At 45.7% G+C, this 284,889-nt stretch overlaps 3 protein-coding genes, 1 long non-coding RNA gene and 10 pseudogenes across 11 annotated transcripts; 12 read left to right on the top strand and 2 right to left on the bottom strand.

Moving 5' to 3' along the window:
• Positions 1-43,385: 43,385 nt before the first annotated feature.
• LOC141948459 (uncharacterized) lies at positions 43,386-55,204 on the bottom strand. The gene is made up of 2 exons (XR_012630485.1): positions 49,596-55,204; positions 43,386-49,019 (listed from the first exon to the last, which is right to left on the bottom strand). It is a non-coding gene; the product is annotated as an uncharacterized LOC141948459 (long non-coding RNA).
• Positions 55,205-66,177: 10,973 nt separating this feature from the next.
• Positions 66,178-74,049, bottom strand: LOC141948329 (E3 ubiquitin-protein ligase RBBP6-like). Of its 3 annotated transcripts, none has more exons than XM_074880830.1 (8): positions 73,926-74,049; positions 72,645-72,847; positions 71,672-71,775; positions 70,808-70,999; positions 70,649-70,727; positions 70,504-70,561; positions 67,992-68,088; positions 66,178-66,585 (listed from the first exon to the last, which is right to left on the bottom strand). In XM_074880830.1, exons 1-7 carry the CDS (start codon positions 73,928-73,930, stop codon positions 68,028-68,030), a joined length of 702 nt encoding a protein of 233 aa, XP_074736931.1. In that variant the 5' UTR covers positions 73,931-74,049; the 3' UTR covers positions 66,178-66,585; positions 67,992-68,027. The 3 variants fall into 3 exon arrangements, with proteins under 3 accessions (XP_074736931.1, XP_074736770.1, XP_074736854.1); XM_074880669.1 differs by lacking the exon at positions 73,926-74,049 and adding an exon at positions 73,783-73,907; XM_074880753.1 differs by lacking the exon at positions 73,926-74,049 and adding an exon at positions 73,783-73,907 and having other exon boundaries at positions 70,649-70,718.
• A 204-nt stretch (positions 74,050-74,253) lies between these two features.
• On the top strand, positions 74,254-88,304 carry LOC141948073 (E3 ubiquitin-protein ligase RBBP6-like). Of its 6 annotated transcripts, none has more exons than XM_074880310.1 (14): positions 74,254-74,310; positions 74,544-75,337; positions 75,420-75,626; positions 75,976-76,040; positions 76,675-76,820; positions 77,344-77,480; positions 80,584-80,699; positions 81,635-81,837; positions 82,707-82,810; positions 83,483-83,674; positions 83,755-83,833; positions 83,921-83,978; positions 86,394-86,490; positions 87,897-88,304. In XM_074880310.1, the coding sequence occupies exons 7-13, from the start codon at positions 80,644-80,646 to the stop codon at positions 86,452-86,454; spliced, it is 753 nt and encodes a 250-aa protein (XP_074736411.1). In that variant the 5' UTR covers positions 74,254-74,310; positions 74,544-75,337; positions 75,420-75,626; positions 75,976-76,040; positions 76,675-76,820; positions 77,344-77,480; positions 80,584-80,643; the 3' UTR covers positions 86,455-86,490; positions 87,897-88,304. The 6 variants fall into 6 exon arrangements, with proteins under 6 accessions (XP_074736411.1, XP_074736650.1, XP_074736232.1 ...); XM_074880391.1 differs by having other exon boundaries at positions 74,257-74,310; positions 74,544-74,616; positions 75,212-75,626; XM_074880549.1 differs by having other exon boundaries at positions 74,544-75,626; positions 83,764-83,833.
• A 1,964-nt stretch (positions 88,305-90,268) lies between these two features.
• Positions 90,269-98,093, top strand: LOC141953040 (uncharacterized protein C12orf50 homolog; annotated as a pseudogene).
• Positions 98,094-98,190: 97 nt separating this feature from the next.
• LOC141953017 (uncharacterized protein C12orf50 homolog) lies at positions 98,191-110,916 on the top strand (annotated as a pseudogene).
• Positions 110,917-111,013: 97 nt separating this feature from the next.
• LOC141953005 (uncharacterized protein C12orf50 homolog) lies at positions 111,014-123,739 on the top strand (annotated as a pseudogene).
• A 97-nt stretch (positions 123,740-123,836) lies between these two features.
• Positions 123,837-136,562, top strand: LOC141952968 (uncharacterized protein C12orf50 homolog; annotated as a pseudogene).
• Positions 136,563-136,659: 97 nt separating this feature from the next.
• LOC141952934 (uncharacterized protein C12orf50 homolog) lies at positions 136,660-149,385 on the top strand (annotated as a pseudogene).
• Positions 149,386-149,482: 97 nt separating this feature from the next.
• On the top strand, positions 149,483-162,208 carry LOC141952910 (uncharacterized protein C12orf50 homolog; annotated as a pseudogene).
• A 97-nt stretch (positions 162,209-162,305) lies between these two features.
• On the top strand, positions 162,306-175,029 carry LOC141952884 (uncharacterized protein C12orf50 homolog; annotated as a pseudogene).
• Positions 175,030-175,126: 97 nt separating this feature from the next.
• Positions 175,127-187,853, top strand: LOC141952880 (uncharacterized protein C12orf50 homolog; annotated as a pseudogene).
• Positions 187,854-187,950: 97 nt separating this feature from the next.
• Positions 187,951-200,675, top strand: LOC141952873 (uncharacterized protein C12orf50 homolog; annotated as a pseudogene).
• Positions 200,676-200,772: 97 nt separating this feature from the next.
• Positions 200,773-213,499, top strand: LOC141952868 (uncharacterized protein C12orf50 homolog; annotated as a pseudogene).
• A 97-nt stretch (positions 213,500-213,596) lies between these two features.
• LOC141952864 (uncharacterized protein C12orf50 homolog) lies at positions 213,597-223,871 on the top strand. The gene is given in 10 exon segments (XM_074890864.1): positions 213,597-213,650; positions 215,754-215,928; positions 218,040-218,198; positions 219,371-219,448; positions 219,557-219,670; positions 221,321-221,440; positions 221,615-221,818; positions 223,182-223,187; positions 223,190-223,272; positions 223,755-223,871. Coding segments are annotated over 10 exon segments (1,110 nt in total).
• Positions 223,872-284,889: the final 61,018 nt, after the last annotated feature.

Raw genomic sequence — 284,889 nt, 5'->3', positions numbered from 1 at the left:
AGCAAGTCTGATGTTTCTTATCCTTGGCTTGTTTTCTAGGTCACCAGCTTGATCTCTCAGGTCATTTTTTTACCCATTTTTGTATTATTGCTCAAACTAGTGTATATACACAAAGCATCTATTTCCTCTAGTATAAAGCTTAGATAAAGCTTCTATGCTTCTCATTTTACATTAACTTAGCCCAAGTTGCATGTAAAGCACTTCAGATTCAGCAGACATCGTTTTCCTTTACTCCCCCTTCTTCCAATAAGCTCTGAAGTTTTAAATTAAGTGTTCTATTTCTTCTTTTGAACATGTAATTTTTATTCATTTTTACGGACTTTTAAGCACTGCATATTGAGAAAATAACATCCAAAAAGAAGGGATCCTGAGCACAGGAATACGATCTATTTCTGAAACCACGCTTGGCTATTAATCAGTAATGACAAACAGTGTAAAACCTAAAAACCAGAAAGAAAACAGATGTTTATCTAATACTTCCACCGGGGAAGGTACTTCAGCTTACACTATATCCACTACTTTCCATTGCAGAAGATATTTTTCTGGCCAATTCCCTTTCCTGTTACCAGTCTCCATTTTTGGAGCTTCCCAGTGATGCACAATGGGAACAGCTCCATAGTCTGAGGATCTTACCATGGGCCTCAACCTCCATCAGCACCAGCCAGCCTGGATAAAGGCTTGAAAAATAAACTCCAAAAGCTCAAAAGATAAGAGTCAGACAAAAGAACCACTGGGTTTTGAATCTCATGTCTGAACCAGCCTTATTATTTTGGGTACTGGTTTCTAGGTGTTGACTGGCTGAGGTTGATGTTGAGCAGTGGCAGGTGGCATCAGCAGCATGGCCACTGTGCAGGGCTTCCAAGAGAAAATCCTGCTGCCCTGCGATGGCAGCAGTGCATCAGACAGATCTGTGGTGTGAGACACACACCTATGGGCAGAACGGTCCTAACACTGCCAGCTTGCAAAACACTGTGCAAGGATCACATGCTGTTTTCCATCAGATAGTAAATAAATGTGGAAGAGCCCACACTGACAAACATCCGAGTTTTACCAGTCCAGTCTACTGGCAAACTGGGAGAGGGAGTTTATACAGGTGTAATCTACACCTATAATTCTTTTGCCAGCTCCCCAGATGGACCAGATGATACCAAAGGGATCTTTCCTCCTTCCCTTTGCCAATATTTTGGGCCCCTCACTACAAAAACGACATTGAATGACTCAAGTGTGTCCAGAGAAGGGCCACGGAGCTGGTGCAGGGTCTGGAGCACAGGTCTGATGGGGAGCAGCTGAGGGAACTGGGGGGGTTTAGTCTGGAGAAGAGGAGGCTGAGGGGAGACCTCATCGCCCTCTACAACTCCCTGAAAGGAGGTTGCAGAGAGGGAGGATGAGTCTCTTTAACCAAGAAACAAGCAATAGGACAAGAGGTAATGGCCTCAAGCTGCGCCAGGGAAGGTTTAGACTGGATATTAGGAAGCATTTCTTTACAGAACGGGTAGTTGGGCGTTGGAATGGATTGCCCAGGGAGGTGGTGGCGTCCCCATCCCTGGAGGTGTGCAAGAGTAGGGTTGATGTAGCGCTGAGGGATATGCTGTAGTTGGGAACTGTCAATGTTAGGTTAATGGTTGGACTGGATTCTGTGATTCTGTAATATAACTGTGTCCATTTAAGAACTTTTACCAACACAGCTCTCTTCATTAATGATGTGGGAGGTTGTTTTGGTTTTTAGCATATTTCTAGCTGACAGCTAATCTAACAAAACATTTTAAGCCCAGACCAAATCAAGACATTTGCTAGAGATAAAGAACACCCCACTTGCTTCATATTATTCAACTGTATTTGCATTAGCCCCCAAGCAGAACTACTTTATATGCATCTGCTCCTTAAATTTGCTAATGGTCCCCTCTCATTGGTGAAACCTGGGTGCAATCGAGTTTGCAGCAGTTCGAAGTGGGAGGCAATTCTTACAAAGTTTGCAATAAACAGGCAGAACCAACACAAAGAGAAAGATGCAAGAAACCAGCCTCCTTGTCCATGACACTGACCATTTACACCAGTGTGGGTTAAATGGCTTTCCTCTGCAGCAATAGAAATCATTGCTCCATGTGCAAAGCACGGAAGAACAAGGACCCCAGGGTTTACTTGCAAAGTAAATGCTACGAAAGTGAAGACAGTTTGTAGAAGTTCTGTGGGAATATCTTCTATTAAACCAAAAATGAATTTAAAATTAGGGTGACGTAGGACCACAAACATGGAAAAATAGCTTTATCTTTGTGCTTATCCTCACATGATGAAGAATTCATCACACCTTTACCACCTGGAGTTTTCCAGAAGCCTACAGTCTGATATTCTCTGCACTGCTTTAACTGATGCCCAGGTTTTTCAAACTGTGAAGTCCCCCGTGGCATCACAATTGAGGTTCTCTGAAGTTCACGTTTTTCCTGTTTCCTAAAATCACAGAATGACACAAAAGGACAGTCTGACTGGAAACCGATTGCTCTCTTCACTACTAGTTTAAAAAAAAAGTCTGTTATTTCTACAGCACATGTAGTCACACAAGATACAACACAGTACCAAGGTAAACTGGAAATACACATAGATCATAGTGTATGATTACAAACGACCCACCACTGACATAAATCAACAGTTAACTGGCACTACAAAAACCTCAGAAGATATAGTAAATTCTTGCAATGTATTCACCCTAAACAAGATTATTCTTCATCTTACTGATGGTGGAAAGACCATGCAAAACCAAACAGGACTGTGGAGAATATCCATTTTCCCCCCATCTTTCCTTCCCTATGAAAGACCCTGGGATGCATTCTTCTCTGCCTAGGCCATTGATGTGAACTATGTTTCAGCTGCTGTAAAGCAACTGAGTATTTGAATGAAAATACTGAAGAACTGATTCAGTCTGAACTGGTTTGTCTGAGCTATGATGTTAGTGATATCCTAGTTTTAGGTTTTAAAAAAAAATAATGAGACAGGTTCCAGAACCAAGAGCTTCTTTAAACATAAATAGAACAAGGAGGGGGAGGGTCTTTCACTTTTCTTTCAATATTTTAAGAGTTTTGGATTGCTTAATAGTTTAGCATATTACAGGTAAAAGAAATTGTGGAGTAAAAGAGCTAGAAAACATTCTTCCCCATTTAAATGAAATCCACGAAGGAGAGACAAAAGAAATGCGTATTTCAAAAGCTCTCAAATAAGGTATGAGGGTGAGCAACATCTATCTGATGAAAAAAACCTGCTAATCATCTGAACAAATTACCTAATGATTGAGGGAAGAAGAGGTAATATGAAGACTGGTTTTGAGTTAAGTCAGTAAGGAAACAAAAAGACCCCATAAACATTTACATAGAGGACCTATAGCATGGCTGATTTACTCCATTTGTATTCACCAACACGCTATTATCGAGCCAGATTTTGCCTGTTTGAGAAGAACATACTATAGTAAACCATGTCCACCCATATTTGAGCATAATTTAACTAACTAAATTCCTCTTAGATGTATAGAGAGTTTAGTACACGACCATCTCATTGTCACTGTTGCCTTGGATACAAGAACTGCTCTAAATCAATTTAATAATTAAGGATTTGATCTTGGAAGATTCTGTGCATTCTGGCTTCCATCCAGCAAAGCACTTATCCACCTGCGTACCTTTAATCACTCAAATGGTTTCAATAAAGTGGGACTACTTACATCCTTAAAGTTAAATTACATGCTTAAGTCTTGCTGGATCACAGCCAGAGCACTCAACACCTTGCAAGAACAAACCCCAAGCAAGAACGGTCATTACATTTTGTTGTTAAGTTTTTGTAACAGAAAAAAAAAGGTGCATAAAGTGTTTACTACTTAATTTCCTGCAGATTTTTATCTGATTAGGAACTTTAATACATGATTATATATTTAATGCATAAAATCAAAGTTATTTCAGGGTCCAACAGCATACGACGTGAATAATCTAACCTAAGCACGTATCTGATTGCCTCACGACCCACAAAAAGTGTAAGGCATTAACAGGAACAGACGCTGGCTGGGTTCTGCGGAGTGAATCCGTGGTCTTCAGCTTCACTGTGTGTTAAGGACTGCTGAGATTATCAACAAAGTTTATAAATGAAAAGTTCCAACTCTGACTGCAGAATGTAATGTGAAGCAGGACCTTTCTCTCATCCATCCCCTTGTCTGCAGATTGTTTTACCCCATCCCTTACAGTGGAAGCTAAACATAATGCACACAAACAAGCCATTGTTATCAACATAGAAGTCCCCAAGGTCAAGTTTACATATGGGGCTTTTTTACTAAACAGAATTAAAGTGTAACCTTGGCAACGAGGGAAGAAAAAAAAAATCAAATCAGAGTAGGAGAGGACTATTACTAGAAGCTCTTACATCTCTCTGGAGAACAGCAAGCAGCTTAGGTTCTCCAGTGTTCACACTACCCCTTTCCCTTGAACCCAGGGCTGATGTTCCCCTCCCAGCAGAAGTGCCTTACTCTGCACAGGGCCCTCCACAGGTACAAAAGGAGTGAGTAACCAGCTGGAGGAGTTTGGGGCAGCACTGGGAATGAAACTCAGGGGTGCCAACTGCTGAGTTTTCCAGTATGAACACTGTCCACCCTTCACAAGCAACAGGCCTGGATTCCCACCTAGGGTGGAGTATTAGGCTATGAAGGTGGGGTGTTAAGAGCCCTGGGTTTTCTCCCCAGCTGAGCTGGACACAGGCTAAAAGTAGAGCCAAATGGAAGAAGGAATTAGGGTTTCATCACATTTGCCACACCAGCATGGCAAATCCCCATACCATACTGTGTGCTCATGGCCAAGTGAGGAATATCCACTGCCCAGCCTCCTGCCTCTCCTCTTCCCCACTCCTTTAAATCACCGTTGAACTGACCAGACAAGCTTTCTGGGTCTAATTCTTCTCTGCCTTGAATCATGTAATTGACTTTCTGAAAGAGTCACTGTCCTTTTTGAGAGCATTTAAAATGAATAGACACAAGCGAAAGGGCTCTCCAACTCTCAGCACAAAAATCCAAGCCTGGGTAGTACAGACTGGAGAGTCTACTCTGACATATAGGGAAGGATAACAGCGCTTTCCTGGTGGGGAGGAATGCTGTGAGTATTTCACAGAATCACAGAATCGTCTAGGTTGGAAAGGACCTCGAAGATCATCTAGTCCAACCGTTAACCCAGCACTGACAGATCCCAACTACACCATATCCCTAAGTGCTATGTCAACCCGAAATCTGGAATATGATCCAAGATCCCAACAGGTAAATAAGTTTAAAAAAGGTATTTATAGACAAAGAGATAACCATATTTCCTCTTCCTCTTAATCTCCGCCAAATCAGGTTTCAAACAGAGTTCTCTTACTCTGTCCTTCTGTTTCTTTAACTTCAATGTTCTCTGCAGAGCACAGAAAACCCTGACGTATGGGAAAAAGCAAGAAGATGTAAAGGTATGAGGTAGGCCATCTAACTCCCTCCCTCATCATCTTCCATCCAAACTAAATAAAGCCAGGAGAATAACATCTATAGACCAATTAAACTCAATAGGTTGAAGCTGCTCACAAGGGAGTAGTCACAGTCTAAGCAAACAAATCCTTTCCAACACTCTGGAGGACCATTAGCAAAAGGTCACTTTCAAGTTTCACCAATCTCTCTTCAGCTGTTTAATTGCAACACACCAAAATACCACTGCCCACTCGAAGAAATTTAGACAGACCAAACTGGAATTACTAATTAATTGACAGATGGGGGATAGGGATGTTCAAAATGGGTGCCCAAAGCCAGATGAGGAATCACCAGACCCTGCTCATCGCTAGAGAGGATATGGCCTGAACACTCAACTCTGCTGACGCCTCAGCCCTCCCCAAGACCAGCTGAGGTTAACTGAGAAAGTCTGAATCATTTTTGTGAGGTGTCTAAACACCTTTCAAACGCCCAGCCTCTCTCATCCACATTGCACAAGTTTAGCTATTCTCTCTTCTCAGAAAAAGGCCTTAACTTGACTTTCCCTGACACGTTTTCCTCTCCTCCGGTGGGGTGCCAGGGCAGACATCCCTCCTCTCAGCAGCTGCTGGCCATGCTGTCGCAGCTCCCCAGCTCAGATGGGAGCCAGCTCGTGCCCACGGAGCAGGGACAGCCCCAGCTCGTGCCCACGGAGCGAGGACAGTCTCAGCTCGTGCCCACGGAGCGAGGACAGCCCCAGCTCACAGTTGCTGACACGCCTGTGCAAGCACTCCCTCCTGCACCCGCTTCGTCCCCAAGAACCAGCCACACCATAGGCTTGCCCTGCTTTTTATAAGCAGGCACAAATCTCCCCAGAGCAACAGGAGTCTACCAACAGGCTTTATGTACGCAAATAGTTCAAAAAAATATATAACATGGCAAGGGGGTGGAGGAGGAGGAGGAAATTCGACATTGACGAGGCTGCATGGAGAAACTTTACAGTTTCTATCCTGTTCTCAGTTTCCTGCAATGTTAAGTTTATCACTTCTCAGTGCTGAGGAATCTTCTTTAACCTTTTAATTACTTCATTTTGCACAACATCAAGAGAAAGAAAAGGGATAGCTGCTAGCAAGTAGAACTATGCAGAGCACCAGCTGTCCTGCAAACACCAGACTTTCTTCATTAATGACTAATATATTCAGGTAGTAGCAAACAACAACATTTTTGCTTTTCACCAACAATATGGGTATTTAATATAGCAGGAAGTTTTGCCTGTTTATGAGCACCAATAGGAAGAAAACCACAGTAGAACAGCTGGTATTGGGGGAAAGTATTCCTGATTTAATTACCTTGGTTTATGAATTTGATTATCAGTATTTTCAAAAAGAGGAGCCAACTACAGTGAATGGATGAGGGTGGGGGAAGAAAAACAGGAAAATGGTAGTTTAAACCATTCATATCATGGCTTCCCCTTGAAATCATATGCATCTGAGACAAGAGTGACAAGCTCATCAGAGATTTCTACCAGTTATTACCTGGCCTGCAAGCTGCTTCTAAACAAAAGCCATGCTGTGAGGATTCATGCACTAGGGCAAGGAAGGAATTAAGTAAAGCTTTTAAAGCTTTTACTTTAAAAGACTAAAGACCACTGCATCCACAAGACCTGCCACACCATTAAACATCTGCGTTCTGGAAAAGACATTCTGACTGACGAAACTGGATGAGGGAGAGCCTCAGGAAAAAGTACTAGTAGAGTAAAGAATCATGTATTTAAGCAGAAGACATTTTTCAAGAGACAATTATTTCCTGTTTAATAAAAGTCTGGGTCTGTCATTCTTGTGCACTTCAGAGAGAAGTCTTGTGTGAGGCTATATTCTTCCCAACTAATCTTTTGCTAAAACAAAAAAAAGCTGAATTTGGTACTACCAGGAGGTACAGTCTCTATTCATACAAGCCAACATGTGGAGAAGACGGCAAGGTTTGGCCCTTTTTCCCCTGTCACGGCCTCCCTTGATAACTAAGCATCTCTTGCTGCCAATGAAACCAAAGCATGGGAGGACTACACAGTTTAAGCTTCAGCGCAGTGTGCATAAACAAAGAAGTTTTCCCTGCCACAACCAATAATGTCCCTGTGTCACTGTACTACTGTGAGACTGGGACTGATTCCCTTCTTGGTAGGACAGTGTAAAGCCAAAATAACTTCCCAGAAATCAGAATTAACTTCCATCCTGTTTAAATGGGCGTAAGAACCCTTCACTTCTGTTTCCCCTGCTCGGAAAGGAGACAGTGTTTGAGGACAGCATAGCACAACTGCAGATAGGCAAATTCATTAGAATAATCCTCTCTGAGCACAGCCAACGTACATACTTCTCTGTTGAGACAAGGTGATGATCAGATGCCTCAGACCTTGTAAGAATCAGTAAAGAATTAAGGTTTTTCTTTGTTGTTGTTGGGTTTGTGGGGGTTTTTTTTAAACAAAAGGAGACAAGTAGCAGCAACCTGCTGTACGTGACTGGATGCTGCAATGCCACGTAAGCAAAGCATTCACAACTCCACACTCACCTCCTCTGTGAATGAATCACGGCATTGTACAGTGCTCACCATATTGCCAAGGAGACCTGAGACATCTTGGTTATTTCCACCTCTGGTCACATTTATAGCAACCAACAGGACCACCTTGCCTAAGACAAGAGGCAGTCACTGGGGAGGGAGAAGTAACAAGCAAAAATGTGTCAAATATGCTCCTGTTACAAAGACACCTGAATATCGCATTATTGCTGCACGACAGAAAGAGCAAGATGCTGTCCATGATGCTTCATGGAGGTAAGAGTAGCAGATGGTTCATTTATGCAAATAGTCCCCAGGGAGACTGATCTATTTGGTTATTACATATTATCCCCTGTAACCCCCCCAAACCGAAGTTTTAAGAACAGTTTTATATCCTTTATTTATCTACGCAGAGTGAACACATCAGAAGTATTCTACACAGGAGTAAATCCACCTCATACTCTACTTCCTAAGGTTGAAATGACTGAAGCATCCAATTCCTTCTACTGCAAGCAAAGGCTATTCTGAGTGCTTTTTTAATTCCTATTCAGAACCTCTTCCTTTCCTCCTCCACAAAACCTGGGTAAAACAATCCCTGTTAGCATGCAAGTACCCACATTTCATTTCAGTCCAGGAATTAAGGACTTTGGAAACTGGAGGAGAAAAAAAAGGCTAAAGGGCTCAACCTCAGTGTTCACTATTTCCCTAGTTGTCAGGTGCAACCATGGTGAGAGACCACTGAGATTCAACTGGCTGATCTGGAAAATGAGGAGATGAAGAAAATTATTCATACTCATACCTCAAGACAGCACAGCTACTCTGAGTGCTATGACCTGGAGTTTCCTCACAGTTGCTTTTGCACAGAAAAAAACCACCATGGCTTCATATCAATGTAGGTTTGCTTTTGCTCCAGAATACTAGGACACCATAGCATTAGGACTTGCACAGAGCAGCACACAAGAGACTGAAGCAACAAAGATGCTGCTCTCACTGCTTTCAGACAAAGTGGTGCCTCAACAGCCCTGTTACAATCACATCTACTTCAGACACAACTGGATTTGCCACAGCATTGTCTGTAACCAACAGCAGAAATGTCAGATTTGGGCTTGTTCTCCTAGATTTCAGAAGCAAGTCAAGGTGGAAGACTCTGGGCTTGTTAGTTTTCAATAATGACAGCAAGCAATGACATGCCTGTGGAAGAGGTGTGAATTAATTGAGGTTGGAAGGGACTCCTGGAGGTCATTTGGTTAAGCAGTTTCAGTATCTCCTTTCACCTTGCAGAGTTGGACCAATTTTGATGTTAGATCCAACTTCATATTTCGATAAAGTTGGTCATGAACTTGCCCAGATGAGTTCTGAATACCGGCAGTGACGGACATACCACAACTTCTGTAGGCCCTGGTTCTAGTGTTTGAGCTCCCTCACAGTTAAAGAGTTTCTTACAACCGAATTGGCATTTCCCATGTTGCAGCTTCTGTCCATTGCCTCTCATCTGATCGCTGTGCAGCTCTAAGGGGAGCTTGGCTCTGTCTTCTCTGTAACCTCTCATTAGGTAGTTGAAATCAGCTGTCAGATCCCACTTGAGCTTTCTGCTCTTTGGACTAAGCAAACCCAGCTCTCAGAGCCTCTTCTCATGTCCCGTGCACCCCTGCCCCAATCATTGCGGTGGCTGGACTCACTCCGGTTTGTCAATAGTTTTCTGGTACTGAGGAGTCCAAAGCTGGACACATTGCTACAAATATGGCCTCACAAGTGCTGGAGAGAGGTGTGTAAACAATTCCTTCATGCCTGCTGGCTATGCACTTGATAACATCACCCAACAAGCGGTTAGCGCTGTTGCATGAAGAGCAAGAAGGGAAAACAGACTGTGGCCTGGCTTGAGGGATTCTTAGCCCAGCCTTGAGAAAATCTTGTTATCGAACTGACAGAGTAATTTGGATAACTTTTACACTTGAGACATGTCATAATGTTTCACCCAACAAGGTTCTACAAAAATGACAGAATCTTCCATTCCGAAAACACAGCCTCCCGACTGCTCCAAAAAGCACAGTTGTAGCTGTCTTGACATGGCCAAGTGACTAGCTAGCAGACAGTGTTAAAAGAAAGTATTAAGGAGGAGGGAACTGTTTATGTTTTTCAAAATAGGTAATGCACGTGGGAAAGAAAACCTTATTCCATCTGTGCCCCAGTTGTCTCACTATATGGACCATCTTGAGTTTTTGGCCATCTCTGGCTCTGCCTGCCTGCAGGCTGTGGGCGGGCGAGGTGTTAAAAGCGTAGGGTGGGCCTGTCATCTCACAGCTCTACCGTGTTGCTACAAAATTTCTGAAGTCCAGATCCACTCAGATTTTACTTGTATTCCTGTGGAAGTTAGTCATGGGTTATTCTTTTACACAGAAGTGGAAGAAAACGCTTACTCATTGTACCTTTTCTCTTCAGAAACCTTTGTATTTGTAGAACTACTGGGGGATGTTTTAAAATAAAGCAAGTTTCTAAAGAGTTTTTGTTGCAAAGCAACTTTTTTAACCTGTATGTAAATTTGCACATTCTACACTCATCTTCTCGCCTGTTTTCCCTTTCACATTCCTTTTTTCTCCCCAGCACCTCTAGAAACAACTATAGCGTGTCAAAAGTTAGCCAAAAAAAACTTGGCTACTGTAGTCGAAACACATTTATAGAGTGATCAGTACTGTAAAATCATTCCATTTTTTCTGCTACACTACCATCTCTCACATATTTATAGAAGCACTATTTCTTGTGATTAAAACAAATTAGGAGATGTGGGCTCCCTTTTGAAATTCAGAAGTTTAAATTCCTTACAAAAGTTTGCTTAGCTTGTTCCTATACCTTATAATGCAAGTAAGAAGAGAAAAAATAAAGAATTAAGGACAGAAATATAAGTTTTACAAGAGCACTTCATTTTATGTGGGAACAAGAGACACCAGCTTAAAGAAACAAAGTTCACGGGCGTCATTTCATCAATGACAAAGATATGCTCACAGTGTACAAACTACACACGGGGGGGTGTTCCTAATCATTTCTGTATTCAGAGGCTTTTGATCAGTGTCATCATGTTTCCTGTGTTAATGAGCGTAATTTAAGGCAATGAGAACCACCTCCTGGTAATTCTGGCACATATCACCTACCAAAGATTGATAGAAATCTGTACAACACAGAACAAGTTTGTCATCCCAACCAAAGTCAAATCAAGTGTGAGAACCTACTACCAGCGCTCTCAAACATTAACCCCAGATTTTTCTAGCACTCCTGCCCCACTGAATGCAGTGAAACAATTCCTGAGAACAGGTTACTTCAGGGCAGGGTTTCTCTCCTCCTTTGCTGCCTTTACTCCCCATCCCTGTACGAGGCGGCACGTCAGTCTACAGAGCAGAAAGGAGGAAGGCAGCCCGCAGACTGCCCAGCAGACACAATGCCGTTACGTTCCTGTATCAAGACAAAGCAGACAGAGCCAGCAGTGGCTTTTATGTGCCATGAGGTGCCACCAGTAAGAACATGTAATTTCACACTTGAAGCATAAAGGTGATTTCTGGTGAGTCACGTGAACTTCTCTTAGTTGGAATGATTACTGGCTGCACACTCTAAAATTCTTAGCTCATACTCATTGCTTAATAGTTCCTCTAAGTCTACTAATAGTCTCCTGTTTTAAGCAGTTAGGGAAGGTTATCAAGCAAACCAAGAAAACAATAATACCAAAGCAAAAGGGACAAGCCTACGGAAGATTTCCTCCTAGGTTCTTCCATTACAGTGCTTCTCAGTCAATGGCACAAACATTTGAAGAAGTTACTGAAGGGTACCGAGAGATCATATTTCAGATAGTACTTGATAACCATTTATGCTCCGCACACTTTAGTTATGGAATTATCTCGCATTTATCACAGCAGAGAAGTTTACAAGCACCCCTACTGATTGCAGACCAGATGATTTTTGTCCCTGATAACTTTTGATTCCCTCATCCGCATCTTGATATCCCACAGAATATTTGTTTGTCTGTTTGTCCAGGCCCTGGGGTTACGTTCATTGTGGATACTTACTTTTGTAACTACAGAAGATCTCCCCACCCACACAGATACATAACCACTGTGGTGTACTGCAGCAATCAGTTCCCTACCGTAGCTATTCACGATGGCAAAATAAACTTTCCACAACAGCCGGGTTACAATATTTTACATTGCTAGAACATTGCACGGTGTTTAGTTACAAGTCACTTGGAGAGGATTTGGTCTCTAAAGCCCACGGCAGAAGTCTACTTCTTCCAACACCCCAAGCTCCATAGCACTGTAAAGCGTAAAGCGACAACTGGGAATCTAAAACTCCGGCACGTACATACATGCACACTGCTCTGGCAGGTACGTTAACCTCTGAATATGCTTGCAGCCTTCTGATGAGACATGACCGGGATGTTCTCTGAAGAGTATTTCCAGTCATTATTGATTCTGTTTTAATCAATTTAAACATTAAACTGTAGTGTTTATGATCCCATTGACTTGAGCAGGTTTAGGGACAATGTTCAACGTCCCGCAAATGCTACCAGTTTGCACTGCATGGGTTATGAGAGGATACTGTCAGTCTGGATAAGAAAGAGGTGTACAAGGATCACTCATCTCTGAGCTTCCTCTTCATCATCCTGCCTTGCAGGCTGCCTGTGAGAAACTCCCAGCTCATAATCAGCCTCCCACTGTCCCAGGAAAAGTACCCACCTGTGTCCCGCTTCCCCCCTGCTTCTTCCAAGGGGAATGAGGATGCTCCTTTCCCATCCCCCCACCCCCCCAATACATACTTTCAATCCAAGGGTGTCACAACAGTGTCCCATTTAAGTATCAGATCTGCTGTCAACCAGGCATGGCCCCAGCCACTCTAAAAAAGTCAATTACACTTTTCCTCTTTTGACTGCTCAAGACGACTCTCAGGTTTCCACAAACACAGTTCTTGAACACACTCAGCACCTTCTGCTATATAACTGCTTGCATCAATTCTTCTATAAACAATTCCTTATTGCAGCAAGGAGATTTCATTCAAAATTACTGTCTAGTATAATTTTTTAAATATTTCTCACAGAATAAACAACTATCTATGTGGGTTTTGTGCTGAAGATTTAAAGATTGTCCTCTTCTACAGGAGACAAACACTGAGCTTTCTGCTGTTATGAAGATGAGTGTGAGCCACTGGATATTTGCCAGACAGTAAAACTTGTTATTGCCAAAAAAATCCTGTCTCCAGATATGCACCAATTTCCCTGTATGCATATGGAACCAAGACCACACATAAGAAAACAAATGAGAAACTGCTAGCTCCTATGATGCTCTGCAGTAACTCAGCCTACTGAGCCATGCAGGAAAGTATCCAAAAAAATCCAGCTACCTGTACTGGTTTGGGGAACCACAAAGGCAGAGGTTTCAGTTAAGTGAAGAGCAATCTGAAGTTATTTGGATGATGGTGCCAAGAAATGCCATTTTGTAGGTTATATACACATCAGCAGTTCCTTGTTAAATAATCCAAGGGAAGGTATGTATGCATTTTCTGACCAAAGAAGTTGGTATGAAAAACACCTAAAGACTGAAATACTCAGGGGTATACAACTAGTTAGTGCAATGAAGGATAAAGCTATGGGGTACCTGAAGCCAAGAAAAATACACCTCTGTGATCATGTTAACCTGACAGAAGTAAGAGTGACAGTGCAAATGTGGTGACATGGCTCCAGCGCACGTTGGTGCCATTTAGCAGGGAGCCTAGAGAGCTGCTCCTTGGACAACAGCACGTGCTCAGAGTTGACTTCCCACACGATGATGGATACACGGCCACCATTGACAACAGCATGAAGACACCCGGTTTGGTGAGGCCACACCTGGAGTATTGTGTCCAGTTTTGGGCACAATACAAGAAAGATCTCAAGGTGCTGGAGCAAGTGCAGAGGAGGGCAACGAAGCTGGGGAAGGGCCTGGAGAATAAATCCTGTGAGGAGAGATTGAAGGAGCTGGGAGTGTTTAGCTTGAGGAGGAGAAGGCTGAGGGGAGACCTCATCACTCTCTACAGCTACCTGAAAGGACATTGTAGAGAGGTTGGTGCTTGTCTCTTCTCACAGGTCATGAGCGATAGAACAAGAGGGAACAGCTTTAAACTGCAACAGGGGAGGTTCAGACTGGACATCAGGAAAAAAAATTTTCACAGAAAGAGTAGTCAGACAGTGGAATAGGCTGCCCAGGGAGGGGGTGGAGTCACCATCCCTGGATGTGTTGGGGGGTCGTTTGGATGAGATGTTGGGGGATGTGGTGTAGGGGAGAACTTTGTAGAGTAGGGCTGATGGTTGGACTTGATGATCCCAAGGGTCTTTTCCAACCTGAATGATTCTGTGATTCTGCGAATAGAGAGTTTCTCTCAAAAGGCCAGGTCCTTAGATCTGGGAGCATCAGTGCCAAGGACTGTGGGGCCCTTCTGGTCCCCTCTGCAGCTGCACTCAAGTGTCCAGATCCTCAATGGTTTTGAGGTCTGAGAACAGGCCGAGACCACAACTCGCTGCCGTGCGAGCGGTTGTGTCTGGAGCACCTGAGCACACCGCAGCGGGGCCACCGCTGCTGGGCCTGTCCGAGCTGCGGAGGGGACAGGCGGCCGTTTCCAAAGGGACAGGTTGCTCCGTCTGACATTTCTGACATGCTCAGCAAGGTGAACAGAGACTTATGTCACGTCTCACACAAAATGTTCTGTTTGTGCCCAGTAACTCAGTTCACCAGAGGATGCTCATGGTTGAAAATTAATCCTTCACTCCAAGAATTGTCAGCTCCTGGAATAACAGATAATGATACCAAGCATATTCAAAATGCAAGAGTCTCCAGCTGGTAGCTCGGGATGGGTGGTCTTTGCAGGATAAGCTGTTGCCTTGGAAGTAAAACAGCAGTAAATAATGTTTTAATAGAGAGTTTGTTCTGCTACACCTGGAGTTATTGGGCTGATAAGTAACACAGCAACAATATCAACATTTTTAAGTGATGCATACATTAAGCTGAGTGTATATATAAAGCTTCATATTTACAGAGCTGCATGGGGTTTTATTGCAGTATTCAATTAAACACATTTATTGCAGTATTCAATTAAATATATTAAATATTTCTGTGCAGACTTTTCTGAAATAGAAATACACACAGAAATCACTGCAGAGTGATGCCACGGAAACAGGTAAGCTACTGAGAAGATGTGCTGCAGGATCTAACAGAGAAGAGGAAAAATATCACCAAAAAAAAAAAAAAAATCAAATGTCACAAAGTTTCATTAGAATGGAAAACAATGCACAATTTCAGTCTAAATTTCCATTATATTTATTTCCTAAGGACTGTTTGTACACAACAATTCTGCACCAGGGTGCCATTCTCTGGTCCCCTTGCAATTAAGCCAGTTGTTTCCAAATGGAGCAACTCTCTTGGAAATTAAAACATTCCAGAAAAGCAGAAGGTCTAACAAGCAACTAGGAACTTGCTTTAATAAACATTGAACCTAGCATTAACTCCTTTAACAACAGAGCAAAGGAATATCCTGCTATTATTCATTACTAGACTATAGTGATATGTTAATTTTCCCTTTTTGATTTTTTTCTTAAAATCGTACTGAGAACTTGTTTACTCCAGGAAATAACAGATATAATTATACTCCTATAATTATGTAAAACATTTCTCAGTAATGGGTAAGCATACCCAAGAAGGGTAAGCTTTACCCATGCTAGCTTATTTTGCTTCGAAGACAATTCACTGCAGAAAATTCAGCCACTGCTTTATAATTATTAATCCTTCCAAAGGTAAAGCCTCTTCTGTTTGTTTTTATAACGCACGACTATTTTTACAAATTAACCTACTAGGTTAACAATTCTGAATGATTGTCCCCTGCTGATGCCGGACACATACGCAGTACAGCATGAACAGCTGCCTACATCTGCTAGACAAATTCAGGTATCCCTGCTCAGCTTCACGTGTGCCTGCTGGTTCAATTAAATCTTGAATTCAGGACTGGAGCCAAATCAAATGGTTTGACCCCATTTACAACTTGCCAAATCCAGTTTTCTACCAACAGGCATCTTGCATGCATTTTTATTTTTTTCTTTCCCTTCACATTTGAAGCAGCATAGGCACTCTGGAGTCACTGCTTTATTTTCTTCACCACCATCACAGCCCAGTTGCAACATTTTCTTCCAGTTCCGGCAGAGATCACACCTGCACTGGGCAGCACAGACTGGCCAAGAGCAGAGACACAGCAAACCAGTGATACCAACCTGGCTGTGCAGCATCCGCCACCAGAAGCCACAGACAGGAACAGCAGCAACAACTGTAGCGTCACTGCAGTAGTGCAGAAATATGAATTCTAATGCAATTATTTTCAGGAAGAGAAGAAATATCCCTAAACACTTGCTACACATTTTTAATGGAAGAGATAGAAAGTACATGCTGCAACACACTAGGGCCATCACTAAGTGGTCTAGTTAAGAAAAAAGCTTCACATCGTACAATTGCTCGATAACTGTCCTCAGAGGGGTTTTGTCCCCTCCTCAGAAACACAAGCTTCCAGTCACTCACAAATACAAAGTACTGACCTGAGTGAACCACAGTAATTCCCAAATTATTTCCCCAGGGAAAATTATACCTAGTAAGGAAGCTGCAGGTAATTTCCACAAATTACCAATAAAGTTCCATCTTCCCTTTTGCTCATCACACCCAGCCACCTCGTAAGGGACGAGCAGCTTCTCTGGGGCAGAGGAGCAAGGCTGTGCTTTTATTTATTTTCTGACCTGAACAAAACCTGCTTAGAGATGTAAAGCCCTCCAATATCACCAACACAAGAACACCCCATCATTCTCTTTCACACACACACTTGAGAAGCTTGTTGCAGAGACAAACCCCTGCAGATGAGTAAAGCCTCAGCTTCTCAAGGAAGATGAGTTGCAGCAGTCTTGCCATCCAGACCACTCGGCACATGCCTCCTAACAGCTCTTCAAACACCCCAGCAGAATTTCTACTTCTCATTTCCGACACAACCATCCACAAGACCCACCTCTGACTCCACTCATACATACACCATAACTTCTCTCACACAACTTGGGTCCAAAGAAGTGACTGCAGAAGCCTGGACCTTAAGCACCGTGAGAAGAGGCTGAGTAGGGCATAAATACACACCACTGTTTCCACGTTCCATTTCAAATTTACAACAAATCCACAGGCAGAGATCTCTACTGTATTCAGTCCTTCCTTCCTCCTCCATCCAAGTTACAACAGCCATCTCCTCTGATGTTCAGATGCTGGAAGTCTCCACTCCCGCATTCCTAGATTAAAGGTCCAACTCAGCTTAGGTAAATCAATTCTTCACTTAAAATAAATGCAACTGTAAAGACTCATATCGGCTTAGAATCTCCCTGAGTCAAACACACACTTGTGAGAGAAAACGGGAACATACACAGAAGAGCCATTTTAAAGAAATTTATAGGTAATTATTTGATAGAGAATGAACAGAACTTTGTTTCCAAGATTACAACACGGCTGTATATAGAGTCTGACAGCAGTGGATACTGTAAATTAGATGTTTTACACACCACCTTACAGTAGTTAAATGAAGTCCATCAAGAGTGCCAGCTTTCCCATCAGCAGAAACAGGTGGTATGACCCTTGCAGTGGACGTAGTCACGTCAGTAAGAGTTTTGTATGCTTAGAGCTTGTGCTCGCTTCTTCCTGGATTAAGGTGGCTTTATATCAATATCACCACTAGAGAATGAGAACATGACTTCAGAATAAAAACACCAATTAATGAAAGTGCCACAATATTTGTATCACCTAGGAGCACTGCAGCTGTAATGCTTCTTTGTTGCTAACTCCACACCAGGTGTAACAGGCTCCAGCGAAGTCTTCCAGCCCCAAACTGGAACAGAAGAGACCCACCAGCTGCAGCTGCAGGGGAACACAGACATGCATGACAAGAGACAGCTCTCTGTCAAGCCAGCAGCTGCCTGACCTAGGAACCTGCATGCAAAACCACGTTTCAGCTGGGTTTCTTGGCTGCCCTTGTGTGGTCTGTAACTGGCCGCTGTGTCCTGAGCAGCCTCTGTCGCTTGGAGCAGGACACTTCACAGATCAGATGAGGCTTGCCGTGAGGTCAGTGACAGGCAGTTTATCCGGGTATGAGAAAAACCCCTCAGCCAGGCAACAGACCCCTGAAGGGGAATTACTTAAAACAGAGTCAGCAGCATAAACTCAGCCTCTTGCAAATATACCAGATGGAATCCACAGAGATATCTGGGCTGTGGTTATGAGCATCAGTACAATCCTCAGAAATATCCTGGTTCGTCTGGTTTTGTATCTGCATGACTTCAATATACTTTAAAGTCAAATATTTTGAGCCATGATCAATCACTACTTCAGAAACACACACAAATGACTTTCAAAAGTATTAATTTCCCCTGTATCCTCCTAAGAGTATCAGGGTAGTACCAACAAACAGCAAGAATCAATTCTCAAGTAAATAACCAATCTCATGGGTATTTCTCTTCAGTCGTATCTGTGTTGTTGTGTGCTCAGATGCTATGTTCAAGAGGTGGCCTTTCATATTCAAGTGTAATGCTTTTGCTTTCTTCTAATAAATCTGTGAGCAGTTTACTTTTTATATACTTCCATAACTATAGAAGTGACATATTTGCCAACTGTTCAGAAAAATTCATGTTAGTAACAAGGGAGCAGTAGATAGGCCATAGGAAAATTTCTTAAATAACGTAAAAGAAAATTCTATTTCTCCATAGAAGTATTGCATCCTTACATGGAATCACCATGTAGAAGTGTATTTTGCTTAGTACCTTTAGAGTTATTATTTTCTGAAGTGTCCAAGAGATGTAACAACATGCACACATGCAATTTTGGCAGGTAACTCAACCGATCAGTTTAAGCAGTTTCATCCTCTTAAATGCTTTACAAAATATCCCCCTAAGACTCAGATCCTTTCTGACTTTAGACATGTAAAAGTTGACATGTCTTTTTCACTTCTTTAGGAAGCGACAGACACGCCTCAGAAGCAATTTATCCCCCTTGTTCTCATACTGATCACAGGACATCCTGTGGCTGGGCAAAAATTCACTTTTCTAAACTTTTTTATGTACACAGCAAATGGGAAATTTAACTGGACACATTTATCTTCCTCATTTCAGAGAGGCCAAAAGTAATTTAACAGCCCTTCAAATAAGGATCAATTACATACATTTTTCATATAAGGTACAGCTGTTCTCCACTGCACCGGTACATCACTTCTGCTGCCATTTTCAGTCTCTCCTACAAGGTGCTGGGGACAGGAGCCAGACATGTTAACCTTCTCTGTAATCACAACTGCTCTTACGCTCACCCGAGACCTCTTGCACCAGCACGCCTCCCTCCGATTACATTAGTGTTACACTCACATCTGTGCCTGGACCATAACTACTCTCCAAAAGCACCACATGCCACTCCGTGCTGTTCAGCTCCTATGCCAGAGTCTGGAATGCAAACCAGCAGCAAATAAATATAACTAATATAAACCTTTTTGACTTTAAAAGGCTTTTGGTTTAAGAAAAACTCCACCCCACAATGGGGAGTGCCCTACTACCAAAGCTCCAATATACCCCACCACCTTAAGCCACTTTCCCATTCTTCTGCTGGCATATATTGAATTTAATTTCACCTGCTGATCCCCGTACAGCCCCTCCAACTCATCCAGGCAGACAGCTTCATTAGCCTTTACACAGCAGCCTGCTCAGTAACGGTCAGGTTGGGATACTGTTGGACTTGGGAGAAGCCAGCTCCTGTCCAAGGGTCCCCAACAACCTGGATCATCTCTCTGAAAGGGAAGAGGGAATTTTCTGCAGCATCTTGATGTACTGCCGTTGAATGTTAATTTACTTGGTGACCTGTAAGGCATCTGGAAGCAGAATATGATTACTGAAATAAAGACCCTAATGCAATACAGCCATCACTATTTGCTGCTGTGGTTACAGTTATCAAAGGCCATAAGACAACACATTATACTAGATTGGAGGGAAAAAGAAACTAATGGTTGCCGTGACATTTTCCTGTCTTCTTCCGCAAGAGTTCAAGCTCTTTTGAAAACCAGTGATATTGGACCTGACTTCAAAGGCAAGAAGCATTTTATCACTCAGCATTGTTATCAGTGATAGAGAAGAGAGAGAATACAGCAAAGCTCAATGGGGAGGAAAAAAATAATTTCTTAAGAAAAAGAGCAGAGGCACTTCCATTTAATTTAAAACTCTGCATAGACTAGCAGATATACACTGGCCAAAATTGATCTCGCATCTTTACATGTGTAAAACAGCACTGAAGGCAGCCCTGCACTCAGACAACTACGACTGGTGACTTGAGCCATTACGTTAAACACTGGAGAGTCAGGCTGGGTAGATGGTCTCAGAGCTCTTCTCCCACCTCTGCCAAACTAATACCACAGCAGGCAGACCCCCCCCGGCAGGCTGAGGGCCCTGTGAGTGCCTGCACCCACCACCTCTCTCCAGGGGCCAGAAAGAGTCTAGAGATTCAACAGATGCCCCCAACCTCAGGGCAGCACAAGGGAGAAGTCAAATGTGCAAAGTCCTGCTCAGCGTGCAGCCCCGACCAGGTCTGCGAGAGCAAGGAATGAATTTACCCAGGAACTCTGGAATCATCTGCTATCTGATTGCGAAGCAACATCAGTGACTCAGAAGTCCTGTTGTCAAGCAACAAGAGGAGGAAAGTGGTCAACTGAAGAAAAACCTTTGGCCTTTTGTGTTCCCTAAAAGATTTTTGGTTTTCCCCAAGTCATGACTGAGGTGCGGCCTCTCCTCCCACGTAGCAAGGGTAGTCTACAATTTATATTTATTTCCATGTGCCAAGATAAGACAGAATGAATGACAGGATTTCACTGACAGCTTTTCATGTGTTATTTCACAGTTAACATATACATCAAGCTTCTGTGTACCTAGATGCTTGATGTAAGTGCCCAGAGGTTTATTTTTCAGCCTGCCTAATACTCCTTCTGATGTTTTGGATTAGTGATATACAGTATAGAATTCGGTATTTAAGATTTTAAGTCTGTCAAGAAAGGCAGTTCAGGTAACATTTTGAACAAGATTAGTCTTAGAATCACTTATATAAAAAACAGTAGTAACAACAGAAAAGCATGCAAGATTGGAGGGGAAAAGTGAGCCTTGAATAAAGGATACTGCCAAGATTTATCAACGACCTTAAAGACTCAATGCAGCAGGAGAAAATAACCAGAGCACATAATGCCCTGCCACACCCTCACCTTCTGCCAGACACTACAGGAAGGAAAAGTAATCTCAGAAGACCCTGCTAATGACTCTCCAGCCATTTATACAGTCAATACAATACAAAAATCTAGAAAATAGGGGGTCCCCTGTATAAATAGTTATTCAGAGACATGCTGCCTTTTTCTGCTCTGCTGCTAACCTTAGTGTCAATCTAAAAATGCCTTCTGGAGTATGTATCTATAAAGACGCGTATCTGTTTGCAATATCTCCAGTAAAAATATGAACTATTCACAATTCAGTTCAAGTCAAGAATTGACCCAGCTGATCAGGAGCCTTTGGTGCTCACCATGTCTGAGGATCATCCTCTGATGTGGCTGTAACAAAAGATTTCCTCTCCTCCCACGTAGAACAAGAAAACACCACCACTTTCCAGGAAAAGGAAAACTTAGACTAGATATTAAGAAGTATTTCTTTACAGAACGGGTAGTTGGGCGTTGGAATGGGCTGCCCAGGGAGGTGGTGGAGTCCCCATCCCTGGAGGTGTTCAAGAGTCGGGTTGACATAGCACTTAGGGATATGGTGTAGTTGGGATCTGTCAGTGCTGGGTTAACAGTTGGACTAGATGATCTTCAAGGTCCCTTCCAACCTAGATGATTCTGTGATTCTGTGAAAAGAACAGGCACAGGAGGTGGCAGGAGGAGGAGTGCTCTAGCACTTACCCACCAGCCAGAGCCCATGTGCTTGGGCAAGTGTGCTACCTCAAGGCAGCTTCCTACACGTCAGTGTGCAGAACCCCCTGGTGAGGCAAGCTCTCTCCTGCAAGCCACTCCTGACCTCAGGATGCTATGGAGGAATTTGCAGACATTCACACCTCCCAGAGTTTCTGCCTTAAGCAGCTGCCCTAACCTGCAGCAGACCCATGCTATGGGGAGTCACCCATACTGTGTTTTCCAGACTGACTGCTATGCAGTCTAGAGCTTTCAGTTTCCTTTAAAAAAGCAAAAGGAGATTCTGTTTCTTGAGTCTCCTGATAGGAAACAGTTTCCAGGTTTAAAGAGGGCTCGAGTGTTTATAGTAGTATTTGGGGTCAAAAATCTCAACACTGCATTCCTGACACGCCCTGGTGAGCTGCCACAGCGGTGAGAAATGGGGTGCCTTGTAACACAGCTGGCTAACGCCCTGCTGCTCTCCATCCCTGAAGCCCGTTGCCACACTGCAGAGTAAGCACAGGCTCACCTCAGCGTTTCCAAGAGGACTTCCAAAGCCACCTTGGTCCAGAAACCAGGAACTTCACTCTGCCACATCCCACTCCCTGCGATCTGACAGGTGTTTGTAGGCACCTCACTGATGTGGGCACCACAGACATGGAGACCAAGTTTGACTCCAGCCCTGAGCCAAGCACAGGGGCCACTACATGGAGATAAAAGAAAGAGAAGGCTACAGCTCGGGTGCAAGGGCAAGGAAAGTGGGGAGAGGCACTTCTTCAGGAACTTCAAAAGATAAGGGAAGACTTGTTTGTTGAAATTATGCATTGTTTCTGCTGGCAGATGCTGTTAGTTATCTATAGGGTTCTGGTGAAGTGACATCAAGAAATCCCCCCCATCAAAAGGTTTTCACTATGTAAAGAAAATGAGGGATTTTACAAAAAAAAATTTTACACTTTTTTTGTTTCTTTTTTCCATGACACCTCTGTAACAGAGGCTGCAGCACCCGGTGTGCTGTACTCACCCAGCAGCACTAACCTGTCCTACCCTGGCAACTGCTGTTCATACCCCAGCTGTGAACAGTCCTGGGGGCAACAACAAGAGCAACACAATTCAGCGTTGTTTGCTGTTTGGGCGTTCTTTTGAAGAGAGTGATGGTTTTCTTTGAGTCACTGACACTAAACATTTGGTACATTTTATTTCTGAACATGGCTCAGCGAAAACAAAAGAAACTGCTGAAGTTAAAAAAACAAAAAATCACATGCACGTTTCTTCCACATTGCTACTGATGGTTTCCAAATGTCAAGTCTAAACATCTCTGCTTTTGTTGTTAGGAGATGTATTTGGACAACCGAAAAAGTTACTCCAACCTTTTAGATACTGCCCCCACAGTTTGAGTGCAAGAACATTTTATCCATGTAAATATTATTTGCAGACACAAACCAGGTTCATGTTGTTTCAGTCAATATTGTCCTTCTCTGGATCATTTCGAGATGGGGGTTTCTGTTTGTAGTACACCCTTTATTACACTTGGAGGGCTGATGTATCAGGCTAAACACTTTAGAGCCTTGCCCAAAGCAGAACCTACACAGCAAGGTGGGCAGGTTGGCGGGCATTGTGCAGGAGTACAACATAATCCTGTTAGTAGTCCTGCCAGAATGACTGATTACTAATACTTTCAAAAAACCCACAAACAGCTGTGTATTTCAAGCCCTTAAAGATGGTTACTAACTGCTTCTGTTGTTTCTGTGGTAACAAGATAAAACAGTATTAATAATATAATTTAATGGCTAAATAACAGCAGTACTCCAGCTAATGTGCTAGCCATGCCCCCACTAGATAGAAATCGCAGTGTACCAAAAGCTCGTTCAAATCTGGACAATCATTTGTAAATATTATTCTAGCTTCAAGTAATGGCAGAGATTATTAATGATCCAGCTGCAGGGCTACATCTGACGGTGAAGAATTTCTTATTCCTCACTGGAAGAGTAATCGATCCCACCGGTTTTACAATGTTGTATCGGGTCTGGCTGGGATGGAGTTAATTTTCTTCGCAGCACTTTGTAGGGTGCTGGTTTTTTTAGATTAGTGACCAAAACAATGCTGATAACACACTAATGTTTTAGCTGTGGCTGAGCAGTGTTTGCACAGTGTCAGGGCCTTCTCTGTTTCTCGCTCTACCCCCCAGTGAATACATTGGGGGTATGCAAGAGGCTGGGAGGGGACACAACCAGGCAGATGACCCAAACTGACCAAAGAGATATTCCATGACACGTAAGACCATGCTCAGCAATAAAAAGGGAGAGGAGGGGATTTTAGGGGTGTTAGCCATCTTTTGCTCAGGAACTGGCTGGACATCAGTCTACCAATGGGAGGTGGAGAGTGATTGCCTTTGCATCACTTTTTGCTTGCTTTCTCTCTTTTTTCACTTGTTTCATAAGCAAATGACAATTTTCATCTTAATGCAGAAGTTTTCTTGCTTCTACTCTTCCTTTCCTCTTCTCCTGTTCCCACTGGGGGTCAGGGAGAGTGAACAAGCAGCTGTGTGATGCTTCACTGCCTTCCAGGGTTAACCCACAACAAATACGAAAAGCTAATGGAGTCAGAAAAGGTTACAAAGTATGACTCATAATAATTTTTGCCTCCATACTCCTAACATCCACCCACCTCACCCCCAACATGCACAGAGCTGTGTGTTTAGGTTTGAGATTCAGGCAGAAATCCCAATTCTCACAATACTTGGCAAGAAAGATCCCTGCCTGGATTTTGAGAAGGCCCCCAAAGGCCTCCTCTAGTCAGGGCTGGGCTGATAGCAGCTTAGCCAGATCTGGATCCTCAACTATGAGAAACAGTAAGATGCAGTTAGTGGTAGAGTAAGACAAAACACTGGATGCAGAAAGCATTACTGCCAGTGCCATTCTGGAGGTGCAATACTCACGTTGCAGAGCCTGCATAGGTGCAGAGGACTCCAAAATGCTCATTCTCCTTTGAGCACACGACCTAGAGTCATCTGTTCAAGCCCACAGCCAGTACCCAGGGCCACCCCAAGGTTTAAGACAGCCTCAATGTTACTGATTATCTCAGGTCCCTGCACAGGCCTGGCTCCTTGCTGAGCTCCTGCTAGGTACATGTGCCTGCAATAGCCTAAGCCATTTTGGACGAACAGGACAATTTTTCAGTCAGCAATAAGCTGCAGGCAAAAAAAACATATGTGAGCATTTAGAGGAATCACTTGGGGTCTTTTTGTTTTGAAGTGCCAAGCTTAACATCCAACAAGACGTTTCACACTCCGCTCCAACACGAAAGGGGGAAGCGGAGTCCAGACTGCCGTATCACAACAGCTGACTCGGCCCTATTGCACACAGAGCCTGACTCTGTCACTTACAGAGTTCCAGAAGTGAAGGAGCCAGAAACTCAAGCAAATAAAATCAGCATTCCACCCCAGGATCCACATTTAAATATACAGAATGCTCCTACACTATATACAGTGAAGACTGTGGCCCCCTCCCACATACTGAAATGGTTTAGATGAAGTGCTGATGGCACCCTTCTAGATTATATCTTTCCAAATCAATGTCATAATACAGATGTGGACATACAGTTATAATCTACAACAAGATATAAGCTATTGCTTCTCCTTCCCTCTTTAATTTTGTTTAAAACAAAAGGAAACTGGTTTTAACATCAACTTAGCCTTTCAGAACAAAAACACTTGCCAACTGCTGTTGACGGTGGTTTCCACTTCCTTTGGACCTCATTTGTCTAGAATTAGAAGTTATGCTTTCCTTGTTAACGGAACACTTTGTAAATAATTGATAAAACTGCTAATGTCTGAATTGTTTTCCCTTGGCTCCTTACAACCAAGAGAATCATACACAATTAATGTAACTGCAGGCTTAACGGCAAGTCTTCAGTCAGAATACTGCAAATTCACCTTCACTCTCTCCCCAAAAAATCCATATGTGTGCTCAGAAATGTGAAAGAAAACATTTTCAAAAAACCCTACACAAGTCAAATGATGGGTACAAGAGTAGCACGCTACAAAATTCACTTTCTTGGGACACAAATGCTACTGAGCTTGCTGGATAGACTCAATGTTTTGAAAGCAGATTACCTTGCTTTACCTTCACTGGAACCTTAATAAGTGCCTAATTGTTAGGGTCTGAAGTGAAAGTTGGCCCTCAGCCCGTGACCTTGGCAATACATACCCATCTAACACTCTGGAGACCTCAGGCTCAAAACACTGACCCCACTGAATTTATTAGGGAAATTCCTGCTGGTTTCAGTGCAGCCTGAACCTCACCCCAACACAAGTCCTGCAGCTCAGGGCTGGCACACGGGGTCTGCCAGAGGAACAACATTTATCACCTCCAGCTCTTCTGTTTTGCTGGAGATTAACACCAGGAGCAAAAGGGGCAACAAGAGCAACTGTGCAACGTTTCTTCAGCTACCTCAAGTCCCCAGCGCTAACTGTTGGAGTGTGCCAGCCAGCTTCAAGCCACAGGAGCTGAGGAGCCAGCAGCTGCTGAGTGCTGTTGCTGGGATGACAACCTCCAGCAGAAGGGAGACAAGAGCTACAGGCAGTAACACCTTCTACCACGGCTGCTGAATCCAACAGACTCCGCAGAGCAACGTAACAGGTACCCACCCTCCAGGTGGAAGAGAAGGCGGCAGCCACTGAGACACTGAAAGACAAATACTTGAAGGCTGCATATGCTTGGATCTGTCAAAACCAAAAGGGCCAGGATAGGAGAGAAAAAAGAAGCCGTAAGATCAATTTCTTTTTCTTCAGGAATCCCCAGTCTGCACAAAACCACCACCTTCAAGGTTGTGTTCAGCCCTACCAAAATAAAAGCACACTTACGGACTTCAGTGAAGCTTCAGTGCCCTTCTGGGCCTTCTGAAAAAAAAAAATAATTTCTAAATCATGATTGACACACTTTGACTTTGTTTGAATGTTAAAAAGTCTACAGGTAACTGGATACAGACGTCACAAAACTACCACAGAATCTGACACAACTGGCAGATGTCATACAAACCGGTTCCAGAAGAGGAAGGGGCAGGGATTATCAGGGAAATTGGTTTTGCATGGAAATGGACACACAAACTTTCGAGAGAGAGACTGAAGTTAAGCCCACGGATGCTGGTTGATCCCTAACTGTATTTCTTTTAGGAATCCTGAGAAGGTGGAAAAATTATTTTCTTCTTGGAAAGCTGCTTATAAGCATCAAAAATTCTCCGTTCAGCTGTAACTTTATTTTTCAGTTCCCTCAAGGCATTTTATTCTGAAGTTTTTGCCAACAACTTTAAAGCCACACTTCAAATAGATCAATAAAATTAGATTAAACCAGAAGATTTTAGTCTGTTATAATAACAGACTACATACCTGCAAGTCAAGATCGAAGAACTCTTACTAGCACTAATATAGAAAACCAAAGCAGTGCCATACATCTGATTCACTTCTCATCTTGCCCTAGCAATGCTTACATTTTCAGAAGTCTGTCTTGAATTCCATTTCCCTTCACCAAAGCAGGATGCTAACTTACAGACAGAGATTTACTCTGAACACAAATAAGCAAGCATTTAAGAAAGGTGAGCGTAGAAGCCCACAGGCCAGCAGCACACTAGGGACCAGCTTGGAAGAATGGGTATTTAGCAGTACTGAGTACTTAGTCTGAGCAGTACTTAGTCTGGGGGTACCTGGAGATTCTGCATGAGAAAGCCCAGCATGGACAAAACCCTGAATGCTGAATTGGACACTGCACACTGATGCTACCGTGGCTGTAGGGATCCCATGGCAAAAAAACATCCAAATGAGACAGACCTCTTGGCCCATGCAAAACGAGCATCTCTAGCAGCTTTGCTTCTCCTCGAGGTATTTGGAACAGCCCAAAAGGGACATTAGAAACCAAACCCTAACCTAGAGGATTATACACAGGGCACAGGAGAACAACATATGCTGAAGCATGCAGTTGTATCCAGGAACTAGGAAAAGCCTAGGAGGGAAACAAACTGAAGGAGGATTCAGCTTTATGTTGCATTAGCAATGATATGACAGCTGCAGTTGTTTGTTGCAGCTCTGTGCATTCACGCTTACAGTTAATAATAACTATCAAGTTCCCTTCAAGACCCACTGCAATAAAATGAGCGCTTAATTATAGCTCAGAACAATAATCTTTAGTCATGCCTCAGGTTGTAAAAATCCCAGTGTCAGGCTTACATGTAATTACGCCCCTGATAAGCAAATGTGAGTCACAAAGTGTTGACAGCAACTACAAAAAGCAGGTTCCTCTCTGGGGTGGCAAGGGCAAGCAGACCAGAAAGAGCTCCAAAATGTAGAGGCAGAAACAGAAATGGATGAGAAGATGCAGACACAGAAATATGCCTGTAACCTTCCCCATACAGTTTTACAGATTCCATCTGAACACTTTAAGGAAACCTGTGAATTCAATACAGAAAGAAAACCTTCACCCTCGACCTGTCACCCCTAAGACTGACTCCCAACAGGGAAAGCCCATGCAGGTACAGGCAACAGTGCTGAGGGCAGCCAGTCTCATCGCCTGCTCCCCCCCCCGCAGCAGGCCAAAAAAGAGATTCCCCTGCGCCCCTGACGAGGGGCACAACACAAGAACCACCACAGTAAATCAGCCCCAAGGTCCCTTCAGCTCAGCACACTGCCTGCAGCGGTGGCACAGCCTCCCAGAACGGGTAATACCAGCAGAGGGGCACAGCTGCCATTTTCTCAGAATAGCTTCCCAACATCCAACGCTCTTCTTGCCTGCCAGAAACTAACTGGAAAAGAGATCACACAAGTGAAATAAAATAGGATGAGCCTTATTTACTTAGGAAGGAGATTTTTGCTTACAAAAATGCAAAGGTGCAAATATTCCTTTTACATTTCCACTAGACACACACAGTCAACGGACCTGCCTGCTCTCCAAAACCTCAGTCAGAATAAAGCTAAATTTCCTATCACAGGCACTCATTGTACATGAGTTTGGAGCTCCTGAAACTTGGATAGCTATACACTACACACTATGCATCCAACCAGCCAGGTCTTTTGGTGATCCTTGGGCCCTGAGAGGAAGCATCTGGGTATCAACAAGCCATGAATGGAACAAAGTGCTGTTTGCACATTTACTAGAGTGAAATACTCCTGTGCTTGATGTTTTGGATCACCAACAAGAAAAAGAAAACATACAACTGTCCAATTACATTGGCAGGGATTTTGTTACTCCTTTCCTCAGGGTTTTTAAATTCTAGAAATAAATTCAAATGTTTAATTAGACTCTGATGCCTCCAAACTTTGCCATGGAGAGCTGGGTGAGCCTTGTGGTGTTTGTGTCTTTTTAGAAAGCACCAAACAGCTAAATAGAGATCTCAGGAAAGACGTAAATAAATCACAAAATACATAATTAAAGCACCTGCCACCCTTACAGCTCAACCTTAACCCCACACCATCACACACTGACAATAGTCACTGGGAGTGTCTGGGTGGCTTCTGCAAGCTTGAATTCACCATCAGGAAAGAAAGGTGTCTTTTCTTTTACAAATGACTGCTCATGAGCAATCAATAGACACTCCTCACTGTCTGTTTCTGCTCAGGGCTTAGCAAGAACCTCAAGAGCATTTCCACCGCAGGCCAGGGGCACCAAGACATCTATATCCAGATCTGCCATAATCTCCCAGATGCCATAAAGGGCTGTATGACCTGATAGATGGAGCACCTGAATAAAGCAAGAGAGAACTGACTCCTGTGCCCATCTGCCACAAATCCTGGCCAAGCTGCTTCAGTCCCAATGTCCAGGACATGGGTATCTGCTGCTGCCCAGCTGCAGATGGGAGCTCCTTAAGGCAGAGTACCTCAGTTCCCTTTCAGCTAGGTGCTATACTTCGATCTCGGAAAGCCTTCCAAGATCTTGTTATTGCTTAAAATTAGGATCTATGCTTTCATACAGACTACAGAAAAAAGGCATTTTGCTCCTTAAAACACTACTCTGGGACCAAAGCGAGGTCCCAGCTGCAGCCCAGGACTGCCTGACAGACTGCTCAGCCTGCTGGGCCAGCTCACACAGCCTGGCCTACGGCAACGCAAGCGCTCCTTGCCCCCAGCCCCATCCTGCCCTCTCGGCAAGCAGTTTCCAAAAACTGTATCTCGAGAATTGGAAATAAGGAAAAAGATGCCATGAAACGTGGAAAGAGCATCCTGAACTGCTGCTGGGCCTTGTGTCCCCTCTGGGACTATCTGGCCATCCCCACAGAGGACACGTCTGTGCCCTGTGGGCTGAGCCAGGCAGCCCCCGTGGTGTGAGACGGCACACTGTGCCGACTGCCAGCCCGCACCCCAACGGGTGCACTTGCATTGGGCAACACACCTCCCAGGGTAATCACTCCAGCCTAAGACAGTTAGTCAGGCACACTTGGTCCTGGAGTTGCTACTGCATACAGAGCCAGCTTAAGCCTCTCAAGGCTCAAAAGGCAGACTTCCCTTAAACAGCGTTTATCCCCAGGCTCCAACCTCTCCAAGTAAGGTGACACCAATACGTTCATTAGGTTTCATAATGCAGCTATTTTCAGATCTTTCTGCTAAACTAGAGATCTTGATTTCCCAAACATGATTTCAAAAAAATAACAACAAACAACCTCCCCTCCCCCCCCAAACAAAACCAACACCAAAACAACAATTTTCTGCAATCATATTGACACACCAGGGCTGATCTAAAGTGCTTTGCCCCAGCTCCAGAAGCAGGCTGAAAGATTGCTTACCAGTCCAGGCACAGCAAGAGCTGGCAGCTCCTCAGGGGATGGGGCTCTCTGAGCCAGCAGGACATACCTGACCTCCCCAGTAAGGTGGTGGGGCAACCCCAGAGGTGGCTACAAGTCCAGATCACCAGGCAAGCCCATGGTGGCAGCACAGGTCTGATACCGAGCCAGGAAGTCAAGTCAGGATCCTGTCCAGTGATTGCAGCCAGGGTCACACACAGTCCCACGGTAGCCAGGCAGGTCCACAATAATAAGACAGCCGATAAACAGCCAACCTGTGGGGACCTGAAGCAATGAAGACCAGCACTCCCACAGCACTGCTCAGGGAGGAAGGGACAGCCCCAGGTTGAGCTTAAATGGAGCTCCTGGGCTGTGGGCAGCGTGGGCAGAGACCCCAGGAGAGACTGATCAGGGTCATTCTTGGCACTGAAGGTTCCCAGCAGAGGAGAAAAAGGGTTTTAAAAGATGGAACAAACAGTCCCATTTAACTATGGGGAAGGTGACCCTACTTGATACAACAGGCACTGGATACTGAACTAAAAATCAAAAGTATAACATGAAGTCTCCCTCCTACTAATTCCGAGGCCCTCGCTTGCCCAGACAGCTCCAGTTCATTTCCAGATCCTGTAGAACTGTGAGAAGGACCCATATTCCCTCTCACTTCACCATCAACATGCAAAGTGGCACTCGTAAAGAAAGTACAGGCAGGTCAGCATCCAAGAAAAGCTTAAGCAGGGAGTAGTTTTTGACCAAGCTTTCAGGAGCAACTGGGGGAAATCTGCCTGCCAGTTTTGCATGCTCAGAAAACGTGAGATACCTTTATAGTACAGATTAAACATTGCTCAGAAAAGTACAACAGGAAGACTGGCTGCATTCATCTTACAAAATGTTCCTGGTCACCCAGTACTGTATCTCCTTAATCCTCTTGGATCTCCCCACTAAGTGCTCGTGATTTAACAGACCATAACTGCATGTGGGGAGGAACAGCCCCATGCACCGGTATATCCTGGGGGCTGCCCAGCTCGAAAGTGGCTTTGCAGAAAAGGACCTGCGGGCCCTGGTGGACACCAAGCTGAACACGAGCCAGCAATGTATCCTTGCTGCAAAGAAGTCCAACGGTATCCTGGGCTGTGTTAGGAGGAGTGCTGCCAGCAGGCCATGGGAGATGCTCCTACCCCTTTATTCAGCGCTGTTGAGTGCTATGAGAGCTGGAGTGCTGGGTCCAGTTCTGAGCTCCCCAGTACAAGAGAGACATGGACAGAGAGACTCCACCAAAGGGCCACAAAGATGATTAAGGGACAGCAGCATCTCACATGAGGAAAGGCTGAGAGAGCTGGGACTGTTCAGGCTGGAGAAGAGAAGGCTCAGGGGGAACGTGTCAGTGTACATAAATACCTGAAGGGAGGGTGCAGAGAAGACAGAGCAGGCCCTTTTCAGTGGTGTCATGAAGGAGAAGGGGCAATGGGCACACACTGAAACACAGGAGGTTCCCTCTGAACATCAGGAAACACTTTTTCACTGTGAGGGTGACCAAGCACTAGCACAGGTTGCCCAGAGAGGTTATGGAGTCTCCATCCTTGGAGGGATTCAAAAGCTGCCTGGACATGGTCGTGGGCAGGCAGCTCTAGATGGACCTGCTGGAGCAGGGGCACTTGGGCAGGATGACCTCCAGAGGTGCCCTCCAACCTCAACCACTCTGTGATTCAGAACAATACCTCAACAGGTGAGATCCCCATGCCTGGGATACAAGAAACAACAGCCAGGTTTGTCCAATTCCTGTTCAGAGGTGTGCCTTGTGCATTGCGACTGCTAAATTACAAGGTCTGTCTCACGGGTCCTCAGAGTACGAGGACCAATCCAGAGGTCTTCAGAAAGGGAGAGAAGTTCCCTATCCAAATACTTTTTGTCCCAAGAGAAGCAGCGCTGACCTGAAAACCCCTGGACTATGACTTCCATCTCTTCTGCTGGAAGGTATTCAACATTTCTTTTTCATTCCCAGTCGGTACTACTAGAAAAATAACTCTTACTCACATGGATTAGAAATATCAGGGGATTTTTAAATGAGACACTAGGAAGAACTGGGAGAGTCTAATGACTACTAACTAAAACTAATCCACTTAAATTCTGCCTTTTAGACTACGTGTTTTCTCAAACTACAATTCTAACCACAACCTTTTTTACCATCAAGATAAAATGCAAGCTTCCTGCTAACCACTGTTATCTCTTCTATAAACTTGTCAAATATCTTGCCATACATAAATTATTAATCTAACAAACTACTGGCAGTGTGCACCTTATATGCTCAAAAGGGTAATAAGGTCTTGTCATGCTGTGTTAATTATTCCATTAGCTGAAATATCAGAGGTCTGTGCTTTGGACCAGAAGGCTGTGGGAACACCAACCACTGAGTAAATGGTATGTTTTCTGAAAACCCCTTCTTAGCATTTTGGCAACGTGACCTGAGAGCCAGATATCACCACCTTAAAATAATGTCAGCCATCTAGTTTGTCACAGCAATACCTCAGTCACATATTTAGCAAAAACCTTCACATCAAATCAGCATTTGACTAGGTTTACTCATTTTCTGCTATTGAAGATGGACCGGATTCTGATCTTTCCTATTTCATAGCAGTAATCACATTGCTAGCCAGTAATTAGCAAGTTTTATCAGTGCTGCATGCTCTTACCCTGAAACGGTCCCCAAGAGCCCAATTTAGAGACATATATCTCACTTGTTGAATACAAATTTAGCCTCCTAAATTATTCCTTTTTCCATAAACAGCCAGCACTAGAGCCCTGAGGCACCATAAGTAAGTAATTAATATAGATGTATTTTTAAACTATTTTTGTATGCACATATTGCCAGGAGTCAGACACTTTCTGTAGATTTGCATTTGTTGTGAGATACAGTTCTGGATGTCTTAGAAAATTATCATGAATGGAGACAGTAGAGGAGTGGCCAAAACCAGAGAACAATCAATAAAAATCCATGGAAAGAACATAGCATGGAAAGAACAGCAGGTGTCTGGCAAAATGTTGCCTGTTAACAGAGGAAGAGCTTCGAAGTTCTCAACTCAGAGAATGCTGTTTCCCTAAAAGTCAAATGAAAACCTCTTAAGTATTTTTTGCTGATGTTAGGAAATCGATTTTATGCTTACGCTTGCAGCTCAAATCCCCCAAAAGTCAAAATGCCCTGCCACCTCCTACTCATTTCTCCTCTCCCCTCCTGTTTTCTCACTCCTTGAGCTGGTAGAGATAACGATGCGGTAACAAGTAGTGTCACTGAGTCCAACGGATGAAAACGTAACATTAAATCTATCTCCTACCTTCCTGTAACTGCCCTTCAGGCCTTCAGAACTTTGAATTGATGCCCACTGTTCCAATGTATGTACGCACAACTCCAGCTTAATAATGTGTCCCACGGATTAGATGAAATATTTTACAGATCAAAAAAACCCCTAAAATTCAAAAACATATCCAGAACAAATATATCGCATTTCAACCACAGACTAACCACAGATAATATACTCCCAAGAATACTAATATTTCTGCATAGCCCTTTTCTTAACCTGGCAGAAAGGTCTGTCATGGATGCACTCCCACACTGCACGGAACAAAGGGGACTAACCAGATTCTCACTAGTGACTGTGCTCTCCCATGGAAAGGACTGGGACTGTTTGGCACCTGGGCAGAGGAACAAAGCAGCTCACCGAGTCCTCTCACCCTTCATACTCATTACAGATAATGTGTCGGGTTCTCATCGTTTTATGGAGGAGGTGGGAGACATAACATTTGTGATTGAACATGAAAGAGCAATTTAACATCTGAGGGCTCTATAAAGGATGGTTAGGTTGCTAGGAGACAACACGGGATGTTTGTTTGCATGCTAGCCGTGGAAAAGAGCACTCTTGCCTCAGGTGGACTTCTCGGGTCCTTGACTGAGGGCGGAGAAAGGGCTCTGAAGGTACCAGAGACACCCAAGACACAAGTTCAAGTTTAACAGAAACAGCTGGGAAATCAGCAGGGCAAAGCTGGAGGCCAAGCACTCATTAGCAGTGAAAGAGGAATCAGTTTTTCAGTAAAAAAATCTCCTGCACTTCAAAAGAGGAAGAATGAAAGTTAATTCATAAGTTCTTAGCACTAATTAATAAATGAGGGCTTGACTTTTCCTACATTTATCTTGTGATCAGAAGTGTCTGCTGACTTGTGATTTAGAGAGACTGGTGCACTCTATCAGAACAAACCTTCTTTCTCTACTGTCTGAGGCCTTATGATCAAAAAATCATTACAGACAAATTAAAGTTTTGTTAAGTTATGCCTTTTGTTTGTTATGCCTCATACACCACACTTTAAACAGATACCCTCCCTGCAGTCAAAACATCATAATGCAATCCTATGCTACTGTGACTTAAAGACTAGGCCTTAAGACCAGTAAAACCATTGGAAGCCACTTTGCAAACTGTAGCTGAAATATATTTTGCTCTCAAGTGGATGAAAATGTTCCTATGTGGAAAGGCCACGTGCTGGTACTTGTGTCAATTCAGGATGAGTTGTGTCGGGCCCTTTCGTTGACAAGTGTGATGGGAACCGAGCAAAATAGCAGATTTCATTTCCCACCATCCCTGTGCCCTTGCTCCCCTGAGCTCAGGAAACTACCAGGGAAGTCCCTTGAGGAATGGTGTCCCCAGGAACTCCCCTAAGAGCACTGCACCTCTGCCCTGATGATGATTCAAGCCCAGGCTAAAACTGAGCCGCTAAGCTGGATGCAAGCAAAACCCAATCAAGTCAAAGAGTTCCTGACCAAAGTCTCCTTCAGTGAAACTGAACCAATCTCAAAACACATTATCACAACTGTTTAATTTCGCAGGCAGTGTAAGGCATCATTCCGAAGTGTAGTTCTAGGGGTGAGGCGTGAGGAAATCTATCTCCTATTGCATTTGACACTGCTTAGCTAATATTTGTATATGTTCCCAGCACAAGCAAGAACAATCCCTTAAAAACTACTCCAAAGGGCTGCAACAGAAGAAAGGGTGATACCATGGCAGAGAACAACCATCCTGAGAAATATTTAGATCTAGAATGTGTGGCTAAGCAACACCAAACACCTTGTAAACTTAAATACTCATTTGGAAGTAGCAGCAGCGGACCATTGCCTCGAGGCTTAGCACAGAAATCACCCTTAACTGAAACGACTACGACACTAGTCATGCCCTTTAGCAAGATTTTTAAAGTCTTTGAAGTCTACAACCTATGAACCACTCAGAGGTGAAAAAAAAAAAAAAACAAAACTGTCGAGTGCTCTAAAATCTATTTTAATGCCAAATAATTCCTTTAACTCAAACTCCAGGTAAATAGCATCTTGACCAGGTGTAAAGAAGAAACTTAGACCCAGCAGATTGCATATTCCAGTGTGTGCACTCTTTTCTCCTGTAGAGTGAAGAGTTAGGAAGCGTAACTAGAGAGATCCTAATGGCAAATTACTGGTATCAGCCGCTACCGTCACATCTGTTTCAAGGGATGACAACGCCTCAGCATCTGACCATATTCTGAATTTCTGCAGAATTTGTGATGTTGGCATTATAAGGCTGATCACGCGTCGAGTGCATTGCACTGAAGACATAACTACAGGAGCTGAAGTGAAAAGACTGATGGGTCAGTCACTTATAAAAAATTGATGGGACATAAAAAAAAAAGTTGCTCCAACTCACGGAATGCCGTGACCAGGAGATATTAAAATAGGAAGAAAGGAGGGATGGTACGAATGAAAAGGCCACCACGGCCGGCCTTCGCACGAGAGACCCCGCATTTAAAAGTGAGGAGCCACCCTTCCGCTGCATTTGGTTAGATTGTGCCCTGAAGCTTTGTTCGATCATTCAAAAGATGATGAGCGAGGTCTGAAAAGCGGCCACAGCAAGAGCGAGCCCTGAAGCAAGCCCCGCTCGCCCACCGCCCGTCACTGGAGGCGTGCGGACTAGAGAGAGCTGATGCTAAAGCCGCGTCAAGAGCGGGCGGTTCGTTTCCCCGAGTGCTTTCGTACGAGATGACATCCCTGACTTCTTTTGCAACGTACTGAAGATCTTTTACCAATGCATTCCCCGGACTTTCATGCCTTCTGACTCACCACACCGCCCATTCTAAACCACCCAAGGAGCGCGGCGCGCTGCTGCGGAACCGCGGGACGGCAACGGGAAAAGTTTTGCGCGGCCACGCGCGGCGAGACCAGAAACCTGAGCGGGTCTGAGCCCGCCGGGCGACCGCCAGCAGCCGCCACCCCGGGGAGAAGCTCGGAGCCCCCCCGAGCCCCTTCCGAGCCCTAACGCTGTGCCCGGGCGCCTGCCCGGGGACCCCCAAAGCCTTCGTGCCGCTCCCGGCGACCCGCGTCCCCCCGGCCCCGACCCGCCTCGCCCCCGCGGTTCCGCGTCCCCCCGCGCCCCCGCCCCGCAGACACTCACGGGCGCCGGGGCCGCGGAGGGGCGCGGGGGGCTCCGCCCCTCCCTCCTCCTCCTCCTCCTCCTCCGCCCGGCGGAGCTGCAGCACGGCGGCCGGAGGGGCGCGGCGGGGCCGGGGGGCTGCGGGGGGCGGCTCGGGTCCCCCCCGCACCGGGGCGCGCCGCGGCCGGCCCAGCGCTGAGGCGACGGAGCCCATGGCCGCCGCGCCCCGCCCGCCTCTGCGCGGGCAGCGGCCCCCGGCGCGGCCGCAGCGCCGCTCCCTGGGTCCCCCCCGCAGAAAAGCCCCGGGGCTGGCACGGCCCAGCCCCGCCGCAGGGGCCCCGCCTCGCCGGGACGACGCTGCCCCCCCCTCGCCCCGCCCCGAGCGGCAGAGCCGACCCCAGCCCGGGGCTCACACACACGCCGAGGTGGTCCCCGGGCCACAACCCGCCTGTGACTCTGCGGTACTGACCGCTACAGCATCACCGACGGGCGGCGTAGAACCGCACAGGTTACTACAGGTGCCGTCACCAGCTACAACGACGGTCTCGTAGGAGCTGGACGCCACCCTCAGCCATCAAGATTTGCAAAGCGGACTTTGAGTTCCTATCTGTAAAATGGGCATCACAGAACTTCACCACCAGGGCACCACCAGGTGCAAAGGCACCTCAGTCCCCTGACGAGGCGGGACCGTGACACACATTTCCTGAGGTGGTTAAAGGACAGCAGAACAGGGAGACACTGCCCTGAGCGTATTGCCTCTGTTTCTTCACGTAACCCTTCAGCCACACCCATGAGCACCACAGCAGGGACAACCAGCTGCAGCTCTGTCACCAAGAGAAGACAAATAGCTGCAGGTCCTTATCCCACTCCTCTTTTGTGCCTGGAAAGCAGCCACCCCTTCCCCGAGCAGTTCTGCTCCGCAGCACTGACTGCCGCCGGCTGCTTCGCGCTCCCCGCGTGGCGCTCGTACGGTGAGATCCCAAAGCAACCCAACGCTGACGTAACAAACTGTGAATGGGAATTGCCTTTGCGAAGGCGGTCTGCTTTTTCTGGACGAGAACTGTGCTGCTGCCGCCGTGGACAGCAAGAAAGCAACGGCACACGCAGCCTGTTCCTCTGAACCCTCTGCAAGGGGTCAATTCTGTTTTGTCTCTGTGTCTCTACCCATATTTTCTTGATGCTCCTGGCAGGGCAGACAGCTTCAGCACAAAGTGGCGCCTCAGGCAGAGAATGCCTCTTGCTCTCTGGGGGTGTTGCTTGATCCGGAAGGACGGGACGGGAAAGAAGGTATTTGCCTTTCTTCTAGAGCAACCCTCCTCCCCCTTTGCTCACTACTGTGGTGTGTGGTGAGGGAAAGTCTGTTTCATTTAATTATTCGTTTTAAAAAGGATAATACTTCAAATTGAAGGAGTAAAAGTATTAATGATGTACAGCACTGCAAAATTATTGCAGGCACAAAATGAGAAAAAAAACTTGCCAGCCCAACAGAAAGCCAAATCGCACACAGGCATTGTAATTCCATCTTTAACCATATGACCCCACGCATGGGTTTTCTCCTCACAGCATCCCCAGCAAGCTCCAAATGCCAGCTTCCCACACAGTCCCCTCAGACAGCTACAGGCACCTACTGCACAGGCCCCACACGCACAGCCTGAAGAACAACATACAATTTGTTCCTGAGCTGGGCCATCTCACATTGTAAGGGGGTACAGGACAAATAACTTGGTTTTGGGGAATCACCAGCCAAAAGCTGCCTCACAGTGACGACACCAAGGTAATGGCAGGAGCAGCTATCAGATAGCAGCCTATTCTCTTTCTGAAATGCAGAGGGGATGAAATGGGGGTCAGCCACCACACAAGACCTGAGTTCTCCTTCTGGCTCCGCCTGACATGATCTTCTGTTGCTGTATTTCAGTCAGAAGGAAAATAAGGCTTATAGGATCACTGGCTTCCTCATCATTTTTTAACTCCTTATCAGATCTGTCAGAATCTAAAAGGGTGAAGTGCTCAAAGATGCAAAGCTAATGGAAGTTTTGTGAAAAGATTTGTAGGAATAGGTGACAAAACCTCCTCTCCACCGTGGGGAAGGCTGCAGTATTAACTTCTCATCAGGCATCAGCCTCTCAATTCCAGTCCCAGGAAACAGGGTTCAGGAGTTCATGGAGCAGTTCCCATGAGGGATACCGGCCTCCCTCGAGCCAGCAGCCAGTGCCCTGCCTGAATGCACAATCGTTTGCCAGCAGAGGAGAGATGCGGGTGGCAAACGGACGCCCTTTCCCTCGGCCAGGGGACGAGCTTTCTGTCAGGAGTGATGACATTTCATCCGTGGTGGAGGCAGACAGAGCAGGACCAGCAGAGAAGCAACACCAAAGCCCATCCCCGGTACAAAAACAGGAAGAGCAGCACCGCTCAGCAACCGAAGAACAAGGGCGGGGGAGGAAGACTAATGGAGGGGGGGGGGGGTGGGAAGAAAGCTCACTCGCATTCTGCTCCACCAGCAGCCCAACCATTTTAATTACAGCTACGTGAAGAAGTACTACAACATATCCAGTACATAGGGTACAGGCTGCGTTTGACAGAACAGGCTTTCAAGCAGCAAAGCCAGGTCCGCAACCCAGGGTGGGCAGCACCTTGGCATTTGTGCTCCATCTGCTGCTCTTCCCTCTCCTCAAGAACAGAAACCACATCTTCCACCCTTAGGCTAATCCTTTTCCACCCCCTCCTCCATTACCAACCTCGAGGCTCAGCAGCAAACCTACAACTACACCATTGGACAGAAACAAAATCTCTCGACCACACCATTTCCCTGGACTGGACAATTTGTTGCACTCCCACCTTACACCTGCAGCCTTTTAACACTGACGAGTTAGGCAATGAACTATTCTAAGTTTTTCAGCAAATGCAGTCTGTTTACAATGTTTTAATTTAATTTACACTGAAAACTGTTTCAATCGTCTTCTAGCCTTTGGCAGGTCTGAATGATTTGAAAGACAACGAACATTTACACTCTCAGCAACTGAAATACATTTATTTAGAACATTTACTTACTGCTGTTGATGTAGGTTTTTTAAAAAATACCTGGGTTTTAGTCCACTGTCAGCCTTCCCCCATGTATTGTAAAACAAGTTGCAGAGTGAAAAGTTAATTCCAGTTCCAAAGTTGGAATTTACTAAAAATAGTAAAAACCAGTTGAACTCAAGAATTTTTTAGGTCTGGGTAGTTTAAGAAGTCCTTTTCCAGGACAGGCAGGCCACGCTCCAAGCCCCTGTTCCCCTCTCTACACAACCATTTCTCATTTCCCTTATGCCCAGACACCTTCACTGTGATGCCATGAGAAGGCAGCAGGACTCACTACTTTCTCAGCAGGAGTAATATTTGGACATGCAAAATAAGCTGAGACAGTTCTGGGGTATTTGGAAAAAAAAAAAAAAGTCTTTAGCCACTCATGCAAACAAGTAGGGTTAGATAACAGGATTTTTGAAAAGACATCTTCTGATACTTCAGTCTGACTCTTAGTTTCTAAAACAGGAGGCTGTAACCTATGATGTATGTATCTGCCAGTCCGTTGTCCTGCAACATCTCATCCATGTGTGTGCTATTACTGTATTTTCCACAGTTGCATTAAATCCAGAAGCAATGGTGATCTCAAATGTTAACAATGAACCCTCATTTCCTCTAACACAAATAGCCGTGACCTATTACCTAGATGCATGTTATACTCATGAGATCAGAGACTCATAATCCCTAAGAACACAGACATCTAGGTTAAATAATGAATCTTTGCTAATAAAATGAACTGTCTATATTGCAACTTTTAGAGCTGAGATACTCCCTTATATATTTAGCTGCATGAGCTTCAAATAAGACAAAACAACTCTGTTCTGCACATGTAATTTTAGACCAAGAACACACAAACCAACACACACAGAGTAGACAATTAAAATGTTTGAAAGGTTTTGAAGAACTGGCAGAAGAGAGATAAAGGACCAAAGAGGAGCAAAGATATATTGCAAAGATAGTTTTGTCAATGGATGTTTTCCTACTGCTTTGTTACAGATATTTGCATTATAAAATAAAGCTTTTGTAATTTTTTCTGAGCTTTCCGGTCTTTGTGAACTGTGAAATATCTGTGAAAAACTGAAATATCATCCTAATCTTACGCTATGATATCAAAAGAAAATGCCATCATTAAACAGCACTGGTAGTATTAGTGGATGCCTTTCCTTTGAAGGAAAGAAACATTTCAAGGTGGTGGCTCTCTTCTGCAAATTCAGAATTTCAGCACTAATTTCTCCAAATATTTACAGTATCTAGCATTGAGCCATTTGAAATTCTGTACATGGAAGCTAGAACAATTCACTAAAGTAGGTGAATATTAGCTACACATATGCATCAAATAATGCCTATCCAGTATGAACAGGCCACAGAAATTTTGGTTCATCCCTTATCATTACCATACTAAACAGCAATCATACAGAGTTTGATTTAGCGATTGCTTGGCACAAACCTCTTTCCTGGCATAGGCTGGAGTGCAGACTCAGTTCCCTGTGCCTTAAAACTCACTAACATTTCCATTTCAGGACTGCCCTGTTACTTGATTTTTGATATAAGCTTGATGGGGGATGGGGTGGGGAAAGCAGCAATGCAAGAGAGGTTGAATTAAACCAACAAACCCACCCACTTTGTCACCTGGGACTACTGCCATATTGAAATGATTTTTGTAGGCAGCAGCCTAAGAAACACATGCCAGTTGTCTGAACTGAAGTGGATATGCTGTGTCTGGGCGCTCATGACACCATCCCGTCCTCTGGGAGACTCCAGCATGTCAGAAAAGCCAAGAGAAAGATGGAGAAAAGAAACATTGTAAAAAAAAAAAAAAAAAATCAGTAGCAAGTACAGTGTCATTTCTCATTTGTTAGGCAGGTGCACAGATGAAGTTAAAACAGCTCTCCCCGAAGAGCTTCACACTCACAGCTCTGACCCAGGTCCCAGAACCAGACAGTTTTCACCCTGGATCCCACCTGAAGTGCAGAGAACAACCAGAGTTTATCAGAGAACAATTGCTTACGTTCGCTAAATGTTTAACAAGAGACAGAAAACACTCTTACGGGTAACTGAGAAATGTCATTCTTGTAAAATTATTCTCTCACGTCATTTTGGTCTGCAGAGAAAACTCACTGAATTTGTTTGCTTTTCTTTAGGTTAGCACGGGCCCTACCGCCAGCGCAGAAGGCAGAGACGTTAGTGTTACACAGAGCTGTTCTCCGCAGGAGCAATTCCCTTTTAATCTCAAAGGGAAGCAACTTTTCCCCAAGGTACAGTTAAATCTTTGCAAGAGGAAACTATTAGCTTTAAATTTGGTGTAAATTTCAACTATTTACAAGGCTTAACAGGACTGATGACTTCAGCAGGAAACAATGAAGGATTTCCCTTTTAAAGCTGCCCCTGCTCTTTGCATAAACTGCTAATTTAACCCTGGAGCAAAAAGCACACGCTCCTCTTTCAGTACACACCTTAGAAAAGGCCTGTTGACTTAATGTGACAAATACCTCCCCTTTTTCCGCAATCTGAAACTTCAAGAATAAGCGTAGTGAATTTTTCTGAGAAAACTTGACTTCAGTTTAATATTAGTTCCTTTGTGTTCAATAATAGATCCCTCCTTGTGTCCAGGCTTCACTTAGCTACGTCCTCCTGAAAATCTGCATCTTCCCTTGTGAAGGAAACAGGTGATTTGGCAGTATGGTGGATTTCTGTTACAGCTACTTCCAGGTAAACTTCTTCTGCCATGGTTTTGGGGTAAATTATAATGCCATGCCAGGTGTCATTTCGTTCTCGTGGTGTTATGAAACATTCATTTCAACTTGCTACACATACTGCATTATGGCATACACACAGCTTCGCACTCACAACAACTATGAAACTGAACACAGGATAAAAAAAAATTACTTACAATGTGGTAAAAACAGTTGGTTACAGCTAAGCTTGCACCTGTAAGGTACTGTACATTCTGGCTCCAGTCCAACCAAGTGTAGAAGCTGTCGTTTGAATTTCATTATTATTGGACCTGTGCACTGCTCCATCATCTAAAGTTGAAATTTCCTCTTGATAAGGTATAAGCAAATTTCTTTCGATTGAGCCAGAACTTACAATCTGATATTTATGTCAGTTTTTAAGCTTTATGGGGGAGGAAACAGTACATGATCCATCATAGAATCTGCCAGGACAAATTGCTCGTTCGAAATTTATTCACAAAACAAACAGAAGAGCAACTTCACATGATTTCACTGCTTTGCATCACGTAGTTACAGCATTTCTAAATTAGCGTTGAGTGTACTGAAACCAGACATGCTGTTTCACAAAAACATGGTCCCACTTGAATTCTGTGGGGTTTCTTTTGCTCTTAAACATTCATCAGGCACTTAAAAGCTTCAGCAGACTTGTAAATGCAAACCTCTGACAATTTACTTAGTCCTAGAATTTCTGATATCCCAGATATGTGAAAATAAAACTTTCAGCTCAACAGTTGTCATTGAGAAAGAGATGAGTTAATCTAGAACACACAAATGGAATAATATCGTGTTAACCAAGTAGCATCTATTAAGAGGTTGAAATTAACCTCTCAGGATCTTTTAAGCTTTTAAGTATGAAATAATTAGCCGGCTTACAGATGTGGAAGAGAAATACTTCGGTATCATAACTAAAGTAGTCTTTTCCTCTGTGAACTGGAACACAATCTCTAATATTTTACTCACACTTCAAAACCCATTCTGCCTCTCCTCTTTTCTCACCCAACATTTCCTTCTAGATATCTCAAGAAATTCTTTCATTGTCTATCCCATAAATGAGAAATACATTATTATGGAAGAGCTCCTAACATAAAAAGTTAATGCATTAGACTAGCTGTGAGAAAAAAATTTTTTGAGATACATTTATGTTTGAGGTTCTGGTGAATTATCTAGTTGTTTACAATTGCTAGGATTTCCCCCAGTAGTAAAACACTGGCAACGTGCATGAACACAAGAAACTATTCATGAGGCACATTCATCCTTTACGCAGTTAAGTGAAGTTTGAAATCACAAAAAGATTTGGCTGTTTTACAGTATGTTTAAATCACACAATAGTAATCAAAACCATCTCTCATACTTCGCTCTGTTACAGAACAATCTCCGGTTGCAAAGCAGATCCGTTCTCTGTAGCACAGATAACCAGGGCTCACACAGACTTTTCATTCAGAAGGCCACAGAAAGAATCACAGAGACCAAATATCTTTTGCTTAAACATTGTGCTTACAGACAGCTATTTTACCTCACTTCAAAGGGCTATGAAAATTACTGTCTCTAAAACTCTGTTCCATTTATTACTCTTCAGAAAACAGTCTTATTGGCTTAATCCTTAAAGTAAATTTTTCAGGTTTTGATTTTTTCTAATGAGTATCAACACAGGAAAATTGTCTAAATTGTTTAAGCAAAGGAAGTTTTTGCTACAGGTGCACTTGATCAACACCCCACTTTTCCCCCAACAGGTGAGGGAGTGCAACCAAGTTTCTTTCAACTACCATACAGAAGGAGAAAGTACAGATTCTGCTCCATATGCTAACAAGTAGGTGAAGGAGCTGCTACTGATTTGAAAACTATATAGGCTCTACTGTGATAGCTTTGAACTGGGGAAGAAAAACAGCCCTTACTGCTTCAGTATTTAGGTCCACATTTTCTCATTTGCAAATCTCATCCATTGCTTTGAGAGACTGGCTAGGATTACCTGGAACAAACATCATTTCAGCATAGGATCTGTTTGTTAGCTGATAAAACAGTCATGATGTCTTAATTAAAAATACCACATGATTTCATCAACACGTTTGTGCCTCAAGGGGCCCAGTTCTATTTTATTTTTCAGTAACACATTCCTATCTCCGACTTAAAGATGAGCAGCATCCAATTTCTTTAACGTCTACATAGCACACAAGCAAGTCAACAAATCTCTTTTTCATAGTTACAAGCAGTTTGTAAAGATGCGAGAGTTCACTCCAGTCATCAACTGACCCTGAACAAGGCAGAAAATACAAAACGATCAAAAATGTGAGAACAACCTTTGGTATTAGGGAACCCAGACAATGTGGCGCAACTGTCTTCCCTATTGATCTGAAGAGAATGCTGTTTGACTGCTGCTCATACTGATCATCCACAACTTAGTTGCTACTCTGTTTAGCCAGAGGGCTAAGGCAGTGCCACTGGCAGCTTCAGAGCACCCTGAAACAAAGATAGTACAGCCCAAGGTCTGAGGCAACAGCACCAATGATTAAGACACCTGTAACATGGCAGGCATGGTAAGCGACAATTGTAGAAATCATTAATAATTTATCATGGCTCTATTTCAAATGCTGACATTTTCCATTACTTGGATTATGCCTATTATTACGAGATCATTATGAGACCTATCACACAAGCGTCACTTTGTTAACTTTGAAACAAAAGCTGTTAGACAATATACAAAGTTACACAAGCAAGGGAAGTACACAACGATTTCAAAGGCAATTTGGAACTGGGCACCTGACTTTAATTTCTGACTTTGAAAACCTCTCTCCAAATCACTTACCATCTTTCAGTAAGATCCAGCAGCAGTTCTCCCCTGTGCCTCAGCTTGTCTTTAGTCAGCCGAAGCCCACGGAGCTGCACTGCAAGCTTGAAGACCAGTGTGCCACCCTCACGTCCTGTTCCTTTCACCTAGTTTTTATGTACCATTTCTCACCAATTAAAAAGCGCAGTGACCTTGCCACACATCACACTTGAGTTAGTACGTCCACACATTATTTTGGCAGCATTATATTGGCACAAATTAGCTGTTGAACCCTCCAGATGACGTACTGTGTTTCAAGAAGGGTGGAGTATAACTGGTGAGAGTCTACAGGAAGCCCAAGAGGGTGCTCAGCGATCTACAGAAGTTTGACTTCAAAGTATAAGTTGAAAAACAGCTGCTTAACCTGGAAAGGGAAATACTGAAGAGGATTGAATTTGGTTTAAAATTGCATTTTGTTTTGGCTTTTTTTCAAGTGAAATAGAAGAATCTTGGTAAAGTGATTCTCACATGCTGCACAAACACACGCAGCATTCCTCCCACTGTGAGAGGAGTAGAAAAATACCCTTATCTATATGTTAGAGTGACCGAGGTCACAGGAGAATCTACTTTTCCACTGATGAAAAGGAACAGCCCAGGTGCTTTGTGCCTCCTGTGTAGCCGGAGCACGCAGTTGCCTGGTAACTTGTTCTGAGCTATTTGCATAGTGATCACACACACATGTGGGAATACAAAGCTGACCACTTAGGTTTATCAGCCAGAATAGTTTGCAGCAACACAGAGGTTCAGGAAGTTTAACAATTAATTTAGGTATGTGCTTATATGGTTTGGTGAACAGAACTTTTATAAATAAAAAGAAAACAAAAGTTATTTACATGTGACTTTAGAGCATGCAAAAGGCATAGTCCACAAACCAAATATTAATTATTAGCAATATTTACCTTTTCATAGGCCATCAGGTAAGGTCTCATACTCCACAAACAAACTGACATTCAGTTATGATTTGAAAATTTTATAAAAGTTCTAATAGTGTACCCAAAACTGAGGTGTTTCAGTGTTTGGGCCAGACTCACTGTCTGCCATAAATATGTATCTTAATTCCAATACAGGATAAAACCAATCTATAAATTTTCTCTTGTCAAAATGAAACTGTTCCAATGACACTGTTCACTCATATTTAAGATATTAAATTCTGCAAATAAGAAGTAACTGTAACCAATCCCTCCCACCCAGCTCCAAACCATGACCATACACAGTCCTTGGGTCAGACTACACGAGATCCTGTTTCATTCCAGCCATATCATTAGCATAAGCTCTGCAAACCCATTTAAATCAACAGGTTTTTCAGGCATAAAAGCAGAATCCAACAGCAGGTAAACCACATGCCTTACAACTGACAACGTACTACTTCCATCACTGAGGACAGGACCTTTATTGTTCTTAAGAACTCGAGAGGCTGCAAGAAACCAGTGAAGTTATGAGCATGGATTGTTTAACATCACTATCAGTGTAATTTCCAGATCCAGGATCCAGCCTCCTGGTAAGATGATCTGATAAAATTTTGATTTCAGATGACAAGTCATCACAACACTACATTAAGCAGAGTATAAAATCTTATCATCAGATTCTTAGCTAGTTTAAATCCATGTATTCTGCTGAAGTCAATGAAACCAAACACACCACATGAAAGAAATCTTTCAGTGTGCCTCAGACCTGGAAAAGTATCTGGAAAAATGTCCATAATTTTTAATACAAATTCTCTATATTTCCCATGATCTCTCAACACTGAGCATTTACTTTCAATATATTTCTTACTTAACATTACATTTTAATTTAAAAGGGGCAACAGATAAATAAGATTTTCATAGCTACTCACAAAAAAGAATAAGCAAATACATTTATTCCAAAATATAAATTGCTTGTCTAATTTAAAGACTATCAAAGGCTATTACAGACTGTTTAACAACTATCAAAGCTCTAGAAAATACAATAGGTACATGTACCTACTAACATAGGAAACGACAGACAAACTTCAGGAGGTGACCAAAGGTGCAGAGGATAGGTTAAGGTAGAAAAATAAAAAAACCCCTGTCAGTTCTACAGAAAAGGGAGTGAGCAGCCCACAACATTGGCAGACAACAGACTTTTTATCTCCACTTCCTCCACCCATTCTTTTTCTTTTTTGGAAGGAAGTAATTTTTCCATTGTGAAACATATTGTCAGGGATTTAATGGAGGCTGAAAGTTTAAATGAGTTTAAGAGAGGATCAGCCAAATTCTAAGACGTTGCCAACACTACTGCTATAGAAAGGAGCTGCATCATGTTGAAATGCAAACAGCTATTTTGATAACAACACATACTATTCACTAAATTTGTCTTTTACCCTGTGATATAGTTACTCATGTTGAGAAGAGTGACTGCTGTGCAAGAAACAGCACTTTTTGCTTTGAGAGAACCATGGCCCATGAGCTCACGGCCATGAAGTCTCACAACTGACAGGTTTCAGCTGAACACCAACAAGTTCTGAGGTGGACGGCTGACTGCAGTCAATGCTCACAGCTGATGTAGGAGCATATGATAAAACTTTACGTATTTGCCTTCAACCAATGCTCCACATATTTTAAAATAATTCCTAAAGTAGGTTACTAGTTTGATTATCCTTCATACAAAATCCTCCTTCAAATGCAGGTTTCTGTTCTTTTCAGATCTAACGTATGAGCAGGAGTCAAACCTGCACAACCACCAAACTCAGAGCAAATTTTCCAATAAATTTTAGCAGCATCAGAAATTGTCCTCAAGTATCTTTTATAAAGCAAATGGTTCATTCTTTAAAACTTTTGGTTTTTTAGCAAACGTTAGTAATGCTGCACCACAGACTCTCACTGTCACACATGTTCTTCCCAAGACTGTGATGCAAGTTAGTACTTTAAAAATCACCATCGTAACTGTGTACTTGATACAGATTTTCCCCTTTTTAAAGGCTGACAATAGGGAAAAGCTGTAAGTACTACACACCCAGACAGACTTCCTTGTTCTTGCCAAAAAGATTAAACATTACTAAAAAATAAAGACTACTGCCTACCTTTAAAGTATCCATAAAGCTATGAACATGAATGTATGATGGCTTGTAGGCATCAATATTTGAACACAGACATGCAAAATGTCCATCAGTTGAATTCCAAACTCTATGACTTAATTGCTGGGCAACTCAAGGAAAAAACGTCTATTAAAAGCCAACAGTAAGCCAGAAATCTCTTTCCATTTCATATGGTAAAAAAATACAGCGAATCCTGAAAAAAGGAATAGATATTAGACAGGGAAAGCCTCTATAATTCCAGGGCAAGCAATAAAACATTTAGTGCTTTGATTATTTTTTAAATTTATTTCCTCAGAATAGTTAGACAAACACGGAAACATTTGCAACAGCCATGCTTGGGTCAGTTTAAAATCTTGGTAACGCTGAAATACAGGTCAGCAATAACTAAGGATGTGGGGAGGGCACTGTAGGTCTTACTATTTTCATACACATTCACATACATAAATATATATATTTATACACATACATACACTCCACAACACAAACAGCTCTCTTAACTATGTCTGCAAGTAAACTGAAATAGCAGGCAGAAATGAACCATGTCCATACTAAGGCAGCAATGTAGTAAACTAAAGATCACTGCAACCAGTGCCACCTTAAAGAAGAAAAAACCAAAAAAAACCCAACCCAAAAACCTGAAAGGAACCATCACTGTGCATGTCATAAGCATGAAGTTATTTTAACCTGATGACTACCCTGCTCTAAACTTTAAGCATTGTTAACTTTTCCATATTTTTAAAGCCTAAGGTTATTATTTTAAATGACCTACTTGTAGTGGCACCATAAGTAGCCTTCTGGAGAACATCAGTGTCCACTACTACAGCGCAGGATGATTCAGCACTAGATTTCTAGGGGAGGAAAAACAAAGAAACACCAGCACTCATTTATTCAACTGAAAAGCTTATTACCCGCACTTCCAAAGCAACAGGCTACAGGAATACTGAATGCAAAACAAACCAGACCCATCTGGAATACTTTGTATTCTCAACTGAAAGTTAAAAATCTTTCCTTTCATATTATAAAGGATTAACAGCGTTTGGATGCAAAGAAGCTGTTTTTAGAGTGATGACTGCAGACCTCCGAGTCATGAATTAAAATGCCTTCCTAAAGGTAAGTCTTAGCACTTCCTCTGGAGGGAGTTAAAAAAAAAAAACACACAACAAACAAGCCAACCAGAGGAGGATGAAGTCAGGTAATACCAAGGATTTTTTTCCCAGAGATAACAAAATCCTGAGAGAACAAGATGTTTGTGCTGTCAGAACAAAAATCCAAAAAGAAACAAAATAGTTTACCTTTCCCTTTGAAAAGCTGTTTTGGAGTCAGGATCTGTTCATTTTCTCTCCCAAGCATGAAACCTCTCTTCAATTTAAGGCTGTTTTCGAAATACTGAGTGAAGTAGAAATTAAGTGCACACACTGGAACACGTATAGAATCTTATTCAAAAAACCCCCCAACGCAATCGTACCACACTGGCTAGAAATCTTGTAAGTGTTCTGATGAAAAGGTGACTTAGTTTTAACAATTAAAGTGTTTGCAGCCAAAACCAACAAATGATGTTCTAATCAAATGCAAGTTTTAAAAAAATATTTTTTTTAATTGATGTATTAAAAAAGAGCTGGAGAAGGGAACAGGGACAGAAATGAAAACCCAGTCAGGGAGTCAATGGTATAGACTGTCACCACGCAATCTAAAGATGACAACTGCAGATCATCTGCTCAGAACAAGTGAGTCAAACGTCACACGCTCCCTGGGAGAGGGGAGGGCGTCCCTCTCCCCTTTAATAGGCTAAAGCAAGAAGTTCTCACAGTGTTTCGAGCTAAGACCCCGCTAGCAGAAGGCAGCTTTTCTGTCAGAGCAAGGCAAAAGGATCTAGTACAGCAACCTCCTTGCAGTCTCTTAATCCTGACCCCCCTTCTTCAACTCTTCTTTCTTCTGGTGACTGGAAGGCAAAGCACGTCCTATCCCTGTGATCCTGCGCTGTCCCCTGCCTGTCCCTGTGGGAACAGCAGGCACCTGGGATTCCTCTCCAAAGCCATTTACACACAGAAATCAGTTGAGCGGTGTATTGTGGAAGCATAAGCTGCAGCAGACATGATTTAGAATCAAGTTATTTTTTGCCCACCGTGACAAAATAAAAACAGCAATTCCTTACTTTACAGAAGTTGTCCCAAACAGTCGCTCCCAATACCTCTCAAGTTTTTATATCACAGGAGAAGTGATGCAGCCAAAAGAGCGTCGACTCCAAAATGATGATTCCGCACTACACAGGCAGGCACGGGCAGCCACGACTTCAGCACACACAGTGCCACTTGGTGGTGAGCGCGAGTGGAGTCACTGCTGACACCAAGGAGGAGTTTAACACCAGCCTTTTCTTTAGGTTGGGTTTTTGGGGTTTTACCCCCTGAACATGAGTAGGTCTGGTCTGCCTGTCCTTGCCTGCCAAATACCGTTACAGTGCCTTTACTGTGAGAAACTGTATCTACCAGGCAAAAGAAGTCCAAGGGAGCTGAACCTCAAGGCCAGCAGAACCAAAGGCTGCTGAGTATCAAACAGAAACTTTAAGAATGATCCAGCACTCTGCCCATGGTTCCTGGTGCCACAGCCTGAAGCAGCGTTTAAACAACTGATCCAGCTTAGTACCTGCCTGTACTCCAAAGAACAGCAATCTCTGGGCTCACGACCTGTATTTTATACAGACTTGGGCCATAAACAAATGCAACAGATGTAGAAAAACTGAAGACTGACAGCAACTGAAACATAACTATTATTTTTTCATCAACCAGTTACAAAACTAACTTGTGCACTTGCATAACAGAACACAGTAACTAACAAAAAGAGAGCCTTTTATTCAGAACTGACAAGCGTGTCTTTACAAGAAAGTCACAACGATTTCAACTGACAAAGTCAGCATTATTAGCAATGCACCTCTCCTGAAGAGGAAATCCTTGTCTTTTACCAAATGTCAACTGCAACAGTGCGTAAACAAACCAAATAAACAAACAACCCACACCCCAAGAGCTGTGTTTAGGTTATACATATATATATATATGAGACACATCTTCATAGATGACAACTGCATCAATTTATACTTCAGGACCTTCTTCTCCTGGAACCAGCTAGAAAAGAATAAGACAGTTTTGCGTTAGTGCCATAGATTTGAGTTTTACAAACCCATATGTGACAGTTCTTGCTTTACTACCTTTTAGCAGATGGAGACTTCATGGTAGATCACAAAAGTGGTTTTTAGATTCAGTATTATCTTCCTCTCCCAACAGAAGTCAGTTACCACCAGAGAAGAAAATGTCAAAAAGAATCTCCAAAACACAAAGAACGTTTAGCAAAGCACAAAGGAGTTCCTAGGTAACATACATTCTGGTTTTTGTCTTTGCTATTCACTTCAAGGAGATGATTCTGTCTAGAAACACCACAGCTCATTTTTAAAAGGACAAAGAACACGCTTCCTTTCACGAAAAATTTCTCCAGTTGCCAATTCATCCCCAGACTCTCGCTACACTGGTTGGTTTCCTCTTTCCAACTTCTACTGCTAAGCAGAGCCCAAAACTTAAGAAAGAGTCTGAACCCCTCTACAGGTAGCAGGGAGTAAGTCAGCATAGCATTCTCCTGTGAAGAACTGAACAACAGAAGAAATACAAAAGGACAAACATCAATAATGGAAAAAAGAGGAGGATAACCATTCCTTTTACTGGTACATTCTTAATAATTAGCTGAGCACTTCTAAAGACAAAGAGCTGTGCTGCTTTTGGGACCAAAGTAAGAAAAAATCTAAAGCACAGTCTTCCTGATGTGGGAAAATGTGTCCCCAAAAGAGACACAAGATCTAATACAGAAACATCTATGTCTTGCTGAAAATATGCACTCTAAGAATCACCAGCTTCTGCTTCAAGGGCAGCATACCACCAGCGTAGCTGGACAGTAGCAATTTTGCCCCATACAAGAGGTCAGAACACGCACTGTCCTTTAAGGATGCAGCACAGTAATTTCTAAGCCTTCTTCTGCTTTGGTTCAGTCAAGACGACACTTTCTCAGACACAGCGAGGAGGTGCAAGGTAGCTAAGACAGCAAAATGATTACTCCCCATTCACACAGAGCCAACTTTGGCTCAAGTCAGTCTTCCTCTTCTCTCTCCACAAAATTAGGAATGCCCTTCTGTAGGGGGCAATCTCTCCACAAAATTAGGAATGCCCTTCTGTAGGGGGCAATCTATAGCCATCTATGCAGATGAGCAAAAAACCACCGTGGGTCTGCTTTTCTGGTATTTAGGAGTTGCAGAATTCAGCTGAGGGATGCATAATCACAGTATTTCATGACTGTTTCAGTACTGATCTACATACATCAGCACATGATAAACTAAAAGTCACAGTGCTTCTGGTTCGGTATAATCCAACAGACCTCCAGGGCTTTTTTCAGAGCACGTCAAGGTACAGCTCTCCGGGCATCACAGGGTATCATAACTGTCAAATGACTCGATGAGCTTCTAAGCAGCCAAACTGCTGCAAATCCATTTATAAGGACAATAATGGATTAAATGCAGATGTATTCCACCTGCATACGTATGCATGCAAACACTCATAAGTTAAAAGCCACTGTATGAATTGGCCTACGGAGTGGGTAACAAAGCCAGTGATTCCCTTGCACACCTGAAGACCAGGGAAACATTCACCAAAATAAAATTAGGGCCACGCTCTTTTCATTTTACTTTTTTTAAACTGTAACACATACCAGGTAAGGCAATAAGATCACTTTTCCAGCATCATTCATACACACATACGCCCCAGAATCTACTTGAAAGTACCTTATGTAATGGAACTGCCTGGAAAGCTCAGCTTAAAGTAGCTGAACTCAATTGCTGATCAACTTACAGGTACCGAAAATAAATGCCTGCAGCCTTTTAACAACGATGACTTACCACTGTTATGTTATTTCCATTTAGCAAAATCTCGTCCAGCTTTGTGATTCTTCTCCCCTCAGGTGTAATGTCACGGAAGCAGCATTAGAAAAAACTAAGAACATAAAAGCAGGGACAGTGATTCCAGTTTTGATTACAGAACTGACATAAATCTCTGCATTAAGACGACAGTTGTTGAAACTAACAAATAAATTAGCCACACTGCAGCGTAATCTTGATAAACTGACCCCCTGGGCAAAGAAAGCTGCCCTGCAACTAAAAACATCCATTGTACTTTTCTGCTCAGTACGTAAGGGTACAGATCCACCCTCTAAATCTGGCAATTTCTTGAATACCACCAATACTCAAAACAGGTTTTGAGTAGCAACATGGCATGACAAAGTAATAAATACTTATCCTGAAGCCTGCTAACTTTTTAAATCTTTGCCTAGGCCTCAAGGAAATGTAAATGTAAACAAACTCCTGGAAAGTTCCACAACCCTGGCAAAATTAAGGCTGCAAATTAGGAACCTGATTACAAGTATAAATCACGCACCAGCTACTCTATGACATGGCTGTCCTGGATAGATCACCCTCTAGAGTTTAAATCCAAGGTATAAACTACTCAGCTGGCAAATATCCCTGAAATAGAAAACCGCTGTGCTTCTAAATCTTAAACAGTACTTTTCCTCAGGACACCAAACATTAAACAGCAACAAGATGCAGAAATAATAATTAGAATGCTGTAATGTCTTCTAACGCCGTATCTGAAAATCCAGTTTCAACGAAAATAAGGCCCAGAATTTTAAAATCAAACCATTTATTTTCATTTTATACTGAACTGTGATTTTATCGGTAAAATAAAAATATCAGAATAATTCAACTGATCCCTGCAAAAAGGTTCCATCCAGTGCACTCAAACCTCTCAAAAGCAATACGGGAACTAAGCCAAAGCATGAAGCGGACAGCCTTACACATTCCCATCAAAGGAGACTGACAGAGTCATCAAATTTATCTAACATGATGTTAGATAAATTAACTAATGTTAATTCGTCTAACAATTTATCCCTCTTCAGCACAGTATGAACGCGTGAACCCAGGCATTTCTCCACCAGTTCTGTAAGCGAAAAACCTGAAAGGTACAAGAGCTTGTTTTATAGAGCAGACATTTTTCGAACAAACCCCCCTGCTTTTACCAAGCGCCCCGCCCCCGGCGCTGCTGCAGGTGCACACTCCCGCTCCCGTTCCCGTTCCCGAGACAGGGCTGCGCCGCCCCTCAGCCCCGGGCATTCGAGGGCTCCTCCCTCGCCGGCCGGTAACACCGAACACCGCGGCCAGACCGGGCTGCGAAAGCGAGAGGCGTCACCTCCCGCCGCCCCGCCCCACGGACACCGGGGGAGCGCAGAAGCGTCGCGGCGGCGCCGGTTACCGTGGCAGGAGCGGCCAGGGGCCGGTGGTAGCGGGAGCCGCCATGTTGGATCCAGACCTGACCAGTCGCTGACCGCATCCCGCACAGGGGAAGAGCCGCCAACCCAGCCCCGACGAGCAGATGGCAGAGCTGTCGCTCCCTCGCCCTCCCGTTTCCTTATAAATGCCGGGACTGCGGGGGACTTGTGACACTCGTTTCCCCAGTGGAGACTAAAAGGAAAACCCCTTCTCTCCCCTCCCTTCCAGGCAGCGCCGCCCTGGGCTGCCGCCGGTACAACCAGTACCGAACGGCCCGGCAGCTCCGGGGTGTCAGCCCGCCCTTCGAACGGCTCTTCTTGTGCGGCCTGGGAGGTGCAGGGATTTCATGTTATTTTACTTTCTTTCCCCAGATTTGCTCATTAATTCACAAGAGGGCTGTTGCACGAAGGATTTTTGGAAGCCCTTATGCATGTACACAGGGGGCCCGGAGCCAAAACCCCACTGGCCATTCCAACACGCTTTGCCTAACGCTGCAGCCTGAAAGAAAACTGGTATTTCCACTTCTAGAGTCGCTGCACGTTTTGTGACGGGGCAGGCTCCAGAAGAATCGAGCCTGGATAAACTCTGTCCTCTGTCTGGGAGAGGGGCGCTGTCCCCAGAGACGCATGGACCTTTCAAGGGGTGGGCAGTGGCTGGCATCGTTAAAGGTTAAATTTTCAGAACAATGTAGTGATATTATGCTTCAGTCAAGAAAGATGTTCTTTGTCTATGTTAATGCCTAAGGCATCCCTAATCAGAAAAACACATAGATAGCCACCTTCACAGAATCACAGCATCATCTCGGTTGGAAAAGCCCTTGAAGCTCCTCCAGCCCAACCATGAACCTCACACTGACTGTTCCCAACCCCACCAGATCCCTCAGCGCTGGGTCAACCCGACTCTTCAACCCCTCCAGGGATGGGGACTCCACCCCTGCCCTGGGCAGCCCATTCCAACGCCCAACAACCCCTTCTGCAAAGAAATACTTCCTAAGAGCCAGTCTGACCCTGCCCTGGCACAGCTTGAGGCCATTCCCTCTTGTCCTGGCGCTGGTTCCTTGGCTCAAGAGACTCCTCCCCCGTCTCTGCACCCTCCTTTCAGGTAGTTGTAGAGGGCCATGAGGTCTCCCCTCAGCCTCCTCTTCTCCAGACTCAACCCCCCCAGTTCCCATCAGACCTGTGCTCCAGACCCTGCACCAGCTCCGTTGCCTTTCTCTGGACACGCTCAAGTCATTCAATGTCCTTTTTGTAGTGAGGGGCCCAAAACTGAACCCACTCATCGAGGGGCGGCCTCACCAGTGCCGAGCACAGGGGTGAGATCCCTTCCCTGTCCCTGCTGGCCACACTAGTGCTGATACAAGCCAGGATACCATTGGCCTTCGAGCAAGGACATCCCGAAGCCATTCGACCTTGAAGAGGGCACATGGCCGACTTGGCGAGCAAACTCAAGGTCTGTGTGTCCCGAGCTGAACTGCCCTCACCATCATACTAAAAATCACGCCTGTAGGTCAAGAAGACCCTTGAACTGGAGGCAGGCAGCTGTAGCCTGGTGGGTTTGACATCAGTGGTATGCAAGGCTCTAGGGAATTTGTGAAGGGAAGAATTACTCAACAACATGAAACTAAGTAGATGGAGTCCTACATGCATTCACTAACAATGACTCACACCTGGGTGACCGGCATTTTAGTGACAGTAAATGACAGATACACTTCCTATGTACGTGAACTATCGTAGCTCAAATCTGCCTGGAATGTGGTAACAGAATACAAAACAAACAGTGCTACAAAAATAAATCTTTTTTTTAAGGTGGAGATACGAAATGGGATGCTTTACAAAGCCATTCCATGGGAATGAGTAATAATGCTGTAGGCATGGGAATTAACATGAGGGGACCTCTGGAAGAGAAAAGAGGCTGCATGTGATCAAGGATAAGTCACAAACATGGTGTGATTTGGGGAAAGGGGGCAAAAACCAGAGTGCTATAGCATAGTAATATGTTTACTGATGTATAAAAATTCTGATCCGCCTTGCAGCAAAATGTATTCCGGTTCTCTCTGTTGCTTCCAGGATTGGATGAGATAGGCTTTGGGCACTCTGGTTTGAAGGAGGAGGAGGAAGAGGACTTAGAGGAGCTTGGCTAGGCCGGCTAACAAAACGAGGCTTCCAAAAAGTAAGCCTTGTTTTGGCAGGTTGGTTTTGAGCCAGATGGTTCACAGGTTCTGTTTGCCGAGCAGACACCTGCAGAAGACATCTACCCAGGCAAGGAGACCTGCAAAGGGGGTGGGAAGGAGGCTCTTGACAGTGGCAGTCTGGGACTTCTCTTTTTGTTTGCTCTGTTTGCTCCTGGCGTTTGCAGTGTTCGTTGAACCACCGCATTACACGCAGTCTGACACAGAGACTGTTGGACAGGTAAAAAGCAAGGAGGGGAAAAGACCCCTGTTTAATCTAAAAGACCATGTTGGCACAAGAATGAGTGGCTATGAACTGTCTGCAGACACGCTGCTACTGAAACATTTAATTAGGAGTCCAAAAAAGTTGTTTTTTTGATACGTGTTTGGTAGTGATAAGAGGAGTGGCCTAAGGAAAGAGGAAGAGCAAACACAGCCCTTCATCATATGTAGTTGTTCATACTTTTGTCCATTTATGTAAAACACATGATCTTTATTTGATAGGATTTTCTATACGCTTCTCAGGCTCTACAGGACAGAAGTGAATTGAGTCCTATGGAGGAGAGTTTTTCTTGCCTGGAACAAATTCTGAAATTGGGTTCACTGCGATCCCACAAAAAAAAGTGCTAATTATTTATTTTCTTCTTAGCTTTTTATGACTTACAAGCCTCTAACTGAATAGCAGTTAGAGTTCTTGTTCAGCTTCTCTAGCGCTTTGAGTCTAAATGTATGTAAGGGGAAAAATGAGGAAATTACTAAAAAAGTACAAAACCCCCCTGAATGGAACACTGAAAACATTGATGCAGCAAACAATAAAATCCAGAGCCAGAAACAGATTAGAAACAACTGAGCCAAAAATAAAGCTCTAGGGCCATAACTAATTTTAGATTAGATTCCCCATTTGTCTTCTCAGGTTGTTTTCACTTTTCAGCTCCTCATAACACAACAAGTATTTTTCCTGTCTGTGGATAGACAGTTTCCAGTTATGAGAACACAGAAGAACTTTAACACAGAGTTAAAGAAAAAAGCAAGTCTGTGGATTTCTGTCTGAATAGTTTAGTTTAAAACCTTTGTATGCCTTAGCAAGCTTAGGTCTCTCAACATGATTTCCAGAAAAACCATACAGAAAAAAGGGGTTTCAAAATATGTTGTCACTGTCTTCATACTGTGTCAGCTGTAATAGCTCTAGCCCACAAGAAAGTCCTACTTTTTAGACCTTCCAAAAGAGGGTTGCTGCTAACGTGCACCTGGGGAGAAGTACTTTCAAGACATTACCCTCCTCACCTCACTGAGAATGCCCTTCTCTGATGAAAACATGTGCTCTAAATGGCCCAGGAAATCTGAGTGTGAACAGAGGCAAACGATCTGAGCATCAGAGAAATCCTTCAGCTCAGTCATGAAAGCATTTGTGCATAAATCGATGCTAGAGAAGCCTGGCACAGGACAGGAACAACTTGCGGGCAAGAGAGTTACCAGCACAAGCCCCTGTAAGCCCCGTGGCTGGTTGCTGAGGAGGCAGATGCTCCCTTACTACTGCACTGCCTGGCCTGGCACAAGAATCCCTGTCTCCTGATGCTACGAGGCTTTGGGGCTACTACAGCTGAGTAAAGTGTCACCACCAGTCAGGCCATACAGAATCTCACTTCACCTGGGGCGAGGCCTAGCTTTTCTGCACTCGGTGTCCTGAGCAGTTCTGCAGATCGCCTCTGACTTTGTGCAGTGGGTGACCATTGCCTTGCCTGTCCTCTCAAGGGCTTGACTATCTTCCAAACTGCTCCTGGCTTAAACATACGCACTTCCAACTGTGCTGTGGAAAAGAAAAAATTGCGGATAGTGGGGAAAGTGCTGTGTGTGTCACGGACTGCTCGCATTGCTGGTCACTTTGGATTGCTTGGGATCCTTGCTCTGTAAAATAATGGCAGGTAATCTCAGCCTCATTAAGCTAGTCAAAATCCAACCCAAAGAAAAGACAAACACTCCTCTAAAGATGTGCTCTGCACAGCGGCCTTGACAAAACAGCACGAGACAAAGGGAGAAAGACACTAGTAAATAGCGGAGAGAGGACACCTTCCCCCACGACACCAGTAACAGTTTCAAAGTCAGCGTTGCCTCCCTACCTACACAAGCCATGAAAGCAGAGGGCTGGAAGGACACAGGACAAAGGGACACGCTGGCATCTGCCATCCCCGTGGCAGCACAGCCACAGCAAGCCATCACCAGCAACACCTGCACAGCCAGCTTAGTTTTCCTTCTCTCAACCACAGTCAGCAAGAGTTCTGTTTGCAGACTGTTTGCCATTGAGTCACTGGGAGGAAAGAAAAACACCTCCCGTTCCTCCTTAACTGACGTTCTGCTCTCAACAGGTTTTACACTGCTGAAGGTCCATGGGAATCAACTGATGGGGGAGAAGTACCTACACACCTGTCCTGGTTTGGGCCCAGAGGGCAACTGAGCACCACGCAGCCCCTCGCTCGCTCTTTCCCCCTCAGGGATGGGGAGAAGAAGATAAAACAAAAGGCTCAGGGATGGAGACAAGGACAGAGAGGGATGGCCCACCCGTTATGGTCACGGGAAAAGACAGGCTCGGTTGGGGAAGAAAAAGAACATAATTTAATTTCACCACTACCACCACCACTAGTTTACCAATCAAACAGAGTAGGACAGTGAGAAATACAACCACATCTTAAAAACACCTTCCCCCCACCTCTCCCTTCTTCCTGGCCTCAGCTTTGCTCCCGATTTCTCCTCCGCCTTTCCCCCTCCGTGGCGTGGGTTGGGGGGGCAGGGGATGGGGGTTGCGGTCAGTTCATCACCCCTTGTTTCTGCTGCTCCTTCCTCCTCAGGGGAGGACTCACACTCTTACCCTGCTCCAGCGTGGGGTCCCTCCCCATGGAGACAGTCCTCCACAAACTTCTCCAGTGTGGGTCCTTCCCACAGGGCTGCAGCTCTTCACAAACTGCTCCAGCATGGGTCCCTGCCACGGGCTCCACTCCTCCCAGTGACAGACTGCTGCAGCGTGGGCTGCCCTCAGAGTCCCGGCCTTCTTCGGTCACAGCCCCCTGCTCTGGCGTAGGGTCCTCCCCGGGCTGCAGCTGGGCATCTGCTCCATCACTGACTGCCATGGGCTGCAGGGCACAGCCTGCCCTCTCCCCACGGGCTGAGGGGGGTCTCTGCTCTGGCACACCTCCCCCTCGCCCTCCTCCTCCTCCTTTAGCTGCTCTGACCTTAGTGTTTGCAGAGGTATTTCCCTCACTCCCCTCCTCCTCTCAGGTTCCCCTTCTTCAATATCTTATCACAGAGGCGCAGCCACCGTCACTAATTGGCTCAGCCTTGGCCAGAGGCAGGTCTGACTTGGAGCCGGGGGAGCTTCTAGAAGCTTCTCATAGCAGCCACCCCTGTAGCACCTCGGCTGCTGCCAACCCCCCCTCCACACAACCGCCCTACCACAGCCTTCACCCTGAGCACTCCCCTGAAGAGCCCGTAGCCGAGATCAGATCAGTCCCAGGACTTGTCTGGACTCACAGCTGACCTGCAGCTGCTCTTTGTGCAGGGCCAGGGCAGCTCTGGCTTCACCTTCACCTGCCCCTTTGGCACCTGAGGCCAGAGTGAGCTGGGGACAGCCATCCCCCACGGGCCTTCCCAGCCTCAGGGCCAAACCCCTCCTCCAGGCCCCAAGGACATCGGTGGCCCTACAGCGGATGCCCCCATCGCCCCTGCGCAGCAGCCCGGAGACCGCCAGGCCCTCCCCTGCCCTCTGCCCCTCTCTGCTCCTGTTGGCTCTGGGGACGGTGCCACTCGCAGCAGCCGAGCAGTTGGAGGGTGGTGGAGACTCCCCGGCCCTGCCGAGACACTGTGGCCACTGGCCCGTTGGGGGGACCCCAGGCCTGGCCTGAGGAGGGGGCTGGACCCCAGGGCACAGCAGGGGAGCTGGAGGCCGTCCCGGTGCCCGAGGGGCAGCCCTGCTCTCTGGCAAGGAAATGGTGCCCAGAACGGGGCCACGTGGGCCTCAAGGGCCACCTGGGCCTTGGGGGTCACCTGGGCCTCAGGGCCAATCCCAGCAGCGTCCGTTGGTGACGTCAGCAGACACCTGTTACACAACCCCTGCGGCTGGCCCACAGCTCGCTGTGCAGTTGAGCTTGTGGCACCAAGTGTGAGTAGTAGAGGAGCCCACGGACAGTGGGACGAGTGAAAAGAGGTTCTTTGAACCGCTGAGGATGCCTCCACAGCCCCAAAAACGGAAGAGGGTTGACAGGAGCAGCACCAGCTGTGGTAGGTCAGTCGAGCCCATGGAGGTTGACCTGCCACAGCAGGGCCATGAGCCCATGGAGGTGGATCCACCTCGAAATATGGAGGAGCCGATGGAGGTGGATCCACCTCAAGATATGGAAGAGCCCATGGAGGTGGATCCACCTCGAGAAGAGGAGGAGCCGATGGAGGTGGATCCATCTCCTGTGGGGCTGATGGGGCACTGCAGCACCATGGCTGGCTGCACAAAGCGCCACAGGGCCCTGGGGGGCTCTCAGCGGGCCTCTCAGTAGCCCCTTCCCAACGAGCGGCGCTAGCCCCGAGGGGACCAGTCACTTCGACACCCGGTAAGCTCATCATGTCAAGCCGCAGATGAGCCTGGCTTTCCCACCCCTACCCTCTCTCCTCATGACGGGGGCCATCTTCTCTGCCCTGAGCCCAAAGAAGCGAGGAGAGGGGCTGCCATCTTCTGTCTGGCAGCGCCATAGTGCCAGGAGGAGTCCCTTGGAGCCTGCTGGAGCCTGCCAAGGACCACCGAGGACTGCCGCAGACCCCTGAGGACCACCGAGGACAGCTGGAGACCACTGAGGAACGCCGAGGAGCATTGAGGACCGCTGAAGAACCCCAAGGACTGCCGGAGAACCCCGAGGACCACCAAGTACCACTGGAGGCTGTTGGACTCCCCTGGAGGCCACCGAGGTAACTGGGGCCGGGAGGTGGCATTTTTTCAGCCTGAGGATGAGGAAGCCAGTGGGGGGAGGCTGTCCTCACCCAGGTCTCGCCTCAGCTCCCCAACGGATGCCTGAAGGGGAAGCCAGACCCACCCTGGCAGAGTGCAGAGAAGAGCAGCAGAGCACCAAAGAAGGCAGATGCCTGTGCTGGTTCTGGCTGGGACAGAGTTAGTTTTCTTCCCACGAGCTGGTCCAGTGCTGTATTTTGGATTTAGTACAAGAATGATGCTGATAACATGCTGATGCTATAGTCGGTGCTAAGTAGTGCTCGTCCTAAGTCAAGGATTTTTCATTTTCCCAGGCTCTGCACGTGAGTGGGTGCACAGGAAGCCGGGAGGACGCAGGGCTGCCGGGAGAGCTGACCCCAGCTGAGCACGGGACACTCCGTACCATACGAGGTCATGCTCGGCACAGGAATCTGGGGGAGGGAGAAGGAACAGGGAGGACGGTCAAAGTGGTGACCAGCTTTCTCTGCCGAGGCAGCTTGGGGCTCACCCAGCTCTCTGCCTGTCCCTTCCTGGTGCACAGGACACCAGAAGGAGCCAAGAAGCCCCGAGTGACCCTCGTCCCGTCACTCCAACTCCTGGAGAAGGAGCGGAGCTGCCGCCATGCCGTGAGTGTCTCTCTGGCCCGGGCGCTGTCCCCAGCACTGCTCCTCCCGCCGAGCAGCACAGGCATCGCTGCTCCCCTTCTGCCACTGCTTCTCTCTTGTCCAGTGGAGGCCGTTCAGCACCAGGAGCCTGGAGAGGCTGGTGGAGGGCCAGGCAGAGGGGAGAACGGCTGCCTTTGCCCTCGGGCTGTGCCAGGCTGCAGGGATATGCATGCAGTGGGATGGTGGCCGGTGGCCCTTTCTGCTGCGGAGCTGCTCTCTAAGCACAGCCTAGTTCTTGCAGGCTGATCTCAAGCAAGGGCCTCCGACGGTCCCCTCTAGCAGCGAAGGGGGACTTTGCGACTCACCAGGTCAGTTTGGGAAAGAAAGGCACCTCCTGGAAGCGGCTGGGCTGTGCTCCCTTGTCCCTTGAGTGTCCCCGTGCAGGTTGGGCAGCCCGAGGGAGGACGTCAGCCGGCGGAGAAAGGACAGCACTGGGCAGCGGCCGCTGGACGTGGTTCTGCGGGGACACGCAGCTTGTGGTGCTTCCCACAGCCTGGAGGAGGAGAGGGCCAGGGCTGGGCCAGGCTGTCCCAGGGACACGCCGGCTCTCAGGAGCCCCCGAGCTGGAGCTGTTAAGCCGGAGCCGCGGTTCCAGCTGCCGGCTCCCTGGCCGTCCTGCCACACTGCTGAGCACCATGCTGCAGGCAGGGCAGGGCAGGGCAGGGCAGGGCAGGGCAGGCTCCAGGATTGCTGGCCTGGAGGCCTCTACTGACGGGCTCTTGCTCTCTTTTCCTTTGCAGGAGAAGGGAGCAGCAGCAGCAGCGGGAGAAGGGGCTGCCCTGGCCCTTTGCTCTGCGGAGGACCCTGGCCACTGCCCTGGCCCATCCAGGTCAGCCAGCCTGGCCAGGGGGGCACCAGCCCTCCCTCCACAGGCTCTGGAGGGACAGCGGGAAGATGCTGGCAGGTGCAGCAGGTCGGGCAGCCCAGGTGCGTGCCGGGCTCTGCTGCCCATCTTTCATACCTCTCCACACCCCTCTCCGTTAGCCCAACGCACTGGCGAGGGACAGCGAGGGACGGTGCTGTGGGGGGTCTGGAAATAACTCCCTGGCAGGGCCCAGGGGCTCCGGACCGAGCCCTGGCACAGGGGCACTGCGCGTCTCTGCGCACGCTCGGGGCTCGAAGGGCATTGCCCGGGGGACGAGGTGCCAGAGCCACCCCGTAACCATCGCCAGCAACATCTCTCTGCTCTGGGCCATCAGCAATTCCTCACACACGGTGTTCCCCAGAGAGGGCAGCACAACCCTGCCTCTTCCTGCCGCCAGAGATTCACCAGAGCTTTCTGACTCTGTCCTTGCAGGTGCCGATTCATTCTCCCTGCCTGAACCGCTGACTCCGGGGCCCCGCAGCTGCTGTCTACAATAAAACGATCTTTTCTCTCTTATGACTGAGTCTGCCACAAGATATTCTGGAGTGGGGGGGCTGTTGTTCTGTGATGAATCCTCAGGGAGGGGTTCGGGATCGTCCCTTGTCCCAGCACCCTTCCCAGTGGGTGTCAGGGCTGAGTCGAGGTGCTTTAGGAGGGAAACCGAAGCCCAGAGTCACGTGGGAGGGTGGAGGTTGAATGGAGCAAGTGACAAGTTGGTATCACTCAGAATCTAAGCGTAGCTGCCCCCAGCCCCTGTGACACCTGAGGATAAACTGGGACGCAAGGGGGTTTGTTTTCTGCCAAATTACCCTGTAACATGACAGGTGTCAATGTTGGGGACACTCCAGGGATGGGGATGAACCACAGACACCTGGGGACACCCTGGTCCCCTCCCAGTTGTGGGGCATCAAAGTGGGGTGCACCCCAGGGATGGGGATGTCCCCAAGAGCCAGCTTGGGGTCTCCTGTGTCCCCTCAAAGTCATGGGGTGTCAATGTGAGGGCACTCCGAGGACAGGGACATCACTAAGAGCCACCTTGGGGTCCCTCAAGGTCATGGGGCATCAACGTGGGGGACATCTCATGGATGGGAATGTCCCCAAGAGCCACCTTGGTGTCCCCGTGTCCCCTCCCATGCCCAGGGTGATGATTTGGGGACCTTCAGGAGACCCTGGGGCATGTGTGGGGTGTCCCCATGGCCCCCCTGGGGTGTCCTTGTGTCCCCCATCCTGGTCCACGCCATGGATGCACAAGTGGAGGCCGTTGGTGGCTTTCCTTGTCAGCCTGGTGTGGTCCCTTTCCTGGGGGGTGGGGGAGGACACACAGGTGACAACAGGCTCCCCAAACCTGAGGGGAGTGGTTGTGAGGGGCACTGGGACATCCCCCCTTCCCAGTTGTCCTCGAGAGTTTGGGGGTGCAGGGATAGGGGTGTGGCATCGGTGGGAACCCCCAAAAAACCCTGCAGGGGGTGGTGGGGGCAGCACGAAACAGTGTGTGGGGCAACTGAGGGGTGTGGGGGGGGTGACAGTGCTGGGACCCCCAAAGCTCCCACAGAGGAAAGTAGGGATGTGGAGGAGGGATTTGGGGGTCTCAGTGGGGGAACTGGGCGTGCAGGAGGAGGGGTCACATCACTGGGACCTCCCCCAGACCCCTGCAGGGGACAGTGGTGATGGGGGGATCTCAAATGGGGAACTGAGGGTCTCTGGGGGTTTAAGGTGGGGTCCTCCCAATTTTGGAGGGGTCCTGGGGAAGGTTTTGGTGGTCCCAGAGAGGCTTAGGGGTCCCAGGGGGTTGAGGGGGGTCCCCCTGATTTTGGGGAGCTACAGGGGTTTTGGGGTCCTAGGGGGAGCTTGAGGGGGTCCCCACAATTTTGGGGGGCCTCAAGGGGTTTCTGGGGGTCCCCACCAATTTTGGAGGGCTCCAGGGGGGTTGGTGGTTCCAAGAAGGCAAGACTGCTACAGAAGAAAAAAGAAGCTCTTCTCTTCAGCACCAACCCTCTGCCCGCCAATACCCCACCCCACCCCACCCCCCCAAAAAAAAGCACCCTCATTCACTGTTCCCCCTTAATCCTTCATTCTTCAAAGCTGCGTGGCAGCGATGTTGCGATGAAGTTACAAAGAGCTCACTTTGGGGCTAGAGGAGGGAAAAACCACAGAGGCCTCTCAGGTCTCATTTCAAGGACTGAGAAACCTTAAAACATGCAGAGGGAATCCACTCGCTGCATCCCGAGCTTGTCAGCAACCTGCTGCTATTTCTTCGCCAACCACTCCTGCAACTAACCTGTGGCATCTTTTCTTAAGGTGTCTGTCTTTAGTAACCATTGCCTCTTTGTACCTTTCATGAGTTTTTCTTATCTTTAATTTCTTGAGCTTTCTGATGCACACAGTATGAGAAAGAAAACAGAAGGGAGCTGTCTGCTGTATTGACCAGCCAAGTTAATTTCCAGTGACCTGACGTGGCTTCTAATATGCAACACACCTAATGAAAGACACCCCAAGCCAGGTTTCTTTCTATCCTATGTTGTTTATCATTTGAAATCACGTCTTAATATTTTTATTAAGTGTAAAAAAAAAAAAAAGTGACTTGTATTACTAAAAATAAAGTCATTATAAGCTCAATTGAGTTAGAATTCAACAGCACAGTCCAAGTACTAATTAGAGCAAATCCCCGAGTCAGGAGCAGGGGTGGGAAGAACGTGATCTTCCCTCGCAGCAGGTGTACGAACTTCTAGATGAAGGGAAGCTTGGACCTTAAAAGAAAACACAACACAAAAAAAAAATAAATACAGTTAATTCTAAAGAGTCACTCTCCCCATTTTTTTCCTCCAAATTTGTTTTGGTTTTTGACTCTCCATATGCTTATGTCAAAGCTGCTTTCAGCTGCTGGCGTACCACTACTGCAAATGGAAGAACTTGCCAACATGTCAAAGTTTCTGCTGACAAGAGAGAACAGCCGCTGCTTTGTTAGTGCAAAAACACCCAGGAAGGGAACCTCCATTTCCACGGGCTTCTGTCACATGTACCACCACAGCCACTGATTGATTTCAGGGGGCGTGTGCTGGCCTCTACTGGTACATGAACATTTTTCACTATTCCACACCGATTTTGTTGCAGTAAGATGCAGAAAGAGCAAAGTCTTAATGGCTACAGTGCAGTATCAAACGGCAAGAAAACCCCGTTTAGCCTGAAGACGGTAAAGCTCAGCTTTACAATGCCAGCTTCGTCTACTTAACGTCACTACGTATTCGGCAATTTGTACAGGGTGCAAAATACTGGTACTGCAATCTTACCTACAGGACCACTTGATCCACACTTCTAGCCCAGAGGTCCTAGCAAAATTTTCACATACCTCTGGCTCTAACCAAGGGCAGTGACTGCACTGCAGGAAAAGTAATTTCTAAAAGCTTCTGAAGTCAGCCTCTAGTGATGGGACTCAATGCCATGCCTCTAGGAAAGATGCTGACGGCATTACTAAGAGAGAACTCTTCAGAATCCTGCCCAAGTGAAGTCTGGGGACAGGAAACATCAGCTACCCTGAGTTTTTTCTTCACAAGTTTTTCTTTCATTATTTTTTAAAGAACCATTCCACATTACTCCACATATGTTTATTAGCAGCATTCCTCCTCTCAAAGTCCTTCACCCATTTCAGATTTCCTTACAAACAAGTCTGATCTTTTAGGTCCTAAGAAAAATTGTTCAACGTCAGAAATTCCTAGGAAAGCCACCAGTTTGCAGTCCAGGCTAACGTCTCCCCGTGTACCCACAGGAGATAAACAAAAGAGGAGCTGAAGACAATTTCTCTCCCATATCTCCTCCCAAGTGCTTTGAGGTAACGGTTACAATCAGAACAGGGAGACACAGAAAATCCAGGCACTAGACCTCTTCAGGTTCTGGCCTCCTCACGGCTGTCAGGAGGTGAAGGGTCTCACTGCAGAGAAGCTTTAGTGAAAGAGACACCTGCTCCTCAGCAACTGCTGCCAAACTGTAACTCTCAGTCAACTGTAATCTCTGCCGTAGCTGAGCTAGTACCCTACATACGGAACTCCTCTCCCTCCTAACCCCTGGAATCATCCCATCCACCTGCAGAGGGCAGTGCAGATCCTCCCGATTCCTCTAGCCAGCCTGCTCCTCTGTTACAGACATGTAAAGCAGTTACCTGGAAAACGAACGCCTGCACTCCTTTGGAGTCTTTCTAGATTTCATCCGTTTCTGAATCATCTGTAAACTCATCAAGTCTGGACTTTTTCTTTTCCCTGTCAAAATAAGTTTGACCTTTATTACAATTATAGCTTGACCTTTATTACACAAAGACACCAAGAAACAAAACATGGCCCATATGAGAAAATGCATACTGCTTGCAGATGCAAAGGTGGACATGCTATTTAAACAAAACCAGTTTGGAATTCCTACAAGTCTTAGGGAAAGTTTTAGGATGACCTTTGTCTTGTTTTAGTTTTGCATGCTTACCATCTGCACCCAGAAAGCCAGTTGGAGAAAACACTCTGTCAGTTTTGCTGATGTCAGGTGCACTCGAGTGTAACTGCCCTCCGACAGGCCATCGAAACACAAACATGAAAAACAGCCCAACTTCACTGAGTCAAACCCCCACTCTTCTTTAATCTGGTTGTTCTCTGTCAAACTCCTCCCTAGATAAGGGAGGCCAACAGCATCCTGCTGGTGTCAGAAATTGCAGCAGGACCAGGGGAGCGACGGTCCCCCTGTCCTCGGCTCTGGTGAGGCCACACCTCGAATACCGTGTTCAGTTTTGGGCCCCTCACTACAAGACAGACACTGAGGGGCTGGAGCGCGTCCAGAGAAGAGCAACGAAGGTGGTGAAGGGTCTAGAGAAAAGTCCTGTGAGGAGCAGCTGAGGGAACTGGAGGGGTTTAGCCCGGAGAAAAGGAGGCTGAGGGGAGACCTCATCGCCCCCTACAGCTCCCTGACAGGAGGGTGCAGAGAGGGGGGATGAGTCTCTTGCCCCAAGGAACAAGTGACAGGACAAGAGGGAATGGCCTCAAGCTGTGCCAGGGGAGGTTTAGATCAGCTGTTGGGGAACATCTCTCCACTGAAAGGGTTGTCAAGCATCGGAACAGGCTGCCCAAGGAGGTGGTTGAGTCACCATCCACGGGTACATGTGACGCTGAGAGACATGGTTTAGTGGTGGACTTGGCAGTGTTGGGTAACGGTTGGACTTGATGATCTTAAAGGTTTTTTTCCAGCCTCAGTGATTCTACGATTCTCCAAAGGAGGTGCTTGTGTCATTGGGATGGCATTTGAATGAGCCATTGGAACTGCTGTTGGTCCTCAAGCTGGTGACGTGTCTGCAGGGGCTGGGGGATATCCTGGAGGAGGGAGAGTGCACCCAGCAGACGGAGGCTGCCCAGGTGGAAACTGAGGAGGAAACGGCTGTGGTGGTAGCCCCAAGGGAAGAGGAAGTGCAGGGGGTGGTGGAGGATACAAGGGAGGTGCAGGCACAGGCACAGAGAGCGGTGTTGACGCTGGTAGTGCTGGGGCCTGAGTCCATTGGGTACGTTCCCTGTGCGGGCGTCCTCGATTTGAGCTTCTAAAGAAACCCCAAAACACCAATCACTGCTTGTTACACTCTGCCCTGATTTTAAAGAGGAAAGTGAATGGAGGAGGAGCATGGTGGTGAGCACTTCTTGTTCTCAGCTTAAGCATTCTCCTCTCTGCTTTTTCTTCATTTGAGACTATGCTCATTTCTTGGTCCTCAGACTTGCCTTCCACATCCTCACCCCCAACAAATCCCTCACTCTCCCCTTCTTATAATCAGTTTGGCAACTGTGGCTGGAGGCTGCCTGTGCTAAAAGAGACACGTGCCAAGCGCTCCTCTGCCACACCTTGACACGCTTAATACTTCACAGTTCTGATCTTCAAAGTACTGCACAGACATTAAGTCATCTTCTCTCAAACTTAACACCTTCTGCACACACTTCCTAGGTTGTTGCCTCATGATGACGCCTTTGGCCCGTTCTCGGCCCTGAATTTTTATTTTTTGCTTAGACAATCTGTGGGATGGACCCTGTTTTTTGTTTTGACTTATCTTTAAGATTTTATACACACAATGCACCCTTACAATCTATCTACAACAAACAAATACCAAAAGGAAGGAGTAACTTGACTCTGCAGTAAAACAAAACAGACTCCTCTCTCTCCAACTGAGAGAAAGCAGCTTGGATATCTGAGACGACTAAACAGTAAAATAACAGCCTTGCCTTTTCCAATAGTTTGCTCAATCAGTATTAACTAAGCTGTTAAAAAGAGAATATTGGAGGCTGATTTCTATTGGGAAATCAGATTCTTCAGCCCTATTCAGTCAGAAATCAAGAGGGTGCCTTTCCACCTGATCCTTTAATTATGTTTCATTTTTATATGTAATTATGCTTTCCTCAGAAAGACTTCATTCTTCAGAGTCCTCTTTTCGATCATGTACTGGACTTTTATTTTAAATAATCGTCCTGAGAGCACAGATCCCCTTTGTGAAGGCCAATTCAAATCAAGCCATTTAAAAATTAATTACCACATGTATTCTCCACAACGATCTGTGCATACTTATTCCCTTATAAATCAGCTGTTGTGTCCGTTATGTGTTACGGCCTTGTTTAACAGGTTACAAGCAGCAATATATTGAATTTCTGTAGCATACTTACACTTCCCAGTCTGGACTGCCACTTGCCGAGCGAATTTTGCCAGCTCTCATTGGATGACCTTTTGGCATGGGGAGAGAAAAAACATCCCCTTCAGTTTACCTGAAGATAATTTTTTAAGAAGAATTTATAACTTACAGTTACTTACCAGTTGTGGGTAATGATTGTCCTTGGGGGCCCAGTAGACTTGGTAATGCTGGCTGTCTTACTCCAGGAACCTGAGAGCCCTTGTGAATCAGTGCAAACAGTTGGAAAATAAGCTCTACTAAAACACGAGAATCACTGCATATGGTGAAAGAAAACCTACCTTCTCTTCCCACAAACCAGGGATTGACAGGGAAGAAGACTGAGGAAGTTCCATGGCAGCCACCAGCGCAGCAGGAGGGGTCAGAGCCACGAGTGCTGGTGGAGATGCTGGTGGCTGCTGCTGATGCTGCTGCTGCCACTGCTTACAGACCCTCCGTGTGTAACCAGTTCCACTTCTGAAGTTGTTCACAGCCTAGAGGCAGAAAAACATTTACAAAGAGGTAACATGAACCTTCTGTAGCTCTATGGACAAAAGCCTCCACAGAGCAAAATTACTTGTGTATTCCCGTATATACTATCAACCCTAAAACAAACCAACATACGGATATATTCAGATTAGATCTAAGGAAGAAATTCTTCCCTGTGAGGGTGGTGAGGCCCTGGCACAGGTTGCCCAGAGCGGCTGTGGCTGCCCCCTCCCCGGCAGTGTTCAAGGCCAGGTTGGACAGGGCTTTGGGCAACCTGGACTAGTGGAAGGTGTCCCTGCCCGGGGCAGGGGGTGGGACTGGATGGGCTTTAAGGTCCCTTCCAACCCAAACCGTTCTGTGATATATGAACACATCCCATTAAACACTGGTGTTAATGACTGGTAACTCAGACTATCTGTATGTAAAGCACTCCAGCGTTAACACTGAATTTGAAACTGAGGCAATTCTGTTAAACACAAGCGTGACCTGAATTTGCCAGATTGTCTCTCAAGAGTTGTCAGCTTCTGTAACAACAGGGAATGTATTTGCAAAGTAAATTGAGCCTTATTCAATTTAGCCTTGTTTAAGGAGACGTAAATTAATATTTTCTTCCCTTTCAGCTAATTGACTGACTAGACTTTTCTTACAAACGCTTTATCTAAAAGTCACTGCATTACCTGGCGTAGGCACTTGTTGGCAATTAAAGTATCAGGAGAAACACCTGCCTGAAGACACGCTGGGCATGTGTGTGCCTCAGATTCCAGTAATGCTGTTCTGATACCTGGGTATAATCAGAAACATCAAAACAGGTTTTAGCTAAACTAAGGACATTGTTTGGGTTCTAATCAGCTGTAAAAGCCTGTAGATGGTTAATGGGTGAATATGGTCCTGAATCGAAAGCATGAAGCTATAAAAGTTCAGCAGTGTGAAAAACTTCTAGTATGCAGGAAATAGCTGCCCAGTTTTGATATTTCACTATTGTAACATTTGAAGATGTAGTGTAGGCCGTGTCCTGATGTTTTGACTCGTCTTTTGTCCGCTGTCCAGCACAGTGAGAAGTCCCCAACCTCAAGGATACGACATGTCTCCAAAAACCATTAGTATGTTCAAGTATGAATAAGATACGTCTCCAAAAACCATTAGTAGGTTCAAGTATCAGTAAGACACGTCTCCAAAAACCATTAGTAGGTTCAAGTATCAGTAAGACACATCTCCAAAAACCATTAGTAGGTTCAAGTTCTGACGGTTTTAACCAACTCTCCTGTGGAGAAGAATGTGGATTAAATGCCTAACGAGCCATTTGCTGCAGACCACAGTAAGTCACCAGCGTTGGCTGTATAGTTCTGTATGAGAGAAAGGACTGTGCACAAACTAAATGCATTTGATAACTAATACTGTAATCAGCTGCACAATTGCACACTCCTCTCGTACTCTCCTTCCGCATGGAAAGAGGATTCAACTAGATGCATAAAAAGGGAAAAAAGCCTCCTGCCTTTGTTTTTTCCTTTCTACAAGAAGAGACTTTCCTATTCGGGGTATACTTCAGTATTAAACAGAGCTGGTAACAAAGGAATTTTATGATCTCCTCTTTCTGCTTTCAGAGGAGCAGGTGTGATGCTTTGAAGTAACAAACATGGGAGTAACACTTACAGTCGTCACAATAACTGTTTCCACAGCAGGGAATTGCCACTGCATCGGTCATGATGTCTTCACAAATGAAACATAAGAGCTCCTCTGGAAGAGGATCATCTGAGGAGGAGGAGGAGGAGGAGGAGAAGGAAGAGGAAGAGGATGAGGACAGCTCCTCTGGTAAAAAGGGAGGCTCTTCCTTCTTTTCTCTGGCATAAGTTTCCCTGGAGGGGAGATGGGGAAGGAAAAAGAAAAAAAGTTAAAGATGGGTAAAGGAAAACTTTCCCAAGCTTTGGATTTTATCAAATGAAGTCCGTAGGTGGCATTCTCACTCCACATTAGCCTTCAAAAACATAGGCATTTAGTTTAAACTACTTTCCTAAAGCCAGAGCACTAGAAAAGGGAGGGGGGAACAATTTTCCTTCTGCAGAACTCTTCCATTCGTTGGATCAACTAAGAAATTAGCTCAGACTAGAGAAATCATTTTCTGACAGCTAGAAGCCAGGTGAGATGAATCCCACCCCTCCTTTGCCGGAGGGTAAATGTAAATCGCAGGCTCAGGATAAAGTCAGTCTCTGCCTAATTAGGTTTCATAAATGGAACAGGTCTATGTTACAGCTTCTGCAAAAGGAGATCCATGACAGAAGAACAGAGGTGCTACCAAGTGCATTTTAGAACAGCCGCTCTTGTCAGCACACAGTAGTATTTTCTTAGTTTACAGCAACAGGAAAACGTGAGTCCATTTCACACATGGGATTTGATTAAATGTCAGAGGGGGAGGGAATCTCAGTCCAACAGCTATTTGTTAAATTTTGCAAGAAGCCTCAGAAACATAAACCAGAAGCAAAAGGAGCTTTCAAAAAGAATGACACCACTGTAAACACAACTGAAATGTTTTGCAGAAATACGGATTCTTAGCATACCATAAGCTTAACCAACTTTCAGGGCTGTGAACAGCAGGACTGCCCTCTTTTAATATTAGAAATCATCACAGATTTTAAGGTTAAGATACAATGACAGTGCTTCTTGCCCCGTAATTACGGATGCTGGCCAGCTTGGTGGCATTGCCACTCAGACACTGACGCGTGGCTTCTCTCCTTCACTTTTTGGTCAGACCAACTAATTCCATACTCACGCATTAATAATTGGTATTGCGTACCTTCCAGTCTTTGTCAGCATTGCACCCTTTGTATTGGGATCTTTCACCTCCATCATGAAACTCCTTGGAATTCCTGTGCTCTTTTTAAGTCTGGGAACAGACTCACAATTACTGTCCTGTTAAGAAAAACAATGCAGACATACCTCATCTTAGCTTCACCTCCCCTCGCTGCTGCCCCGGGGTGACAGCAAGAGCCACTCTCCTGCCTCCAGCGGGATGTGCCTGGGGACAGAGGAGCAAGGGCCACTCTGCCGCCTCCAGCGGGATGTGCCTGGGGACAGAGGAGCAAGGGCGGAAGTGGGGAGGCGTAACTCGGGGCGAGAGAAAAGCCCGTCCCCGTGGGGATGTGGGGACGTTTGTAGTGAGGCGCTGTGCGAGTGTGCCCCGTTGCTATGGCAGCGGGGGCCTTCCAGGGCAGCCCGGCGCGGCGCAGCCCCTGTCGCTATGGGAACGGGGGCCTTCCGCTGAGGGCGGCGCGCACCATGGCGGCGGCCCTGCCGAGCGCGGCGCGGGGCGGTGTCCGGGGCGGTGAGACGCGGGCGGGGGAGCCCCGGTTCCCCTTGAGCGGGCGGTGGGAGGCGTTTGGGGTGGGGGGGGGAGCCCTCGGCCGCCTGGGTTCCGCCAGCGTGCCTGGCGGGGCCGGCTCCGGGAGGTGGGGGTGGCACCGGCCCGGGACCGCGCTGCCGCTCTCCGCCCGCCTCGGGCTCTCTTGGTCTTGTTTCTTGCTTTCTATCTAAAACGGGAATGCTGTCCCCTTCCAGCTGCGCTCTGCAGGCGGGCAGCCCCGCAGGGGCCGATGGAAGACGTGCCGGCAGCACCCCTGCCCCCTGCCAGGTACTGGTGGGAGGAGCTGCGCCGCGCGGGGGTTTGCTGCTGAAGGTCAGCGGAGCTGCTGTTGGGGCCACGGGTTTGCCCCAAAAACCTGCCCTGTAAAGAGCTGATGAGGTGCTTTGGCATGAGGTTGGCGCTTTTCCGGTGTAGAAGTTTGCACAGTGGACATGTCTTTGGGGGAAATGGCAGTGAGTTGTTTGGAAGTGGGGAGGCTGCCCAGGATCTGCCAAAAGATGTGGAGCAAAGTAAAGTAGTGAGTTCTTGGAACCCCAGTGGTATCAGAGAAAGCAGATGTGGAACCAGAGCTTTAGACCAGCAGCAAATAATAGTTTGGTTGATCGGCTGAGCAGCTGCAGAGACCAGCCCAGCTCACCAGCTGGCAAACCTGCAGGCCTGGGAGTGTGATGAGTTGGGGAAGGAGGAGGGAGCAGAAGGGTGGAGGTGCAGAGGGAAGGCAGAGGTGGTAGAATCGAGTCTCTGATGTCTTGGAGTTTGTGTCTCTCTCATGCACTCTCCTAACATTTTGCAAGGGTTTTGTCTTTGGGTATTAGAGGATTCACATTTTTCCCACACATGATTTTTTCACCCCTCTCTGAAGAGCCAAAGACCGACATCAGCCTGCCACATAAGCTGCTGTGGGCAAAGGAAATCAAGGAAAGAAAAAAGATCCTGAGGGAGAACCACCAGAATGCCGAGGTGGAAGGAGCAGCGTGGCTCCAGACTGGTCTGTGCCCCATCACCTCCCTCCCTGCCCCAGCTGCTCTGGGCCCCCAGCTGCCTTCTGCAGCGTTTCTCTCTCCTTGCAGTGCTGATTCCCCTTGAGGAAGCCAGAGCTGAGTGGGAGGACCAGCGGCCCCTTCCACAAGCAGCGTGTGCTGGAGCACTGCGGGATATTTCGTGCCTTGTTCAAGGGGGCCACGTTCACCCCCTGGGTGACCCAGAGGCTGGAGTGCAGCCAAGAGGACAAGCACCCTGTGCTGGTCTGCTGTGGGAACATGGTGACGGTGTCAGAGGTGTGTGAGGGGAGCTGGGAACAACGCTGGGCGTTTCTGTCAGACACTTCTAACGGGCATTGTTCATTCTAGGGATTTCTTTTACAAGGGTATTTCTTCTGTGATGAAGGAAATATGTTTCTTGGATATGATAAGGCCAGAGCTTTGCAACAGGATCGTTGTCTATCAGCAGGCTGGTGTTTATTACGCTCTGGGGGGCTCTCCGGGTGGAGCTGAATTACTGGGTGGTGGTGTGGCCGTGCTCGTGACAAGTGCATGTTCTTCACCTTGGAAATCGTGATCTGGTCTTAATGGAAGCTGTTGTTTGAGTGATTTACATTCTCTTTCTGTTGCTCTTTTATGCTTCTAGTCCCCCTGCAGTGTCATACGAGGCAGATAAAGGCTTCCTCTGGACTTGGTTGCTCACAAATCCAGGTGAGTAGCAAGTTCTTTAAAAAAAAACATGTTTAAACTGGGTTGTTTCACTCTGCTTTTGGTTAGCTCCTGTTTCATTTGGCTGCACACGCAGAGATGATGTGATATCTGCAAAGTAGGGACATATTGCATATGCAGGAAAGGTTGTAGCCTCCCCAGATTTCTAGCAGTTGAGAGATGGGACAGTGATGCAGCAGGACCTGTGTCACAGTGTAGAGGAAACGATTCCCTGACTGCCATCTTTTGTTTACCCCAAGCCCCTCTCTCCCTTGTCAGTCTGCCTGGGGGGTAGGTTAGCTGATGCTGTTTGCCCTGAGAAACCAAGGTGCAATGACGTGAATCAGCTGTCCAAGAAGTCCTTTTAATCTTGGAATTACATCTGTAGAATTGCATCTTGGCATTACATCTGTAGAGTTCTTTGCTCCTCATTTTACCTCTCCTCCAGGAGAGCTGGGGAATAAGCGTTGGCTGCGGCGGTTCCCTGGCTTTCTCTGGTGCCGTTAGCTTCTTTACCCCCGGGTCCTGCTAAAGATGCTGTAGTTCTAGGTGTTTCTGCTGTTTGGCGTTCAAATCACTGGGTGTGGTTTTTCTTCCAGTGAAAGCAGCCTCTACTATCCGTTCATCTGTCAAACAGGTCATAAGTCATGTCAAAACGTGGCACAGAGCGATTTACAATCCTGGGGGAATCTGGTGGTCCTGGTGGAGGGAAACGAATGGATATAGAGCGAAGTAAAGTCTTTGTGTTCAGGACGAACAGCCCAGGCAACGCCATCGAGTCGGGTAAGGAGATCTGCTGTTACTCGCCCCCCTTCCCTGCTGTGGGAACTGGCTGCCATCGCTTCATCTTCCTCCTCTTGCAGCCAGACTGCCCTGTGGATTTCAGCAAGGGTGTTTGGCAGACACCGTGGTAATTCAGGCTTTCCCTGGGCACTTCTGCACTCGCTTGGTGTGGCTGTTACTGCTCATTATGATCACGTGCTTGTTACTGCTGTAGGAGAGCAGTTCCTTTTCATCTACAGGATTGTTCGGGGCTGCTTGGAGCTTGTGTGTCCCCTGCAGCCGCAGGCCCAGGCCTGCAAGCCCTGCGGAGTGCTGCTGCTTTAACACAGGCTGTTCAGAGAGAGGTTTGCCCTGCCTGGAGCAGAAATGTACCAGAGCTGGAGAAGCTGGGAGATTTTCTTTTGTTGATTTCCTTTTCCACCTCTGTTTTCTAGACTCTGGGGTGATGTGGGGAAGTAGCTACCTACCAGGGTACTGCAGGAAGAGGTTCACCTCAGCTCTTGTGCTTGTGTCTTGTTTCCAGCCACAGCCTCAAGATGGGAACCTTTAGCACGTTTGACTTCTCCAGAAAGCGCGAGGCTGCCGTGACCCCGGCAGGGCTGGCGTGTTTCCAGTGCCAGCGGGGCAGTTCCGTTACTTGGGTCTTCCATCAGCTTCTCGGTAAGAAATGCAGTGTGTGGGGGTGCGGGAGGGGGCCTGTTTGTGGGCCGGGACATGGCCCCTATGTGTGGCGCAGAGGGTCAGTGGGCGAGCTGTGGCTGTGGGCTCTTGCTTGGGCCTGGCACTTGTCTGGGAGCTGTTCCAGAACAGGCTGGGTACAGAGCGAGCCTTCTTCCATCAGACTGACAGCAGGCTGAGGAAACAACCTGGAAAAGGCCGTTTTGAAGGAGCACTTTAAAATAACACTGAGAGCGCCTTCATCAGGGTGTCACAACTTGCTCAGGTGCTGGGGCCTGCAGAACCTTGTCAGGGAGAGGGTAGTAAGCCTGTGGGTAGGGCTTGTGCTCATCTCCGCACAGTGATGCTGGCTGTGTGCAAGAGAGATGTTTTGGGATTGGGATCTGGACCTCGAGGCTGCCAGGAGCACTGGATGGGCTTTCTGGGCAGAGTCCCGGGCCTCTGGGGCAAGTGGGGCCCTGGGCAAGGGCCTGCAGCTGGGGAAGGGGAGGGGAGCCCCAGCAGCAGTGGGGACCCAGTGGTGGGAGGGTGACTGGCCAGGCAAAGCCTGCACCAGGGTGTGTTTGGGCGGCTGTGCCGGGGCTGCCTGTGCCACTGGGCACTGCCTTGTCGCAGGCTCCTCCCTGGCAGGTGTTGATGCTGCCCTGCAGATAGCCAGCGCACAGGTTGTAGGGGTGGATGGCCCCTGCATACCACCGGCTGCTGTTGCAGAGGTTGAGGTCGATGAGGTGGACCTTGGCCTCCTGCAGGACATCTGTTGATCCTCCAGCTGTGAGCACAGAAAGGAATTAATGCCAGGCAGCTCGTTGCCAGGTCTCCTGCCCTGTCTGGGTGAGCCCCTTCCCTGGGGCTTGGCTTTGCATCGTGACAGGCGCTGCACCGGCATTGCCCTTCTGTCTGGCCTTGGGCTCTGGACCAGACCCATCTCTCTATGGGCACACGTCCCCGCAGCCAGGCTCTGGCTCTCACCGCTGCTGTCAGGAAGCCCAGCCCACCTGCCCTGTGTGCCAAGCTCGCACTCAGGACACGAGCGCTCTTTGGGAACTCACATCTCGCAGTCGTGGACCCCCAGCCACTGACATAGTAGGTTGCAGCTCTGACACTCGCAGGGAGGTGTTGGGCACACAGGCAAGCTGTATGTAGCAGCCGCGCTGCACAGGCTGGTCCAACTCCAGCAGCGCAATGTCGTTCCTCTTGGTGATGTTGCTGTAGCGTGGGTGAACCAGCAGCTGCTTAATATTGCGCACTTGGGCCTCCGGGCCCAGCTGAGTCAAGTGGTTGGCCCTGACCACCACATGCCACATCTGGCCTGGAAAGCAGATGGGGAGAGGGCTCAGAGGGAGTGGAGCCACGTGCTGCAGCAGCTCAGCAGTTCCCTGCCCTCTGCTTCACATGGGGGAGAGGAAAGCAGCGCTATGGAGGCTGCGACTGCCCCTGCATGCCTTGGACTCAAGGCATGTTGAGCTGGAGGCTGTAGGAAGCCGTGGCAGGAGCCTAGCCCTCTCCCAAGCAGCCTCTCAGCTGGGCTCTGCAGTGCCCAGGCACTGGGCGTACCGCAAGGAAAAGGGGACAGGAGTAGCACGTGGTGCTGCGGATGGGGCACCTGCGAGTGCTGGGGGGATATCCCCATTCCTGGCCCTCCTTACCTGGCCTCGAGGAAGCAGTGGGCTGCTGTGAGGACCCACTGTGGGCTGATGAGGGACCATCCGCACACATGCCCCGTGCCTGCTGCCCAGCGATCCTGGATGCTGATGATCCAGGGCCAGGCCCCTGGCTGGGCGTCTGTGCCCCCCACCACGCGTGACATGCCGGAGTGAGCAGCCATGGGCCGCAGCCCGCAGGTCCCTCTGTAACCAGAAACTGATCAGTGTCCTGCTCGACGGCTCGCTGCTGTCCCGGCTGAAGGTCAGCCGTCTGCCCTCCCCACGAGGCGCTGCATGGACAGCGAGGCCAGGGAGCCCCGTGGGGCGGGTGGGCATCTGCCCCCGGTTCTGCTTTAGCCCGGCAGGTGAGTTGTGCCAGCAGCCCGGGTGCTGCAAGGAGCCGAGGCTCCCCTGTGGGGCTGGGGAAGCCATGGTGTGGCCACGGGGGACAAGTGGGCACCCTCCAGGGAACCCCATCAGGGTGCCAAGCTCCTCCCAGAGCCTTGGCCACTTACCCACAGCTGTCCCAGGTGCCGTGCACAGGCCAGCGCAGGGCCAGCACGACGAGAAGGGGGAGCAGATGCATCGCTGCCAGAGGCATGTGCCAGCTGCCAGAACCGAGGGCTCACTGCCACCAGCACAGCAGGCGACGCAGTGCCCCGCAGCGCTCGCGGTGCCCTCCGCCCCAGGGCTGATACCACAGTGTCGCTGGTTCTGGGTGCTGGGCACGGTGGCCTCTCGGGGCAGGGGGGCCACAACATGGGGATTTCTAAGCAGGAGGGGAGGCAGAAGCTGGGATCGGACACCCCCGACAGACCCTGATGAATGCTCTGCTTTGGGACGGGGTGTGCAGGCCCCGTGGCAGGCAGCAGCACCCAGCCCCCAGCACTGCCTGCCAACGGCGAGCAGGAAAAACCCCAGCGTGTCACCGCAGCCTCTTTGGGAAGCTCACTGCCCCCCCTGCTCTCCGCAGCCCTGTGCCATCAGGTCCTTCCCAACACAAGTCTCTGGTTGAGTATTCCTGCCATTTAACGTTACTCACTGAACGTATATGCATCAGCTGTGAATTCAACCTTCATCTGTAGATGGTGAATATAAGTTTCCCCGATTCAGAGCCCTGCATTAAGCTCTTCCTCTGAACTGCACTTTGGAGGAGGAGGGGGTTTGTGCCTCTTCTCTGAGTGGATGGTGAGCTAAGGGATGTTTCACCCTTAAGGACCCTGAAGTTAAGCCAAAGAATGTCAACTGAGTTCAAAACACTGCTCAAGCCTTTGGAGCATCCTGGCTATATTCATTTAGGAAAATGAGTATTTCAGTCGAGCAACCCTTAGGCTAGGTGAAAGGAGAAGATTAAAGGCTTTTGTTGCTTAAAATAGTGGTTGAAATGTCATTTTAAGTGTGGGCCTTAAGATGAGGTATGTCTGCATTGTTTTTCTTAACAGGACAGTAATTGTGAGTCTGTTCCCAGACTTAAAAAGAGCACAGGAATTCCAAGGAGTTTCATGATGGAGGTGAAAGATCCCAATACAAAGGGTGCAATGCTGACAAAGACTGGAAGGTACGCAATACCAATTATTAATGCGTGAGTATGGAATTAGTTGGTCTGACCAAAAAGTGAAGGAGAGAAGCCACGCGTCAGTGTCTGAGTGGCAATGCCACCAAGCTGGCCAGCATCCGTAATTACGGGGCAAGAAGCACTGTCATTGTATCTTAACCTTAAAATCTGTGATGATTTCTAATATTAAAAGAGGGCAGTCCTGCTGTTCACAGCCCTGAAAGTTGGTTAAGCTTATGGTATGCTAAGAATCCGTATTTCTGCAAAACATTTCAGTTGTGTTTACAGTGGTGTCATTCTTTTTGAAAGCTCCTTTTGCTTCTGGTTTATGTTTCTGAGGCTTCTTGCAAAATTTAACAAATAGCTGTTGGACTGAGATTCCCTCCCCCTCTGACATTTAATCAAATCCCATGTGTGAAATGGACTCACGTTTTCCTGTTGCTGTAAACTAAGAAAATACTACTGTGTGCTGACAAGAGCGGCTGTTCTAAAATGCACTTGGTAGCACCTCTGTTCTTCTGTCATGGATCTCCTTTTGCAGAAGCTGTAACATAGACCTGTTCCATTTATGAAACCTAATTAGGCAGAGACTGACTTTATCCTGAGCCTGCGATTTACATTTACCCTCCGGCAAAGGAGGGGTGGGATTCATCTCACCTGGCTTCTAGCTGTCAGAAAATGATTTCTCTAGTCTGAGCTAATTTCTTAGTTGATCCAACGAATGGAAGAGTTCTGCAGAAGGAAAATTGTTCCCCCCTCCCTTTTCTAGTGCTCTGGCTTTAGGAAAGTAGTTTAAACTAAATGCCTATGTTTTTGAAGGCTAATGTGGAGTGAGAATGCCACCTACGGACTTCATTTGATAAAATCCAAAGCTTGGGAAAGTTTTCCTTTACCCATCTTTAACTTTTTTTCTTTTTCCTTCCCCATCTCCCCTCCAGGGAAACTTATGCCAGAGAAAAGAAGGAAGAGCCTCCCTTTTTACCAGAGGAGCTGTCCTCATCCTCTTCCTCTTCCTTCTCCTCCTCCTCCTCCTCCTCCTCAGATGATCCTCTTCCAGAGGAGCTCTTATGTTTCATTTGTGAAGACATCATGACCGATGCAGTGGCAATTCCCTGCTGTGGAAACAGTTATTGTGACGACTGTAAGTGTTACTCCCATGTTTGTTACTTCAAAGCATCACACCTGCTCCTCTGAAAGCAGAAAGAGGAGATCATAAAATTCCTTTGTTACCAGCTCTGTTTAATACTGAAGTATACCCCGAATAGGAAAGTCTCTTCTTGTAGAAAGGAAAAAACAAAGGCAGGAGGCTTTTTTCCCTTTTTATGCATCTAGTTGAATCCTCTTTCCATGCGGAAGGAGAGTACGAGAGGAGTGTGCAATTGTGCAGCTGATTACAGTATTAGTTATCAAATGCATTTAGTTTGTGCACAGTCCTTTCTCTCATACAGAACTATACAGCCAACGCTGGTGACTTACTGTGGTCTGCAGCAAATGGCTCGTTAGGCATTTAATCCACATTCTTCTCCACAGGAGAGTTGGTTAAAACCGTCAGAACTTGAACCTACTAATGGTTTTTGGAGATGTGTCTTACTGATACTTGAACCTACTAATGGTTTTTGGAGACGTGTCTTACTGATACTTGAACCTACTAATGGTTTTTGGAGACGTGTCTTATTCATACTTGAACATACTAATGGTTTTTGGAGACATGTCGTATCCTTGAGGTTGGGGACTTCTCACTGTGCTGGACAGCGGACAAAAGACGAGTCAAAACATCAGGACACGGCCTACACTACATCTTCAAATGTTACAATAGTGAAATATCAAAACTGGGCAGCTATTTCCTGCATACTAGAAGTTTTTCACACTGCTGAACTTTTATAGCTTCATGCTTTCGATTCAGGACCATATTCACCCATTAACCATCTACAGGCTTTTACAGCTGATTAGAACCCAAACAATGTCCTTAGTTTAGCTAAAACCTGTTTTGATGTTTCTGATTATACCCAGGTATCAGAACAGCATTACTGGAATCTGAGGCACACACATGCCCAGCGTGTCTTCAGGCAGGTGTTTCTCCTGATACTTTAATTGCCAACAAGTGCCTACGCCAGGTAATGCAGTGACTTTTAGATAAAGCGTTTGTAAGAAAAGTCTAGTCAGTCAATTAGCTGAAAGGGAAGAAAATATTAATTTACGTCTCCTTAAACAAGGCTAAATTGAATAAGGCTCAATTTACTTTGCAAATACATTCCCTGTTGTTACAGAAGCTGACAACTCTTGAGAGACAATCTGGCAAATTCAGGTCACGCTTGTGTTTAACAGAATTGCCTCAGTTTCAAATTCAGTGTTAACGCTGGAGTGCTTTACATACAGATAGTCTGAGTTACCAGTCATTAACACCAGTGTTTAATGGGATGTGTTCATATATCACAGAACGGTTTGGGTTGGAAGGGACCTTAAAGCCCATCCAGTCCCACCCCCTGCCCCGGGCAGGGACACCTTCCACTAGTCCAGGTTGCCCAAAGCCCTGTCCAACCTGGCCTTGAACACTGCCGGGGAGGGGGCAGCCACAGCCGCTCTGGGCAACCTGTGCCAGGGCCTCACCACCCTCACAGGGAAGAATTTCTTCCTTAGATCTAATCTGAATATATCCGTATGTTGGTTTGTTTTAGGGTTGATAGTATATACGGGAATACACAAGTAATTTTGCTCTGTGGAGGCTTTTGTCCATAGAGCTACAGAAGGTTCATGTTACCTCTTTGTAAATGTTTTTCTGCCTCTAGGCTGTGAACAACTTCAGAAGTGGAACTGGTTACACACGGAGGGTCTGTAAGCAGTGGCAGCAGCAGCATCAGCAGCAGCCACCAGCATCTCCACCAGCACTCGTGGCTCTGACCCCTCCTGCTGCGCTGGTGGCTGCCATGGAACTTCCTCAGTCTTCTTCCCTGTCAATCCCTGGTTTGTGGGAAGAGAAGGTAGGTTTTCTTTCACCATATGCAGTGATTCTCGTGTTTTAGTAGAGCTTATTTTCCAACTGTTTGCACTGATTCACAAGGGCTCTCAGGTTCCTGGAGTAAGACAGCCAGCATTACCAAGTCTACTGGGCCCCCAAGGACAATCATTACCCACAACTGGTAAGTAACTGTAAGTTATAAATTCTTCTTAAAAAATTATCTTCAGGTAAACTGAAGGGGATGTTTTTTCTCTCCCCATGCCAAAAGGTCATCCAATGAGAGCTGGCAAAATTCGCTCGGCAAGTGGCAGTCCAGACTGGGAAGTGTAAGTATGCTACAGAAATTCAATATATTGCTGCTTGTAACCTGTTAAACAAGGCCGTAACACATAACGGACACAACAGCTGATTTATAAGGGAATAAGTATGCACAGATCGTTGTGGAGAATACATGTGGTAATTAATTTTTAAATGGCTTGATTTGAATTGGCCTTCACAAAGGGGATCTGTGCTCTCAGGACGATTATTTAAAATAAAAGTCCAGTACATGATCGAAAAGAGGACTCTGAAGAATGAAGTCTTTCTGAGGAAAGCATAATTACATATAAAAATGAAACATAATTAAAGGATCAGGTGGAAAGGCACCCTCTTGATTTCTGACTGAATAGGGCTGAAGAATCTGATTTCCCAATAGAAATCAGCCTCCAATATTCTCTTTTTAACAGCTTAGTTAATACTGATTGAGCAAACTATTGGAAAAGGCAAGGCTGTTATTTTACTGTTTAGTCGTCTCAGATATCCAAGCTGCTTTCTCTCAGTTGGAGAGAGAGGAGTCTGTTTTGTTTTACTGCAGAGTCAAGTTACTCCTTCCTTTTGGTATTTGTTTGTTGTAGATAGATTGTAAGGGTGCATTGTGTGTATAAAATCTTAAAGATAAGTCAAAACAAAAAACAGGGTCCATCCCACAGATTGTCTAAGCAAAAAATAAAAATTCAGGGCCGAGAACGGGCCAAAGGCGTCATCATGAGGCAACAACCTAGGAAGTGTGTGCAGAAGGTGTTAAGTTTGAGAGAAGATGACTTAATGTCTGTGCAGTACTTTGAAGATCAGAACTGTGAAGTATTAAGCGTGTCAAGGTGTGGCAGAGGAGCGCTTGGCACGTGTCTCTTTTAGCACAGGCAGCCTCCAGCCACAGTTGCCAAACTGATTATAAGAAGGGGAGAGTGAGGGATTTGTTGGGGGTGAGGATGTGGAAGGCAAGTCTGAGGACCAAGAAATGAGCATAGTCTCAAATGAAGAAAAAGCAGAGAGGAGAATGCTTAAGCTGAGAACAAGAAGTGCTCACCACCATGCTCCTCCTCCATTCACTTTCCTCTTTAAAATCAGGGCAGAGTGTAACAAGCAGTGATTGGTGTTTTGGGGTTTCTTTAGAAGCTCAAATCGAGGACGCCCGCACAGGGAACGTACCCAATGGACTCAGGCCCCAGCACTACCAGCGTCAACACCGCTCTCTGTGCCTGTGCCTGCACCTCCCTTGTATCCTCCACCACCCCCTGCACTTCCTCTTCCCTTGGGGCTACCACCACAGCCGTTTCCTCCTCAGTTTCCACCTGGGCAGCCTCCGTCTGCTGGGTGCACTCTCCCTCCTCCAGGATATCCCCCAGCCCCTGCAGACACGTCACCAGCTTGAGGACCAACAGCAGTTCCAATGGCTCATTCAAATGCCATCCCAATGACACAAGCACCTCCTTTGGAGAATCGTAGAATCACTGAGGCTGGAAAAAAACCTTTAAGATCATCAAGTCCAACCGTTACCCAACACTGCCAAGTCCACCACTAAACCATGTCTCTCAGCGTCACATGTACCCGTGGATGGTGACTCAACCACCTCCTTGGGCAGCCTGTTCCGATGCTTGACAACCCTTTCAGTGGAGAGATGTTCCCCAACAGCTGATCTAAACCTCCCCTGGCACAGCTTGAGGCCATTCCCTCTTGTCCTGTCACTTGTTCCTTGGGGCAAGAGACTCATCCCCCCTCTCTGCACCCTCCTGTCAGGGAGCTGTAGGGGGCGATGAGGTCTCCCCTCAGCCTCCTTTTCTCCGGGCTAAACCCCTCCAGTTCCCTCAGCTGCTCCTCACAGGACTTTTCTCTAGACCCTTCACCACCTTCGTTGCTCTTCTCTGGACGCGCTCCAGCCCCTCAGTGTCTGTCTTGTAGTGAGGGGCCCAAAACTGAACACGGTATTCGAGGTGTGGCCTCACCAGAGCCGAGGACAGGGGGACCGTCGCTCCCCTGGTCCTGCTGCAATTTCTGACACCAGCAGGATGCTGTTGGCCTCCCTTATCTAGGGAGGAGTTTGACAGAGAACAACCAGATTAAAGAAGAGTGGGGGTTTGACTCAGTGAAGTTGGGCTGTTTTTCATGTTTGTGTTTCGATGGCCTGTCGGAGGGCAGTTACACTCGAGTGCACCTGACATCAGCAAAACTGACAGAGTGTTTTCTCCAACTGGCTTTCTGGGTGCAGATGGTAAGCATGCAAAACTAAAACAAGACAAAGGTCATCCTAAAACTTTCCCTAAGACTTGTAGGAATTCCAAACTGGTTTTGTTTAAATAGCATGTCCACCTTTGCATCTGCAAGCAGTATGCATTTTCTCATATGGGCCATGTTTTGTTTCTTGGTGTCTTTGTGTAATAAAGGTCAAGCTATAATTGTAATAAAGGTCAAACTTATTTTGACAGGGAAAAGAAAAAGTCCAGACTTGATGAGTTTACAGATGATTCAGAAACGGATGAAATCTAGAAAGACTCCAAAGGAGTGCAGGCGTTCGTTTTCCAGGTAACTGCTTTACATGTCTGTAACAGAGGAGCAGGCTGGCTAGAGGAATCGGGAGGATCTGCACTGCCCTCTGCAGGTGGATGGGATGATTCCAGGGGTTAGGAGGGAGAGGAGTTCCGTATGTAGGGTACTAGCTCAGCTACGGCAGAGATTACAGTTGACTGAGAGTTACAGTTTGGCAGCAGTTGCTGAGGAGCAGGTGTCTCTTTCACTAAAGCTTCTCTGCAGTGAGACCCTTCACCTCCTGACAGCCGTGAGGAGGCCAGAACCTGAAGAGGTCTAGTGCCTGGATTTTCTGTGTCTCCCTGTTCTGATTGTAACCGTTACCTCAAAGCACTTGGGAGGAGATATGGGAGAGAAATTGTCTTCAGCTCCTCTTTTGTTTATCTCCTGTGGGTACACGGGGAGACGTTAGCCTGGACTGCAAACTGGTGGCTTTCCTAGGAATTTCTGACGTTGAACAATTTTTCTTAGGACCTAAAAGATCAGACTTGTTTGTAAGGAAATCTGAAATGGGTGAAGGACTTTGAGAGGAGGAATGCTGCTAATAAACATATGTGGAGTAATGTGGAATGGTTCTTTAAAAAATAATGAAAGAAAAACTTGTGAAGAAAAAACTCAGGGTAGCTGATGTTTCCTGTCCCCAGACTTCACTTGGGCAGGATTCTGAAGAGTTCTCTCTTAGTAATGCCGTCAGCATCTTTCCTAGAGGCATGGCATTGAGTCCCATCACTAGAGGCTGACTTCAGAAGCTTTTAGAAATTACTTTTCCTGCAGTGCAGTCACTGCCCTTGGTTAGAGCCAGAGGTATGTGAAAATTTTGCTAGGACCTCTGGGCTAGAAGTGTGGATCAAGTGGTCCTGTAGGTAAGATTGCAGTACCAGTATTTTGCACCCTGTACAAATTGCCGAATACGTAGTGACGTTAAGTAGACGAAGCTGGCATTGTAAAGCTGAGCTTTACCGTCTTCAGGCTAAACGGGGTTTTCTTGCCGTTTGATACTGCACTGTAGCCATTAAGACTTTGCTCTTTCTGCATCTTACTGCAACAAAATCGGTGTGGAATAGTGAAAAATGTTCATGTACCAGTAGAGGCCAGCACACGCCCCCTGAAATCAATCAGTGGCTGTGGTGGTACATGTGACAGAAGCCCGTGGAAATGGAGGTTCCCTTCCTGGGTGTTTTTGCACTAACAAAGCAGCGGCTGTTCTCTCTTGTCAGCAGAAACTTTGACATGTTGGCAAGTTCTTCCATTTGCAGTAGTGGTACGCCAGCAGCTGAAAGCAGCTTTGACATAAGCATATGGAGAGTCAAAAACCAAAACAAATTTGGAGGAAAAAAATGGGGAGAGTGACTCTTTAGAATTAACTGTATTTATTTTTTTTTTGTGTTGTGTTTTCTTTTAAGGTCCAAGCTTCCCTTCATCTAGAAGTTCGTACACCTGCTGCGAGGGAAGATCACGTTCTTCCCACCCCTGCTCCTGACTCGGGGATTTGCTCTAATTAGTACTTGGACTGTGCTGTTGAATTCTAACTCAATTGAGCTTATAATGACTTTATTTTTAGTAATACAAGTCACTTTTTTTTTTTTTTACACTTAATAAAAATATTAAGACGTGATTTCAAATGATAAACAACATAGGATAGAAAGAAACCTGGCTTGGGGTGTCTTTCATTAGGTGTGTTGCATATTAGAAGCCACGTCAGGTCACTGGAAATTAACTTGGCTGGTCAATACAGCAGACAGCTCCCTTCTGTTTTCTTTCTCATACTGTGTGCATCAGAAAGCTCAAGAAATTAAAGATAAGAAAAACTCATGAAAGGTACAAAGAGGCAATGGTTACTAAAGACAGACACCTTAAGAAAAGATGCCACAGGTTAGTTGCAGGAGTGGTTGGCGAAGAAATAGCAGCAGGTTGCTGACAAGCTCGGGATGCAGCGAGTGGATTCCCTCTGCATGTTTTAAGGTTTCTCAGTCCTTGAAATGAGACCTGAGAGGCCTCTGTGGTTTTTCCCTCCTCTAGCCCCAAAGTGAGCTCTTTGTAACTTCATCGCAACATCGCTGCCACGCAGCTTTGAAGAATGAAGGATTAAGGGGGAACAGTGAATGAGGGTGCTTTTTTTTGGGGGGGTGGGGTGGGGTGGGGTATTGGCGGGCAGAGGGTTGGTGCTGAAGAGAAGAGCTTCTTTTTTCTTCTGTAGCAGTCTTGCCTTCTTGGAACCACCAACCCCCCTGGAGCCCTCCAAAATTGGTGGGGACCCCCAGAAACCCCTTGAGGCCCCCCAAAATTGTGGGGACCCCCTCAAGCTCCCCCTAGGACCCCAAAACCCCTGTAGCTCCCCAAAATCAGGGGGACCCCCCTCAACCCCCTGGGACCCCTAAGCCTCTCTGGGACCACCAAAACCTTCCCCAGGACCCCTCCAAAATTGGGAGGACCCCACCTTAAACCCCCAGAGACCCTCAGTTCCCCATTTGAGATCCCCCCATCACCACTGTCCCCTGCAGGGGTCTGGGGGAGGTCCCAGTGATGTGACCCCTCCTCCTGCACGCCCAGTTCCCCCACTGAGACCCCCAAATCCCTCCTCCACATCCCTACTTTCCTCTGTGGGAGCTTTGGGGGTCCCAGCACTGTCACCCCCCCCACACCCCTCAGTTGCCCCACACACTGTTTCGTGCTGCCCCCACCACCCCCTGCAGGGTTTTTTGGGGGTTCCCACCGATGCCACACCCCTATCCCTGCACCCCCAAACTCTCGAGGACAACTGGGAAGGGGGGATGTCCCAGTGCCCCTCACAACCACTCCCCTCAGGTTTGGGGAGCCTGTTGTCACCTGTGTGTCCTCCCCCACCCCCCAGGAAAGGGACCACACCAGGCTGACAAGGAAAGCCACCAACGGCCTCCACTTGTGCATCCATGGCGTGGACCAGGATGGGGGACACAAGGACACCCCAGGGGGGCCATGGGGACACCCCACACATGCCCCAGGGTCTCCTGAAGGTCCCCAAATCATCACCCTGGGCATGGGAGGGGACACGGGGACACCAAGGTGGCTCTTGGGGACATTCCCATCCATGAGATGTCCCCCACGTTGATGCCCCATGACCTTGAGGGACCCCAAGGTGGCTCTTAGTGATGTCCCTGTCCTCGGAGTGCCCTCACATTGACACCCCATGACTTTGAGGGGACACAGGAGACCCCAAGCTGGCTCTTGGGGACATCCCCATCCCTGGGGTGCACCCCACTTTGATGCCCCACAACTGGGAGGGGACCAGGGTGTCCCCAGGTGTCTGTGGTTCATCCCCATCCCTGGAGTGTCCCCAACATTGACACCTGTCATGTTACAGGGTAATTTGGCAGAAAACAAACCCCCTTGCGTCCCAGTTTATCCTCAGGTGTCACAGGGGCTGGGGGCAGCTACGCTTAGATTCTGAGTGATACCAACTTGTCACTTGCTCCATTCAACCTCCACCCTCCCACGTGACTCTGGGCTTCGGTTTCCCTCCTAAAGCACCTCGACTCAGCCCTGACACCCACTGGGAAGGGTGCTGGGACAAGGGACGATCCCGAACCCCTCCCTGAGGATTCATCACAGAACAACAGCCCCCCCACTCCAGAATATCTTGTGGCAGACTCAGTCATAAGAGAGAAAAGATCGTTTTATTGTAGACAGCAGCTGCGGGGCCCCGGAGTCAGTGGTGGAAGGAACTGTATTAAGACTTTGCATGTCTCAACATCGCTTTTGCTCCACCACCACTTCCTGGCCTCGGCACCCTGTTGTCATGGAGGAGTACGTTCTGAAGGAGACGAAGGGTCCCTGCCGACACCACGACATCCGCGCGAAGCTAAATCGGGGTGCGGAAGACACGCGGGCCGGTATGACCAGCGCGAGCACCTGGGCATCCGCACTTGGAGGATCACGGGACCATGAGCCCCATGATCTGGGTAAGACACGCAGGCTGGCATGAAAAGGGCGGACTCTTTGGAAAAGTCAAGGGAACTGGGACAATAAAAGGACTGCGTACTCCTCCCGCAGGGCGCACCTTCTTCGAGACCTGTGACTTGGAGCCGGAACCTCAGCGGAGCTTGGAGTCACCGTCACCTGCACCGAGGCTGAGCCAACAGAACATCGCTGGATCCCTGGTGGTGGAGGAAATTAGCTGCATATCTACCGTTTTCTTGCTTAGGGATTCTGACTTTCCCCTTCTTTTCCTCTCTGTCCTATTGATATTACTAATTATTACAGCAAATAAAGTAAACAACGTTGTATGGCATCTGACTTTGTTTGTGTCTTATTTTCACTCTTGGGATCGTTTAAGAACCTGTCACGATATTAGATCGGGACACCGGGTGACATGTTTCATCAGAAGATTGCCTTTGGGGGGTAAAAGAAGGATCATGAGTACTGAAGATCTTTTGGAATCAGTTTACAGCAACAAACATTTGCTTCTTAATATGTGTCCTGACTGCAAGTCCACTGCACTTGGAAATACCCAATAGCAAGGAATCCATTTTCTGGCCAGAAGCAGAGCTTGCACTCAGAAAAAAAAGAAGGACTGTGACCAAAGTGCATTTCCTTATGGTGGTTGCTTATTAAGAATTGCCGAACGTCTTTGTACAGCTGTCTAGTAACCCTTGAAAAATATTTCCTACAGATGTTCCTAACTGGGTGCCGAAGACCGATGCAGATATAGAAGAGGAAAGAGCAATAAAGGAAATATGCTACAAATCTGGTAAATACAAACTTAGTCACTCTTTCCTAAACAGCAGTGCCGCCAATATAGTAAACGTTGTCCTTTTTTTGGTTTGGTTTTTTCCCTTCCCTCTTGGGGTGTGTTTAGGAGAGTATTACAGGATTCAGCCCCCTCGCGAACACCAGTCTACAAACGCTGAGTCTTCACCTCGGGAAAAGGAGCTGTCACCCTCGGAAGCTACCAACCGAGACTTGCAGAAAGGCAAGTACTTTTCATCTGCTTGGACAATGGTTACCACTTTGAAAATTACTGTTACAGGGAGAAACTATCACAGAGTTTGCCCCTCCTCCCCACTTCTCAGATTTAGTGTCGATAAAAGACAGCATATTACAAAGAGCATAAAAACACTTCAGTAATTCCCCCCATCTCTCTCTCTCTCTCGTGTCACACACGTGGTGACTACCTGTATCGACTGTAGGTGCAAAAGGTACAAATGGGCTATTAACCCCACGTGTACTTTCCTGAGATACACAACATAGGTCTCGCATCTAGTTTTTCGTCACGATCAAGATTTGTGTAGCCTAGTTTTAGCAATGTAGTTTCCATTCCCCACCAGGCCGTGCAGGCACTCTTACGGGGCTATTTATTGCATCCTAAGACAGTGCCAAAGAAAGGGGAGACCAGTCCCTTTCCCAGAGGTGCTCTGGGCTCTCTGCTGGCTGTCTTGGCTGTCCAGATGATGAAATGCAGCCACACAACAAACTCTGCTGTAACTAAATTCAGATTAAATAAATACCCCCTTCAAGTGCCTTCCAAGAGATAGTAAGAGAGAGTTCCACTTTCTTTTGAATGCTAGGCTTTATCCAACATAAGGCAGGACAAAGAAATACAAATTCAGAAATACTTACCTCCTATATTTTGTTTCTCCTTCATTCTGGAGCAAGCGGCATGACTGAAAAAAAAAAAAAAAAATCTGTATTAGTTCTTTTACCAAATAAGCAATAGTAGAATTCCATTTGAGGAGAGAGCATTATGTTCTGACTATAAAAACACACCAGACTCACCAGTAGAGCAGTCATCAGAAATTGCTGCACAGAAATATGACCTGCTACTTTCAATTAGAGAAGAAAAAAAAAAAACAAACTTTTTTCACATTAGTGTCAATTTCAGGGATAAAATCTTGATAATGCTGTTTAATGTAACGCAGATTTGAGTAGGGTGATGCGCTGGTAAAAAATGGAATGGAAAAACTGTCTCCATTTCGAACCATGCAGCCTGAATTGTTCAACAGAATTGGGCAAAGTTATTTTCTTCTTCTTTCTGCATTTCACAGGTTTCTTATTAAATTGTTTTTATAAGCTATTTCTGTTGAATATTTCTATACGTTTAGACTACAGACAGGGAAATCCGTACGGAAGATACGGACACAGCTTGCCATATTTATCTGTATTTCTAATTAGATACGTTCAGAGAGAAGGACAGAGGTGCTTCCCCAGAGCATTTCTTCAAGTTGAGGTTTCACTCTTGAGGTTTTAGGTACGAGGGCGACATGCACCTTGAATCTGCCACATATTCCATCGGGTAGGATCCATCAATATCATTCATGAAAAGCGAGAAGCTGAAGAATGAGCAGGTGGCTGTAGCTGGTGCCTTACTTTGGAGCCGGGGTCTCCTTAACCTGCCTATTATGCTATTTCCTTAGAGAGCACGGCAGGTTACACACCAGGTGCTCGACTTGCACTCGGCAGGATCCAAAGAACTAACCAAAGAGAAAGAAGCATAGAAGATGAGAGGTTAAAGGCAACTGCACTAAACTAATCACCAGCTCCCAGAGGCGGGAGGAAGAGAATGGCAGTGCCGTTCCCTGTGCTTACCCACAAGCAGCTAAACCCTTCTTTCTCTTGCCTTTCCAGGTGATGGCAATACAATTCCTACAACATTTCGTAATGCAAAAAAAGAAGAGCAGCGTTCAGGAAGCAGAGTAGCAATTGAGGATATTCCCAGAACAGACCGCAGAGCCTTTGAACATGCAGGTAATGTACTTCAGCACTGGCTTCTCATTGCTGAGCATCGTGTGCTAAATAAAAATCACTGAATGTATTTGGACTGGGCTACCCACAAAGAACAATTTTTTAATCTCGTTTTCCAGCCAGGATGTCAATTCCTGAAGAACAGCACAACAGTTTTGTTTGGTTTTTCCCTTTTAGGAATTCACACTTCAAACCCCAGAGTAAAACCAAGCTACCAGCAAAGGGCTCAAAGGAAGGGGGATGAAACTGATTCTTCTCGTCTGTGTGTCACACAAACGGGCAGAAAGTCTTCTGTCCCACCTCCAGAACCTCGAAGGAAGGCCTATGTCGTCTACCGTAGCGTCACTGCCAATCAAGAACCAAAGTTCAGTGAAGCTACAGGTGGGCTCCTGCTTACACTGCATTCTTAAAACGCCTCAAACGTGCCTGTCCGTGTTGTGCTGCTTTCGATTGGTCCCTGCAGGTGAAAATTCAGTTATTTATGCCTGAATATGGACAAGAGTCCATTTGATCCAGCACCGTTTTCACAAACAGACTGCCGCAGTATCCACAGACAGAAACATGAAGCTTTATAAAGCTTTACAATTTGTCAGGCAGAATAGTCATGAACACTAATTTAGCACCTCCGTAGCAGAAAGCCACTTCTCCGCCCCACAAGCAGGCATGAATGCAATCATGTGCCACGGTGCACAAACATACCGATCCCCACTTCTTACAGCATCTTTTAGGTCTTGTTCAAACTCCTGCCAGCAATTTAAATGCAGCATAAATGTTTGCGATTTATGTTCATTTTGTTCACATTATTTACGTGGGACAGAGGACTGAATTCCTTCTTCCTGCCATTCATTCAGGATGCTATTTCCCTTCACCTCTTTTCCACCTGTCCTCTCGATAGCACCTGCTCTGTCATAAAGTTGACAAGAAGCCTACAGGTGGGATTCCGAGTCTTGTATCCTTCTGGCAATCTGTCTTGGATGTAACCATAAACGTACAGCTTTTGCTTTACTGATCGGCATTTTTGTCCTAAGAGCAACCAGCAGCATTTTTGCTACCTTTCTTTTCAGCAGTACCCGAGCCACACGGTCCGAGATGCCCCAAGCAAAACAATCACCTCGACACAAAGACAAGACTTGGCACCCAAACGCAAAACTACGGTAATACTTACGTGTAGTGTATAAACTGACAACTTCAGGATTATTGTGGAATTAATCATTTGAATTAACGGAATTAAGGTGGCATTAAAAGAACACCAGAGGATTAATAATATTCATTTTTCAGCCCGTTTTACTGAGAAGGGTTAGTCCTCGGGCAGCGTACTCTGATGCAAAATCAACTGCCCAGCACAAAAACACAATACTGCCTTGTGCCTTCTTCACAAGCAGGGATAAGACAGGACATTGCCTTATGGACTCCTTTAATCTAAAAGCAATTGATGCCTTCGGGCAGATTTCCAACACAGGAACGTCCCCTTTGTTGCAGTCAAGGATGTCCATGGCGGGATCGCCTCATTGGGAAGGTCCTGTGAGCCCCCTGGGAACGCTGCGAGATTACCAATGAGCTTTAAACGACTAGAGAGGGAGTCTGTACTCAATACTAGCTGGTATTTCAGAGCTGCTGTGGGATTCACCCCATGCATTCATTGCTCCTTCAGCTAACGTCATACTGAATTCACCTATCAGGCTCAGGGAGTCTTTCCTGCCATTGCAGCTGAAATTAAGAAACAATGTCTGTGTGTTTTCTACAGACAAATATCATCAGGATCCTCCAACTCACCGACCTGGAGGAAAAGAAATCCACACGGAAAAACACGCTCTCACTTCAAAACCACCATTCAGGTAGGTAACTGCTCGATACAATTCCCTCTTTCCAGTAAAAGCACCAGGTCCCTCCCCACCTGTGTTTCAGACCCCCCAGTCGGCCCCGCTGTCAGTGCTGCCCTGAGCTGACCCAGGGCACTTCCACACGCAGCACTGGGCCATTCGGATTCCCGTCAGAGACGCAAATCCTCTTGAGGCACCACGGAGATGCAAAGCACCTCAACCCACCTTCGGGAATCCCTCGCCAGCCTTGCTACCAGTTCTGGTTTCTTTGTGCAACCACCACACGCTTCTCAAGCATCTGCTTGGGAAGGTTTACGAGGAAAAATACTCGCGTGGAACCTTTTGAAACATGGGTGGATTATATTAGGATGAAATGATTTTTTTTTCTGTTGCTTCTACAAGCGTTGAAAGCGTACTTCTGAAAATGCTTCTGAGAGAGCGTGTTGTTTTATTCTAGGAAATGACGCACAAAATGGTCTGTCTCTCTATTTTGACAGCAGAGCCAAGAAGACATGCGAGTCAACACAAAAGGAGAAAGCCAACCTACACGGGAGAAAGAGATGAAGCGAGTGCTTCCATCGACAAGAAAAATCAAAGTTGAAACAAGGCAATGAGCAACCGGAAAATCCAAAGATGATTAAATTACAAAGTCTGAAAATCCCGTCTAGGAAGTGCACTAGAACGTTCAAAACTTCAACAGCCTTCGATAGATGTACAAAGTTTAATCTGTTATGAAAATCTGACAGCTCAATTTATTTGTACAGACTATGTTTTAAGGCATAATTCCTGTTACGAATAAATACTGTTGGTTTCCCTTAGCAGTCTCAGAGACCTTTTAATGTAAACAACAATAAGTGATGCATTCTAGAAAGTGCAGTTAGGCCTCACTCTCCTTAACCGAGAGAAGAATAGAAAAATCTAGAGTATCCGGTTTAGCTGACAGTTAGAAAATGGGAAAAAAAAAACCAGACAAGAAACACCTTTTTGAAATCAAGGACTAAGCGTCTTGAAAATGTTTCCTCCCCTCTAACTAGACATCGCCGTTTCAAATTGTAGTACCCGATGCCTTGCGGCAACACGGTCTACGTTGTCTGCCTGAGGCAATTTAAAATCGTACTCAGAGGGATACTGTGTCCAGTTAGATAAGGCCTGGCCTAGCCCTTATCTAAGAGCGCAGCGACAGGTTCTCAGGTGAACGTCCTTTCTGTCTGACAGTGGAAATGACGAATAGACTTGGCTTCTTTGGGAAAATCCTGTCAGAGCTCAAATGACCAAAACGGGCTGACTTTTCCACGGACGGGAGGTGCAGGGTGTGCTGGGCCATAGTCGCAGGCCCATTCAGTGCTGCACAACTTGGGCCTCCCAGCATCTGAATGGCTGTAGGATTAGCTACACTGCCCTCCTTTCCTTTTAAATGGCATCTCAGAAAAACAGCAGCTGAAGAGATGCTTTACACAATCCGAGGGCCTTTCCAAACCGGGATCATAAAGAACTAGCACCTCCCGATGCAATTTCACCCACCTCCCCATCCCAAAAAGCCACCCCAACAAGCCAAAGCCAAAAGAAAATCATTTTCTAGCATCTTAACATGCCCACATGCCCAGCACAGGATCGGGCTGACTGACAGGCCCAGCTCAAGGGAAAGACACCGACCTTGGTGCCCGCAGGCTTGTTTCTCTCGCGTATTCTCACTCCTCTCTCCGGATGCCGCTGCTGCCCAGCAGTTTTCCCCCCTTCTTAAATATGTTATCCCAGAGGCGCTCCCACCGTCGCTCATGGGCTCAGCCCGGGCCGGCAGCGGGGCCATCTTGGAGCCGCCTGGCACTGCCTCTGTCGCACACGGGGGGAAGCTTCTGGCAGCTTCTCACAGAAGCCACCCCTGCAGCCCCTCCGCTACCAAAACCGTGTCACGCAAACACAATACAGAATTAATTCTTCCTGACCGTACCTTCTTCTGTGCCTCCTTCACGCAGAGCTGTCCCCCTACAAAGAGCCCCTGGGTGCAAAGCTCTTGGCAGGGTTAACACTTCCTTCCCATGGCTGCTGCTGCCCACTGACACTTCATCCTTCACGGCCCTCACCTGCTTGCCCGAATTTTCCTTCTATGCTATGAACCACTAGTCCTCTGTCCTGAATTCTGCCTTGTATCTCCCTCCCTTCTCTTGGGCTTCATCTCTATCGTATTACTCTTTAACCTCTCTTTTGAGGTTGCGGATCCTTTCCCTTTCTGCCCTTGCTTTTATGGTTTACTCCAAAGTTCCCAGCTTTTGCCCTAACGGTGCTCTCAAGTGCTCACCTCCGAGTCACTGATGTCAGTCAGCGGGGTTAAATGGGACCCCAGGACCTGAGGAGAACAGGATGCCTCACCGTCTTCCAACACTAAAACTCCGTTTTTCCCCCTAGCTAGCTGCTTTTTGTGCAGGGGCAGCCCAGGACCTCAACGAGATCAGAGGTGGTAATTAGGGACACAAGTGTACGCTGTTCTTTCTGCTTTAGCCGTGCCAGTGGACATCGCGGAAGCAAGAAGCAGCTCTGCACCCCGACAGTGTAAGCAGTGAACAGCTAACCGTCCACTAACAGGAAACAGCAACTTTCTCAACCCAAAGAGGGAGGTAGAGTAAGAGAAACATTGGCTGCAAGGATTTTGATTAAGAAACAGTCAAAGAATAAAGTTTGCCTCTGTGCTAGCCAACATTTGTTCCCAAGAACACAGTTCCTACGGCAAGAAGTTGGGGACTATTTAAGCCCCGCCAAATGGGTTTGTTCCCTTTGACGTTAAAGAAACACCACAACGGGAGACTCTCTGAAATGGTCCCATTTTCCCTACTTTACTCGGCAGCAATGCAGAAAAAGGAAGGTGTTCAAGCTGGACAGGTTACAGAGCGCCATGATGTTGACGTCACGCGCTGGACGTGCCCTCGGCAACCCCTGGAAGGTAACATTCCAAACCACCTAGCAACTGCCTTCGTCGGTTCAACAAGCCTGCAGAAGGTACCACCTCCTGCCTTCAAGCGTCTTTCGCTGTCGGCTGGAGTTTTTCTTTCAAGAAAGAAGCAGAGCTAAGGTTCTGAAGGTCCAGTTTTTGAGAGAAAACTACTGCTTTCAGGACAAGATTGCCTGCCGTTACTAAGAGGGAGGACGAGAAGCCCAAGAGGTGAAAATGGGCGCAGTTGGGAACGACCCCGACTTCCGTTTTCATTCCCCCTACGCACAGGTAAATGCTGTAGATTTTACAGTGCTTTGTAACCTTCATTTTCTTGATATACCCGTGTTGAAAGGGAGGCTTACTGTGTGAAGTCTCAAGTTGATACGTCCCTCTCTCTGGCTCATGGCAGCACCCCGACATCAAACTGCTCCTTTTTGGAAGTGCTAAGAGCTAAGATAATCTGAACCACGGACAATTGCTCCTGTGAACTGGGTTCAGATACTCAAGGAACACAGAGTTAAAAATCGCGCATAAAGATCACCCATCTCTTTCTTAATGAATTGACATGACGCTGATTCTGCATAAACGTGCCATGTTTATAGCTTCTGCTTACAGCAACTACCTGGATTTCTGTAAAGTCGGTTACTTAGGAGAAAGTCCTTCAAAATGGGTCCGTCCTCCAAAGAAATACTTCTAGTCCGCCTAGTAAAAATCCAAGGGTGGGTGTAGGGCTCTTCCTTCTTGCATCCGCTTCAGCATCAGGCACTGAGGCGTTGATGCCTGGGAGATGGGCTTTGGCTCCGGACCCCAGCGTGTCTCAGGGCATGGCCCACTTGTGCTGGCTACAGTCCAAAAGTGTGTGTGTGGGGGGGGGGGTTGGAGATGCTGCTCCTAGACCCAGCTCTTAAATGTCTGCACCCGAGTGAAACTTACCTTCAAATAGTCACGCTTGAAGATCCTTGGGTTTGTTTTCCTTTAAAAAACTACACAGAAACTCATTCGGAATTAACCCTCAACCTGGCATTTACAGCTCTCAGCTGGGATGGAGTTCACAGCCAGGACACGAACCTGAGTTTCTACTGGTCGCCCTAATACTGCTGTCCATGGACTACTCTATCACCTCCGCCATTAATTAAACACAAGAAGTTTGAAAAGAGGAGATTCACACTTAAGGCAGCCACTGGCCTATGGGAATCTAGTGTGACTTACCCACAAAGTCATTTTCCTCGTGAGGCTTCCAGGTGCCGACTGTCCCTGTGAAAAACCTCTTGGCTGTGACACTGTGTGCTCAGAACGGAGACGGGCGACAGGGTCACATCTGTTCTGCGGGTTTAGAGACAGGGTGTCACCGTTTGAGCTCAGAGGGCAACGGAGCACCACGCAGCCGCTCACTGCCCCCTTCCCTCCCAGCGCTGAGAAGGGGAAAATAAGCAAAGATGCTGCTCACCCCCCGCTTCCCTCCCAGCGCTGAGACAAAGGAAAGCAAAAGACCCACGAACTTGAGATAAGGACAAGGAGGGATGAGCTCAGCCTTTAAGGCACAGGCAAAAGACAGACTCGTTAAGGGAAGGAAAAAGGGATGCCAATTTAATACAGACACTAACACCACCACCCCTTAAACAGACAGAGTAGGACCGTGACAACCACTGCATCTTGAAAACACCTTTCCCCACCCCTCCTTTCTTCCCGGGCTCAGCTTTGCTCCCGGTATCCCCACCTCCCCCCGGCAGCGGCGCAGGGGGCAGTCAGTCCTGCTGCTTCTTCCGCCTCAGCGAAGAAAGGGGCAAGTCCCTTCAAACACACTCTTGAGTCTGCAAACAAAAGGGACTTTCTTCTGCGACTTGACGTTTCCAATGGGAATTGGAACAAAACGCGTTTTTGCCTCCTTTTGAAGTCCAAGTCTGACAAGTCTGTACAAGGATTACAAACTCCCAAATTTTTAGTTTTTCTCTTTTGGCTCGGAATCTTTCTGAGTTTTGCTTCTTACTCCTTATTTTCCCATAGACCCATGTCCTTCAAGACTAAGAGAGTACTAGTGTAAGATTTGCACTTGTCCTGCAGGTCTCATTTGAGATTGACCCCATTACCCCACTGTGCAGCAAAGGAAACTCAGTCACGTGTCAATTAAGCCACTAAAAACGTTTTTTTCTTCCCAGCATCTCATGAAAAGTCTGCAGGACAGTAAGTAGACTGCTTTACCCCTGTTCTTATCTAGGAACAGTTGTACCTCATGAAAGCTCCATTGACCTAACTCAAGATAACTTCAGAGATACCTGGAGCTTAACAGAACTTTAAACATAACTTTAAAGGTTCCTCAATATCAGAACGGGGGCCCACAAAACCTTAGTCCTATGTTCACAGCAGTACACCACGCTGTGTGTATCCATTCAGGCCATTTTTATTGTTCCATTTACAACATCTGAAAACTCTTTTCTCCCGCAGCAGAAGTACCACGACATCTCCTGTTTCTGGGAAAAACAACCCCGAGGCTGTCTGAGGATCAGCTGTGCTTTCCATCACAGCAAACCTCGGCACATCAATGGACTTTTTTTGCCACCTACTAACAGTGAGTAAAAATATCTTATCAACAATTTGTTCACTGGACTAAGTAAACACGCAAAAATGTCCTTCCGGTGCTTCCATCATCTAGACTGAGGTCAAGAAATGCACCGTGGCAAATCAGTCAGGTAAGATCTGCTATCGCAGCAAGGCCAAGGCAAAGCAAGGAATTGCACTGGCATTTGCATAGGGGCGCCACATTGATTTTTTTTAGCTGTCACGTTACGAATCTTCGTAGCTACCAGTTACGTGAAAGACGAAGCCACAAGCGGCACTTTAGATCCACGGAGTAAAAACGTTGCTTTACTTGGGTATTTGCTAGACGAAATCTCTCTAGCAGTCAGAATGGCCAGTAGGCAGGTAATCGTTTGAGAGCAACGAAAAGTTGCCTGTGTGGTGGGGGGAGGAGGTTGGCAGGGCCACTAGCAGCAGTAGCTGTTGATAGAGCACAACACGTTACGCGGATGAGACACCCCTTCTATAGGTAACGTCAGATTACAGTCCTCTGTGTGGAGATGTATGTCCAGTTCAGCGCTCTGAAAGCATTTTTCAGGCTTGAACATTGGATGCGGGCTACTGAAGTACAGCCAGACTTTGCAAGGCAGTACAACGTCTGAAAAATCAGAGTATTGATGGAAAAAAACACCGTTACAAGTGGGCGTCTTTTCTCCTTGGGCTTTTCTAAGAGGAGCTCTTGCCTACCAGGAGTCCTGGCAGACAGCCGGAACCTGGAATAGGGTAAGAGTCCAGGGTGGGGAACCAACACAGATGTCAGAAACTGGGCGGAAGCAGGCGTGACAGCAAGTCAGCATGACTTGCCATAGAAGCACCAACAAGCGGACTAAAATAGAGCTGGTCTTGGGCCTCCTCTCCAGAGCTGGAGACAGGTGTCCTAAGAGAAGTCCAGAAAGACCTCTACTCAGAAGCAAGCGCCTTGTGTTCCCGAAATCTTCTTAAACTCACAGAAGTTGGATTTGGCTTACAGTCCCCGGAGCTAGTTAATACCCGATTCTGGACACTGACAAAGGCTCTATCAAGTTCAAGTGCTGTATCTTACTTTCTCTTGCATGAGATACAACAAATCTCATCTGCAGTAGCGTTCTTAAAATGGCTTGAATCTCATCCACGTGCTGCTGCTCACAGGCAAGCAAGAGAGGCACAAGAATAGCAACCACGGCAATACAAGAAAATGCCCACGCTGCATCTTCTGCCTTTAAAACCCCAAAAAACATCCAATATCTTTAATGCAGTGCACGGAATCCTGCTTGTATCTAGAGCTGCACGTTGGTCGGCTTGAACGATACAAAGAGGCTCACCATCTTTCATCATTTTTCATTTCAGTCCCTTGCATTTCCCGGCTCTCAGAAAATGCTGTCCCAGTACCAAAAGAGTTTTGCTGCCAACATCACCGGTAGATACAAATTTCTACGGGAAAGAGTATCTTTTATGATTCTCCTCTGATTAAGTGTAAATCACTTTCAGGAACTTCATGGTCTTTCTCAAAATCAACACGTTGTACGCAGTAAAGAGAGGTGTGATTCAGAAAATGTTGACAGCAAGAAAAGCTCCCCAAGCTAAAAATGGGTAATCCTGGGCTTAGCGCTGCTAACTGCTTCAGAACTGATGCCACGGGCAGGGATACCGGCCTGCCTGTTCTTCAGCCTGTTTAAAATGTTCTCACAGGTGGGGTCCTAAACTCACTGACTCCCTGCAGCCCAGGTATTACTAATCACAGGGTTCCCTCTGTTGTCAATAACTGCAAAGGGACTGGAAGAATGAAGGTTACTGACTGAAATTAATCTCTCCACCAGCTGGAAGAGACACCCAGCCTTTCTCAAAGGCTGTAGAATGATCAAAATGTTCCTCTTCTCAGAAGGCTTCACTCAGCACTGCCTCACCTGTCCGTTCGGAGGAGCCGGTACCTGTGCTCTTCCCTGCTTTCTGCAGCTGCAAGATGCTCTTTTGCCAACCTCCGCAGGCGGCTTTCCCTAGAAGGCACAGTCTGTCTGTGTAACGATGCCTTCGGTGTGAGAAGGATTTCAGAACTACACCTGCTGGTCTCAACCTGGATTTCATATTCTAGTTCCCTCCTAACAAACACCATGTTCTTTTCTGCAGATGCCCCACTGCAACAGGGTAGCCAAGAAGAGATCCTGCACCCAGCCCCCCATCAAGAGCCACGCAGACATCAACAGCACATTCGACTGCCAATCCACCCTCCGCTCATCATAAACCTCGGGGATGAAGAGGACGACGAAGATGACGAGGAAGAGAACTGTAAACAACTTTTTTCTTTCTTTTACAAGGAAGTAGAATGGGGGGTTTTTGACACTTCACAGCTGATTGAGTCGAATAACCATTACAATTTTAGAAAAGAGTTGTTGACAAGTTTTTGAAAGAGTTTCCAGCTAATCCCCAAGTTATCGGAACCGGTAGTCACCAGATGTGAGTCAGGCAACATTTCCTAACTCCTGTGAAATGCCTGGCTGTATAGTTCAACAGCGGTATAATTCACAAACCTCTTTTTCATTAAATAGAGCTGAAGTCACAGGTTTGTTCACAAAAGATAGCGGTGTGACTTCAACTTCAATAATTTCTTCAACTGCTTGCCTAAACTCTGTGGGCAGTCTCATTTTATTACACAAAGTTATTCTTAAATCTAGCAAAGAGAATCCATACAACACTCTTCACATAAACTGAATGTCTATATGTTTTTATATACACACATACATATATACTTACTTAATTTTTTAAAACGTTGTTAAACTGTTGAATGTGTCTCACTCAGAGACACGAGATTCACAGGGAAGGAACGAATCGCACATTCCCGGAGAGGGAAAGCGAGAGCGCGACCTACTCTCACGTGCGCACTCCGCAGACTGCTGTGCTAGTTCTCAGGCAGCCACAAGCTGCTCCTCCCTTTCCCCTGCCCTTCAGGCTGGCCGGCAGGGCTGCCTGTTCAGGCTTCCTAACTCGGTTTCAGTGCGAGTAAGCCACGGGAACCTCAACAATATAACAAGTAGGGCTTTGCTAATCCTAGTAGCCTTACCTGAGACGGCCAACGAGCGCTCCCTTCGCCAGCTCTGCTGGCAGACATTGCAGGAGAGCAACTCCGGGCAGAGGTTTTGTGACAAGCACTCCCTGGTGACATGTTTCATCAGAAGATTGCCTTTGGGGGGTAAAAGAAGGATCATGAGTACTGAAGATCTTTTGGAATCAGTTTACAGCAACAAACATTTGCTTCTTAATATGTGTCCTGACTGCAAGTCCACTGCACTTGGAAATACCCAATAGCAAGGAATCCATTTTCTGGCCAGAAGCAGAGCTTGCACTCAGAAAAAAAAGAAGGACTGTGACCAAAGTGCATTTCCTTATGGTGGTTGCTTATTAAGAATTGCCGAACGTCTTTGTACAGCTGTCTAGTAACCCTTGAAAAATATTTCCTACAGATGTTCCTAACTGGGTGCCGAAGACCGATGCAGATATAGAAGAGGAAAGAGCAATAAAGGAAATATGCTACAAATCTGGTAAATACAAACTTAGTCACTCTTTCCTAAACAGCAGTGCCGCCAATATAGTAAACGTTGTCCTTTTTTTGGTTTGGTTTTTTCCCTTCCCTCTTGGGGTGTGTTTAGGAGAGTATTACAGGATTCAGCCCCCTCGCGAACACCAGTCTACAAACGCTGAGTCTTCACCTCGGGAAAAGGAGCTGTCACCCTCGGAAGCTACCAACCGAGACTTGCAGAAAGGCAAGTACTTTTCATCTGCTTGGACAATGGTTACCACTTTGAAAATTACTGTTACAGGGAGAAACTATCACAGAGTTTGCCCCTCCTCCCCACTTCTCAGATTTAGTGTCGATAAAAGACAGCATATTACAAAGAGCATAAAAACACTTCAGTAATTCCCCCCATCTCTCTCTCTCTCTCGTGTCACACACGTGGTGACTACCTGCATCGACTGTAGGTGCAAAAGGTACAAATGGGCTATTAACCCCACGTGTACTTTCCTGAGATACACAACATAGGTCTCGCATCTAGTTTTTCGTCACGATCAAGATTTGTGTAGCCTAGTTTTAGCAATGTAGTTTCCATTCCCCACCAGGCCGTGCAGGCACTCTTACGGGGCTATTTATTGCATCCTAAGACAGTGCCAAAGAAAGGGGAGACCAGTCCCTTTCCCAGAGGTGCTCTGGGCTCTCTGCTGGCTGTCTTGGCTGTCCAGATGATGAAATGCAGCCACACAACAAACTCTGCTGTAACTAAATTCAGATTAAATAAATACCCCCTTCAAGTGCCTTCCAAGAGATAGTAAGAGAGAGTTCCACTTTCTTTTGAATGCTAGGCTTTATCCAACATAAGGCAGGACAAAGAAATACAAATTCAGAAATACTTACCTCCTATATTTTGTTTCTCCTTCATTCTGGAGCAAGCGGCATGACTGAAAAAAAAAAAAAAAAATCTGTATTAGTTCTTTTACCAAATAAGCAATAGTAGAATTCCATTTGAGGAGAGAGCATTATGTTCTGACTATAAAAACACACCAGACTCACCAGTAGAGCAGTCATCAGAAATTGCTGCACAGAAATATGACCTGCTACTTTCAATTAGAGAAGAAAAAAAAAAACCAAACTTTTTTCACATTAGTGTCAATTTCAGGGATAAAATCTTGATAATGCTGTTTAATGTAACGCAGATTTGAGTAGGGTGATGCGCTGGTAAAAAATGGAATGGAAAAACTGTCTCCATTTCGAACCATGCAGCCTGAATTGTTCAACAGAATTGGGCAAAGTTATTTTCTTCTTCTTTCTGCATTTCACAGGTTTCTTATTAAATTGTTTTTATAAGCTATTTCTGTTGAATATTTCTATACGTTTAGACTACAGACAGGGAAATCCGTACGGAAGATACGGACACAGCTTGCCATATTTATCTGTATTTCTAATTAGATACGTTCAGAGAGAAGGACAGAGGTGCTTCCCCAGAGCATTTCTTCAAGTTGAGGTTTCACTCTTGAGGTTTTAGGTACGAGGGCGACATGCACCTTGAATCTGCCACATATTCCATCGGGTAGGATCCATCAATATCATTCATGAAAAGCGAGAAGCTGAAGAATGAGCAGGTGGCTGTAGCTGGTGCCTTACTTTGGAGCCGGGGTCTCCTTAACCTGCCTATTATGCTATTTCCTTAGAGAGCACGGCAGGTTACACACCAGGTGCTCGACTTGCACTCGGCAGGATCCAAAGAACTAACCAAAGAGAAAGAAGCATAGAAGATGAGAGGTTAAAGGCAACTGCACTAAACTAATCACCAGCTCCCAGAGGCGGGAGGAAGAGAATGGCAGTGCCGTTCCCTGTGCTTACCCACAAGCAGCTAAACCCTTCTTTCTCTTGCCTTTCCAGGTGATGGCAATACAATTCCTACAACATTTCGTAATGCAAAAAAAGAAGAGCAGCGTTCAGGAAGCAGAGTAGCAATTGAGGATATTCCCAGAACAGACCGCAGAGCCTTTGAACATGCAGGTAATGTACTTCAGCACTGGCTTCTCATTGCTGAGCATCGTGTGCTAAATAAAAATCACTGAATGTATTTGGACTGGGCTACCCACAAAGAACAATTTTTTAATCTCGTTTTCCAGCCAGGATGTCAATTCCTGAAGAACAGCACAACAGTTTTGTTTGGTTTTTCCCTTTTAGGAATTCACACTTCAAACCCCAGAGTAAAACCAAGCTACCAGCAAAGGGCTCAAAGGAAGGGGGATGAAACTGATTCTTCTCGTCTGTGTGTCACACAAACGGGCAGAAAGTCTTCTGTCCCACCTCCAGAACCTCGAAGGAAGGCCTATGTCGTCTACCGTAGCGTCACTGCCAATCAAGAACCAAAGTTCAGTGAAGCTACAGGTGGGCTCCTGCTTACACTGCATTCTTAAAACGCCTCAAACGTGCCTGTCCGTGTTGTGCTGCTTTCGATTGGTCCCTGCAGGTGAAAATTCAGTTATTTATGCCTGAATATGGACAAGAGTCCATTTGATCCAGCACCGTTTTCACAAACAGACTGCCGCAGTATCCACAGACAGAAACGTGAAGCTTTATAAAGCTTTACAATTTGTCAGGCAGAATAGTCATGAACACTAATTTAGCACCTCCGTAGCAGAAAGCCACTTCTCCGCCCCACAAGCAGGCATGAATGCAATCATGTGCCACGGTGCACAAACATACCGATCCCCACTTCTTACAGCATCTTTTAGGTCTTGTTCAAACTCCTGCCAGCAATTTAAATGCAGCATAAATGTTTGCGATTTATGTTCATTTTGTTCACATTATTTACGTGGGACAGAGGACTGAATTCCTTCTTCCTGCCATTCATTCAGGATGCTATTTCCCTTCACCTCTTTTCCACCTGTCCTCTCGATAGCACCCGCTCTGTCATAAAGTTGACAAGAAGCCTACAGGTGGGATTCCGAGTCTTGTATCCTTCTGGCAATCTGTCTTGGATGTAACCATAAACGTACAGCTTTTGCTTTACTGATCGGCATTTTTGTCCTAAGAGCAACCAGCAGCATTTTTGCTACCTTTCTTTTCAGCAGTACCCGAGGCACACGGTCCGAGATGCCCCAAGCAAAACAATCACCTCGACACAAAGACAAGACTTGGCACCCAAACGCAAAACTACGGTAATACTTACGTGTAGTGTATAAACTGACAACTTCAGGATTATTGTGGAATTAATCATTTGAATTAACGGAATTAAGGTGGCATTAAAAGAACACCAGAGGATTAATAATATTCATTTTTCAGCCCGTTTTACTGAGAAGGGTTAGTCCTCGGGCAGCGTACTCTGATGCAAAATCAACTGCCCAGCACAAAAACACAATACTGCCTTGTGCCTTCTTCACAAGCAGGGATAAGACAGGACATTGCCTTATGGACTCCTTTAATCTAAAAGCAATTGATGCCTTCGGGCAGATTTCCAACACAGGAACGTCCCCTTTGTTGCAGTCAAGGATGTCCATGGCGGGATCGCCTCATTGGGAAGGTCCTGTGAGCCCCCTGGGAACGCTGCGAGATTACCAATGAGCTTTAAACGACTAGAGAGGGAGTCTGTACTCAATACTAGCTGGTATTTCAGAGCTGCTGTGGGATTCACCCCATGCATTCATTGCTCCTTCAGCTAACGTCATACTGAATTCACCTATCAGGCTCAGGGAGTCTTTCCTGCCATTGCAGCTGAAATTAAGAAACAATGTCTGTGTGTTTTCTACAGACAAATATCATCAGGATCCTCCAACTCACCGACCTGGAGGAAAAGAAATCCACACGGAAAAACACGCTCTCACTTCAAAACCACCATTCAGGTAGGTAACTGCTCGATACAATTCCCTCTTTCCAGTAAAAGCACCAGGTCCCTCCCCACCTGTGTTTCAGACCCCCCAGTCGGCCCCGCTGTCAGTGCTGCCCTGAGCTGACCCAGGGCACTTCCACACGCAGCACTGGGCCATTCGGATTCCCGTCAGAGACGCAAATCCTCTTGAGGCACCACGGAGATGCAAAGCACCTCAACCCACCTTCGGGAATCCCTCGCCAGCCTTGCTACCAGTTCTGGTTTCTTTGTGCAACCACCACACGCTTCTCAAGCATCTGCTTGGGAAGGTTTACGAGGAAAAATACTCGCGTGGAACCTTTTGAAACATGGGTGGATTATATTAGGATGAAATGATTTTTTTTTCTGTTGCTTCTACAAGCGTTGAAAGCGTACTTCTGAAAATGCTTCTGAGAGAGCGTGTTGTTTTATTCTAGGAAATGACGCACAAAATGGTCTGTCTCTCTATTTTGACAGCAGAGCCAAGAAGACATGCGAGTCAACACAAAAGGAGAAAGCCAACCTACACGGGAGAAAGAGATGAAGCGAGTGCTTCCATCGACAAGAAAAATCAAAGTTGAAACAAGGCAATGAGCAACCGGAAAATCCAAAGATGATTAAATTACAAAGTCTGAAAATCCCGTCTAGGAAGTGCACTAGAACGTTCAAAACTTCAACAGCCTTGGATAGATGTACAAAGTTTAATCTGTTATGAAAATCTGACAGCTCAATTTATTTGTACAGACTATGTTTTAAGGCATAATTCCTGTTACGAATAAATACTGTTGGTTTCCCTTAGCAGTCTCAGAGACCTTTTAATGTAAACAACAATAAGTGATGCATTCTAGAAAGTGCAGTTAGGCCTCACTCTCCTTAACCGAGAGAAGAATAGAAAAATCTAGAGTATCCGGTTTAGCTGACAGTTAGAAAATGGGAAAAAAAAAACCAGACAAGAAACACCTTTTTGAAATCAAGGACTAAGCGTCTTGAAAATGTTTCCTCCCCTCTAACTAGACATCGCCGTTTCAAATTGTAGTACCCGATGCCTTGCGGCAACACGGTCTACGTTGTCTGCCTGAGGCAATTTAAAATCGTACTCAGAGGGATACTGTGTCCAGTTAGATAAGGCCTGGCCTAGCCCTTATCTAAGAGCGCAGCGACAGGTTCTCAGGTGAACGTCCTTTCTGTCTGACAGTGGAAATGACGAATAGACTTGGCTTCTTTGGGAAAATCCTGTCAGAGCTCAAATGACCAAAACGGGCTGACTTTTCCACGGACGGGAGGTGCAGGGTGTGCTGGGCCATAGTCGCAGGCCCATTCAGTGCTGCACAACTTGGGCCTCCCAGCATCTGAATGGCTGTAGGATTAGCTACACTGCCCTCCTTTCCTTTTAAATGGCATCTCAGAAAAACAGCAGCTGAAGAGATGCTTTACACAATCCGAGGGCCTTTCCAAACCGGGATCATAAAGAACTAGCACCTCCCGATGCAATTTCACCCACCTCCCCATCCCAAAAAGCCACCCCAACAAGCCAAAGCCAAAAGAAAATCATTTTCTAGCATCTTAACATGCCCACATGCCCAGCACAGGATCGGGCTGACTGACAGGCCCAGCTCAAGGGAAAGACACCGACCTTGGTGCCCGCAGGCTTGTTTCTCTCGCGTATTCTCACTCCTCTCTCCGGATGCCGCTGCTGCCCAGCAGTTTTCCCCCCTTCTTAAATATGTTATCCCAGAGGCGCTCCCACCGTCGCTCATGGGCTCAGCCCGGGCCGGCAGCGGGGCCATCTTGGAGCCGCCTGGCACTGCCTCTGTCGCACACGGGGGGAAGCTTCTGGCAGCTTCTCACAGAAGCCACCCCTGCAGCCCCTCCGCTACCAAAACCGTGTCACGCAAACACAATACAGAATTAATTCTTCCTGACCGTACCTTCTTCTGTGCCTCCTTCACGCAGAGCTGTCCCCCTACAAAGAGCCCCTGGGTGCAAAGCTCTTGGCAGGGTTAACACTTCCTTCCCATGGCTGCTGCTGCCCACTGACACTTCATCCTTCACGGCCCTCACCTGCTTGCCCGAATTTTCCTTCTATGCTATGAACCACTAGTCCTCTGTCCTGAATTCTGCCTTGTATCTCCCTCCCTTCTCTTGGGCTTCATCTCTATCGTATTACTCTTTAACCTCTCTTTTGAGGTTGCGGATCCTTTCCCTTTCTGCCCTTGCTTTTATGGTTTACTCCAAAGTTCCCAGCTTTTGCCCTAACGGTGCTCTCAAGTGCTCACCTCCGAGTCACTGATGTCAGTCAGCGGGGTTAAATGGGACCCCAGGACCTGAGGAGAACAGGATGCCTCACCGTCTTCCAACACTAAAACTCCGTTTTTCCCCCTAGCTAGCTGCTTTTTGTGCAGGGGCAGCCCAGGACCTCAACGAGATCAGAGGTGGTAATTAGGGACACAAGTGTACGCTGTTCTTTCTGCTTTAGCCGTGCCAGTGGACATCGCGGAAGCAAGAAGCAGCTCTGCACCCCGACAGTGTAAGCAGTGAACAGCTAACCGTCCACTAACAGGAAACAGCAACTTTCTCAACCCAAAGAGGGAGGTAGAGTAAGAGAAACATTGGCTGCAAGGATTTTGATTAAGAAACAGTCAAAGAATAAAGTTTGCCTCTGTGCTAGCCAACATTTGTTCCCAAGAACACAGTTCCTACGGCAAGAAGTTGGGGACTATTTAAGCCCCGCCAAATGGGTTTGTTCCCTTTGACGTTAAAGAAACACCACAACGGGAGACTCTCTGAAACGGTCCCATTTTCCCTACTTTACTCGGCAGCAATGCAGAAAAAGGAAGGTGTTCAAGCTGGACAGGTTACAGAGCGCCATGATGTTGACGTCACGCGCTGGACGTGCCCTCGGCAACCCCTGGAAGGTAACATTCCAAACCACCTAGCAACTGCCTTCGTCGGTTCAACAAGCCTGCAGAAGGTACCACCTCCTGCCTTCAAGCGTCTTTCGCTGTCGGCTGGAGTTTTTCTTTCAAGAAAGAAGCAGAGCTAAGGTTCTGAAGGTCCAGTTTTTGAGAGAAAACTACTGCTTTCAGGACAAGATTGCCTGCCGTTACTAAGAGGGAGGACGAGAAGCCCAAGAGGTGAAAATGGGCGCAGTTGGGAACGACCCCGACTTCCGTTTTCATTCCCCCTACGCACAGGTAAATGCTGTAGATTTTACAGTGCTTTGTAACCTTCATTTTCTTGATATACCCGTGTTGAAAGGGAGGCTTACTGTGTGAAGTCTCAAGTTGATACGTCCCTCTCTCTGGCTCATGGCAGCACCCCGACATCAAACTGCTCCTTTTTGGAAGTGCTAAGAGCTAAGATAATCTGAACCACGGACAATTGCTCCTGTGAACTGGGTTCAGATACTCAAGGAACACAGAGTTAAAAATCGCGCATAAAGATCACCCATCTCTTTCTTAATGAATTGACATGACGCTGATTCTGCATAAACGTGCCATGTTTATAGCTTCTGCTTACAGCAACTACCTGGATTTCTGTAAAGTCGGTTACTTAGGAGAAAGTCCTTCAAAATGGGTCCGTCCTCCAAAGAAATACTTCTAGTCCGCCTAGTAAAAATCCAAGGGTGGGTGTAGGGCTCTTCCTTCTTGCATCCGCTTCAGCATCAGGCACTGAGGCGTTGATGCCTGGGAGATGGGCTTTGGCTCCAGACCCCAGCGTGTCTCAGGGCATGGCCCACTTGTGCTGGCTACAGTCCAAAAGTGTGTGTGGGGGGGGGGGGGTTGGAGATGCTGCTCCTAGACCCAGCTCTTAAATGTCTGCACCCGAGTGAAACTTACCTTCAAATAGTCACGCTTGAAGATCCTTGGGTTTGTTTTCCTTTAAAAAACTACACAGAAACTCATTCGGAATTAACCCTCAACCTGGCATTTACAGCTCTCAGCTGGGATGGAGTTCACAGCCAGGACACGAACCTGAGTTTCTACTGGTCGCCCTAATACTGCTGTCCATGGACTACTCTATCACCTCCGCCATTAATTAAACACAAGAAGTTTGAAAAGAGGAGATTCACACTTAAGGCAGCCACTGGCCTATGGGAATCTAGTGTGACTTACCCACAAAGTCATTTTCCTCGTGAGGCTTCCAGGTGCCGACTGTCCCTGTGAAAAACCTCTTGGCTGTGACACTGTGTGCTCAGAACGGAGACGGGCGACAGGGTCACATCTGTTCTGCGGGTTTAGAGACAGGGTGTCACCGTTTGAGCTCAGAGGGCAACGGAGCACCACGCAGCCGCTCACTGCCCCCTTCCCTCCCAGCGCTGAGAAGGGGAAAATAAGCAAAGATGCTGCTCACCCCCCGCTTCCCCCCCAGCGCTGAGACAAAGGAAAGCAAAAGACCCACGAACTTGAGATAAGGACAAGGAGGGATGAGCTCAGCCTTTAAGGCACAGGCAAAAGACAGACTCGTTAAGGGAAGGAAAAAGGGATGCCAATTTAATACAGACACTAACACCACCACCCCTTAAACAGACAGAGTAGGACCGTGACAACCACTGCATCTTGAAAACACCTTTCCCCACCCCTCCTTTCTTCCCGGGCTCAGCTTTGCTCCCGGTATCCCCACCTCCCCCCGGCAGCGGCGCAGGGGGCAGTCAGTCCTGCTGCTTCTTCCGCCTCAGCGAAGAAAGGGGCAAGTCCCTTCAAACACACTCTTGAGTCTGCAAACAAAAGGGACTTTCTTCTGCGACTTGACGTTTCCAATGGGAATTGGAACAAAACGCGTTTTTGCCTCCTTTTGAAGTCCAAGTCTGACAAGTCTGTACAAGGATTACAAACTCCCAAATTTTTAGTTTTTCTCTTTTGGCTCGGAATCTTTCTGAGTTTTGCTTCTTACTCCTTATTTTCCCATAGACCCATGTCCTTCAAGACTAAGAGAGTACTAGTGTAAGATTTGCACTTGTCCTGCAGGTCTCATTTGAGATTGACCCCATTACCCCACTGTGCAGCAAAGGAAACTCAGTCACGTGTCAATTAAGCCACTAAAAACGTTTTTTTCTTCCCAGCATCTCATGAAAAGTCTGCAGGACAGTAAGTAGACTGCTTTACCCCTGTTCTTATCTAGGAACAGTTGTACCTCATGAAAGCTCCATTGACCTAACTCAAGATAACTTCAGAGATACCTGGAGCTTAACAGAACTTTAAACATAACTTTAAAGGTTCCTCAATATCAGAACGGGGGCCCACAAAACCTTAGTCCTATGTTCACAGCAGTACACCACGCTGTGTGTATCCATTCAGGCCATTTTTATTGTTCCATTTACAACATCTGAAAACTCTTTTCTCCCGCAGCAGAAGTACCACGACATCTCCTGTTTCTGGGAAAAACAACCCCGAGGCTGTCTGAGGATCAGCTGTGCTTTCCACCACAGCAAACCTCGGCACATCAATGGACTTTTTTTGCCACCTACTAACAGTGAGTAAAAATATCTTATCAACAATTTGTTCACTGGACTAAGTAAACACGCAAAAATGTCCTTCCGGTGCTTCCATCATCTAGACTGAGGTCAAGAAATGCACCGTGGCAAATCAGTCAGGTAAGATCTGCTATCGCAGCAAGGCCAAGGCAAAGCAAGGAATTGCACTGGCATTTGCATAGGGGCGCCACATTGATTTTTTTTAGCTGTCACGTTACGAATCTTCGTAGCTACCAGTTACGTGAAAGACGAAGCCACAAGCGGCACTTTAGATCCACGGAGTAAAAACGTTGCTTTACTTGGGTATTTGCTAGACGAAATCTCTCTAGCAGTCAGAATGGCCAGTAGGCAGGTAATCGTTTGAGAGCAACGAAAAGTTGCCTGTGTGGTGGGGGGAGGAGGTTGGCAGGGCCACTAGCAGCAGTAGCTGTTGATAGAGCACAACACGTTACGCGGATGAGACACCCCTTCTATAGGTAACGTCAGATTACAGTCCTCTGTGTGGAGATGTATGTCCAGTTCAGCGCTCTGAAAGCATTTTTCAGGCTTGAACATTGGATGCGGGCTACTGAAGTACAGCCAGACTTTGCAAGGCAGTACAACGTCTGAAAAATCAGAGTATTGATGGAAAAAAACACCGTTACAAGTGGGCGTCTTTTCTCCTTGGGCTTTTCTAAGAGGAGCTCTTGCCTACCAGGAGTCCTGGCAGACAGCCGGAACCTGGAATAGGGTAAGAGTCCAGGGTGGGGAACCAACACAGATGTCAGAAACTGGGCGGAAGCAGGCGTGACAGCAAGTCAGCATGACTTGCCATAGAAGCACCAACAAGCGGACTAAAATAGAGCTGGTCTTGGGCCTCCTCTCCAGAGCTGGAGACAGGTGTCCTAAGAGAAGTCCAGAAAGACCTCTACTCAGAAGCAAGCGCCTTGTGTTCCCGAAATCTTCTTAAACTCACAGAAGTTGGATTTGGCTTACAGTCCCCGGAGCTAGTTAATACCCGATTCTGGACACTGACAAAGGCTCTATCAAGTTCAAGTGCTGTATCTTACTTTCTCTTGCATGAGATACAACAAATCTCATCTGCAGTAGCGTTCTTAAAATGGCTTGAATCTCATCCACGTGCTGCTGCTCACAGGCAAGCAAGAGAGGCACAAGAATAGCAACCACGGCAATACAAGAAAATGCCCACGCTGCATCTTCTGCCTTTAAAACCCCAAAAAACATCCAATATCTTTAATGCAGTGCACGGAATCCTGCTTGTATCTAGAGCTGCACGTTGGTCGGCTTGAACGATACAAAGAGGCTCACCATCTTTCATCATTTTTCATTTCAGTCCCTTGCATTTCCCGGCTCTCAGAAAATGCTGTCCCAGTACCAAAAGAGTTTTGCTGCCAACATCACCGGTAGATACAAATTTCTACGGGAAAGAGTATCTTTTATGATTCTCCTCTGATTAAGTGTAAATCACTTTCAGGAACTTCATGGTCTTTCTCAAAATCAACACGTTGTACGCAGTAAAGAGAGGTGTGATTCAGAAAATGTTGACAGCAAGAAAAGCTCCCCAAGCTAAAAATGGGTAATCCTGGGCTTAGCGCTGCTAACTGCTTCAGAACTGATGCCACGGGCAGGGATACCGGCCTGCCTGTTCTTCAGCCTGTTTAAAATGTTCTCACAGGTGGGGTCCTAAACTCACTGACTCCCTGCAGCCCAGGTATTACTAATCACAGGGTTCCCTCTGTTGTCAATAACTGCAAAGGGACTGGAAGAATGAAGGTTACTGACTGAAATTAATCTCTCCACCAGCTGGAAGAGACACCCAGCCTTTCTCAAAGGCTGTAGAATGATCAAAATGTTCCTCTTCTCAGAAGGCTTCACTCAGCACTGCCTCACCTGTCCGTTCGGAGGAGCCGGTACCTGTGCTCTTCCCTGCTTTCTGCAGCTGCAAGATGCTCTTTTGCCAACCTCCGCAGGCGGCTTTCCCTAGAAGGCACAGTCTGTCTGTGTAACGATGCCTTCGGTGTGAGAAGGATTTCAGAACTACACCTGCTGGTCTCAACCTGGATTTCATATTCTAGTTCCCTCCTAACAAACACCATGTTCTTTTCTGCAGATGCCCCACTGCAACAGGGTAGCCAAGAAGAGATCCTGCACCCAGCCCCCCATCAAGAGCCACGCAGACATCAACAGCACATTCGACTGCCAATCCACCCTCCGCTCATCATAAACCTCGGGGATGAAGAGGACGACGAAGATGACGAGGAAGAGAACTGTAAACAACTTTTTTCTTTCTTTTACAAGGAAGTAGAATGGGGGGTTTTTGACACTTCACAGCTGATTGAGTCGAATAACCATTACAATTTTAGAAAAGAGTTGTTGACAAGTTTTTGAAAGAGTTTCCAGCTAATCCCCAAGTTATCGGAACCGGTAGTCACCAGATGTGAGTCAGGCAACATTTCCTAACTCCTGTGAAATGCCTGGCTGTATAGTTCAACAGCGGTATAATTCACAAACCTCTTTTTCATTAAATAGAGCTGAAGTCACAGGTTTGTTCACAAAAGATAGCGGTGTGACTTCAACTTCAATAATTTCTTCAACTGCTTGCCTAAACTCTGTGGGCAGTCTCATTTTATTACACAAAGTTATTCTTAAATCTAGCAAAGAGAATCCATACAACACTCTTCACATAAACTGAATGTCTATATGTTTTTATATACACACATACATATATACTTACTTAATTTTTTAAAACGTTGTTAAACTGTTGAATGTGTCTCACTCAGAGACACGAGATTCACAGGGAAGGAACGAATCGCACATTCCCGGAGAGGGAAAGCGAGAGCGCGACCTACTCTCACGTGCGCACTCCGCAGACTGCTGTGCTAGTTCTCAGGCAGCCACAAGCTGCTCCTCCCTTTCCCCTGCCCTTCAGGCTGGCCGGCAGGGCTGCCTGTTCAGGCTTCCTAACTCGGTTTCAGTGCGAGTAAGCCACGGGAACCTCAACAATATAACAAGTAGGGCTTTGCTAATCCTAGTAGCCTTACCTGAGACGGCCAACGAGCGCTCCCTTCGCCAGCTCTGCTGGCAGACATTGCAGGAGAGCAACTCCGGGCAGAGGTTTTGTGACAAGCACTCCCTGGTGACATGTTTCATCAGAAGATTGCCTTTGGGGGGTAAAAGAAGGATCATGAGTACTGAAGATCTTTTGGAATCAGTTTACAGCAACAAACATTTGCTTCTTAATATGTGTCCTGACTGCAAGTCCACTGCACTTGGAAATACCCAATAGCAAGGAATCCATTTTCTGGCCAGAAGCAGAGCTTGCACTCAGAAAAAAAAGAAGGACTGTGACCAAAGTGCATTTCCTTATGGTGGTTGCTTATTAAGAATTGCCGAACGTCTTTGTACAGCTGTCTAGTAACCCTTGAAAAATATTTCCTACAGATGTTCCTAACTGGGTGCCGAAGACCGATGCAGATATAGAAGAGGAAAGAGCAATAAAGGAAATATGCTACAAATCTGGTAAATACAAACTTAGTCACTCTTTCCTAAACAGCAGTGCCGCCAATATAGTAAACGTTGTCCTTTTTTTGGTTTGGTTTTTTCCCTTCCCTCTTGGGGTGTGTTTAGGAGAGTATTACAGGATTCAGCCCCCTCGCGAACACCAGTCTACAAACGCTGAGTCTTCACCTCGGGAAAAGGAGCTGTCACCCTCGGAAGCTACCAACCGAGACTTGCAGAAAGGCAAGTACTTTTCATCTGCTTGGACAATGGTTACCACTTTGAAAATTACTGTTACAGGGAGAAACTATCACAGAGTTTGCCCCTCCTCCCCACTTCTCAGATTTAGTGTCGATAAAAGACAGCATATTACAAAGAGCATAAAAACACTTCAGTAATTCCCCCCATCTCTCTCTCTCTCTCGTGTCACACACGTGGTGACTACCTGTATCGACTGTAGGTGCAAAAGGTACAAATGGGCTATTAACCCCACGTGTACTTTCCTGAGATACACAACATAGGTCTCGCATCTAGTTTTTCGTCACGATCAAGATTTGTGTAGCCTAGTTTTAGCAATGTAGTTTCCATTCCCCACCAGGCCGTGCAGGCACTCTTACGGGGCTATTTATTGCATCCTAAGACAGTGCCAAAGAAAGGGGAGACCAGTCCCTTTCCCAGAGGTGCTCTGGGCTCTCTGCTGGCTGTCTTGGCTGTCCAGATGATGAAATGCAGCCACACAACAAACTCTGCTGTAACTAAATTCAGATTAAATAAATACCCCCTTCAAGTGCCTTCCAAGAGATAGTAAGAGAGAGTTCCACTTTCTTTTGAATGCTAGGCTTTATCCAACATAAGGCAGGACAAAGAAATACAAATTCAGAAATACTTACCTCCTATATTTTGTTTCTCCTTCATTCTGGAGCAAGCGGCATGACTGAAAAAAAAAAAAAAAAATCTGTATTAGTTCTTTTACCAAATAAGCAATAGTAGAATTCCATTTGAGGAGAGAGCATTATGCTCTGACTATAAAAACACACCAGACTCACCAGTAGAGCAGTCATCAGAAATTGCTGCACAGAAATATGACCTGCTACTTTCAATTAGAGAAGAAAAAAAAAAACCAAACTTTTTTCACATTAGTGTCAATTTCAGGGATAAAATCTTGATAATGCTGTTTAATGTAACGCAGATTTGAGTAGGGTGATGCGCTGGTAAAAAATGGAATGGAAAAACTGTCTCCATTTCGAACCATGCAGCCTGAATTGTTCAACAGAATTGGGCAAAGTTATTTTCTTCTTCTTTCTGCATTTCACAGGTTTCTTATTAAATTGTTTTTATAAGCTATTTCTGTTGAATATTTCTATACGTTTAGACTACAGACAGGGAAATCCGTACGGAAGATACGGACACAGCTTGCCATATTTATCTGTATTTCTAATTAGATACGTTCAGAGAGAAGGACAGAGGTGCTTCCCCAGAGCATTTCTTCAAGTTGAGGTTTCACTCTTGAGGTTTTAGGTACGAGGGCGACATGCACCTTGAATCTGCCACATATTCCATCGGGTAGGATCCATCAATATCATTCATGAAAAGCGAGAAGCTGAAGAATGAGCAGGTGGCTGTAGCTGGTGCCTTACTTTGGAGCCGGGGTCTCCTTAACCTGCCTATTATGCTATTTCCTTAGAGAGCACGGCAGGTTACACACCAGGTGCTCGACTTGCACTCGGCAGGATCCAAAGAACTAACCAAAGAGAAAGAAGCATAGAAGATGAGAGGTTAAAGGCAACTGCACTAAACTAATCACCAGCTCCCAGAGGCGGGAGGAAGAGAATGGCAGTGCCGTTCCCTGTGCTTACCCACAAGCAGCTAAACCCTTCTTTCTCTTGCCTTTCCAGGTGATGGCAATACAATTCCTACAACATTTCGTAATGCAAAAAAAGAAGAGCAGCGTTCAGGAAGCAGAGTAGCAATTGAGGATATTCCCAGAACAGACCGCAGAGCCTTTGAACATGCAGGTAATGTACTTCAGCACTGGCTTCTCATTGCTGAGCATCGTGTGCTAAATAAAAATCACTGAATGTATTTGGACTGGGCTACCCACAAAGAACAATTTTTTAATCTCGTTTTCCAGCCAGGATGTCAATTCCTGAAGAACAGCACAACAGTTTTGTTTGGTTTTTCCCTTTTAGGAATTCACACTTCAAACCCCAGAGTAAAACCAAGCTACCAGCAAAGGGCTCAAAGGAAGGGGGATGAAACTGATTCTTCTCGTCTGTGTGTCACACAAACGGGCAGAAAGTCTTCTGTCCCACCTCCAGAACCTCGAAGGAAGGCCTATGTCGTCTACCGTAGCGTCACTGCCAATCAAGAACCAAAGTTCAGTGAAGCTACAGGTGGGCTCCTGCTTACACTGCATTCTTAAAACGCCTCAAACGTGCCTGTCCGTGTTGTGCTGCTTTCGATTGGTCCCTGCAGGTGAAAATTCAGTTATTTATGCCTGAATATGGACAAGAGTCCATTTGATCCAGCACCGTTTTCACAAACAGACTGCCGCAGTATCCACAGACAGAAACGTGAAGCTTTATAAAGCTTTACAATTTGTCAGGCAGAATAGTCATGAACACTAATTTAGCACCTCCGTAGCAGAAAGCCACTTCTCCGCCCCACAAGCAGGCATGAATGCAATCATGTGCCACGGTGCACAAACATACCGATCCCCACTTCTTACAGCATCTTTTAGGTCTTGTTCAAACTCCTGCCAGCAATTTAAATGCAGCATAAATGTTTGCGATTTATGTTCATTTTGTTCACATTATTTACGTGGGACAGAGGACTGAATTCCTTCTTCCTGCCATTCATTCAGGATGCTATTTCCCTTCACCTCTTTTCCACCTGTCCTCTCGATAGCACCCGCTCTGTCATAAAGTTGACAAGAAGCCTACAGGTGGGATTCCGAGTCTTGTATCCTTCTGGCAATCTGTCTTGGATGTAACCATAAACGTACAGCTTTTGCTTTACTGATCGGCATTTTTGTCCTAAGAGCAACCAGCAGCATTTTTGCTACCTTTCTTTTCAGCAGTACCCGAGCCACACGGTCCGAGATGCCCCAAGCAAAACAATCACCTCGACACAAAGACAAGACTTGGCACCCAAACGCAAAACTACGGTAATACTTACGTGTAGTGTATAAACTGACAACTTCAGGATTATTGTGGAATTAATCATTTGAATTAACGGAATTAAGGTGGCATTAAAAGAACACCAGAGGATTAATAATATTCATTTTTCAGCCCGTTTTACTGAGAAGGGTTAGTCCTCGGGCAGCGTACTCTGATGCAAAATCAACTGCCCAGCACAAAAACACAATACTGCCTTGTGCCTTCTTCACAAGCAGGGATAAGACAGGACATTGCCTTATGGACTCCTTTAATCTAAAAGCAATTGATGCCTTCGGGCAGATTTCCAACACAGGAATGTCCCCTTTGTTGCAGTCAAGGATGTCCATGGCGGGATCGCCTCATTGGGAAGGTCCTGTGAGCCCCCTGGGAACGCTGCGAGATTACCAATGAGCTTTAAACGACTAGAGAGGGAGTCTGTACTCAATACTAGCTGGTATTTCAGAGCTGCTGTGGGATTCACCCCATGCATTCATTGCTCCTTCAGCTAACGTCATACTGAATTCACCTATCAGGCTCAGGGAGTCTTTCCTGCCATTGCAGCTGAAATTAAGAAACAATGTCTGTGTGTTTTCTACAGACAAATATCATCAGGATCCTCCAACTCACCGACCTGGAGGAAAAGAAATCCACACGGAAAAACACGCTCTCACTTCAAAACCACCATTCAGGTAGGTAACTGCTCGATACAATTCCCTCTTTCCAGTAAAAGCACCAGGTCCCTCCCCACCTGTGTTTCAGACCCCCCAGTCGGCCCCGCTGTCAGTGCTGCCCTGAGCTGACCCAGGGCACTTCCACACGCAGCACTGGGCCATTCGGATTCCCGTCAGAGACGCAAATCCTCTTGAGGCACCACGGAGATGCAAAGCACCTCAACCCACCTTCGGGAATCCCTCGCCAGCCTTGCTACCAGTTCTGGTTTCTTTGTGCAACCACCACACGCTTCTCAAGCATCTGCTTGGGAAGGTTTACGAGGAAAAATACTCGCGTGGAACCTTTTGAAACATGGGTGGATTATATTAGGATGAAATGATTTTTTTTTCTGTTGCTTCTACAAGCGTTGAAAGCGTACTTCTGAAAATGCTTCTGAGAGAGCGTGTTGTTTTATTCTAGGAAATGACGCACAAAATGGTCTGTCTCTCTATTTTGACAGCAGAGCCAAGAAGACATGCGAGTCAACACAAAAGGAGAAAGCCAACCTACACGGGAGAAAGAGATGAAGCGAGTGCTTCCATCGACAAGAAAAATCAAAGTTGAAACAAGGCAATGAGCAACCGGAAAATCCAAAGATGATTAAATTACAAAGTCTGAAAATCCCGTCTAGGAAGTGCACTAGAACGTTCAAAACTTCAACAGCCTTCGATAGATGTACAAAGTTTAATCTGTTATGAAAATCTGACAGCTCAATTTATTTGTACAGACTATGTTTTAAGGCATAATTCCTGTTACGAATAAATACTGTTGGTTTCCCTTAGCAGTCTCAGAGACCTTTTAATGTAAACAACAATAAGTGATGCATTCTAGAAAGTGCAGTTAGGCCTCACTCTCCTTAACCGAGAGAAGAATAGAAAAATCTAGAGTATCCGGTTTAGCTGACAGTTAGAAAATGGGAAAAAAAAAAACAGACAAGAAACACCTTTTTGAAATCAAGGACTAAGCGTCTTGAAAATGTTTCCTCCCCTCTAACTAGACATCGCCGTTTCAAATTGTAGTACCCGATGCCTTGCGGCAACACGGTCTACGTTGTCTGCCTGAGGCAATTTAAAATCGTACTCAGAGGGATACTGTGTCCAGTTAGATAAGGCCTGGCCTAGCCCTTATCTAAGAGCGCAGCGACAGGTTCTCAGGTGAACGTCCTTTCTGTCTGACAGTGGAAATGACGAATAGACTTGGCTTCTTTGGGAAAATCCTGTCAGAGCTCAAATGACCAAAACGGGCTGACTTTTCCACGGACGGGAGGTGCAGGGTGTGCTGGGCCATAGTCGCAGGCCCATTCAGTGCTGCACAACTTGGGCCTCCCAGCATCTGAATGGCTGTAGGATTAGCTACACTGCCCTCCTTTCCTTTTAAATGGCATCTCAGAAAAACAGCAGCTGAAGAGATGCTTTACACAATCCGAGGGCCTTTCCAAACCGGGATCATAAAGAACTAGCACCTCCCGATGCAATTTCACCCACCTCCCCATCCCAAAAAGCCACCCCAACAAGCCAAAGCCAAAAGAAAATCATTTTCTAGCATCTTAACATGCCCACATGCCCAGCACAGGATCGGGCTGACTGACAGGCCCAGCTCAAGGGAAAGACACCGACCTTGGTGCCCGCAGGCTTGTTTCTCTCGCGTATTCTCACTCCTCTCTCCGGATGCCGCTGCTGCCCAGCAGTTTTCCCCCCTTCTTAAATATGTTATCCCAGAGGCGCTCCCACCGTCGCTCATGGGCTCAGCCCGGGCCGGCAGCGGGGCCATCTTGGAGCCGCCTGGCACTGCCTCTGTCGCACACGGGGGGAAGCTTCTGGCAGCTTCTCACAGAAGCCACCCCTGCAGCCCCTCCGCTACCAAAACCGTGTCACGCAAACACAATACAGAATTAATTCTTCCTGACCGTACCTTCTTCTGTGCCTCCTTCACGCAGAGCTGTCCCCCTACAAAGAGCCCCTGGGTGCAAAGCTCTTGGCAGGGTTAACACTTCCTTCCCATGGCTGCTGCTGCCCACTGACACTTCATCCTTCACGGCCCTCACCTGCTTGCCCGAATTTTCCTTCTATGCTATGAACCACTAGTCCTCTGTCCTGAATTCTGCCTTGTATCTCCCTCCCTTCTCTTGGGCTTCATCTCTATCGTATTACTCTTTAACCTCTCTTTTGAGGTTGCGGATCCTTTCCCTTTCTGCCCTTGCTTTTATGGTTTACTCCAAAGTTCCCAGCTTTTGCCCTAACGGTGCTCTCAAGTGCTCACCTCCGAGTCACTGATGTCAGTCAGCGGGGTTAAATGGGACCCCAGGACCTGAGGAGAACAGGATGCCTCACCGTCTTCCAACACTAAAACTCCGTTTTTCCCCCTAGCTAGCTGCTTTTTGTGCAGGGGCAGCCCAGGACCTCAACGAGATCAGAGGTGGTAATTAGGGACACAAGTGTACGCTGTTCTTTCTGCTTTAGCCGTGCCAGTGGACATCGCGGAAGCAAGAAGCAGCTCTGCACCCCGACAGTGTAAGCAGTGAACAGCTAACCGTCCACTAACAGGAAACAGCAACTTTCTCAACCCAAAGAGGGAGGTAGAGTAAGAGAAACATTGGCTGCAAGGATTTTGATTAAGAAACAGTCAAAGAATAAAGTTTGCCTCTGTGCTAGCCAACATTTGTTCCCAAGAACACAGTTCCTACGGCAAGAAGTTGGGGACTATTTAAGCCCCGCCAAATGGGTTTGTTCCCTTTGACGTTAAAGAAACACCACAACGGGAGACTCTCTGAAACGGTCCCATTTTCCCTACTTTACTCGGCAGCAATGCAGAAAAAGGAAGGTGTTCAAGCTGGACAGGTTACAGAGCGCCATGATGTTGACGTCACGCGCTGGACGTGCCCTCGGCAACCCCTGGAAGGTAACATTCCAAACCACCTAGCAACTGCCTTCGTCGGTTCAACAAGCCTGCAGAAGGTACCACCTCCTGCCTTCAAGCGTCTTTCGCTGTCGGCTGGAGTTTTTCTTTCAAGAAAGAAGCAGAGCTAAGGTTCTGAAGGTCCAGTTTTTGAGAGAAAACTACTGCTTTCAGGACAAGATTGCCTGCCGTTACTAAGAGGGAGGACGAGAAGCCCAAGAGGTGAAAATGGGCGCAGTTGGGAACGACCCCGACTTCCGTTTTCATTCCCCCTACGCACAGGTAAATGCTGTAGATTTTACAGTGCTTTGTAACCTTCATTTTCTTGATATACCCGTGTTGAAAGGGAGGCTTACTGTGTGAAGTCTCAAGTTGATACGTCCCTCTCTCTGGCTCATGGCAGCACCCCGACATCAAACTGCTCCTTTTTGGAAGTGCTAAGAGCTAAGATAATCTGAACCACGGACAATTGCTCCTGTGAACTGGGTTCAGATACTCAAGGAACACAGAGTTAAAAATCGCGCATAAAGATCACCCATCTCTTTCTTAATGAATTGACATGACGCTGATTCTGCATAAACGTGCCATGTTTATAGCTTCTGCTTACAGCAACTACCTGGATTTCTGTAAAGTCGGTTACTTAGGAGAAAGTCCTTCAAAATGGGTCCGTCCTCCAAAGAAATACTTCTAGTCCGCCTAGTAAAAATCCAAGGGTGGGTGTAGGGCTCTTCCTTCTTGCATCCGCTTCAGCATCAGGCACTGAGGCGTTGATGCCTGGGAGATGGGCTTTGGCTCCAGACCCCAGCGTGTCTCAGGGCATGGCCCACTTGTGCTGGCTACAGTCCAAAAGTGTGTGTGGGGGGGGGGGGGTTGGAGATGCTGCTCCTAGACCCAGCTCTTAAATGTCTGCACCCGAGTGAAACTTACCTTCAAATAGTCACGCTTGAAGATCCTTGGGTTTGTTTTCCTTTAAAAAACTACACAGAAACTCATTCGGAATTAACCCTCAACCTGGCATTTACAGCTCTCAGCTGGGATGGAGTTCACAGCCAGGACACGAACCTGAGTTTCTACTGGTCGCCCTAATACTGCTGTCCATGGACTACTCTATCACCTCCGCCATTAATTAAACACAAGAAGTTTGAAAAGAGGAGATTCACACTTAAGGCAGCCACTGGCCTATGGGAATCTAGTGTGACTTACCCACAAAGTCATTTTCCTCGTGAGGCTTCCAGGTGCCGACTGTCCCTGTGAAAAACCTCTTGGCTGTGACACTGTGTGCTCAGAACGGAGACGGGCGACAGGGTCACATCTGTTCTGCGGGTTTAGAGACAGGGTGTCACCGTTTGAGCTCAGAGGGCAACGGAGCACCACGCAGCCGCTCACTGCCCCCTTCCCTCCCAGCGCTGAGAAGGGGAAAATAAGCAAAGATGCTGCTCACCCCCCGCTTCCCCCCCAGCGCTGAGACAAAGGAAAGCAAAAGACCCACGAACTTGAGATAAGGACAAGGAGGGATGAGCTCAGCCTTTAAGGCACAGGCAAAAGACAGACTCGTTAAGGGAAGGAAAAAGGGATGCCAATTTAATACAGACACTAACACCACCACCCCTTAAACAGACAGAGTAGGACCGTGACAACCACTGCATCTTGAAAACACCTTTCCCCACCCCTCCTTTCTTCCCGGGCTCAGCTTTGCTCCCGGTATCCCCACCTCCCCCCGGCAGCGGCGCAGGGGGCAGTCAGTCCTGCTGCTTCTTCCGCCTCAGCGAAGAAAGGGGCAAGTCCCTTCAAACACACTCTTGAGTCTGCAAACAAAAGGGACTTTCTTCTGCGACTTGACGTTTCCAATGGGAATTGGAACAAAACGCGTTTTTGCCTCCTTTTGAAGTCCAAGTCTGACAAGTCTGTACAAGGATTACAAACTCCCAAATTTTTAGTTTTTCTCTTTTGGCTCGGAATCTTTCTGAGTTTTGCTTCTTACTCCTTATTTTCCCATAGACCCATGTCCTTCAAGACTAAGAGAGTACTAGTGTAAGATTTGCACTTGTCCTGCAGGTCTCATTTGAGATTGACCCCATTACCCCACTGTGCAGCAAAGGAAACTCAGTCACGTGTCAATTAAGCCACTAAAAACGTTTTTTTCTTCCCAGCATCTCATGAAAAGTCTGCAGGACAGTAAGTAGACTGCTTTACCCCTGTTCTTATCTAGGAACAGTTGTACCTCATGAAAGCTCCATTGACCTAACTCAAGATAACTTCAGAGATACCTGGAGCTTAACAGAACTTTAAACATAACTTTAAAGGTTCCTCAATATCAGAACGGGGGCCCACAAAACCTTAGTCCTATGTTCACAGCAGTACACCACGCTGTGTGTATCCATTCAGGCCATTTTTATTGTTCCATTTACAACATCTGAAAACTCTTTTCTCCCGCAGCAGAAGTACCACGACATCTCCTGTTTCTGGGAAAAACAACCCCGAGGCTGTCTGAGGATCAGCTGTGCTTTCCACCACAGCAAACCTCGGCACATCAATGGACTTTTTTTGCCACCTACTAACAGTGAGTAAAAATATCTTATCAACAATTTGTTCACTGGACTAAGTAAACACGCAAAAATGTCCTTCCGGTGCTTCCATCATCTAGACTGAGGTCAAGAAATGCACCGTGGCAAATCAGTCAGGTAAGATCTGCTATCGCAGCAAGGCCAAGGCAAAGCAAGGAATTGCACTGGCATTTGCATAGGGGCGCCACATTGATTTTTTTTAGCTGTCACGTTACGAATCTTCGTAGCTACCAGTTACGTGAAAGACGAAGCCACAAGCGGCACTTTAGATCCACGGAGTAAAAACGTTGCTTTACTTGGGTATTTGCTAGACGAAATCTCTCTAGCAGTCAGAATGGCCAGTAGGCAGGTAATCGTTTGAGAGCAACGAAAAGTTGCCTGTGTGGTGGGGGGAGGAGGTTGGCAGGGCCACTAGCAGCAGTAGCTGTTGATAGAGCACAACACGTTACGCGGATGAGACACCCCTTCTATAGGTAACGTCAGATTACAGTCCTCTGTGTGGAGATGTATGTCCAGTTCAGCGCTCTGAAAGCATTTTTCAGGCTTGAACATTGGATGCGGGCTACTGAAGTACAGCCAGACTTTGCAAGGCAGTACAACGTCTGAAAAATCAGAGTATTGATGGAAAAAAACACCGTTACAAGTGGGCGTCTTTTCTCCTTGGGCTTTTCTAAGAGGAGCTCTTGCCTACCAGGAGTCCTGGCAGACAGCCGGAACCTGGAATAGGGTAAGAGTCCAGGGTGGGGAACCAACACAGATGTCAGAAACTGGGCGGAAGCAGGCGTGACAGCAAGTCAGCATGACTTGCCATAGAAGCACCAACAAGCGGACTAAAATAGAGCTGGTCTTGGGCCTCCTCTCCAGAGCTGGAGACAGGTGTCCTAAGAGAAGTCCAGAAAGACCTCTACTCAGAAGCAAGCGCCTTGTGTTCCCGAAATCTTCTTAAACTCACAGAAGTTGGATTTGGCTTACAGTCCCCGGAGCTAGTTAATACCCGATTCTGGACACTGACAAAGGCTCTATCAAGTTCAAGTGCTGTATCTTACTTTCTCTTGCATGAGATACAACAAATCTCATCTGCAGTAGCGTTCTTAAAATGGCTTGAATCTCATCCACGTGCTGCTGCTCACAGGCAAGCAAGAGAGGCACAAGAATAGCAACCACGGCAATACAAGAAAATGCCCACGCTGCATCTTCTGCCTTTAAAACCCCAAAAAACATCCAATATCTTTAATGCAGTGCACGGAATCCTGCTTGTATCTAGAGCTGCACGTTGGTCGGCTTGAACGATACAAAGAGGCTCACCATCTTTCATCATTTTTCATTTCAGTCCCTTGCATTTCCCGGCTCTCAGAAAATGCTGTCCCAGTACCAAAAGAGTTTTGCTGCCAACATCACCGGTAGATACAAATTTCTACGGGAAAGAGTATCTTTTATGATTCTCCTCTGATTAAGTGTAAATCACTTTCAGGAACTTCATGGTCTTTCTCAAAATCAACACGTTGTACGCAGTAAAGAGAGGTGTGATTCAGAAAATGTTGACAGCAAGAAAAGCTCCCCAAGCTAAAAATGGGTAATCCTGGGCTTAGCGCTGCTAACTGCTTCAGAACTGATGCCACGGGCAGGGATACCGGCCTGCCTGTTCTTCAGCCTGTTTAAAATGTTCTCACAGGTGGGGTCCTAAACTCACTGACTCCCTGCAGCCCAGGTATTACTAATCACAGGGTTCCCTCTGTTGTCAATAACTGCAAAGGGACTGGAAGAATGAAGGTTACTGACTGAAATTAATCTCTCCACCAGCTGGAAGAGACACCCAGCCTTTCTCAAAGGCTGTAGAATGATCAAAATGTTCCTCTTCTCAGAAGGCTTCACTCAGCACTGCCTCACCTGTCCGTTCGGAGGAGCCGGTACCTGTGCTCTTCCCTGCTTTCTGCAGCTGCAAGATGCTCTTTTGCCAACCTCCGCAGGCGGCTTTCCCTAGAAGGCACAGTCTGTCTGTGTAACGATGCCTTCGGTGTGAGAAGGATTTCAGAACTACACCTGCTGGTCTCAACCTGGATTTCATATTCTAGTTCCCTCCTAACAAACACCATGTTCTTTTCTGCAGATGCCCCACTGCAACAGGGTAGCCAAGAAGAGATCCTGCACCCAGCCCCCCATCAAGAGCCACGCAGACATCAACAGCACATTCGACTGCCAATCCACCCTCCGCTCATCATAAACCTCGGGGATGAAGAGGACGACGAAGATGACGAGGAAGAGAACTGTAAACAACTTTTTTCTTTCTTTTACAAGGAAGTAGAATGGGGGGTTTTTGACACTTCACAGCTGATTGAGTCGAATAACCATTACAATTTTAGAAAAGAGTTGTTGACAAGTTTTTGAAAGAGTTTCCAGCTAATCCCCAAGTTATCGGAACCGGTAGTCACCAGATGTGAGTCAGGCAACATTTCCTAACTCCTGTGAAATGCCTGGCTGTATAGTTCAACAGCGGTATAATTCACAAACCTCTTTTTCATTAAATAGAGCTGAAGTCACAGGTTTGTTCACAAAAGATAGCGGTGTGACTTCAACTTCAATAATTTCTTCAACTGCTTGCCTAAACTCTGTGGGCAGTCTCATTTTATTACACAAAGTTATTCTTAAATCTAGCAAAGAGAATCCATACAACACTCTTCACATAAACTGAATGTCTATATGTTTTTATATACACACATACATATATACTTACTTAATTTTTTAAAACGTTGTTAAACTGTTGAATGTGTCTCACTCAGAGACACGAGATTCACAGGGAAGGAACGAATCGCACATTCCCGGAGAGGGAAAGCGAGAGCGCGACCTACTCTCACGTGCGCACTCCGCAGACTGCTGTGCTAGTTCTCAGGCAGCCACAAGCTGCTCCTCCCTTTCCCCTGCCCTTCAGGCTGGCCGGCAGGGCTGCCTGTTCAGGCTTCCTAACTCGGTTTCAGTGCGAGTAAGCCACGGGAACCTCAACAATATAACAAGTAGGGCTTTGCTAATCCTAGTAGCCTTACCTGAGACGGCCAACGAGCGCTCCCTTCGCCAGCTCTGCTGGCAGACATTGCAGGAGAGCAACTCCGGGCAGAGGTTTTGTGACAAGCACTCCCTGGTGACATGTTTCATCAGAAGATTGCCTTTGGGGGGTAAAAGAAGGATCATGAGTACTGAAGATCTTTTGGAATCAGTTTACAGCAACAAACATTTGCTTCTTAATATGTGTCCTGACTGCAAGTCCACTGCACTTGGAAATACCCAATAGCAAGGAATCCATTTTCTGGCCAGAAGCAGAGCTTGCACTCAGAAAAAAAAGAAGGACTGTGACCAAAGTGCATTTCCTTATGGTGGTTGCTTATTAAGAATTGCCGAACGTCTTTGTACAGCTGTCTAGTAACCCTTGAAAAATATTTCCTACAGATGTTCCTAACTGGGTGCCGAAGACCGATGCAGATATAGAAGAGGAAAGAGCAATAAAGGAAATATGCTACAAATCTGGTAAATACAAACTTAGTCACTCTTTCCTAAACAGCAGTGCCGCCAATATAGTAAACGTTGTCCTTTTTTTGGTTTGGTTTTTTCCCTTCCCTCTTGGGGTGTGTTTAGGAGAGTATTACAGGATTCAGCCCCCTCGCGAACACCAGTCTACAAACGCTGAGTCTTCACCTCGGGAAAAGGAGCTGTCACCCTCGGAAGCTACCAACCGAGACTTGCAGAAAGGCAAGTACTTTTCATCTGCTTGGACAATGGTTACCACTTTGAAAATTACTGTTACAGGGAGAAACTATCACAGAGTTTGCCCCTCCTCCCCACTTCTCAGATTTAGTGTCGATAAAAGACAGCATATTACAAAGAGCATAAAAACACTTCAGTAATTCCCCCCATCTCTCTCTCTCTCTCGTGTCACACACGTGGTGACTACCTGTATCGACTGTAGGTGCAAAAGGTACAAATGGGCTATTAACCCCACGTGTACTTTCCTGAGATACACAACATAGGTCTCGCATCTAGTTTTTCGTCACGATCAAGATTTGTGTAGCCTAGTTTTAGCAATGTAGTTTCCATTCCCCACCAGGCCGTGCAGGCACTCTTACGGGGCTATTTATTGCATCCTAAGACAGTGCCAAAGAAAGGGGAGACCAGTCCCTTTCCCAGAGGTGCTCTGGGCTCTCTGCTGGCTGTCTTGGCTGTCCAGATGATGAAATGCAGCCACACAACAAACTCTGCTGTAACTAAATTCAGATTAAATAAATACCCCCTTCAAGTGCCTTCCAAGAGATAGTAAGAGAGAGTTCCACTTTCTTTTGAATGCTAGGCTTTATCCAACATAAGGCAGGACAAAGAAATACAAATTCAGAAATACTTACCTCCTATATTTTGTTTCTCCTTCATTCTGGAGCAAGCGGCATGACTGAAAAAAAAAAAAAAAAATCTGTATTAGTTCTTTTACCAAATAAGCAATAGTAGAATTCCATTTGAGGAGAGAGCATTATGCTCTGACTATAAAAACACACCAGACTCACCAGTAGAGCAGTCATCAGAAATTGCTGCACAGAAATATGACCTGCTACTTTCAATTAGAGAAGAAAAAAAAAAACCAAACTTTTTTCACATTAGTGTCAATTTCAGGGATAAAATCTTGATAATGCTGTTTAATGTAACGCAGATTTGAGTAGGGTGATGCGCTGGTAAAAAATGGAATGGAAAAACTGTCTCCATTTCGAACCATGCAGCCTGAATTGTTCAACAGAATTGGGCAAAGTTATTTTCTTCTTCTTTCTGCATTTCACAGGTTTCTTATTAAATTGTTTTTATAAGCTATTTCTGTTGAATATTTCTATACGTTTAGACTACAGACAGGGAAATCCGTACGGAAGATACGGACACAGCTTGCCATATTTATCTGTATTTCTAATTAGATACGTTCAGAGAGAAGGACAGAGGTGCTTCCCCAGAGCATTTCTTCAAGTTGAGGTTTCACTCTTGAGGTTTTAGGTACGAGGGCGACATGCACCTTGAATCTGCCACATATTCCATCGGGTAGGATCCATCAATATCATTCATGAAAAGCGAGAAGCTGAAGAATGAGCAGGTGGCTGTAGCTGGTGCCTTACTTTGGAGCCGGGGTCTCCTTAACCTGCCTATTATGCTATTTCCTTAGAGAGCACGGCAGGTTACACACCAGGTGCTCGACTTGCACTCGGCAGGATCCAAAGAACTAACCAAAGAGAAAGAAGCATAGAAGATGAGAGGTTAAAGGCAACTGCACTAAACTAATCACCAGCTCCCAGAGGCGGGAGGAAGAGAATGGCAGTGCCGTTCCCTGTGCTTACCCACAAGCAGCTAAACCCTTCTTTCTCTTGCCTTTCCAGGTGATGGCAATACAATTCCTACAACATTTCGTAATGCAAAAAAAGAAGAGCAGCGTTCAGGAAGCAGAGTAGCAATTGAGGATATTCCCAGAACAGACCGCAGAGCCTTTGAACATGCAGGTAATGTACTTCAGCACTGGCTTCTCATTGCTGAGCATCGTGTGCTAAATAAAAATCACTGAATGTATTTGGACTGGGCTACCCACAAAGAACAATTTTTTAATCTCGTTTTCCAGCCAGGATGTCAATTCCTGAAGAACAGCACAACAGTTTTGTTTGGTTTTTCCCTTTTAGGAATTCACACTTCAAACCCCAGAGTAAAACCAAGCTACCAGCAAAGGGCTCAAAGGAAGGGGGATGAAACTGATTCTTCTCGTCTGTGTGTCACACAAACGGGCAGAAAGTCTTCTGTCCCACCTCCAGAACCTCGAAGGAAGGCCTATGTCGTCTACCGTAGCGTCACTGCCAATCAAGAACCAAAGTTCAGTGAAGCTACAGGTGGGCTCCTGCTTACACTGCATTCTTAAAACGCCTCAAACGTGCCTGTCCGTGTTGTGCTGCTTTCGATTGGTCCCTGCAGGTGAAAATTCAGTTATTTATGCCTGAATATGGACAAGAGTCCATTTGATCCAGCACCGTTTTCACAAACAGACTGCCGCAGTATCCACAGACAGAAACGTGAAGCTTTATAAAGCTTTACAATTTGTCAGGCAGAATAGTCATGAACACTAATTTAGCACCTCCGTAGCAGAAAGCCACTTCTCCGCCCCACAAGCAGGCATGAATGCAATCATGTGCCACGGTGCACAAACATACCGATCCCCACTTCTTACAGCATCTTTTAGGTCTTGTTCAAACTCCTGCCAGCAATTTAAATGCAGCATAAATGTTTGCGATTTATGTTCATTTTGTTCACATTATTTACGTGGGACAGAGGACTGAATTCCTTCTTCCTGCCATTCATTCAGGATGCTATTTCCCTTCACCTCTTTTCCACCTGTCCTCTCGATAGCACCCGCTCTGTCATAAAGTTGACAAGAAGCCTACAGGTGGGATTCCGAGTCTTGTATCCTTCTGGCAATCTGTCTTGGATGTAACCATAAACGTACAGCTTTTGCTTTACTGATCGGCATTTTTGTCCTAAGAGCAACCAGCAGCATTTTTGCTACCTTTCTTTTCAGCAGTACCCGAGCCACACGGTCCGAGATGCCCCAAGCAAAACAATCACCTCGACACAAAGACAAGACTTGGCACCCAAACGCAAAACTACGGTAATACTTACGTGTAGTGTATAAACTGACAACTTCAGGATTATTGTGGAATTAATCATTTGAATTAACGGAATTAAGGTGGCATTAAAAGAACACCAGAGGATTAATAATATTCATTTTTCAGCCCGTTTTACTGAGAAGGGTTAGTCCTCGGGCAGCGTACTCTGATGCAAAATCAACTGCCCAGCACAAAAACACAATACTGCCTTGTGCCTTCTTCACAAGCAGGGATAAGACAGGACATTGCCTTATGGACTCCTTTAATCTAAAAGCAATTGATGCCTTCGGGCAGATTTCCAACACAGGAACGTCCCCTTTGTTGCAGTCAAGGATGTCCATGGCGGGATCGCCTCATTGGGAAGGTCCTGTGAGCCCCCTGGGAACGCTGCGAGATTACCAATGAGCTTTAAACGACTAGAGAGGGAGTCTGTACTCAATACTAGCTGGTATTTCAGAGCTGCTGTGGGATTCACCCCATGCATTCATTGCTCCTTCAGCTAACGTCATACTGAATTCACCTATCAGGCTCAGGGAGTCTTTCCTGCCATTGCAGCTGAAATTAAGAAACAATGTCTGTGTGTTTTCTACAGACAAATATCATCAGGATCCTCCAACTCACCGACCTGGAGGAAAAGAAATCCACACGGAAAAACACGCTCTCACTTCAAAACCACCATTCAGGTAGGTAACTGCTCGATACAATTCCCTCTTTCCAGTAAAAGCACCAGGTCCCTCCCCACCTGTGTTTCAGACCCCCCAGTCGGCCCCGCTGTCAGTGCTGCCCTGAGCTGACCCAGGGCACTTCCACACGCAGCACTGGGCCATTCGGATTCCCGTCAGAGACGCAAATCCTCTTGAGGCACCACGGAGATGCAAAGCACCTCAACCCACCTTCGGGAATCCCTCGCCAGCCTTGCTACCAGTTCTGGTTTCTTTGTGCAACCACCACACGCTTCTCAAGCATCTGCTTGGGAAGGTTTACGAGGAAAAATACTCGCGTGGAACCTTTTGAAACATGGGTGGATTATATTAGGATGAAATGATTTTTTTTTCTGTTGCTTCTACAAGCGTTGAAAGCGTACTTCTGAAAATGCTTCTGAGAGAGCGTGTTGTTTTATTCTAGGAAATGACGCACAAAATGGTCTGTCTCTCTATTTTGACAGCAGAGCCAAGAAGACATGCGAGTCAACACAAAAGGAGAAAGCCAACCTACACGGGAGAAAGAGATGAAGCGAGTGCTTCCATCGACAAGAAAAATCAAAGTTGAAACAAGGCAATGAGCAACCGGAAAATCCAAAGATGATTAAATTACAAAGTCTGAAAATCCCGTCTAGGAAGTGCACTAGAACGTTCAAAACTTCAACAGCCTTCGATAGATGTACAAAGTTTAATCTGTTATGAAAATCTGACAGCTCAATTTATTTGTACAGACTATGTTTTAAGGCATAATTCCTGTTACGAATAAATACTGTTGGTTTCCCTTAGCAGTCTCAGAGACCTTTTAATGTAAACAACAATAAGTGATGCATTCTAGAAAGTGCAGTTAGGCCTCACTCTCCTTAACCGAGAGAAGAATAGAAAAATCTAGAGTATCCGGTTTAGCTGACAGTTAGAAAATGGGAAAAAAAAAAACAGACAAGAAACACCTTTTTGAAATCAAGGACTAAGCGTCTTGAAAATGTTTCCTCCCCTCTAACTAGACATCGCCGTTTCAAATTGTAGTACCCGATGCCTTGCGGCAACACGGTCTACGTTGTCTGCCTGAGGCAATTTAAAATCGTACTCAGAGGGATACTGTGTCCAGTTAGATAAGGCCTGGCCTAGCCCTTATCTAAGAGCGCAGCGACAGGTTCTCAGGTGAACGTCCTTTCTGTCTGACAGTGGAAATGACGAATAGACTTGGCTTCTTTGGGAAAATCCTGTCAGAGCTCAAATGACCAAAACGGGCTGACTTTTCCACGGACGGGAGGTGCAGGGTGTGCTGGGCCATAGTCGCAGGCCCATTCAGTGCTGCACAACTTGGGCCTCCCAGCATCTGAATGGCTGTAGGATTAGCTACACTGCCCTCCTTTCCTTTTAAATGGCATCTCAGAAAAACAGCAGCTGAAGAGATGCTTTACACAATCCGAGGGCCTTTCCAAACCGGGATCATAAAGAACTAGCACCTCCCGATGCAATTTCACCCACCTCCCCATCCCAAAAAGCCACCCCAACAAGCCAAAGCCAAAAGAAAATCATTTTCTAGCATCTTAACATGCCCACATGCCCAGCACAGGATCGGGCTGACTGACAGGCCCAGCTCAAGGGAAAGACACCGACCTTGGTGCCCGCAGGCTTGTTTCTCTCGCGTATTCTCACTCCTCTCTCCGGATGCCGCTGCTGCCCAGCAGTTTTCCCCCCTTCTTAAATATGTTATCCCAGAGGCGCTCCCACCGTCGCTCATGGGCTCAGCCCGGGCCGGCAGCGGGGCCATCTTGGAGCCGCCTGGCACTGCCTCTGTCGCACACGGGGGGAAGCTTCTGGCAGCTTCTCACAGAAGCCACCCCTGCAGCCCCTCCGCTACCAAAACCGTGTCACGCAAACACAATACAGAATTAATTCTTCCTGACCGTACCTTCTTCTGTGCCTCCTTCACGCAGAGCTGTCCCCCTACAAAGAGCCCCTGGGTGCAAAGCTCTTGGCAGGGTTAACACTTCCTTCCCATGGCTGCTGCTGCCCACTGACACTTCATCCTTCACGGCCCTCACCTGCTTGCCCGAATTTTCCTTCTATGCTATGAACCACTAGTCCTCTGTCCTGAATTCTGCCTTGTATCTCCCTCCCTTCTCTTGGGCTTCATCTCTATCGTATTACTCTTTAACCTCTCTTTTGAGGTTGCGGATCCTTTCCCTTTCTGCCCTTGCTTTTATGGTTTACTCCAAAGTTCCCAGCTTTTGCCCTAACGGTGCTCTCAAGTGCTCACCTCCGAGTCACTGATGTCAGTCAGCGGGGTTAAATGGGACCCCAGGACCTGAGGAGAACAGGATGCCTCACCGTCTTCCAACACTAAAACTCCGTTTTTCCCCCTAGCTAGCTGCTTTTTGTGCAGGGGCAGCCCAGGACCTCAACGAGATCAGAGGTGGTAATTAGGGACACAAGTGTACGCTGTTCTTTCTGCTTTAGCCGTGCCAGTGGACATCGCGGAAGCAAGAAGCAGCTCTGCACCCCGACAGTGTAAGCAGTGAACAGCTAACCGTCCACTAACAGGAAACAGCAACTTTCTCAACCCAAAGAGGGAGGTAGAGTAAGAGAAACATTGGCTGCAAGGATTTTGATTAAGAAACAGTCAAAGAATAAAGTTTGCCTCTGTGCTAGCCAACATTTGTTCCCAAGAACACAGTTCCTACGGCAAGAAGTTGGGGACTATTTAAGCCCCGCCAAATGGGTTTGTTCCCTTTGACGTTAAAGAAACACCACAACGGGAGACTCTCTGAAACGGTCCCATTTTCCCTACTTTACTCGGCAGCAATGCAGAAAAAGGAAGGTGTTCAAGCTGGACAGGTTACAGAGCGCCATGATGTTGACGTCACGCGCTGGACGTGCCCTCGGCAACCCCTGGAAGGTAACATTCCAAACCACCTAGCAACTGCCTTCGTCGGTTCAACAAGCCTGCAGAAGGTACCACCTCCTGCCTTCAAGCGTCTTTCGCTGTCGGCTGGAGTTTTTCTTTCAAGAAAGAAGCAGAGCTAAGGTTCTGAAGGTCCAGTTTTTGAGAGAAAACTACTGCTTTCAGGACAAGATTGCCTGCCGTTACTAAGAGGGAGGACGAGAAGCCCAAGAGGTGAAAATGGGCGCAGTTGGGAACGACCCCGACTTCCGTTTTCATTCCCCCTACGCACAGGTAAATGCTGTAGATTTTACAGTGCTTTGTAACCTTCATTTTCTTGATATACCCGTGTTGAAAGGGAGGCTTACTGTGTGAAGTCTCAAGTTGATACGTCCCTCTCTCTGGCTCATGGCAGCACCCCGACATCAAACTGCTCCTTTTTGGAAGTGCTAAGAGCTAAGATAATCTGAACCACGGACAATTGCTCCTGTGAACTGGGTTCAGATACTCAAGGAACACAGAGTTAAAAATCGCGCATAAAGATCACCCATCTCTTTCTTAATGAATTGACATGACGCTGATTCTGCATAAACGTGCCATGTTTATAGCTTCTGCTTACAGCAACTACCTGGATTTCTGTAAAGTCGGTTACTTAGGAGAAAGTCCTTCAAAATGGGTCCGTCCTCCAAAGAAATACTTCTAGTCCGCCTAGTAAAAATCCAAGGGTGGGTGTAGGGCTCTTCCTTCTTGCATCCGCTTCAGCATCAGGCACTGAGGCGTTGATGCCTGGGAGATGGGCTTTGGCTCCAGACCCCAGCGTGTCTCAGGGCATGGCCCACTTGTGCTGGCTACAGTCCAAAAGTGTGTGTGGGGGGGGGGGGGTTGGAGATGCTGCTCCTAGACCCAGCTCTTAAATGTCTGCACCCGAGTGAAACTTACCTTCAAATAGTCACGCTTGAAGATCCTTGGGTTTGTTTTCCTTTAAAAAACTACACAGAAACTCATTCGGAATTAACCCTCAACCTGGCATTTACAGCTCTCAGCTGGGATGGAGTTCACAGCCAGGACACGAACCTGAGTTTCTACTGGTCGCCCTAATACTGCTGTCCATGGACTACTCTATCACCTCCGCCATTAATTAAACACAAGAAGTTTGAAAAGAGGAGATTCACACTTAAGGCAGCCACTGGCCTATGGGAATCTAGTGTGACTTACCCACAAAGTCATTTTCCTCGTGAGGCTTCCAGGTGCCGACTGTCCCTGTGAAAAACCTCTTGGCTGTGACACTGTGTGCTCAGAACGGAGACGGGCGACAGGGTCACATCTGTTCTGCGGGTTTAGAGACAGGGTGTCACCGTTTGAGCTCAGAGGGCAACGGAGCACCACGCAGCCGCTCACTGCCCCCTTCCCTCCCAGCGCTGAGAAGGGGAAAATAAGCAAAGATGCTGCTCACCCCCCGCTTCCCCCCCAGCGCTGAGACAAAGGAAAGCAAAAGACCCACGAACTTGAGATAAGGACAAGGAGGGATGAGCTCAGCCTTTAAGGCACAGGCAAAAGACAGACTCGTTAAGGGAAGGAAAAAGGGATGCCAATTTAATACAGACACTAACACCACCACCCCTTAAACAGACAGAGTAGGACCGTGACAACCACTGCATCTTGAAAACACCTTTCCCCACCCCTCCTTTCTTCCCGGGCTCAGCTTTGCTCCCGGTATCCCCACCTCCCCCCGGCAGCGGCGCAGGGGGCAGTCAGTCCTGCTGCTTCTTCCGCCTCAGCGAAGAAAGGGGCAAGTCCCTTCAAACACACTCTTGAGTCTGCAAACAAAAGGGACTTTCTTCTGCGACTTGACGTTTCCAATGGGAATTGGAACAAAACGCGTTTTTGCCTCCTTTTGAAGTCCAAGTCTGACAAGTCTGTACAAGGATTACAAACTCCCAAATTTTTAGTTTTTCTCTTTTGGCTCGGAATCTTTCTGAGTTTTGCTTCTTACTCCTTATTTTCCCATAGACCCATGTCCTTCAAGACTAAGAGAGTACTAGTGTAAGATTTGCACTTGTCCTGCAGGTCTCATTTGAGATTGACCCCATTACCCCACTGTGCAGCAAAGGAAACTCAGTCACGTGTCAATTAAGCCACTAAAAACGTTTTTTTCTTCCCAGCATCTCATGAAAAGTCTGCAGGACAGTAAGTAGACTGCTTTACCCCTGTTCTTATCTAGGAACAGTTGTACCTCATGAAAGCTCCATTGACCTAACTCAAGATAACTTCAGAGATACCTGGAGCTTAACAGAACTTTAAACATAACTTTAAAGGTTCCTCAATATCAGAACGGGGGCCCACAAAACCTTAGTCCTATGTTCACAGCAGTACACCACGCTGTGTGTATCCATTCAGGCCATTTTTATTGTTCCATTTACAACATCTGAAAACTCTTTTCTCCCGCAGCAGAAGTACCACGACATCTCCTGTTTCTGGGAAAAACAACCCCGAGGCTGTCTGAGGATCAGCTGTGCTTTCCACCACAGCAAACCTCGGCACATCAATGGACTTTTTTTGCCACCTACTAACAGTGAGTAAAAATATCTTATCAACAATTTGTTCACTGGACTAAGTAAACACGCAAAAATGTCCTTCCGGTGCTTCCATCATCTAGACTGAGGTCAAGAAATGCACCGTGGCAAATCAGTCAGGTAAGATCTGCTATCGCAGCAAGGCCAAGGCAAAGCAAGGAATTGCACTGGCATTTGCATAGGGGCGCCACATTGATTTTTTTTAGCTGTCACGTTACGAATCTTCGTAGCTACCAGTTACGTGAAAGACGAAGCCACAAGCGGCACTTTAGATCCACGGAGTAAAAACGTTGCTTTACTTGGGTATTTGCTAGACGAAATCTCTCTAGCAGTCAGAATGGCCAGTAGGCAGGTAATCGTTTGAGAGCAACGAAAAGTAGCCTGTGTGGTGGGGGGAGGAGGTTGGCAGGGCCACTAGCAGCAGTAGCTGTTGATAGAGCACAACACGTTACGCGGATGAGACACCCCTTCTATAGGTAACGTCAGATTACAGTCCTCTGTGTGGAGATGTATGTCCAGTTCAGCGCTCTGAAAGCATTTTTCAGGCTTGAACATTGGATGCGGGCTACTGAAGTACAGCCAGACTTTGCAAGGCAGTACAACGTCTGAAAAATCAGAGTATTGATGGAAAAAAACACCGTTACAAGTGGGCGTCTTTTCTCCTTGGGCTTTTCTAAGAGGAGCTCTTGCCTACCAGGAGTCCTGGCAGACAGCCGGAACCTGGAATAGGGTAAGAGTCCAGGGTGGGGAACCAACACAGATGTCAGAAACTGGGCGGAAGCAGGCGTGACAGCAAGTCAGCATGACTTGCCATAGAAGCACCAACAAGCGGACTAAAATAGAGCTGGTCTTGGGCCTCCTCTCCAGAGCTGGAGACAGGTGTCCTAAGAGAAGTCCAGAAAGACCTCTACTCAGAAGCAAGCGCCTTGTGTTCCCGAAATCTTCTTAAACTCACAGAAGTTGGATTTGGCTTACAGTCCCCGGAGCTAGTTAATACCCGATTCTGGACACTGACAAAGGCTCTATCAAGTTCAAGTGCTGTATCTTACTTTCTCTTGCATGAGATACAACAAATCTCATCTGCAGTAGCGTTCTTAAAATGGCTTGAATCTCATCCACGTGCTGCTGCTCACAGGCAAGCAAGAGAGGCACAAGAATAGCAACCACGGCAATACAAGAAAATGCCCACGCTGCATCTTCTGCCTTTAAAACCCCAAAAAACATCCAATATCTTTAATGCAGTGCACGGAATCCTGCTTGTATCTAGAGCTGCACGTTGGTCGGCTTGAACGATACAAAGAGGCTCACCATCTTTCATCATTTTTCATTTCAGTCCCTTGCATTTCCCGGCTCTCAGAAAATGCTGTCCCAGTACCAAAAGAGTTTTGCTGCCAACATCACCGGTAGATACAAATTTCTACGGGAAAGAGTATCTTTTATGATTCTCCTCTGATTAAGTGTAAATCACTTTCAGGAACTTCATGGTCTTTCTCAAAATCAACACGTTGTACGCAGTAAAGAGAGGTGTGATTCAGAAAATGTTGACAGCAAGAAAAGCTCCCCAAGCTAAAAATGGGTAATCCTGGGCTTAGCGCTGCTAACTGCTTCAGAACTGATGCCACGGGCAGGGATACCGGCCTGCCTGTTCTTCAGCCTGTTTAAAATGTTCTCACAGGTGGGGTCCTAAACTCACTGACTCCCTGCAGCCCAGGTATTACTAATCACAGGGTTCCCTCTGTTGTCAATAACTGCAAAGGGACTGGAAGAATGAAGGTTACTGACTGAAATTAATCTCTCCACCAGCTGGAAGAGACACCCAGCCTTTCTCAAAGGCTGTAGAATGATCAAAATGTTCCTCTTCTCAGAAGGCTTCACTCAGCACTGCCTCACCTGTCCGTTCGGAGGAGCCGGTACCTGTGCTCTTCCCTGCTTTCTGCAGCTGCAAGATGCTCTTTTGCCAACCTCCGCAGGCGGCTTTCCCTAGAAGGCACAGTCTGTCTGTGTAACGATGCCTTCGGTGTGAGAAGGATTTCAGAACTACACCTGCTGGTCTCAACCTGGATTTCATATTCTAGTTCCCTCCTAACAAACACCATGTTCTTTTCTGCAGATGCCCCACTGCAACAGGGTAGCCAAGAAGAGATCCTGCACCCAGCCCCCCATCAAGAGCCACGCAGACATCAACAGCACATTCGACTGCCAATCCACCCTCCGCTCATCATAAACCTCGGGGATGAAGAGGACGACGAAGATGACGAGGAAGAGAACTGTAAACAACTTTTTTCTTTCTTTTACAAGGAAGTAGAATGGGGGGTTTTTGACACTTCACAGCTGATTGAGTCGAATAACCATTACAATTTTAGAAAAGAGTTGTTGACAAGTTTTTGAAAGAGTTTCCAGCTAATCCCCAAGTTATCGGAACCGGTAGTCACCAGATGTGAGTCAGGCAACATTTCCTAACTCCTGTGAAATGCCTGGCTGTATAGTTCAACAGCGGTATAATTCACAAACCTCTTTTTCATTAAATAGAGCTGAAGTCACAGGTTTGTTCACAAAAGATAGCGGTGTGACTTCAACTTCAATAATTTCTTCAACTGCTTGCCTAAACTCTGTGGGCAGTCTCATTTTATTACACAAAGTTATTCTTAAATCTAGCAAAGAGAATCCATACAACACTCTTCACATAAACTGAATGTCTATATGTTTTTATATACACACATACATATATACTTACTTAATTTTTTAAAACGTTGTTAAACTGTTGAATGTGTCTCACTCAGAGACACGAGATTCACAGGGAAGGAACGAATCGCACATTCCCGGAGAGGGAAAGCGAGAGCGCGACCTACTCTCACGTGCGCACTCCGCAGACTGCTGTGCTAGTTCTCAGGCAGCCACAAGCTGCTCCTCCCTTTCCCCTGCCCTTCAGGCTGGCCGGCAGGGCTGCCTGTTCAGGCTTCCTAACTCGGTTTCAGTGCGAGTAAGCCACGGGAACCTCAACAATATAACAAGTAGGGCTTTGCTAATCCTAGTAGCCTTACCTGAGACGGCCAACGAGCGCTCCCTTCGCCAGCTCTGCTGGCAGACATTGCAGGAGAGCAACTCCGGGCAGAGGTTTTGTGACAAGCACTCCCTGGTGACATGTTTCATCAGAAGATTGCCTTTGGGGGGTAAAAGAAGGATCATGAGTACTGAAGATCTTTTGGAATCAGTTTACAGCAACAAACATTTGCTTCTTAATATGTGTCCTGACTGCAAGTCCACTGCACTTGGAAATACCCAATAGCAAGGAATCCATTTTCTGGCCAGAAGCAGAGCTTGCACTCAGAAAAAAAAGAAGGACTGTGACCAAAGTGCATTTCCTTATGGTGGTTGCTTATTAAGAATTGCCGAACGTCTTTGTACAGCTGTCTAGTAACCCTTGAAAAATATTTCCTACAGATGTTCCTAACTGGGTGCCGAAGACCGATGCAGATATAGAAGAGGAAAGAGCAATAAAGGAAATATGCTACAAATCTGGTAAATACAAACTTAGTCACTCTTTCCTAAACAGCAGTGCCGCCAATATAGTAAACGTTGTCCTTTTTTTGGTTTGGTTTTTTCCCTTCCCTCTTGGGGTGTGTTTAGGAGAGTATTACAGGATTCAGCCCCCTCGCGAACACCAGTCTACAAACGCTGAGTCTTCACCTCGGGAAAAGGAGCTGTCACCCTCGGAAGCTACCAACCGAGACTTGCAGAAAGGCAAGTACTTTTCATCTGCTTGGACAATGGTTACCACTTTGAAAATTACTGTTACAGGGAGAAACTATCACAGAGTTTGCCCCTCCTCCCCACTTCTCAGATTTAGTGTCGATAAAAGACAGCATATTACAAAGAGCATAAAAACACTTCAGTAATTCCCCCCATCTCTCTCTCTCTCTCGTGTCACACACGTGGTGACTACCTGTATCGACTGTAGGTGCAAAAGGTACAAATGGGCTATTAACCCCACGTGTACTTTCCTGAGATACACAACATAGGTCTCGCATCTAGTTTTTCGTCACGATCAAGATTTGTGTAGCCTAGTTTTAGCAATGTAGTTTCCATTCCCCACCAGGCCGTGCAGGCACTCTTACGGGGCTATTTATTGCATCCTAAGACAGTGCCAAAGAAAGGGGAGACCAGTCCCTTTCCCAGAGGTGCTCTGGGCTCTCTGCTGGCTGTCTTGGCTGTCCAGATGATGAAATGCAGCCACACAACAAACTCTGCTGTAACTAAATTCAGATTAAATAAATACCCCCTTCAAGTGCCTTCCAAGAGATAGTAAGAGAGAGTTCCACTTTCTTTTGAATGCTAGGCTTTATCCAACATAAGGCAGGACAAAGAAATACAAATTCAGAAATACTTACCTCCTATATTTTGTTTCTCCTTCATTCTGGAGCAAGCGGCATGACTGAAAAAAAAAAAAAAAAATCTGTATTAGTTCTTTTACCAAATAAGCAATAGTAGAATTCCATTTGAGGAGAGAGCATTATGTTCTGACTATAAAAACACACCAGACTCACCAGTAGAGCAGTCATCAGAAATTGCTGCACAGAAATATGACCTGCTACTTTCAATTAGAGAAGAAAAAAAAAAACCAAACTTTTTTCACATTAGTGTCAATTTCAGGGATAAAATCTTGATAATGCTGTTTAATGTAACGCAGATTTGAGTAGGGTGATGCGCTGGTAAAAAATGGAATGGAAAAACTGTCTCCATTTCGAACCATGCAGCCTGAATTGTTCAACAGAATTGGGCAAAGTTATTTTCTTCTTCTTTCTGCATTTCACAGGTTTCTTATTAAATTGTTTTTATAAGCTATTTCTGTTGAATATTTCTATACGTTTAGACTACAGACAGGGAAATCCGTACGGAAGATACGGACACAGCTTGCCATATTTATCTGTATTTCTAATTAGATACGTTCAGAGAGAAGGACAGAGGTGCTTCCCCAGAGCATTTCTTCAAGTTGAGGTTTCACTCTTGAGGTTTTAGGTACGAGGGCGACATGCACCTTGAATCTGCCACATATTCCATCGGGTAGGATCCATCAATATCATTCATGAAAAGCGAGAAGCTGAAGAATGAGCAGGTGGCTGTAGCTGGTGCCTTACTTTGGAGCCGGGGTCTCCTTAACCTGCCTATTATGCTATTTCCTTAGAGAGCACGGCAGGTTACACACCAGGTGCTCGACTTGCACTCGGCAGGATCCAAAGAACTAACCAAAGAGAAAGAAGCATAGAAGATGAGAGGTTAAAGGCAACTGCACTAAACTAATCACCAGCTCCCAGAGGCGGGAGGAAGAGAATGGCAGTGCCGTTCCCTGTGCTTACCCACAAGCAGCTAAACCCTTCTTTCTCTTGCCTTTCCAGGTGATGGCAATACAATTCCTACAACATTTCGTAATGCAAAAAAAGAAGAGCAGCGTTCAGGAAGCAGAGTAGCAATTGAGGATATTCCCAGAACAGACCGCAGAGCCTTTGAACATGCAGGTAATGTACTTCAGCACTGGCTTCTCATTGCTGAGCATCGTGTGCTAAATAAAAATCACTGAATGTATTTGGACTGGGCTACCCACAAAGAACAATTTTTTAATCTCGTTTTCCAGCCAGGATGTCAATTCCTGAAGAACAGCACAACAGTTTTGTTTGGTTTTTCCCTTTTAGGAATTCACACTTCAAACCCCAGAGTAAAACCAAGCTACCAGCAAAGGGCTCAAAGGAAGGGGGATGAAACTGATTCTTCTCGTCTGTGTGTCACACAAACGGGCAGAAAGTCTTCTGTCCCACCTCCAGAACCTCGAAGGAAGGCCTATGTCGTCTACCGTAGCGTCACTGCCAATCAAGAACCAAAGTTCAGTGAAGCTACAGGTGGGCTCCTGCTTACACTGCATTCTTAAAACGCCTCAAACGTGCCTGTCCGTGTTGTGCTGCTTTCGATTGGTCCCTGCAGGTGAAAATTCAGTTATTTATGCCTGAATATGGACAAGAGTCCATTTGATCCAGCATCGTTTTCACAAACAGACTGCCGCAGTATCCACAGACAGAAACGTGAAGCTTTATAAAGCTTTACAATTTGTCAGGCAGAATAGTCATGAACACTAATTTAGCACCTCCGTAGCAGAAAGCCACTTCTCCGCCCCACAAGCAGGCATGAATGCAATCATGTGCCACGGTGCACAAACATACCGATCCCCACTTCTTACAGCATCTTTTAGGTCTTGTTCAAACTCCTGCCAGCAATTTAAATGCAGCATAAATGTTTGCGATTTATGTTCATTTTGTTCACATTATTTACGTGGGACAGAGGACTGAATTCCTTCTTCCTGCCATTCATTCAGGATGCTATTTCCCTTCACCTCTTTTCCACCTGTCCTCTCGATAGCACCCGCTCTGTCATAAAGTTGACAAGAAGCCTACAGGTGGGATTCCGAGTCTTGTATCCTTCTGGCAATCTGTCTTGGATGTAACCATAAACGTACAGCTTTTGCTTTACTGATCGGCATTTTTGTCCTAAGAGCAACCAGCAGCATTTTTGCTACCTTTCTTTTCAGCAGTACCCGAGCCACACGGTCCGAGATGCCCCAAGCAAAACAATCACCTCGACACAAAGACAAGACTTGGCACCCAAACGCAAAACTACGGTAATACTTACGTGTAGTGTATAAACTGACAACTTCAGGATTATTGTGGAATTAATCATTTGAATTAACGGAATTAAGGTGGCATTAAAAGAACACCAGAGGATTAATAATATTCATTTTTCAGCCCGTTTTACTGAGAAGGGTTAGTCCTCGGGCAGCGTACTCTGATGCAAAATCAACTGCCCAGCACAAAAACACAATACTGCCTTGTGCCTTCTTCACAAGCAGGGATAAGACAGGACATTGCCTTATGGACTCCTTTAATCTAAAAGCAATTGATGCCTTCGGGCAGATTTCCAACACAGGAACGTCCCCTTTGTTGCAGTCAAGGATGTCCATGGCGGGATCGCCTCATTGGGAAGGTCCTGTGAGCCCCCTGGGAACGCTGCGAGATTACCAATGAGCTTTAAACGACTAGAGAGGGAGTCTGTACTCAATACTAGCTGGTATTTCAGAGCTGCTGTGGGATTCACCCCATGCATTCATTGCTCCTTCAGCTAACGTCATACTGAATTCACCTATCAGGCTCAGGGAGTCTTTCCTGCCATTGCAGCTGAAATTAAGAAACAATGTCTGTGTGTTTTCTACAGACAAATATCATCAGGATCCTCCAACTCACCGACCTGGAGGAAAAGAAATCCACACGGAAAAACACGCTCTCACTTCAAAACCACCATTCAGGTAGGTAACTGCTCGATACAATTCCCTCTTTCCAGTAAAAGCACCAGGTCCCTCCCCACCTGTGTTTCAGACCCCCCAGTCGGCCCCGCTGTCAGTGCTGCCCTGAGCTGACCCAGGGCACTTCCACACGCAGCACTGGGCCATTCGGATTCCCGTCAGAGACGCAAATCCTCTTGAGGCACCACGGAGATGCAAAGCACCTCAACCCACCTTCGGGAATCCCTCGCCAGCCTTGCTACCAGTTCTGGTTTCTTTGTGCAACCACCACACGCTTCTCAAGCATCTGCTTGGGAAGGTTTACGAGGAAAAATACTCGCGTGGAACCTTTTGAAACATGGGTGGATTATATTAGGATGAAATGATTTTTTTTTCTGTTGCTTCTACAAGCGTTGAAAGCGTACTTCTGAAAATGCTTCTGAGAGAGCGTGTTGTTTTATTCTAGGAAATGACGCACAAAATGGTCTGTCTCTCTATTTTGACAGCAGAGCCAAGAAGACATGCGAGTCAACACAAAAGGAGAAAGCCAACCTACACGGGAGAAAGAGATGAAGCGAGTGCTTCCATCGACAAGAAAAATCAAAGTTGAAACAAGGCAATGAGCAACCGGAAAATCCAAAGATGATTAAATTACAAAGTCTGAAAATCCCGTCTAGGAAGTGCACTAGAACGTTCAAAACTTCAACAGCCTTCGATAGATGTACAAAGTTTAATCTGTTATGAAAATCTGACAGCTCAATTTATTTGTACAGACTATGTTTTAAGGCATAATTCCTGTTACGAATAAATACTGTTGGTTTCCCTTAGCAGTCTCAGAGACCTTTTAATGTAAACAACAATAAGTGATGCATTCTAGAAAGTGCAGTTAGGCCTCACTCTCCTTAACCGAGAGAAGAATAGAAAAATCTAGAGTATCCGGTTTAGCTGACAGTTAGAAAATGGGAAAAAAAAAAACAGACAAGAAACACCTTTTTGAAATCAAGGACTAAGCGTCTTGAAAATGTTTCCTCCCCTCTAACTAGACATCGCCGTTTCAAATTGTAGTACCCGATGCCTTGCGGCAACACGGTCTACGTTGTCTGCCTGAGGCAATTTAAAATCGTACTCAGAGGGATACTGTGTCCAGTTAGATAAGGCCTGGCCTAGCCCTTATCTAAGAGCGCAGCGACAGGTTCTCAGGTGAACGTCCTTTCTGTCTGACAGTGGAAATGACGAATAGACTTGGCTTCTTTGGGAAAATCCTGTCAGAGCTCAAATGACCAAAACGGGCTGACTTTTCCACGGACGGGAGGTGCAGGGTGTGCTGGGCCATAGTCGCAGGCCCATTCAGTGCTGCACAACTTGGGCCTCCCAGCATCTGAATGGCTGTAGGATTAGCTACACTGCCCTCCTTTCCTTTTAAATGGCATCTCAGAAAAACAGCAGCTGAAGAGATGCTTTACACAATCCGAGGGCCTTTCCAAACCGGGATCATAAAGAACTAGCACCTCCCGATGCAATTTCACCCACCTCCCCATCCCAAAAAGCCACCCCAACAAGCCAAAGCCAAAAGAAAATCATTTTCTAGCATCTTAACATGCCCACATGCCCAGCACAGGATCGGGCTGACTGACAGGCCCAGCTCAAGGGAAAGACACCGACCTTGGTGCCCGCAGGCTTGTTTCTCTCGCGTATTCTCACTCCTCTCTCCGGATGCCGCTGCTGCCCAGCAGTTTTCCCCCCTTCTTAAATATGTTATCCCAGAGGCGCTCCCACCGTCGCTCATGGGCTCAGCCCGGGCCGGCAGCGGGGCCATCTTGGAGCCGCCTGGCACTGCCTCTGTCGCACACGGGGGGAAGCTTCTGGCAGCTTCTCACAGAAGCCACCCCTGCAGCCCCTCCGCTACCAAAACCGTGTCACGCAAACACAATACAGAATTAATTCTTCCTGACCGTACCTTCTTCTGTGCCTCCTTCACGCAGAGCTGTCCCCCTACAAAGAGCCCCTGGGTGCAAAGCTCTTGGCAGGGTTAACACTTCCTTCCCATGGCTGCTGCTGCCCACTGACACTTCATCCTTCACGGCCCTCACCTGCTTGCCCGAATTTTCCTTCTATGCTATGAACCACTAGTCCTCTGTCCTGAATTCTGCCTTGTATCTCCCTCCCTTCTCTTGGGCTTCATCTCTATCGTATTACTCTTTAACCTCTCTTTTGAGGTTGCGGATCCTTTCCCTTTCTGCCCTTGCTTTTATGGTTTACTCCAAAGTTCCCAGCTTTTGCCCTAACGGTGCTCTCAAGTGCTCACCTCCGAGTCACTGATGTCAGTCAGCGGGGTTAAATGGGACCCCAGGACCTGAGGAGAACAGGATGCCTCACCGTCTTCCAACACTAAAACTCCGTTTTTCCCCCTAGCTAGCTGCTTTTTGTGCAGGGGCAGCCCAGGACCTCAACGGGATCAGAGGTGGTAATTAGGGACACAAGTGTACGCTGTTCTTTCTGCTTTAGCCGTGCCAGTGGACATCGCGGAAGCAAGAAGCAGCTCTGCACCCCGACAGTGTAAGCAGTGAACAGCTAACCGTCCACTAACAGGAAACAGCAACTTTCTCAACCCAAAGAGGGAGGTAGAGTAAGAGAAACATTGGCTGCAAGGATTTTGATTAAGAAACAGTCAAAGAATAAAGTTTGCCTCTGTGCTAGCCAACATTTGTTCCCAAGAACACAGTTCCTACGGCAAGAAGTTGGGGACTATTTAAGCCCCGCCAAATGGGTTTGTTCCCTTTGACGTTAAAGAAACACCACAACGGGAGACTCTCTGAAACGGTCCCATTTTCCCTACTTTACTCGGCAGCAATGCAGAAAAAGGAAGGTGTTCAAGCTGGACAGGTTACAGAGCGCCATGATGTTGACGTCACGCGCTGGACGTGCCCTCGGCAACCCCTGGAAGGTAACATTCCAAACCACCTAGCAACTGCCTTCGTCGGTTCAACAAGCCTGCAGAAGGTACCACCTCCTGCCTTCAAGCGTCTTTCGCTGTCGGCTGGAGTTTTTCTTTCAAGAAAGAAGCAGAGCTAAGGTTCTGAAGGTCCAGTTTTTGAGAGAAAACTACTGCTTTCAGGACAAGATTGCCTGCCGTTACTAAGAGGGAGGACGAGAAGCCCAAGAGGTGAAAATGGGCGCAGTTGGGAACGACCCCGACTTCCGTTTTCATTCCCCCTACGCACAGGTAAATGCTGTAGATTTTACAGTGCTTTGTAACCTTCATTTTCTTGATATACCCGTGTTGAAAGGGAGGCTTACTGTGTGAAGTCTCAAGTTGATACGTCCCTCTCTCTGGCTCATGGCAGCACCCCGACATCAAACTGCTCCTTTTTGGAAGTGCTAAGAGCTAAGATAATCTGAACCACGGACAATTGCTCCTGTGAACTGGGTTCAGATACTCAAGGAACACAGAGTTAAAAATCGCGCATAAAGATCACCCATCTCTTTCTTAATGAATTGACATGACGCTGATTCTGCATAAACGTGCCATGTTTATAGCTTCTGCTTACAGCAACTACCTGGATTTCTGTAAAGTCGGTTACTTAGGAGAAAGTCCTTCAAAATGGGTCCGTCCTCCAAAGAAATACTTCTAGTCCGCCTAGTAAAAATCCAAGGGTGGGTGTAGGGCTCTTCCTTCTTGCATCCGCTTCAGCATCAGGCACTGAGGCGTTGATGCCTGGGAGATGGGCTTTGGCTCCAGACCCCAGCGTGTCTCAGGGCATGGCCCACTTGTGCTGGCTACAGTCCAAAAGTGTGTGTGTGGGGGGGGGGGTTGGAGATGCTGCTCCTAGACCCAGCTCTTAAATGTCTGCACCCGAGTGAAACTTACCTTCAAATAGTCACGCTTGAAGATCCTTGGGTTTGTTTTCCTTTAAAAAACTACACAGAAACTCATTCGGAATTAACCCTCAACCTGGCATTTACAGCTCTCAGCTGGGATGGAGTTCACAGCCAGGACACGAACCTGAGTTTCTACTGGTCGCCCTAATACTGCTGTCCATGGACTACTCTATCACCTCCGCCATTAATTAAACACAAGAAGTTTGAAAAGAGGAGATTCACACTTAAGGCAGCCACTGGCCTATGGGAATCTAGTGTGACTTACCCACAAAGTCATTTTCCTCGTGAGGCTTCCAGGTGCCGACTGTCCCTGTGAAAAACCTCTTGGCTGTGACACTGTGTGCTCAGAACGGAGACGGGCGACAGGGTCACATCTGTTCTGCGGGTTTAGAGACAGGGTGTCACCGTTTGAGCTCAGAGGGCAACGGAGCACCACGCAGCCGCTCACTGCCCCCTTCCCTCCCAGCGCTGAGAAGGGGAAAATAAGCAAAGATGCTGCTCACCCCCCGCTTCCCCCCCAGCGCTGAGACAAAGGAAAGCAAAAGACCCACGAACTTGAGATAAGGACAAGGAGGGATGAGCTCAGCCTTTAAGGCACAGGCAAAAGACAGACTCGTTAAGGGAAGGAAAAAGGGATGCCAATTTAATACAGACACTAACACCACCACCCCTTAAACAGACAGAGTAGGACCGTGACAACCACTGCATCTTGAAAACACCTTTCCCCACCCCTCCTTTCTTCCCGGGCTCAGCTTTGCTCCCGGTACCCCCACCTCCCCCCGGCAGCGGCGCAGGGGGCAGTCAGTCCTGCTGCTTCTTCCGCCTCAGCGAAGAAAGGGGCAAGTCCCTTCAAACACACTCTTGAGTCTGCAAACAAAAGGGACTTTCTTCTGCGACTTGACGTTTCCAATGGGAATTGGAACAAAACGCGTTTTTGCCTCCTTTTGAAGTCCAAGTCTGACAAGTCTGTACAAGGATTACAAACTCCCAAATTTTTAGTTTTTCTCTTTTGGCTCGGAATCTTTCTGAGTTTTGCTTCTTACTCCTTATTTTCCCATAGACCCATGTCCTTCAAGACTAAGAGAGTACTAGTGTAAGATTTGCACTTGTCCTGCAGGTCTCATTTGAGATTGACCCCATTACCCCACTGTGCAGCAAAGGAAACTCAGTCACGTGTCAATTAAGCCACTAAAAACGTTTTTTTCTTCCCAGCATCTCATGAAAAGTCTGCAGGACAGTAAGTAGACTGCTTTACCCCTGTTCTTATCTAGGAACAGTTGTACCTCATGAAAGCTCCATTGACCTAACTCAAGATAACTTCAGAGATACCTGGAGCTTAACAGAACTTTAAACATAACTTTAAAGGTTCCTCAATATCAGAACGGGGGCCCACAAAACCTTAGTCCTATGTTCACAGCAGTACACCACGCTGTGTGTATCCATTCAGGCCATTTTTATTGTTCCATTTACAACATCTGAAAACTCTTTTCTCCCGCAGCAGAAGTACCACGACATCTCCTGTTTCTGGGAAAAACAACCCCGAGGCTGTCTGAGGATCAGCTGTGCTTTCCACCACAGCAAACCTCGGCACATCAATGGACTTTTTTTGCCACCTACTAACAGTGAGTAAAAATATCTTATCAACAATTTGTTCACTGGACTAAGTAAACACGCAAAAATGTCCTTCCGGTGCTTCCATCATCTAGACTGAGGTCAAGAAATGCACCGTGGCAAATCAGTCAGGTAAGATCTGCTATCGCAGCAAGGCCAAGGCAAAGCAAGGAATTGCACTGGCATTTGCATAGGGGCGCCACATTGATTTTTTTTAGCTGTCACGTTACGAATCTTCGTAGCTACCAGTTACGTGAAAGACGAAGCCACAAGCGGCACTTTAGATCCACGGAGTAAAAACGTTGCTTTACTTGGGTATTTGCTAGACGAAATCTCTCTAGCAGTCAGAATGGCCAGTAGGCAGGTAATCGTTTGAGAGCAACGAAAAGTAGCCTGTGTGGTGGGGGGAGGAGGTTGGCAGGGCCACTAGCAGCAGTAGCTGTTGATAGAGCACAACACGTTACGCGGATGAGACACCCCTTCTATAGGTAACGTCAGATTACAGTCCTCTGTGTGGAGATGTATGTCCAGTTCAGCGCTCTGAAAGCATTTTTCAGGCTTGAACATTGGATGCGGGCTACTGAAGTACAGCCAGACTTTGCAAGGCAGTACAACGTCTGAAAAATCAGAGTATTGATGGAAAAAAACACCGTTACAAGTGGGCGTCTTTTCTCCTTGGGCTTTTCTAAGAGGAGCTCTTGCCTACCAGGAGTCCTGGCAGACAGCCGGAACCTGGAATAGGGTAAGAGTCCAGGGTGGGGAACCAACACAGATGTCAGAAACTGGGCGGAAGCAGGCGTGACAGCAAGTCAGCATGACTTGCCATAGAAGCACCAACAAGCGGACTAAAATAGAGCTGGTCTTGGGCCTCCTCTCCAGAGCTGGAGACAGGTGTCCTAAGAGAAGTCCAGAAAGACCTCTACTCAGAAGCAAGCGCCTTGTGTTCCCGAAATCTTCTTAAACTCACAGAAGTTGGATTTGGCTTACAGTCCCCGGAGCTAGTTAATACCCGATTCTGGACACTGACAAAGGCTCTATCAAGTTCAAGTGCTGTATCTTACTTTCTCTTGCATGAGATACAACAAATCTCATCTGCAGTAGCGTTCTTAAAATGGCTTGAATCTCATCCACGTGCTGCTGCTCACAGGCAAGCAAGAGAGGCACAAGAATAGCAACCACGGCAATACAAGAAAATGCCCACGCTGCATCTTCTGCCTTTAAAACCCCAAAAAACATCCAATATCTTTAATGCAGTGCACGGAATCCTGCTTGTATCTAGAGCTGCACGTTGGTCGGCTTGAACGATACAAAGAGGCTCACCATCTTTCATCATTTTTCATTTCAGTCCCTTGCATTTCCCGGCTCTCAGAAAATGCTGTCCCAGTACCAAAAGAGTTTTGCTGCCAACATCACCGGTAGATACAAATTTCTACGGGAAAGAGTATCTTTTATGATTCTCCTCTGATTAAGTGTAAATCACTTTCAGGAACTTCATGGTCTTTCTCAAAATCAACACGTTGTACGCAGTAAAGAGAGGTGTGATTCAGAAAATGTTGACAGCAAGAAAAGCTCCCCAAGCTAAAAATGGGTAATCCTGGGCTTAGCGCTGCTAACTGCTTCAGAACTGATGCCACGGGCAGGGATACCGGCCTGCCTGTTCTTCAGCCTGTTTAAAATGTTCTCACAGGTGGGGTCCTAAACTCACTGACTCCCTGCAGCCCAGGTATTACTAATCACAGGGTTCCCTCTGTTGTCAATAACTGCAAAGGGACTGGAAGAATGAAGGTTACTGACTGAAATTAATCTCTCCACCAGCTGGAAGAGACACCCAGCCTTTCTCAAAGGCTGTAGAATGATCAAAATGTTCCTCTTCTCAGAAGGCTTCACTCAGCACTGCCTCACCTGTCCGTTCGGAGGAGCCGGTACCTGTGCTCTTCCCTGCTTTCTGCAGCTGCAAGATGCTCTTTTGCCAACCTCCGCAGGCGGCTTTCCCTAGAAGGCACAGTCTGTCTGTGTAACGATGCCTTCGGTGTGAGAAGGATTTCAGAACTACACCTGCTGGTCTCAACCTGGATTTCATATTCTAGTTCCCTCCTAACAAACACCATGTTCTTTTCTGCAGATGCCCCACTGCAACAGGGTAGCCAAGAAGAGATCCTGCACCCAGCCCCCCATCAAGAGCCACGCAGACATCAACAGCACATTCGACTGCCAATCCACCCTCCGCTCATCATAAACCTCGGGGATGAAGAGGACGACGAAGATGACGAGGAAGAGAACTGTAAACAACTTTTTTCTTTCTTTTACAAGGAAGTAGAATGGGGGGTTTTTGACACTTCACAGCTGATTGAGTCGAATAACCATTACAATTTTAGAAAAGAGTTGTTGACAAGTTTTTGAAAGAGTTTCCAGCTAATCCCCAAGTTATCGGAACCGGTAGTCACCAGATGTGAGTCAGGCAACATTTCCTAACTCCTGTGAAATGCCTGGCTGTATAGTTCAACAGCGGTATAATTCACAAACCTCTTTTTCATTAAATAGAGCTGAAGTCACAGGTTTGTTCACAAAAGATAGCGGTGTGACTTCAACTTCAATAATTTCTTCAACTGCTTGCCTAAACTCTGTGGGCAGTCTCATTTTATTACACAAAGTTATTCTTAAATCTAGCAAAGAGAATCCATACAACACTCTTCACATAAACTGAATGTCTATATGTTTTTATATACACACATACATATATACTTACTTAATTTTTTAAAACGTTGTTAAACTGTTGAATGTGTCTCACTCAGAGACACGAGATTCACAGGGAAGGAACGAATCGCACATTCCCGGAGAGGGAAAGCGAGAGCGCGACCTACTCTCACGTGCGCACTCCGCAGACTGCTGTGCTAGTTCTCAGGCAGCCACAAGCTGCTCCTCCCTTTCCCCTGCCCTTCAGGCTGGCCGGCAGGGCTGCCTGTTCAGGCTTCCTAACTCGGTTTCAGTGCGAGTAAGCCACGGGAACCTCAACAATATAACAAGTAGGGCTTTGCTAATCCTAGTAGCCTTACCTGAGACGGCCAACGAGCGCTCCCTTCGCCAGCTCTGCTGGCAGACATTGCAGGAGAGCAACTCCGGGCAGAGGTTTTGTGACAAGCACTCCCTGGTGACATGTTTCATCAGAAGATTGCCTTTGGGGGGTAAAAGAAGGATCATGAGTACTGAAGATCTTTTGGAATCAGTTTACAGCAACAAACATTTGCTTCTTAATATGTGTCCTGACTGCAAGTCCACTGCACTTGGAAATACCCAATAGCAAGGAATCCATTTTCTGGCCAGAAGCAGAGCTTGCACTCAGAAAAAAAAGAAGGACTGTGACCAAAGTGCATTTCCTTATGGTGGTTGCTTATTAAGAATTGCCGAACGTCTTTGTACAGCTGTCTAGTAACCCTTGAAAAATATTTCCTACAGATGTTCCTAACTGGGTGCCGAAGACCGATGCAGATATAGAAGAGGAAAGAGCAATAAAGGAAATATGCTACAAATCTGGTAAATACAAACTTAGTCACTCTTTCCTAAACAGCAGTGCCGCCAATATAGTAAACGTTGTCCTTTTTTTGGTTTGGTTTTTTCCCTTCCCTCTTGGGGTGTGTTTAGGAGAGTATTACAGGATTCAGCCCCCTCGCGAACACCAGTCTACAAACGCTGAGTCTTCACCTCGGGAAAAGGAGCTGTCACCCTCGGAAGCTACCAACCGAGACTTGCAGAAAGGCAAGTACTTTTCATCTGCTTGGACAATGGTTACCACTTTGAAAATTACTGTTACAGGGAGAAACTATCACAGAGTTTGCCCCTCCTCCCCACTTCTCAGATTTAGTGTCGATAAAAGACAGCATATTACAAAGAGCATAAAAACACTTCAGTAATTCCCCCCATCTCTCTCTCTCTCTCGTGTCACACACGTGGTGACTACCTGTATCGACTGTAGGTGCAAAAGGTACAAATGGGCTATTAACCCCACGTGTACTTTCCTGAGATACACAACATAGGTCTCGCATCTAGTTTTTCGTCACGATCAAGATTTGTGTAGCCTAGTTTTAGCAATGTAGTTTCCATTCCCCACCAGGCCGTGCAGGCACTCTTACGGGGCTATTTATTGCATCCTAAGACAGTGCCAAAGAAAGGGGAGACCAGTCCCTTTCCCAGAGGTGCTCTGGGCTCTCTGCTGGCTGTCTTGGCTGTCCAGATGATGAAATGCAGCCACACAACAAACTCTGCTGTAACTAAATTCAGATTAAATAAATACCCCCTTCAAGTGCCTTCCAAGAGATAGTAAGAGAGAGTTCCACTTTCTTTTGAATGCTAGGCTTTATCCAACATAAGGCAGGACAAAGAAATACAAATTCAGAAATACTTACCTCCTATATTTTGTTTCTCCTTCATTCTGGAGCAAGCGGCATGACTGAAAAAAAAAAAAAAAAATCTGTATTAGTTCTTTTACCAAATAAGCAATAGTAGAATTCCATTTGAGGAGAGAGCATTATGCTCTGACTATAAAAACACACCAGACTCACCAGTAGAGCAGTCATCAGAAATTGCTGCACAGAAATATGACCTGCTACTTTCAATTAGAGAAGAAAAAAAAAAACCAAACTTTTTTCACATTAGTGTCAATTTCAGGGATAAAATCTTGATAATGCTGTTTAATGTAACGCAGATTTGAGTAGGGTGATGCGCTGGTAAAAAATGGAATGGAAAAACTGTCTCCATTTCGAACCATGCAGCCTGAATTGTTCAACAGAATTGGGCAAAGTTATTTTCTTCTTCTTTCTGCATTTCACAGGTTTCTTATTAAATTGTTTTTATAAGCTATTTCTGTTGAATATTTCTATACGTTTAGACTACAGACAGGGAAATCCGTACGGAAGATACGGACACAGCTTGCCATATTTATCTGTATTTCTAATTAGATACGTTCAGAGAGAAGGACAGAGGTGCTTCCCCAGAGCATTTCTTCAAGTTGAGGTTTCACTCTTGAGGTTTTAGGTACGAGGGCGACATGCACCTTGAATCTGCCACATATTCCATCGGGTAGGATCCATCAATATCATTCATGAAAAGCGAGAAGCTGAAGAATGAGCAGGTGGCTGTAGCTGGTGCCTTACTTTGGAGCCGGGGTCTCCTTAACCTGCCTATTATGCTATTTCCTTAGAGAGCACGGCAGGTTACACACCAGGTGCTCGACTTGCACTCGGCAGGATCCAAAGAACTAACCAAAGAGAAAGAAGCATAGAAGATGAGAGGTTAAAGGCAACTGCACTAAACTAATCACCAGCTCCCAGAGGCGGGAGGAAGAGAATGGCAGTGCCGTTCCCTGTGCTTACCCACAAGCAGCTAAACCCTTCTTTCTCTTGCCTTTCCAGGTGATGGCAATACAATTCCTACAACATTTCGTAATGCAAAAAAAGAAGAGCAGCGTTCAGGAAGCAGAGTAGCAATTGAGGATATTCCCAGAACAGACCGCAGAGCCTTTGAACATGCAGGTAATGTACTTCAGCACTGGCTTCTCATTGCTGAGCATCGTGTGCTAAATAAAAATCACTGAATGTATTTGGACTGGGCTACCCACAAAGAACAATTTTTTAATCTCGTTTTCCAGCCAGGATGTCAATTCCTGAAGAACAGCACAACAGTTTTGTTTGGTTTTTCCCTTTTAGGAATTCACACTTCAAACCCCAGAGTAAAACCAAGCTACCAGCAAAGGGCTCAAAGGAAGGGGGATGAAACTGATTCTTCTCGTCTGTGTGTCACACAAACGGGCAGAAAGTCTTCTGTCCCACCTCCAGAACCTCGAAGGAAGGCCTATGTCGTCTACCGTAGCGTCACTGCCAATCAAGAACCAAAGTTCAGTGAAGCTACAGGTGGGCTCCTGCTTACACTGCATTCTTAAAACGCCTCAAACGTGCCTGTCCGTGTTGTGCTGCTTTCGATTGGTCCCTGCAGGTGAAAATTCAGTTATTTATGCCTGAATATGGACAAGAGTCCATTTGATCCAGCACCGTTTTCACAAACAGACTGCCGCAGTATCCACAGACAGAAACGTGAAGCTTTATAAAGCTTTACAATTTGTCAGGCAGAATAGTCATGAACACTAATTTAGCACCTCCGTAGCAGAAAGCCACTTCTCCGCCCCACAAGCAGGCATGAATGCAATCATGTGCCACGGTGCACAAACATACCGATCCCCACTTCTTACAGCATCTTTTAGGTCTTGTTCAAACTCCTGCCAGCAATTTAAATGCAGCATAAATGTTTGCGATTTATGTTCATTTTGTTCACATTATTTACGTGGGACAGAGGACTGAATTCCTTCTTCCTGCCATTCATTCAGGATGCTATTTCCCTTCACCTCTTTTCCACCTGTCCTCTCGATAGCACCCGCTCTGTCATAAAGTTGACAAGAAGCCTACAGGTGGGATTCCGAGTCTTGTATCCTTCTGGCAATCTGTCTTGGATGTAACCATAAACGTACAGCTTTTGCTTTACTGATCGGCATTTTTGTCCTAAGAGCAACCAGCAGCATTTTTGCTACCTTTCTTTTCAGCAGTACCCGAGCCACACGGTCCGAGATGCCCCAAGCAAAACAATCACCTCGACACAAAGACAAGACTTGGCACCCAAACGCAAAACTACGGTAATACTTACGTGTAGTGTATAAACTGACAACTTCAGGATTATTGTGGAATTAATCATTTGAATTAACGGAATTAAGGTGGCATTAAAAGAACACCAGAGGATTAATAATATTCATTTTTCAGCCCGTTTTACTGAGAAGGGTTAGTCCTCGGGCAGCGTACTCTGATGCAAAATCAACTGCCCAGCACAAAAACACAATACTGCCTTGTGCCTTCTTCACAAGCAGGGATAAGACAGGACATTGCCTTATGGACTCCTTTAATCTAAAAGCAATTGATGCCTTCGGGCAGATTTCCAACACAGGAACGTCCCCTTTGTTGCAGTCAAGGATGTCCATGGCGGGATCGCCTCATTGGGAAGGTCCTGTGAGCCCCCTGGGAACGCTGCGAGATTACCAATGAGCTTTAAACGACTAGAGAGGGAGTCTGTACTCAATACTAGCTGGTATTTCAGAGCTGCTGTGGGATTCACCCCATGCATTCATTGCTCCTTCAGCTAACGTCATACTGAATTCACCTATCAGGCTCAGGGAGTCTTTCCTGCCATTGCAGCTGAAATTAAGAAACAATGTCTGTGTGTTTTCTACAGACAAATATCATCAGGATCCTCCAACTCACCGACCTGGAGGAAAAGAAATCCACACGGAAAAACACGCTCTCACTTCAAAACCACCATTCAGGTAGGTAACTGCTCGATACAATTCCCTCTTTCCAGTAAAAGCACCAGGTCCCTCCCCACCTGTGTTTCAGACCCCCCAGTCGGCCCCGCTGTCAGTGCTGCCCTGAGCTGACCCAGGGCACTTCCACACGCAGCACTGGGCCATTCGGATTCCCGTCAGAGACGCAAATCCTCTTGAGGCACCACGGAGATGCAAAGCACCTCAACCCACCTTCGGGAATCCCTCGCCAGCCTTGCTACCAGTTCTGGTTTCTTTGTGCAACCACCACACGCTTCTCAAGCATCTGCTTGGGAAGGTTTACGAGGAAAAATACTCGCGTGGAACCTTTTGAAACATGGGTGGATTATATTAGGATGAAATGATTTTTTTTTCTGTTGCTTCTACAAGCGTTGAAAGCGTACTTCTGAAAATGCTTCTGAGAGAGCGTGTTGTTTTATTCTAGGAAATGACGCACAAAATGGTCTGTCTCTCTATTTTGACAGCAGAGCCAAGAAGACATGCGAGTCAACACAAAAGGAGAAAGCCAACCTACACGGGAGAAAGAGATGAAGCGAGTGCTTCCATCGACAAGAAAAATCAAAGTTGAAACAAGGCAATGAGCAACCGGAAAATCCAAAGATGATTAAATTACAAAGTCTGAAAATCCCGTCTAGGAAGTGCACTAGAACGTTCAAAACTTCAACAGCCTTCGATAGATGTACAAAGTTTAATCTGTTATGAAAATCTGACAGCTCAATTTATTTGTACAGACTATGTTTTAAGGCATAATTCCTGTTACGAATAAATACTGTTGGTTTCCCTTAGCAGTCTCAGAGACCTTTTAATGTAAACAACAATAAGTGATGCATTCTAGAAAGTGCAGTTAGGCCTCACTCTCCTTAACCGAGAGAAGAATAGAAAAATCTAGAGTATCTGGTTTAGCTGACAGTTAGAAAATGGGAAAAAAAAAAACAGACAAGAAACACCTTTTTGAAATCAAGGACTAAGCGTCTTGAAAATGTTTCCTCCCCTCTAACTAGACATCGCCGTTTCAAATTGTAGTACCCGATGCCTTGCGGCAACACGGTCTACGTTGTCTGCCTGAGGCAATTTAAAATCGTACTCAGAGGGATACTGTGTCCAGTTAGATAAGGCCTGGCCTAGCCCTTATCTAAGAGCGCAGCGACAGGTTCTCAGGTGAACGTCCTTTCTGTCTGACAGTGGAAATGACGAATAGACTTGGCTTCTTTGGGAAAATCCTGTCAGAGCTCAAATGACCAAAACGGGCTGACTTTTCCACGGACGGGAGGTGCAGGGTGTGCTGGGCCATAGTCGCAGGCCCATTCAGTGCTGCACAACTTGGGCCTCCCAGCATCTGAATGGCTGTAGGATTAGCTACACTGCCCTCCTTTCCTTTTAAATGGCATCTCAGAAAAACAGCAGCTGAAGAGATGCTTTACACAATCCGAGGGCCTTTCCAAACCGGGATCATAAAGAACTAGCACCTCCCGATGCAATTTCACCCACCTCCCCATCCCAAAAAGCCACCCCAACAAGCCAAAGCCAAAAGAAAATCATTTTCTAGCATCTTAACATGCCCACATGCCCAGCACAGGATCGGGCTGACTGACAGGCCCAGCTCAAGGGAAAGACACCGACCTTGGTGCCCGCAGGCTTGTTTCTCTCGCGTATTCTCACTCCTCTCTCCGGATGCCGCTGCTGCCCAGCAGTTTTCCCCCCTTCTTAAATATGTTATCCCAGAGGCGCTCCCACCGTCGCTCATGGGCTCAGCCCGGGCCGGCAGCGGGGCCATCTTGGAGCCGCCTGGCACTGCCTCTGTCGCACACGCGGGGAAGCTTCTGGCAGCTTCTCACAGAAGCCACCCCTGCAGCCCCTCCGCTACCAAAACCGTGTCACGCAAACACAATACAGAATTAATTCTTCCTGACCGTACCTTCTTCTGTGCCTCCTTCACGCAGAGCTGTCCCCCTACAAAGAGCCCCTGGGTGCAAAGCTCTTGGCAGGGTTAACACTTCCTTCCCATGGCTGCTGCTGCCCACTGACACTTCATCCTTCACGGCCCTCACCTGCTTGCCCGAATTTTCCTTCTATGCTATGAACCACTAGTCCTCTGTCCTGAATTCTGCCTTGTATCTCCCTCCCTTCTCTTGGGCTTCATCTCTATCGTATTACTCTTTAACCTCTCTTTTGAGGTTGCGGATCCTTTCCCTTTCTGCCCTTGCTTTTATGGTTTACTCCAAAGTTCCCAGCTTTTGCCCTAACGGTGCTCTCAAGTGCTCACCTCCGAGTCACTGATGTCAGTCAGCGGGGTTAAATGGGACCCCAGGACCTGAGGAGAACAGGATGCCTCACCGTCTTCCAACACTAAAACTCCGTTTTTCCCCCTAGCTAGCTGCTTTTTGTGCAGGGGCAGCCCAGGACCTCAACGAGATCAGAGGTGGTAATTAGGGACACAAGTGTACGCTGTTCTTTCTGCTTTAGCCGTGCCAGTGGACATCGCGGAAGCAAGAAGCAGCTCTGCACCCCGACAGTGTAAGCAGTGAACAGCTAACCGTCCACTAACAGGAAACAGCAACTTTCTCAACCCAAAGAGGGAGGTAGAGTAAGAGAAACATTGGCTGCAAGGATTTTGATTAAGAAACAGTCAAAGAATAAAGTTTGCCTCTGTGCTAGCCAACATTTGTTCCCAAGAACACAGTTCCTACGGCAAGAAGTTGGGGACTATTTAAGCCCCGCCAAATGGGTTTGTTCCCTTTGACGTTAAAGAAACACCACAACGGGAGACTCTCTGAAACGGTCCCATTTTCCCTACTTTACTCGGCAGCAATGCAGAAAAAGGAAGGTGTTCAAGCTGGACAGGTTACAGAGCGCCATGATGTTGACGTCACGCGCTGGACGTGCCCTCGGCAACCCCTGGAAGGTAACATTCCAAACCACCTAGCAACTGCCTTCGTCGGTTCAACAAGCCTGCAGAAGGTACCACCTCCTGCCTTCAAGCGTCTTTCGCTGTCGGCTGGAGTTTTTCTTTCAAGAAAGAAGCAGAGCTAAGGTTCTGAAGGTCCAGTTTTTGAGAGAAAACTACTGCTTTCAGGACAAGATTGCCTGCCGTTACTAAGAGGGAGGACGAGAAGCCCAAGAGGTGAAAATGGGCGCAGTTGGGAACGACCCCGACTTCCGTTTTCATTCCCCCTACGCACAGGTAAATGCTGTAGATTTTACAGTGCTTTGTAACCTTCATTTTCTTGATATACCCGTGTTGAAAGGGAGGCTTACTGTGTGAAGTCTCAAGTTGATACGTCCCTCTCTCTGGCTCATGGCAGCACCCCGACATCAAACTGCTCCTTTTTGGAAGTGCTAAGAGCTAAGATAATCTGAACCACGGACAATTGCTCCTGTGAACTGGGTTCAGATACTCAAGGAACACAGAGTTAAAAATCGCGCATAAAGATCACCCATCTCTTTCTTAATGAATTGACATGACGCTGATTCTGCATAAACGTGCCATGTTTATAGCTTCTGCTTACAGCAACTACCTGGATTTCTGTAAAGTCGGTTACTTAGGAGAAAGTCCTTCAAAATGGGTCCGTCCTCCAAAGAAATACTTCTAGTCCGCCTAGTAAAAATCCAAGGGTGGGTGTAGGGCTCTTCCTTCTTGCATCCGCTTCAGCATCAGGCACTGAGGCGTTGATGCCTGGGAGATGGGCTTTGGCTCCAGACCCCAGCGTGTCTCAGGGCATGGCCCACTTGTGCTGGCTACAGTCCAAAAGTGTGTGTGGGGGGGGGGGGGTTGGAGATGCTGCTCCTAGACCCAGCTCTTAAATGTCTGCACCCGAGTGAAACTTACCTTCAAATAGTCACGCTTGAAGATCCTTGGGTTTGTTTTCCTTTAAAAAACTACACAGAAACTCATTCGGAATTAACCCTCAACCTGGCATTTACAGCTCTCAGCTGGGATGGAGTTCACAGCCAGGACACGAACCTGAGTTTCTACTGGTCGCCCTAATACTGCTGTCCATGGACTACTCTATCACCTCCGCCATTAATTAAACACAAGAAGTTTGAAAAGAGGAGATTCACACTTAAGGCAGCCACTGGCCTATGGGAATCTAGTGTGACTTACCCACAAAGTCATTTTCCTCGTGAGGCTTCCAGGTGCCGACTGTCCCTGTGAAAAACCTCTTGGCTGTGACACTGTGTGCTCAGAACGGAGACGGGCGACAGGGTCACATCTGTTCTGCGGGTTTAGAGACAGGGTGTCACCGTTTGAGCTCAGAGGGCAACGGAGCACCACGCAGCCGCTCACTGCCCCCTTCCCTCCCAGCGCTGAGAAGGGGAAAATAAGCAAAGATGCTGCTCACCCCCCGCTTCCCCCCCAGCGCTGAGACAAAGGAAAGCAAAAGACCCACGAACTTGAGATAAGGACAAGGAGGGATGAGCTCAGCCTTTAAGGCACAGGCAAAAGACAGACTCGTTAAGGGAAGGAAAAAGGGATGCCAATTTAATACAGACACTAACACCACCACCCCTTAAACAGACAGAGTAGGACCGTGACAACCACTGCATCTTGAAAACACCTTTCCCCACCCCTCCTTTCTTCCCGGGCTCAGCTTTGCTCCCGGTACCCCCACCTCCCCCCGGCAGCGGCGCAGGGGGCAGTCAGTCCTGCTGCTTCTTCCGCCTCAGCGAAGAAAGGGGCAAGTCCCTTCAAACACACTCTTGAGTCTGCAAACAAAAGGGACTTTCTTCTGCGACTTGACGTTTCCAATGGGAATTGGAACAAAACGCGTTTTTGCCTCCTTTTGAAGTCCAAGTCTGACAAGTCTGTACAAGGATTACAAACTCCCAAATTTTTAGTTTTTCTCTTTTGGCTCGGAATCTTTCTGAGTTTTGCTTCTTACTCCTTATTTTCCCATAGACCCATGTCCTTCAAGACTAAGAGAGTACTAGTGTAAGATTTGCACTTGTCCTGCAGGTCTCATTTGAGATTGACCCCATTACCCCACTGTGCAGCAAAGGAAACTCAGTCACGTGTCAATTAAGCCACTAAAAACGTTTTTTTCTTCCCAGCATCTCATGAAAAGTCTGCAGGACAGTAAGTAGACTGCTTTACCCCTGTTCTTATCTAGGAACAGTTGTACCTCATGAAAGCTCCATTGACCTAACTCAAGATAACTTCAGAGATACCTGGAGCTTAACAGAACTTTAAACATAACTTTAAAGGTTCCTCAATATCAGAACGGGGGCCCACAAAACCTTAGTCCTATGTTCACAGCAGTACACCACGCTGTGTGTATCCATTCAGGCCATTTTTATTGTTCCATTTACAACATCTGAAAACTCTTTTCTCCCGCAGCAGAAGTACCACGACATCTCCTGTTTCTGGGAAAAACAACCCCGAGGCTGTCTGAGGATCAGCTGTGCTTTCCACCACAGCAAACCTCGGCACATCAATGGACTTTTTTTGCCACCTACTAACAGTGAGTAAAAATATCTTATCAACAATTTGTTCACTGGACTAAGTAAACACGCAAAAATGTCCTTCCGGTGCTTCCATCATCTAGACTGAGGTCAAGAAATGCACCGTGGCAAATCAGTCAGGTAAGATCTGCTATCGCAGCAAGGCCAAGGCAAAGCAAGGAATTGCACTGGCATTTGCATAGGGGCGCCACATTGATTTTTTTTAGCTGTCACGTTACGAATCTTCGTAGCTACCAGTTACGTGAAAGACGAAGCCACAAGCGGCACTTTAGATCCACGGAGTAAAAACGTTGCTTTACTTGGGTATTTGCTAGACGAAATCTCTCTAGCAGTCAGAATGGCCAGTAGGCAGGTAATCGTTTGAGAGCAACGAAAAGTTGCCTGTGTGGTGGGGGGAGGAGGTTGGCAGGGCCACTAGCAGCAGTAGCTGTTGATAGAGCACAACACGTTACGCGGATGAGACACCCCTTCTATAGGTAACGTCAGATTACAGTCCTCTGTGTGGAGATGTATGTCCAGTTCAGCGCTCTGAAAGCATTTTTCAGGCTTGAACATTGGATGCGGGCTACTGAAGTACAGCCAGACTTTGCAAGGCAGTACAACGTCTGAAAAATCAGAGTATTGATGGAAAAAAACACCGTTACAAGTGGGCGTCTTTTCTCCTTGGGCTTTTCTAAGAGGAGCTCTTGCCTACCAGGAGTCCTGGCAGACAGCCGGAACCTGGAATAGGGTAAGAGTCCAGGGTGGGGAACCAACACAGATGTCAGAAACTGGGCGGAAGCAGGCGTGACAGCAAGTCAGCATGACTTGCCATAGAAGCACCAACAAGCGGACTAAAATAGAGCTGGTCTTGGGCCTCCTCTCCAGAGCTGGAGACAGGTGTCCTAAGAGAAGTCCAGAAAGACCTCTACTCAGAAGCAAGCGCCTTGTGTTCCCGAAATCTTCTTAAACTCACAGAAGTTGGATTTGGCTTACAGTCCCCGGAGCTAGTTAATACCCGATTCTGGACACTGACAAAGGCTCTATCAAGTTCAAGTGCTGTATCTTACTTTCTCTTGCATGAGATACAACAAATCTCATCTGCAGTAGCGTTCTTAAAATGGCTTGAATCTCATCCACGTGCTGCTGCTCACAGGCAAGCAAGAGAGGCACAAGAATAGCAACCACGGCAATACAAGAAAATGCCCACGCTGCATCTTCTGCCTTTAAAACCCCAAAAAACATCCAATATCTTTAATGCAGTGCACGGAATCCTGCTTGTATCTAGAGCTGCACGTTGGTCGGCTTGAACGATACAAAGAGGCTCACCATCTTTCATCATTTTTCATTTCAGTCCCTTGCATTTCCCGGCTCTCAGAAAATGCTGTCCCAGTACCAAAAGAGTTTTGCTGCCAACATCACCGGTAGATACAAATTTCTACGGGAAAGAGTATCTTTTATGATTCTCCTCTGATTAAGTGTAAATCACTTTCAGGAACTTCATGGTCTTTCTCAAAATCAACACGTTGTACGCAGTAAAGAGAGGTGTGATTCAGAAAATGTTGACAGCAAGAAAAGCTCCCCAAGCTAAAAATGGGTAATCCTGGGCTTAGCGCTGCTAACTGCTTCAGAACTGATGCCACGGGCAGGGATACCGGCCTGCCTGTTCTTCAGCCTGTTTAAAATGTTCTCACAGGTGGGGTCCTAAACTCACTGACTCCCTGCAGCCCAGGTATTACTAATCACAGGGTTCCCTCTGTTGTCAATAACTGCAAAGGGACTGGAAGAATGAAGGTTACTGACTGAAATTAATCTCTCCACCAGCTGGAAGAGACACCCAGCCTTTCTCAAAGGCTGTAGAATGATCAAAATGTTCCTCTTCTCAGAAGGCTTCACTCAGCACTGCCTCACCTGTCCGTTCGGAGGAGCCGGTACCTGTGCTCTTCCCTGCTTTCTGCAGCTGCAAGATGCTCTTTTGCCAACCTCCGCAGGCGGCTTTCCCTAGAAGGCACAGTCTGTCTGTGTAACGATGCCTTCGGTGTGAGAAGGATTTCAGAACTACACCTGCTGGTCTCAACCTGGATTTCATATTCTAGTTCCCTCCTAACAAACACCATGTTCTTTTCTGCAGATGCCCCACTGCAACAGGGTAGCCAAGAAGAGATCCTGCACCCAGCCCCCCATCAAGAGCCACGCAGACATCAACAGCACATTCAACTGCCAATCCACCCTCCGCTCATCATAAACCTCGGGGATGAAGAGGACGACGAAGATGACGAGGAAGAGAACTGTAAACAACTTTTTTCTTTCTTTTACAAGGAAGTAGAATGGGGGGTTTTTGACACTTCACAGCTGATTGAGTCGAATAACCATTACAATTTTAGAAAAGAGTTGTTGACAAGTTTTTGAAAGAGTTTCCAGCTAATCCCCAAGTTATCGGAACCGGTAGTCACCAGATGTGAGTCAGGCAACATTTCCTAACTCCTGTGAAATGCCTGGCTGTATAGTTCAACAGCGGTATAATTCACAAACCTCTTTTTCATTAAATAGAGCTGAAGTCACAGGTTTGTTCACAAAAGATAGCGGTGTGACTTCAACTTCAATAATTTCTTCAACTGCTTGCCTAAACTCTGTGGGCAGTCTCATTTTATTACACAAAGTTATTCTTAAATCTAGCAAAGAGAATCCATACAACACTCTTCACATAAACTGAATGTCTATATGTTTTTATATACACACATACATATATACTTACTTAATTTTTTAAAACGTTGTTAAACTGTTGAATGTGTCTCACTCAGAGACACGAGATTCACAGGGAAGGAACGAATCGCACATTCCCGGAGAGGGAAAGCGAGAGCGCGACCTACTCTCACGTGCGCACTCCGCAGACTGCTGTGCTAGTTCTCAGGCAGCCACAAGCTGCTCCTCCCTTTCCCCTGCCCTTCAGGCTGGCCGGCAGGGCTGCCTGTTCAGGCTTCCTAACTCGGTTTCAGTGCGAGTAAGCCACGGGAACCTCAACAATATAACAAGTAGGGCTTTGCTAATCCTAGTAGCCTTACCTGAGACGGCCAACGAGCGCTCCCTTCGCCAGCTCTGCTGGCAGACATTGCAGGAGAGCAACTCCGGGCAGAGGTTTTGTGACAAGCACTCCCTGGTGACATGTTTCATCAGAAGATTGCCTTTGGGGGGTAAAAGAAGGATCATGAGTACTGAAGATCTTTTGGAATCAGTTTACAGCAACAAACATTTGCTTCTTAATATGTGTCCTGACTGCAAGTCCACTGCACTTGGAAATACCCAATAGCAAGGAATCCATTTTCTGGCCAGAAGCAGAGCTTGCACTCAGAAAAAAAAGAAGGACTGTGACCAAAGTGCATTTCCTTATGGTGGTTGCTTATTAAGAATTGCCGAACGTCTTTGTACAGCTGTCTAGTAACCCTTGAAAAATATTTCCTACAGATGTTCCTAACTGGGTGCCGAAGACCGATGCAGATATAGAAGAGGAAAGAGCAATAAAGGAAATATGCTACAAATCTGGTAAATACAAACTTAGTCACTCTTTCCTAAACAGCAGTGCCGCCAATATAGTAAACGTTGTCCTTTTTTTGGTTTGGTTTTTTCCCTTCCCTCTTGGGGTGTGTTTAGGAGAGTATTACAGGATTCAGCCCCCTCGCGAACACCAGTCTACAAACGCTGAGTCTTCACCTCGGGAAAAGGAGCTGTCACCCTCGGAAGCTACCAACCGAGACTTGCAGAAAGGCAAGTACTTTTCATCTGCTTGGACAATGGTTACCACTTTGAAAATTACTGTTACAGGGAGAAACTATCACAGAGTTTGCCCCTCCTCCCCACTTCTCAGATTTAGTGTCGATAAAAGACAGCATATTACAAAGAGCATAAAAACACTTCAGTAATTCCCCCCATCTCTCTCTCTCTCTCGTGTCACACACGTGGTGACTACCTGCATCGACTGTAGGTGCAAAAGGTACAAATGGGCTATTAACCCCACGTGTACTTTCCTGAGATACACAACATAGGTCTCGCATCTAGTTTTTCGTCACGATCAAGATTTGTGTAGCCTAGTTTTAGCAATGTAGTTTCCATTCCCCACCAGGCCGTGCAGGCACTCTTACGGGGCTATTTATTGCACCCTAAGACAGTGCCAAAGAAAGGGGAGACCAGTCCCTTTCCCAGAGGTGCTCTGGGCTCTCTGCTGGCTGTCTTGGCTGTCCAGATGATGAAATGCAGCCACACAACAAACTCTGCTGTAACTAAATTCAGATTAAATAAATACCCCCTTCAAGTGCCTTCCAAGAGATAGTAAGAGAGAGTTCCACTTTCTTTTGAATGCTAGGCTTTATCCAACATAAGGCAGGACAAAGAAATACAAATTCAGAAATACTTACCTCCTATATTTTGTTTCTCCTTCATTCTGGAGCAAGCGGCATGACTGAAAAAAAAAAAAAAAATCTGTATTAGTTCTTTTACCAAATAAGCAATAGTAGAATTCCATTTGAGGAGAGAGCATTATGTTCTGACTATAAAAACACACCAGACTCACCAGTAGAGCAGTCATCAGAAATTGCTGCACAGAAATATGACCTGCTACTTTCAATTAGAGAAGAAAAAAAAAACCAAACTTTTTTCACATTAGTGTCAATTTCAGGGATAAAATCTTGATAATGCTGTTTAATGTAACGCAGATTTGAGTAGGGTGATGCGCTGGTAAAAAATGGAATGGAAAAACTGTCTCCATTTCGAACCATGCAGCCTGAATTGTTCAACAGAATTGGGCAAAGTTATTTTCTTCTTCTTTCTGCATTTCACAGGTTTCTTATTAAATTGTTTTTATAAGCTATTTCTGTTGAATATTTCTATACGTTTAGACTACAGACAGGGAAATCCGTACGGAAGATACGGACACAGCTTGCCATATTTATCTGTATTTCTAATTAGATACGTTCAGAGAGAAGGACAGAGGTGCTTCCCCAGAGCATTTCTTCAAGTTGAGGTTTCACTCTTGAGGTTTTAGGTACGAGGGCGACATGCACCTTGAATCTGCCACATATTCCATCGGGTAGGATCCATCAATATCATTCATGAAAAGCGAGAAGCTGAAGAATGAGCAGGTGGCTGTAGCTGGTGCCTTACTTTGGAGCCGGGGTCTCCTTAACCTGCCTATTATGCTATTTCCTTAGAGAGCACGGCAGGTTACACACCAGGTGCTCGACTTGCACTCGGCAGGATCCAAAGAACTAACCAAAGAGAAAGAAGCATAGAAGATGAGAGGTTAAAGGCAACTGCACTAAACTAATCACCAGCTCCCAGAGGCGGGAGGAAGAGAATGGCAGTGCCGTTCCCTGTGCTTACCCACAAGCAGCTAAACCCTTCTTTCTCTTGCCTTTCCAGGTGATGGCAATACAATTCCTACAACATTTCGTAATGCAAAAAAAGAAGAGCAGCGTTCAGGAAGCAGAGTAGCAATTGAGGATATTCCCAGAACAGACCGCAGAGCCTTTGAACATGCAGGTAATGTACTTCAGCACTGGCTTCTCATTGCTGAGCATCGTGTGCTAAATAAAAATCACTGAATGTATTTGGACTGGGCTACCCACAAAGAACAATTTTTTAATCTCGTTTTCCAGCCAGGATGTCAATTCCTGAAGAACAGCACAACAGTTTTGTTTGGTTTTTCCCTTTTAGGAATTCACACTTCAAACCCCAGAGTAAAACCAAGCTACCAGCAAAGGGCTCAAAGGAAGGGGGATGAAACTGATTCTTCTCGTCTGTGTGTCACACAAACGGGCAGAAAGTCTTCTGTCCCACCTCCAGAACCTCGAAGGAAGGCCTATGTCGTCTACCGTAGCGTCACTGCCAATCAAGAACCAAAGTTCAGTGAAGCTACAGGTGGGCTCCTGCTTACACTGCATTCTTAAAACGCCTCAAACGTGCCTGTCCGTGTTGTGCTGCTTTCGATTGGTCCCTGCAGGTGAAAATTCAGTTATTTATGCCTGAATATGGACAAGAGTCCATTTGATCCAGCACCGTTTTCACAAACAGACTGCCGCAGTATCCACAGACAGAAACGTGAAGCTTTATAAAGCTTTACAATTTGTCAGGCAGAATAGTCATGAACACTAATTTAGCACCTCCGTAGCAGAAAGCCACTTCTCCGCCCCACAAGCAGGCATGAATGCAATCATGTGCCACGGTGCACAAACATACCGATCCCCACTTCTTACAGCATCTTTTAGGTCTTGTTCAAACTCCTGCCAGCAATTTAAATGCAGCATAAATGTTTGCGATTTATGTTCATTTTGTTCACATTATTTACGTGGGACAGAGGACTGAATTCCTTCTTCCTGCCATTCATTCAGGATGCTATTTCCCTTCACCTCTTTTCCACCTGTCCTCTCGATAGCACCCGCTCTGTCATAAAGTTGACAAGAAGCCTACAGGTGGGATTCCGAGTCTTGTATCCTTCTGGCAATCTGTCTTGGATGTAACCATAAACGTACAGCTTTTGCTTTACTGATCGGCATTTTTGTCCTAAGAGCAACCAGCAGCATTTTTGCTACCTTTCTTTTCAGCAGTACCCGAGCCACACGGTCCGAGATGCCCCAAGCAAAACAATCACCTCGACACAAAGACAAGACTTGGCACCCAAACGCAAAACTACGGTAATACTTACGTGTAGTGTATAAACTGACAACTTCAGGATTATTGTGGAATTAATCATTTGAATTAACGGAATTAAGGTGGCATTAAAAGAACACCAGAGGATTAATAATATTCATTTTTCAGCCCGTTTTACTGAGAAGGGTTAGTCCTCGGGCAGCGTACTCTGATGCAAAATCAACTGCCCAGCACAAAAACACAATACTGCCTTGTGCCTTCTTCACAAGCAGGGATAAGACAGGACATTGCCTTATGGACTCCTTTAATCTAAAAGCAATTGATGCCTTCGGGCAGATTTCCAACACAGGAACGTCCCCTTTGTTGCAGTCAAGGATGTCCATGGCGGGATCGCCTCATTGGGAAGGTCCTGTGAGCCCCCTGGGAACGCTGCGAGATTACCAATGAGCTTTAAACGACTAGAGAGGGAGTCTGTACTCAATACTAGCTGGTATTTCAGAGCTGCTGTGGGATTCACCCCATGCATTCATTGCTCCTTCAGCTAACGTCATACTGAATTCACCTATCAGGCTCAGGGAGTCTTTCCTGCCATTGCAGCTGAAATTAAGAAACAATGTCTGTGTGTTTTCTACAGACAAATATCATCAGGATCCTCCAACTCACCGACCTGGAGGAAAAGAAATCCACACGGAAAAACACGCTCTCACTTCAAAACCACCATTCAGGTAGGTAACTGCTCGATACAATTCCCTCTTTCCAGTAAAAGCACCAGGTCCCTCCCCACCTGTGTTTCAGACCCCCCAGTCGGCCCCGCTGTCAGTGCTGCCCTGAGCTGACCCAGGGCACTTCCACACGCAGCACTGGGCCATTCGGATTCCCGTCAGAGACGCAAATCCTCTTGAGGCACCACGGAGATGCAAAGCACCTCAACCCACCTTCGGGAATCCCTCGCCAGCCTTGCTACCAGTTCTGGTTTCTTTGTGCAACCACCACACGCTTCTCAAGCATCTGCTTGGGAAGGTTTACGAGGAAAAATACTCGCGTGGAACCTTTTGAAACATGGGTGGATTATATTAGGATGAAATGATTTTTTTTTCTGTTGCTTCTACAAGCGTTGAAAGCGTACTTCTGAAAATGCTTCTGAGAGAGCGTGTTGTTTTATTCTAGGAAATGACGCACAAAATGGTCTGTCTCTCTATTTTGACAGCAGAGCCAAGAAGACATGCGAGTCAACACAAAAGGAGAAAGCCAACCTACACGGGAGAAAGAGATGAAGCGAGTGCTTCCATCGACAAGAAAAATCAAAGTTGAAACAAGGCAATGAGCAACCGGAAAATCCAAAGATGATTAAATTACAAAGTCTGAAAATCCCGTCTAGGAAGTGCACTAGAACGTTCAAAACTTCAACAGCCTTCGATAGATGTACAAAGTTTAATCTGTTATGAAAATCTGACAGCTCAATTTATTTGTACAGACTATGTTTTAAGGCATAATTCCTGTTACGAATAAATACTGTTGGTTTCCCTTAGCAGTCTCAGAGACCTTTTAATGTAAACAACAATAAGTGATGCATTCTAGAAAGTGCAGTTAGGCCTCACTCTCCTTAACCGAGAGAAGAATAGAAAAATCTAGAGTATCCGGTTTAGCTGACAGTTAGAAAATGGGAAAAAAAAAAACAGACAAGAAACACCTTTTTGAAATCAAGGACTAAGCGTCTTGAAAATGTTTCCTCCCCTCTAACTAGACATCGCCGTTTCAAATTGTAGTACCCGATGCCTTGCGGCAACACGGTCTACGTTGTCTGCCTGAGGCAATTTAAAATCGTACTCAGAGGGATACTGTGTCCAGTTAGATAAGGCCTGGCCTAGCCCTTATCTAAGAGCGCAGCGACAGGTTCTCAGGTGAACGTCCTTTCTGTCTGACAGTGGAAATGACGAATAGACTTGGCTTCTTTGGGAAAATCCTGTCAGAGCTCAAATGACCAAAACGGGCTGACTTTTCCACGGACGGGAGGTGCAGGGTGTGCTGGGCCATAGTCGCAGGCCCATTCAGTGCTGCACAACTTGGGCCTCCCAGCATCTGAATGGCTGTAGGATTAGCTACACTGCCCTCCTTTCCTTTTAAATGGCATCTCAGAAAAACAGCAGCTGAAGAGATGCTTTACACAATCCGAGGGCCTTTCCAAACCGGGATCATAAAGAACTAGCACCTCCCGATGCAATTTCACCCACCTCCCCATCCCAAAAAGCCACCCCAACAAGCCAAAGCCAAAAGAAAATCATTTTCTAGCATCTTAACATGCCCACATGCCCAGCACAGGATCGGGCTGACTGACAGGCCCAGCTCAAGGGAAAGACACCGACCTTGGTGCCCGCAGGCTTGTTTCTCTCGCGTATTCTCACTCCTCTCTCCGGATGCCGCTGCTGCCCAGCAGTTTTCCCCCCTTCTTAAATATGTTATCCCAGAGGCGCTCCCACCGTCGCTCATGGGCTCAGCCCGGGCCGGCAGCGGGGCCATCTTGGAGCCGCCTGGCACTGCCTCTGTCGCACACGCGGGGAAGCTTCTGGCAGCTTCTCACAGAAGCCACCCCTGCAGCCCCTCCGCTACCAAAACCGTGTCACGCAAACACAATACAGAATTAATTCTTCCTGACCGTACCTTCTTCTGTGCCTCCTTCACGCAGAGCTGTCCCCCTACAAAGAGCCCCTGGGTGCAAAGCTCTTGGCAGGGTTAACACTTCCTTCCCATGGCTGCTGCTGCCCACTGACACTTCATCCTTCACGGCCCTCACCTGCTTGCCCGAATTTTCCTTCTATGCTATGAACCACTAGTCCTCTGTCCTGAATTCTGCCTTGTATCTCCCTCCCTTCTCTTGGGCTTCATCTCTATCGTATTACTCTTTAACCTCTCTTTTGAGGTTGCGGATCCTTTCCCTTTCTGCCCTTGCTTTTATGGTTTACTCCAAAGTTCCCAGCTTTTGCCCTAACGGTGCTCTCAAGTGCTCACCTCCGAGTCACTGATGTCAGTCAGCGGGGTTAAATGGGACCCCAGGACCTGAGGAGAACAGGATGCCTCACCGTCTTCCAACACTAAAACTCCGTTTTTCCCCCTAGCTAGCTGCTTTTTGTGCAGGGGCAGCCCAGGACCTCAACGGGATCAGAGGTGGTAATTAGGGACACAAGTGTACGCTGTTCTTTCTGCTTTAGCCGTGCCAGTGGACATCGCGGAAGCAAGAAGCAGCTCTGCACCCCGACAGTGTAAGCAGTGAACAGCTAACCGTCCACTAACAGGAAACAGCAACTTTCTCAACCCAAAGAGGGAGGTAGAGTAAGAGAAACATTGGCTGCAAGGATTTTGATTAAGAAACAGTCAAAGAATAAAGTTTGCCTCTGTGCTAGCCAACATTTGTTCCCAAGAACACAGTTCCTACGGCAAGAAGTTGGGGACTATTTAAGCCCCGCCAAATGGGTTTGTTCCCTTTGACGTTAAAGAAACACCACAACGGGAGACTCTCTGAAACGGTCCCATTTTCCCTACTTTACTCGGCAGCAATGCAGAAAAAGGAAGGTGTTCAAGCTGGACAGGTTACAGAGCGCCATGATGTTGACGTCACGCGCTGGACGTGCCCTCGGCAACCCCTGGAAGGTAACATTCCAAACCACCTAGCAACTGCCTTCGTCGGTTCAACAAGCCTGCAGAAGGTACCACCTCCTGCCTTCAAGCGTCTTTCGCTGTCGGCTGGAGTTTTTCTTTCAAGAAAGAAGCAGAGCTAAGGTTCTGAAGGTCCAGTTTTTGAGAGAAAACTACTGCTTTCAGGACAAGATTGCCTGCCGTTACTAAGAGGGAGGACGAGAAGCCCAAGAGGTGAAAATGGGCGCAGTTGGGAACGACCCCGACTTCCGTTTTCATTCCCCCTACGCACAGGTAAATGCTGTAGATTTTACAGTGCTTTGTAACCTTCATTTTCTTGATATACCCGTGTTGAAAGGGAGGCTTACTGTGTGAAGTCTCAAGTTGATACGTCCCTCTCTCTGGCTCATGGCAGCACCCCGACATCAAACTGCTCCTTTTTGGAAGTGCTAAGAGCTAAGATAATCTGAACCACGGACAATTGCTCCTGTGAACTGGGTTCAGATACTCAAGGAACACAGAGTTAAAAATCGCGCATAAAGATCACCCATCTCTTTCTTAATGAATTGACATGACGCTGATTCTGCATAAACGTGCCATGTTTATAGCTTCTGCTTACAGCAACTACCTGGATTTCTGTAAAGTCGGTTACTTAGGAGAAAGTCCTTCAAAATGGGTCCGTCCTCCAAAGAAATACTTCTAGTCCGCCTAGTAAAAATCCAAGGGTGGGTGTAGGGCTCTTCCTTCTTGCATCCGCTTCAGCATCAGGCACTGAGGCGTTGATGCCTGGGAGATGGGCTTTGGCTCCAGACCCCAGCGTGTCTCAGGGCATGGCCCACTTGTGCTGGCTACAGTCCAAAAGTGTGTGTGGGGGGGGGGGGGGTTGGAGATGCTGCTCCTAGACCCAGCTCTTAAATGTCTGCACCCGAGTGAAACTTACCTTCAAATAGTCACGCTTGAAGATCCTTGGGTTTGTTTTCCTTTAAAAAACTACACAGAAACTCATTCGGAATTAACCCTCAACCTGGCATTTACAGCTCTCAGCTGGGATGGAGTTCACAGCCAGGACACGAACCTGAGTTTCTACTGGTCGCCCTAATACTGCTGTCCATGGACTACTCTATCACCTCCGCCATTAATTAAACACAAGAAGTTTGAAAAGAGGAGATTCACACTTAAGGCAGCCACTGGCCTATGGGAATCTAGTGTGACTTACCCACAAAGTCATTTTCCTCGTGAGGCTTCCAGGTGCCGACTGTCCCTGTGAAAAACCTCTTGGCTGTGACACTGTGTGCTCAGAACGGAGACGGGCGACAGGGTCACATCTGTTCTGCGGGTTTAGAGACAGGGTGTCACCGTTTGAGCTCAGAGGGCAACGGAGCACCACGCAGCCGCTCACTGCCCCCTTCCCTCCCAGCGCTGAGAAGGGGAAAATAAGCAAAGATGCTGCTCACCCCCCGCTTCCCCCCCAGCGCTGAGACAAAGGAAAGCAAAAGACCCACGAACTTGAGATAAGGACAAGGAGGGATGAGCTCAGCCTTTAAGGCACAGGCAAAAGACAGACTCGTTAAGGGAAGGAAAAAGGGATGCCAATTTAATACAGACACTAACACCACCACCCCTTAAACAGACAGAGTAGGACCGTGACAACCACTGCATCTTGAAAACACCTTTCCCCACCCCTCCTTTCTTCCCGGGCTCAGCTTTGCTCCCGGTACCCCCACCTCCCCCCGGCAGCGGCGCAGGGGGCAGTCAGTCCTGCTGCTTCTTCCGCCTCAGCGAAGAAAGGGGCAAGTCCCTTCAAACACACTCTTGAGTCTGCAAACAAAAGGGACTTTCTTCTGCGACTTGACGTTTCCAATGGGAATTGGAACAAAACGCGTTTTTGCCTCCTTTTGAAGTCCAAGTCTGACAAGTCTGTACAAGGATTACAAACTCCCAAATTTTTAGTTTTTCTCTTTTGGCTCGGAATCTTTCTGAGTTTTGCTTCTTACTCCTTATTTTCCCATAGACCCATGTCCTTCAAGACTAAGAGAGTACTAGTGTAAGATTTGCACTTGTCCTGCAGGTCTCATTTGAGATTGACCCCATTACCCCACTGTGCAGCAAAGGAAACTCAGTCACGTGTCAATTAAGCCACTAAAAACGTTTTTTTCTTCCCAGCATCTCATGAAAAGTCTGCAGGACAGTAAGTAGACTGCTTTACCCCTGTTCTTATCTAGGAACAGTTGTACCTCATGAAAGCTCCATTGACCTAACTCAAGATAACTTCAGAGATACCTGGAGCTTAACAGAACTTTAAACATAACTTTAAAGGTTCCTCAATATCAGAACGGGGGCCCACAAAACCTTAGTCCTATGTTCACAGCAGTACACCACGCTGTGTGTATCCATTCAGGCCATTTTTATTGTTCCATTTACAACATCTGAAAACTCTTTTCTCCCGCAGCAGAAGTACCACGACATCTCCTGTTTCTGGGAAAAACAACCCCGAGGCTGTCTGAGGATCAGCTGTGCTTTCCACCACAGCAAACCTCGGCACATCAATGGACTTTTTTTGCCACCTACTAACAGTGAGTAAAAATATCTTATCAACAATTTGTTCACTGGACTAAGTAAACACGCAAAAATGTCCTTCCGGTGCTTCCATCATCTAGACTGAGGTCAAGAAATGCACCGTGGCAAATCAGTCAGGTAAGATCTGCTATCGCAGCAAGGCCAAGGCAAAGCAAGGAATTGCACTGGCATTTGCATAGGGGCGCCACATTGATTTTTTTTAGCTGTCACGTTACGAATCTTCGTAGCTACCAGTTACGTGAAAGACGAAGCCACAAGCGGCACTTTAGATCCACGGAGTAAAAACGTTGCTTTACTTGGGTATTTGCTAGACGAAATCTCTCTAGCAGTCAGAATGGCCAGTAGGCAGGTAATCGTTTGAGAGCAACGAAAAGTAGCCTGTGTGGTGGGGGGAGGAGGTTGGCAGGGCCACTAGCAGCAGTAGCTGTTGATAGAGCACAACACGTTACGCGGATGAGACACCCCTTCTATAGGTAACGTCAGATTACAGTCCTCTGTGTGGAGATGTATGTCCAGTTCAGCGCTCTGAAAGCATTTTTCAGGCTTGAACATTGGATGCGGGCTACTGAAGTACAGCCAGACTTTGCAAGGCAGTACAACGTCTGAAAAATCAGAGTATTGATGGAAAAAAACACCGTTACAAGTGGGCGTCTTTTCTCCTTGGGCTTTTCTAAGAGGAGCTCTTGCCTACCAGGAGTCCTGGCAGACAGCCGGAACCTGGAATAGGGTAAGAGTCCAGGGTGGGGAACCAACACAGATGTCAGAAACTGGGCGGAAGCAGGCGTGACAGCAAGTCAGCATGACTTGCCATAGAAGCACCAACAAGCGGACTAAAATAGAGCTGGTCTTGGGCCTCCTCTCCAGAGCTGGAGACAGGTGTCCTAAGAGAAGTCCAGAAAGACCTCTACTCAGAAGCAAGCGCCTTGTGTTCCCGAAATCTTCTTAAACTCACAGAAGTTGGATTTGGCTTACAGTCCCCGGAGCTAGTTAATACCCGATTCTGGACACTGACAAAGGCTCTATCAAGTTCAAGTGCTGTATCTTACTTTCTCTTGCATGAGATACAACAAATCTCATCTGCAGTAGCGTTCTTAAAATGGCTTGAATCTCATCCACGTGCTGCTGCTCACAGGCAAGCAAGAGAGGCACAAGAATAGCAACCACGGCAATACAAGAAAATGCCCACGCTGCATCTTCTGCCTTTAAAACCCCAAAAAACATCCAATATCTTTAATGCAGTGCACGGAATCCTGCTTGTATCTAGAGCTGCACGTTGGTCGGCTTGAACGATACAAAGAGGCTCACCATCTTTCATCATTTTTCATTTCAGTCCCTTGCATTTCCCGGCTCTCAGAAAATGCTGTCCCAGTACCAAAAGAGTTTTGCTGCCAACATCACCGGTAGATACAAATTTCTACGGGAAAGAGTATCTTTTATGATTCTCCTCTGATTAAGTGTAAATCACTTTCAGGAACTTCATGGTCTTTCTCAAAATCAACACGTTGTACGCAGTAAAGAGAGGTGTGATTCAGAAAATGTTGACAGCAAGAAAAGCTCCCCAAGCTAAAAATGGGTAATCCTGGGCTTAGCGCTGCTAACTGCTTCAGAACTGATGCCACGGGCAGGGATACCGGCCTGCCTGTTCTTCAGCCTGTTTAAAATGTTCTCACAGGTGGGGTCCTAAACTCACTGACTCCCTGCAGCCCAGGTATTACTAATCACAGGGTTCCCTCTGTTGTCAATAACTGCAAAGGGACTGGAAGAATGAAGGTTACTGACTGAAATTAATCTCTCCACCAGCTGGAAGAGACACCCAGCCTTTCTCAAAGGCTGTAGAATGATCAAAATGTTCCTCTTCTCAGAAGGCTTCACTCAGCACTGCCTCACCTGTCCGTTCGGAGGAGCCGGTACCTGTGCTCTTCCCTGCTTTCTGCAGCTGCAAGATGCTCTTTTGCCAACCTCCGCAGGCGGCTTTCCCTAGAAGGCACAGTCTGTCTGTGTAACGATGCCTTCGGTGTGAGAAGGATTTCAGAACTACACCTGCTGGTCTCAACCTGGATTTCATATTCTAGTTCCCTCCTAACAAACACCATGTTCTTTTCTGCAGATGCCCCACTGCAACAGGGTAGCCAAGAAGAGATCCTGCACCCAGCCCCCCATCAAGAGCCACGCAGACATCAACAGCACATTCGACTGCCAATCCACCCTCCGCTCATCATAAACCTCGGGGATGAAGAGGACGACGAAGATGACGAGGAAGAGAACTGTAAACAACTTTTTTCTTTCTTTTACAAGGAAGTAGAAGGGGGGGTTTTTGACACTTCACAGCTGATTGAGTCGAATAACCATTACAATTTTAGAAAAGAGTTGTTGACAAGTTTTTGAAAGAGTTTCCAGCTAATCCCCAAGTTATCGGAACCGGTAGTCACCAGATGTGAGTCAGGCAACATTTCCTAACTCCTGTGAAATGCCTGGCTGTATAGTTCAACAGCGGTATAATTCACAAACCTCTTTTTCATTAAATAGAGCTGAAGTCACAGGTTTGTTCACAAAAGATAGCGGTGTGACTTCAACTTCAATAATTTCTTCAACTGCTTGCCTAAACTCTGTGGGCAGTCTCATTTTATTACACAAAGTTATTCTTAAATCTAGCAAAGAGAATCCATACAACACTCTTCACATAAACTGAATGTCTATATGTTTTTATATACACACATACATATATACTTACTTAATTTTTTAAAACGTTGTTAAACTGTTGAATGTGTCTCACTCAGAGACACGAGATTCACAGGGAAGGAACGAATCGCACATTCCCGGAGAGGGAAAGCGAGAGCGCGACCTACTCTCACGTGCGCACTCCGCAGACTGCTGTGCTAGTTCTCAGGCAGCCACAAGCTGCTCCTCCCTTTCCCCTGCCCTTCAGGCTGGCCGGCAGGGCTGCCTGTTCAGGCTTCCTAACTCGGTTTCAGTGCGAGTAAGCCACGGGAACCTCAACAATATAACAAGTAGGGCTTTGCTAATCCTAGTAGCCTTACCTGAGACGGCCAACGAGCGCTCCCTTCGCCAGCTCTGCTGGCAGACATTGCAGGAGAGCAACTCCGGGCAGAGGTTTTGTGACAAGCACTCCCTGGTGACATGTTTCATCAGAAGATTGCCTTTGGGGGGTAAAAGAAGGATCATGAGTACTGAAGATCTTTTGGAATCAGTTTACAGCAACAAACATTTGCTTCTTAATATGTGTCCTGACTGCAAGTCCACTGCACTTGGAAATACCCAATAGCAAGGAATCCATTTTCTGGCCAGAAGCAGAGCTTGCACTCAGAAAAAAAAGAAGGACTGTGACCAAAGTGCATTTCCTTATGGTGGTTGCTTATTAAGAATTGCCGAACGTCTTTGTACAGCTGTCTAGTAACCCTTGAAAAATATTTCCTACAGATGTTCCTAACTGGGTGCCGAAGACCGATGCAGATATAGAAGAGGAAAGAGCAATAAAGGAAATATGCTACAAATCTGGTAAATACAAACTTAGTCACTCTTTCCTAAACAGCAGTGCCGCCAATATAGTAAACGTTGTCCTTTTTTTGGTTTGGTTTTTTCCCTTCCCTCTTGGGGTGTGTTTAGGAGAGTATTACAGGATTCAGCCCCCTCGCGAACACCAGTCTACAAACGCTGAGTCTTCACCTCGGGAAAAGGAGCTGTCACCCTCGGAAGCTACCAACCGAGACTTGCAGAAAGGCAAGTACTTTTCATCTGCTTGGACAATGGTTACCACTTTGAAAATTACTGTTACAGGGAGAAACTATCACAGAGTTTGCCCCTCCTCCCCACTTCTCAGATTTAGTGTCGATAAAAGACAGCATATTACAAAGAGCATAAAAACACTTCAGTAATTCCCCCCATCTCTCTCTCTCTCTCGTGTCACACACGTGGTGACTACCTGCATCGACTGTAGGTGCAAAAGGTACAAATGGGCTATTAACCCCACGTGTACTTTCCTGAGATACACAACATAGGTCTCGCATCTAGTTTTTCGTCACGATCAAGATTTGTGTAGCCTAGTTTTAGCAATGTAGTTTCCATTCCCCACCAGGCCGTGCAGGCACTCTTACGGGGCTATTTATTGCACCCTAAGACAGTGCCAAAGAAAGGGGAGACCAGTCCCTTTCCCAGAGGTGCTCTGGGCTCTCTGCTGGCTGTCTTGGCTGTCCAGATGATGAAATGCAGCCACACAGCAAACTCTGCTGTAACTAAATTCAGATTAAATAAATACCCCCTTCAAGTGCCTTCCAAGAGATAGTAAGAGAGAGTTCCACTTTCTTTTGAATGCTAGGCTTTATCCAACGTAAGGCAGGACAAAGAAATACAAATTCAGAAATACTTACCTCCTATATTTTGTTTCTCCTTCATTCTGGAGCAAGCGGCATGACTGAAAAAAAAAAAAAAAAATCTGTATTAGTTCTTTTACCAAATAAGCAATAGTAGAATTCCATTTGAGGAGAGAGCATTATGTTCTGACTATAAAAACACACCAGACTCACCAGTAGAGCAGTCATCAGAAATTGCTGCACAGAAATATGACCTGCTACTTTCAATTAGAGAAGAAAAAAAAAAACCAAACTTTTTTCACATTAGTGTCAATTTCAGGGATAAAATCTTGATAATGCTGTTTAATGTAACGCAGATTTGAGTAGGGTGATGCGCTGGTAAAAAATGGAATGGAAAAACTGTCTCCATTTCGAACCATGCAGCCTGAATTGTTCAACAGAATTGGGCAAAGTTATTTTCTTCTTCTTTCTGCATTTCACAGGTTTCTTATTAAATTGTTTTTATAAGCTATTTCTGTTGAATATTTCTATACGTTTAGACTACAGACAGGGAAATCCGTACGGAAGATACGGACACAGCTTGCCATATTTATCTGTATTTCTAATTAGATACGTTCAGAGAGAAGGACAGAGGTGCTTCCCCAGAGCATTTCTTCAAGTTGAGGTTTCACTCTTGAGGTTTTAGGTACGAGGGCGACATGCACCTTGAATCTGCCACATATTCCATCGGGTAGGATCCATCAATATCATTCATGAAAAGCGAGAAGCTGAAGAATGAGCAGGTGGCTGTAGCTGGTGCCTTACTTTGGAGCCGGGGTCTCCTTAACCTGCCTATTATGCTATTTCCTTAGAGAGCACGGCAGGTTACACACCAGGTGCTCGACTTGCACTCGGCAGGATCCAAAGAACTAACCAAAGAGAAAGAAGCATAGAAGATGAGAGGTTAAAGGCAACTGCACTAAACTAATCACCAGCTCCCAGAGGCGGGAGGAAGAGAATGGCAGTGCCGTTCCCTGTGCTTACCCACAAGCAGCTAAACCCTTCTTTCTCTTGCCTTTCCAGGTGATGGCAATACAATTCCTACAACATTTCGTAATGCAAAAAAAGAAGAGCAGCGTTCAGGAAGCAGAGTAGCAATTGAGGATATTCCCAGAACAGACCGCAGAGCCTTTGAACATGCAGGTAATGTACTTCAGCACTGGCTTCTCATTGCTGAGCATCGTGTGCTAAATAAAAATCACTGAATGTATTTGGACTGGGCTACCCACAAAGAACAATTTTTTAATCTCGTTTTCCAGCCAGGATGTCAATTCCTGAAGAACAGCACAACAGTTTTGTTTGGTTTTTCCCTTTTAGGAATTCACACTTCAAACCCCAGAGTAAAACCAAGCTACCAGCAAAGGGCTCAAAGGAAGGGGGATGAAACTGATTCTTCTCGTCTGTGTGTCACACAAACGGGCAGAAAGTCTTCTGTCCCACCTCCAGAACCTCGAAGGAAGGCCTATGTCGTCTACCGTAGCGTCACTGCCAATCAAGAACCAAAGTTCAGTGAAGCTACAGGTGGGCTCCTGCTTACACTGCATTCTTAAAACGCCTCAAACGTGCCTGTCCGTGTTGTGCTGCTTTCGATTGGTCCCTGCAGGTGAAAATTCAGTTATTTATGCCTGAATATGGACAAGAGTCCATTTGATCCAGCACCGTTTTCACAAACAGACTGCCGCAGTATCCACAGACAGAAACGTGAAGCTTTATAAAGCTTTACAATTTGTCAGGCAGAATAGTCATGAACACTAATTTAGCACCTCCGTAGCAGAAAGCCACTTCTCCGCCCCACAAGCAGGCATGAATGCAATCATGTGCCACGGTGCACAAACATACCGATCCCCACTTCTTACAGCATCTTTTAGGTCTTGTTCAAACTCCTGCCAGCAATTTAAATGCAGCATAAATGTTTGCGATTTATGTTCATTTTGTTCACATTATTTACGTGGGACAGAGGACTGAATTCCTTCTTCCTGCCATTCATTCAGGATGCTATTTCCCTTCACCTCTTTTCCACCTGTCCTCTCGATAGCACCCGCTCTGTCATAAAGTTGACAAGAAGCCTACAGGTGGGATTCCGAGTCTTGTATCCTTCTGGCAATCTGTCTTGGATGTAACCATAAACGTACAGCTTTTGCTTTACTGATCGGCATTTTTGTCCTAAGAGCAACCAGCAGCATTTTTGCTACCTTTCTTTTCAGCAGTACCCGAGCCACACGGTCCGAGATGCCCCAAGCAAAACAATCACCTCGACACAAAGACAAGACTTGGCACCCAAACGCAAAACTACGGTAATACTTACGTGTAGTGTATAAACTGACAACTTCAGGATTATTGTGGAATTAATCATTTGAATTAACGGAATTAAGGTGGCATTAAAAGAACACCAGAGGATTAATAATATTCATTTTTCAGCCCGTTTTACTGAGAAGGGTTAGTCCTCGGGCAGCGTACTCTGATGCAAAATCAACTGCCCAGCACAAAAACACAATACTGCCTTGTGCCTTCTTCACAAGCAGGGATAAGACAGGACATTGCCTTATGGACTCCTTTAATCTAAAAGCAATTGATGCCTTCGGGCAGATTTCCAACACAGGAACGTCCCCTTTGTTGCAGTCAAGGATGTCCATGGCGGGATCGCCTCATTGGGAAGGTCCTGTGAGCCCCCTGGGAACGCTGCGAGATTACCAATGAGCTTTAAACGACTAGAGAGGGAGTCTGTACTCAATACTAGCTGGTATTTCAGAGCTGCTGTGGGATTCACCCCATGCATTCATTGCTCCTTCAGCTAACGTCATACTGAATTCACCTATCAGGCTCAGGGAGTCTTTCCTGCCATTGCAGCTGAAATTAAGAAACAATGTCTGTGTGTTTTCTACAGACAAATATCATCAGGATCCTCCAACTCACCGACCTGGAGGAAAAGAAATCCACACGGAAAAACACGCTCTCACTTCAAAACCACCATTCAGGTAGGTAACTGCTCGATACAATTCCCTCTTTCCAGTAAAAGCACCAGGTCCCTCCCCACCTGTGTTTCAGACCCCCCAGTCGGCCCCGCTGTCAGTGCTGCCCTGAGCTGACCCAGGGCACTTCCACACGCAGCACTGGGCCATTCGGATTCCCGTCAGAGACGCAAATCCTCTTGAGGCACCACGGAGATGCAAAGCACCTCAACCCACCTTCGGGAATCCCTCGCCAGCCTTGCTACCAGTTCTGGTTTCTTTGTGCAACCACCACACGCTTCTCAAGCATCTGCTTGGGAAGGTTTACGAGGAAAAATACTCGCGTGGAACCTTTTGAAACATGGGTGGATTATATTAGGATGAAATGATTTTTTTTTCTGTTGCTTCTACAAGCGTTGAAAGCATACTTCTGAAAATGCTTCTGAGAGAGCGTGTTGTTTTATTCTAGGAAATGACGCACAAAATGGTCTGTCTCTCTATTTTGACAGCAGAGCCAAGAAGACATGCGAGTCAACACAAAAGGAGAAAGCCAACCTACACGGGAGAAAGAGATGAAGCGAGTGCTTCCATCGACAAGAAAAATCAAAGTTGAAACAAGGCAATGAGCAACCGGAAAATCCAAAGATGATTAAATTACAAAGTCTGAAAATCCCGTCTAGGAAGTGCACTAGAACGTTCAAAACTTCAACAGCCTTCGATAGATGTACAAAGTTTAATCTGTTATGAAAATCTGACAGCTCAATTTATTTGTACAGACTATGTTTTAAGGCATAATTCCTGTTACGAATAAATACTGTTGGTTTCCCTTAGCAGTCTCAGAGACCTTTTAATGTAAACAACAATAAGTGATGCATTCTAGAAAGTGCAGTTAGGCCTCACTCTCCTTAACCGAGAGAAGAATAGAAAAATCTAGAGTATCCGGTTTAGCTGACAGTTAGAAAATGGGAAAAAAAAAAACAGACAAGAAACACCTTTTTGAAATCAAGGACTAAGCGTCTTGAAAATGTTTCCTCCCCTCTAACTAGACATCGCCGTTTCAAATTGTAGTACCCGATGCCTTGCGGCAACACGGTCTACGTTGTCTGCCTGAGGCAATTTAAAATCGTACTCAGAGGGATACTGTGTCCAGTTAGATAAGGCCTGGCCTAGCCCTTATCTAAGAGCGCAGCGACAGGTTCTCAGGTGAACGTCCTTTCTGTCTGACAGTGGAAATGACGAATAGACTTGGCTTCTTTGGGAAAATCCTGTCAGAGCTCAAATGACCAAAACGGGCTGACTTTTCCACGGACGGGAGGTGCAGGGTGTGCTGGGCCATAGTCGCAGGCCCATTCAGTGCTGCACAACTTGGGCCTCCCAGCATCTGAATGGCTGTAGGATTAGCTACACTGCCCTCCTTTCCTTTTAAATGGCATCTCAGAAAAACAGCAGCTGAAGAGATGCTTTACACAATCCGAGGGCCTTTCCAAACCGGGATCATAAAGAACTAGCACCTCCCGATGCAATTTCACCCACCTCCCCATCCCAAAAAGCCACCCCAACAAGCCAAAGCCAAAAGAAAATCATTTTCTAGCATCTTAACATGCCCACATGCCCAGCACAGGATCGGGCTGACTGACAGGCCCAGCTCAAGGGAAAGACACCGACCTTGGTGCCCGCAGGCTTGTTTCTCTCGCGTATTCTCACTCCTCTCTCCGGATGCCGCTGCTGCCCAGCAGTTTTCCCCCCTTCTTAAATATGTTATCCCAGAGGCGCTCCCACCGTCGCTCATGGGCTCAGCCCGGGCCGGCAGCGGGGCCATCTTGGAGCCGCCTGGCACTGCCTCTGTCGCACACGGGGGGAAGCTTCTGGCAGCTTCTCACAGAAGCCACCCCTGCAGCCCCTCCGCTACCAAAACCGTGTCACGCAAACACAATACAGAATTAATTCTTCCTGACCGTACCTTCTTCTGTGCCTCCTTCACGCAGAGCTGTCCCCCTACAAAGAGCCCCTGGGTGCAAAGCTCTTGGCAGGGTTAACACTTCCTTCCCATGGCTGCTGCTGCCCACTGACACTTCATCCTTCACGGCCCTCACCTGCTTGCCCGAATTTTCCTTCTATGCTATGAACCACTAGTCCTCTGTCCTGAATTCTGCCTTGTATCTCCCTCCCTTCTCTTGGGCTTCATCTCTATCGTATTACTCTTTAACCTCTCTTTTGAGGTTGCGGATCCTTTCCCTTTCTGCCCTTGCTTTTATGGTTTACTCCAAAGTTCCCAGCTTTTGCCCTAACGGTGCTCTCAAGTGCTCACCTCCGAGTCACTGATGTCAGTCAGCGGGGTTAAATGGGACCCCAGGACCTGAGGAGAACAGGATGCCTCACCGTCTTCCAACACTAAAACTCCGTTTTTCCCCCTAGCTAGCTGCTTTTTGTGCAGGGGCAGCCCAGGACCTCAACGGGATCAGAGGTGGTAATTAGGGACACAAGTGTACGCTGTTCTTTCTGCTTTAGCCGTGCCAGTGGACATCGCGGAAGCAAGAAGCAGCTCTGCACCCCGACAGTGTAAGCAGTGAACAGCTAACCGTCCACTAACAGGAAACAGCAACTTTCTCAACCCAAAGAGGGAGGTAGAGTAAGAGAAACATTGGCTGCAAGGATTTTGATTAAGAAACAGTCAAAGAATAAAGTTTGCCTCTGTGCTAGCCAACATTTGTTCCCAAGAACACAGTTCCTACGGCAAGAAGTTGGGGACTATTTAAGCCCCGCCAAATGGGTTTGTTCCCTTTGACGTTAAAGAAACACCACAACGGGAGACTCTCTGAAACGGTCCCATTTTCCCTACTTTACTCGGCAGCAATGCAGAAAAAGGAAGGTGTTCAAGCTGGACAGGTTACAGAGCGCCATGATGTTGACGTCACGCGCTGGACGTGCCCTCGGCAACCCCTGGAAGGTAACATTCCAAACCACCTAGCAACTGCCTTCGTCGGTTCAACAAGCCTGCAGAAGGTACCACCTCCTGCCTTCAAGCGTCTTTCGCTGTCGGCTGGAGTTTTTCTTTCAAGAAAGAAGCAGAGCTAAGGTTCTGAAGGTCCAGTTTTTGAGAGAAAACTACTGCTTTCAGGACAAGATTGCCTGCCGTTACTAAGAGGGAGGACGAGAAGCCCAAGAGGTGAAAATGGGCGCAGTTGGGAACGACCCCGACTTCCGTTTTCATTCCCCCTACGCACAGGTAAATGCTGTAGATTTTACAGTGCTTTGTAACCTTCATTTTCTTGATATACCCGTGTTGAAAGGGAGGCTTACTGTGTGAAGTCTCAAGTTGATACGTCCCTCTCTCTGGCTCATGGCAGCACCCCGACATCAAACTGCTCCTTTTTGGAAGTGCTAAGAGCTAAGATAATCTGAACCACGGACAATTGCTCCTGTGAACTGGGTTCAGATACTCAAGGAACACAGAGTTAAAAATCGCGCATAAAGATCACCCATCTCTTTCTTAATGAATTGACATGACGCTGATTCTGCATAAACGTGCCATGTTTATAGCTTCTGCTTACAGCAACTACCTGGATTTCTGTAAAGTCGGTTACTTAGGAGAAAGTCCTTCAAAATGGGTCCGTCCTCCAAAGAAATACTTCTAGTCCGCCTAGTAAAAATCCAAGGGTGGGTGTAGGGCTCTTCCTTCTTGCATCCGCTTCAGCATCAGGCACTGAGGCGTTGATGCCTGGGAGATGGGCTTTGGCTCCAGACCCCAGCGTGTCTCAGGGCATGGCCCACTTGTGCTGGCTACAGTCCAAAAGTGTGTGTGTGGGGGGGGGGGGTTGGAGATGCTGCTCCTAGACCCAGCTCTTAAATGTCTGCACCCGAGTGAAACTTACCTTCAAATAGTCACGCTTGAAGATCCTTGGGTTTGTTTTCCTTTAAAAAACTACACAGAAACTCATTCGGAATTAACCCTCAACCTGGCATTTACAGCTCTCAGCTGGGATGGAGTTCACAGCCAGGACACGAACCTGAGTTTCTACTGGTCGCCCTAATACTGCTGTCCATGGACTACTCTATCACCTCCGCCATTAATTAAACACAAGAAGTTTGAAAAGAGGAGATTCACACTTAAGGCAGCCACTGGCCTATGGGAATCTAGTGTGACTTACCCACAAAGTCATTTTCCTCGTGAGGCTTCCAGGTGCCGACTGTCCCTGTGAAAAACCTCTTGGCTGTGACACTGTGTGCTCAGAACGGAGACGGGCGACAGGGTCACATCTGTTCTGCGGGTTTAGAGACAGGGTGTCACCGTTTGAGCTCAGAGGGCAACGGAGCACCACGCAGCCGCTCACTGCCCCCTTCCCTCCCAGCGCTGAGAAGGGGAAAATAAGCAAAGATGCTGCTCACCCCCCGCTTCCCCCCCAGCGCTGAGACAAAGGAAAGCAAAAGACCCACGAACTTGAGATAAGGACAAGGAGGGATGAGCTCAGCCTTTAAGGCACAGGCAAAAGACAGACTCGTTAAGGGAAGGAAAAAGGGATGCCAATTTAATACAGACACTAACACCACCACCCCTTAAACAGACAGAGTAGGACCGTGACAACCACTGCATCTTGAAAACACCTTTCCCCACCCCTCCTTTCTTCCCGGGCTCAGCTTTGCTCCCGGTACCCCCACCTCCCCCCGGCAGCGGCGCAGGGGGCAGTCAGTCCTGCTGCTTCTTCCGCCTCAGCGAAGAAAGGGGCAAGTCCCTTCAAACACACTCTTGAGTCTGCAAACAAAAGGGACTTTCTTCTGCGACTTGACGTTTCCAATGGGAATTGGAACAAAACGCGTTTTTGCCTCCTTTTGAAGTCCAAGTCTGACAAGTCTGTACAAGGATTACAAACTCCCAAATTTTTAGTTTTTCTCTTTTGGCTCGGAATCTTTCTGAGTTTTGCTTCTTACTCCTTATTTTCCCATAGACCCATGTCCTTCAAGACTAAGAGAGTACTAGTGTAAGATTTGCACTTGTCCTGCAGGTCTCATTTGAGATTGACCCCATTACCCCACTGTGCAGCAAAGGAAACTCAGTCACGTGTCAATTAAGCCACTAAAAACGTTTTTTTCTTCCCAGCATCTCATGAAAAGTCTGCAGGACAGTAAGTAGACTGCTTTACCCCTGTTCTTATCTAGGAACAGTTGTACCTCATGAAAGCTCCATTGACCTAACTCAAGATAACTTCAGAGATACCTGGAGCTTAACAGAACTTTAAACATAACTTTAAAGGTTCCTCAATATCAGAACGGGGGCCCACAAAACCTTAGTCCTATGTTCACAGCAGTACACCACGCTGTGTGTATCCATTCAGGCCATTTTTATTGTTCCATTTACAACATCTGAAAACTCTTTTCTCCCGCAGCAGAAGTACCACGACATCTCCTGTTTCTGGGAAAAACAACCCCGAGGCTGTCTGAGGATCAGCTGTGCTTTCCACCACAGCAAACCTCGGCACATCAATGGACTTTTTTTGCCACCTACTAACAGTGAGTAAAAATATCTTATCAACAATTTGTTCACTGGACTAAGTAAACACGCAAAAATGTCCTTCCGGTGCTTCCATCATCTAGACTGAGGTCAAGAAATGCACCGTGGCAAATCAGTCAGGTAAGATCTGCTATCGCAGCAAGGCCAAGGCAAAGCAAGGAATTGCACTGGCATTTGCATAGGGGCGCCACATTGATTTTTTTTAGCTGTCACGTTACGAATCTTCGTAGCTACCAGTTACGTGAAAGACGAAGCCACAAGCGGCACTTTAGATCCACGGAGTAAAAACGTTGCTTTACTTGGGTATTTGCTAGACGAAATCTCTCTAGCAGTCAGAATGGCCAGTAGGCAGGTAATCGTTTGAGAGCAACGAAAAGTAGCCTGTGTGGTGGGGGGAGGAGGTTGGCAGGGCCACTAGCAGCAGTAGCTGTTGATAGAGCACAACACGTTACGCGGATGAGACACCCCTTCTATAGGTAACGTCAGATTACAGTCCTCTGTGTGGAGATGTATGTCCAGTTCAGCGCTCTGAAAGCATTTTTCAGGCTTGAACATTGGATGCGGGCTACTGAAGTACAGCCAGACTTTGCAAGGCAGTACAACGTCTGAAAAATCAGAGTATTGATGGAAAAAAACACCGTTACAAGTGGGCGTCTTTTCTCCTTGGGCTTTTCTAAGAGGAGCTCTTGCCTACCAGGAGTCCTGGCAGACAGCCGGAACCTGGAATAGGGTAAGAGTCCAGGGTGGGGAACCAACACAGATGTCAGAAACTGGGCGGAAGCAGGCGTGACAGCAAGTCAGCATGACTTGCCATAGAAGCACCAACAAGCGGACTAAAATAGAGCTGGTCTTGGGCCTCCTCTCCAGAGCTGGAGACAGGTGTCCTAAGAGAAGTCCAGAAAGACCTCTACTCAGAAGCAAGCGCCTTGTGTTCCCGAAATCTTCTTAAACTCACAGAAGTTGGATTTGGCTTACAGTCCCCGGAGCTAGTTAATACCCGATTCTGGACACTGACAAAGGCTCTATCAAGTTCAAGTGCTGTATCTTACTTTCTCTTGCATGAGATACAACAAATCTCATCTGCAGTAGCGTTCTTAAAATGGCTTGAATCTCATCCACGTGCTGCTGCTCACAGGCAAGCAAGAGAGGCACAAGAATAGCAACCACGGCAATACAAGAAAATGCCCACGCTGCATCTTCTGCCTTTAAAACCCCAAAAAACATCCAATATCTTTAATGCAGTGCACGGAATCCTGCTTGTATCTAGAGCTGCACGTTGGTCGGCTTGAACGATACAAAGAGGCTCACCATCTTTCATCATTTTTCATTTCAGTCCCTTGCATTTCCCGGCTCTCAGAAAATGCTGTCCCAGTACCAAAAGAGTTTTGCTGCCAACATCACCGGTAGATACAAATTTCTACGGGAAAGAGTATCTTTTATGATTCTCCTCTGATTAAGTGTAAATCACTTTCAGGAACTTCATGGTCTTTCTCAAAATCAACACGTTGTACGCAGTAAAGAGAGGTGTGATTCAGAAAATGTTGACAGCAAGAAAAGCTCCCCAAGCTAAAAATGGGTAATCCTGGGCTTAGCGCTGCTAACTGCTTCAGAACTGATGCCACGGGCAGGGATACCGGCCTGCCTGTTCTTCAGCCTGTTTAAAATGTTCTCACAGGTGGGGTCCTAAACTCACTGACTCCCTGCAGCCCAGGTATTACTAATCACAGGGTTCCCTCTGTTGTCAATAACTGCAAAGGGACTGGAAGAATGAAGGTTACTGACTGAAATTAATCTCTCCACCAGCTGGAAGAGACACCCAGCCTTTCTCAAAGGCTGTAGAATGATCAAAATGTTCCTCTTCTCAGAAGGCTTCACTCAGCACTGCCTCACCTGTCCGTTCGGAGGAGCCGGTACCTGTGCTCTTCCCTGCTTTCTGCAGCTGCAAGATGCTCTTTTGCCAACCTCCGCAGGCGGCTTTCCCTAGAAGGCACAGTCTGTCTGTGTAACGATGCCTTCGGTGTGAGAAGGATTTCAGAACTACACCTGCTGGTCTCAACCTGGATTTCATATTCTAGTTCCCTCCTAACAAACACCATGTTCTTTTCTGCAGATGCCCCACTGCAACAGGGTAGCCAAGAAGAGATCCTGCACCCAGCCCCCCATCAAGAGCCACGCAGACATCAACAGCACATTCGACTGCCAATCCACCCTCCGCTCATCATAAACCTCGGGGATGAAGAGGACGACGAAGATGACGAGGAAGAGAACTGTAAACAACTTTTTTCTTTCTTTTACAAGGAAGTAGAAGGGGGGGTTTTTGACACTTCACAGCTGATTGAGTCGAATAACCATTACAATTTTAGAAAAGAGTTGTTGACAAGTTTTTGAAAGAGTTTCCAGCTAATCCCCAAGTTATCGGAACCGGTAGTCACCAGATGTGAGTCAGGCAACATTTCCTAACTCCTGTGAAATGCCTGGCTGTATAGTTCAACAGCGGTATAATTCACAAACCTCTTTTTCATTAAATAGAGCTGAAGTCACAGGTTTGTTCACAAAAGATAGCGGTGTGACTTCAACTTCAATAATTTCTTCAACTGCTTGCCTAAACTCTGTGGGCAGTCTCATTTTATTACACAAAGTTATTCTTAAATCTAGCAAAGAGAATCCATACAACACTCTTCACATAAACTGAATGTCTATATGTTTTTATATACACACATACATATATACTTACTTAATTTTTTAAAACGTTGTTAAACTGTTGAATGTGTCTCACTCAGAGACACGAGATTCACAGGGAAGGAACGAATCGCACATTCCCGGAGAGGGAAAGCGAGAGCGCGACCTACTCTCACGTGCGCACTCCGCAGACTGCTGTGCTAGTTCTCAGGCAGCCACAAGCTGCTCCTCCCTTTCCCCTGCCCTTCAGGCTGGCCGGCAGGGCTGCCTGTTCAGGCTTCCTAACTCGGTTTCAGTGCGAGTAAGCCACGGGAACCTCAACAATATAACAAGTAGGGCTTTGCTAATCCTAGTAGCCTTACCTGAGACGGCCAACGAGCGCTCCCTTCGCCAGCTCTGCTGGCAGACATTGCAGGAGAGCAACTCCGGGCAGAGGTTTTGTGACAAGCACTCCCTGGTGACATGTTTCATCAGAAGATTGCCTTTGGGGGGTAAAAGAAGGATCATGAGTACTGAAGATCTTTTGGAATCAGTTTACAGCAACAAACATTTGCTTCTTAATATGTGTCCTGACTGCAAGTCCACTGCACTTGGAAATACCCAATAGCAAGGAATCCATTTTCTGGCCAGAAGCAGAGCTTGCACTCAGAAAAAAAAGAAGGACTGTGACCAAAGTGCATTTCCTTATGGTGGTTGCTTATTAAGAATTGCCGAACGTCTTTGTACAGCTGTCTAGTAACCCTTGAAAAATATTTCCTACAGATGTTCCTAACTGGGTGCCGAAGACCGATGCAGATATAGAAGAGGAAAGAGCAATAAAGGAAATATGCTACAAATCTGGTAAATACAAACTTAGTCACTCTTTCCTAAACAGCAGTGCCGCCAATATAGTAAACGTTGTCTTTTTTTGGTTTGGTTTTTTCCCTTCCCTCTTGGGGTGTGTTTAGGAGAGTATTACAGGATTCAGCCCCCTCGCGAACACCAGTCTACAAACGCTGAGTCTTCACCTCGGGAAAAGGAGCTGTCACCCTCGGAAGCTACCAACCGAGACTTGCAGAAAGGCAAGTACTTTTCATCTGCTTGGACAATGGTTACCACTTTGAAAATTACTGTTACAGGGAGAAACTATCACAGAGTTTGCCCCTCCTCCCCACTTCTCAGATTTAGTGTCGATAAAAGACAGCATATTACAAAGAGCATAAAAACACTTCAGTAATTCCCCCCATCTCTCTCTCTCTCTCGTGTCACACACGTGGTGACTACCTGCATCGACTGTAGGTGCAAAAGGTACAAATGGGCTATTAACCCCACGTGTACTTTCCTGAGATACACAACATAGGTCTCGCATCTAGTTTTTCGTCACGATCAAGATTTGTGTAGCCTAGTTTTAGCAATGTAGTTTCCATTCCCCACCAGGCCGTGCAGGCACTCTTACGGGGCTATTTATTGCATCCTAAGACAGTGCCAAAGAAAGGGGAGACCAGTCCCTTTCCCAGAGGTGCTCTGGGCTCTCTGCTGGCTGTCTTGGCTGTCCAGATGATGAAATGCAGCCACACAACAAACTCTGCTGTAACTAAATTCAGATTAAATAAATACCCCCTTCAAGTGCCTTCCAAGAGATAGTAAGAGAGAGTTCCACTTTCTTTTGAATGCTAGGCTTTATCCAACATAAGGCAGGACAAAGAAATACAAATTCAGAAATACTTACCTCCTATATTTTGTTTCTCCTTCATTCTGGAGCAAGCGGCATGACTGAAAAAAAAAAAAAAAATCTGTATTAGTTCTTTTACCAAATAAGCAATAGTAGAATTCCATTTGAGGAGAGAGCATTATGTTCTGACTATAAAAACACACCAGACTCACCAGTAGAGCAGTCATCAGAAATTGCTGCACAGAAATATGACCTGCTACTTTCAATTAGAGAAGAAAAAAAAAACCAAACTTTTTTCACATTAGTGTCAATTTCAGGGATAAAATCTTGATAATGCTGTTTAATGTAACGCAGATTTGAGTAGGGTGATGCGCTGGTAAAAAATGGAATGGAAAAACTGTCTCCATTTCGAACCATGCAGCCTGAATTGTTCAACAGAATTGGGCAAAGTTATTTTCTTCTTCTTTCTGCATTTCACAGGTTTCTTATTAAATTGTTTTTATAAGCTATTTCTGTTGAATATTTCTATACGTTTAGACTACAGACAGGGAAATCCGTACGGAAGATACGGACACAGCTTGCCATATTTATCTGTATTTCTAATTAGATACGTTCAGAGAGAAGGACAGAGGTGCTTCCCCAGAGCATTTCTTCAAGTTGAGGTTTCACTCTTGAGGTTTTAGGTACGAGGGCGACATGCACCTTGAATCTGCCACATATTCCATCGGGTAGGATCCATCAATATCATTCATGAAAAGCGAGAAGCTGAAGAATGAGCAGGTGGCTGTAGCTGGTGCCTTACTTTGGAGCCGGGGTCTCCTTAACCTGCCTATTATGCTATTTCCTTAGAGAGCACGGCAGGTTACACACCAGGTGCTCGACTTGCACTCGGCAGGATCCAAAGAACTAACCAAAGAGAAAGAAGCATAGAAGATGAGAGGTTAAAGGCAACTGCACTAAACTAATCACCAGCTCCCAGAGGCGGGAGGAAGAGAATGGCAGTGCCGTTCCCTGTGCTTACCCACAAGCAGCTAAACCCTTCTTTCTCTTGCCTTTCCAGGTGATGGCAATACAATTCCTACAACATTTCGTAATGCAAAAAAAGAAGAGCAGCGTTCAGGAAGCAGAGTAGCAATTGAGGATATTCCCAGAACAGACCGCAGAGCCTTTGAACATGCAGGTAATGTACTTCAGCACTGGCTTCTCATTGCTGAGCATCGTGTGCTAAATAAAAATCACTGAATGTATTTGGACTGGGCTACCCACAAAGAACAATTTTTTAATCTCGTTTTCCAGCCAGGATGTCAATTCCTGAAGAACAGCACAACAGTTTTGTTTGGTTTTTCCCTTTTAGGAATTCACACTTCAAACCCCAGAGTAAAACCAAGCTACCAGCAAAGGGCTCAAAGGAAGGGGGATGAAACTGATTCTTCTTGTCTGTGTGTCACACAAACGGGCAGAAAGTCTTCTGTCCCACCTCCAGAACCTCGAAGGAAGGCCTATGTCGTCTACCGTAGCGTCACTGCCAATCAAGAACCAAAGTTCAGTGAAGCTACAGGTGGGCTCCTGCTTACACTGCATTCTTAAAACGCCTCAAACGTGCCTGTCCGTGTTGTGCTGCTTTCGATTGGTCCCTGCAGGTGAAAATTCAGTTATTTATGCCTGAATATGGACAAGAGTCCATTTGATCCAGCACCGTTTTCACAAACAGACTGCCGCAGTATCCACAGACAGAAACGTGAAGCTTTATAAAGCTTTACAATTTGTCAGGCAGAATAGTCATGAACACTAATTTAGCACCTCCGTAGCAGAAAGCCACTTCTCCGCCCCACAAGCAGGCATGAATGCAATCATGTGCCACGGTGCACAAACATACCGATCCCCACTTCTTACAGCATCTTTTAGGTCTTGTTCAAACTCCTGCCAGCAATTTAAATGCAGCATAAATGTTTGCGATTTATGTTCATTTTGTTCACATTATTTACGTGGGACAGAGGACTGAATTCCTTCTTCCTGCCATTCATTCAGGATGCTATTTCCCTTCACCTCTTTTCCACCTGTCCTCTCGATAGCACCCGCTCTGTCATAAAGTTGACAAGAAGCCTACAGGTGGGATTCCGAGTCTTGTATCCTTCTGGCAATCTGTCTTGGATGTAACCATAAACGTACAGCTTTTGCTTTACTGATCGGCATTTTTGTCCTAAGAGCAACCAGCAGCATTTTTGCTACCTTTCTTTTCAGCAGTACCCGAGGCACACGGTCCGAGATGCCCCAAGCAAAACAATCACCTCGACACAAAGACAAGACTTGGCACCCAAACGCAAAACTACGGTAATACTTACGTGTAGTGTATAAACTGACAACTTCAGGATTATTGTGGAATTAATCATTTGAATTAACGGAATTAAGGTGGCATTAAAAGAACACCAGAGGATTAATAATATTCATTTTTCAGCCCGTTTTACTGAGAAGGGTTAGTCCTCGGGCAGCGTACTCTGATGCAAAATCAACTGCCCAGCACAAAAACACAATACTGCCTTGTGCCTTCTTCACAAGCAGGGATAAGACAGGACATTGCCTTATGGACTCCTTTAATCTAAAAGCAATTGATGCCTTCGGGCAGATTTCCAACACAGGAACGTCCCCTTTGTTGCAGTCAAGGATGTCCATGGCGGGATCGCCTCATTGGGAAGGTCCTGTGAGCCCCCTGGGAACGCTGCGAGATTACCAATGAGCTTTAAACGACTAGAGAGGGAGTCTGTACTCAATACTAGCTGGTATTTCAGAGCTGCTGTGGGATTCACCCCATGCATTCATTGCTCCTTCAGCTAACGTCATACTGAATTCACCTATCAGGCTCAGGGAGTCTTTCCTGCCATTGCAGCTGAAATTAAGAAACAATGTCTGTGTGTTTTCTACAGACAAATATCATCAGGATCCTCCAACTCACCGACCTGGAGGAAAAGAAATCCACACGGAAAAACACGCTCTCACTTCAAAACCACCATTCAGGTAGGTAACTGCTCGATACAATTCCCTCTTTCCAGTAAAAGCACCAGGTCCCTCCCCACCTGTGTTTCAGACCCCCCAGTCGGCCCCGCTGTCAGTGCTGCCCTGAGCTGACCCAGGGCACTTCCACACGCAGCACTGGGCCATTCGGATTCCCGTCAGAGACGCAAATCCTCTTGAGGCACCACGGAGATGCAAAGCACCTCAACCCACCTTCGGGAATCCCTCGCCAGCCTTGCTACCAGTTCTGGTTTCTTTGTGCAACCACCACACGCTTCTCAAGCATCTGCTTGGGAAGGTTTACGAGGAAAAATACTCGCGTGGAACCTTTTGAAACATGGGTGGATTATATTAGGATGAAATGATTTTTTTTTTCTGTTGCTTCTACAAGCGTTGAAAGCGTACTTCTGAAAATGCTTCTGAGAGAGCGTGTTGTTTTATTCTAGGAAATGACGCACAAAATGGTCTGTCTCTCTATTTTGACAGCAGAGCCAAGAAGACATGCGAGTCAACACAAAAGGAGAAAGCCAACCTACACGGGAGAAAGAGATGAAGCGAGTGCTTCCATCGACAAGAAAAATCAAAGTTGAAACAAGGCAATGAGCAACCGGAAAATCCAAAGATGATTAAATTACAAAGTCTGAAAATCCCGTCTAGGAAGTGCACTAGAACGTTCAAAACTTCAACAGCCTTCGATAGATGTACAAAGTTTAATCTGTTATGAAAATCTGACAGCTCAATTTATTTGTACAGACTATGTTTTAAGGCATAATTCCTGTTACGAATAAATACTGTTGGTTTCCCTTAGCAGTCTCAGAGACCTTTTAATGTAAACAACAATAAGTGATGCATTCTAGAAAGTGCAGTTAGGCCTCACTCTCCTTAACCGAGAGAAGAATAGAAAAATCTAGAGTATCCGGTTTAGCTGACAGTTAGAAAATGGGAAAAAAAAAAACAGACAAGAAACACCTTTTTGAAATCAAGGACTAAGCGTCTTGAAAATGTTTCCTCCCCTCTAACTAGACATCGCCGTTTCAAATTGTAGTACCCGATGCCTTGCGGCAACACGGTCTACGTTGTCTGCCTGAGGCAATTTAAAATCGTACTCAGAGGGATACTGTGTCCAGTTAGATAAGGCCTGGCCTAGCCCTTATCTAAGAGCGCAGCGACAGGTTCTCAGGTGAACGTCCTTTCTGTCTGACAGTGGAAATGACGAATAGACTTGGCTTCTTTGGGAAAATCCTGTCAGAGCTCAAATGACCAAAACGGGCTGACTTTTCCACGGACGGGAGGTGCAGGGTGTGCTGGGCCATAGTCGCAGGCCCATTCAGTGCTGCACAACTTGGGCCTCCCAGCATCTGAATGGCTGTAGGATTAGCTACACTGCCCTCCTTTCCTTTTAAATGGCATCTCAGAAAAACAGCAGCTGAAGAGATGCTTTACACAATCCGAGGGCCTTTCCAAACCGGGATCATAAAGAACTAGCACCTCCCGATGCAATTTCACCCACCTCCCCATCCCAAAAAGCCACCCCAACAAGCCAAAGCCAAGAGAAAATCATTTTCTAGCATCTTAACATGCCCACATGCCCAGCACAGGATCGGGCTGACTGACAGGCCCAGCTCAAGGGAAAGACACCGACCTTGGTGCCCGCAGGCTTGTTTCTCTCGCGTATTCTCACTCCTCTCTCCGGATGCCGCTGCTGCCCAGCAGTTTTCCCCCCTTCTTAAATATGTTATCCCAGAGGCGCTCCCACCGTCGCTCATGGGCTCAGCCCGGGCCGGCAGCGGGGCCATCTTGGAGCCGCCTGGCACTGCCTCTGTCGCACACGGGGGGAAGCTTCTGGCAGCTTCTCACAGAAGCCACCCCTGCAGCCCCTCCGCTACCAAAACCGTGTCACGCAAACACAATACAGAATTAATTCTTCCTGACCGTACCTTCTTCTGTGCCTCCTTCACGCAGAGCTGTCCCCCTACAAAGAGCCCCTGGGTGCAAAGCTCTTGGCAGGGTTAACACTTCCTTCCCATGGCTGCTGCTGCCCACTGACACTTCATCCTTCACGGCCCTCACCTGCTTGCCCGAATTTTCCTTCTATGCTATGAACCACTAGTCCTCTGTCCTGAATTCTGCCTTGTATCTCCCTCCCTTCTCTTGGGCTTCATCTCTATCGTATTACTCTTTAACCTCTCTTTTGAGGTTGCGGATCCTTTCCCTTTCTGCCCTTGCTTTTATGGTTTACTCCAAAGTTCCCAGCTTTTGCCCTAACGGTGCTCTCAAGTGCTCACCTCCGAGTCACTGATGTCAGTCAGCGGGGTTAAATGGGACCCCAGGACCTGAGGAGAACAGGATGCCTCACCGTCTTCCAACACTAAAACTCCGTTTTTCCCCCTAGCTAGCTGCTTTTTGTGCAGGGGCAGCCCAGGACCTCAACGAGATCAGAGGTGGTAATTAGGGACACAAGTGTACGCTGTTCTTTCTGCTTTAGCCGTGCCAGTGGACATCGCGGAAGCAAGAAGCAGCTCTGCACCCCGACAGTGTAAGCAGTGAACAGCTAACCGTCCACTAACAGGAAACAGCAACTTTCTCAACCCAAAGAGGGAGGTAGAGTAAGAGAAACATTGGCTGCAAGGATTTTGATTAAGAAACAGTCAAAGAATAAAGTTTGCCTCTGTGCTAGCCAACATTTGTTCCCAAGAACACAGTTCCTACGGCAAGAAGTTGGGGACTATTTAAGCCCCGCCAAATGGGTTTGTTCCCTTTGACGTTAAAGAAACACCACAACGGGAGACTCTCTGAAACGGTCCCATTTTCCCTACTTTACTCGGCAGCAATGCAGAAAAAGGAAGGTGTTCAAGCTGGACAGGTTACAGAGCGCCATGATGTTGACGTCACGCGCTGGACGTGCCCTCGGCAACCCCTGGAAGGTAACATTCCAAACCACCTAGCAACTGCCTTCGTCGGTTCAACAAGCCTGCAGAAGGTACCACCTCCTGCCTTCAAGCGTCTTTCGCTGTCGGCTGGAGTTTTTCTTTCAAGAAAGAAGCAGAGCTAAGGTTCTGAAGGTCCAGTTTTTGAGAGAAAACTACTGCTTTCAGGACAAGATTGCCTGCCGTTACTAAGAGGGAGGACGAGAAGCCCAAGAGGTGAAAATGGGCGCAGTTGGGAACGACCCCGACTTCCGTTTTCATTCCCCCTACGCACAGGTAAATGCTGTAGATTTTACAGTGCTTTGTAACCTTCATTTTCTTGATATACCCGTGTTGAAAGGGAGGCTTACTGTGTGAAGTCTCAAGTTGATACGTCCCTCTCTCTGGCTCATGGCAGCACCCCGACATCAAACTGCTCCTTTTTGGAAGTGCTAAGAGCTAAGATAATCTGAACCACGGACAATTGCTCCTGTGAACTGGGTTCAGATACTCAAGGAACACAGAGTTAAAAATCGCGCATAAAGATCACCCATCTCTTTCTTAATGAATTGACATGACGCTGATTCTGCATAAACGTGCCATGTTTATAGCTTCTGCTTACAGCAACTACCTGGATTTCTGTAAAGTCGGTTACTTAGGAGAAAGTCCTTCAAAATGGGTCCGTCCTCCAAAGAAATACTTCTAGTCCGCCTAGTAAAAATCCAAGGGTGGGTGTAGGGCTCTTCCTTCTTGCATCCGCTTCAGCATCAGGCACTGAGGCGTTGATGCCTGGGAGATGGGCTTTGGCTCCAGACCCCAGCGTGTCTCAGGGCATGGCCCACTTGTGCTGGCTACAGTCCAAAAGTGTGTGTGTGTGGGGGGGGGGTTGGAGATGCTGCTCCTAGACCCAGCTCTTAAATGTCTGCACCCGAGTGAAACTTACCTTCAAATAGTCACGCTTGAAGATCCTTGGGTTTGTTTTCCTTTAAAAAACTACACAGAAACTCATTCGGAATTAACCCTCAACCTGGCATTTACAGCTCTCAGCTGGGATGGAGTTCACAGCCAGGACACGAACCTGAGTTTCTACTGGTCGCCCTAATACTGCTGTCCATGGACTACTCTATCACCTCCGCCATTAATTAAACACAAGAAGTTTGAAAAGAGGAGATTCACACTTAAGGCAGCCACTGGCCTATGGGAATCTAGTGTGACTTACCCACAAAGTCATTTTCCTCGTGAGGCTTCCAGGTGCCGACTGTCCCTGTGAAAAACCTCTTGGCTGTGACACTGTGTGCTCAGAACGGAGACGGGCGACAGGGTCACATCTGTTCTGCGGGTTTAGAGACAGGGTGTCACCGTTTGAGCTCAGAGGGCAACGGAGCACCACGCAGCCGCTCACTGCCCCCTTCCCTCCCAGCGCTGAGAAGGGGAAAATAAGCAAAGATGCTGCTCACCCCCCGCTTCCCCCCCAGCACTGAGACAAAGGAAAGCAAAAGACCCACGAACTTGAGATAAGGACAAGGAGGGATGAGCTCAGCCTTTAAGGCGCAGGCAAAAGACAGACTCGTTAAGGGAAGGAAAAAGGGATGCCAATTTAATACAGACACTAACACCACCACCCCTTAAACAGACAGAGTAGGACCGTGACAACCACTGCATCTTGAAAACACCTTTCCCCACCCCTCCTTTCTTCCCGGGCTCAGCTTTGCTCCCGGTACCCCCACCTCCCCCCGGCAGCGGCGCAGGGGGCAGTCAGTCCTGCTGCTTCTTCCGCCTCAGCGAAGAAAGGGGCAAGTCCCTTCAAACACACTCTTGAGTCTGCAAACAAAAGGGACTTTCTTCTGCGACTTGACGTTTCCAATGGGAATTGGAACAAAACGCGTTTTTGCCTCCTTTTGAAGTCCAAGTCTGACAAGTCTGTACAAGGATTACAAACTCCCAAATTTTTAGTTTTTCTCTTTTGGCTCGGAATCTTTCTGAGTTTTGCTTCTTACTCCTTATTTTCCCATAGACCCATGTCCTTCAAGACTAAGAGAGTACTAGTGTAAGATTTGCACTTGTCCTGCAGGTCTCATTTGAGATTGACCCCATTACCCCACTGTGCAGCAAAGGAAACTCAGTCACGTGTCAATTAAGCCACTAAAAACGTTTTTTTCTTCCCAGCATCTCATGAAAAGTCTGCAGGACAGTAAGTAGACTGCTTTACCCCTGTTCTTATCTAGGAACAGTTGTACCTCATGAAAGCTCCATTGACCTAACTCAAGATAACTTCAGAGATACCTGGAGCTTAACAGAACTTTAAACATAACTTTAAAGGTTCCTCAATATCAGAACGGGGGCCCACAAAACCTTAGTCCTATGTTCACAGCAGTACACCACGCTGTGTGTATCCATTCAGGCCATTTTTATTGTTCCATTTACAACATCTGAAAACTCTTTTCTCCCGCAGCAGAAGTACCACGACATCTCCTGTTTCTGGGAAAAACAACCCCGAGGCTGTCTGAGGATCAGCTGTGCTTTCCACCACAGCAAACCTCGGCACATCAATGGACTTTTTTTGCCACCTACTAACAGTGAGTAAAAATATCTTATCAACAATTTGTTCACTGGACTAAGTAAACACGCAAAAATGTCCTTCCGGTGCTTCCATCATCTAGACTGAGGTCAAGAAATGCACCGTGGCAAATCAGTCAGGTAAGATCTGCTATCGCAGCAAGGCCAAGGCAAAGCAAGGAATTGCACTGGCATTTGCATAGGGGCGCCACATTGATTTTTTTTAGCTGTCACGTTACGAATCTTCGTAGCTACCAGTTACGTGAAAGACGAAGCCACAAGCGGCACTTTAGATCCACGGAGTAAAAACGTTGCTTTACTTGGGTATTTGCTAGACGAAATCTCTCTAGCAGTCAGAATGGCCAGTAGGCAGGTAATCGTTTGAGAGCAACGAAAAGTAGCCTGTGTGGTGGGGGGAGGAGGTTGGCAGGGCCACTAGCAGCAGTAGCTGTTGATAGAGCACAACACGTTACGCGGATGAGACACCCCTTCTATAGGTAACGTCAGATTACAGTCCTCTGTGTGGAGATGTATGTCCAGTTCAGCGCTCTGAAAGCATTTTTCAGGCTTGAACATTGGATGCGGGCTACTGAAGTACAGCCAGACTTTGCAAGGCAGTACAACGTCTGAAAAATCAGAGTATTGATGGAAAAAAACACCGTTACAAGTGGGCGTCTTTTCTCCTTGGGCTTTTCTAAGAGGAGCTCTTGCCTACCAGGAGTCCTGGCAGACAGCCGGAACCTGGAATAGGGTAAGAGTCCAGGGTGGGGAACCAACACAGATGTCAGAAACTGGGCGGAAGCAGGCGTGACAGCAAGTCAGCATGACTTGCCATAGAAGCACCAACAAGCGGACTAAAATAGAGCTGGTCTTGGGCCTCCTCTCCAGAGCTGGAGACAGGTGTCCTAAGAGAAGTCCAGAAAGACCTCTACTCAGAAGCAAGCGCCTTGTGTTCCCGAAATCTTCTTAAACTCACAGAAGTTGGATTTGGCTTACAGTCCCCGGAGCTAGTTAATACCCGATTCTGGACACTGACAAAGGCTCTATCAAGTTCAAGTGCTGTATCTTACTTTCTCTTGCATGAGATACAACAAATCTCATCTGCAGTAGCGTTCTTAAAATGGCTTGAATCTCATCCACGTGCTGCTGCTCACAGGCAAGCAAGAGAGGCACAAGAATAGCAACCACGGCAATACAAGAAAATGCCCACGCTGCATCTTCTGCCTTTAAAACCCCAAAAAACATCCAATATCTTTAATGCAGTGCACGGAATCCTGCTTGTATCTAGAGCTGCACGTTGGTCGGCTTGAACGATACAAAGAGGCTCACCATCTTTCATCATTTTTCATTTCAGTCCCTTGCATTTCCCGGCTCTCAGAAAATGCTGTCCCAGTACCAAAAGAGTTTTGCTGCCAACATCACCGGTAGATACAAATTTCTACGGGAAAGAGTATCTTTTATGATTCTCCTCTGATTAAGTGTAAATCACTTTCAGGAACTTCATGGTCTTTCTCAAAATCAACACGTTGTACGCAGTAAAGAGAGGTGTGATTCAGAAAATGTTGACAGCAAGAAAAGCTCCCCAAGCTAAAAATGGGTAATCCTGGGCTTAGCGCTGCTAACTGCTTCAGAACTGATGCCACGGGCAGGGATACCGGCCTGCCTGTTCTTCAGCCTGTTTAAAATGTTCTCACAGGTGGGGTCCTAAACTCACTGACTCCCTGCAGCCCAGGTATTACTAATCACAGGGTTCCCTCTGTTGTCAATAACTGCAAAGGGACTGGAAGAATGAAGGTTACTGACTGAAATTAATCTCTCCACCAGCTGGAAGAGACACCCAGCCTTTCTCAAAGGCTGTAGAATGATCAAAATGTTCCTCTTCTCAGAAGGCTTCACTCAGCACTGCCTCACCTGTCCGTTCGGAGGAGCCGGTACCTGTGCTCTTCCCTGCTTTCTGCAGCTGCAAGATGCTCTTTTGCCAACCTCCGCAGGCGGCTTTCCCTAGAAGGCACAGTCTGTCTGTGTAACGATGCCTTCGGTGTGAGAAGGATTTCAGAACTACACCTGCTGGTCTCAACCTGGATTTCATATTCTAGTTCCCTCCTAACAAACACCATGTTCTTTTCTGCAGATGCCCCACTGCAACAGGGTAGCCAAGAAGAGATCCTGCACCCAGCCCCCCATCAAGAGCCACGCAGACATCAACAGCACATTCGACTGCCAATCCACCCTCCGCTCATCATAAACCTCGGGGATGAAGAGGACGACGAAGATGACGAGGAAGAGAACTGTAAACAACTTTTTTCTTTCTTTTACAAGGAAGTAGAAGGGGGGGTTTTTGACACTTCACAGCTGATTGAGTCGAATAACCATTACAATTTTAGAAAAGAGTTGTTGACAAGTTTTTGAAAGAGTTTCCAGCTAATCCCCAAGTTATCGGAACCGGTAGTCACCAGATGTGAGTCAGGCAACATTTCCTAACTCCTGTGAAATGCCTGGCTGTATAGTTCAACAGCGGTATAATTCACAAACCTCTTTTTCATTAAATAGAGCTGAAGTCACAGGTTTGTTCACAAAAGATAGCGGTGTGACTTCAACTTCAATAATTTCTTCAACTGCTTGCCTAAACTCTGTGGGCAGTCTCATTTTATTACACAAAGTTATTCTTAAATCTAGCAAAGAGAATCCATACAACACTCTTCACATAAACTGAATGTCTATATGTTTTTATATACACACATACATATATACTTACTTAATTTTTTAAAACGTTGTTAAACTGTTGAATGTGTCTCACTCAGAGACACGAGATTCACAGGGAAGGAACGAATCGCACATTCCCGGAGAGGGAAAGCGAGAGCGCGACCTACTCTCACGTGCGCACTCCGCAGACTGCTGTGCTAGTTCTCAGGCAGCCACAAGCTGCTCCTCCCTTTCCCCTGCCCTTCAGGCTGGCCGGCAGGGCTGCCTGTTCAGGCTTCCTAACTCGGTTTCAGTGCGAGTAAGCCACGGGAACCTCAACAATATAACAAGTAGGGCTTTGCTAATCCTAGTAGCCTTACCTGAGACGGCCAACGAGCGCTCCCTTCGCCAGCTCTGCTGGCAGACATTGCAGGAGAGCAACTCCGGGCAGAGGTTTTGTGACAAGCACTCCCTGGTGACATGTTTCATCAGAAGATTGCCTTTGGGGGGTAAAAGAAGGATCATGAGTACTGAAGATCTTTTGGAATCAGTTTACAGCAACAAACATTTGCTTCTTAATATGTGTCCTGACTGCAAGTCCACTGCACTTGGAAATACCCAATAGCAAGGAATCCATTTTCTGGCCAGAAGCAGAGCTTGCACTCAGAAAAAAAAGAAGGACTGTGACCAAAGTGCATTTCCTTATGGTGGTTGCTTATTAAGAATTGCCGAACGTCTTTGTACAGCTGTCTAGTAACCCTTGAAAAATATTTCCTACAGATGTTCCTAACTGGGTGCCGAAGACCGATGCAGATATAGAAGAGGAAAGAGCAATAAAGGAAATATGCTACAAATCTGGTAAATACAAACTTAGTCACTCTTTCCTAAACAGCAGTGCCGCCAATATAGTAAACGTTGTCCTTTTTTTGGTTTGGTTTTTTCCCTTCCCTCTTGGGGTGTGTTTAGGAGAGTATTACAGGATTCAGCCCCCTCGCGAACACCAGTCTACAAACGCTGAGTCTTCACCTCGGGAAAAGGAGCTGTCACCCTCGGAAGCTACCAACCGAGACTTGCAGAAAGGCAAGTACTTTTCATCTGCTTGGACAATGGTTACCACTTTGAAAATTACTGTTACAGGGAGAAACTATCACAGAGTTTGCCCCTCCTCCCCACTTCTCAGATTTAGTGTCGATAAAAGACAGCATATTACAAAGAGCATAAAAACACTTCAGTAATTCCCCCCATCTCTCTCTCTCTCTCGTGTCACACACGTGGTGACTACCTGCATCGACTGTAGGTGCAAAAGGTACAAATGGGCTATTAACCCCACGTGTACTTTCCTGAGATACACAACATAGGTCTCGCATCTAGTTTTTCGTCACGATCAAGATTTGTGTAGCCTAGTTTTAGCAATGTAGTTTCCATTCCCCACCAGGCCGTGCAGGCACTCTTACGGGGCTATTTATTGCATCCTAAGACAGTGCCAAAGAAAGGGGAGACCAGTCCCTTTCCCAGAGGTGCTCTGGGCTCTCTGCTGGCTGTCTTGGCTGTCCAGATGATGAAATGCAGCCACACAACAAACTCTGCTGTAACTAAATTCAGATTAAATAAATACCCCCTTCAAGTGCCTTCCAAGAGATAGTAAGAGAGAGTTCCACTTTCTTTTGAATGCTAGGCTTTATCCAACATAAGGCAGGACAAAGAAATACAAATTCAGAAATACTTACCTCCTATATTTTGTTTCTCCTTCATTCTGGAGCAAGCGGCATGACTGAAAAAAAAAAAAAAAAATCTGTATTAGTTCTTTTACCAAATAAGCAATAGTAGAATTCCATTTGAGGAGAGAGCATTATGCTCTGACTATAAAAACACACCAGACTCACCAGTAGAGCAGTCATCAGAAATTGCTGCACAGAAATATGACCTGCTACTTTCAATTAGAGAAGAAAAAAAAAAACCAAACTTTTTTCACATTAGTGTCAATTTCAGGGATAAAATCTTGATAATGCTGTTTAATGTAACGCAGATTTGAGTAGGGTGATGCGCTGGTAAAAAATGGAATGGAAAAACTGTCTCCATTTCGAACCATGCAGCCTGAATTGTTCAACAGAATTGGGCAAAGTTATTTTCTTCTTCTTTCTGCATTTCACAGGTTTCTTATTAAATTGTTTTTATAAGCTATTTCTGTTGAATATTTCTATACGTTTAGACTACAGACAGGGAAATCCGTACGGAAGATACGGACACAGCTTGCCATATTTATCTGTATTTCTAATTAGATACGTTCAGAGAGAAGGACAGAGGTGCTTCCCCAGAGCATTTCTTCAAGTTGAGGTTTCACTCTTGAGGTTTTAGGTACGAGGGCGACATGCACCTTGAATCTGCCACATATTCCATCGGGTAGGATCCATCAATATCATTCATGAAAAGCGAGAAGCTGAAGAATGAGCAGGTGGCTGTAGCTGGTGCCTTACTTTGGAGCCGGGGTCTCCTTAACCTGCCTATTATGCTATTTCCTTAGAGAGCACGGCAGGTTACACACCAGGTGCTCGACTTGCACTCGGCAGGATCCAAAGAACTAACCAAAGAGAAAGAAGCATAGAAGATGAGAGGTTAAAGGCAACTGCACTAAACTAATCACCAGCTCCCAGAGGCGGGAGGAAGAGAATGGCAGTGCCGTTCCCTGTGCTTACCCACAAGCAGCTAAACCCTTCTTTCTCTTGCCTTTCCAGGTGATGGCAATACAATTCCTACAACATTTCGTAATGCAAAAAAAGAAGAGCAGCGTTCAGGAAGCAGAGTAGCAATTGAGGATATTCCCAGAACAGACCGCAGAGCCTTTGAACATGCAGGTAATGTACTTCAGCACTGGCTTCTCATTGCTGAGCATCGTGTGCTAAATAAAAATCACTGAATGTATTTGGACTGGGCTACCCACAAAGAACAATTTTTTAATCTCGTTTTCCAGCCAGGATGTCAATTCCTGAAGAACAGCACAACAGTTTTGTTTGGTTTTTCCCTTTTAGGAATTCACACTTCAAACCCCAGAGTAAAACCAAGCTACCAGCAAAGGGCTCAAAGGAAGGGGGATGAAACTGATTCTTCTCGTCTGTGTGTCACACAAACGGGCAGAAAGTCTTCTGTCCCACCTCCAGAACCTCGAAGGAAGGCCTATGTCGTCTACCGTAGCGTCACTGCCAATCAAGAACCAAAGTTCAGTGAAGCTACAGGTGGGCTCCTGCTTACACTGCATTCTTAAAACGCCTCAAACGTGCCTGTCCGTGTTGTGCTGCTTTCGATTGGTCCCTGCAGGTGAAAATTCAGTTATTTATGCCTGAATATGGACAAGAGTCCATTTGATCCAGCACCGTTTTCACAAACAGACTGCCGCAGTATCCACAGACAGAAACGTGAAGCTTTATAAAGCTTTACAATTTGTCAGGCAGAATAGTCATGAACACTAATTTAGCACCTCCGTAGCAGAAAGCCACTTCTCCGCCCCACAAGCAGGCATGAATGCAATCATGTGCCACGGTGCACAAACATACCGATCCCCACTTCTTACAGCATCTTTTAGGTCTTGTTCAAACTCCTGCCAGCAATTTAAATGCAGCATAAATGTTTGCGATTTATGTTCATTTTGTTCACATTATTTACGTGGGACAGAGGACTGAATTCCTTCTTCCTGCCATTCATTCAGGATGCTATTTCCCTTCACCTCTTTTCCACCTGTCCTCTCGATAGCACCCGCTCTGTCATAAAGTTGACAAGAAGCCTACAGGTGGGATTCCGAGTCTTGTATCCTTCTGGCAATCTGTCTTGGATGTAACCATAAACGTACAGCTTTTGCTTTACTGATCGGCATTTTTGTCCTAAGAGCAACCAGCAGCATTTTTGCTACCTTTCTTTTCAGCAGTACCCGAGCCACACGGTCCGAGATGCCCCAAGCAAAACAATCACCTCGACACAAAGACAAGACTTGGCACCCAAACGCAAAACTACGGTAATACTTACGTGTAGTGTATAAACTGACAACTTCAGGATTATTGTGGAATTAATCATTTGAATTAACGGAATTAAGGTGGCATTAAAAGAACACCAGAGGATTAATAATATTCATTTTTCAGCCCGTTTTACTGAGAAGGGTTAGTCCTCGGGCAGCGTACTCTGATGCAAAATCAACTGCCCAGCACAAAAACACAATACTGCCTTGTGCCTTCTTCACAAGCAGGGATAAGACAGGACATTGCCTTATGGACTCCTTTAATCTAAAAGCAATTGATGCCTTCGGGCAGATTTCCAACACAGGAACGTCCCCTTTGTTGCAGTCAAGGATGTCCATGGCGGGATCGCCTCATTGGGAAGGTCCTGTGAGCCCCCTGGGAACGCTGCGAGATTACCAATGAGCTTTAAACGACTAGAGAGGGAGTCTGTACTCAATACTAGCTGGTATTTCAGAGCTGCTGTGGGATTCACCCCATGCATTCATTGCTCCTTCAGCTAACGTCATACTGAATTCACCTATCAGGCTCAGGGAGTCTTTCCTGCCATTGCAGCTGAAATTAAGAAACAATGTCTGTGTGTTTTCTACAGACAAATATCATCAGGATCCTCCAACTCACCGACCTGGAGGAAAAGAAATCCACACGGAAAAACACGCTCTCACTTCAAAACCACCATTCAGGTAGGTAACTGCTCGATACAATTCCCTCTTTCCAGTAAAAGCACCAGGTCCCTCCCCACCTGTGTTTCAGACCCCCCAGTCGGCCCCGCTGTCAGTGCTGCCCTGAGCTGACCCAGGGCACTTCCACACGCAGCACTGGGCCATTCGGATTCCCGTCAGAGACGCAAATCCTCTTGAGGCACCACGGAGATGCAAAGCACCTCAACCCACCTTCGGGAATCCCTCGCCAGCCTTGCTACCAGTTCTGGTTTCTTTGTGCAACCACCACACGCTTCTCAAGCATCTGCTTGGGAAGGTTTACGAGGAAAAATACTCGCGTGGAACCTTTTGAAACATGGGTGGATTATATTAGGATGAAATGATTTTTTTTTCTGTTGCTTCTACAAGCGTTGAAAGCGTACTTCTGAAAATGCTTCTGAGAGAGCGTGTTGTTTTATTCTAGGAAATGACGCACAAAATGGTCTGTCTCTCTATTTTGACAGCAGAGCCAAGAAGACATGCGAGTCAACACAAAAGGAGAAAGCCAACCTACACGGGAGAAAGAGATGAAGCGAGTGCTTCCATCGACAAGAAAAATCAAAGTTGAAACAAGGCAATGAGCAACCGGAAAATCCAAAGATGATTAAATTACAAAGTCTGAAAATCCCGTCTAGGAAGTGCACTAGAACGTTCAAAACTTCAACAGCCTTCGATAGATGTACAAAGTTTAATCTGTTATGAAAATCTGACAGCTCAATTTATTTGTACAGACTATGTTTTAAGGCATAATTCCTGTTACGAATAAATACTGTTGGTTTCCCTTAGCAGTCTCAGAGACCTTTTAATGTAAACAACAATAAGTGATGCATTCTAGAAAGTGCAGTTAGGCCTCACTCTCCTTAACCGAGAGAAGAATAGAAAAATCTAGAGTATCCGGTTTAGCTGACAGTTAGAAAATGGGAAAAAAAAAAACAGACAAGAAACACCTTTTTGAAATCAAGGACTAAGCGTCTTGAAAATGTTTCCTCCCCTCTAACTAGACATCGCCGTTTCAAATTGTAGTACCCGATGCCTTGCGGCAACACGGTCTACGTTGTCTGCCTGAGGCAATTTAAAATCGTACTCAGAGGGATACTGTGTCCAGTTAGATAAGGCCTGGCCTAGCCCTTATCTAAGAGCGCAGCGACAGGTTCTCAGGTGAACGTCCTTTCTGTCTGACAGTGGAAATGACGAATAGACTTGGCTTCTTTGGGAAAATCCTGTCAGAGCTCAAATGACCAAAACGGGCTGACTTTTCCACGGACGGGAGGTGCAGGGTGTGCTGGGCCATAGTCGCAGGCCCATTCAGTGCTGCACAACTTGGGCCTCCCAGCATCTGAATGGCTGTAGGATTAGCTACACTGCCCTCCTTTCCTTTTAAATGGCATCTCAGAAAAACAGCAGCTGAAGAGATGCTTTACACAATCCGAGGGCCTTTCCAAACCGGGATCATAAAGAACTAGCACCTCCCGATGCAATTTCACCCACCTCCCCATCCCAAAAAGCCACCCCAACAAGCCAAAGCCAAGAGAAAATCATTTTCTAGCATCTTAACATGCCCACATGCCCAGCACAGGATCGGGCTGACTGACAGGCCCAGCTCAAGGGAAAGACACCGACCTTGGTGCCCGCAGGCTTGTTTCTCTCGCGTATTCTCACTCCTCTCTCCGGATGCCGCTGCTGCCCAGCAGTTTTCCCCCCTTCTTAAATATGTTATCCCAGAGGCGCTCCCACCGTCGCTCATGGGCTCAGCCCGGGCCGGCAGCGGGGCCATCTTGGAGCCGCCTGGCACTGCCTCTGTCGCACACGGGGGGAAGCTTCTGGCAGCTTCTCACAGAAGCCACCCCTGCAGCCCCTCCGCTACCAAAACCGTGTCACGCAAACACAATACAGAATTAATTCTTCCTGACCGTACCTTCTTCTGTGCCTCCTTCACGCAGAGCTGTCCCCCTACAAAGAGCCCCTGGGTGCAAAGCTCTTGGCAGGGTTAACACTTCCTTCCCATGGCTGCTGCTGCCCACTGACACTTCATCCTTCACGGCCCTCACCTGCTTGCCCGAATTTTCCTTCTATGCTATGAACCACTAGTCCTCTGTCCTGAATTCTGCCTTGTATCTCCCTCCCTTCTCTTGGGCTTCATCTCTATCGTATTACTCTTTAACCTCTCTTTTGAGGTTGCGGATCCTTTCCCTTTCTGCCCTTGCTTTTATGGTTTACTCCAAAGTTCCCAGCTTTTGCCCTAACGGTGCTCTCAAGTGCTCACCTCCGAGTCACTGATGTCAGTCAGCGGGGTTAAATGGGACCCCAGGACCTGAGGAGAACAGGATGCCTCACCGTCTTCCAACACTAAAACTCCGTTTTTCCCCCTAGCTAGCTGCTTTTTGTGCAGGGGCAGCCCAGGACCTCAACGGGATCAGAGGTGGTAATTAGGGACACAAGTGTACGCTGTTCTTTCTGCTTTAGCCGTGCCAGTGGACATCGCGGAAGCAAGAAGCAGCTCTGCACCCCGACAGTGTAAGCAGTGAACAGCTAACCGTCCACTAACAGGAAACAGCAACTTTCTCAACCCAAAGAGGGAGGTAGAGTAAGAGAAACATTGGCTGCAAGGATTTTGATTAAGAAACAGTCAAAGAATAAAGTTTGCCTCTGTGCTAGCCAACATTTGTTCCCAAGAACACAGTTCCTACGGCAAGAAGTTGGGGACTATTTAAGCCCCGCCAAATGGGTTTGTTCCCTTTGACGTTAAAGAAACACCACAACGGGAGACTCTCTGAAACGGTCCCATTTTCCCTACTTTACTCGGCAGCAATGCAGAAAAAGGAAGGTGTTCAAGCTGGACAGGTTACAGAGCGCCATGATGTTGACGTCACGCGCTGGACGTGCCCTCGGCAACCCCTGGAAGGTAACATTCCAAACCACCTAGCAACTGCCTTCGTCGGTTCAACAAGCCTGCAGAAGGTACCACCTCCTGCCTTCAAGCGTCTTTCGCTGTCGGCTGGAGTTTTTCTTTCAAGAAAGAAGCAGAGCTAAGGTTCTGAAGGTCCAGTTTTTGAGAGAAAACTACTGCTTTCAGGACAAGATTGCCTGCCGTTACTAAGAGGGAGGACGAGAAGCCCAAGAGGTGAAAATGGGCGCAGTTGGGAACGACCCCGACTTCCGTTTTCATTCCCCCTACGCACAGGTAAATGCTGTAGATTTTACAGTGCTTTGTAACCTTCATTTTCTTGATATACCCGTGTTGAAAGGGAGGCTTACTGTGTGAAGTCTCAAGTTGATACGTCCCTCTCTCTGGCTCATGGCAGCACCCCGACATCAAACTGCTCCTTTTTGGAAGTGCTAAGAGCTAAGATAATCTGAACCACGGACAATTGCTCCTGTGAACTGGGTTCAGATACTCAAGGAACACAGAGTTAAAAATCGCGCATAAAGATCACCCATCTCTTTCTTAATGAATTGACATGACGCTGATTCTGCATAAACGTGCCATGTTTATAGCTTCTGCTTACAGCAACTACCTGGATTTCTGTAAAGTCGGTTACTTAGGAGAAAGTCCTTCAAAATGGGTCCGTCCTCCAAAGAAATACTTCTAGTCCGCCTAGTAAAAATCCAAGGGTGGGTGTAGGGCTCTTCCTTCTTGCATCCGCTTCAGCATCAGGCACTGAGGCGTTGATGCCTGGGAGATGGGCTTTGGCTCCAGACCCCAGCGTGTCTCAGGGCATGGCCCACTTGTGCTGGCTACAGTCCAAAAGTGTGTGTGTGGGGGGGGGGGTTGGAGATGCTGCTCCTAGACCCAGCTCTTAAATGTCTGCACCCGAGTGAAACTTACCTTCAAATAGTCACGCTTGAAGATCCTTGGGTTTGTTTTCCTTTAAAAAACTACACAGAAACTCATTCGGAATTAACCCTCAACCTGGCATTTACAGCTCTCAGCTGGGATGGAGTTCACAGCCAGGACACGAACCTGAGTTTCTACTGGTCGCCCTAATACTGCTGTCCATGGACTACTCTATCACCTCCGCCATTAATTAAACACAAGAAGTTTGAAAAGAGGAGATTCACACTTAAGGCAGCCACTGGCCTATGGGAATCTAGTGTGACTTACCCACAAAGTCATTTTCCTCGTGAGGCTTCCAGGTGCCGACTGTCCCTGTGAAAAACCTCTTGGCTGTGACACTGTGTGCTCAGAACGGAGACGGGCGACAGGGTCACATCTGTTCTGCGGGTTTAGAGACAGGGTGTCACCGTTTGAGCTCAGAGGGCAACGGAGCACCACGCAGCCGCTCACTGCCCCCTTCCCTCCCAGCGCTGAGAAGGGGAAAATAAGCAAAGATGCTGCTCACCCCCCGCTTCCCCCCCAGCGCTGAGACAAAGGAAAGCAAAAGACCCACGAACTTGAGATAAGGACAAGGAGGGATGAGCTCAGCCTTTAAGGCACAGGCAAAAGACAGACTCGTTAAGGGAAGGAAAAAGGGATGCCAATTTAATACAGACACTAACACCACCACCCCTTAAACAGACAGAGTAGGACCGTGACAACCACTGCATCTTGAAAACACCTTTCCCCACCCCTCCTTTCTTCCCGGGCTCAGCTTTGCTCCCGGTACCCCCACCTCCCCCCGGCAGCGGCGCAGGGGGCAGTCAGTCCTGCTGCTTCTTCCGCCTCAGCGAAGAAAGGGGCAAGTCCCTTCAAACACACTCTTGAGTCTGCAAACAAAAGGGACTTTCTTCTGCGACTTGACGTTTCCAATGGGAATTGGAACAAAACGCGTTTTTGCCTCCTTTTGAAGTCCAAGTCTGACAAGTCTGTACAAGGATTACAAACTCCCAAATTTTTAGTTTTTCTCTTTTGGCTCGGAATCTTTCTGAGTTTTGCTTCTTACTCCTTATTTTCCCATAGACCCATGTCCTTCAAGACTAAGAGAGTACTAGTGTAAGATTTGCACTTGTCCTGCAGGTCTCATTTGAGATTGACCCCATTACCCCACTGTGCAGCAAAGGAAACTCAGTCACGTGTCAATTAAGCCACTAAAAACGTTTTTTTCTTCCCAGCATCTCATGAAAAGTCTGCAGGACAGTAAGTAGACTGCTTTACCCCTGTTCTTATCTAGGAACAGTTGTACCTCATGAAAGCTCCATTGACCTAACTCAAGATAACTTCAGAGATACCTGGAGCTTAACAGAACTTTAAACATAACTTTAAAGGTTCCTCAATATCAGAACGGGGGCCCACAAAACCTTAGTCCTATGTTCACAGCAGTACACCACGCTGTGTGTATCCATTCAGGCCATTTTTATTGTTCCATTTACAACATCTGAAAACTCTTTTCTCCCGCAGCAGAAGTACCACGACATCTCCTGTTTCTGGGAAAAACAACCCCGAGGCTGTCTGAGGATCAGCTGTGCTTTCCACCACAGCAAACCTCGGCACATCAATGGACTTTTTTTGCCACCTACTAACAGTGAGTAAAAATATCTTATCAACAATTTGTTCACTGGACTAAGTAAACACGCAAAAATGTCCTTCCGGTGCTTCCATCATCTAGACTGAGGTCAAGAAATGCACCGTGGCAAATCAGTCAGGTAAGATCTGCTATCGCAGCAAGGCCAAGGCAAAGCAAGGAATTGCACTGGCATTTGCATAGGGGCGCCACATTGATTTTTTTTAGCTGTCACGTTACGAATCTTCGTAGCTACCAGTTACGTGAAAGACGAAGCCACAAGCGGCACTTTAGATCCACGGAGTAAAAACGTTGCTTTACTTGGGTATTTGCTAGACGAAATCTCTCTAGCAGTCAGAATGGCCAGTAGGCAGGTAATCGTTTGAGAGCAACGAAAAGTAGCCTGTGTGGTGGGGGGAGGAGGTTGGCAGGGCCACTAGCAGCAGTAGCTGTTGATAGAGCACAACACGTTACGCGGATGAGACACCCCTTCTATAGGTAACGTCAGATTACAGTCCTCTGTGTGGAGATGTATGTCCAGTTCAGCGCTCTGAAAGCATTTTTCAGGCTTGAACATTGGATGCGGGCTACTGAAGTACAGCCAGACTTTGCAAGGCAGTACAACGTCTGAAAAATCAGAGTATTGATGGAAAAAAACACCGTTACAAGTGGGCGTCTTTTCTCCTTGGGCTTTTCTAAGAGGAGCTCTTGCCTACCAGGAGTCCTGGCAGACAGCCGGAACCTGGAATAGGGTAAGAGTCCAGGGTGGGGAACCAACACAGATGTCAGAAACTGGGCGGAAGCAGGCGTGACAGCAAGTCAGCATGACTTGCCATAGAAGCACCAACAAGCGGACTAAAATAGAGCTGGTCTTGGGCCTCCTCTCCAGAGCTGGAGACAGGTGTCCTAAGAGAAGTCCAGAAAGACCTCTACTCAGAAGCAAGCGCCTTGTGTTCCCGAAATCTTCTTAAACTCACAGAAGTTGGATTTGGCTTACAGTCCCCGGAGCTAGTTAATACCCGATTCTGGACACTGACAAAGGCTCTATCAAGTTCAAGTGCTGTATCTTACTTTCTCTTGCATGAGATACAACAAATCTCATCTGCAGTAGCGTTCTTAAAATGGCTTGAATCTCATCCACGTGCTGCTGCTCACAGGCAAGCAAGAGAGGCACAAGAATAGCAACCACGGCAATACAAGAAAATGCCCACGCTGCATCTTCTGCCTTTAAAACCCCAAAAAACATCCAATATCTTTAATGCAGTGCACGGAATCCTGCTTGTATCTAGAGCTGCACGTTGGTCGGCTTGAACGATACAAAGAGGCTCACCATCTTTCATCATTTTTCATTTCAGTCCCTTGCATTTCCCGGCTCTCAGAAAATGCTGTCCCAGTACCAAAAGAGTTTTGCTGCCAACATCACCGGTAGATACAAATTTCTACGGGAAAGAGTATCTTTTATGATTCTCCTCTGATTAAGTGTAAATCACTTTCAGGAACTTCATGGTCTTTCTCAAAATCAACACGTTGTACGCAGTAAAGAGAGGTGTGATTCAGAAAATGTTGACAGCAAGAAAAGCTCCCCAAGCTAAAAATGGGTAATCCTGGGCTTAGCGCTGCTAACTGCTTCAGAACTGATGCCACGGGCAGGGATACCGGCCTGCCTGTTCTTCAGCCTGTTTAAAATGTTCTCACAGGTGGGGTCCTAAACTCACTGACTCCCTGCAGCCCAGGTATTACTAATCACAGGGTTCCCTCTGTTGTCAATAACTGCAAAGGGACTGGAAGAATGAAGGTTACTGACTGAAATTAATCTCTCCACCAGCTGGAAGAGACACCCAGCCTTTCTCAAAGGCTGTAGAATGATCAAAATGTTCCTCTTCTCAGAAGGCTTCACTCAGCACTGCCTCACCTGTCCGTTCGGAGGAGCCGGTACCTGTGCTCTTCCCTGCTTTCTGCAGCTGCAAGATGCTCTTTTGCCAACCTCCGCAGGCGGCTTTCCCTAGAAGGCACAGTCTGTCTGTGTAACGATGCCTTCGGTGTGAGAAGGATTTCAGAACTACACCTGCTGGTCTCAACCTGGATTTCATATTCTAGTTCCCTCCTAACAAACACCATGTTCTTTTCTGCAGATGCCCCACTGCAACAGGGTAGCCAAGAAGAGATCCTGCACCCAGCCCCCCATCAAGAGCCACGCAGACATCAACAGCACATTCGACTGCCAATCCACCCTCCGCTCATCATAAACCTCGGGGATGAAGAGGACGACGAAGATGACGAGGAAGAGAACTGTAAACAACTTTTTTCTTTCTTTTACAAGGAAGTAGAAGGGGGGGTTTTTGACACTTCACAGCTGATTGAGTCGAATAACCATTACAATTTTAGAAAAGAGTTGTTGACAAGTTTTTGAAAGAGTTTCCAGCTAATCCCCAAGTTATCGGAACCGGTAGTCACCAGATGTGAGTCAGGCAACATTTCCTAACTCCTGTGAAATGCCTGGCTGTATAGTTCAACAGCGGTATAATTCACAAACCTCTTTTTCATTAAATAGAGCTGAAGTCACAGGTTTGTTCACAAAAGATAGCGGTGTGACTTCAACTTCAATAATTTCTTCAACTGCTTGCCTAAACTCTGTGGGCAGTCTCATTTTATTACACAAAGTTATTCTTAAATCTAGCAAAGAGAATCCATACAACACTCTTCACATAAACTGAATGTCTATATGTTTTTATATACACACATACATATATACTTACTTAATTTTTTAAAACGTTGTTAAACTGTTGAATGTGTCTCACTCAGAGACACGAGATTCACAGGGAAGGAACGAATCGCACATTCCCGGAGAGGGAAAGCGAGAGCGCGACCTACTCTCACGTGCGCACTCCGCAGACTGCTGTGCTAGTTCTCAGGCAGCCACAAGCTGCTCCTCCCTTTCCCCTGCCCTTCAGGCTGGCCGGCAGGGCTGCCTGTTCAGGCTTCCTAACTCGGTTTCAGTGCGAGTAAGCCACGGGAACCTCAACAATATAACAAGTAGGGCTTTGCTAATCCTAGTAGCCTTACCTGAGACGGCCAACGAGCGCTCCCTTCGCCAGCTCTGCTGGCAGACATTGCAGGAGAGCAACTCCGGGCAGAGGTTTTGTGACAAGCACTCCCTGGTGACATGTTTCATCAGAAGATTGCCTTTGGGGGGTAAAAGAAGGATCATGAGTACTGAAGATCTTTTGGAATCAGTTTACAGCAACAAACATTTGCTTCTTAATATGTGTCCTGACTGCAAGTCCACTGCACTTGGAAATACCCAATAGCAAGGAATCCATTTTCTGGCCAGAAGCAGAGCTTGCACTCAGAAAAAAAAGAAGGACTGTGACCAAAGTGCATTTCCTTATGGTGGTTGCTTATTAAGAATTGCCGAACGTCTTTGTACAGCTGTCTAGTAACCCTTGAAAAATATTTCCTACAGATGTTCCTAACTGGGTGCCGAAGACCGATGCAGATATAGAAGAGGAAAGAGCAATAAAGGAAATATGCTACAAATCTGGTAAATACAAACTTAGTCACTCTTTCCTAAACAGCAGTGCCGCCAATATAGTAAACGTTGTCCTTTTTTTGGTTTGGTTTTTTCCCTTCCCTCTTGGGGTGTGTTTAGGAGAGTATTACAGGATTCAGCCCCCTCGCGAACACCAGTCTACAAACGCTGAGTCTTCACCTCGGGAAAAGGAGCTGTCACCCTCGGAAGCTACCAACCGAGACTTGCAGAAAGGCAAGTACTTTTCATCTGCTTGGACAATGGTTACCACTTTGAAAATTACTGTTACAGGGAGAAACTATCACAGAGTTTGCCCCTCCTCCCCACTTCTCAGATTTAGTGTCGATAAAAGACAGCATATTACAAAGAGCATAAAAACACTTCAGTAATTCCCCCCATCTCTCTCTCTCTCTCGTGTCACACACGTGGTGACTACCTGCATCGACTGTAGGTGCAAAAGGTACAAATGGGCTATTAACCCCACGTGTACTTTCCTGAGATACACAACATAGGTCTCGCATCTAGTTTTTCGTCACGATCAAGATTTGTGTAGCCTAGTTTTAGCAATGTAGTTTCCATTCCCCACCAGGCCGTGCAGGCACTCTTACGGGGCTATTTATTGCATCCTAAGACAGTGCCAAAGAAAGGGGAGACCAGTCCCTTTCCCAGAGGTGCTCTGGGCTCTCTGCTGGCTGTCTTGGCTGTCCAGATGATGAAATGCAGCCACACAACAAACTCTGCTGTAACTAAATTCAGATTAAATAAATACCCCCTTCAAGTGCCTTCCAAGAGATAGTAAGAGAGAGTTCCACTTTCTTTTGAATGCTAGGCTTTATCCAACATAAGGCAGGACAAAGAAATACAAATTCAGAAATACTTACCTCCTATATTTTGTTTCTCCTTCATTCTGGAGCAAGCGGCATGACTGAAAAAAAAAAAAAAAATCTGTATTAGTTCTTTTACCAAATAAGCAATAGTAGAATTCCATTTGAGGAGAGAGCATTATGTTCTGACTATAAAAACACACCAGACTCACCAGTAGAGCAGTCATCAGAAATTGCTGCACAGAAATATGACCTGCTACTTTCAATTAGAGAAGAAAAAAAAAACCAAACTTTTTTCACATTAGTGTCAATTTCAGGGATAAAATCTTGATAATGCTGTTTAATGTAACGCAGATTTGAGTAGGGTGATGCGCTGGTAAAAAATGGAATGGAAAAACTGTCTCCATTTCGAACCATGCAGCCTGAATTGTTCAACAGAATTGGGCAAAGTTATTTTCTTCTTCTTTCTGCATTTCACAGGTTTCTTATTAAATTGTTTTTATAAGCTATTTCTGTTGAATATTTCTATACGTTTAGACTACAGACAGGGAAATCCGTACGGAAGATACGGACACAGCTTGCCATATTTATCTGTATTTCTAATTAGATACGTTCAGAGAGAAGGACAGAGGTGCTTCCCCAGAGCATTTCTTCAAGTTGAGGTTTCACTCTTGAGGTTTTAGGTACGAGGGCGACATGCACCTTGAATCTGCCACATATTCCATCGGGTAGGATCCATCAATATCATTCATGAAAAGCGAGAAGCTGAAGAATGAGCAGGTGGCTGTAGCTGGTGCCTTACTTTGGAGCCGGGGTCTCCTTAACCTGCCTATTATGCTATTTCCTTAGAGAGCACGGCAGGTTACACACCAGGTGCTCGACTTGCACTCGGCAGGATCCAAAGAACTAACCAAAGAGAAAGAAGCATAGAAGATGAGAGGTTAAAGGCAACTGCACTAAACTAATCACCAGCTCCCAGAGGCGGGAGGAAGAGAATGGCAGTGCCGTTCCCTGTGCTTACCCACAAGCAGCTAAACCCTTCTTTCTCTTGCCTTTCCAGGTGATGGCAATACAATTCCTACAACATTTCGTAATGCAAAAAAAGAAGAGCAGCGTTCAGGAAGCAGAGTAGCAATTGAGGATATTCCCAGAACAGACCGCAGAGCCTTTGAACATGCAGGTAATGTACTTCAGCACTGGCTTCTCATTGCTGAGCATCGTGTGCTAAATAAAAATCACTGAATGTATTTGGACTGGGCTACCCACAAAGAACAATTTTTTAATCTCGTTTTCCAGCCAGGATGTCAATTCCTGAAGAACAGCACAACAGTTTTGTTTGGTTTTTCCCTTTTAGGAATTCACACTTCAAACCCCAGAGTAAAACCAAGCTACCAGCAAAGGGCTCAAAGGAAGGGGGATGAAACTGATTCTTCTCGTCTGTGTGTCACACAAACGGGCAGAAAGTCTTCTGTCCCACCTCCAGAACCTCGAAGGAAGGCCTATGTCGTCTACCGTAGCGTCACTGCCAATCAAGAACCAAAGTTCAGTGAAGCTACAGGTGGGCTCCTGCTTACACTGCATTCTTAAAACGCCTCAAACGTGCCTGTCCGTGTTGTGCTGCTTTCGATTGGTCCCTGCAGGTGAAAATTCAGTTATTTATGCCTGAATATGGACAAGAGTCCATTTGATCCAGCACCGTTTTCACAAACAGACTGCCGCAGTATCCACAGACAGAAACGTGAAGCTTTATAAAGCTTTACAATTTGTCAGGCAGAATAGTCATGAACACTAATTTAGCACCTCCGTAGCAGAAAGCCACTTCTCCGCCCCACAAGCAGGCATGAATGCAATCATGTGCCACGGTGCACAAACATACCGATCCCCACTTCTTACAGCATCTTTTAGGTCTTGTTCAAACTCCTGCCAGCAATTTAAATGCAGCATAAATGTTTGCGATTTATGTTCATTTTGTTCACATTATTTACGTGGGACAGAGGACTGAATTCCTTCTTCCTGCCATTCATTCAGGATGCTATTTCCCTTCACCTCTTTTCCACCTGTCCTCTCGATAGCACCCGCTCTGTCATAAAGTTGACAAGAAGCCTACAGGTGGGATTCCGAGTCTTGTATCCTTCTGGCAATCTGTCTTGGATGTAACCATAAACGTACAGCTTTTGCTTTACTGATCGGCATTTTTGTCCTAAGAGCAACCAGCAGCATTTTTGCTACCTTTCTTTTCAGCAGTACCCGAGCCACACGGTCCGAGATGCCCCAAGCAAAACAATCACCTCGACACAAAGACAAGACTTGGCACCCAAACGCAAAACTACGGTAATACTTACGTGTAGTGTATAAACTGACAACTTCAGGATTATTGTGGAATTAATCATTTGAATTAACGGAATTAAGGTGGCATTAAAAGAACACCAGAGGATTAATAATATTCATTTTTCAGCCCGTTTTACTGAGAAGGGTTAGTCCTCGGGCAGCGTACTCTGATGCAAAATCAACTGCCCAGCACAAAAACACAATACTGCCTTGTGCCTTCTTCACAAGCAGGGATAAGACAGGACATTGCCTTATGGACTCCTTTAATCTAAAAGCAATTGATGCCTTCGGGCAGATTTCCAACACAGGAACGTCCCCTTTGTTGCAGTCAAGGATGTCCATGGCGGGATCGCCTCATTGGGAAGGTCCTGTGAGCCCCCTGGGAACGCTGCGAGATTACCAATGAGCTTTAAACGACTAGAGAGGGAGTCTGTACTCAATACTAGCTGGTATTTCAGAGCTGCTGTGGGATTCACCCCATGCATTCATTGCTCCTTCAGCTAACGTCATACTGAATTCACCTATCAGGCTCAGGGAGTCTTTCCTGCCATTGCAGCTGAAATTAAGAAACAATGTCTGTGTGTTTTCTACAGACAAATATCATCAGGATCCTCCAACTCACCGACCTGGAGGAAAAGAAATCCACACGGAAAAACACGCTCTCACTTCAAAACCACCATTCAGGTAGGTAACTGCTCGATACAATTCCCTCTTTCCAGTAAAAGCACCAGGTCCCTCCCCACCTGTGTTTCAGACCCCCCAGTCGGCCCCGCTGTCAGTGCTGCCCTGAGCTGACCCAGGGCACTTCCACACGCAGCACTGGGCCATTCGGATTCCCGTCAGAGACGCAAATCCTCTTGAGGCACCACGGAGATGCAAAGCACCTCAACCCACCTTCGGGAATCCCTCGCCAGCCTTGCTACCAGTTCTGGTTTCTTTGTGCAACCACCACACGCTTCTCAAGCATCTGCTTGGGAAGGTTTACGAGGAAAAATACTCGCGTGGAACCTTTTGAAACATGGGTGGATTATATTAGGATGAAATGATTTTTTTTTCTGTTGCTTCTACAAGCGTTGAAAGCGTACTTCTGAAAATGCTTCTGAGAGAGCGTGTTGTTTTATTCTAGGAAATGACGCACAAAATGGTCTGTCTCTCTATTTTGACAGCAGAGCCAAGAAGACATGCGAGTCAACACAAAAGGAGAAAGCCAACCTACACGGGAGAAAGAGATGAAGCGAGTGCTTCCATCGACAAGAAAAATCAAAGTTGAAACAAGGCAATGAGCAACCGGAAAATCCAAAGATGATTAAATTACAAAGTCTGAAAATCCCGTCTAGGAAGTGCACTAGAACGTTCAAAACTTCAACAGCCTTCGATAGATGTACAAAGTTTAATCTGTTATGAAAATCTGACAGCTCAATTTATTTGTACAGACTATGTTTTAAGGCATAATTCCTGTTACGAATAAATACTGTTGGTTTCCCTTAGCAGTCTCAGAGACCTTTTAATGTAAACAACAATAAGTGATGCATTCTAGAAAGTGCAGTTAGGCCTCACTCTCCTTAACCGAGAGAAGAATAGAAAAATCTAGAGTATCCGGTTTAGCTGACAGTTAGAAAATGGGAAAAAAAAAAACAGACAAGAAACACCTTTTTGAAATCAAGGACTAAGCGTCTTGAAAATGTTTCCTCCCCTCTAACTAGACATCGCCGTTTCAAATTGTAGTACCCGATGCCTTGCGGCAACACGGTCTACGTTGTCTGCCTGAGGCAATTTAAAATCGTACTCAGAGGGATACTGTGTCCAGTTAGATAAGGCCTGGCCTAGCCCTTATCTAAGAGCGCAGCGACAGGTTCTCAGGTGAACGTCCTTTCTGTCTGACAGTGGAAATGACGAATAGACTTGGCTTCTTTGGGAAAATCCTGTCAGAGCTCAAATGACCAAAACGGGCTGACTTTTCCACGGACGGGAGGTGCAGGGTGTGCTGGGCCATAGTCGCAGGCCCATTCAGTGCTGCACAACTTGGGCCTCCCAGCATCTGAATGGCTGTAGGATTAGCTACACTGCCCTCCTTTCCTTTTAAATGGCATCTCAGAAAAACAGCAGCTGAAGAGATGCTTTACACAATCCGAGGGCCTTTCCAAACCGGGATCATAAAGAACTAGCACCTCCCGATGCAATTTCACCCACCTCCCCATCCCAAAAAGCCACCCCAACAAGCCAAAGCCAAGAGAAAATCATTTTCTAGCATCTTAACATGCCCACATGCCCAGCACAGGATCGGGCTGACTGACAGGCCCAGCTCAAGGGAAAGACAGATAAAAGCAGGAGGAGAAGGACATGGCCATTGGGGCGATACTTGGCTGGTCCTGGATTGTTGTGGAACTACAACCTCAGTACATTATCTCCTCCCTCTTCACTGGAGCTTCCCGCAGAGAAATTTCAAATCCTGTTCTCTTGAGTCATCAATTGCTCAGTCCAGAAAGTCATAGTTAGTAAGAAATACCTCATCACTGTACAATAAATACATGGAAATACATGGGTCAATGAGATATTAGCAGTTCCTTTGAGGTGTTAACTACTCTTGACTGAAATCAGAGGAACACACAGGGATCAGTGCTTTGTGTCATCAAATCCTTATCTAAGATTTCCTTTTCACAGACTCAACAGCACAAAGATCCATAAAAATATTAAAAACATACACATGTTTTACAGATCATGGGGGCATCCCCTATTATGTTTCCTAATCCTCTTCTGTCTGGTTGTCTCTGTCATTAAGGCCCCAAAGAGGAGTCAAAGAAAATTGAGGATATTCTACATTTCATGCAGTGGGGCCCTAAAGACTTTATTTCTGTGTTTTCACATACTCACTGCATGACAAATCCCCCACACTGGTTGAAACTAACACTACTTGAAAATAAGTACTGAGATAACGAGCCAAAGATCCAAGTCCGAGGGCTAGTGAAGGAGAACTGAACTTGCCTGGGTATTACATATGCACGTACATCGTCTGCTGCTGAACTGGAAGGCCCAAGGGAAAGAAATGATTTGTTGCTTTCACTTTATACCTGTTAAAACATACTAATGTTTTTCCAGATGGTACTTCTCAAGATCATCAGACATCTCCTGTAGGTGCATTGTATCAGATCGCAAACAGATTAACAGTGGTACCACCTGTATTGTATTAAAAGTTTGCAAAGCTTCCAGCCTGAGATCCACGATTCCTGAACAAACTTCTATGGCTAAATTTAAACCATTAACTCCCAGCATCTTAGCAGCACTGATATTTTAATGAATCTATTTATTAATTAAGGTAGCAAAATCCATCTCAAGTCAACACCCAAATGAGAAAGAAACTGGTTGTTGTAAAATAAAAACTGAGCAAAACTTCTCTGGGAACTTAGAGATTGCTTAAAATAGAAGGATTTTGACAATTTCCTCCTAATGAAGACATTTGCTGATAAAAGCTCCCTTGTAAAGCAAGACATTATGTAAAGATATATATTTATTTTTTAAAACAATTGAATCTGTTCATTATTTAACTGTTTCTGCAGTCACTAGGGGTCAGGGCAGTCACAGGAACAGGCTCGAACAAGGCCCTAGAGCAAACCTTCGGTAGCATACACTTTATTCCAGCTCTCCAGAGCTAAAGCCTCCCTGCAGTGTTCTGCAACGGCTTTAGATTAAGAAAAGAGTGCAGTAGGCTTGTTATGCTTCCCCATGGCCAACTCACATGAGAGGAACAACAACTTCTACTCAAAAATCACTAAATAGCTATTTTTTTTGTCTCTTAAAACATACTGATGACACAACCCTACTTCTCCCTCATCCTACACGGTTTCCAAAAGGCATTTCTGTTCCCTCCTGAACTGCAGAGCCCCCACCACATCTTCTCCTCAGGGAAACCATCTTTGAGAAGAGGTGTTCCCAGGCTGGGAGTCTCATTTTACCTTTCCAGTCTGGAATATTTTAGATCATTTTAACTGCCTTTGCTTTTCCCATTCTGTTTTTCTTACAGGTGAAAATAATGATACTATTTAATGTAGTATTTGAGGCACCTGAGAGTACAACTACTATGCTGCAGAGTAACAGTTCCAGATCTGTGTCTACATTATCAGTTTAGACCCAGCCTTTCAGAGGGACCTTCACTCAGAAGCAACGTTCTACCTCAGACCATTACATGATAACAAGATTTGCACAGCACAGTTATGAACCAAGTATTTGGCCAGTAGGTTCTTCCTGCAGGCATGACTAACTAGGGGGTGCAGATCACACACCACAGAAACATCTAAACGCCTAATCGCATTATTTATGTTTCAAAAAATTAATTTTACTTCCTGTTTTTTTGCCTCAAGAAATTATGAGCATTGAAAGAAACCCTAAAGCAAAAGCAGACAATTCATATACTGCTGCACACGTGGATGCCGCATCGAGGACAATTCTCACAGCAGCAAGATCACAGCCCTGAGCTTCAGAACTGAGCTCTTCTCTTACTGTGCTCCTCAGGCAGGTGACCTTGAAATACATAGCATAGCCAGGAGAACCACATGCAAAAGAAAGGTTAGAGAACGTAGAGCGACACAGCAGAGTCCATTTCATACAGTATGGCACATGTAGAAAGATCTCATGCCCACTAGAAAGCCCTGCATAAGCCTCAAGTTTATACAAGAATCTGCATTTCATCACACTGAAGTGACACAGTTACAGTATACCAATCACCAAAACCTAACTCAAGCTGATGATGATGATTCATGAACAAAAAGTTCTGCTCAACAATACCCACTGCTTTCTTGGATCATTGCAACAAGTTGTATTTACCCAGACTGTAGAGCGCATTCAGTGTCATTATCCATATACATTACGCAACAGTCCCCAGAAACATTAAGAACCTGCTGGTCACCCATCAAGGGAAGGAACCGGGAGTTTAACAAAAAGCATACTTGCACTTATGGGGACTACCTGGCAAATTTACAGGCACACGAAGACCATCATTCTTCCCTCCACTTCCCAACAGTTGTAACTGAACATTTTTTTTTTCCCCCACCCAGTTTTCTGTTATCTCAGTTATCTTAAAATGGCATGCTATTTTCACGGCCATGTTGAAATGACCAAAATTCTTTTATTTCTCAAGATGTGTATGATTTTAGCTGTGTAACTCTTTCATCTCTTTAAGTGCTGGTCATTTGCTCAGGTAATACAGCAAATCATGTAACACTAAGCATTAAAGAATGACTTTTTGAGCTCACGCTTGTCCCCAGTTTCACACTAGAATTAAATATTCCTGAAGTTTGGCAGATGAGAGCATAATTAAAAGCAACCTTGCAGAAAGTAGTATTATTTCCTAAATGTCTGAAATAATTAAATATTCCCGTACAAAATAGCAAAGAACACCGCCTAGAAACTTCTCTTCGAAGAGTGGACTGAGCCATCCCAGAAAGGGGTTACCATATCTAGTCATCACCGATTAAACAAGAGCTCCTCAGGGAAAACAAGAGTGCTTCAAAGATGGAAAACTTACCTAGCAACAAATTCCTACTGCATCAATTTTCAATCATCTCAGAAGATAGTAACACAGTACTTCTGAAATCTTCACAGCAATCTTCCCTCTGAGCACCTCCCTTTCATTACATTGCTGCAGACAGCAAGCAAAAGAAAGAAGATCTTTCAGACTAAAATGAAATTTATTAATAAAGACCAAATATACATTATCTAAGAAGAACCTGGTGGGTGAAAGTACAATAAAGACATAAATGTGACTGCTAGATATACAGTAAGAATTGTGAGCTCCCACAGACTGTGGGCTTATTTGCACAACTGCCATTTTCTTCTTTTCTCACAGCATAAAGAAAACATAAAGAAAAAAAAGTAAATTACATTTATACCACCCGGAAACCCTTTGTATTTTAGTAGACTTGATGTACCTGAGAATAAACCCTGTATTCAGCTGCTCAAAACCTGTCAGTGTTTCCCCACACCCTGGAACACCCATCCCAGGCCGTATATTCCTGTAGGCAGCCCCTGAACTGCCTTATTTACAAGCAGTTGCATGACCACCACGCTCATCTTTTCCACTGTTCATTTTTGTTCCTCTCTCGCTCTTGCTTTCTATTCTCTCAAGTTTTACCTGTAGCTGAGAGAATACGTAATAGGTGTGTTAGAACAATTTTAATGTCATTGGAAGCACTTTCATATTCGTATGGGATGTTGATTCTGTCCCATACATTTGTTTGCCAGTCATCAAGGCAAAAATGACTGACTATGCATAACCACATGTACAAACACTGATATGCGAGAAGTCCTAAAGGATACTCACATAAACTACAGAATTATAATAACTTTGTTCTGTAACGCTCATCTTTTCCAAACTTTTCAGCCCATTACTTGTCATTCTCCTATGCTTCATCTTCTCTTCTTTTTCAGTTAGATTTTTTTAAAAAAAAAAAAAAATACTTTTTTATGAGAAAGTCAGCATTACTTCCTTTCTTACCTTGCACATGCCAATTCCCTGACTGGGCAACTGTTAAAACAGAAAAGAACAATTATTTATGATTTACTTTATCAACTACAACAAAGAAGCCCCATGAACAATGCACCAGGCTGAGTACAGGTGCCAAAAATCACAAAGCTCTCTGAAAGAAGATGAGATCTGGCTATGACTGTACTCTTCTTTTACAGCTCCTTTCCAACTACTCTAAACTACATTTTTGCTTCAGAATATGGTGGTAGGCTTTACTTAATTTTAAGTATTTTTTTCCTCTAAATTTGAAGATATAAATACAGTGGAAAAGCCAAAACAGTGTTTATGTCACACTATATCTTTCAAAGCTCTCATCCCTTTCATCATTCTGTAACAGAGTTCATGTATCCCCTGTGAGTTGCCCCTTCATAATTACCCAGGAAGAACAGCACAAATATACAAATATCAGATGGGAAGCCCAGAATGAAAGCAAGCATACAGAGAACATCAGAAGAGTGTCTTTATCTTTCAATTTTTCTCTCCCCATTTCAGTGTAAGGACTATGGGAACACACAGACTATGGGAAAATATGTGAACAAACAGCAGCAAAACAAACAGCCTTGTCCTTGCTCAGCTCCAGGAGACACCGGGTCTCCACAAGAGCACAGCTCCACCCAGACAACTGTTACCCGTGTTTGGATGCACTGCCTAGCCATGCTGCCATCAAAGGAGCAATTATTAAAAGGATCAATGTAATTTACTTGTGTTTTATGTTAGAGCAGAATTATTTGTTTTATTTTTTGTTTCCCTTCAAACAATGGGCCCTATCAAGAACGGGTTAAAAACAAGCACACCTACACAACCTCCCTAGAGCCTTGCCAGCTAAAGGGGTGAGCCTCTGCCTCCTCAAGCACAGGAGACCAGCTAGATGAAGCTGGCCAGCTGAAGAGTTCCCTGCCATGGGCTCAAGTTTACAATTCAAATTGACTATTTTTTGACGGATGTTAAGTTTCCACATGAAGCTGAACATCATGCTACTGTGTAAAAAGGCGAGAAAAAACTTCAGCAAGGTCTTACTACAAAGCCAATGGATATGAACATTTCTCCCAGCTCTCACACAGAATTGAGGTGTTTCAGCAATTATCAGTATCCATTCCTCTCTTTAGAGTTTCCCTGCAAGCAATAGAACTAGATGCGATCTCTGCAAGAAATGAATGAATTAATGGCAAAGACTCCTCAGCATGATAAGAGATAGTGCATTGGGGGTATTAGGATCAGGCTTTAATGCCCAAAACCATGTTCGAGCCATAATGGAACTAGAACAAATACCAGTGCTACACAACATCAGCTGTCCAAGGAGTTGGGTCCCCACCCCCACCCAAAATAAAACTAAAGAACAATGCAAAGATTAAACAGGTTAATTCTCTTTCTCTATCAAGAGAAAAGTAAGTGTTTATGGTCTCTGTTTAAAGCTATTCATAAAGATACAACATATTCATCTGTAGAAACTTCCATTCAGGTCAGAGAAAACCCTTTTTAAACATCAACAAGTTACACCTCTTCAGCACTTCCTATAAAATAAATATTACCTATAAAATGAAGGTAGTATTGTAAAGGAAAAAAAAAAAGAACTACAGGAGGCATATCCCATTGAATTTGGGTAATACCTTCCTGGCAACTATTTCTGACCCAAGAGACTTCTGAACCAACACCTACCACAAAAGGTTTTTTCCTTCTTCAGGTGTTAGCTATCAGAGATCACTGTTCTTTTAATTTAAGATTGTTTCTCTAGAACAAGTGCACTTTCCACTCAACTTTCTTCCCCAAAAGGAAACACCTTAATGGTAAACTGCAGTGGCAAAGAATTTTATGTGTGTAATACCTCTGGAGGGACCAGAGTTCAAATCAAATCTTTACAGAACCAAAATATCTAGGCTGTCTATAGGAGATGAACACTTCAGAGGGACACTCAAACTCACCACCTTAGCCTTCCCCTTTGAGTGAAACCCCAAGAAATTGAAGAAACCTGCGATCCATATGCCAGCTGCTTATCCAAACACCAGCACACACAGACCTTGCTAAGCAGACCCCTTGCTTGTGTTTCGCTATCAAGCATCTAAGGTCCTGTCTGCACTTCCACAGCAGTGAATATCCCCAACATACTGTCGCTGTGTCTGATGGCTGCTGGTGGAATCAAAGGAGGCTGCTCTTCTGAGGTCAGGGAAGATTGTGATATGGGCAAAAATGAGTGAAGAGGAAAGGCCACTGGTGGATTTGGACATGGTTGCAACAAATACACAGCATAGTACTTACACAGTTGGAAAAGTAAAAAAGGCTTCAACACCCTCTGCTATCATCTCACTAGTTCCTAGACATTGAAGGCTGTACCCCACTCCCACATGGCAGAATAGCAGAGTCCTTTAGCTGATGGGCTCAGGTGAGCCAAGGAGAGAACAGCTAGAAATAACACTGCCAAGCGATGAGAACTGGCTGTAAATTCAAACACCATTTTGATTCATTAATCTCCAACAGCTAAAGACAAACCTAAAGCAAAATCAACATGATTGTAGACTAAGCACTCATACTGGGGCTATTTTTCAGCCTGCTGAGAGAAAATGAGCTGATCAGAGACCAATACTTCATTGCCAGCAGCCAGATTAGTGCTGCTTCAGCAAGCCTACAGTTAGTTCCCATTAACTAACCTGTTTTAGAAGCTGGTAACACCATAATTAACCTTAGCTTCAATTTGAAGTGAAATCTGTCCACCTCCTGATGATACCACACCTGCCCTACAAGCCAGTGCAAGCTTCTCTCTAGTCTTTTGGTGGCGGTGTCCTGGTGATGAGCTGTGACCAGTTTTCCATTAAGGGGCACAAACATTCAAGACTTCCCTGGGAAAGCAGCAGAGCAGAGGTACCATTTTGCTGGCTCAGCGTACAGTGGCCAGTTGAAATCCTACCAGGTGATTGCAGAGAAGCCAGGAGCCCACTACAACTGGCAGCACCAGGAGTTAAGAGCCATCAGCAGCAAGCCAGCCGAGAAAAGACAAAGAGCAACACCACAGTGCCAGTCTCATGCCCGCCAAGGCAAGCTTAGTGTTTCAGCAGCAACAGTCTGGACCAACTTAAAATATGAATGGTTTATGCATTCACATTTCAGAGTAGCTTGTTAGGTTACAAATACCAACATTCTATAGAATTATGTCCCTTAAGTAAATTGATGAGATTCAGAGATAAAGGAAAAAAACAAAACCACAAACAACCAACTAAAAAAACCCTTCAACCACTATTTGTTCAAATCCATCCATCTGAAATCTGTCTTCAGCAGCCCCACCTTCTACTGTTCACTGTTATCTCTTACCATATACCTACCCACATAATGCGATATGTCAGTAAATCTTGAGAACATTTACTACAAAATGCAGCTTTCCAGTATTGAATTTCATGTTATTGTTAGCTGATATTCTTCAGGGCCTACATGCATATATACAAATTATTGCTGACAAAAATCTCTCTAGTGAAATCGGGTACATTACACAGATCCTCCACATTTGTAAGAAAAATCCACAGTTTGATGAAAGTAATTTTGACAAATTTTTCTCTGTTCTGGGGATAATATTTGAATATCACACCAATATTTTCTCTGTAGCAGTTTCACCTTTCAGTAGATTTTTTATGCTGATGCAGAAAGGTTCAGGTACAATAGTTGGTACATAACTTTTCATGCATATACAAAAAGTTCCTCAAAACTGCCTTCAAAAATCTGTTTTAAAGTTTCACTGTCCTTTAATCACTACATTTTAATATTCTAACATTCTAACAAGAGTCATGAAGCACTTTGCCAAATAAAATACAATAAAAATCCTTCTGAAGTTTTTTTTTTAATAGCTTGCAACACATAATTCATCTGAGAAAAAGCTACACTGCAAGAAAACGACAGACTAAAATATCACACTTTTTCCATTCACATAGGCACATTGTTTATTGTTAGCATTGTTGTATGACTCCAGCAACACACTTCCTCATAAATATCAGCCCCTCAGAGACACCCCACTTAGTAAAAGAACTATCTCAAACAAACACAGACAACCAACAGTGCCAGGTCAGCCGATAGATGGGACAGGTGTTAAAGCCCAGATCTGAACATATGATCTTCCCCATACCCCTAAGATACACAGTTCAGCCAGTGACACAAGCATCATGAAAATATTTGCCTGTGGTAATACTAATGTGCATCCCTCTATGGATAAGAGCTGATCCTATAAAGCTGATAGTTGTATTCTCCCCATCAGAAAACCTCCAAGCTATCTCGCCAATATAGAAACTCTAAGTACTTCACTAGAATTCGCATTCATCTACGCAGTTACAGTTGTGCCTGTGTACAGCTACCACACGCAGACACGCACACCCAGCTGTACACATTTCACAATGCACAGAATTGCAGAAGGAGAATAAAAGCAGAGAAACTGCAGACAGATTATAAACTTTCTGAAACCAACTGATATACTGGAAAAGGATGCAAGTTCTCGGGTACATTATAAACCAATCTAAATCCAGACTGCTGTCTGTCATCCCACCTCTCCACTCCACAGCTGCGGCTCTGCTTCTCCCCTGCACCCCGCCCCAGCAGTGTTCCAGTGTTCCAATATGCTCCACATATTCCAACAGTCAGGAAACCGATCTAGCTCAACACCAATTCAGCACAGACTCTGAGCGAAAGGAGAAAATCACCTCAGCCTGGGTTAGACCGGTTTAATTGCCACAGAACTACTCTATGAAAATACAGTTTAAGTAAGCGAGAAGGATCTGATCTGTATAAGGTACAGCATTTACCTCGGAGATATTGAAAGAAACCATCTCATCCTCTTCTCTCCTCACAACATGTTCTTTCTTCTTCCCTTAGGTCAATATTTCTGACCACGTAGCTACATGATCAGACGCTTGAACTGACTTACCCAGCCAAAAATTGACACAGCAAAGACTTAAATTTAAAAATTAGCCTAAACAACTTACAGAAATTGTGCACTGAGCAGAAAGCTCATTAGCCCACTTTGAATAGACAAGAAGACTTTGTAAGGGGTGAAAAACAGGACAAGATTGCCATCTTCTACTGAAAAGGGACAGGCATTTACAAGCAAATATCCCCTGTGGAATACAGGGGCAGCAGCTGAAAAGAGGTAAGAAACAACGACAGCAAAGCCTACAGCAAGTACATAAACAACTTTTTAGCCAAGAATAAGCATTTAGACTGTTGAATTTTGTAAGTTTATCAAACACATTCTCTCCCAGAAGTGTTTTCTAAAACAGATCACCCTACCATTAACTCTACAGACAAGATTAAAATACAAGATGCAGAGACTATAAGAAAACACACAGCCTATGTATTTATATTTATAAAGCACATCTCCATAAAAATCAGTGCTACCCTCTAACAGACTAGAAGTACTCAGGTATCACCTCATTTATATTACAGAGAATATTTATTCCTTTAGAACATACCAGCAATTTACGAAACTAAGCAAACAAACCCACACACCCACCCCCCCCATGACTCTAAGAACACAGATTTCACTTTTTCAATATGCTATCTGGATAACACATATGCACACCAAAAAGAGCCCCAACTAACAATATTTAATTGGTTATTGGGCTTTTCTATAACCCAGGCACTACACAGAACTGTTTTAAAAAGAATACACACAGCAAAGGAAAGCATTACCTTGAAACAAACTCTTCCCACATTCTACACATTCTGAAACATAGTCGGTTTTAATCACTGCTACACATAATACTGTGGAAACGATGTAGGTGGAATGCAAGTCACATCTTAGAAAGAATTTTATGTAAATAGCTGGCAAAAACCAAAAGAACCTTGTTTTCTATGAAAACATATTACTCACAGAGCAGCCAACCCAATCTGTCTTCTCAGTTCTCTCCTTCAAGAAACACTCTCAAATAAAGAAAGATAATATCGGAAACTAGAATTCATAAACTCGAGCAAAAGTTCAACAGTGTTTGAATAGTGAACTATTGCTCTCATAGCACTTCAGAACTGTCTCTTCTCCAGACAAAAAAATACTTTTTTTTCCCTCTATTTGAGCTCTAGTCACTGTAAGAACTCACGACCTGACCATCTCGCTTCAACCATCAGTAACAGCCCTTGTTTCTCAGGCACCTCCTGCCTTTTCTCTTCAATAGTTTACGTGATTGAAGCAATCAAGATAAGCTTGATTACTCTTCATTTCCATTTAACATTAGAATTGCACCTGAGGAAAAACTTCCCTGCTTGAAGAGCTGTTTTCTCCTAAAAGTTGTAGGTGATTTAAAGAAAGGTATCACCTCTCCACGAAAAAACTTCCATCTCATCTGTAGGCAAATACAGCTAGCCTTGCAATACCAAAGCACGCAGCAGAAACAGATTTTCTAAAAAATTGGCTAATTAGCCATCTAAACTTGGAAAAAAATAAAGGCCGGTATTTTCCTCACACCAAATAGATGGTATCAACCTGAGAGAAAAGCACAGGAAGCAGCATACAAACAACAGTTGTCCTGATTCTAGCACAGTAGTGCTGTGAGGATCATAAAGTGTTAAAAGCCACGATCAACTTCTGCAAATAAAAAGAGCATGACCAGAGGTTTAAAAAAAACCTCTCAAGAAATTTGCTTGAAAACTTTTCTTCTTTTTTGGCTTTACCACCACAACCTCCTACAGAAGCATCTGATTTTCAAAGACTTTGAAATGTTAGCACAAGTACTGTCATGCAAATATTCAACAAATAAAGTCACTTTCAGACTTCCATAGTATGAAGGTATTCGATTAGGTTAGATAAGACTGTCCTGCTAAAAGTACCTTTGTGTCTGAACAGCAAACGTTGGTTTTGGGAGTTTGTTGAAGCTTCAGGACAAAATTTCAGTCTGTGTTCCTTCAAAGTATCTTGCACGAGAAAAATCTATTGTCCTTCAACAAAGGCAATACAGACAGACAACCCAGAAAAGTACAGAAATTATGTACGTGCTAATCTCAGAGAAAGGCTCTGATATTACAAAACATCAAGGCAGTTGGGAAGCAAGCTTTTTTCCAAAGATGTATTCAACTTTACAAAAGCATTATGGTTTTACCTTAAACTTTCTGCATCTGGGATGTTAGCGGGGCACTGTCATCTAAACGCCGCGGTGCAGAGTAGCCTCAAGGTCTTTCGGTAGCTTTAGGACCTGGCTTGTGGTAGACTCTGTTGGCCCAAAATCCACATGGCAGTGAGCTGTGGGGAGTGCTCGAAACCATCTGCCGCCATTAACCGCGTATGCGAAGGGCTCCCGGTACCAGCTGAAGTCACAGAATTGTCCAGGTTGGAAAAGACCTTGAAGATCACCCAGTCCCACCATTAGTCAAGCGACACTTGTCCGGCTCCTCAGCACTACCCGGGTGAGAACGAGCTGACAGGAGGGTGATGGGCTCTTCTCCTCGCCCTGTGCCCGGGAACGTCCCCCGGCTGGAGCACGGACAGGGCTGCCAGTGGGGCCACCTCTGGCGGGCCCCGCCCGCGGGCAGCTAGGGCCGGCCCCGCTGCAAGGGCTCCCTCAGCGCCAGGCTCCCCGCGCCGAGGGCCCGGCGGGGCAGCGGCCGCCCGAGGAGCGTTTCCCGCAGCTCCCGAGCGCAGCCCGTCAGTCCCGCTGGAGGGGACGGGGGGGTTGGGTCCGCCGCCGCCTCCAACAGCACCCGCCGGCAGCTGCGGGTCCGCGCCCTGAAGGAGAGGGGCGGGGGGGCGGCGGCGCGTCTGCCCGAGGGGCTTTTCCCGCGCAGCCCCGTGAGGGGCCTGGCAGGGCCCTGGGGACAACCTGCGTCCCGCCGGGGAAAGCTCGTCTCCGGAACTGCCCGGCCTCTGCCAGGGGCAGGCAGGGAGCGGGCGCGGCTGGAGGCTCTGGGGCTCAGCCCCGGGGGTCGCAGCCCCTGGTTTTGGGGCGGTTCTGGGGGCGGCTCTGGGCTGGGCTCCGCGCTGGGGTGTCCCGGCACCCTCACAGCGGCCTGGCTGGCTGCGGGCTGCCGCCGGTGAGGCTTAGGGTACGTATCCAGCCTAAATAGGGGGGAGGGGGAAATGCGGCTTTCTCTGAATGTTCCTAATCAGGTTACTGTGCGAGGGATAATTTTGTAAGGTCTCTCTCAAAACCCCCAGTTTTTTTTACCTGAGAAGTGAAGATTGGCAGTTGGAGATAGATGCTGAAAAGACTTCTAAAAGTAGCTGAACTGCTGGGCCAGTTTTGCTGGGCTGTCTAAGCAAAGTGAAGTTCACGTCCTTTCCCCCTTCCAGCCGGTGGATCTTGAACCTGCGGCAGTAAATCGATGGGCAGTCACACAAATGTTCTTCCCCAGTACCTGCTCTGCCCGTGTGGTGACTCTTATGAGCAATCTTTAGTTTGTAGGTCAGGCTGCATTTGATTCTGTTATAAATGCAGAGGCAGAGCCGAAAATATCTTTTATAAATTAATTTGCAATAAGAACAAGTAAAACAAAAGGGCCCGATATGCCAGTGAGCAGAGGAGCTTCGTGCTCCGCACCAACACACAGCAGGTGGTGCTGCGTCACTCCCCTTATAGCCTACCCTCATGCATATTCACAAATGGGAGTAATTCTCCCCAAAAAGTGCCCACCTCCTGGTTGCCCAAGCGCAATAGAGTTTCTCGAACCTTCCCCCGTCCGCACATGCGCAGTAGAGTCTCCTGAACTTTCCCGGGCTTTCTGGTGTTGCCAGAGGTCCCCACAGGGATTCCTCCAATCAGCAGCGTCCCTTACACTTTCCCGGGCTTTCTGGTGTTGCTGGGGCTCCTGACAGGGGTTCCGCCAGTAATTTTCCACTTGCTTAACAACAGTCACTGAGGAAAAAAAAAACTCCAAACCCTTTTAACCGTAAAACCATGATAAATCTCCTTTAACTTATGTACATGGCAAATACCAGTAAAGTCACTGTATTTTTTACACGAATCACCACCATATTCTTCACAATCCCTCGCCTTTTGTTTTATTAAATTGATTCGTGTTTGGGTTTCAAAACGTGCTAAGGTTTGTTGTATGGGATTTGGGTGTTCTGTTCTCTTTATTCTAATTATCATTAGTGGGTGTACCTTTTCTCCTCTGGCCAATTCAGGATCCATTGGTATTGCAGAGATTTGCATCCCTTGAACGACTGAATGAATCAATCTAATAAAACATGGAATCATACATGGTACAAACATTAGGGCAGCAAATGTACACAACAGATAAAAGTTGTTTTACCCACGGTGTTCCAGGTAACCAGGACCATAGACTGCCATTCCAGCCATTCCACGTTTGCTATCTGTGATGGGGAAGCAGTATAGAGACCCACGGCCAGCTTGATAATCCCAAAGGTCTTCTACAAACCCAGCAGTGACTTAAATTGAAGGTCTTGCTTATAGTTTTTGTTAATAAAACAAACTCATTATCTTCAAAGGGGTCATATGAGTTGGTAGTATTTGGACCCTTTTTAGCCAATATGAGGCTAACATGAATAGTGAGGAGAGAAAGCCAGCTACCATAGTGAGGTCCGGTATGGCACATTTTTCTGTTTACCCCTGGACCCATTGGGTTGCTGCCAACGGTCGGGTTTGTGTCTTCTTAACAGCAAAAATGGAGGCCAATCCGGTCTTGCCCTCACTTGGACTTATCCTCAGCTTTTCTCTCACTCCCTTTTACTTCCTTCCTAATTCCTCTGTTTAACTGATTTATGTTTTTATGTAAAACAGTCTAAAGCCAAAAAAATCATAGATATCACAACCTTTTACAAAATAAACATTGAACATATATACATACACACAGGGTTCATATAGACGATTCAGAATTTCACTACTATCGATGTTACTCTGTCTGTTTCAGTAAGTCCAGTTCTATTTTAGCTCTGTCGTATTCGAAGCTTCAAATCTCCAGGTGCTGACTCGATCTTCCAATTTGGTTCACCTGTGACTGGTCCTTTCACCCTGGAAATATGAGTCCATCCTCTTTCAGCAGTTCTTACAGCTGTCTCCGTAGTCAACACCACCAGGAATGGTCCTTCCCATCTAGGAGATAAGCTTTCCTCCTCCCAAGTTTTAAACATTACTTTATCTCCAAGTTGTATTTTGTGCACTACAAATCCTAAAGGAGTTGTTTGGGCTAATATTCCTTTTATTCTTAATTCTTGTAGGTTTTTCCCAATAGTTTTGATATACTGATGTATCGTCATGTCTTCTATTAATGGATGCCCTAAAGGCATACCTTGGGAATATGGCATCCCATATAGCATTTCAAAAGGTGAGAGGCCTGTCTCTGAATTTGGCATAGTCCTAATATGAAGTAAGGCTAAGGGTAAGCATTTAATCCATGAGTATTTGGTTTCTATAATTAATTTAGATAACTGTTGTTTCAAGGTCTGATTCATTCGCTCTACCCGTCTAGAACTTTGTGGATGCCATGGGGTGTGATATTCCCAAGTGATGCCCAGCGCTTTTGTAATTAACTTTATGATCTTAGATGTAAAATGAGTATCCTGATCCAAATGAAACACTTTTACAATTCCAAATCGTGGTATAATTTGCTCTAATAATATTTTAGCTACTGACTGGGCAGTCGCTCTGGTGGTAGGAAAAGCTTCTACCCAGTGAGTTAATTGATCTACTATTACTAACAGATATTTATACCTCCCAACCTTCGGTAGTTCTGTGTAATCTATTTGGATCCTTTCATTCATTGCAAAATTATTGTGCTGGTAGAAATACATGACACACTTTCAGTTTTCTCAAACATATTGATTTTAGAGTCACATTCATTAACATTTGTGTTACCAGGTAAAAGATCAGAGTGCCTGCTTTTTATCCATGATGTGTCATTAATGGTATGCACTGCACAGCCATTAAGATCTTTCTTATTGTTTGTGGCTTGAATACTTAACTGGCTTTCATTAATCTCTTTTACACTGTACCCGTCACTCAAAAGTTTTGTTTCAATTCTGGTTTGGTTTGCAGAGTCTTCTGCAATTCTCCTTGTATCCCTATTGTCTAGAAGGATCCATTTCCCATTCACCACAGTGGTCCCCAATTTTTGAATCTCGGTTAACTCCTGAGGGTTATGTATCTTTTTCCTATAATCTACTTCTTGTTCCATTACATACAATTTTATTGGTTCCCTTAAGGCTGCTTTCTTTGCCTCTTCATCTGCCAGACCACTACCTCTGATTTGATATCCTGTTCCCCCCCGATGTCCTTCTATGTGTACTACTCCAATTTCTTCAGGACCTCTCAGTGCCTGCAATACTTGAATTATCAATTCTTGATGCTCCAGATCTTTTCCTTCAGTATTAATCATTATCCTTTCTTCCCAGATCTTTCCAAAGGTGTGAACCACCCCAAAGGCATATTTGGAATTGGTACACATAGTGCCTTTTGTGTCTTTTAAAATTTCAAGAGCTTGATATAATGTGTATAGTTCACATGCTTGAGCTGACCATGCAGAACTGGGAGGGCCTGATTCTTCAACCACCCACTTGATTCCATCGACTATTGCATACCCCGATTTTTGTTTCCCATCTATAACCCTAGAAGATCCATCTATAAACAACATTTTGTCTTCAGATAATTCAGTTTCTTCTAGATTAGGTTTTATTTTCGTTTGTAATTCTATTACTTCAATGCAATTGTGACTTAATTCACCCCTAGGATCTCCATATAAAAATTGAGCAGGGTGTTGAGCACCGGTTACTCTCAGTTCTAATCCTGGTGCTTCCATTAAGATAATCTCGTATTTCAATAGCCGACTATGTGGAAGGTGCATCCGCCTAATGAAAGCAGAGCTTCTTGGCTGCTGAACTGCAGCAGCTCCTGGCTGCCTTTGTTCTCAGGGCCTCGCAGTAATTGGGGCCTTTGGCCAATGGGAGCCACTATTGACTACAGGTCAGATGTGGCCTGGGTATAAATGGAGTCCCCTGGGGGACCAATTTTGAGCTCATCCCCTGGAGCAGCAGCTGCGGTCGAGGACTCTCCCCTTGGGTCAGGACGCTGCCCAAGGAAACTCCTCGAGGGGCCTTGGGTCGGGACACTGCCCTGAGCAGGTCCTCGAGGTTGAGAGCCCTCACTTGTCAGGTGAGTGATAAAGCGTTTTGGCTTGCTGTTAAACCCTAGGGAGTGGGGCTTTGTTCTGCGTTTTGGGTTGCAGTTAAACCCCATAGAGTTCTTTGTTATGAGTTTTGGGTTGCCGTTGAACCCTAAAAAGTTGTTCTGTTCTCCTCTCACAGACATTCGAACCTGTAATTTACAGAGAGCTATTTAATTGTGTTCATACTTGGTTGCTCATTTGGGAGCCTCCGTAACAATTGGCACAGCGAGCAGGATGTCGATAGAGGAGTTTTTACAGAAATATAGTTGTGCTCCTTCTCCCTCAGAGATGCAATGGGCAAAGGAGAGGTGGTTTGATCCAGTGGAAGTTGTGAGAAAGTTGGAACAAAGCCGGGGGAGTTGGTGGAATAGTGGAAGTGAAGGACAAATGTGCGCCATTTTAGGTGCCTGCTTGATTCAGGCGCAGGATTATTTTGTAGCAGTGGAGAGAGATGCCTTAGAGGAGCGGTTGGAAATTGATCATTTAAAGACAGAATTGGTACGACAAAGAGAGAGAAGGTGCTTATTAGAAAAAAAAATTGAAGTTATGCTGGCACAAGCAAAAAAGCCCCCTAGTGTTGCTCAGATTCGAAAGTTAATTACCAGTGCAGATTTTGAGGAGTGGGATGGAGATATTTGGGTAGAGTCTGATGAAAGTGGCTCGGAGGAAATAAAGGAGTTGGAGGAAAGACATGTGCGACCTCTCATTAAAACAGAAAGGCATACAGGTCCACAAGGTGGGAACCCCCAAACCTCTGTCCACACAACGCCCTGGACGGGACCTGAGCTTAGTGAGCTTCAGGTTAAATATTCGCGTAAGCCGGGTGAAACTGAAACTGAGTATTTCTGGAGAGTTTCTTTGATGGGGGGGGATCGAATTTTGTTGAGTGATGACGAGGCGGGAGGTTTCTGGGGTCCCGGAGTGTTTTTAAGTGATGGACCAGCAGGTAACCAGTCGATAACATCTCGAGTGGCTTACTGGGCTGGGGTGTGGACCCGAAGGAGAGGGGGGAGCCTGTTACCGTTAAGGTGAAGGGGCTGTCGGAGCTGGCGGAGGGAGTACAAAAGGCGGCTTGTATTCAGGCGATGGATGAGAGGGGGCGGTGCGGAATCCCACTTGCGGCACCGGTGGATCCCAGCCACCTTAAACCTCTCATCAGAGGGCTCCCGGACGCCTTAAAGATCCACGTCCAGTCCCTCAGAGAAAGGGTGCAAAGAGCTATTGAATGCAACCATCGAAACCCCCCCCCCGCCCTTCGTTAACGTGGGCAGAAGTGTTACGTGATTTGGTTACTTATGGGCGAGAAATGGGCTGGACTGACCCGGGTGGGGGTGAAGACAGAAGCCGGAGGGTTTGGCAAGTCAGTCGGAAACTCCGCCCTCCCCAGCAGCGTCCTCATAGAGAGTTTAAACCGCTCCGGGATAAGTCAGGTCGATTTTATGATTCAGAAAGGAATCATCTTTGGCGGAAGGCGTTGGCACTGGGGGTACCCCGGGCAATATTACATGGGCAATCTACTGGTAACATCTCGAAGTTGATGCAACTGCTGGGGGGCAGAACTCGAGAACAAAGGAAAAATATTCGGGTTTCATGTTTTGGCAGGTAAACAGTGGTGTTTACCACACAGCAGTGTGGAGTTTTGGAGTTAGGGGGACAGAAGTTCCCTGTGTCTCTCAATACCCACTGCCAACTGCTGCCAAACAGGGTATTTTTGACATGATTCATGATACTGGAAAAAGATTATAAATCTTACACATTCCCCTTAGAATTCTCCGGTGTGGCCAGTCCCAAACCAAACAAAAGGTGGCAATTAACAGCCAATTATGGGCAGCTGAATGACCATCCAGGCCTTTTGTCAGCTGCAGGGCCTGGCTAGGCTGGGCTCAGCCAGGTCTAGGACCAGCTCCTTGTGGGGCCTTTGTCACAAGCAGACATGGCTTTGCTCCCCTTGGGACAGGGCAACTTACATTTGCATGTCTTTCACCGACAATTGCTTGCTGTGGACTGGCTCAAAAGCTCCCGCAGAGAAGGGGTTAAGATCTCTGGAAACACACACCCCCCGCCCTCCTGTGGGAGTCCAGCAGTTCCTCACTGCGAGGAAGCGTTTTGTGCATTTAGATCGTTATTGCCACCCACAGCAAATAGAGAAGGAAACACCCAAATCAATTTAATCAGGTAACAGGAGCCATTTTACTGCTGGGATGGTCCAGGAGTGGGCACACAAGGCATCAGGTGAGTGTTTCATACACCATATTACACTCAAGCTAATGGGCATAGTTGACATGCTTGGGAAGCCTTAGGGAAAGGTGGTAGAACTCACCATATTAGTGCCCAATAGATAATTACTAATTTTTAACGTGATGCCCGGGTTCTGATCTGAGGCCTAGTTCTGGTTTTTTTGTTAGGATCTTGGAGGAACAGATGACTTCGACATCCTGCTTGGCCATGGAGATCCATGTGGACAATCAAGAATTTGATGACGACGTGGTGGCGAATGAATCTTGTGAAATTGGCAGCATTCAGAAGAATGTGATTGGACTTGGTGCTATTGTGTTAATGTCACTTTAGGTCAAAAAATGAAGAAAGTGGCAAGAGACTTGAGGCAATTGTTGCTATATTAAGCATTAATTGGATATGTTTGAATCTTCCTTGTTGGAATGGTTAAGCAGCTTCCTTCAGTTTTGATTGTAATACATTGTATGGTTGGAGGGTTGTGTTTTTTTAAAGATTTGATTGTATAATCATCTAGGGATGACAACCCACAATGAGTATGGAGACTCACCAGGACTGCACTCCCTTTTAACCTTGGAGGCAAGAGGTGACTGCACCACCACTTCAAGGGAAGCAGCCGAATCATGACTGTAGTCACAGGGTGGATTGTGGCAGGTGCCCCCACCCAATGAAAGCAGAGCTTCGTGGCTGCTGAAGTGCAGCAGCTCCTGATTGCCTGTTCTCGGGGCCTCACAGTAATTGGGGCCTTTGGCCAATGGGAGCCACTATTGACTACAGGCCAGATTCGGCCTGGGTATAAACGGAGTCCCCTGGGGGAGCCATTTTGAGCTCGTCCCCTGGAGCAGCACTCTGAGGTCGAGGACTCTCCCCTTGGGTCAGGACGCTGCCCAAGGAAACTCCTTGAGGGGCCTTGGGTTGGGACGCTGCCCTGAGCAGGTCCTCGAGGTTGAGAGCCCTCACTTGTCAGGTGAGCGATAAAGCATTTTGGGTTGCCGCTAAACCCTATAGAGTTCTTTGTTATGCGTTTTGGGTTGCCGTTAAACCCTAAAAAGTTGTTCTGTTCTCCTCTCACAGACATTCGAACCTGTAATTTACGGAGAGCTAGTTAACTGTGTTAATAATTAATTTTTTATTTTTGGTGGTTGGTTGCTCATTTGGAAGCCTCCGTAACAAAGTACTAAGTTATAACAACCTACTTATGTTGATCTAAAAAGTGCTAAAGCATTGAAATACTGAAGCCTGAACAACAGGCCCCAAGCCAAAGCTGCTAACTTAGTGTGGGAGGCATCGGCCTGTCAGCTCTGCACAGCCTCTGAATCAACAGCTAGGCTTTGATGAGAAACAGGCCTTGGAAGAAAGATAAGAAACTGCTGAGCTGTGGTAAGGTGGCAGAGGAAAACAACGGACAGCTGCAACACTGAACTGTGGAAAAGTACTGAACTGTGAGAAGTTACCGCTGCGTGAACAGCGCGTGAACGAGACGGTGATTGGTCTGCACAGCGCGTGTTAGAGTGGTCTGATGCTGATAGGAGAAAAGGTTGATAGCTGTCTAATTGCTGATTTGTTAACTATGAAGTAAGAGCTTTGGCGAGAGCATAAGTATGTACTATTGGAAAAATAAACGGCTTTGCTTGTTATAACTCTCATAGAGTTGTGCAGGTCCGATATCCTCCCGCAACAAATGGTGACCTTGATGTCCCAGGACGGAGCGCAGAAGACACCGCAGGAGGATCCCCGATTGGAGGTACTGTCTGCAGCGGGGCTGTGGCAGGGAGGATGGAAAGCAGTCGATCGACGGAAAATCACCCGGGAGAGGTGATCAGTCGGGGGCAGCATGGGGCAGAACAAGTCCGCAGAGGAGACGGCCACTGTCAGACTCCTGCTGCATATACTCTCTAAGAGAGGGATAACTTATAATGAAACTTCTGTACGAAGGTTACTTAAATGGTGCAGAAACCACGGCTGTCCTGCCAATGCCCTCACAGCCTTTGAACCAGCAAAATGGGCTGAAATAGATGAACAGTTGTGGGATGCTATTTCCAAGGGGGATCAGCATGCCAGTGAGCTAGCGACCACTTGGAAGTTGATTTCGGACATTCTTAAAGCGCGGAGTTGGTGGCAGCGGCCCCGGGCCTCCCCGAGCCCCCCGCCACGGAGCGACTGCCTGCGGCCATCTGGCACCACACGATCGTCCGTCCCGCCTACCCTGAACACCAAAAGCGGCAGTTTTTACAGAAGGTGCTGACACTGTGATGTGGAGTCCCTTGTCCATTCTAAAAGGACTAACTTTAAACCTTTCTGATGGTCGGTACACTAAAGGCCTTGATTTTAAAACAAAGAAAGGGGAATTTTCTGGGCACACCACATAATCAACTAGCAATGGCTTTATATATTCTTAATGGTGTTTTGATGTTTGTAGTATTTGTCATTTTATGTTGTGTGAGTAATAAGTGTAAGGGGCCTCTTTCTGTCGTTGTGTGACTGTTCTGCGGGTGTGAGGTGCAGCCCAGCTGCAGCTGCGGAGTGCGGAGTTCTCTGACCCGCCGTTCCGTTATCCCGCAAGGGAAGCGGCCGGAGAGGAACGAAGCGCAGGGCAGACTCTGTACCAGTGGGGGGGGTAGTGCAGGACGAGTGAACATTCCTTAGTACAGAGGGCCCTAGTGGACCCACCCACTGTACCCCTTAGTACAGAGGGCCTACAGAGGCCCACCCGCTGGGTCATCGGTGCTGCCTGTTTGTTCGGGCTCAGTGTTTTAAGTGTCATAGGTGAAATACCTCCTCTAGCGGGAGGCAGTAATTCTGTGTTGATTGTTGTCTTGAATTTAGGTGCATACTCTGTGGGGAGAGTGCACCCTTGTACCATCTGCCTGAGGGGAATGTTGTCAGCTTAATCAGGTAGCGTTTTAAGGTAAAGTAGATGAGATGAGAAGCGGCCAGAGTGGGAGAATAGTCAAAAAGAGTCCCCTAGGCTGTATTTTAAAACGCTGGAAGAAGATAGGGGGACCTCCAGGCGCAAGTGTGAATAAAAAGACACTAATCAAATATTGCAATCAGCGGTGGTTTATAATAATTTAGCTGATACCAATCAGGCGTGGACTTAGCAGCCTCCGAGTCAGTAACATCATTAGACACCACGGTATCCTTGATACCAACAGGAGTATATAGACTGTTGGGTAATGAAAAAAAAAAAAAAAAAAGAAAAAAAAAGAGTGCATTATTACTGGGAAGATCATCTACAACCTTACAGGGGTTGTTCATTTTACCAGGGGTCATAGATGCCGATTATGGGCTGTGGGCAGAGCCAAGGGCTGGTGGCGCCTGTTTTGAACGAGGTGTAAACACACCAACAGTCACTCGCGGCGGAGACCAGCTCCAGTGCAGGTAAGCCTGCACTGGGGGGATTCACAGCAAAAGGGACTGGAAAGGAGCTTTTTTTGGGGGGGGGGGTAAATCTTTTTGCAGCCAAAAAGGTGGCTAGCCGGCTCTAAGGAGACTGGCAAGCCGGTGGGCGGGCAGCTGAGGCGGCGTGGGCTGTGGGCGGAGCCAAGGGCCGGTGGCGCCTGTTTTGAACGAGGTGTAAACACACCAAAGGTCACTCGCTGAGGAGACCAGCTCACACCCCACCCCTCGGTAGCGAGCTGGGTGGGCTTCCGAGTTAGCGTGGGCGGAACCAGCACCACCCACCGTTAATTCGGTGGTAAGAACCCTGTGGTCGCTGCCCACTGAGCTCAGGGTGATCAGGTAGTATTTGACTTGGAGTGCATCTAGGCAGCTTGTAGGGCAGGGCTGAGACCCTGCCACTGGACAAGGTACATTTGGTCCCTGCAAGCAATTGATCAGTACCAGAGAGAGAGGAGGGAAGGAACAGCTCTGCAAGGAAGTGAGAGCGCTGCGTGTGGGAAACAGCACACAGGGGTTGGTTCTCTCCCAGACAAGGACCATGGTCACAACACGACCCAGAGGCAAAGTGATGAAGAATGTGGGAACTCAGACAGAGGTCCTGCACAAACAGGTGGCTGTGCAGGTCTCTGCTTGCCAAGAGTGCCTGAGCCTGGCACTTGAATCGGAGGGAGTCAGAGACACCATCTGTGTGTGGTGTGAGCAAGTAAATGATCTGCTCAGGCAGGTGATTGAATTGAGGGAGGAGGTAGAAAGGTTAAGAATGATCAAAGAGTGCGAAAATGAGATTGACTGGTGGAGCCACACTCTGAGTCAAAGACAACAGGTAGAGGCTCTACAAGAAATACATGACTCCCTCCCCTCCTCTCATCAGGCAGTAGGAGGGCATGTGGAGGGCAGGGGGGAATGGAGTGAGGTCCTTCCTTGGAAAGGCAAGCAAAAACCTCCTCCACCCTCGTCACCTTCCCAGCTGTCATTATACAATAGGTATGAGGTGTTGGAACTAGATGGCCAGCCAACTGAAGATGGTAACGAGGACCCACCTGGTGAGTCATCCACTGCTTGTCCCACAGCCCCAAGACTTACAACTTCTTCAAGTAAGAAGAAAAGGAGGGTAATTGTAGTGGGTGACTCTGTTCTGAGGGGTACAGAGGGGCCCGTATGTCGACCAGACTCATACCATAGAGAGATCTGCTGCCTCCCTGGGGCTCGGGTCAGAGATATTAAAAGGAAAATCACTGGTCTGGTGCAGCCCTCTGATTACTACCCCTTATTGGTTATCCAGGCAGGTAACAATGAGGCAGTAGAAAGAAGTCTTAAGTCACTCAAAAAGGACTTCAAAGCACTGGGGTGGCTAACTGAAGGCTCGGGAGTTCAGGTCATGTTTTCGTCAATCCCTCAAGTGGAAGGGAAAACCACTGATAGAGGGTGGAAAACATATCTGATTAACACATGGCTCAGAGACTGGTGCCACCATCAGAATTTTGGGTTCTTTGACCATGGCGAGGTTTATAAGGCACCTGGTCTGCTGACGACAAATGAGAAAGGTGGGATGCAGCTGTCCCTGAGGGGGAAAAGGATTCTGGGGCAGGAGTTAGCAGGGCTTATTGACAGGGCTTTAAACTAGATATGAGGGGAGACGGGGAGATAACTGGGCATGTTAGGAATAAGCTCAAGGGAAGCCTGTCAAGGATTGAAGGATGGTCGACTGGTGAGGGCTCTCCCTCTGCCACTTCATTTGAGAGAAGGGAAAGATGTTCAGGAACCATGGAAGCACCTGAGAAGGGTCTGGTAGGGAATGGGGCCCATGCTCACAAGAGGGTGTTGGATTCATTAGCTCATCTCAAGTGCATCTATACCAATGCACGCAGGATGAGCAACAAACAGGGTGAGCTTGAAGCCATGATGCAGCACGAGAACTATGACATAGTAGCTATAACAGAAACGTGGTGGGATGCCTCACACAACTGGAGTGCAGCAATTGATGGCTACAAGCTCTTCAGGAGGGATAGGCAGGGAAGGAGAGGTGGCGGAGTGGCCCTATATGTAAGAGAATGCTATGATAGCTCAGAAATCAAGTATAGTGATAACGGGTTGAGAGTATGTGGATCAGGTTAAGGGCCAATAAAGCAGATCTTGCTGTGGGAGTCTGCTATAGACCCCCAACCAAAGCAGTGAGGTGGATGAAGCTTTCTACAAACAGTTGGGAGAAATCTCGTGGTCACTTGCCGTTGTTCTTGTGGGGGACTTGAACCTCCCGGGTATCTGCTGGGATCACAACACAGCGGAGAAGGAACAATCCAGGAGGTTCCTGGAATGTGTGGAGGATAACTTCCTCACACAGCTGGTGAGTGAGCCGACCAGGGAAGGTGCCCTCCTGGACCTGCTTCTTGTGAACAGGGAAGAGCTTGTGGTGGAAGTAAAGGTTGGAGGCTGTCTAGGGTGCAGTGATCATGAGATGATCGAGTTTTTGATCCTTCAAGAAACAAAGAGAGGGGTTAGTAAACCTGCCACCTTAGACTTCCGGAGGGCTAACTTCGACCTGTTCAAGAGACTGATTAACAAAATCCCTTGGGAGGCTGCCTTGAAGGAAATGGGAGTCCAGGAAGGCTGGACATACTTCAAGAGCAAAGTCTTAAAGGCACAGGAGCAGGCTGTTCCCGTGTGCCGAAAAACAAGCAGGAGGGGAAGGAGACCAGCCTGGCTAAACAGGGACCTTTGGCTGGATCTCAAGAACAAAAGGAGAATCTATCGCCTTTGGAAGAGGGGCCAGGTCTCTCATGAAGACTACAAAGTCATAGTGAAGTTATGCAGGGAGAACATTAGGAGAGCCAAAGCGCAGCTAGAGCTCAACTTAGCTGCAGCTGTTAAGGATAACAAAAAATCTTTCTATAAATTTGTTAACAGCAAGAGGAGGATTAGAGAAAATCTCCCTCCCCTACTGGATGCAGAGGGAAACATGGTAACTAAGGATGAGGAAAAGGCTGAGGTGCTCAACGCCTACTTTGCCTCAGTCTTTAGCAGTGGAACTGGCTGTTCCCTGGACACGCAGCCTCATGAGCTGGGAGATGGGGAGGGGAAGCAGACTGAGGTCAGCACAATTGAAGAGGAGGTGGTCAGAGACCTGCTACACCACTTGGATGCACACAAGTCTGTGGGACTGGATGGGTTACACCCAAGGGTGCTGAGGGAGTTGGCAGATGTGCTTGCCAAGCCGCTGTCCATGATTTACCTGAAGTCATGGCTAACTGGGGAGGTCCCATTGGACTGGAGGGTGGTAAATGTGACACCCATCTACAAGAAAGGCAGGAAGGAGGATTCAGGAAACTATAGACGTGTCAGTCTGACCTCGGTGCCAGGGAAGGTCATGGAGCAGGTCATCTCAGGTGCCATTAAAAGTCATATAATGGACAACCAGGGGATCAGGCCCAGTCAGCATGGGTTTATGAAAGGCAGGTCCTGCCTGACAAACCTGATCTCCTTCTACGACAGGGCGACCTGCTTATTGGATGAGGGAAAGGCTGTGGATGTTGTCTACCTTGACTTTAGTAAGGCCTTTGACACCGTTTCCCACAGCATTCTCCTGGTGAAACTGACTATTCATGGCTTGGATGATCGCACGCTTTGCTGGGTAAAAAACTGGCTGGATGGCCGGGCCCAAAGAGTTGTGGTGAATGGAGTTAAATCTGGTTGGTGGCTGGTCACGAGTGGTGTCCCCCAGGGCTCGGTTTTGGGGCCACTCGTCTTTAATATCTTTATTGATGATCTAGACGAGGGGATCGAGTGCACCCTCAGTAAGTTTACAGACGACACCCAGTTGGGTGGGAATGTTGATCTGCTCGAGGGTAGGGAGGCTCTGCAGAGAGATCTGGACAGGCTGGAGCGATGGGCTAAGGCCAACTGTATGAGCTTCAATAAGGCCAAATGCCGGGTGCTGCACTTGGGCCACAACAACCCCCAGCAGCGCTACAGGCTTGGGGAGGAGTGGCTGGAGAGCTGCCAGTCAGAGAGGGACCTGGGGGTGTTGATTGACAGCCGACTGAACATGAGCCAGCAGTGTGCCCAGGTGGCCAAGAAGGCCAATGGCATCCTGGCTTGCATCAGAAATAGCGTGTCCAGCAGGCACAGGGAAGGGATCTCACCCCTGTACTCAGCACTGGTGAGGCCGCCCCTCGATGACCGTGTTCAGTTTTGGGCCCCTCAGTACAAAAAGGACATTGAATTACTTGAGTGTGTGTCCCGATCCAATATCGGGGCGGGTTCTTAAACGATCCCAGGGGCGGGTTCTTAAACGATCCCAAGAGCAAGATTAAGACACAAACGAGGTCAGATGCTGTACAACCTTGTGAACTTTATTTGCCGTAACAATTAATAATAGCGATAGGACAGAGAGAAAAAGAAAGGGAAAGTCAGAATCCCTAAGCAAGAAAATGGTAGAGATGCAGCTAATTACCGCCACCACCAGGGATCCAGCGATGTTCCGTTGGCTCGGCCTCGGTGCAGGTGATGGTGCTCCAAGCTCCGCTGAGGTCCCAGCTCCAAGAAACAAGCATCACAAGTGTTGAGAAAGGTGCCCCAAGAGAGGAGTACGCAGTCCTTTTATTGTCCCAGTCCCCACGATCTCTCCAAAGAGTCCGCCCATTTCCACGGAATATGTGCCGCCCCATGGTCCTCCATGCGTGCATGCCCAGGTGTTCATGGTGGTCGTGCTGGGGGCGGGGGAGGTCGACCTGCGGTCCCCTCAGCTTTTGCACATCTTTGTTGCCCCGACTTCTTCTTCACCCAGCTCGTGCGCAGGCACAGCTTGGCAGGCACGGCCAAGGTGTTGTTCTAGCTTTGAGCAGATGTCGTGGCTTCGTCTGGGACTCTGCGTCTCCTCCAAAGCGTACTCCTTCAAGAGCAACAGGATGCTGAGGCCAGGAAGTGGTAGTCACGAAGTAGCAATGTTGAGACAATAACGAAGTCTAACACAGTCCCTTACAGCGTGTCCAAAGAAGGACAACAAAGCTGATGCAGGGCCTGGAGCACATGTCTGATGGGGAGCAGCTGAGGGAACTGGGGGGGTTTAGTCTGGAGAAGAGGAGTCTGAGGGGAGACCTCATCGCCCTCTACAATTCCCTGAAAGGAGGGTGCAGAGAGGGGGGATGAGTCTCTTGAGCCAAGTAAGAAGCGATAAGACAAAAGGTAATGGCCTCAAGCTGCGCCAGGGAAGGTTTAGACTGGATATTAGGCAGTATTTCTTTACAGAAGGGGTTGTTAGGCTTTGGAATGGGCTGCCCAGGGCAGGGGGGGAGTCCCCATCCCTGGAGGGGTTGAAGAGTCGGGTTGGACTGCATGACCTTCAAGGTCTTTTCCAACAAAGACAATTCTGTGATTCTGTAAATTTTAGGGCCAAACCTGCATTTTCGGGTGAAAAGACTCCTTTTTCTTAACCAAGCTCTCCATTTTAGGGCACAAACCCCCATTTTACGTCTTAAAGATTATTATTTAGCATCCAAAGTTTTGATTCTACAGGTAACAACCTCCCTTTTATGCAGCAGTGCCTCGTTTCCAGGGCCCTACCTCTAATTTTGTACAACACAAACCCTATCATGGGGGCTAAACCCACGCTTTTGGGGTGAAAAGCCTCATTTTTCTGCACCAAGCTCTCAATTTTAGGGACAAGCTCTCAATTTTCGGGTGAAAAGCCTCATTTTCCTACTCCAAGCTCTCAATTTTAGGGCACAAACCCCCATTTTCCTCTCAAAGATTAATTTTTGGCATCCAAGCTTTTGATTCTACAGGTAACAACCTCCCTTTTATGCAGCAGTGCCTCGTTTCCAGGGCCCTACCTCTCCTTTTTTACAGCACAAACCCTATCATGGGGGCTAAACCCGCGTTTTTGGGGTGAAAAACCTCATTTTTCTGCACCAAGCTCTCAATTTTAGGGCACAAACCGTCTTTTTCACACGTAAAGCCTCAATTTTCTGCAACAAGATCTCAATTTTACAGCACAAACCACTTTTTTTGGGTGAAAAGCCTCATTTTTCTGCACCAAGCTCTCAATTTTAGCACCAAACCCACCTTTTTCACCTGAAAAGCCTCATTTTTCTGCACCAATATTTCAATGTTATGGACAAGCTCCCTTTTTTGGGTGAAAAGCCTCATTTTTCTGCACCAATAGCGCAATTTTAGGGCCAAACCTGCATTTTTCAGATGAAAAGCCTCATTTTTCTGTACCAAGCTCTCCATTTTAGGGCAGAAACCGCATTTCTCGGGTGAAAAGAATCATTTTTCTTCACCAATATCTCAATTTTAGGGCACAAACCTCCTTTTTCAGATTAAAAGCCTCATTTTCCTACTCCAAGCTCTCAATTTTAGGGCACAAACCCCCATTTTACCTCTCAAAGATTAATTTTTGGCATCCAAAGTTTTGATTCTACAGGTAACAACCTCCCTTTTATGCAGCAGTGCCTCGTTTCCAGGGCCCTACCTCTCCTTTTTTACAGCACAAACCCTATCATGGGGGCTAAACCCGCGTTTTTGGGGTGAAAAGCCTCATTTTTCTGCACCAAGCTCTCAATTTCGGGCACAAAATGCCTTTTTCGGGTGAAAAAGCCTCATTTTTCTGCACAGAGCTCTCAATTTTCTGCACCAAACCCACCTTTTTCACCTGAAAAGCCTCATTTTTCTGAAACACTCTCTCAATTTTACGGTAAAACCCACCTTTTTCACCTGAAAAGCCTCATTTTCCTACAACAAGCTCTCAATTTTAGGGTAAAACCCGCCTTTTTCGGGTAAAAAAGCCTCATTTTCCTACAACAAGCTCGCAATTTTAGGGCACAAAATGCCCTTTTCACCAGAAAAGCCTCATTTTTCTGCACCAAGCTCTCAATTTTAGCGCCAAACCCACCTTTTTCACCTGAAAAGCCTCATTTTTCTGCACCAATATTTCAATTTTATGGATAAGCTCTCCTTTTTCTGCTGAAAAGCCTCATTTTTCTGCACCAATATTTCAATTTTTGGGCACAAATTACCTTTATTGGGTGAAAAGCCTCATTTTTCTGAACCACTCTCTCAAGTTTAGGGTAAAACCCGCCTTTTTTGGGTGAAAAGCCTCATTTTTCTGCACCAAGCTCTCAATTTTAGGGACAAGCTCTCAATTTTCGGGTGAAAAGCCTCATTTTCCTACTCCAAGCTCTCAATTTTAGGGCACAAACCCCCATTTTCCTCTCAAAGATTAATTTTTGGCATCCAAAGTTTTGATTCTACAGGTAACAACCTCCCTTTTATGCAGCAGTGCCTCGTTTCCAGGGCCCTACCTCTAATTTTGTACAACACAAACCCTATCATGGGGGCTAAACCCACGCTTTTGGGGTGAAAAGCCTCATTTTTCTGCACCAAGCTCTCAATTTTAGGGACAAGCTCTCAATTTTCGGGTGAAAAGCCTCATTTTCCTACTCCAAGCTCTCAATTTTAGGGCACAAACCCCCATTTTCCTCTCAAAGATCAATTTTTGGCATCCAAGCTTTTGATTCTACAGGTAACAACCTCCCTTTTATGCAGCAGTGCCTCGTTTCCAGGGCCCTACTTCTCCTTTTTTACAGCACAAACCCTATCATGGGGGCTAAACCAGCGTTTTTGGGGTGAAAAGCCTCATTTTTCTGCACCAAGCTCTCAATTTTAGGGCACAAACCGTCTTTTTCACACGTAAAGCCTCAATTTTCTGCAACAAGATCTCAATTTTACAGCACAAACCACTTTTTTTGGGTGAAAAGCCTCATTTTTCTGCACCAAGCTCTCAATTTTAGCACCAAACCCACCTTTTTCACCTGAAAAGCCTCATTTTTCTGCACCAATAGCGCAATTTTAGGGCCAAACCTGCATTTTTCAGATGAAAAGCCTCATTTTTCTGTACCAAGCTCTCCATTTTAGGGCAGAAACCGCATTTCTCGGGTGAAAAGAATCATTTTTCTTCACCAATATCTCAATTTTAGGGCACAAACCTCCTTTTTCAGATTAAAAGCCTCATTTTCCTACTCCAAGCTCTCAATTTTAGGGCACAAACCCCCATTTTACCTCTCAAAGATTAATTTTTGGCATCCAAAGTTTTGATTCTACAGGTAACAACCTCCCTTTTATGCAGCAGTGCCTCGTTTCCAGGGCCCTACCTCTCCTTTTTTACAGCACAAACCCTATCATGGGGGCTAAACCCGCGTTTTTGGGGTGAAAAGCCTCATTTTTCTGCACCAAGCTCTCAATTTCGGGCACAAAATGCCTTTTTCGGGTGAAAAAGCCTCATTTTTCTGCACAGAGCTCTCAATTTTCTGCACCAAACCCACCTTTTTCACCTGAAAAGCCTCATTTTTCTGAAACACTCTCTCAATTTTACGGTAAAACCCACCTTTTTCACCTGAAAAGCCTCATTTTCCTACAACAAGCTCTCAATTTTAGGGTAAAACCCGCCTTTTTCGGGTAAAAAAGCCTCATTTTCCTACAACAAGCTCGCAATTTTAGGGCACAAAATGCCCTTTTCACCAGAAAAGCCTCATTTTTCTGCACCAAGCTCTCAATTTTAGCGCCAAACCCACCTTTTTCACCTGAAAAGCCTCATTTTTCTGCACCAATATTTCAATTTTATGGATAAGCTCTCCTTTTTCTGCTGAAAAGCCTCATTTTTCTGCACCAATATTTCAATTTTTGGGCACAAATTACCTTTATTGGGTGAAAAGCCTCATTTTTCTGAACCACTCTCTCAAGTTTAGGGTAAAACCCGCCTTTTTTGGGTGAAAAGCCTCATTTTTCTGCACCAAGCTCTCAATTTTAGGGACAAGCTCTCAATTTTCGGGTGAAAAGCCTCATTTTTCTTCACCAATATCTCAATTTTAGGGCACAAACCTCCTTTTTCAGATTAAAAGCCTCATTTTCCTACTCCAAGCTCTCAATTTTAGGGACAAGCTCTCAATTTTTGGGTGAAAAGCCTCATTTTTCTTCACCAATATCTCAATTTTAGGGCACAAACCTCCTTTTTCAGGTTAAAAGCCTCATTTTTCTGCACCAATATCTCAATTTTAGGGCACAAACCTCCTTTTTCAGATTAAAAGCCTCATTTTCCTACTCCAAGCTCTCAATTTTAGGGCACAAACCCCCATTTTCCTCTCAAAGATTAATTTTTGCATCCAAAGTTTTGATTGTATAGGTAACAACCTCCCTTTTATGCAGCAGTGCCTCGTTTCCAGGGCCCTACCTCTCCTTTTTTACAGCACAAACCCTATCATGGGGGCTAAACCCACGCTTTTGGGGTGAAAAACCTCATTTTTCTGTACCAAGCTCTCAATTTTAGGGCGGAAACAACCTTTTTCTGCTGAAAAGCCTCATTTTTCTGCAACAAGCTCTCAATTTTAGGGTAAAACCCACCTTTTTTGGGTGGAAAAGCCTCATTTTTCTGCACAGAGCTCTCAATTTTCTGCACTAAACCCACCTTTTTCACCTGAAAAGCCTCATTTTTCTGAAACACTCTCTCAATTTTAGAGTAAAACCCACCTTTTTCACCTGAAAAGCCTCATTTTCCTACAACAAGCTCGCAATTTTAGGGTAAAACCCGCCTTTTTCGGGTAAAAAAGCCTCATTTTCCTACAACAAGCTCGCAATTTTAGGGTAAAGCCTGCCTTTTTTGGGTAAAAAAGCCTCATTTTCCTACAACAAGCTCGCAATTTTAGGGCACAAAATGCCCTTTTCACCAGAAAAGCCTCATTTTTCTGCACCAAGCTCTCAATTTTAGCACCAAACCCACCTTTTTCACCTGAAAAGCCTCATTTTTCTGCACCAATATTTCAATGTTATGGACAAGCTCTCCTTTTTTGGGTGAAAAGCCTCATTTTTCTTCACCAATATCTCAATTTTAGGGCACAAACCTCCTTTTTCAGATTAAAAGCCTCATTTTCCTACTCCAAGCTCTCAATTTTAGGGCACAAACCCCCATTTTACCTCTCAAAGATTAATTTTTGGCATCCAAAGTTTTGATTCTACAGGTAACAACCTCCCTTTTATGCAGCAGTGCCTCGTTTCCAGGGCCCTACCTCTCCTTTTTTACAGCACAAACCCTATCATGGGGGCTAAACCCGCGTTTTTGGGGTGAAAAGCCTCATTTTTCTGCACCAAGCTCTCAATTTCGGGCACAAAATGCCCTTTTCACCAGAAAAGCCTCATTTTTCTGCACCAAGCTCTCAATTTTAGCGCCAAACCCACCTTTTTCACCTGAAAAGCCTCATTTTTCTGCACCAATATTTCAATTTTATGGATAAGCTCTCCTTTTTCTGCTGAAAAGCCTCATTTTTCTGCACCAATATTTCAATTTTTGGGCACAAATTACCTTTATTGGGTGAAAAGCCTCATTTTTCTGAACCACTCTCTCAAGTTTAGGGTAAAACCCGCCTTTTTTGGGTGAAAAACCTCATTTTTCTGCACCAAGCTCTCAATTTTAGGGACAAGCTCTCAATTTTTGGGTGAAAAGCCTCATTTTTCTTCACCAATATCTCAATTTTAGGGCACAAACCTCCTTTTTCAGATTAAAAGCCTCATTTTCCTACTCCAAGCTCTCAATTTTAGGGCACAAACCCCCATTTTCCTCTCAAAGATTAATTTTTGGCATCCAAGCTTTTGATTCTACAGGTAACAACCTCCCTTTTATGCAGCAGTGCCTCGTTTCCAGGGCCCTACCTCTCCTTTTTTTCAGCACAAACCCTATCATGGGGGCTAAACCCGCGTTTTTGGGGTGAAAAACCTCATTTTTCTGCACCAAGCTCTCAATTTTAGGGCACAAACCGTCTTTTTCACACGTAAAGCCTCAATTTTCTGCAACAAGATCTCAATTTTACAGCACAAGCCACTTTTTTTGGGTGAAAAGCCTCATTTTTCTGCACCAAGCTCTCAATTTTAGCACCAAACCCACCTTTTTCACCTGAAAAGCCTCATTTTTCTGCACCAATATTTCAATGTTATGGACAAGCTCCCTTTTTTGGGTGAAAAGCCTCATTTTTCTGCACCAATAGCGCAATTTTAGGGCCAAACCTGCATTTTTCAGATGAAAAGCCTCATTTTTCTGTACCAAGCTCTCCATTTTAGGGCAGAAACCGCATTTCTCGGGTGAAAAGCCTCATTTTTCTTCACCAATATCTCAATTTTAGGGCACAAACCTCCGTTTTCAGATTAAAAGCCTCATTTTCCTACTCCAAGCTCTCAATTTTAGGGCACAAACCCCCATTTTACCTCTCAAAGATTAATTTTTGGCATCCAAAGTTTTGATTCTACAGGTAACAACCTCCCTTTTATGCAGCAGTGCCTCGTTTCCAGGGCCCTACCTCTCCTTTTTTACAGCACAAACCCTATCATGGGGGCTAAACCCGCGTTTTTGGGGTGAAAAGCCTCATTTTTCTGCACCAAGCTCTCAATTTTAGGGTAAAACCCACCTTTTTTGGGTGAAAAGCCTCATTTTTCTTCACCAATATCTCAATTTTAGGGCACAAACCTCCTTTTTCAGGTTAAAAGCCTCATTTTTCTGCACCAATATCTCAATTTTAGGGCACAAACCTCCTTTTTCAGATTAAAAGCCTCATTTTCCTACTCCAAGCTCTCAATTTTAGGGCACAAACCCCCATTTTACCTCTCAAAGATTAATTTTTGGCATCCAAAGTTTTGATTCTACAGGTAACAACCTCCCTTTTATGCAGCAGTGCCTCGTTTCCAGGGCCCTACCCCTCCTTTTTTACAGCACAAACCCTATCATGGGGGCTAAACCCACGCTTTTGGGGTGAAAAGCCTCATTTTTCTGCACCAAGCTCTCAATTTTAGGGCGGAAACAACCTTTTTCTGCTGAAAAGCCTCATTTTTCTGCAACAAGCTCTCAATTTTAGGGTAAAACCCACCTTTTTTGGGTGGAAAAGCCTCATTTTTCTGCACCAATATCTCAATTTTAGGGCACAAACCTCCTTTTTCAGATTAAAAGCCTCATTTTCCTACTCCAAGCTCTCAATTTTAGGGCACAAACCCCCATTTTACCTCTCAAAGATTAATTTTTGGCATCCAAAGTTTTGATTCTACAGGTAACAACCTCCCTTTTATGCAGCAGTGCCTCGTTTCCAGGGCCCTACCTCTCCTTTTTTACAGCACAAACCCTATCATGGGGGCTAAACCCGCGTTTTTGGGGTGAAAAGCCTCATTTTTCTGCACCAAGCTCTCAATTTCGGGCACAAAATGCCTTTTTCGGGTGAAAAAGCCTCATTTTTCTGCACAGAGCTCTCAATTTTCTGCACCAAACCCACCTTTTTCACCTGAAAAGCCTCATTTTTCTGAAACACTCTCTCAATTTTACGGTAAAACCCGCCTTTTTCACCTGAAAAGCCTCATTTTCCCACAACAAGCTCTCAATTTTAGGGTAAAACCCGCCTTTTTCGGGTAAAAAAGCCTCATTTTCCTACAACAAGCTCGCAATTTTAGGGTAAAGCCTGCCTTTTTCGGGTAAAAAAGCCTCATTTTCCTACAAGCTCGCAATTTTAGGGCACAAAATGCCCTTTTCACCAGAAAAGCCTCATTTTTCTGCACCAATATTTCAATGTTATGGACAAGCTCTACTTTTTTGGGTGAAAAGCCTCATTTTTCTTCACCAATATCTCAATTTTAGGGCACAAACCTCCTTTTTCAGATTAAAAGCCTCATTTTCCTACTCCAAGCTCTCAATTTTAGGGCACAAACCCCCATTTTACCTCTCAAAGATTAATTTTTGGCATCCAAAGTTTTGATTCTACAGGTAACAACCTTCCTTTTATGCAGCAGTGCCTCGTTTCCAGGGCCCTACCTCTCCTTTTTTACAGCACAAACCCTATCATGGGGGCTAAACCCACGCTTTTGGGGTGAAAAACCTCATTTTTCTGTACCAAGCTCTCAATTTTAGGGCGGAAACAACCTTTTTCTGCTGAAAAGCCTCATTTTTCTGCAACAAGCTCTCAATTTTAGGGTAAAACCCACCTTTTTTGGGTGGAAAAGCCTCAGTTTTCTGCACCAATATCTCAAGTTTAGGGTAAAACCTCCTTTTTCAGATTAAAAGCCTCATTTTCCTACTCCAAGTTCTCAATTTTAGGGACAATCTCTCAATTTTTGGCTGAAAAGCCTCATTTTTCTGCACCAAGCTCTCAATTTTAGGGCACAAACCACCTTTTTCTCCTGAAAAGCCTCATTTTTCTGCAACAAGCTCTCAATTTTAGGGTAAAACCCGCCTTTTTCGGGTAAAAAAGCCTCATTTTTCTGCACCAAGCTCTCAATTTTAGGGATAAGCTCTCAATTTTCGGGTGAAAAGCCTCTTTTTTCTTCACCAATATCTCAATTTTAGGGCACAAACCTCCTTTTTCAGATTAAAAGCCTCATTTTCCTACTCCAAGCTCTCAATTTTAGGGCACAAACCCCCATTTTCCTCTCAAAGATTAATTTTTGGCATCCAAAGTTTTGATTCTACAGGTAACAACCTCCCTTTTATGCAGCAGTGCCTCGTTTCCAGGGCCCTACCTCTCCTTTTTTACAGCACAAACCCTATCATGGGGGCTAAACCCACGCTTTTGGGGTGAAAAACCTCATTTTTCTGTACCAAGCTCTCAATTTTAGGGCGGAAACAACCTTTTTCTGCTGAAAAGCCTCATTTTTCTGCAACAAGCTCTCAATTTTAGGGTAAAACCCACCTTTTTTGGGTGGAAAAGCCTCATTTTTCTGCACCAATATCTCAATTTTAGGGCACAAACCTCCTTTTTCAGATTAAAAGCGTCATTTTCCTACTCCAAGCTCTCAATTTTAGGGACAAGCTCTCAATTTTTGGGTGAAAAGCCTCATTTTTCTGCACCAATATCTCAATTTTAGGGCACAAACCTCCTTTTTCAGATTAAAAGCCTCATTTTCCTACTCCAAGCTCTCAATTTTAGGGCACAAACCCCCATTTTACCTCTCAAAGATTAATTTTTGACATCCAAAGTTTTGATTCTACAGGTAACAACCTCCCTTTTATGCAGCAGTGCCTCGTTTCCAGGGCCCTACCTCTCCTTTTTTACAGCACAAACCCTATCATGGGGGCTAAACCCGCGTTGTTGGGGTGAAAAGCCTCATTTTTCTGCACCAAGCTCTCAATTTCGGGCACAAAATGCCTTTTTCGGGTGAAAAAGCCTCATTTTTCTGCACAGAGCTCTCAATTTTCTGCACCAAACCCACCTTTTTCACCTGAAAAGCCTCATTTTTCTGAAACACTCTCTCAATTTTACGGTAAAACCCGCCTTTTTCACCTGAAAAGCCTCATTTTCCCACAACAAGCTCTCAATTTTAGGGTAAAACCCGCCTTTTTCGGGTAAAAAAGCCTCATTTTCCTACAACAAGCTCTCAATTTTAGGGTAAAACCTGCCTTTTTCGGGTAAAAAAGCCTCATTTTCCTACAAGCTCGCAATTTTAGGGCACAAAATGCCCTTTTCACCAGAAAAGCCTCATTTTTCTGCACCAAGCTCTCAATTTTAGCACAAAACCCACCTTTTTCACCTGAAAAGCCTCATTTTTCTGCACCAATATTTCAATGTTATGGACAAGCTCTCCTTTTTTGGGTGAAAAGCCTCATTTTTCTGCACCAAGCTCTCAATTTTAGGGACAAGCTCTCAATTTTCAGATTAAAAGCCTCATTTTTCTTCACCAATATCTCAATTTATGGCACAAACCTCCTTTTTAAGATTAAAAGCCTCATTTTCCTACTCCAAGCTCCCAATTTTAGGGACAAGCTCTCAATTTTTGGGTGAAAAGCCTCATTTTTCTTCACCAATATCTCAATTTTAGGGCACAAACCTCCTTTTTCAGGTTAAAAGCCTCATTTTTCTGCACCAATATCTCAATTTTAGGGCACAAACCTCCTTTTTCAGATTAAAAGCCTCATTTTCCTACTCCAAGCTCTCAATTTTAGGGCACAAACCCCCATTTTCCTCTCAAAGATTAATTTTTGGCATCCAAAGTTTTGATTCTACAGGTAACAACCTCCCTTTTATGCAGCAGTGCCTCGTTTCCAGGGCCCTACCTCTCCTTTTTTACAGCACAAACCCTATCATGGGGGCTAAACCCGCGTTTTTGGGGTGAAAAGCCTCATTTTTCTGCACCAAGCTCTCAATTTCGGGCACAAAATGCCTTTTTCGGGTGAAAAAGCCTCATTTTTCTGCACAGAGCTCTCAATTTTCTGCACCAAACCCACCTTTTTCACCTGAAAAGCCTCATTTTTCTGAAACACTCTCTCAATTTTACGGTAAAACCCGCCTTTTTCACCTGAAAAGCCTCATTTTCCCACAACAAGCTCTCAATTTTAGGGTAAAACCCGCCTTTTTCGGGTAAAAAAGCCTCATTTTCCTACAACAAGCTCGCAATTTTAGGGTAAAGCCTGCCTTTTTCGGGTAAAAAAGCCTCATTTTCCTACAACAAGCTCGCAATTTTAGGGCACAAAATGCCCTTTTCACCAGAAAAGCCTCATTTTTCTGCACCAAGCTCTCAATTTTAGCACCAAACCCACCTTTTTCACCTGAAAAGCCTCATTTTTCTGCACCAATATTTCAATGTTATGGACAAGCTCTCCTTTTTTGGGTGAAAAGCCTCATTTTTCTGCACCAAGCTCTCAATTTTAGGGACAAGCTCTCAATTTTCAGATTAAAAGCCTCATTTTTCTTCACCAATATCTCAATTTATGGCACAAACCTCCTTTTTAAGATTAAAAGCCTCATTTTCCTACTCCAAGCTCCCAATTTTAGGGACAAGCTCTCAATTTTTGGGTGAAAAGCCTCATTTTTCTTCACCAATATCTCAATTTTAGGGCACAAACCTCCTTTTTCAGATTAAAAGCCTCATTTTCCTACAACAAGCTCTCAATTTTAGGGACAAGCTCTCAATTTTTGGGTGAAAAGCCTCATTTTTCTTCACCAATATCTCAATTTTAGGGACAAGCTCTCAATTTTTGGGTGAAAAGCCTCATTTTTCTTCACCAATATCTCAATTTTAGGGCACAAACCTCCTTTTTCAGATTAAAAGCCTCATTTTCCTACTCCAAGCTCTCAATTTTAGGGCACAAACCCCCATTTTCCTCTCAAAGATTAATTTTTGGCATCCAAAGTTTTGATTCTACAGGTAACAACCTCCCTTTTATGCAGCAGTGCCTCGTTTCCAGGGCCCTACCTCTCCTTTTTTACAGCACAAACCCTATCATGGGGGCTAAACCCAAGCTTTTGGGGTGAAAAACCTCATTTTTCTGTACCAAGCTCTCAATTTTAGGGCGGAAACAACCTTTTTCTGCTGAAAAGCCTCATTTTTCTGCAACAAGCTCTCAATTTTAGGGTAAAACCCACCTTTTTTGGGTGGAAAAGCCTCATTTTTCTGCACCAATATCTCAATTTTAGGGCACAAACCTCCTTTTTCAGATTAAAAGCCTCATTTTCCTACTCCAAGCTCTCAATTTTAGGGCACAAACCCCCATTTTACCTCTCAAAGATTAATTTTTGGCATCCAAAGTTTTGATTCTACAGGTAACAACCTCCCTTTTATGCAGCAGTGCCTCGTTTCCAGGGCCCTACCTCTCCTTTTTTACAGCACAAACCCTATCATGGGGGCTAAACCCGCATTTTTGGGGTGAAAAACCTCATTTTTCTGCACCAAGCTCTCAATTTCGGGCACAAAATGCCTTTTTCGGGTGAAAAAGCCTCATTTTTCTGCACAGAGCTCTCAATTTTCTGCACCAAACCCGCCTTTTTCACCTGAAAAGCCTCATTTTCCCACAACAAGCTCTCAATTTTAGGGTAAAACCCGCCTTTTTCGGGTAAAAAAGCCTCATTTTCCTACAACAAGCTCGCAATTTTAGGGTAAAGCCTGCCTTTTTCGGGTAAAAAAGCCTCATTTTCCTACAAGCTCGCAATTTTAGGGCACAAAATGCCCTTTTCACCAGAAAAGCCTCATTTTTCTGCACCAAGCTCTCAATTTGTGGCACCAAACCCACCTTTTTCACCTGAAAAGCCTCATTTTTCTGCACCAATATTTCAATGTTATGGACAAGCTCTCAATTTTTGGGTGAAAAGCCTCATTTTTCTTCACCAATATCTCAATTTTAGGGCACAAACCTCCTTTTTCAGGTTAAAAGCCTCATTTTTCTGCACCAATATCTCAATTTTAGGGCACAAACCTCCTTTTTCAGATTAAAAGCCTCATTTTCCTACTCCAAGCTCCCAATTTTAGGGCACAAACCCCCATTTTACCTCTCAAAGATTAATTTTTGGCATCCAAGCTTTTGATTCTACAGGTAACAACCTCCCTTTTATGCAGCAGTGCCTCGTTTCCAGGGCCCTACCTCTCCTTTTTTACAGCACAAACCCTATCATGGGGGCTAAACCCGCGTTTTTGGGGTGAAAAGCCTCATTTTTCTGCACCAAGCTCTCAATTTCGGGCACAAAATGCCTTTTTCGAGTGAAAAAGCCTCATTTTTCTGCACAGAGCTCTCAATTTTCTGCACCAAACCCACCTTTTTCACCTGAAAAGCCTCATTTTTCTGAAACACTCTCTCAATTTTACGGTAAAACCCGCCTTTTTCACCTGAAAAGCCTCATTTTCCTACAACAAGCTCTCAATTTTAGGGTAAAACCCGCCTTTTTCGGGTAAAAAAGCCTCATTTTCCTACAACAAGCTCGCAATTTTAGGGTAAAACCTGCCTTTTTCGGGTAAAAAAGCCTCATTTTCCTACAACAAGCTCGCAATTTTAGGGCACAAAATGCCCTTTTCACCAGAAAAGCCTCATTTTTCTGCACCAAGCTCTCAATTTTAGCACCAAACCCACCTTTTTCACCTGAAAAGCCTCATTTTTCTGCACCAATATTTCAATGTTATGGACAAGCTCTCCTTTTTTGGGTGAAAAGCCTCATTTTTCTGTACCAATATCTCAATTTTAGGGACAAGCTCTCAATTTTCAGATTAAAAGCCTCATTTTTCTTCACCAATATCTCAATTTATGGCACAAACCTCCTTTTTCAGATTAAAAGCCTCATTTTCCTACTCCAAGCTCCCAATTTTAGGGACAAGCTCTCAATTTTTGGGTGAAAAGCCTCATTTTTCTTCACCAATATCTCAATTTTAGGGCACAAACCTCCTTTTTCAGGTTAAAAGCCTCATTTTTCTTCACCAATATCTCAATTTTAGGGCACAAACCTCCTTTTTCAGATTAAAAGCCTCATTTTCCTACTCCAAGCTCTCAATTTTAGGGCACAAACCCCCATTTTACCTCTCAAAGATTAATTTTTGGCATCCAAAGTTTTGATTCTACAGGTAACAACCTCCCTTTTATGCAGCAGTGCCTCGTTTCCAGGGCCCTACCTCTCCTTTTTTACAGCACAAACCCTATCATGGGGGCTAAACCCGCGTTGTTGGGGTGAAAAGCCTCATTTTTCTGCACCAAGCTCTCAATTTCGGGCACAAAATGCCTTTTTCGGGTGAAAAAGCCTCATTTTTCTGCACAGAGCTCTCAATTTTCTGCACCAAACCCACCTTTTTCACCTGAAAAGCCTCATTTTTCGGAAACACTCTCTCAATTTTACGGTAAAACCCGCCTTTTTCACCTGAAAAGCCTCATTTTCCCACAACAAGCTCTCAATTTTAGGGTAAAACCCGCCTTTTTCGGGTAAAAAAGCCTCATTTTCCTACAACAAGCTCGCAATTTTAGGGTAAAGCCTGCCTTTTTCGGGTAAAAAAGCCTCATTTTCCTACAAGCTCGCAATTTTAGGGCACAAAATGCCCTTTTCACCAGAAAAGCCTCATTTTTCTGCACCAAGCTCTCAATTTTAGCACCAAACCCACCTTTTTCACCTGAAAAGCCTCATTTTTCTGCACCAATATTTCAATGTTATGGACAAGCTCTCAATTTTTGGGTGAAAAGCCTCATTTTTCTTCACCAATATCTCAATTTTAGGGCACAAACCTCCTTTTTCAGATTAAAAGCCTCATTTTCCTACTCCAAGCTCTCAATTTTAGGGCACAAACCCCCATTTTCCTCTCAAAGATTAATTTTTGGCATCCAAAGTTTTGATTCTACAGGTAACAACCTCCCTTTTATGCAGCAGTGCCTCGTTTCCAGGGCCCTACCTCTCCTTTTTTACAGCACAAACCCTATCATGGGGGCTAAACCCACGCTTTTGGGGTGAAAAACCTCATTTTTCTGTACCAAGCTCTCAATTTTAGGGCGGAAACAACCTTTTTCTGCTGAAAAGCCTCATTTTTCTGCAACAAGCTCTCAATTTTAGGGTAAAACCCACCTTTTTTGGGTGGAAAAGCCTCATTTTTCTGCACCAATATCTCAATTTTAGGGCACAAACCTCCTTTTTCAGATTAAAAGCCTCATTTTCCTACTCCAAGCTCTCAATTTTAGGGCACAAACCCCCATTTTACCTCTCAAAGATTAATTTTTGGCATCCAAAGTTTTGATTCTACAGGTAACAACCTCCCTTTTATGCAGCAGTGCCTCGTTTCCAGGGCCCTACCTCTCCTTTTTTACAGCACAAACCCTGTCATGGGGGCTAAACCCGCGTTTTTGGGGTGAAAAGCCTCATTTTTCTGCACCAAGCTCTCAATTTCGGGCACAAAATGCCTTTTTCGGGTGAAAAAGCCTCATTTTTCTGCACAGAGCTCTCAATTTTCTGCACCAAACCCACCTTTTTCACCTGAAAAGCCTCATTTTTCTGAAACACTCTCTCAATTTTACGGTAAAACCCGCCTTTTTCACCTGAAAAGCCTCATTTTCCCACAACAAGCTCTCAATTTTAGGGTAAAACCTGCCTTTTTCGGGTAAAAAAGCCTCATTTTCCTACAACAAGCTCGCAATTTTAGGGCACAAAATGCCCTTTTCACCAGAAAAGCCTCATTTTTCTGCACCAAGCTCTCAATTTTAGCACCAAACCCACCTTTTTCACCTGAAAAGCCTCATTTTTCTGCACCAATATTTCAATGTTATGGACAAGCTCTCCTTTTTTGGGTGAAAAGCCTCATTTTTCTGCACCAAGCTCTCAATTTTAGGGACAAGCTCTCAATTTTCAGATTAAAAGCCTCATTTTTCTTCACCAATATCTCAATTTATGGCACAAACCTCCTTTTTCAGATTAAAAGCCTCATTTTCCTACTCCAAGCTCCCAATTTTAGGGACAAGCTCTCAATTTTTGGGTGAAAAGCCTCATTTTTCTTCACCAATATCTCAATTTTAGGGCACAAACCTCCTTTTTCAGGTTAAAAGCCTCATTTTTCTTCACCAATATCTCAATTTTAGGGCACAAACCTCCTTTTTCAGATTAAAAGCCTCATTTTCCTACTCCAAGCTCTCAATTTTAGGGCACAAACCCCCATTTTACCTCTCAAAGATTAATTTTTGGCATCCAAAGTTTTGATTCTACAGGTAACAACCTCCCTTTTATGCAGCAGTGCCTCGTTTCCAGGGCCCTACCTCTCCTTTTTTACAGCACAAACCCTATCATGGGGGCTAAACCCGCGTTTTTGGGGTGAAAAGCCTCATTTTTCTGCACCAAGCTCTCAATTTCGGGCACAAAATGCCTTTTTCGGGTGAAAAAGCCTCATTTTTCTGCACAGAGCTCTCAATTTTCTGCACCAAACCCACCTTTTTCACCTGAAAAGCCTCATTTTTCTGAAACACTCTCTCAATTTTACGGTAAAACCCGCCTTTTTCACCTGAAAAGCCTCATTTTCCCACAACAAGCTCTCAATTTTAGGGTAAAACCCGCCTTTTTCGGGTAAAAAAGCCTCATTTTCCTACAACAAGCTCGCAATTTTAGGGTAAAACCTGCCTTTTACGGGTAAAAAAGCCTCATTTTCCTACAAGCTCGCAATTTTAGGGCACAAAATGCCCTTTTCACCAGAAAAGCCTCATTTTTCTGCACCAAGCTCTCAATTTTAGCACCAAACCCACCTTTTTCACCTGAAAAGCCTCATTTTTCTGCACCAATATTTCAATGTTATGGACAAGCTCTCAATTTTTGGGTGAAAAGCCTCATTTTTCTTCACCAATATCTCAATTTTAGGGCACAAACCTCCTTTTTCAGATTAAAAGCCTCATTTTCCTACTCCAAGCTCTCAATTTTAGGGCACAAACCCCCATTTTCCTCTCAAAGATTAATTTTTGGCATCCAAAGTTTTGATTCTACAGGTAACAACCTCCCTTTTATGCAGCAGTGCCTTGTTTCCAGGGCCCTACCTCTCCTTTTTTACAGCACAAACCCTATCATGGGGGCTAAACCCACGCTTTTGGGGTGAAAAACCTCATTTTTCTGTACCAAGCTCTCAATTTTAGGGCGGAAACAACCTTTTTCTGCTGAAAAGCCTCATTTTTCTGCAACAAGCTCTCAATTTTAGGGTAAAACCCACCTTTTTTGGGTGGAAAAGCCTCATTTTTCTGCACCAATATCTCAATTTTAGGGCACAAACCTCCTTTTTCAGATTAAAAGCCTCATTTTCCTACTCCAAGCTCTCAATTTTAGGGCACAAACCCCCATTTTACCTCTCAAAGATTAATTTTTGGCATCCAAAGTTTTGATTCTACAGGTAACAACCTCCCTTTTATGCAGCAGTGCCTCGTTTCCAGGGCCCTACCTCTCCTTTTTTACAGCACAAACCCTATCATGGGGGCTAAACCCGCGTTGTTGGGGTGAAAAGCCTCATTTTTCTGCACCAAGCTCTCAATTTCGGGCACAAAATGCCTTTTTCGGGTGAAAAAGCCTCATTTTTCTGCACAGAGCTCTCAATTTTCTGCACCAAACCCACCTTTTTCACCTGAAAAGCCTCATTTTTCTGAAACACTCTCTCAATTTTACGGTAAAACCCGCCTTTTTCACCTGAAAAGCCTCATTTTCCCACAACAAGCTCTCAATTTTAGGGTAAAACCTGCCTTTTTCGGGTAAAAAAGCCTCATTTTCCTACAACAAGCTCGCAATTTTAGGGCACAAAATGCCCTTTTCACCAGAAAAGCCTCATTTTTCTGCACCAAGCTCTCAATTTTAGCACCAAACCCACCTTTTTCACCTGAAAAGCCTCATTTTTCTGCACCAATATTTCAATGTTATGGACAAGCTCTCCTTTTTTGGGTGAAAAGCCTCATTTTTCTGCACCAAGCTCTCAATTTTAGGGACAAGCTCTCAATTTTCAGATTAAAAGCCTCATTTTTCTTCACCAATATCTCAATTTATGGCACAAACCTCCTTTTTAAGATTAAAAGCCTCATTTTCCTACTCCAAGCTCCCAATTTTAGGGACAAGCTCTCAATTTTTGGGTGAAAAGCCTCATTTTTCTTCACCAATATCTCAATTTTAGGGCACAAACCTCCTTTTTCAGGTTAAAAGCCTCATTTTTCTGCACCAATATCTCAATTTTAGGGCACAAACCTCCTTTTTCAGATTAAAAGCCTCATTTTCCTACTCCAAGCTCTCAATTTTAGGGCACAAACCCCCATTTTACCTCTCAAAGATTAATTTTTGGCATCCAAAGTTTTGATTCTACAGGTAACAACCTCCCTTTTATGCAGCAGTGCCTCGTTTCCAGGGCCCTACCTCTCCTTTTTTACAGCACAAACCCTATCATGGGGGCTAAACCCACGCTTTTGGGGTGAAAAGCCTCATTTTTCTGCACCAAGCTCTCAATTTCGGGCACAAAATGCCTTTTTCGGGTGAAAAAGCCTCATTTTTCTGCACAGAGCTCTCAATTTTCTGCACCAAACCCACCTTTTTCACCTGAAAAGCCTCATTTTTCTGAAACACTCTCTCAATTTTACGGTAAAACCCGCCTTTTTCACCTGAAAAGCCTCATTTTCCCACAACAAGCTCTCAATTTTAGGGTAAAACCCGCCTTTTTCGGGTAAAAAAGCCTCATTTTCCTACAACAAGCTCGCAATTTTAGGGTAAAGCCTGCCTTTTTCGGGTAAAAAAGCCTCATTTTCCTACAAGCTCGCAATTTTAGGGCACAAAATGCCCTTTTCACCAGAAAAGCCTCATTTTTCTGCACCAAGCTCTCAATTTTAGCACCAAACCCACCTTTTTCACCTGAAAAGCCTCATTTTTCTGCACCAATATTTCAATGTTATGGACAAGCTCTCAATTTTTGGGTGAAAAGCCTCATTTTTCTTCACCAATATCTCAATTTTAGGGCACAAACCTCCTTTTTCAGATTAAAAGCCTCATTTTCCTACTCCAAGCTCTCAATTTTAGGGCACAAACCCCCATTTTCCTCTCAAAGATTAATTTTTGGCATCCAAAGTTTTGATTCTACAGGTAACAACCTCCCTTTTATGCAGCAGTGCCTTGTTTCCAGGGCCCTACCTCTCCTTTTTTACAGCACAAACCCTATCATGGGGGCTAAACCCACGCTTTTGGGGTGAAAAACCTCATTTTTCTGTACCAAGCTCTCAATTTTAGGGCGGAAACAACCTTTTTCTGCTGAAAAGCCTCATTTTTCTGCAACAAGCTCTCAATTTTAGGGTAAAACCCACCTTTTTTGGGTGGAAAAGCCTCATTTTTCTGCACCAATATCTCAATTTTAGGGCACAAACCTCCTTTTTCAGATTAAAAGCCTCATTTTCCTACTCCAAGCTCCCAATTTTAGGGCACAAACCCCCATTTTACCTCTCAAAGATTAATTTTTGGCATCCAAAGTTTTGATTCTACAGGTAACAACCTCCCTTTTATGCAGCAGTGCCTCGTTTCCAGGGCCCTACCTCTCCTTTTTTACAGCACAAACCCTATCATGGGGGCTAAACCCGCGTTTTTGGGGTGAAAAGCCTCATTTTTCTGCACCAAGCTCTCAATTTCGGGCACAAAATGCCTTTTTCAGGTGAAAAAGCCTCATTTTTCTGCACAGAGCTCTCAATTTTCTGCACCAAACCCACCTTTTTCACCTGAAAAGCCTCATTTTTCTGAAACACTCTCTCAATTTTACGGTAAAACCCGCCTTTTTCACCTGAAAAGCCTCATTTTCCTACAACAAGCTCTCAATTTTAGGGTAAAACCCGCCTTTTTCGGGTAAAAAAGCCTCATTTTCCTACAACAAGCTCTCAATTTTAGGGTAAAACCTGCCTTTTTCGGGTAAAAAAGCCTCATTTTCCTACAACAAGCTCGCAATTTTAGGGCACAAAATGCCCTTTTCACCAGAAAAGCCTCATTTTTCTGCACCAAGCTCTCAATTTTAGCACCAAACCCACCTTTTTCACCTGAAAAGCCTCATTTTTCTGCACCAATATTTCAATGTTATGGACAAGCTCTCCTTTTTTGGGTGAAAAGCCTCATTTTTCTGCACCAAGCTCTCAATTTTAGGGACAAGCTCTCAATTTTCAGATTAAAAGCCTCATTTTTCTTCACCAATATCTCAATTTATGGCACAAACCTCCTTTTTAAGATTAAAAGCCTCATTTTCCTACTCCAAGCTCCCAATTTTAGGGACAAGCTCTCAATTTTTGGGTGAAAAACCTCATTTTTCTGCACCAATATCTCAATTTTAGGGCACAAACCTCCTTTTTCAGGTTAAAAGCCTCATTTTTCTGCACCAATATCTCAATTTTAGGGCACAAACCTCCTTTTTCAGGTTAAAAGCCTCATTTTTCTGCACCAATATCTCAATTTTAGGGCACAAACCTCCTTTTTCAGATTAAAAGCCTCATTTTCCTACTCCAAGCTCTCAATTTTAGGGACAAGCTCTCAATTTTTGGGTGAAAAGCCTCATTTTTCTTCACCAAGCTCTCAATTTTAGGGCACAAACCTCCTTTTTCAGGTTAAAAGCCTCATTTTTCTGCACCAATATCTCAATTTTAGGGCACAAACCTCCGTTTTCAGGTTAAAAGCCTCATTTTTCTGCACCAATATCTCAATTTTAGGGCACAAACCCCCATTTTCCTCTCAAAGATTAATTTTTGCATCCAAAGTTTTGATTGTATAGGTAACAACCTCCCTTTTATGCAGCAGTGCCTCGTTTCCAGGGCCCTACCTCTCCTTTTTTACAGCACAAACCCTATCATGGGGGCTAAACCCACGCTTTTGGGGTGAAAAACCTAATTTTTCTGTACCAAGCTCTCAATTTTAGGGCGGAAACAACCTTTTTCTGCTGAAAAGCCTCATTTTTCTGCAACAAGCTCTCAATTTTAGGGTAAAACCCACCTTTTTTGGGTGGAAAAGCCTCATTTTTCTGCACCAATATCTCAATTTTAGGGCACAAACCTCCTTTTTCAGATTAAAAGCCTCATTTTCCTACTCCAAGCTCTCAATTTTAGGGCACAAACTGTCTTTTTCACACGTAAAGCCTCATTTTTCTGCAACAAGCTCTCAATTTTAGCACCAAACCCACCTTTTTCACCTAAAAAGCCTCATTTTTCTGCACCAATATTTCAATGTTATGGACAAGCTCCCTTTTTTGGGTGAAAAGCCTCATTTTTCTGCACCAATAGCGCAATTTTAGGGCCAAACCTGCATTTTTCAGCTGAAAAGCCTCATTTTTCTGTACCAAGCTCTCCATTTTAGGGCAGAAACTGCATTTCTGCGGGTGAAAAGAATCATTTTTCTTCACCAATATCTCAATTTTAGGGCACAAAGCTCCTTTTTCAGATTAAAAGCCTCATTTTCCTACTCCAAGCTCTCAATTTTAGGGCACAAACCCCCATTTTACCTCTCAAAGATTAATTTTTGGCATCCAAAGTTTTGATTCTACAGGTAACAACCTCCCTTTTATGCAGCAGTGCCTCGTTTCCAGGGCCCTACCTCTCCTTTTTTACAGCACAAACCCTATCATGGGGGCTAAACCCGCGTTTTTGGGGTGAAAAGCCTCATTTTTCTGCACCAAGCTCTCAATTTCGGGCACAAAATGCCTTTTTCAGGTGAAAAAGCCTCATTTTTCTGCACAGAGCTCTCAATTTTCTGCACCAAACCCACCTTTTTCACCTGAAAAGCCTCATTTTTCTGAAACACTCTCTCAATTTTACGGTAAAACCCGCCTTTTTCACCTGAAAAGCCTCATTTTCCCACAACAAGCTCTCAATTTTAGGGTAAAACCCGCCTTTTTCGGGTAAAAAAGCCTCATTTTCCTACAACAAGCTCGCAATTTTAGGGTAAAACCTGCCTTTTTCGGGTAAAAAAGCCTCATTTTCCTACAACAAGCTCGCAATTTTAGGGCACAAAATGCCCTTTTCACCAGAAAAGCCTCATTTTTCTGCACCAAGCTCTCAATTTTAGCACCAAACCCACCTTTTTCACCTGAAAAGCCTCATTTTTCTGCACCAATATTTCAATGTTATGGACAAGCTCTCCTTTTTTGGGTGAAAAGCCTCATTTTTCTGCACCAAGCTCTCAATTTTAGGGACAAGCTCTCAATTTTCAGATTAAAAGCCTCATTTTTCTTCACCAATATCTCAATTTATGGCACAAACCTCCTTTTTAAGATTAAAAGCCTCATTTTCCTACTCCAAGCTCCCAATTTTAGGGACAAGCTCTCAATTTTTGGGTGAAAAGCCTCATTTTTCTTCACCAATATCTCAATTTTAGGGCACAAACCTCCTTTTTCAGGTTAAAAGCCTCATTTTTCTGCACCAATATCTCAATTTTAGGGCACAAACCTCCTTTTTCAGGTTAAAAGCCTCATTTTCCTACTCCAAGCTCTCAATTTTAGGGCACAAACCCCCATTTTACCTCTCAAAGATTAATTTTTGGCATCCAAAGTTTTGATTCTACAGGTAACAACCTCCCTTTTATGCAGCAGTGCCTCGTTTCCAGGGCCCTACCTCTCCTTTTTTACAGCACAAACCCTATCATGGGGGCTAAACCCACGCTTTTGGGGTGAAAAGCCTCATTTTTCTGCACCAAGCTCTCAATTTCGGGCACAAAATGCCTTTTTCGGGTGAAAAAGCCTCATTTTTCTGCACAGAGCTCTCAATTTTCTGCACCAAACCCGCCTTTTTCACCTGAAAAGCCTCATTTTCCCACAACAAGCTCTCAATTTTAGGGTAAAACCCGCCTTTTTCGGGTAAAAAAGCCTCATTTTCCTACAACAAGCTCTCAATTTTAGGGTAAAACCTGCCTTTTTCGGGTAAAAAAGCCTCATTTTCCTACAACAAGCTCGCAATTTTAGGGCACAAAATGCCCTTTTCACCAGAAAAGCCTCATTTTTCTGCCCCAAGCTCTCAATTTTAGCACCAAACCCACCTTTTTCACCTGAAAAGCCTCATTTTTCTGCACCAATATTTCAATGTTATGGACAAGCTCTCCTTTTTTGGGTGAAAAGCCTCATTTTTCTGCACCAAGCTCTCAATTTTAGGGACAAGCTCTCAATTTTCAGATTAAAAGCCTCATTTTTCTTCACCAATATCTCAATTTATGGCACAAACCTCCTTTTTAAGATTAAAAGCCTCATTTTCCTACTCCAAGCTCCCAATTTTAGGGACAAGCTCTCAATTTTTGGGTGAAAAGCCTCATTTTTCTTCACCAATATCTCAATTTTAGGGCACAAACCTCCTTTTTCAGGTTAAAAGCCTCATTTTTCTGCACCAATATCTCAATTTTAGGGCACAAACCTCCTTTTTCAGATTAAAAGCCTCATTTTCCTACTCCAAGCTCTCAATTTTAGGGCACAAACCCCCATTTTCCTCTCAAAGATTAATTTTTGGCATCCAAAGTTTTGATTCTACAGGTAACAACCTCCCTTTTATGCAGCAGTGCCTCGTTTCCAGGGCCCTACCTCTCCTTTTTTACAGCACAAACCCTATCATGGGGGCTAAACCCACGCTTTTGGGGTGAAAAACCTCATTTTTCTGTACCAAGCTCTCAATTTTAGGGCGGAAACAACCTTTTTCTGCTGAAAAGCCTCATTTTTCTGCAACAAGCTCTCAATTTTAGGGTAAAACCCACCTTTTTTGGGTGGAAAAGCCTCATTTTTCTGCACCAATATCTCAATTTTAGGGCACAAAGCTCCTTTTTCAGATTAAAAGCCTCATTTTCCTACTCCAAGCTCTCAATTTTAGGGCACAAACCCCCATTTTACCTCTCAAAGATTAATTTTTGGCATCCAAAGTTTTGATTCTACAGGTAACAACCTCCCTTTTATGCAGCAGTGCCTCGTTTCCAGGGCCCTACCTCTCCTTTTTTACAGCACAAACCCTATCATGGGGGCTAAACCCGCGTTTTTGGGGTGAAAAGCCTCATTTTTCTGCACCAAGCTCTCAATTTCGGGCACAAAATGCCTTTTTCGAGTGAAAAAGCCTCATTTTTCTGCACAGAGCTCTCAATTTTCTGCACCAAACCCACCTTTTTCACCTGAAAAGCCTCATTTTTCGGAAACACTCTCTCAATTTTACGGTAAAACCCGCCTTTTTCACCTGAAAAGCCTCATTTTCCTACAACAAGCTCTCAATTTTAGGGTAAAACCCGCCTTTTTCGGGTAAAAAAGCCTCATTTTCCTACAACAAGCTCTCAATTTTAGGGTAAAACCTGCCTTTTTCGGGTAAAAAAGCCTCATTTTCCTACAACAAGCTCGCAATTTTAGGGCACAAAATGCCCTTTTCACCAGAAAAGCCTCATTTTTCTGCACCAAGCTCTCAATTTTAGCACCAAACCCACCTTTTTCACCTGAAAAGCCTCATTTTTCTGCACCAATATTTCAATGTTATGGACAAGCTCTCCTTTTTTGGGTGAAAAGCCTCATTTTTCTGTACCAATATCTCAATTTTAGGGACAAGCTCTCAATTTTCAGATTAAAAGCCTCATTTTTCTTCACCAATATCTCAATTTATGGCACAAACCTCCTTTTTCAGATTAAAAGCCTCATTTTCCTACTCCAAGCTCCCAATTTTAGGGACAAGCTCTCAATTTTTGGGTGAAAAGCCTCATTTTTCTTCACCAATATCTCAATTTTAGGGCACAAACCTCCTTTTTCAGGTTAAAAGCCTCATTTTCCTACCCCAAGCTCTCAATTTTAGGGCACAAACCCCCATTTTACCTCTCAAAGATTAATTTTTGGCATCCAAAGTTTTGATTCTACAGGTAACAACCTCCCTTTTATGCAGCAGTGCCTCGTTTCCAGGGCCCTACCTCTCCTTTTTTACAGCACAAACCCTATCATGGGGGCTAAACCCACGCTTTTGGGGTGAAAAACCTCATTTTTCTGTACCAAGCTCTCAATTTTAGGGCGGAAACAACCTTTTTCTGCTGAAAAGCCTCATTTTTCTGCAACAAGCTCTCAATTTTAGGGTAAAACCCACCTTTTTTGGGTGGAAAAGCCTCATTTTTCTGCACCAATATCTCAATTTTAGGGCACAAAGCTCCTTTTTCAGATTAAAAGCCTCATTTTCCTACTCCAAGCTCTCAATTTTAGGGCACAAACCCCCATTTTCCTCTCAAAGATTAATTTTTGGCATCCAAAGTTTTGATTCTACAGGTAACAACCTCCCTTTTATGCAGCAGTGCCTCGTTTCCAGGGCCCTACCTCTCCTTTTTTACAGCACAAACCCTATCATGGGGGCTAAACCCGCGTTTTTGGGGTGAAAAGCCTCATTTTTCTGCACCAAGCTCTCAATTTCGGGCACAAAATGCCTTTTTCGGGTGAAAAAGCCTCATTTTTCTGCACAGAGCTCTCAATTTTCTGCACCAAACCCACCTTTTTCACCTGAAAAGCCTCATTTTTCGGAAACACTCTCTCAATTTTACGGTAAAACCCGCCTTTTTCACCTGAAAAGCCTCATTTTCCCACAACAAGCTCTCAATTTTAGGGTAAAACCCGCCTTTTTCGGGTAAAAAAGCCTCATTTTCCTACAACAAGCTCGCAATTTTAGGGTAAAACCTGCCTTTTTCGGGTAAAAAAGCCTCATTTTCCTACAACAAGCTCGCAATTTTAGGGCACAAAATGCCCTTTTCACCAGAAAAGCCTCATTTTTCTGCACCAAGCTCTCAATTTTAGCACCAAACCCACCTTTTTCACCTGAAAAGCCTCATTTTTCTGCACCAATATTTCAATGTTATGGACAAGCTCTCCTTTTTTGGGTGAAAAGCCTCATTTTTCTGCACCAAGCTCTCAATTTTAGGGACAAGCTCTCAATTTTCAGATTAAAAGCCTCATTTTTCTTCACCAATATCTCAATTTATGGCACAAACCTCCTTTTTAAGATTAAAAGCCTCATTTTCCTACTCCAAGCTCCCAATTTTAGGGCACAAACCCCCATTTTACCTCTCAAAGATTAATTTTTGGCATCCAAAGTTTTGATTCTACAGGTAACAACCTCCCTTTTATGCAGCAGTGCCTCGTTTCCAGGGCCCTACCTCTCCTTTTTTACAGCACAAACCCTATCATGGGGGCTAAACCCACGCTTTTGGGGTGAAAAGCCTCATTTTTCTGCACCAAGCTCTCAATTTCGGGCACAAAATGCCTTTTTCGGGTGAAAAAGCCTCATTTTTCTGCACAGAGCTCTCAATTTTCTGCACCAAACCCACCTTTTTCACCTGAAAAGCCTCATTTTTCTGAAACACTCTCTCAATTTTACGGTAAAACCCGCCTTTTTCACCTGAAAAGCCTCATTTTCCCACAACAAGCTCTCAATTTTAGGGTAAAACCCGCCTTTTTCGGGTAAAAAAGCCTCATTTTCCTACAACAAGCTCGCAATTTTAGGGTAAAGCCTGCCTTTTTCGGGTAAAAAAGCCTCATTTTCCTACAAGCTCGCAATTTTAGGGCACAAAATGCCCTTTTCACCAGAAAAGCCTCATTTTTCTGCACCAAGCTCTCAATTTTAGCACCAAACCCACCTTTTTCACCTGAAAAGCCTCATTTTTCTGCACCAATATTTCAATGTTATGGACAAGCTCTCAATTTTTGGGTGAAAAGCCTCATTTTTCTTCACCAATATCTCAATTTTAGGGCACAAACCTCCTTTTTCAGATTAAAAGCCTCATTTTCCTACTCCAAGCTCTCAATTTTAGGGCACAAACCCCCATTTTCCTCTCAAAGATTAATTTTTGGCATCCAAAGTTTTGATTCTACAGGTAACAACCTCCCTTTTATGCAGCAGTGCCCTGTTTCCAGGGCCCTACCTCTCCTTTTTTACAGCACAAACCCTATCATGGGGGCTAAACCCACGCTTTTGGGGTGAAAAACCTCATTTTTCTGTACCAAGCTCTCAATTTTAGGGCGGAAACAACCTTTTTCTGCTGAAAAGCCTCATTTTTCTGCAACAAGCTCTCAATTTTAGGGTAAAACCCACCTTTTTTGGGTGGAAAAGCCTCATTTTTCTGCACCAATATCTCAATTTTAGGGCACAAACCTCCTTTTTCAGATTAAAAGCCTCATTTTCCTACTCCAAGCTCTCAATTTTAGGGCACAAACCCCCATTTTACCTCTCAAAGATTAATTTTTGGCATCCAAAGTTTTGATTCTACAGGTAACAACCTCCCTTTTATGCAGCAGTGCCTCGTTTCCAGGGCCCTACCTCTCCTTTTTTACAGCACAAACCCTATCATGGGGGCTAAACCCGCGTTTTTGGGGTGAAAAGCCTCATTTTTCTGCACCAAGCTCTCAATTTCGGGCACAAAATGCCTTTTTCGGGTGAAAAAGCCTCATTTTTCTGCACAGAGCTCTCAATTTTCTGCACCAAACCCACCTTTTTCACCTGAAAAGCCTCATTTTTCTGAAACACTCTCTCAATTTTATGGTAAAACCCGCCTTTTTCACCTGAAAAGCCTCATTTTCCTACAACAAGCTCTCAATTTTAGGGTAAAACCCGCCTTTTTCGGGTAAAAAAGCCTCATTTTCCTACAACAAGCTCGCAATTTTAGGGTAAAACCTGCCTTTTTCGGGTAAAAAAGCCTCATTTTCCTACAACAAGCTCGCAATTTTAGGGCACAAAATGCCCTTTTCACCAGAAAAGCCTCATTTTTCTGCACCAAGCTCTCAATTTTAGCACCAAACCCACCTTTTTCACCTGAAAAGCCTCATTTTTCTGCACCAATATTTCAATGTTATGGACAAGCTCTCCTTTTTTGGGTGAAAAGCCTCATTTTTCTGCACCAAGCTCTCAATTTTAGGGACAAGCTCTCAATTTTCAGATTAAAAGCCTCATTTTTCTTCACCAATATCTCAATTTATGGCACAAACCTCCTTTTTAAGATTAAAAGCCTCATTTTCCTACTCCAAGCTCCCAATTTTAGGGACAAGCTCTCAATTTTTGGGTGAAAAACCTCATTTTTCTGCACCAATATCTCAATTTTAGGGCACAAACCTCCTTTTTCAGGTTAAAAGCCTCATTTTTCTGCACCAATATCTCAATTTTAGGGCACAAACCTCCTTTTTCAGGTTAAAAGCCTCATTTTTCTGCACCAATATCTCAATTTTAGGGCACAAACCTCCTTTTTCAGATTAAAAGCCTCATTTTCCTACTCCAAGCTCTCAATTTTAGGGACAAGCTCTCAATTTTTGGGTGAAAAGCCTCATTTTTCTTCACCAATATCTCAATTTTAGGGCACAAACCTCCTTTTTCAGGTTAAAAGCCTCATTTTTCTGCACCAATATCTCAATTTTAGGGCACAAACCTCCGTTTTCAGGTTAAAAGCCTCATTTTTCTGCACCAATATCTCAATTTTAGGGCACAAACCCCCATTTTCCTCTCAAAGATTAATTTTTGCATCCAAAGTTTTGATTGTATAGGTAACAACCTCCCTTTTATGCAGCAGTGCCTCGTTTCCAGGGCCCTACCTCTCCTTTTTTACAGCACAAACCCTATCATGGGGGCTAAACCCACGCTTTTGGGGTGAAAAACCTCATTTTTCTGTACCAAGCTCTCAATTTTAGGGCGGAAACAACCTTTTTCTGCTGAAAAGCCTCATTTTTCTGCAACAAGCTCTCAATTTTAGGGTAAAACCCACCTTTTTTGGGTGGAAAAGCCTCATTTTTCTGCACCAATATCTCAATTTTAGGGCACAAACCTCCTTTTTCAGATTAAAAGCCTCATTTTCCTACTCCAAGCTCTCAATTTTAGGGCACAAACTGTCTTTTTCACACGTAAAGCCTCATTTTTCTGCAACAAGCTCTCAATTTTAGCACCAAACCCACCTTTTTCACCTAAAAAGCCTCATTTTTCTGCACCAATATTTCAATGTTATGGACAAGCTCCCTTTTTTGGGTGAAAAGCCTCATTTTTCTGCACCAATAGCGCAATTTTAGGGCCAAACCTGCATTTTTCAGCTGAAAAGCCTCATTTTTCTGTACCAAGCTCTCCATTTTAGGGCAGAAACCGCATTTCTGCGGGTGAAAAGAATCATTTTTCTTCACCAATATCTCAATTTTAGGGCACAAAGCTCCTTTTTCAGATTAAAAGCCTCATTTTCCTACTCCAAGCTCTCAATTTTAGGGCACAAACCCCCATTTTACCTCTCAAAGATTAATTTTTGGCATCCAAAGTTTTGATTCTACAGGTAACAACCTCCCTTTTATGCAGCAGTGCCTCGTTTCCAGGGCCCTACCTCTCCTTTTTTACAGCACAAACCCTATCATGGGGGCTAAACCCGCGTTTTTGGGGTGAAAAGCCTCATTTTTCTGCACCAAGCTCTCAATTTCGGGCACAAAATGCCTTTTTCAGGTGAAAAAGCCTCATTTTTCTGCACAGAGCTCTCAATTTTCTGCACCAAACCCACCTTTTTCACCTGAAAAGCCTCATTTTTCTGAAACACTCTCTCAATTTTACGGTAAAACCCGCCTTTTTCACCTGAAAAGCCTCATTTTCCCACAACAAGCTCTCAATTTTAGGGTAAAACCCGCCTTTTTCGGGTAAAAAAGCCTCATTTTCCTACAACAAGCTCGCAATTTTAGGGTAAAACCTGCCTTTTTCGGGTAAAAAAGCCTCATTTTCCTACAACAAGCTCGCAATTTTAGGGCACAAAATGCCCTTTTCACCAGAAAAGCCTCATTTTTCTGCCCCAAGCTCTCAATTTTAGCACCAAACCCACCTTTTTCACCTGAAAAGCCTCATTTTTCTGCACCAATATTTCAATGTTATGGACAAGCTCTCCTTTTTTGGGTGAAAAGCCTCATTTTTCTGCACCAAGCTCTCAATTTTAGGGACAAGCTCTCAATTTTCAGATTAAAAGCCTCATTTTTCTTCACCAATATCTCAATTTATGGCACAAACCTCCTTTTTAAGATTAAAAGCCTCATTTTCCTACTCCAAGCTCCCAATTTTAGGGACAAGCTCTCAATTTTTGGGTGAAAAGCCTCATTTTTCTTCACCAATATCTCAATTTTAGGGCACAAACCTCCTTTTTCAGGTTAAAAGCCTCATTTTTCTGCACCAATATCTCAATTTTAGGGCACAAACCTCCTTTTTCAGATTAAAAGCCTCATTTTCCTACTCCAAGCTCTCAATTTTAGGGCACAAACCCCCATTTTACCTCTCAAAGATTAATTTTTGGCATCCAAAGTTTTGATTCTACAGGTAACAACCTCCCTTTTATGCAGCAGTGCCTCGTTTCCAGGGCCCTACCTCTCCTTTTTTACAGCACAAACCCTATCATGGGGGCTAAACCCACGCTTTTGGGGTGAAAAACCTCATTTTTCTGTACCAAGCTCTCAATTTTAGGGCGGAAACAACCTTTTTCTGCTGAAAAGCCTCATTTTTCTGCAACAAGCTCTCAATTTTAGGGTAAAACCCACCTTTTTTGGGTGGAAAAGCCTCATTTTTCTGCACCAATATCTCAATTTTAGGGCACAAACCTCCTTTTTCAGATTAAAAGCCTCATTTTCCTACTCCAAGCTCTCAATTTTAGGGCACAAACCCCCATTTTACCTCTCAAAGATTAATTTTTGGCATCCAAAGTTTTGATTCTACAGGTAACAACCTCCCTTTTATGCAGCAGTGCCTCGTTTCCAGGGCCCTACCTCTCCTTTTTTACAGCACAAACCCTATCATGGGGGCTAAACCCGCGTTTTTGGGGTGAAAAGCCTCATTTTTCTGCACCAAGCTCTCAATTTCGGGCACAAAATGCCTTTTTCGAGTGAAAAAGCCTCATTTTTCTGCACAGAGCTCTCAATTTTCTGCACCAAACCCACCTTTTTCACCTGAAAAGCCTCATTTTTCGGAAACACTCTCTCAATTTTACGGTAAAACCCGCCTTTTTCACCTGAAAAGCCTCATTTTCCTACAACAAGCTCTCAATTTTAGGGTAAAACCCGCCTTTTTCGGGTAAAAAAGCCTCATTTTCCTACAACAAGCTCTCAATTTTAGGGTAAAACCTGCCTTTTTCGGGTAAAAAAGCCTCATTTTCCTACAACAAGCTCGCAATTTTAGGGCACAAAATGCCCTTTTCACCAGAAAAGCCTCATTTTTCTGCACCAAGCTCTCAATTTTAGCACCAAACCCACCTTTTTCACCTGAAAAGCCTCATTTTTCTGCACCAATATTTCAATGTTATGGACAAGCTCTCCTTTTTTGGGTGAAAAGCCTCATTTTTCTGTACCAAGCTCTCAATTTTAGGGACAAGCTCTCAATTTTCAGATTAAAAGCCTCATTTTTCTTCACCAATATCTCAATTTATGGCACAAACCTCCTTTTTAAGATTAAAAGCCTCATTTTCCTACTCCAAGCTCCCAATTTTAGGGACAAGCTCTCAATTTTTGGGTGAAAAGCCTCATTTTTCTGCACCAATATCTCAATTTTAGGGCACAAACCTCCTTTTTCAGGTTAAAAGCCTCATTTTCCTACTCCAAGCTCTCAATTTTAGGGCACAAACCCCCATTTTACCTCTCAAAGATTAATTTTTGGCATCCAAAGTTTTGATTCTACAGGTAACAACCTCCCTTTTATGCAGCAGTGCCTCGTTTCCAGGGCCCTACCTCTCCTTTTTTACAGCACAAACCCTATCATGGGGGCTAAACCCACGCTTTTGGGGTGAAAAACCTCATTTTTCTGTACCAAGCTCTCAATTTTAGGGCGGAAACAACCTTTTTCTGCTGAAAAGCCTCATTTTTCTGCAACAAGCTCTCAATTTTAGGGTAAAACCCACCTTTTTTGGGTGGAAAAGCCTCATTTTTCTGCACCAATATCTCAATTTTAGGGCACAAACCTCCTTTTTCAGATTAAAAGCCTCATTTTCCTACTCCAAGCTCTCAATTTTAGGGCACAAACCCCCATTTTACCTCTCAAAGATTAATTTTTGGCATCCAAAGTTTTGATTCTACAGGTAACAACCTCCCTTTTATGCAGCAGTGCCTCGTTTCCAGGGCCCTACCTCTCCTTTTTTACAGCACAAACCCTATCATGGGGGCTAAACCCGCGTTTTTGGGGTGAAAAGCCTCATTTTTCTGCACCAAGCTCTCAATTTCGGGCACAAAATGCCTTTTTCGGGTGAAAAAGCCTCATTTTTCTGCACAGAGCTCTCAATTTTCTGCACCAAACCCACCTTTTTCACCTGAAAAGCCTCATTTTTCTGAAACACTCTCTCAATTTTACGGTAAAACCCGCCTTTTTCACCTGAAAAGCCTCATTTTCCCACAACAAGCTCTCAATTTTAGGGTAAAACCCGCCTTTTTCGGGTAAAAAAGCCTCATTTTCCTACAACAAGCTCGCAATTTTAGGGTAAAGCCTGCCTTTTTCGGGTAAAAAAGCCTCATTTTCCTACAAGCTCGCAATTTTAGGGCACAAAATGCCCTTTTCACCAGAAAAGCCTCATTTTTCTGCACCAAGCTCTCAATTTTAGCACCAAACCCACCTTTTTCACCTGAAAAGCCTCATTTTTCTGCACCAATATTTCAATGTTATGGACAAGCTCTCCTTTTTTGGGTGAAAAGCCTCATTTTTCTGCACCAAGCTCTCAATTTTAGGGACAAGCTCTCAATTTTCAGATTAAAAGCCTCATTTTTCTTCACCAATATCTCAATTTATGGCACAAACCTCCTTTTTAAGATTAAAAGCCTCATTTTCCTACTCCAAGCTCCCAATTTTAGGGACAAGCTCTCAATTTTTGGGTGAAAAGCCTCATTTTTCTTCACCAATATCTCAATTTTAGGGCACAAACCTCCTTTTTCAGGTTAAAAGCCTCATTTTTCTGCACCAATATCTCAATTTTAGGGCACAAACCTCCTTTTTCAGATTAAAAGCCTCATTTTCCTACTCCAAGCTCTCAATTTTAGGGCACAAACCCCCATTTTACCTCTCAAAGATTAATTTTTGGCATCCAAAGTTTTGATTCTACAGGTAACAACCTCCCTTTTATGCAGCAGTGCCTCGTTTCCAGGGCCCTACCTCTCCTTTTTTACAGCACAAACCCTATCATGGGGGCTAAACCCACGCTTTTGGGGTGAAAAACCTCATTTTTCTGTACCAAGCTCTCAATTTTAGGGCGGAAACAACCTTTTTCTGCTGAAAAGCCTCATTTTTCTGCAACAAGCTCTCAATTTTAGGGTAAAACCCACCTTTTTTGGGTGGAAAAGCCTCATTTTTCTGCACCAATATCTCAATTTTAGGGCACAAACCTCCTTTTTCAGATTAAAAGCCTCATTTTCCTACTCCAAGCTCTCAATTTTAGGGCACAAACCCCCATTTTACCTCTCAAAGATTAATTTTTGGCATCCAAAGTTTTGATTCTACAGGTAACAACCTCCCTTTTATGCAGCAGTGCCTCGTTTCCAGGGCCCTACCTCTCCTTTTTTACAGCACAAACCCTATCATGGGGGCTAAACCCGCGTTTTTGGGGTGAAAAGCCTCATTTTTCTGCACCAAGCTCTCAATTTCGGGCACAAAATGCCTTTTTCGAGTGAAAAAGCCTCATTTTTCTGCACAGAGCTCTCAATTTTCTGCACCAAACCCACCTTTTTCACCTGAAAAGCCTCATTTTTCGGAAACACTCTCTCAATTTTACGGTAAAACCCGCCTTTTTCACCTGAAAAGCCTCATTTTCCTACAACAAGCTCTCAATTTTAGGGTAAAACCCGCCTTTTTCGGGTAAAAAAGCCTCATTTTCCTACAACAAGCTCTCAATTTTAGGGTAAAACCTGCCTTTTTCGGGTAAAAAAGCCTC

This window comes from Strix uralensis, chromosome 1 (genome assembly GCF_047716275.1).
Source record: "Strix uralensis isolate ZFMK-TIS-50842 chromosome 1, bStrUra1, whole genome shotgun sequence".
Taxonomy (NCBI): Eukaryota; Metazoa; Chordata; class Aves; order Strigiformes; family Strigidae; genus Strix; species Strix uralensis.
Note: the sequence above shows the minus strand (reverse complement) of the source record. Positions and strands in the feature narration are given on the sequence as shown.

Excerpts from the sequence above, each read along its gene's own strand:
- LOC141948073 (XM_074880310.1), top strand. The coding sequence starts at position 80,644 with ATGATGGAGGTGAAAGATCCCAATACAAAGGGTGCAATGCTGACAAAG. Across the intron at positions 83,834-83,920 it reads ACAATCATTACCCACAACTG|GTCATCCAATGAGAGCTGGC; the intron begins GTAAGTAACTGT and ends CCATGCCAAAAG. Across the intron at positions 83,979-86,393 it reads GGCAGTCCAGACTGGGAAGT|GGAAAAGAAAAAGTCCAGAC; the intron begins GTAAGTATGCTA and ends TTATTTTGACAG.
- LOC141948329 (XM_074880669.1), bottom strand. The coding sequence starts at position 73,838 with ATGATGGAGGTGAAAGATCCCAATACAAAGGGTGCAATGCTGACAAAG. Across the intron at positions 71,776-72,644 it reads AAACAGTTATTGTGACGACT|GTATCAGAACAGCATTACTG; the intron begins GTAAGTGTTACT and ends GATTATACCCAG. Across the intron at positions 71,000-71,671 it reads CCAACAAGTGCCTACGCCAG|GCTGTGAACAACTTCAGAAG; the intron begins GTAATGCAGTGA and ends TTCTGCCTCTAG.